Below are 229,854 nucleotides of genomic sequence, written 5' to 3'. Positions count from 1 at the left end.
AACTTACTCTTAAATTGTACGCGGCCTGACGCGCGCAGTGTTACTTTAAGTCCCGAATGTCCGTAAAGATTTTTATACCTTTATGTACGATTTCAATAGCTTCATCTTTGACCTTTCTCTAATTTAAAGGTTAACTTTTCATAACATTTCATTAACAGTAATTATTCTAATATCCTAAATATATATAAGAAGAAAATTTTCTTTTACCTGTCCATATGAATTAATTAATTATTTTTTCCCCACATTTAAATTTTCAAATTCAATACGCCAATAGGCTTCAATCCGATAATTAGTACCTACCGTAAAAATATCTGAAAATAAACTATTTTACAATATTTAGCATGTTTAAGTACCGTGAAAGATTACGTTTCATGTTTTATAATAAAGGTCCCTTTGACCATAAAACCCGGAATAATATTAAAATGGTAATATTTGTATCTGGTCTTGTTAACGTTTGTTACGAGATATGAAGGGTTATTTTGTTTTAATTTATAATATCAAAGCCTTCTAACTGTTCGCTCATTTTTTATTATATACATATATGTTTATTATCTTTATGATATACATTTAATTAATTCCCTGTACATATATCTTTTAGTACTTTTTTTGTTATGGAATAATAAATTGGAAATTATAATTTTAACACTAAATTATAGTTAAGTTTCTTAATATATCAAAAAGGTCGTGTATAATGTTAATTAACTATTCATCTCAGTTGCGAAGTTATGAAATATATTAAAAGAGAAGCCCTGGAAGACGTAGGGGTGACTGCAGTGCGTTGGCTACAGGTGGGGGGGTTGGGAAATGCGATCTCTACGGAGTACAGCTTCAGTAGCCCGCCGACCGCCGCACACAGAACACGTGCCTACGGTCTCAAGCTGCATAAACACGTAAGCCAGTGGAATGTGAGGTGATATTAAAGTGTGTGATGTTGTAAGGTGAGCAGTAATGGATGGCGAAAATCGTATAATTTTGAACGTTGGCGGAATTAGGTATGTTAACTGTAATTATATTTTATTATTTGTTTTGTTTTGTTTTGTTTACACCTACGCAGCATTTAAACGGAAGTGTAATTTTTCTTAAATGTTCATTCGTCATTTTAATTAGAAACCTTTTAAATAATATAAAATATTACGTCTAATTATAGTGTTATATTTATTATAAATTAAATAAAGGTTACAATTGTACCTTTATTTTTATTTCTTCTAAATTAACAACAAAACTTCTATAGTAGTGACAGTTTAGATAATTCGAACAGTAATTATGAAGTTTGAAGACGTGGTTTTCCTTTTTATAATTTGAAAGTTTTTGGTCTATTTAAGTTTGCTTCTTATTGTTCGTTGAGAGATATCTCATTCTCTCTTTGGGATCTTCAATTTAAGATATTATCAATAGTTTTAGACATCTTTGTAAATTAATAATAGCTCATTAATAATTAAAGTACTTAAATAAATATTTCATATTCAATATATTTTGTCGCTCTTTCAAGAACAATCACTGAGAGTAAATATTATTTATTGTAAAAAGCATGTTTTTTATAGAATATATATATTTTTTTAATTTTCGTAGAATATGAAAATAATCATTGTGTGTATTATACGACCCTTCGATGATTTCGGAAGTTGTAATCCAAGCCAGAGCCTCCTTATACGCCGGAAGGGTTTTGCTGTGATATCATAACCCCTGTACTAATAAATGAAACTGAAGGGTAACATATTTTTTTAAAATGGAAGCTGATTTATCTTATACCAAAAAAGATACGTGTGCTGTAATTTTTATGTTATTTTTAATTGCTTTATAATTTTTTGTCAAAAGGTTGTCTGTTTGAGTTAATACCAAGCGATATATATTTTTTGGTATATTAATTTAGTATCAGCTACTTAATTTGTTTATAAAATTATTGATGATTACTGAACCACTCTAGTAACCAGTGGGATACTAGAGTGTTTTCATTACTCCATAAAGCAAGGTAACAAAGCTAGTTTCATCAAGTCTGAGGAGCCTGATCTTCAGCGGACTCAGTATATCAGTGAGAAGTTCCTTCGTTTATACATAATATTGTATATATTAATAGGTATGAACGGTGCGATGGATATATTGTTAAAGGATTACGAGTTTAAAAAATTACGAGTACCCACTATTAATATATCAACAAACTAATAAGGAGATAATGAATTTGCTTCAGGTTTAAAATTATGTACATTTGTTTATAAGATCCTGGTAAGAAATGGAAACGTCACAATTTTTTTAACTAGAAACTCTTTGAGTCTTATAATGAAAGGGCTGAATGTAAAGGAACCTTTTTTTGTTGTATATACATACTTGTATTTAAATGTTACATAAGTTTTTTTATGGTCGTTTAATGACAGCATTATTATTTATCCTAGCCTATATATATTATTATTATTTATTCAACTATAATCTCCATTAGCTTCAGCAATGTTGACTCAGCAAGATCATTTTTCTTTACAATTTGTTTATTCTCGGTTCAATATCGCTGTCACAGACGTTTTTCCGAATGTCAGAAGGTGAAGTGATCCATCATGTACACGTTCAATCGTGAGATTGTCGGGGAAAGTTTGTTAGCTGAAGTTCGAGCTATTTATTGTTCCGTCAGATATTCGTAACTTTCTTTGATATCATTTTCAGTTACAATTAATAGCATACTTCTATTGAACTGACACGGATTGAAATTGAGTTGAAAATAGGAACTATATATTTTTTTCTTTTATTATCTACACTAACTTTCATAATGGAAGAGTTATTCAATTAAAAATGAAGCCACGCTTGTGAATATAGCACGTGTATATAGTTTTGATTTTTAGGTCGGCCATTTTTTGCAGCGTAAGGCGTTTCCGAGGAGACCACACGTGGTCTCGTTATTTGTAAGATTTTAACAAGTAGTGCACATTTAAAAAGGAACTGTATTTTTGTGGAATAAAATATAAAACATCTTTTCTCTGTGTTAAAATCTTACCGAATCGTAAATTTTAATTTTGTAGTGAAAAAACAGAGGAAAAATGTTCTGAATTATATTACGATTAAAATAGAAATGCACCCTGCAGCAGACAATCTTAAAATTATAAAAAATTACAAATCCGAATACTGAATCACCGAAGTAAAACTTTAGAAATTACTGTTATATAAAAAATAAAATAAAATAGAAACAAGAAAAATATAATAATTAGTAATTGCATTCCATCAACTTGTGTGCTTGATACAGTTATCATTTCTATGATCCAAATCCTACGCCAAAGAGTGGCTTGAAACGCTTAAGTTTTGAGTAAGGTTCTAATTATTTACTATAATAACAATAACTAGCTTGGTATGGAGTCACGTGAATAAAAGGGTATTAGGAAGCCCACAGCCACATGTAAAAATACCGCAAATAAAATTAAATCTATAATTATGTAACGTAAAGGAAGGAACGTGTCTTAGAACGGACTACTGTTTTGTATTCGACATCTCTTGGTTTTAGAAGGCCACATAAATTTTAATTCATTACTCTCAACTACTTCAGCTTCGATAAACGCACGACGAGTGGGGTATACGAGATGTTTAAATTCAAAAATCTCGATGAGGACCGAACTCCGATGTTCCAACGTCGGCCGAAGCAAGTAATTACCGTTGGCCTGTTTAATTTGTTTCACTTGTGCTTCAAGTAAATGCAAATGTAGGTTAGTTCCGCAAAGACTGAATTTTATATGTAACTTAAGAAAGCGACAATAGAAGCGTAAGAAATTAAGATAATTTAGGCGTTATTTGTGGAAAATGGTTTTGCGCAGTGAATTAGTTGACAACGCTTTTGGCTTACAAGACTAGAATTAAAGATTGGTCATAAGATTTGTGCAAAGTGATTTCTTCAAAACACCTTGACATTTCCTTTGCGCTCATGTATGTTTTGTATTACGATGGGGATATTTGGATCGTTTCAGTTAGGCTACGGTTGAACAGAGATTCTGTAACATCTGGAAGCTACTTCAATTTATTGTGCAGCAGAATCTGATACTCTGTAATAGTTTCAAAGGCGTTTTAAAAACATAACCTATCTTAGCATACGTATACGTAAGTCGAGATTAATGTGTTCCGCATATACCATATAGCATTATAACATATTAAAAGCCACAATCTTGAAATAAAGAATTGGTCCAGGCGAGCTACCTGCTATATTTCTGAGGTTCTGAATTTTTGCGTCTTAAAATTGCCTCACTTTTTCCCTTCTTGGATAAAATTGGAACAAAGGCTCTAATATTCAATATTTTTTCCAAATTATTCCTTACGGTCTTTCTAATTGGATTAAAATTAATGAGCTCAATTAATGTTTAGAGCTTGATGGGACTTAATTTCCTTTGAAAATACAAAACAAATAAAATACCGTGACTCTGAATATCATTATTGTCAAATAAACATTTCAATAATTATTTAAACGAGTGATCTGTATAATGAATATACAATGTTACTTTAAACGTTAGCAAACTTATTCCTGTTGTATGTTTATCATCAGTTTCTGCTTCATTTTAACATGAGTTGAATTGAACATCCTGTGAGATGATCAGTGACATACGAACTAAACTAAATGTGATTCTCACGCGCTAACAATAAACATAAAATTTTGTATATTGGTTATTAAATATAGATTGCACTGCACATCCGACTTGTTCGTATGCCAATTCCTGTATTTATTCTTATATCTATTTTAATCCAGGTCAGTTTGATCATATATTACCTAATTACAATATTAACTAATGAATTCAATTTATTACAAACTTCAATTGTATAGCAAATGTGTATTTTCATGTAATTTATTCGCTTTACTTTTATTGAATAATACATTTAATTTTGCCTAAACAAATATGAACATTATTTTTGCATACATAACAACGGTTTATTTCATTTGAAGATGGATTCACTTAAGTTTATTTATGTAAATACATTGAATGCTAATAAAATAATCTTTGCAGTGCGAATTTTCTGTTTTTCAATAATAAACTACGAAGGAAAGTTAATTTAAATGAGGAAATGAAAAATGTGCTGTATGCCCTTGAGCATATCTCTTAGTTTTTAATTCACATTAAGCCTCAGGCTTTTCAAGACGGAGCCCGGAATATGAGGAAATTCCACGGTTCACGGAACGTACAATTAACGTCGTATGATCAATTTGAAATTATTTGTAATATAAAAAAAAATATTAAATAAAGGTGGGTGGTACGCTGAGGAAACATCATTAATCCATACTAATATTATAAATGCGAAAGTAACTCTGTCTGTCTGTCTGTCTGTTACGCTTTCACGCCTAAACCAGTGAACCGATTTTAAAGAAATTGGTACAGAGATAGAATAGACCCTGAAGAACAACATAGGCCACTTTTTATCGCAAAAAAATGGGGGAGAATACGTAAAAACAGGAGAACTGTTCGAATGGAAAATCGTCATTTTTGAAGATATAACAGTGAAACTTTGTATTTAGACACTTAATGAGGAACGAAAGAACGTAGGCTACTTTTTATAGCGAATAAAAAGGGTAGAGGGCGTAGAATGGTTGATAGAGGAGATTAATGTTTGCTTGAAAATTCGTCATTTTTGTTAATACTGTTGCCTGTGGCTTCACTCGCGTTCGATTCGTACCTACCTACTTATTTTAATCGCCAATATCGCTTTTACGCCTAAACTACTGAACAGATTTAAATGAAGTTTGGTAAGGAGATAGTTTGAGACTTAAGAAAGGACATTAGTTACTTTTTACCGCGAGAAAACAACGCATACCCATGGGAAAAAATACTTTTCTGGCCAAGGAAGGAAAAACAAAAAACATCGTATATAAAATGTATTGCAGTAACCTATCTTCTTCTTAAAATGTGTTAACCTAACCTAACCTATGACAATCACACTTAGTATGGCCTCACCCCATCTCGGCACAATTTAAACATACGTACAAAAAAGTACAGCTCAGGTTTTTTCATACTACTATACAAAAAAACTATCCAATGCGGACGAAGTCACGGTTAAAAGCTATATATTACTAATTCTGAAATTTAAGCGGACGAAGTCGCAGGCAAAAACTAGTAGAGTAATACCATGACTCACCATGAAATACTTTTAAATAGTTAATTTTGCTTCATACAAAGATAGAATGCGTTACCAACTATTGTACTCTAATATTCGTAGCAAGAAATAGTTGTAAATTCTAGCGGCAACTAAATATTTGAATTTAAATGTGTGCATGTATTTACCTTAATTTCGTTTATTGTTCTAAATATAATACTTTGTGTTACCTTTATATTCTCCTCCATATAGATTATAGTTGCTCGTTTTTAAGACGTCATAGTTTATGTGCTTGGCGTTACCAGAGCATATGATGGACAAAATTGAAATTTAATACATTTGAAACTGTACTTTCTAAATGGTATTAAAATATTATTTTGTGATACACATTTAAGTCAAAGGAATATTACAAGATGCCATTCATTCACCTGTTTATTAGGCGGCGTACTCTTCATTTCATAAAATTTCATCCAAATTTATTTTATACTACTTCAAATAAAGTTTGTATTTATTAGATTGTATATACATATGTATATATATACTCGTATATACAATATTTTTCTATTGTAAATCCTGTCAATTGATGAAGTATTATTAGCACTTAGAGATTAATTTCAATAGTATTAACTTATAAACATGTGAACTACTGTGGGCGTTTTTCACTATCGATTGTAAAATTTTCTACTACTATATTTTACTTAAAGTTTACAGTGTACTACCGTTATTTAAATTTAGTTTCACAAGAAATTTCCTCTTTTTTAAGGATTTATGGCCACATCAACTAATTATACAAAGCATTGTGTTGAGTGCTAAAAACTTCTACTTATTTAATTAAGTTTTCAAAGATTAAATGTTGAAATTCAAAAATATGTTACAAGTCTTTAAATATTGGTAATCTTATATAAAAGAGGTTTACGGAACACTAAGTTTATAATACCTTAGACCGTTCCTTCCTTCACCTTAATGCGATTACAGAATGACTATCTTAGTCAAATAAAAATGTTCCTTTAATGCGATCTAATAACATATTTATTTAATTTCATATATACCGTAAATCAATCCATTACATATCAAAATGTTTTAATTTTGTCTGTTTTATTTTGTTTCTGTTTATTTAAATTAGGTCTCTTATAATTTTGAATGAAGAAGTAATAAGTGTAATATATCATCATATAGGAAAATGACAAAACAAGACAAGATCAAAGAGATCTCATTAGGTTAATCATGTATGCTTGTATCGGACTCATTCCAAATTAAGGTGAGTGTATTTCTCATATTCATGATTTTTAAATACGTATAAAAGTCGATTTTAATATCTATTCTGCAGCTGTTTTTTTAATAACACGTTAGAAAATATATTGAAATTATATTTTGATATAAATACATAAGTTTTAAAATATGATTTGTTTAATTTTAACAGAGGTTATGTGTTCAAAATGTGTTATAGATACATGGGTTATGTATAAAAGATTATGGAATCGTAAGTTACGTTTCCACAGAGATAATTAATATAAATTAAACTAATATTTTTCAGATTATACTACGCGTATTTTATTATTTTAAAAACTACATACTCCCGACGTTTCGGCTACTTTGCAGCAGCCGTGATCACGGGCAGACGAGATGCGAATGGTGAATACACATCTCGTCTGCCCGGGAGTATGTAGTTTTTTAAAATGATAAAATCAGTGTAGTGTAATCCGAAAAATATTAGTTTTATTTAAATGAATACTCGCGAAAGTCTTAGATCTCATTATATTTACTATAAGTGCCTGTAATAATCAGTCAAGAAACGATTTCTGTTCATTGGGAACTTCGTTAGTTCCAAAGTCCCAATAATATCATCTTTATTTTAGGGAAAATAAATACCGTGTTACGTAGCACGAATTCTGTTCACATATCAGAAATTTTTTTTTAGAAACCATTCATAATTGATTATTTTTTATAATAAAGAAACAGTGTCTCTTAAAAATATATATTTTTTGTTATATAAATATAATTTTCCGTCGTTACTACTTATTATTTTCTATGATGTATATAATGGAACTGAATACAGTCGACTTTAGAAACAATGTACTAAAATGCTCTTGGGTATTTTTTCGTTTTGTTTCAAGTTAAGCCTTAGGCTTCCGAGACAAGAGCGCAAAATGAGCAAATTCCATGAATTACAATACACGCAATTAACGTCACACAATTCAGTTAAAGTTATTTTCTACTTAAAAGTAAATTCCTGAATTTAACATATCTAGAATTGGCTGTTAAGACAAAATCTATGGAAAATAAAATTCAACGTGGCTGAGCCATTATTCTCAGTTTAATCGCGCTTAGATTTGTGCCGAGATTTTCTTTGCGACACTTTTTCATATCGATTTCTTATTTTTATCAATTTCTGGTTATTTCGTGTTATCCTGATGAGATATTCGAGTCTGTATAAATTTGTTACAGGCACACATTTTTCACGCTTTATATAAAATACCATTAAACAAATTTTTGTAAAATACAGATTTCGGTTTTTTTTTTAAACTGGGCTGCCGTGACATCGGTTAAATAATTTTTTGGACATATCATTTAAAAGCTTAATATATTAGATTTTTTTAATATAATGTAATATATATTCACCGTAACAAGACAGTTCTGTATATATTTCGTTACACAGGATTGTGATACTACTTTTTTTTTGAATTGCAAAAAAATAATTGTTCTCATCCATATCTAAACTACCAGGAACAAAATAATATTCTACAGCCTCTATTTAATAAAATGCAATATGTTTATATATAAAGAGATAAATAAAAACGTTAAGTAAATTGCAAAATAATAAACGAATGTATTTGATGGGTTCACGGTAATTAATCTGTCAACAACAATAACCTGTTAATTAAGACTTAAATCTGATGAACAACATTTAAACCTTTATTGTATAAAAGTGATTATCAAAATATTTACGGCGGCTTATATTGGTGTACTATAAGAAGATGCTTGTTAGTAGTCTTAACTGATTTTTTTTGCGAAATTCAAGGGTTAGTCATTCGCCAGCCCGGTCTTCTTTATAGTTATTCCGACTTATTCTCCTGTATATTATGCTCAGGTACCAACAACGGTTTACCATTAATATACAATATACACATGTTTTATTAACTCTAAGATAATAATAGGAAATTTAAAATAAATCTCCTCCGGCGATGACAAGGGAACAGAAAGAAGTAAATACGTCACGAGCTTAGATTTTTCCTCGGGATAGTCTTTTTTTTCTTTTTTATATAACACATGAAAATTATTTATGTGTTGGTGCAATTTAAACTTAAAAGTTAATAAAATTATTTGTAACTGGCAAGACAAAAGATATTTTTTATTTCTTCTTAATTTTGTGGTGAGCTTAACTACGGAAAGGCAATCTAGCTTGCCTATAACATAATCCCTTTCATAGAAAAACGCTTGGTTTTATGAAATAAATTATAAAACATTATACAAAATAAGTGTGTTTTATACTTTGTAATTCCTTTCTTGGATGAAATTGGAACAAAGGCTCTAATATTCAATATTTTTTCCATATTATTCCTTACGGTCTTTCTAATTGGATTAAAATTAATGAGCTCAATTAATGTTTAGAGCTTGATGGGACTTAATTTCCTTTGAAAATACAAAACAAATAAAATACCGTGACTCTGAATATTATTGTCAAATAAACATTTCAATAATTATTTAAACGAGTGATATGTATAATGAATATACAATGTTACTTTAAACGTTAGCAAACTTATTCCTGTTGTATGTTTATCATCAGTTTCTGCTTCAGCGCACAGCTACTAAACTTTTCAAAGGCTTTTAGGCTGAGTATACACGATGTTGTTTAGATCAACTTCATATATTCTATACACTGAAATATTTTTCTTGCTTGACTTCTCATAAAAGATTTACAACCTTGAACTATTTGACGTTACGGCTTTTAGTTGCGACTTCTGAGAACTATTAAACACACGACTATTATACCAGAATGTTTTAGAGTATAAATTGAAATAATTTTATCGATAGGTAAGGGCTTTCAAAAGCGGTACTAGAATCAAAAATCCTATGACATCTATGCTTCTATCTGTTTATAGTATACATAATTAGTTTTCTTTCAGAATTAGACAGTATGCTACCAAGAATTAAAACAGAGGGCTGGGTATAATACAGTTTATTTGAGAAGAATAGTAATAAAGTTATGGAAGGTAGTTCCAAAAACGAAGCAAAAACTAATGTTTTCAATATTTCGACTTCATGTGCTTTTATTTATGGACTACCGAAAATTTTTACCGTTTTAAAGTTAACGAATATTAAAAAAATCGGATTACTTGATGTCGCTTACATTTTTTTGTTAACGAGATATTTCCCGGTACACTTTAACGCTGCAGAAAGTTCTTGTTTATTATTTATAAAGAGGTTTGACTTCATGGTTTATGTAAAAAAGATTGTTTAATCAATATATTACGTACAGAAGCCTCAGTATGTGTGTTCAAGGTCAATCAAAATTAAGAACAGACGAATACGTTAGTTCATATTTTAAATTATACCGCGCGGGACTATACATTATTATTTATAATGTATCGAATCATTCAAAGCACACTTCCATTCCTGATTATAATTGTCTAAATCTATGATGGCGTAAAACGTGGGAATATGTGTTAATATATATCTTAGACTAAAAAGAGAAATAGCTTATAAATGAGGGAACTACTTTAATAGAAAGAATATAATTGTAGTTTAATAAAATCATCTAACAATGGCAGGTTGATATTTTCATTTCAGTGTTAAAGCTATCATGAGGAGGTTTGAGCTCATTAAAAAGGTCTCATCTCGTCTGCCCGTGATCACGGTCACTGTAAAGGAAACGAAACATCGGGATCGCGGAGATAAAAAATAATAAAAAACACGTAGCATTCGAAAACTCAGTTTCATTTAAATTTCACGTACATTTCCTAAAAAAGGATGTATCGTATGGACATTGGTAAGAAAGGGAGTACCGAGCAACGGCCAGACGGTTACGGCTAGGTAACTACGGATGAAAGTTGTGCTAAATAGTACCGCGTTGAACTAATCAAGAGTTAAAAGAACCGTAGCAAGAGAGCTAAAAAAAAGGTTTAGCCCTTATTTTTTTATTTGAAGTATTTATTTGTGTCTGCATTCTTTTGTTTTATTTTATCTCTTAGAGCTTCCGTTAAACGATCGCTATTTCGTGAAATTCATATGAATTTTAATTTCGTGAAATTGAAATTTTATTTAAAATAAGACTTCTGTATTTGTTTTGTTGTTGTTTTATGTGAAATTCAATAAAAATTTAATTCATTGCCGTAATTTTTTTTTTCTTGACTTAAAAGAAGCAGTTAAAGCTACGGGTTTGATAATATTGTAAAATGTTGTCAAAACTGTATTTAGAATAATATTTTTCAAAATACTTCTAACCAATTCTGTAGACTTATTCTTGTTTTGTTCAAAGGGAGAAGTATAGTAACATCATCGTCTTATTCGTTTATTTTTAAATTCATCAACAATTTAATTAGAAAACTGAATTATATCAACAACAGGATAACATATAAATTGCGTTTCTTATTACAAACAATTATATTGTGATATTGAAAGAACACGTTAAAGGACTACATAATAGTTTTAAAATAAATCTCTCATACAGTGGTTATTTCATTATAATTTATAACATGGGTGTACTGAGTTTGGAAATCAATGAAGTAAATAACTTAATATGATATAACTATTAAAATATGTATATATTTTATAACTGTACATGTGAAGTGTAACAGTTGCATCACGTTTTTTACGCAAATAGTCCGCGAATTATTGTTCAAAAATCACGTAAATATGACCGTCAGTACCGTATCGTGTCTCAGCCAGAATATTCAGGTTTTTCGCCGCATAAACCTTCACACTCTCTGACTCTTTTAGAGTGTTCGGTCTAAAAACATAAGCAACTACTGTAACTTAAAATCGTTTTCCCGTTATATATTAAGAGAGCTGTTCAACAATAATGTTGTATTTCCAGATCTACTAGTTTTTAAAATTTCTTTGGACAGAGTTCACTTTTTTGTACAAATTACATTTTCGATAAGATGTTATCAGTTATAATTTATTGTTAAAGATAAAAACATTAATTGATTGATTAAAATCGTGTTAAATTAATAATTGCTTAATTTTATTTTAAATTTCCAATCAGAGACATTTGGACAACATGTATGTATAAATTATAATATGTAATAAATATATGTTAAGTGTTTACAAGAGTACTATGATTTTTATTTAAACTAAAGTGGTTTTCATTTTATATGAATTTAATGAATAGAATTTAGAGCAATTCGGGTCTAAAGGGTCCAATAGATATTTGCTTATTTGCTTCACATAAATATATTTGCTCTTTATTGACTATTTCTTCATTAATACTATAACGTAATATTTTATATTTTATTAGAAATTTCAACAGTTCCACTTTAATAACAGAACAGTTATAATAAAAATAAGCATTTAAATGTGAAAGTTAAATGTACAAGTTAATCGCAACATCTTACGTCTTACGTTCTTTCACATCCTCTTAAAAATTAACGAAGTCTCTCTAACTTCAAAGTGGCTCGGTCTCAGCCGTTTGCTATTTCTTAACTGACATTTTATAAGAGGTCGTCTTTATGATAATCATCCACTATTAAATGGCAGACGAGAAAATGTAAAATAAAACGTCTCAACGGTCATTTGATGAAATTATCTATTCCGCACAAAAAGTCCGTCTACGTTATAACTTAATGTGACGTGTTTCTTTATTAAGTGATTTATATTTTAGGATCTAACAAGGTACACTTTTTAAGAGCCTCAAGAGAATGGATTTCCGAAAATGTACAACTGGCCTATAATACTTCAGCGTGGCTAGAATGGGTTACAGGATGGCATACATTTTATATCTAAGGATATTTTTTAATGTTTTTTTTTAAGTGTTTTGTCTATTTCATAATAAAATAATATAGGTATCTTTTGTGCTAGTCATAGCTTGACAACAAGAGCGTTCTACATATTACATCTTATTCATATATTAAAGAACGTTAATGAATAACTTGTTATTAATAAAGTTGCATTTAAAAATAATCACAGGCCCAATAAAAACCTTGTATGTATCCCGCGTATCTGTTTAGAGTAAAGCTGTTTCCATATATGAGGGAATTAACTTCCGAGCCGGTGAACGTGTTAAAACGTGGTCACTGAAACCTTCAAAATATCACCAAAGTGTTTAGAAATTAAATGTTGTTTTGTTATTAATATCCATTAAGTTATATGTGGCTGGGGAAGTGTACTTAAAATAAAAGCCAATGATATTTTCAGTTAACTTAAATTTATTTATTGGACGTACGAGGTGATTTCAGAGAAATGTTTTTAAACGAACTAGTGACTTACATCATAATGATATTCGAAACTCCTTAGTTATTCCCTTTTACGTTATTTTTTATTTTATTTCAGTGCTCTGTGAGACACTTCATTCTTTGAGATATTTCTTTTAGTTTCGAGTTTAATTATTCAATGAAGACGTTTACGACAAACGACTAAGACAAATAATGCAGTGTTTAAATCATTAACAGTGTATTTAGACCTTATATAAGAATAAATATTTTAAGAGTTACTTATTTTTTATAAGATAAACCAACAATAGAATATGGTAGATGGGAAAAAATTACAAGATATTTCTATTTTTTACTGTTCTATTAGAATATACGCTACACTCTAAATGTTTGAGGCTTACAATTCAAGTAAAATCAGTATCTAGAACATTCTAGTTGACTTTGATTTGAGTCAACGCTTAACAATAAACTACCTTCATCTTTAGTTTCTAATATTATTTGAATAATATAACAAAATGTTTAGGTTCTTTACTAACAAAAAACGCTGATTTAAAACTCGTCTAGACTCAAAATATACTAAGACTAAGACGCGAGCCAACAATAAGAGAGATTGTTTTACCACAAAGTAAGTAAGTAAGTCTCTGAAAAAACAAGCACCGTAGGGATTTGAATTAGTTAGCATATTTGAATTTAAAAATGTATTAAGTTTTAACAGATGCTAGAAAGATGTCTATGAACAGGTTCATTGTTTACTGAGTCGACTATGAAGTAGGAAATAAAATAAATATGGAAATTTATTTGTAACACAAACTAAAGTGTCTGTAATGTTTTTTTTATCTGTGACTTACTCGTTAGTTTTCAAAAGACAGTTTCTAACATGTTGGCTCTGGTTTATTTCGAACTCGCATTAATAAAATAAAACATAAACTGTATGATAATTTTTTATTCTTAAATTCGAGATAAAAGACTCAAAGTTATCTGTTAATAATAAAATACAAATATTTTTAGTATATGATAGTGTTGCTCTGAAGTTATTTTTTCTGGCATTCTTAAAGTATGTTAATTCTTACATTAACGTATGGTCATGTGAATACACATTGTGAAAAATATTATTTACATTTGATCGTAAAAGTCAACCCGTCCTGAGTGTCCGACACTGATAGAACTCCAGTTAGCTAACCTCAAGTTGGCATCGTTAAACTAAGTATCGAGAATTGCTAGTTTTTTATACCTTAACCGATGGATTCTCGTAAGGTCATTGAAGTCTATCGCAAACGTTTTATCTCTAATATTAAACTTACTTTCATCCCCTTAATTGATTTCTCATAAAAAATACCTTCTTGGAGGTGGACAAAAAAGTAAGGGTTTATTTAATAACTTATTAAATGATTTCAGTATTACATTTCTTTAATATCACGCTACAAATAATAATAATAGCCAGCGACTCGACTTACCATTTCGTCCTAATAGTTTCGTCTGAAGACAAAAATATTTATGATCCACTGATAGCGGATCACGTAACTACTTTGTTTCGATATCATAATATCATTTCTGTAGAAAAAAATATACACTTATTTATAATTTTGGTTAAAAATGTGATATATTTAATTAAACTGTAAAAATTTTAATATCTTTTTGTTTTTGTTTAGGAACGTATTGTAATACAAAGATACACATATAGTGAAAGTTTTAGCTTTAGTACTATATTATTTTAGTGGAAATGTTTTAACTGTCGTACTAATTGTTTTGTTTATATAGGCTATAACTTTGTGTTGACCTTCTAAATGTTTAAAGTCTTTGCGAAGTTTGGCCTAATAAACAATTGTTTGTAAACATTTTTTTTATTTAAATCGATTATTTAATCAAAGACCAAGGTCTTAGCATTCTAATCCCAAGGGTTGAGAGTACTATTTGCAGCATTGTTTAATAATCACCATTATAGGGTCTGAAAAGCTAATTTTCTTTAACGATAATTATAACCTATTTACTTTTTAACGGTTGTTTGAAAAATTATATTATAAGTGACCGGGCGTTGATGTAACGGTTTTGAACTTGATGTTTTTTACGACCAAAAAATCTTGTTCATTTTGATTTATGTTCTTTGTCTAGATATATCTATTAATTAAGCTAATTCATCGAGATCTAGATTTCATTTTAATAGTAATTATTCAAATATTTTATATATATATGAATACTGGAAACCAAGAAATATTGTGTTCTTTATTCTATACAAAGAAAACACTAAGACACCCTTGAACTTCTTCGCTCTTTTTAATATTACACTTTTCTTCTCAGGCTTTTCAAGACAAGAACAAAAAAAAAAATACGATTAGCCATAGTAGCAGAGCAAATAATTAGTTAGCTTTTCAGAAATAACATATTTAGATGTTAAAAATGCGAACATATAAAACACGCAATAAAGTTATTGTTCAAAAATTATTTTTCAACAATACTATACCTACAGCAAGAGCACTTTTTAATAGAATTTAATCTCGGCTTAAAATTATTGTATCAGTTCGAGATGGGTTCACATTCTCTGAGTTCCGTTGTAACAATATCTTAGAGGATCCAAATACAATCTAGGAACGTTTGATATTCATGGTAATTATTTTAGGATTGGAACCGATTTGTAAAGCAAAATGTACGACAAAGCCGTAAGTTTATAAGTTAATGTAATGCTTGTTATATCATTTACACAATCCGTACACATTGTTTCCTAGAAATTTATAACGGTTTGCTCTTAAGATGATATTATATAAATGTTTTGTTAACATAGATAATAATTTTCAGGAGAATAAAAGGAAGTATAAATATGCTTAAAACTTCAATAATTTTTATGATTAATATTACTTTCAAAGAATGTTTTTGTTACAAGAATGTAGTTATTTTATAACTCTACACCAGTCTCTTAACATTGTGTTAACCAAGCAACACTCAGTTATTATGAACTTCATAAAAACGACTTCAAGTTTGCGAATATTTTTAATAAACAATAACTCCACGGCAGTAAATCTATAGTGTTTCAAAATTTTGACATTAATTTTGAACTGATTTTATGCAGAAAAGTCAGAATATTTTTTGTTATTTTCGGCACCGTTAGGCTGAAAGTCTATGTAGCGACGGATGCAGCCATTACTAAATATCGCGTATAAATAAAAGGCAACATTTTAAATAAACAAAACTGAACATTTGCGTAAATTAAACAAACTTTTTAGGCTATTAATTTTTGGGCAGGGTGACGATAATTTAGTGTTATTGTTGGGGCCCATAGGCTAGGAGCTACCTTGTTGTGTTTCATGCAATAAACAGGTATCACTGCTTCCATATTTTATAATCATATAATTAGATACAGTTTGAGTTGGACAATAAAGAAACTGCAACGAAGTTGTGAATTTTATTCTATTAATAAATATATTTTTAGTGTTAAGCAATTGCTCTTTATTATTAAGATCCGAGTTTTATTTCTCGTAATATGTATCCGTGACGTCTGATAGTATTTCTTCATTAATTTTATTGCAGTTTTCTGTTTAACAGATCGTAGTGTATAGAGAAATAGCGTTTGTTACATATTTTTTGAAAAATTTAAAATAAATGACACCGATTTTACAACATTGAGTTTTCCATATAGTGTAGATATAAACTGTCCACTGTAATGTGTTGCATAAAGCTAAAAGCCTCTCAGCTCACAGTAGTTGTATATTACGTATTGTTACGCAAAAGCTAAAGAAAAAAATATCATTTATTTTTCGGTATCTTTTCCTTACTTTATTTCTTTTCTTTATTTTTCGATTGTTATTAAGTATTTTTATTTAAAAATAAGAAATATCGTGTTATGTTGTATAATTAAACAATAAAAACTATATTCGAATAAAGTATAAGTTTATATGTATGGCATTTTATTGATGTAAAAATGGGTCTACTCATGCGACGATGCGAGGATGGACCCTATAGCTACAGTTATATCGTTTAAGCACAAAACCTCAAGATTTTTCAAAATAAGACCAACTTTTTTGCTTAAAATAGTCAGAACTTATCCCAATATTATCATAACATATTTCTCTATTTTTCTACATAGTTCATCTTATATAAGGAGCAGTTCTAAATTTTTAACAAAATATGTATTTCTGAGACCAATTTGCTAAAGTATCTTGTACATCTGTTTATGTCTCTATGGGAGCGTTATGTTAGCGGTTAGGGGCACTTCAATTTACCGTGTTTCCTTACTTAATACAGATTGTCCAATCGAATGAAATCTTCTCGTTGTAACTGTCATCACACTTTGTTACTTCAAGGGATCGTTTATTGGTTCCCTTGTACCTTCAAATTATAACAGAATCAAAAAGTTTTAAACACTAACAAAAACTCTTTTCTAGCGATTCACACATGGTTTTAAGTCCCGATAAATTTATATCTTTATTAAAATTGTTTTTATATTACTGTGTCTGTATTTTGTATTTATTACGTTAAATTCATAAGCTTCTAGTGGAAATTACATTGTAATATATATACATTAACACGTCCAGTATTGTCAGCTGTAAAGTAGCTAATAGTCGTTAGCCTGGTCGTGTAAAATTTAAAATACAGATTTAGTTTGAATTATTCTGTTATTATCATTATACTTCTTATTCAAGTGAAAGTTAGTTAAATGTGATACTTAAAACAAACAGTCGTTTGTATTAAGCAATAAGAACAATATATATTTTTTTATTTACCATTTTTGTTTTTATTGGCCCATATCATAATGAAAGATTTTTTTATTCATATTTGTTTTTGAGCCAGGCAACGAGGCAAAATTTAACATTATCCGATTATAAAAGTAGACAGATTTTTATGGAGTAAAGAGTTAAACTGTTAATGGAAGGGATTTTAATTAGTAAAGTTGTTAGTTGTCTCATCTACTTAAACAGTAAGAAAGGCTACAGTTTTGAGGTTTGCAAATAATTTTACTACAATTTACCTTAAACTGTAATAAGATTGATTTTTTTTTAACATTCTTCTTTTAGCGTCTGTCATTAGCAGTATATACGCGTATAGCACGGTCAAAGCACTTTTTTAAATACAATAATAAATTGTAAAAAAAAATATGAACTGAACTAGTGATTTTATTACGTAAGGCTTCTTTATGGAGACCGTTTTTATCTTATGTTTTAATAAAACCTCTTCCTATAAGCTAAGAGACAAAAGTGTTACTTAAAAGATCGCAGAAAACATTTGTAAAACATATTGCTATAATGCGCGGAATCTAAATATTAGTACCATGCGCTAACTGTGTCTTTAGGTCTAGTAGTGTGGCCAATGACGTGAGATTTTATATTTTTGACGAGAGCATATCTCATGCTAATGCATATATTCCGACATAAATCTGCGAGGTCATAGAATTTAAAAAAACGTCAAACTGTCGATAGAAAAGTTGGCTGGCAATTAGCTAACATTTTGTTTTATCAGATCATTGCATTTAGAGAAGTGCCAGACAAAGTTAAGAAATCGTTGGCAGTAGTTGACAGTGGAGACTAACTGGAAGACACTTAATTATCTATCGTCTACCCTTTTACACGTTTACTGGAAAGTAATCTAAAGTTCTTTGAAAATGAAAATCCAACTACACTCTATTGTCATATATAAAAGTGTGCTCAAGGATGGATACGATTTCCAACGGGTGGAATCACAGTCGAGCATTATCCAGTTGAAATTAAATGTATAATTTATACACATACAAAGTGATAGAAAGGTTTTGTTATTTGTTGCCACTAGATTAATTTCGCCGCCGGTCACGTAACAAATTTTTATAGGTCACTTAGATTCTTTTTGTTTGTTTACGTAATTTTAAAAATATTTAATTGAATTTGAAAAATTTCTGTAATGCTCCAGATGAGGAAACGTATTTGATTACATGTGTTGCAAATATTATAGGATATTCATATTAAAATTCGCAATATGGCGGTCTCGAGTATTATGGTTATTTATCAAATATAATAATCATACCCATGAATATTACTTTTTATAAATAAATCAATATTAAATTTTCTTAAACGAATATTATGAAAAAAACTATATTACGCATCCTTATTACATTTCCAGATTTTGGAACTAACACATTACCAACCTAATTAACTCATTTAAATATCAATTAAATGGCAACGCTTCAGAAACTTATGAAAGATTTCTTGTAATATATAACAGTTGTAAAGCTTTATATAATTTTCTTCAATATTCCCTAGTTTTTCCATATGACGTTGTCCTTCTTTAATTTGCGTTAGGGATTCAAACACACACACGTGTATAAGCATTACATTTATGCATGTTTTATTAATAATAATTTGATTTAATAAGGAGTAAATTCTAAACAAACGAACTTTCTTTTGCACTTCACATAAAATTTTAGATCCAATTTGTGTTCACAATAAGTTTCATAGCAGTTAAAGTGTTGTTTCATGAGTGGTGCTCACAAAAATCATACGTCCTCTTTGCTCTCTTCTATTCTTTGTATCAAGACTTTCACAGACTAAATTCCAGGAACTGCCCTAGTAAATGATCGTGTGTGACCTGGTGGGCCGTAACTCATCTTTTATATCTTTATGGAGGCGGTAGTTTCGTAAAAATAATGTTTGATAAAAATATGTGTGTATTTCAGAAAGTATAGTCAGCGTTATCTGTACAAAATCGCTGGTTTTCAGATTCATATTAGTGTTATATAAATATTTTGTGATATATGATAAAATTGTAAATGTAAATTTTTTTCGATTAATTAATATCTAAAGTAAGCTAAAACTAAAACATCCTTACTGTGGTGGGAAAATTTTGATATAATTTCAATGGAATATATTAATTGATCATATCTAGTACTTAAAAAAAAAAACACAATAATAAGTAATAAAATATAAATCGTGAAAACTAAACTTTGTTTTCCAAAAGTTACTTCAATTATACAAACAAAATCAACGGCCAATTCGCAAATATTGTACGTTAACTTATATATACTAAGCGTGTTGTCTAGTATTTATACAGTATGATTAATAATTACGAAAAACTATAGAAATAATATAACAGGAAGAAAAACGCTTGCTATGAGGTTGAACATAAAAAAAAATATCCAGTAGTAATAAGTTTAAACAATAATAAAAAGAGTATTTTTATCAAGTTCAAACGCAGATACTTATTCAGTCGTAGTGACCAATCTATAATTGTAAGAAAAAGTATCAAAGGATAAGTTATTTTAAAAATAATTAATTCATTTTACTATATAAAGTCGTTTTTCTATAGTTTTATTGGAATAAAATTTGACGATAATTAAACCTATGTTATACAGAGGTCAGCAATACAAGATGAGTAATGTGCGGATAATAATCTGAAACACGGTTCAAAATAAGATTAATCATTTGTTAATTTCTACTAGGAAACCGTACAGTTGTCGCGCTATGAACACGCGTAGTAAATCCTTTGCAAGTCTCACACAAAAATCTAGTATTTCTTTTTACAACAATATTTATGCCATTTATCACTGTTGCACTAAAACGAATCACTTGTACGATGTCTCTTCTTTTATCCATGCTTTTATTTTGTGGTTTAAATATAATTGTATTTTTAATTAAAACATTTATATTTAAATTCATAAATTATTGTTGTAAATATTATAGACTAACGAATTGAGAAAAAAAAATATTTTTATTTTTTTATTTTTGTAATAGACTAAAAAGTCTAAAGCACAAGGATGGCTTTACGTAAGTGTTTAAGGTGTAGTGCACATAATAAGTGTGTCAAAGGCATCACCTAACTAACTGAACTAAGTTTGCAAGATCCTCACATTATACAAAGCTGACTGTTTATGAGAAATAAGTTTACTTCCAAGTGAATTACGTAACCACTTAGTAACAATAACAAATTTAATGTATATAGTGGAAAGAGGTGATTAAAGTGCATGTTTTATTCATACAGTTATCTAGAACTCATGTTGCTGAATACCATTCAGTTCAAACGCCGTTTCAGTGTTTGGGCATTTTTTTCTTTTATGTGCACATCGCTCTTCATTCTATTAAAAAAGTTTTACATCGTTTTAATACAAAATAAACCCAATTATACAGTTATTCTGAATATTATTCTGTCTATGAGAATAAAACTATACTACCGGTATTAAAAGTTTGTATATTATTATACGTAAAACGAAAATATTATTTAAATTTATTTAACCATTAAAAGTTAATTTTTGAAGTGGATGATATCATCACAAATGTTTTGTACTACGGAAATTTTTGATACAATCAGACAATAGTCTTACGATATAGTTTGTTCTAAAAGCGATAATTTTTTAACCGGGTCAAGTTATTTTCGCTTTTTAAATGGAGAAAATATTTTGTGCTAGGTAACAAAGTCTGGAATGGTCTCGGATCGTAAATTCGTATGTCCAGTGGAATAACTGAGAACGACTCTAATAACGTTGTCGGTGCTGATTCGAAGCTTGGAAATTTTTAACAAATACGCTCTGTTGCTGTTACAATGTAATCATAGGGCGTAAGGTTACTATCCACGATGTTTGGAGGACAAGTTTTTTAAAAAATTATAAGGTTTCATCCTCTGGCATGTTACAACGCAGGAACTTAACTAAATATATGTAAAACTCCGCTTATACGTGGGCTTCGTATGGTTAAAGGGTTATGCAGACTGCTATTTTTATAAATTTTTGTTTGTGTACATCATAATATCTAAATTAATAGGTTTGCTTTGAATTTGTATGAACACAATGACCTGACCATTTTCATTAAAACCATGGGATAAACATCATTTCTATAAAACTGTACCCTTGTTTGAAATTATTGAGGCCTAACTATAATAGTTACGAGTTCAATGTTGCAGACATTTATTAAGAATTATGAGCACTATGTAGTGCACGATATTTACAAATAATACTTTTCTTTGATAGTATAACTTATTTATTTTATTGTAATTAAAAAACCTTTATTTTTTTAATCACATATAATTTATTTTACTTTGTAAATATACACTTTTTATTGGCGCGGTTAGTCCCTTATTTTCAGGCGTTTAGTTAATGTTAACAAATCAAGGAAAATATGTTTTTTTAATACGATGTCATGTAAAAACATTTAGTTCATCTGTTTCAATATTTTAAACTAAATTCTGAAAATATTCTACAAATTAAGTTCTTCTACTCCGTTTTACAAAGACTAAAATAAGTACATAAATAATATATCTGTAGGTATACATTTTACGCAGATTTTTATTGAAACAGATTTATTTATATTTCTGATTTTAATATTAATATTGTGTTCGTTTCGTTTCGCAACTGTGGATAGTTTAATTAATTTGGGCGGTCGTTCTGCGGTCTCATGAATAGAATGTATAAAATAATATTTTCATTTTGTAAATAGCTTAATGAAGATAACTATGAATTTTTCAAAGCAAATATTCGTTGAAAATTCCATTATAAATACTGTTCCGTGGTATCCGTTAGAATAACCGTTAGATTTAAGCCAGTAATACTTTAAAGCCGGTTTAAATAAAGCAAACTTTAATCAATACAACCAATTGCCTTAAACACGTCCCAGTGTTATTCGGTTTTGCGATTCATTGGATTGAATATTTTTATGGTTGCATGCAGTGCGAGTTGATTGATTTTTTCTGATTTATTTATTCAAAGCAAATGTTGTGTGTGTATGAAAATATATGCATGAGGATTAACGTAAAATAATACTTCGATAAAACAATCGTCGTGTTTCGTAATAAATAAATGTAGATTTAAATTGGTAGCTGGATTATTACGTACACTTTTATTTCAGCAGTCGTTCTGCACAGAAAAAGTTCAACAGCGTCCAAGTGTCGGTTAACAAGTCATATAAAAAGATAAACTCGGCTGTCCCGGGGGACTCAGCGGGTACATTAAGGAGTTATCGCTGTATAAACCTTCACACTTTCAACGCCTATTATCATGTACCATTCTAAGGGAAAAGCGTTAGCGACGACATTATATTCGCATATATTACGATATCGTTCCAAGATTATTTAATAACAGAACATAATGATTATGTTTTCAATTAAGTTTTGACTATTTAAACAGTATAAAAGTGTGGCTTGACTAGTTAATGAGGCTGAAGGCTCAAGCCTAAGCAACAACAGTTTTGAAATAAAATATATCTCACATACGGTTATTTTAAATCGTAATTAAAACTGTGAACGTGAATATCTATACATATAGTGCTTACGTCAACAACAGATACATTCCGGAAACGAAAATATAATTGGCAAAGTGACTCTATCTCCCGGAAATCTTTGGTACTAACGCTGTTAATGTCGATGACAGTTTTATTAAATTATTGTTGATGACATTTTTATTAATTATTTAATTAAATATTATTTCAAATATCAAGCTTTATATTTCTTGGAGGTGGAAAAACACATTTATATAAATTACAGTACATATTTCAAGTGAAAATTTTGCAAATAATTATAGTTTCATAAATTTTTTCGAGTTTGGCTCAATTGTCAAATTTCTGCAATTTGTTCAGTCGCTGTTTCATATAATTTGTACCGCGTCTCCGAGACCCTATTAAAAATTAACGATGGCGTCAAAACTTCAAAGTGGCTACGGTCTTTTACTATTTTCTTAATTCACGTTTCAAAAGAACTCGCCCCGTTTACACTCCCAAGTTTTCAGCCTTATTTAATGAAAATTAACGCTCAATATAATTTAATTTCTTATTTATATAGTAAAAGTGGCACTCGGGGATGGAATCACATTGACTTAAATTCCTATAGAATTTAAATAGTGTGTTGTTAGTAGGATAAGGTTTTCCTGCAAAGTATTTCATCAAAGTCTGAATCAATTTTTTCACTTTTTTTCCAAGTTTAAAAGAAAAAAAATCACTGTCCACAATTACGAAATAATATTTGAGATATTCAAATCTCCAAAATATGTATATTATATTTATTTACGAATTTCCACATTTAATTTTCACGAGTCATTTTAAAGTCAATTTTCTCAAACGAAACTTAATTATATTTTATCATAATTCAACACGAAGTTTGTTTGGACTTTCTTTGAAAATGTATCTTCACTAATTACGCTCGACCGATCAAAGAGGCTTAACATGTTAACAAATATGACAGCAAGTAACGTTTATCGAAAGATGTTTTAAAGATTTATATTAATTTCGATCAAAAATGTTATTGTTTTCCAAACATTATACTGAGCCTCTTTCAACTGGTGTATTTGCAGACTTCGTATTATTTTAGAATAATTCATATTAAACTTACGAAAATTTTATACGATATTAAACATTCTTAATATCATAAAATTCACAGCACTACTTCCCTAGCAAAAAGACCGGTAGGGCTAAAGTTAAATATATTTAAAACTTATATATGTACTCATATCTTAGCTTCATAAAATTGTCACTATAATTTGTAATAAGAAGATTTTTTAAAGACATATTTTATAGGCGTACAGAACTAAACAACGTTTAAATTTTTTTGTAAAGTGACATGATATCTTTTTGAATGCTCTAGGATTACTGTGGCTTGGCACGTAAGTTAATTTAGACCCTCCCATGTATTTTATCAGCAAAAAGTACATCGTAGTGCTAATGCTTGAGTCATATTTAGTATATAGAATTCTTCCTATGTAATTTAGAGGAGAGAAGCCGCAGAAAAGTAAAGAAGAAAAAAAGACTGCTCATAAAATAGTAGTTGGAAATTACATTTTGCTAGAGTAAATCTATTTATCTTAATCTCGACATTCGACCCTAGATACCAGGATTCAGTGTTCTATCCGAGAGAGAACGAACGATCGATAAATAGCAATTTTATTTAAGTTAATACAATTTTGGGACAATTTAGACAAAATTGTACGTCCTTGAGTTTAGACAGTCTGCTGTAATCGTCTGATCAAAATCCGCAGTGAGATCTTTTAATACGATCTTTTTGTAAAGCCTTTTTTAACTTTTTAATACAACCTAATCCATGTACAGTAAATAACAATTTAATTAAATTTAATCCTTTACTTTTATATGATTTTCTCTTATAATAGAGATAATATATTTTATAAATGGGTATAAAAACATTATGAGTAAAGTAGAATCGCGTACGCGGATAACTTCGCTGCAAAGCTATTGGGTCTTCTCCATCTTATCGGGAAAGAAACCTTGTAATATGTGCGACCTAATTGACATTTTCCATTTTACACGTGATTACTTTGTTTAAAAAAAAATATGAACGGTTATTTTAATAATGTTTAACTTTCAATATACGCATGAATGAGTATTCTATCAATATATATATATAATAAGACAGTAAAAATCGAATGTCTGTACATTAAATATTTTTCCAAAAAACTGATAGGAGGCAATTAAAGAAGAGTCATAGAAACCAAAAAAACAAATTTTGGAATTTTTGTCTGTCTGTCTGTCTGTCTGGTACGTTATAACTTCAAAACTACTGAACGGATTTGAACGCGGTTTTCGCAGTTGGATTACATATAATTAGAAGCATAATCAAAACTTTGTTTTGTCAAAATCGGTTAAGGAAAAAGAAGTTATGTTCAATTGTAAGTTTGATATATATATATGGTTACGCGAAAAGCGATCAACACGCGGGCGGAGCCGCGAGCAACAGCTAGTATAGAACCAAATAGTAAATTTTGTTTTATGTTTGTTTACACACCTAACTGTGTAATGTGTAAATACTTTGTTTAAACATTCCGCGTGTTGAGAATGGAGCAAGGAAGGAATTGATCTATGATATCGCAGTAGAAAGGACGGATGGGAAACTTGAGCTTCCGGTACCCGCAAACATACAAGAGACAATCCCTCTTTAGGGTTGCCACTATCAACCAATCCAAAAATAATCAATAAAGTTTGTCTACACTTCACGGCGTATTAGCGGTCAAAATAAGATATATATATATATATATATATATATATAGTCGATAATAGTTATTTATAAGAATTTGAATCATGATGCATTTTATAATTCTAAGCCTTACGTTATATTCTGATATTAAATGGGAGTTCCTATAATAGTTAACTAGCGCCATCTCTGTATTAGTCATAATAGTGTAAACTAATATTAATAATATTTATAGATAGCAAATTAAACGTTCAAATACTTAATAATTGATATTATAATTTACAATTAGAGCCATAGCATGTTTTATGTAATATTGAATTTTTTATTATTTACTGGAAACTCTTACGAGGGAAACTAGCCCAACTGTATGATATCGTAACTAACCCTCACCTAAATGTGTTACCTTCGATATTATAAATAGGATGTAAGTGCTGGACGGGTGATTCTGTTACGACTTGTGGAGCATTAAATGTCGAGGTGATATATATACACACATATATATATATATATATATATATATATATATATAATACAATTATATAAATTACAATTATCAAATGTTAATTAGGTAAAATATGATCAATAATTAAGATATTCGATAGTCTGATAGAAAAGAATTTATTGGAGCAATTTCCTCTACATATAGTTTTATAATCAATCAGACTCAGATTGAAAGAAGAAGGAACGAAGAATTAATTTGAAGAATTGGATTTTTTATAATTCTTTTTGTTTATCCCAAAGTAGTATATAAAAAAATCTGTTAAATAAAAGGCGCAATTAGGTGGAAGAAGAGGCTTTTAAAATATGCAGTGAGGACTTTCAGATCCAAATGAAACACTTGGGCACCCGAATTATAATTACCGTATCACAATTATCTCTCAAGACTTGTGTTTGCTCAGTCTTATAAGAATTTATTCTCCTTTATTGGATGTAGCTAGATAGATAGACTTTAACTACAACTATAACATCTGGTTTAAAGTTACCTTCTATTTAAAACGAAATGTAACGTTATTAAAGGATTGTTAATTGTAAGAACGCCCGCATGTTACATACAAGGATTAAGGGCCTGATATTTTGCTAATCTTAAGAAGTTATTTTTTATATGAAATGGAGATAAATATCCCAATACGAACATTCTGAGTGATGGAAGGTTAAACTGTAGGCCTTCAGACAAACGAGACGAGGATATATAAAATAAAACCAAAAATAATAAAAAAAAACTTTCACATTAGTAGAATTTTACTTAGTTGAGTAAATTCACAGACCAACGATTTGTCACTTTAAGTCTATTATATATACATATATGGGAGTAGTTTATAACTTTTAATGAGTTGAAAATACGCGAATAAAACATAGCTTCTTTATGTTAATCAGAGCCGGCAGTGTTGCCATACGATTGTAAATAATAAAGCGGTTCATTCCAAGTAAAACACATCGAGTTCATTTTGTTTTCATTTAGATTAAGAACGTAATTGCTATTTGTATAAATAAATATAAACTAGATAGGATTCTTATCTCATCTTGTAATCACAGTTGTACTACATGTTGCTATCAGATAATTGGTTTGAGGGAACGTTCGAGAAAAAAAATGACATCTCATGTCTATTACAACAAAACGAGACGTAATTTTTTGATAGCCTTTCACTTACTTTTGCGGCATATGTATTTTTATTGTATTGTATAGTTTAATGGATTCCAAAATTGGCGAAAATCCATGTGCTTCAAGGTTATTGCATAACAGGCTACATCAGTTTATTTTAAATTACTGCGACGGATATCGCAAAGTATTTTCATTATTGGTGGCTTTGATTTCAGACTAGGTATAGTGGCTTAAATTATGTATAGACAGTTTACGATTATTTGGCAACTATATACAGAAACTCATAGTGGTTACAGAAGAGCTATAGTAATTATATTCCAGGAACTATTTTGTTTTGTTGAACATTTATATACCTAATGAGTATCTCACGTGTGCCGTGCCGAACTAACGATTTTAAATCTCGACCACTTATTTTAAAAATTATGAGTCCGCTTGAACATATCAATATAAAGATTTAATGAGGTTCTTATGTAAGTTAAGTGTTGGAAAAGTGGCAATTTTTTTAATTTAATCGTTATAATTCTGACATTGAACATTGTTTAAAAATATTGCGATATTTCCAAATGTCATTATTTCTATATGCTTGACTAAGAATAAGTTTATTTTAAATATGATCTACGACAAATACTATGGTTGTATTATTTGTATTTACATAATTTACGAATCGAATGCAGTTTTACCGAGCTAAAGTTGGCTGCGGCCGGCAGCCGCTAGGGAAATCACGTAGTTTAAGAACACGAGAGTCTAATCAATAGAAAATCATGAGGGAGAATAAACAAACTTTTCGTTAGACTCAATTGATTCTAGTCGAATGTATCGCTATCAGCCAATGACGTTTGCTTTGTATCCCTGGGGATCTACCTTTTACTTAGATTTAACCGACATTGGTAAACAAGGGCAAAATACCTTGTACAGTTTCAAAAATTTGTGTGTTAAATAGAAATTTGTTCTTGTAGCACAAACATAAAAAAAACTTAACCATTTTATTTTATAGGACACAAATGATACAGTTTGGAATATAAACAGCATATTTTATTTTAGGTTCTTTACACTGTTTTTCTTTTATACATTCAAACTGTAGTTCTTCATAGATATTTTTATTTTAGATACGAAACTTACAAGGCCACCTTGAAGAAGATTCCCGCGACGCGCCTCTCCCGGCTCACGGAGGCTCTAGCTAATTACGACCCCGTTCTCAATGAATACTTCTTCGACAGACACCCTGGCGTGTTCGCACAAGTCCTCAACTACTATAGGTAAGTTATAGAAATAAGCCGTCTATCATCCTAAACATACCATTAACATTTTCTCCAGCCATATCAAATTCAAATACCATAGTGAAAAGTACTCACATACGTCAAAAAGTATTACTTTTGTAAATAACGAGAAATTTATTTCTGCTATCAATAATATTGAATCCCAGGGGAATGTAGAATTTATAATTCTCGGCGACGATCTTTGGGCTATATTGATGGAGATAAACCGACCAAGTTTTGTTCCACCTGATAACATTTATTGTCTTTGTCTGGTCGCTGGAAATTCACGAATAAAATAACCAAAATATAATGCTCTGTGAGTAATGTTACCACTTATCGGATTCCCACGAGCGTTGCAGTTGTAAACGCGTTATTTACTTGATAAATGAAAAATATTCGCCAAAAAACAGAATTTTACAAATAATTATAAAATGTTATAATTTTTCATTCTTCTCTAATTATTTAAGGCTTTAATTTCGAGCAGTTTTCGTGTTTTTTTTTTAATTTTAAACGAAAAATAAGGTATCTTTTGCGTCAAATGCCATTTCATCCTAAACGTTTCATAAATTTTTCTAAGTATACACAATACATAAATAAACTCGTATTTGACGTAAATGCTAATGGAATAGTGCTAACTGCTCAATCAACAACAGATGTTAGCGTATCGTTTATCGCTTTTATTTCCATACCAATAAATCTTTCATGTCCACTGATAATTGCTTCTGTTGAGTTCACTCTGTTTTATAGTAGCGTTGTCACTTCGCTAACAATATCATTACTTTATATAACATTTCTTTTACAAATAAGAAAAATATGTTAAAATTATATTCAACCTTTCTGAAAAGTATTCTCATATAGCTCTAGAATTCTCTGGTACTTTCACGAAGCTTCATCACAAGGAGCGGAACAGCCGTGATTGCATTTAAAATCAGCGTATATATGTATACATACAAAGCAGATTTTAAAATAAAACTAAACTAGCTACGAAAAAACTAATGAAGCTCGGGGCAGAGACTTTATAAAATTTTCAAGTATTTATTGACATGATTTATTTCATAAGTGCCTGAAAATTAATTTATTATTTCATTATGACTTTTTACGAATTTTTATTGAGAGCATTATTTTAATTACAAGAATACAATTTCGGATGAGAAACAGAAGGGTGAGAAGATCGCAAGTTTTTTTTTAGTAATTTTTTTTGTGTATATCATTTAAATATACGAAACAAATACTGATTTATATAAAACTTCAGTGTACTCAGTATTGTAGAAATGGTGCATTTAAAGCTGAAACATTCTGAACTAGTAAACCAACATAACAATTATAAAATAATAGTAGAGGCTATTATGACAAAATAAATTACAGAACAAAATACACGCTTGTTTTAAAAATAATTACAATGAAAATATTTCTTCATTATAAGTAGTTAAAGAAATTCTTTTTTATTAGTTCTTATTACGTGTATGTATTTTTTACCGACTGTTTCATCATATATACACATATATTTAATTATTTCATGAGATATTTAAATAAACACTTTTTGATATGGACATGATGATGTTAATTACGATAATAAAATAAGAAAGAGGGAACCTGCCCTTAAAACAAGACAAAGGGACTTAACAAATTATATCACAACGGCTTATGAAGCGGAACTGGTTTGTGTGCGGCGGGTTATATTCATTTAATAGAATTACGGTGACGGAGTTAGCTACCGAGACTTGAATTATATTATAATGTACATTAATTTCGAAGAGAGTGCTGTACACTGAAGATAATTCCGCAGGTTTTGTAAGATGACCGATCGCAGTATTAAAATAAACTAACAAAATAAATTGAATTAATCAATATGATATGAAAACGAAGCTTTGAACTGAAATTTAGTTAGACAGGTCTTCATCTGAGGTAAGGACAATTGTATATTTTTGTTTCCTTTTCGGATAAAATTTCCTCAAAGCCTCCCATATTTATCAAATACATATTTTTAAACTCGGCTTTATCAAAACATTTCAAATCCTTTTGAATTCACTCAGACGCATTGCAGCGTTACCATTGTTAAGGCTGAATGGAATAAGGTAATACAATACTTGTGCAAGGCTCTCCAAGACAAGCTGTAATTCGCTTAGTGCTCGAGTGTCAGTACTTCTATTTCCTTCATCTTCCAAGTCTGTGTTCGACTTTGCTCTTTTATTCTCTGCGGTTTTTTTTACTCAATAAAAAATATATGAAAATGAGATACACGAACGCTGGATAAATAACATTAACCAAATGCAACTGTAGGTATATGTATATATGTAAAATGTTTTATATATATTATCTTTAACACATAGTTTCATTTTTGGTATATAAAAATTTAAAAACAAATAATGTCGTTTAACTACAAACATAGCCATTATTAACATAAAAAATTCACCTCTCCTAAAATATTTTTTTTGTGAATTTATTTTAAAGTCACAAAATAGTCCTAGACTGTTTGACCCAAAGTGCATTTTTTTAAATGTTGTAAATAGTTGTTAAACCTTTAAAATATTGATGTTGCGGCTTTATGTTTATTTAGTTTTATTGAAATAATTATGAAAGGCGAATATTCTGCGCCTCAAAACAGAACCTACTCACTAGGGAGGAAACCCGTGACAAAACCGAGCACGCTCACTGGCTCTAAGGTGGCAGCCCCACCAGTGAGCTAGGGTATAGTGGGCTAATCACTCGCTTACCTAAATCCAAAAAGATTAGCGAAACCAACACAGTACAAAACCGGACCGATCAAACTACGAAGACATTTGGCATGAAAATACGGACACGAATTGCTTGCTGGAACGTACGAACGCTGAGCGAGGATAGCCGACTAGCTCAAGCAGGAGCAGAAATGCTAAGATACAAGCTGCAGATACTCGGTCTCAGCGAAGTGCGCAGAAACGGATTTGGAGAATTACGACTGTCTGGAGGCCTTACATTTCTTTACTCAGGAAAGGAAGACGAAGAAGGAGTACGTGAGAACGGAGTTGGATTCCTCCTTTCTGACACCGCGAAGAAGAGCCTCCTGGACTGGAAACCTATCTCAGAGCGAATCATCACAGCTCGGTTTAACAGTAGGGCCCGCAAGATAACCGTCGTTCAGTGTTACGCGCCTACAAACTTGGCGTCAGAGGAGGACAAGGACGATTTCTATAGTGCACTCAATCTGACTATAAAGAACATTCGCAAACAAGACATAGTGATCGTCATGGGGGACCTGAATGCCAAGGTTGGCACGGAAAACCTCGGCTGTCAAAGACACATGGGCACACACGGGCTGGGAGGCCGCAACGATAATGGAGAGAGATTCCTGGAGTTCTGCCAGGACAACGACCTTACCATCGGGGGACATTATTTATACATGGTGATCACCACAAGTACACTTGGAATTCACCCGATGGAGTCACCAAGAATCAAATCGACCACCTTGCTATCAGCGCCAAATGGCGCTCATCACTGCTTGATGTCCGCAACCGTCGTGGCGCGGATATCGATAGCGATCACCACCTTCTAGTTGCCAAGGTACGACTCAAAGTAGCTGTAGCTCGGCCCACAAACACCACTACCAAGGTTGGGAAACGATTTGAGATCAACAAACTACAGGACCCAGTCGTAGGTGAGGCCTTTAGGGTATCACTACGAAATCGCTTCTCCGCCCTTGAAGCGGACCATTCATCTGTCAACGCGGAGTGGAACTACATCAAAATGGCCTACACAGAGACCAGCTCCGTCGTTCTTGGTTACAAACGCCATAGACGCGAGGACTGGATGTCACAGAGAACTTGGAATCTCATTGAGGAGAGGCGCAAGTCTCACCTTCAAATTCTGGCAACTATCGATGAGGCAGTGCGCGAAGACCTGAGGATGCAATATAGGCACATACGCAAATCCATATACCGCAGTGCTCGCCACGATCGGCGAGTGTGGGCGGAAAATGTGGCGGATTGCGCCCAACGAGCTGCCAACTCCGGTAATCTCAGGGAGATGTACAAGGCGACGAGGATCTTGACCGGAAAACGAGCCTTGAAGAAGAAGCCCCTGAAGGACAAAAGGGGTGAACTGATTGCTACATCGGAGGGACAGCTCCAACGGTGGCGTGAACATTTTGAGGAAATTTTCCAAGTCTCAAATAGCCCCATAACACCAACCACAGCTGCCAACCTGCCCGCTGTAAGCCTCGATATCGACGAGTCTCCTCCCACTGAAGAGGAAGTAGTGAAAGCCATCCAGTCGCTTAAGAACGGTAAAGCTCCTGGATACGACCTCATCACGGCGGAAATGCTAAAAGCAGGAATACCTACCGCTGCGAACGCGCTAACACCTCTTCTGCGGAACATTTGGTCAGCCGAGGAGTTACCGGATGACTGGACTAAAGGGCTTCTCATCACTGTGCCAAAGAAGGGAGATCTCAGTGAATGCGCCAACTGGAGAGGGATTACCTTGCTTTCTACTCCGTCTAAAGTGCTGTGCAAGATTATCCTAGACAGACTATCGAGGGCCATTGAACCTCTTCTTCGCAGAGAACAGGCTGGATTCCGACCCAACAGATCGTGCACCGACCAGATTATTACCTTACGCATAATCCTCGAACAAGCATCAGAATGGCAGAGGGAAATGTATTTGACCTTTGTGGATTTCGAAAAAGCTTTCGACACGCTGAGATGGACAGGTATCTGGGAACGTTTACGTGAAGTTGGAGTCCCCGACAAAATAATCAACCTGATAAAAGCCCTCTACAGGAAATATTCCTGTAAAGTAATTCACAACGGTCTTTTGTCGGAGGACATACCAGTCAATGCAGGTGTTCGCCAGGGGTGTCTCCTTTCTCCTATTCTCTTCCTTGTCGTTCTGGATGGTATCATGCAGAAAGTGACGAAAAGCAAGCGCCGCGGCATAGAATGGGGACTGTCCAGCACTTTGGAAGATTTGGACTATGACGATGACCTATGCCTGCTGAGCCATACACACGCCAACATGCAAACCAAACTGGACGACCTACGACGAGAAGCATTAGAGATGGGGCTAAAAATAAACACGCGAAAGACCCAGGAGATGAGGTGCGGAGCAACAACCTCTCTGCCGTTGCTCATTGGCACAGAGGCTATAGAAAAAATCCACAAATACACCTACCTAGGAAGCATAGTATCGGAGAGTGGAGGTGCCGAAGAGGACATCGCTTCGAGAATCGCCAAATCAAGAGCAGCCTTCGCGCAACTCCGTCCTGTATGGCAGTCGCGGAAACTAACCAGGAGAGTTAAACTCAAAATATTCCGGTCCAACGTCAAATCCGTGCTGTTATACGGATGTGAGACGTGGAAGGTTACTAAGGACATCTCGCATCGGCTTCAGGTCTTCGTCAATTGGTGTCTTCGCCGTATTCTCGGTATTTACTGGCCCGAGAAAATTTCCAACGCTAATCTCTGGGAACGCTGCGGTGAGACACCGATTGACCTGCAAATCAAACGTCGCAAGTGGAAGTGGATCGGCCACGCGCTCCGAAGGGATCCGGAACACATACCGAGACAAGCCCTAGACTGGACCCCTGAAGGAAAGCGGAAACGTGGTCGCCCTAAGCAGACCTGGCGGCGGACGATCATTGCAGAGGTCAAAAACATCGGCAAGACTTGGAGCGACATAAAAGGCGAAGCTCAAGATCGAACGAGATGGCGACGTACTGTGGATGCCCTCTGCCCCATCTAGGGGACATAGGACCAAGAAAGAAGAAGAAATAATTATTGTGAATGTGTATAAAGAATGTATTTTTATCAAATCATTCTTTTGAAGTCGTTAAGAGTTTTAGGAACCCATCAAAATTACTTCAGCGAACCTTGCTGACTTATCGTCTTAGTAATTCATTATGAAATTTTAATGGCCACTTATCGTTATTATCTGATGAATGAGTGAAAGTTAAATTAATTTCAAATCCATTTTATCCAAACAATAAAATATGCATGCTGTTAAGAAATGATTATTTATTCACATTAATGACCTCAATATTCTGCTATACATAAAATTTATATATGTACATACATATGTCATTTTACATTGAATCTGAATTACAGAATATTTCTTATATTGTATTAGGTAAAGAGCATGTTTAGCAACTTATAGTTTCCATTATATAATATATTACTATTATTTTACAGGGGCATAACTTTAGGATTCATTGACTACGACAAATATAATAAAGAGTGGAATAAAATATTTCTCTTGAACGTTGATGTCGACCCTTCTAGCCAGTTATGTGCTTTGAAATATGTTTTTTTGTATTCTCTATACCAGTTGGCTCTTCACCAAGTTTGCGAATACTGAAACTTTTGTCAGATTGTAGCACTATTTACTGATAAATTAATAAACGTCATTATGCCATTCATTAGTTTCATAATATCAGGAGTTATCTAAATAGAAAAGTTCCTCTAATTGGTTTAATCTCTTGTGAGAATTATGGAAAATTATATCATCTCCATCAGATTAAAGCTGTGCAAGTTTAAGCTGAAAATATATGACCTTTAAAAACATTCGCGACAATATTACACAGAGGGAAATGAAAGGACATTATAATACACATTTTATTATTACGGTAATGCTTAAAAAGTTTTCAAGAGATACTTTAGCACGACTTAATGCCTGCGAAGAATCTTCTCGTTCTATTATATTATGTTTACAATTTCTGCAGACTAAAAATTTATTGCTTACTTAATGACATACAATAATATAGCACGGAGATAATGTTTTCGACTGAATTTAATCATTAGCATTTAACATTTTATCCAAATTAATTTACTAAAAACCAACTATATGCATTTTGAATGTGATAGGTTGAATTGTTATTATATTTAATAATATAATGATTAATAAGATTAAGTTATTCGCAAGCCTAACCCATATAAGGGTGTATATATATATTCATACATGATATTATATAAATATATTATATATTAAGGGTTTCCCTGTAAGTGACGACGTTTCATTTTGTTATTTGATTTAGATTTCATACAGTGCCCTTCGTAATAACTCGGGTGAATTGATTGTTAAACGCATAATGATAAGAATAAATTATCCATAAAACTTTCTAAGAGTATTTAGACACCACTGACGGACGGTGAAGGAAAACATCGTGAGGAAACCTGGTCTTATAATTTCAAATTATAAGATTGAAATCGCCAACCCGTCTTAAGCAAGCGTGGTGATTAATGCTCTAACCCTCTCCGTGTGAGAAGATGCCTTTGCTCAGCAGTGGGCTCCTATAGGCTGCTGATGTTGATGATGATGATGATGATCCATAAAATTAGATTTATATTATCTTAGGATCTTAAATTTTCGACTAATTATGTAGTCCAATCTTGAACCACGGATACGTAAGATATACTGGTTTCCATTTGAAAAAATATAGCTTATATATCATAATATATAATTACTCTATATTACTCTATGATCGCAGTTACTCTACATATCAAAACAAGGATCAAAATCAAACATCGGAACGCTGTAATTTCTAACAATTATATAAAATAAAAATGTAACAGTTTTTGTTCAAGATCTGCAAAGTAAGTGCAATATTATTATTAGATTTATATTATTAGATGGAGCTATTGGCGCGGAAATATTGGCCTTGGTTCGTCTTCTGAGCGTTTTTCATTCCACGCTTACTTCCCGGTGGGTTGTAAATCAAAATGTGATAAGTAGGAAAACAGTTTAAGGTGCTGTAATAAGCGTTTTACTTTAAAATCGGCGATTATAATATCGCTACTTTTACTTTTAATTTTACTCTCCTATAGAGTAATATATAAAATTTAATAAACTTTGATTTAAATCTTTTTTATTATCTTTGAAATCAAAATCACTTCTCGGGGTAAGTTACAAAAAACTTTGGTTGGTTCGGTTGTTAGCTTTCTGAATACTTTTAAATTAAGCGTTCCGGATCTTGACATTTACATTATATATATACATATGTATATTCATTCATTTTTGTAATCATTATTAGTCAATTGATGGAATAGCTTTTCATATTATATAAAAATTTTACCAACAGTTATTTAAAAGTGGTGCAGAGATATAAAATACTTAAAATAAAAATCGTTTCAGACCAAATTTAGACCTCTTTTCAGATAAATGTAGATATAATGGTTGGCCGTCTAAAGGCAACTATTTGCTTACACTGATTACACCTTAGCAATTTAATTTCCCTTTAAAACTCCTTACCACAGGACGTATATTCAGATTTCGTATCAAGGACTCATTTCGTGTAGATTTCGCATTGTTTTGTAGTATTTAGACGGATATAGTATTTTGTTTTTTATTTTCTTTGTAAAATTTACAAAAGACATAATGATATTATAGTGCTGCAACAAAATATACTATATGTTTTTCATGATGTATGTACGTAATGAAAATTAATGTTTAACAAAACGTCAAGTGAATTTGTTTCCTGGTAACGTGCTTTGATTTAATTTAAAACATTATTATTATTGCCAGCAAGCAGTTTTATCGATAACAATCCATTTTAATATGTTGATACAGGCCGCGTGTGGAAATGCGATATTAAATGGTCTTTTTATGTTTTGTTTAATAGCGCTTTTTATGTACTATTTGCGGTAACAGCTCAGTAATACACGGTTTTTATCGTTTGGCTGGATTGTTTATAGTTTAAGATGTCTTTTCTGCTGTTAGACCAAAATGATGTCTGGTTTCTCCTAAAATATTTTGTTTAATATAATCTTTGTAGAATGAATAGTTTTTTTTTGGCACTTTTTATAAAAATACATCCATTAGGTTCATAAGACTTCGACTGACAGGTAAGGAGTCAGTCCGATATTAAATAATGTCTTCCACTGTCTTAGTTTTCTTGTTTTTAATACCTACAAAATAGAACTATCAAAGAGGCAAAGATAAAGGAGGGAAAAAAAATTCAAATGATAAAAAATAAGCAATCAAAAAAGGAATAGGAATGAAAAATGCACAGTGAAAGGAATGTGTCACACCGACACTTGTAAGCTGAACCGAGATATTCCTTGTCAAATAAGTCGTCACTGACGAGTGCATCGAGGTGCTACTGAGAATTTTAAGATATTATAAAATCTTTTACTACAAAGAAAAAACAATGAACACGTTTTTAAAACAGCTCTTCATTTATGTATCATTATTAGTTTTATATTCTTAGTGTAATTTAAAAATACATTTGTATATTTACTATTTTTGGTATGTAAAAGATGAACTAATAGGATAAAGAATTCATTTATTTATAATATATATATATATATATATATATATATATATATAATGTTATTATAAATATGTGCTTTATGTACGTTTAAAAGTTTTCTCTCAAAAACAATTTACATTACAATAATAAACTCTCTTTATAAAGAAAAATAAAAATAAAAGGCATTTCATTTTGCTTTATTAAATTCCTTTCAGTTTGCACAATTTTTATTATAGATCATTAAAATGAATAAAAAAATATTTAAAAAGTTGAAAGTCGAGAGTTTTTAATTACTTTATTTTGCGCAAATTCGATCGTACGATATTTGAGACAATGCTAATAAGAATGAGAGCAGGAAATTGCTTTTGTTTCAGATATAATTAGTAGAGCCTTTCATACTATTCCGATAACAGAAAAGATGATAAATTTAAAAAGTCTTTATACACGAGATGCGACCGAATATTAATAATTTAAAACAAATCATACAAAATAAAATACTTTACTGTATTTAATTTTAATACGAATTTTCTTCAAATAAATGAATAATGCCCCTTAATTGTGAGTAAACCGTAGTCTATTTTAATATTCGGGTAGACTATAAAATACTCGTCAGGCTCTGAACATTATTGTATTAAAAACTTTCACAGCTTATTACACTACCAAAATTAATTGTGATTAAGTTTTTTAAGCAAACAGACTCTTTAAGAACATTTATTGAAACATTATAACTATATAGAAAGAGTCTATCAAACGAGAGACTTCAGAGTATTTCAAACACCTGAGACTCCCTTCTTAAAAATATAAAAACCCATGTACGTGACCACACCGCAAGACTTCAAGACACAGTAATCGCATTCTGCCAGCATCCAGAGCGGTACGCCAGAAAATTAAGAAAACGATGGCGGTAGATGAAGTCAGAACCAACTGACAGACATTCACATCTCGTCTGCCCGTGATCACGATTGCTGAAAAGTAACCAAAACATCGGGAGTATGTAGTTTTTTACAAAAATAATAAGAACACGTAGTATATCCGAAAAACATTAGTTTCAATTAAATTCAATATGTCTTTTGATTGAAATATATTAAAGATCATTTTTGTTGTTATACTGTTCTATACATTGTTATATCTATACCTTGTAGAAATTTAGAGTAAGTGTCCTTTATTATGCGACATAAAATGACAAAGATAACATTTCGACCGCCTACTTTTTCATCTTTGTTCTAGGATTTTCATATTTACAGATTTTATTTTTATCCTCATAATAATTATTTTTATAAACACTGTTATTTACTTACAGACCGTCTAATTATAAGAGAATTGTGAATTTATAAGTCAATATTATGTTAGTATTTTAGGAAGAAGGCCTTTGTACGATGACACTACTTTTTACAAATAACTACTAGATATTTAACCTGTAAAGCATCATTAGTCTTATTACGGGCTTAGCTTACAGTAAAAATAACGATTTATATTACATAATTCGTATTTAGTTTCCACTGAAGGAACTCTTTATATTTCACACGTCGTTTTAAAGCACAGTTTGAAGGTTATATCGGCAACGCTGCTCTCGAGACCACATCTGCAAGGCGTACTTCTTTACAATTTTATATAAAATCTTTCAACTTTTTATTTATTCCTATATAAAATACATATAATATAAGTTACTTAAACCTAAGAACTTTCTGCATTACACTAATTTAGTGTCTCTTTATATTTGGAATTGGGTTTTAGCTTTTCGTGGGCGGGAGGTCGTATAAGATGTCATATAGATAAGGAATGCTGAAATAAAACCACTCTAATTGTGCTAATAACTTAGTAACACAATGAATTTATTAAAAGTAAAATTAATATTAAAAATAAACAACTTGATCTCCGTGATACCTGCAACTCGTGATTTATGACACGGTATTTAATTGTAATCGATTAAGTAATTTTCGTATTATTCCTATAATGAGGAATTGCATACTTTTAGTGTACTTATAAATATTTTTTTACTTTATGAATGTTGTTGTTGTGAACGTTTTCTAGCTAAAGCTTGTATTTATTCGGGTGGTCTTTATCAACTCGTACTCGTCCGATATTGTCAACAAAAACCACTTTTCAAAAAGGTAACAGTTTACTAAGGATATCAAGAACATATAATTTTTAATTCATAATTTTTGGTTAATGTTTAAATAATTTGATATTCGTCACTTTAGCTTAATAATACACCAAACATATTGGTTACGTGTAGCTTTGAGTTAAAAATACATAATGCCAACCATCTTGTCACAATATCATCGAGTTTTCAAACCAACATTGACTAAAATTGAAATAGGAACTTTCTTTTTTTAATATCTGTAGACCCGGCACCCGCACGGTGAATCCATTGAATGCTAAGAGGTTTCATCTCATTACTCTGATACATTTTCGGTATACATTAACTCAAAATCCATACAGTTCTGAATATAGAAGATTGTGCTCGATTTTTTACAAGTAGTACTTCTATTAACGTATGGTAATCACCTCATTTATATTAAATTAGACACACCTGGGATATTTAATGTTCATGGATATGTGTATAGATTCGTCTAATATCTTGTTAGATAAATAGATTTTCACGAAGAAGTAAGTCCGTACTGGTTCACATAATGAGATCTAAGAATTTCGCGAGTATTCGTTTAAATAAAATTTATATTTTTCGGAATATATCGTCTGCCTGTGATCACGGTTGCTGAAAAGTAATCAAAACGTCGGGTGTATGTAGTTTTTTCAAACGATCCGAAAAATATTAGTTTAATTTAAAGGAAGTAAATCTTCGACAACTAGACACGAAATGTGGATAGCTAAATATTACCGTATCATATAAAAATATATTTATTTACCCTAAAACTCTTTACTTCGTTCCAGATTCTACAAACGCTACTCTAAAGAATACCAAAAATAATGCTCAAAATTTGAATTTGCAGTCGATGAATATTGAGATGGTATTGCATCGAAACTTCGGTAATGCAAAACAAACTTGTTTATTATGGCTACAGAACGATGGTCCTAAAGATAGTTCAGAAGATTGATGGAGTTCACGAATATTTTTAAATATATATACATTGCAATACGTAATAGTTTTGTGGAAGTAAAATTAGAAATTTCTCAAAAATTCTGACTCCTTAAACACAATATATTTAACAAAATGTCAGAAATACATCAAATTACAGTTACATATATCTGTCATTAGGATTTTTTTTTCACCTTCCTTTCATTTATATCTTATTGTCTTTAATATTTATTAGTTTAAAGTTTATCCAAGCTGTTCGTTCATATCACTCGCTATAACGCACACTAACATTGTTTTCGTATAAGAAAATAAGAAAGAATATAAAATAGTTGTAAGAATCAGAATTAAGATCTACTGATACAGCTACAGCTACAGCCCAGGGTAAGAACAATGAACTTGAATATCAACACCGGGGGCAAGCGACCAAAGTTAATCTACCAGATAATTGCTGCCAACTTTATATTGAGTTTTATAATCTCATTTATTTAATGTACCAAGACGTTCTTCTGTTTGCAATACATAAGTGATAAAATGTTGAAATGAATACTTTGTATTGTATCAGCTCAAAATAAAACAGACAGGTTCAAGCGCAGTCTTAAAAAATACTATATTTTAGGAAGCGGAAAAGATGTCAAGCCGACGTAGATATGTTTATAATAAATACATAATATGTATTGGCATGTTAAATTGGGGTATATATATATGTATCTCAATAGTTGAAAGTTACCATATGAAGTAGAAATTTATGTGATATAACAACTAAAAGTTTAAATTCGACGGGTAACGGCTTTATTTATACACAAATCTGTTTTGAGATAAGTTTTATGTTCCAGGGACATTTGCCAATCATTAGCAGCTATTTCAATGGAGTAATGTCAATCGCAATTGATATTAGTTTGGGTGACCGCAGCGGGGGCTACTTAAAGCTATTATTGTAATTATTTAGTTCTGTAATCATTATTAAATCTTCGCTCTGTCAACCAATTGATCTTTATCATAATATTTATATACCTTTGGCCCTTATATCCTACCTTAATTTATATTTGGTCGAAGAAGCGAAGGTGTTTGTTACTTCCTTGGGGAAATGAACTTATCTTCGAGCATAATAAATTATATTATAAATGATATTTTACGCTTGGAATGTAGTCAGAATGTTTTCTTGGTTTAAGGAGAATTTGTTTTCGTCTGGGGATCCCGCGTTGCTTTATACAATTTGTGAAGAAATATTTCGGTTTCGTTATGAGCGTTGTTTATAGTGCTTAAACAACTTTAGAAAATGGCATTTAAAAATGTTATATTTTATTTTTTTTAAACTTTTCTTTCTAGAAATTGTTATTTAATTTATACTAACTTTTAACTACTCTAATACTATTTATCTTAAAATATATATTATTTTGCTTATTTGTATAGACGATTTTATGAAATATAAAAAAGGTACACGGACAGTCTATAAAAAACAGATTTTACGTTATCAAGGCTGTAGGAATAACTTTTGAAACATTTTTTTTTACCCGTTTTGAGAACTTTTCGGAGTACGTATAATAATAACAATAACAGTATTTTATGTCCGTAAGTATAAAGTTCAAAATTATATATTAAGATATAAAGATGTACATTAATACATTTTACTGAGGGTTCATAATATCTCTTACAAAAATTTGAATAATCTTACTTAAAATTTTAATCTTACCTCTTATAATCGTCATGATTTTTGTTATGTCTTTGTAATTTAATAAATTATTTATTATCTGATAGAACTCTTCCATTGGTTCTCTATCCGCAAATCGTTCGTCGACGGAAGTTTCATTTTCAAAAATGTTGGTCAAGTGCCAAGTGCAATATCAGTAAAAGCAAACCATGTATTTCAAAGGAACATAAGGTTTAGCACTGAAAGAGGCAAAATTGTGCCCGTATCGATCCGACTATAGGTTTATAAAATTAATCTTTTATCTCAGTTATCGGAGAGTCATGACTTGTAATCTTTTTGGACGTAAAAGTTTGTTAGATTTTATTATACCAATGACATATGGAAAGTATTTAATTAGATTTAAACGGGTGTACTTGTAGGAGATGGTGAGGCCCAATTACTTCTGGAAAAGTGAAATCTGAATACAAACATCATTAAGGTGGTGTGAACTAATACGTGAAGTAATCACAAGCTATATACCAGCGACCTCCTATTAGTATTCAGGAAAATCGAAGCTATTTCGATGTAATGATCATCCTCTGCCAATTTTACTCCACCGTGAGACTGTATAACGGATCTAGCAATCCCTGTACAGTGATGATGAAATATATTTGAATTATCAGTTTAGTTTTGACGATCTTTTATATGTATTTGACATTGATTTGACTGTTCATATGGTAACATTACTGATGTTATACCTATTAGCGACCAATCTTAGACAGCATACAGTCATTATTAAAATAAATTATTGCACATTAAAAAGCATTGTTAACATAGAATTTGTATAAATTACAATAAATTTAACTATTATGTTACAAATCCTCTTATTACCCTTGATCGCTGGAAATTTTGTGATCTGTAGGAATATTTCTCATGCAAATTAATCTCCAAAGGCTAATCAGATTGACATCTAGCTTAAGGTATTTTATACTTTCTCAAAGAAAATATGATAATTTTTAAAAAAGAAATCGGGCTTCCCCAACATTATTTATTCGCATTCTAAGAAAATGAACAGCTTTTACTTAAGAATCCCACAACTTTTAAGACTAGCGGCACTTATAAAAGTATTTGGATGTCCCGAAAACTTTTCCCTACAAATAATATATATTATAATATGTTAGAATATCTTTGTCGCAAAAGCCCTTTTGCATAATAAATGTAAAAGTTATATGTCTCAATTGTTATAGTGGCCGTTTGATAGTAGTTTGGTCGTGTGTATGTCTTTCACCAATGAAATCACGAATGATTTGTCTGGGAAGTTTTACCAGTTTGTGCTTTTATTAGGTCGTAAACGAAATTGAAATCTCTATTTAAAATAACATTATATATCACAATCTTCAAATAAAAGTTTTGATGTTATTTAAATTTTTTTAACAAACTCCAACTCTTCTCACGAATTCCAACTATGACCAAAATAAATATATTATTTAATTATAACCTAAGCCGTTTACCAAAAAAGGTGAAATAAATTCGTTACTTCTAAGTTTAATAATACAAATAGCTGAATCTGACAGAAAGTCTGTGTTGTATTCAATCTAACTAATTGCCTTCAGAGGACATCTACTCGAAGGGCCCTTTGTTTTTCTCTATATCCCTCTCTAGGAATGTCTTCATTGCTTATTATTTGCATATTATGGAAGACGAAATTAATTTTCATAAAAAGGAATTTATATTCATTATTTTTTTGGATAGAATAATATTTATTGTGCTTTAAAAAGGGATCTATTTGACACTTGATAGTAACTTCTTAAGTATTCAATTATAAAAGAGGTTCTATTGCAATTATTAGATAGAGTAATAAGCAGACAGTCAAACAAACACATATATAAGGGAAAATATATTTTGTTTGTTTCGGATTTCTTGACTGTAAATTATTTCAATAACATATTAATTATAGTTAAATTAATTGTTTAATAAAAGTTTTATACATGATTAAGGGACGCTTGATATGGATATAAATAAATTTGGATTCATAATTAAAGTCTGGGAGTAATTTAAATTAAACAGATTATTCACTCACGTGTCAACCATCAATCGTTCAAGAAGTATTCGTGCTCCACGGGACGAAAGCTCAAAGCCTCATGTTTATTTTAAGACATATTGTATTTTTTTTTACTGCTGTATTTGTATTCTATACTATGATTTAATATTTATTTTATTAATAATATTTCTCTTTAACATATAATAAATTTACTTAAAACAATATATTATGTACGTAGTGAAATTATCCTCACATGTTCTTTGAAATTTTTTCATAAGTTTCTTAAAATTTTTATAAATAAGGTTAACATTTTTGGTAATCATACTCTCTTTGTCATTTTTTTATTAGATACAAATGCTTGTCCTATAAAAAATAAGTTTCGGTCATGTCATTCATACTGCCTTTAATGTTTTCACTATAAGGTTATATATTACTGGAGAGCATACTGATAAGTTACGCCAAGATTTACAAACTCTCTTTGTTGGTTCAGCCTGTTGTTAATTCTCTTAATAAGAAACATAATTTGTTCCGAAGATATATTTTTTTTCAACAATGTAATATAAGCAACACTTTAATAAAAGGTATAAGCTTAGAATATATGACATATTGCTACATACAGTAAAAGTGGCGAAATAAAACAATATGTACGTATTTTTATAAACAGGCCTTATGAAGCAATAGGATTTGGGATAAAAAAATTAATTTGGTACAATTTTGTATTATATTCTTTTTTTATAAAAAAAAATCTAATTTACAACAAAATTTTAAAGATTTTTTTAAATATTAATGACTTTCAAAATAAAGTCGAATCGGACAAAACATGAATAAAAAGTTATAAGTTCTTTCAAAATATATTACAACGAAGGAAAGTTCTAATCAGTGTATAAATAAAATTTGGGGTGACATTAAATTGAAATTAAATGAAATGAAATTGATCATCATATGCTTTAATAACAATAAATTTAATGAAACTTCACAACAAAAACCATAATTCAACTGATAAAATAAACCTGTCACTTGATTTTGTTTAATTATAATGTTGCACTCTTTTTAAATATATGAAACTATGATTTTCCAATATACTACGTCTTATGTCATTTTTCATTTTACCCGCGATCACGGGCGAACGAGTAGCTACAGACGATAATGTAACTGTCTGTCAGTTAATCTTGTTATTTGTCACCTAACGCTCAAGATTTCTTCATTTTCTGGATGCACTCTGCATATACTAACTCTATCTTGAGGTCTTGCGGCATTGATACGGATATGGAATGTATTTTAGATGAGGGGAACGTAGTTTCTAGATTATGTCTTTATTGCAATTAAGATGTTTTTGATATTTTTAATACTAGAAGCCTCGCAGATGAATCCGTATACACCTGTCTAGGACCAATAGTTTGTTTAACCGGCTCAGGTTATATATAATATATACAATTACACATATAATAAATATAGTGCAGAATATGATTTACATATAAAATTACCTGAGATCCATAAACAAGATGTTGCTTTGCGGTCTTTTCTAAGCCCAATTACTTTATCTATAAGGTACCAGGATTTAGTTCATGAAGTAATCAAACAATCATAGTTTCATTTAAATGTGTATTCGTAAAAATCTTAGTTATGAGAACAAGATAGAGTTGTACATTATAAGTTAGAAAAAAAATAGATTAGGTAGTTTATACCTGTTCCGTTTGAAATCCTCGTTTTCTTGTTTTCATATTAGTTAAGAATGTATCATTTAATTTGTGCTCTAATAATAATTTTATTAACACTCTTTTAAAAATCTTTATATGGTTTACGATTTTAGAAAACCTTGCGTTGTTTAATAAAAAGTCGGTAAAGAGACGGTTTTCTAGCCCAAGGGCATTGTGAACAGATTTACGGGTTTTTCAATTGAGAGTGATGGTGCTAATAGCAGAATAAAAGTGCCATAAAATGAAGGTCGTAAAGTGAATGATATAATTTTTAATGTTTTTTTTCTTTCTTGCTTAAAATGGTATAGATTTCTTTTATTTTTTCCAACGACCATTACTCTTGGATCAAAATTTATAAATAGTCGTATTATCTTCATAGATAAGTTATAGAAAATATTAAGTATCAATAAATATTAGTAATGTGGTCAGCAAAATATAGTAACTCGTCTTACTCCAAGTGACGTAATGGAGTAGAAAGTTTCCATTACGATAGTTATTCGATCACATGGTCTGTGTGGTTATAAATCTACTAAGAGCTATAATTATAACGGATGGAAGACATGTTTGTTGTATATTTTGATGAGTTCATATAAAAAGTAGAGAAAATAATAGTATTCCAGAATAAGGACTAAAAGGATTTGACTCGGTTCTTAGGGCACCTCGCTATACGTGTGTACGTACATCATTTTTAACAATAACTCATAATTATATCGAGACCCGGTGATATTAATTTTTTAGTTATAATTCATACAGATTATGATTAATTACCTTTTTTATTATTAATTTTTATTTAATAACAATTTTTCGATTAACAAAACTGTTACATGCCCTTCATCTATAAGGAATATGCGAGAATTTAAGAGCTAAAAATCAGATTTTGCTTTAGAAGGTTTATTTAAAAACCGTTAGATTTATTTTTATTTATACAACATACATTGTATTTATACAACATATCTTAATATTGTATTCAACTAAACATAAAATTTTAAACTATTTCTTCAAAACTATGGCAGTAATTCTGGAATTTGCAAATTTATTTTAAGATTCTATATATTTGAGTGTTGGCATCCACAACAGATATATTTCTGTATTCGCGAATTTTACAACGCGTTTTGCTAATAGAGCTGAACTTTTTTCTTGGGAACCAACACCCCCCAAGACAATGCCATCAAGGTTAAAATACTTTGAGCTCAGTAACAAACTCACTAAGAATAGGTTCGTCGTAAATTTATACGTAATAGTATTCGGAGCGAAAGGTATAACAGCTAAATCTCTCTACAACCTACTAAAAGACTTGGGCCTATCCAGGACTAGCATTAATTCATTCTTGGTTCGTGCTTTGATGGCAGTCGTAGTAGGTTCGTTTCAAATTTGGTAAGGTAGAGAAAGGAGCTTTGATGGTGGATGTGGGCGTATAGGGCGCTTCTCATAGGGGTCCCTTAAAGCCGAAATTTTTTTCATCTACATAAGGATATGGATACAGAAAGTAGAAACGAATTATTTTTATTTTATAAAATAGCGTTAATTTGCTAAGGTTATACGTGGGAGGATGGTGTCAGCGAAACTTAAGGCCCTCATGTTTTAAAGCATTATTAGACTTTCCCTGATGTAACACAGTGAAACTTTCTCAATTAGAAATATTCTTTTGATTAGTTGAAAATACATTGCTGCATGAAGTTCTACAGAATGTCCGTCCTATTTTTGATGGTACATGGAAGAATTGGAACTCAAAAATTATGTTGGCTACATTGCAAGGAATCTAACCATTCCAGTACTGAGAAAAATTGTGTGAATAAAAATTAGGAGAAGGGATTTTATTATTTTACGTTTATTCCTACGATAAAGAAGATAAGAAAAACCCTAGATGACTTCAGTCTCCCTGTGAATAGTTGTTATAAAGATATTAACCGTCACTGGAAAAGATTCTTAAAATTGCTTTGTTGTTTAGTTTTAAGAATAAATACTTTATGATGAAAATTTTAAAGATACGAATAGAAGTTGCTGTTGCAAATATCGAGGTATCGCGTCCCAGATGTTTCACGAGTTACGCTGCATTCCCCTTGAGTTGCTGAATTAAGATCCCCATATTTTTGAATTATCATAACGGGACTGTATCATAGCATCTGACATCTATTACGTTTAATTATGTGCTACCCAAGAAATATTTATTATTCACTTAGAAGTTCAGATTATTACATCAAAAATGTTTGTAAGATATTCTTTTTCTTTTACCAATGTAGACGAAAAAATCTTATACATTTATTTCTTTTGTCATGATAGTGGAGTGAAAACAAATGAGCGTTTAATAAAAAATAAATAAGCATATCTAATTACAACGTTCTCTCATTGTTAACTTCTTAATTAAATTAATTTATACTTTTTGTTTTGTATAGAAAATATTCTTTAGTAGATCAGTGATGGAATTTTTCAATGTTTTGTCTATAATACTAGCGTAAATTCCAGGCATATAATATTGACAATATATGCTTAGGAATTTATAGAAAGGAAAAAAACAAAAGAACACAATTAAATAATATATAACTAAACCCAAATACACTAATCAACTAAGAACAATATACAGATTGATATTTTCAATAATATTGTGTATCTACAGGTTAATAGTATTTATTTGAATAAATAAAACACAACTATGTATATATAATATTTTATACATTACATATTATATAAGAGTATGTTATTTTTTTGCACATTTCTATCATAAAACCTTCATTGTACTCTAAGGTATCTAAATATTTTTTTGAAAAAACGTTAAATCTGCCAACAATTCTTATATCGTACATGCTAGTATGGCTGGCTGATTGGCAAGGAGAAGAAATGTTTTAAATAATTCTGGAATAGATATGTTGTAGATTGCTAATTCTTTTTTTGGTCGGAATTAATGGGATAGGTTTAGGATGAGCACAAGGTTTTTTAGATGTTACAGGTGATAAGTGATTTTGAATCGTCTATATCTATCATATTGGGACATTTTAGTTGTATTTTTTGGTGGAAGTATTTTTACTTTAGAAGATAAATTAAATTCTTTTGAAAAGTCTTTTTTGAACCAATTTGCGAAGTTAATGTAAGCTGGTTTTAGTGTAACGACCGTTACAATGTGTCGTTAAAATGCATCAGTAAACACATAAATTTTGCCAGTTTTATTTTCAGTTTAATTGCTTTTTTCATGAACTGTTTGCTGTTATTTTTCACGGTTTGATAGATTTTACCGTAGCAGTGGTCTATTGATGAATTAAATACAAGTTTTGACTTATTTTCATCGCATGGAGAATAATTTTAATGTATTAAAATATACAAGTAGGTAAAAACATTTGAAAGTCACTTGAAGGTAGAATAAGTCTCATATAAAAGGTCTTTCAGTTATAATAGATGTTAAATTTTTTCCACATTATCAATGTCTATCTTTCATATTTAAAATTCTGATTGTTTTTTTTGAGTATATAATATTTTGCTATGTTATTATATAGCAAAGTTCAAAACATTTATATGAATATTTTTGTTTGCTGGTTCAAAAACAAAAAATAGTCGTGTATAAGTAGTATCTGGCTAGATCAGGCTAGATTCTCCTAGAGAAGCACTCTCCAGAATTGGAAAATTGCAAGTTCAAATATTTTTGATTTACGTATTAAGTAATATTTAAGCTTTATAAGGAATATGTCAAAATAACTTTTAAATTAAGAATTTTACAAGTAGAACTACGATAATAGAGAAGCCGTTCAGTTCACTTTTTTTCTTATCCACATACGACGTTCTTGCACCTTTGACCTTTTGACAGTTTGACCTTTTCTTAGAAAAGAAGATTGTTAGGAAAAATATTTCCTATGCTTTGTCCATTTTGATTAAATAAAGGACTGCTCAGATATTATTATGAAAATAATATGTTTCCCTCAATGGCACTTCGTAATATATTTTTAATTTTAAACAAAATATTTACCTTTTCGTATTAGAAAATTCACAGAATTTTCCGCATTATAAGAGACTGTTATTCATCAACTACTAAACCTTATTGTTTATAAGTTATTTACTTCACATGCAACATAATTAAAAAATAAACAAATATAATATTTTTTTATCTATAATATTAATTAAGATAAATAATTAAGGGGTACAAATATTACCGGTGTAGTATGTCTTTTTAGTGTACAACGATAAGAACGATTACAAAAATAACTTAATGAAAATAGCCACTGATAAAATATATCAAATAATGAAACTGCCTTGTAAATTATTTTTAAAATTGGTGTCGTTAACAATTATCTGATCTCACTCTAAGATTTAACTCAGCTGCAATATTTTCATAATCGTTTTAAAACATATAAAAGCAATAAAAGTATATAAAAGTCAGGTATTGTCGTGAACGTAGGGTTTTTCCAGACATAAACTCTCTCTTCACATAATTCTTATTCAGTTAAGAATAAAATACTGACATAAAATATCAAAAAATTCTAAGAACCAAGTTTTCTATATTTTCCATTGTCAAAAATTATTACTAGATAACTATAAACCAAAATGAGCTTGAAGTTTTTGAAACCACATTTGCGATCACGTTAGGTACGTTGTCAAATAGTTGTCATATTATCTTAGAATTCTTTCAATTGAGAAATCAGTAATACAAAAACCACCTTTATATTATTAATTTACTTATGTATGTGTCTGTTTGTAAGAGATTTTTCAGATCAGATTTAAACAAAGTATTAGCCCATAAATTCTACTCTAAAAACATATCATTTCTTTAAATATTATATTTTAATGTCAGGTTTGTTGTTTGATAATGAGAAAATAAAAATGGTTTCAACTGAATAAAATGAAATTTATTACTATTGAATTTTGTTTATAGCAATGGACTTACAAATAAAAATATTTTATGGTCCTAAGTAACTCAATTATTTCTATAAGGCTTTTTCTTTAATAATAAATAATATATGTTTGTATACCCATATATACCTTTTCTCAATGCCTGCAGTTGGGTGGCTCGTCTTAAATTAAAGTATTATGTTACCTACACCTGAAATCTTTTTAGAAATCAAATATATATTTTATAATCAGAATGTACTATAGAATACTTATTCATATAAATACCTTTTCTTTAAACATCCATTCAAAGATTTCTAATAAGGTGAACAATTCTAAATTATCAAAAGATACCTTTGTGATCCCATTGGAATTACATTAATAGAATATTTTGAAAGGGGTAAATTATAGGCACATTTTATTCTAAATAAAGGAAATAATTAAATGAATACTTTGTTTTATATTTTATAAATATTAATGCTTGAATAATACTTTTAAAAACATATTGATCGTTTTAGGTGTCCTCGTATAATGAACCAATGGAAACGATGTTGATATTAAATTTGTTAATTGAGCTAGATATATATAGTATTTGATAAAAATCAAATAAAATCCATAAATTTATATTTCTGTTTAGGCTTTATTTCAATCGTGTCCGTGGTTCCTCCACAAACAAGCTCGGCAAGATGCAGACGTCCATGGGTGACGGTAACTACTTAGGTACTATCAGGTAGACCATCTGCTCGTTCGCCGCTTTAGGACAAAAAGAACGCTCGGATTTAAATACGATATATGCAGTTTAAATAATTATTTAATTTCACACTCTCATAAATATATATGATTTTTCAAAGGCTAAACGAATCCGGGTGATACTGAACGTGGTGATAATAAACTAGAAGCAGGTGCGAAATTTGATATAACTTAACTCATAAGAGGAAACCCTTTTCAACTTTATATTCAGCACATTGTTCCCTATAAATAAAAATAAATTTGTTCCCATCATAGAGGCGTTTGAATGCAATCAATAGCTTCAAGTCTGTATCTCAGAATGTTTGTTTTTTTGTCAGAAACGCACACAATTATATGGATAATTAGTGAAATTAATTTCTATCTGTATAGAGTGACTAGAAATCGTTTAACAGATTCTGGTTCTCGTATCATATTTTATAAGGTGTGTGCTTGCTTTTTGTAATAAAATGACATTATTTACTAACAGTATTGCTTGATTGTGAGTTATTTTGAAATGTAGTTTAATCGGGAGAGTGTTTCAAAATATTTCTCTGAATAGAAATAAAGTTCTTATGGCTTCCAAATTAATCTATAGTTTTGTTTCAGATTTCTCATTGAATTATTGTGATGAGAAAAGAAATATATATTTTTTAATACATTAATAATATCGATAGTTATGTTTCCTACAGTTGGTGTTTTTTGCACTGAGTAGTTTTAATGAAATTTTAAATGTACAAAGCCTTATTATTTTCTGATTGATTCGATAACAACAACAAAGTCCAATATTACATATGGTGAAATAGTGGTGAGTTGAGCTCAAAGTTTTTAATTTAAAATTAATAACTTTCGCTCCAAACTTTCGTCTAATATGATATTATTAATTTTTAATCACCAATATTTAAAAGCCTTAAAATAATTAGTCCGAAGTAAATATTAATCATCACTTCACTCGGGTTTTAAACGAATTGTGCTAGTTAAATAATCTCTAAGGCCACCCCGTGAATAAGTATCACGATAAAATCCGATTTATTTCTGTTTGCTCTTCTTTTGTTTTGCTCGTATTTGCATTAAGCTGAACAAGCCTCACGATTAATTTATATCTACAGAAGTACAAAGTAACGTATATGGCTTTGATGAATTTTAAAAGCATTTATATCTTAACAGCGATTCATTGTGAGTTTAGTTTTACTCGCATAAATATTGTAATGGATGCGGAAATTATTTGAATTAAAAATATTAAACACATTAAACAGATTTTCCCACTACGCTTATATACACACACGATATATATATATTTTTTTTTTTGTGAACTATTTGGAGCCGAGTCCTAGATATCACTGACGTTTTGTACATGATACTTATACTATAAATTTTTTAACGTCATTCGTTCTATATAACGATTGTCTACATGGACAATACTATAAAATTCGCTCAAATAAAGTCAGTATGGTTGAAAAAGCGCTGTGAACGTTGTCGCAACGCGAATTAACACAGCAATGAAACAAGAAACGAAAATGAAAAGAAAATGAGAGAAGAAACAAATTTGACTCTTAATAAAATAGCATAGTAATAGTAGTATAGTATATAAAAAACTTATTGCTTATTGACACCTTTGACTTATTTGAATGATTTTTTTATTTAACTATTAAAACTTTAAAAAGGTCTACTTTTTATCTCAATCTAGTGGAATAGAGTCGAAATTCATTGTTAAACCTAATAAAATATTGTTATTACAATTCAATATGTATCAATATATATGTATCAATATATATATGAGATCTGAGATTTTCGCGAGTATTCATGTAAATAAAAGTAATATTTTGATTAGTAATTCGTAAGTATTAGTTTTATTTACATTTTATTACAGCCCAGATATTTATTGTGAGTTTGTCGCCAGAATTGATTTGTATAAAGAAGCAAGAAAACAGAAATCATATCATTCGATCTTGTTATAATTGATAAACACAGTTTTTATGAGAACCCGTTTCTAGATCCAGTCAGAAAATAAAAATTGCTTCGCTAGTTTATGACAAAATATAAAATATAGGTACAGTAAATAAAACTAGTTAATTATGAAGTACGTTAAAAGATTAGTTCGGACCAATTGTAGACAGTATTGATCGGGCCCGAAATTTTGATAAGTGTTTATAACCAATCATAAAAAGCATATGGGTCTCTCCTAGATTGGAAGAAAAGGCGAGATTTCACAAGGGCGTCATGTATGATTCGCCAGTTCTTCTTATGAGATCTACTAGCCGTCTACAGGACACCTTTTTCATTTTCATGATATTGTAGTTTCCCTTATAGCGGGTATCGGAAATAATAAAGATTGTGTTGAACGTACATGTACCGTATAACTCGATAATGTTTAGGAAGGCTGCTCTCACAAATTACATTTATTTAGAACAAACGGCGCAACTACTTACATTTAAACTTCAAAAGATATTACTCGTGATCAGGGGCGGCCAATATATCAATAGTTTGAAGCTTATCTTCTGTAACAATATTCCTTAGCGCGTGAAAGTGCTCATTGACCCGTGAGTGTTGCCAATGTCAAGGTGTGGATGCAAAACGTACGTCAAAAAGGACTCGGAACACGATTCAGAATGCCTCAAGGATAGAGAGCGCTATGTTTTATCCGAAATTAGAAATAATATTTCCATCAAAAACAAAATAACGTTAAATAATATTTTAAGAATTTAAAGCAAAACTCCTTATAATTAGCAAAAGCTCGACGACTTTAAATAATAAGATATAAATAAACATAATGAAATCGTTTACACGGTCGTTTCCAGTTGGTGAGGCAAAGCCAAAGTTGTTAAAAGATTCATCTCTCATCCCATTACAATTTTTATTAAATGTTATTGGTATATCAAATAAACCAAGTTATCTAGAACCATTCATTTATTTGGCAACTTTGATTTTTTTTTTAGTATATTTTATTTGCTCATTTGAATAATTATAACCAATAAAAATCTGACAGTATTTAATTTTTTTTGTATGCAAACTAAAAGACACAGAGACATAATTTATAAATATAAGTGTATGAAGATGTTATACACAGTTGAAATGAATATTTTTAACTGTTATCTCACTTATCCTCTAACCTCACCTAATGCTATGTCCTTTACTGCGGGGGCGTGCACACAGATTTGGGGTAGAGTAAGCAGAATATGTTTGAAAAAAAAAACAATTTTTATCATAATTTCCTCCTCTAAAACTAGATAATATTCACGCATAAAGTTACAGCAGTCCGATCAGAACTAACATCTATATATTTTATAAATCTATCAACTACCTCTGTACCACGAAAATAGCATGAAATGATTATGAGCTGTTTGCTCATCACCGCTTTATGAAAATTATTTAAATCGGAACATTCAGTTTAGATCCAAACATTCTAATTATTAATATTTGAAAACAACAAACAAGGAAAACAAAATAATGTATTCGTTTATACACAGCCTGCTAGCTTATTGTAACTTTCATAATATTTTTTATTAAAACGGGTTACGTTACCTTTTTTTAGTTAAATCTAAACTGGTCACATACCTTCCCTATGTAATTATTTAAATTTTATCATCAAACAACAACATTGAAAATGTACTCGTAATAAATTTCGTTAAAGACACATCACTATTACAAAGCTCACAGCTATAATTTTCCATAATTCGTCAATAAATTCACTAATTAGCTAATTAAAACTAATTCACTTGCGCTTGGAAAAACAATTGTAACAAAATGGCGAAATATATTGAACGGTATGCCGACAAACTAAATAGTCCCTTTTCATTTGACAATTAACTCAGTTTCTATGACGTTTTAAACGAGTAGGGTTAAGGAAGTAGTGCATCTCGACCGCTAACACATGTGTAGTTTTTCCACACACACACGCGCCTTTGTGTATATATGCATAAATGTTCCCTGCATACATCACGAGATTTATAGATCGTCCGTGAGATTTTTTGTATGGAATATATGCACTCAGCAGTGCATACGGTCGGTTTGACTGGGAAGCGGTGCTAGCCGCTAGCAGCGACTGGTTGAAAATGTTAGTTTTTACATTGATGGTTGGCATTTTTAACAAATTTGTAAACATTAAATTCACATAAAATTTTCGTAAACATTCATATAACGTAATGTATGATTAAAAGTATGAAAGTGAGAATTAAACAATGTAGTTTTAGTTATTGTATTTTTAGGGTAAGCAGTGCATAGTAGCATCTGTGGTGTGCTTTACAGTATCACAACCAGGATCCTTCGTAGTATTAAAGTATTAAACATTTGGTCACAGCTTAGCAACACTTTGACAGATTCTCATTCTGCTGGTTTTATTGAAACACTACTTTAGAGTGTAACAGTTCTCCGTGGCTTCAAATATAATTAATATGAAGACTTACTTATTATTAGTAATATTTCGTAGGAAGGAAACATTAAAGAAATATCTGTGTTCCAGACAATAACTTATTGGATATGGAAGATTGGTATATATACCGTTGTAATAAGTGACAGTGAATAATAGAGAATTATTTTTATTTTCTTTGGCAAAACTGTAGAAAGATTTTTATGGATAACGATTTTTTCGGTGGAACTTTCACGATAAAGAACGTAAGCTGTTTTTGTCACCGTCTGAAAGTTTTTATCGGACTCTTCAAATATGAGAAAAGCAGTATAAGAAAACATTATAGATTTATTATTATTACACATACATGAATGATAATAGTTTAGTGATAAAATTAAAACATGATAAGCAAAAGCAGAAAATAATACGGCACTAAAACATTTTTGACAGCATTTCGTAAAAATTACGTTTAAATGAAGAAATGTTTTTCAGGATTCATTGAATTAAAGATAATTCACGTTTCAGCATTACTGCCAAGTACGTACATACTGATTTTCATTCAAATGCTTTCGTAAGTTTTTAAGTAAGCGAATGTTAAGCATACCAACATTCATAGCGTCGTACCAGGAACATATAAGTACTTAGAAGTTTTTAAAGATATTTTGGGAGCACAGTGTAAAGTATAAATACATTTCACATAAAGTTATTTTGTAAAGTTCTCATATAATTAAATTAAAACAATTAATAAGAAAAGAAGACATTTGAGCTAAATTTAATATTAAAATATGTTATTATAATGAAGTTGTGATTGTGGCACGAATCGTAATGTACAAGGTAATGTTATGAATGATACGTCTGTATATCAACAAGGCACTACAAGCTTTTGTTCTAGTTCATACTTGTATATACACGCTGTAATTATATTAGAATATTTTTGTACTCCATTGTTTCAGTCGATCTATTCAGGTTTCACATTAAATTACTTGTCTTATACAAACATATATAATAATATTTCAATGATGTTAAAGTAAAGAATATTGTCTGGTTTAAAATTATTTTGTACATTTATTTATTAATTGGAAATGGTTTACTAAAAGGATTTGCATACCATGTAGTGTGTAGTATATTAAGTAAACCTTGAAGATAGCACCTACAGCTTTTAAATTGTTGAACTGATTTTGATTCAACGTTCAATAAAACGAAAGTAAATTATTATAAAAAATATATATTTGTACGAGCGACGGAAACCTCGTGGAACCGAGAACGAGATCATATTAACTGAGAAGGCCTTTGGGTCTTGACGTTTAGAACTGGTGACGTAAGACTGCTTTCCATATAGAAGAAAAGATTGTCTTTATTCAAAACGATACTCGTTCATTGCTAACAAATTGTTAAAATGATTGTCAAGAATTCTATAGCAAAGACTCTACCGCTTTGATTCTCAACAGCAACCAATGTAGAATGTATTAAGTACGATTATGCTGGGACTTTTATATGGTAAATTCGGCTTTATAATTGTGGGTACATTCACAAAACTAATCACCTGACGAATGAATTACTAAAATTAATTACATTCATGAAGTGGGTAATTTGAAAAAAATATATAATGAATTCTCTTATGACAGAGACGAAACTTCTCAGCAGTCCATGATTTCACCGTGCAGTGCCGGGTCCACAGCATGGGATACATGAGGATGAGCTCTAGCCGAAGATTCTCATCTCTCTATTAATAACAGATAAGAAACGAATACACAAAAATGAATATTTTTGATACACGAGTCTCTCGCTGCGACATGTATGTTAATTTCCTGACGAATAAATTGTTATCATAGAGATTTGATAAAAATGGTATTTTATTGGTAAAAGTGTAAGTATTTGGTTGAATGAAACACAATTTTGAATGATTCCAAACTAAATGATTTAAGTAAGCCATATTATTAAGATTACACACTGTTTCCCAAAATTTTAACAAGTTTTTTATTATTTTATTTAGTATTTTAATTTGCTTTGTAAATTAACATGTATAAATTATTTGTATAAAAGTATAGTCAAGATACTACCTTAATACTCGTAATATAATTTTGAGAAATGAAGAACTGTTAAATTCTAATTTCAACAAAAGAAGCAGAATGAGACTCTATCAAAGCGTCGCTGAGCTGTAACCAAATGTTAATACTTTAATACTACGAAGGATTCTGGTTGTGATACTGTAAGGGACTTAGCATTAGTTTAGGAAAGAGGATAAGCGAGATAATAGTTAAAAATTACTCATTCCGATTGTATATAACATCTGCGCACACTTATAAAAATAACTACACCTTATCTATACTTAAATATAAAATGCACACATTATCTATTAAATTATTTATATTTAAATTATCTTCAAAATTGAAACCAAAAATGGTTTTACTTTAATGAAAGAGAGTATTACCATATCTATTTAAATATCTAACTTTGTAAAAGAAAAACCGATACGAAAAAATCCTCATACAATTAGCCTCGGGCTCTCGTTGATTGGCCCTGAATTAATTTCTAAAATTCTTTTTTGATAATGATATATATTTTATTATTCTTTATACTATCGATTTTTTTTATAAAAGAATTTCAAAGCTTTCTGCGCTTTCCTGTATATTAGTTAAGTAAATTGAATTTTGAATGTTAATCAGATTGATTGATTAGTTTTTCGAATATTTGCTTTGCTTTCCGTCACTTAACCCTATTTATTGTAAATATATATGCATGTTAGATAATGAAGGCAGTAGAGGACTCACGTCGATTATAAAACTAAAATTAGGTCAACTAGAAGTAATAGAGAATTCTTGCGTCATTGAACTAAACTAGGATAGTCTGTATTTTATCATTCATAAGTCCTTGTATATGATTTTTGGGGTTAGAAAATTATTTATGAAAAACTTTGAAACCTTTGGTTTTTAGTCGAATATAAATTTAAATAAGAGTACAAGTATAATAAGTAATATCATCTTTACATAACTAAGTAAAGACGCTGATATTTTTTTTTTGACAAAGCAATCTAAGCGACCACTAATTAATTGTGCAATGTACAAAACTACTATTTTCTTTTATATTATGAAAACAATATTATTATAAGTGTATTAATTATAAATCACTTATTGTGTTAATTGTATATTAAAGTTCCGATAGAAACAATAAACAAGTCTTAAATGTATAACGAGAGAAGACTCAAATTCCAAACCGTTGTTATAGAAGCTAAGCTTATAATTTTCTAGTTAGAATAGTAGAATCGTAGTCCCATTGGACCCGCCATTAAACAGCATAGAATGGCCCAATACACGTAATTGCTACATACGAGGAACCCAGCAAATTAAGGCCTAATATATTTCCACCATTCTTGAGAGCACGTACAGGGTACCTACTTATAAAAGAGAGCAACTTATTATCACCTGTAACTCATTGCGCTTACGTTGAAATTTCCCCGAACGTTTTTATATTCGTCAACACTGTATCCTGAAGTGGAGATAAATCGTTGAATATTAGAGACAGGTTTTCAAATGGAACTCGTTTGTTATTAACTTATATTAAATTGACAATTATTTACTTATATATAATTGTGTATAATATTTAATAAATTCAAAATTTCATAAACTTCTATAAGGTTTTATATGATATACAATATATATATGTACATTCGGATGTCTTACTCAATAACGACGTATGAAGTCATTTAATTTCATATTTTTTGTAGAACTGGAAAACTCCACTATCCCACAAATGTCTGCGGTCCTTTGTTCGAGGAGGAATTGGAGTTTTGGGGACTGGACTCCAACCAGGTGGAACCCTGCTGCTGGTCTACATACAGCATCCACAGAGACACACAAGTATGTAATTTTTTTTTCAATCCGTCTCTACTTCATGTTCCATAAATTAATGTATTTTCTTTTCAAATTGGGTTAAAAAATATTAATCAATCAAATCAATGAAATAGTTACGTAAATTAAAAAACATTTGTTTTTATATATCAATAAGTAAACTGTTACCATTTTGAAAGTGGTTATACCAAATTTCTTTTAAGATCACTTTTTATTTACGATTTTACTATTCGTTAACCCTCTGTCATGGCAAGAAAGTACTTGTACCGTTTGATATTAACAAAGGAAAATCACTTTCACGTTTTTCTAATAAAACTTATATAAGGCTAGAAAAAATCATGAAAACTAATATTGTGGATCAAATTTATTAAAGTCAAGATTTATGATCACGACGTCCCTACTTTGTCAAATCGATGTGACGCCCTGAACATTCTACTGTACCAGATGCCATTTCGCTTACAGCTTTAGAAAAAAAGTTAAATGGACAGGCTTTCGAGATCTTATCTGTGGAGTACTTTCTCGGAACAAGGAAAAATAGACTCTACCTAAATGAAATACCGTTCAGAAAGATGTTCCGTCTAAATGCTATTACCGTAGCAATTTACATGGAAAGAGCCCTGATTTTCGATTTTCATCGTAATGAATTGGTAATAGAATTCAATTTTGTTATTCGTTCAGTGCTCTAACTAGTTTCCGATGTTCTAACCTACAATAATTAACTTAATTTTGGCGTGTTTGAACTTTGATAGCATAATGTAAATTGTAAAATAGAAAATGTTCCGAGATTGCATCTTAACTTGATCGGTTTAGCCCAACATCAGGTAATATTAATATAAACGAAATTAATTGCATCCATTGTTTTACGATCTAGAGTTAATTTTGGTTAAAAATATATAATTGCTTAAGACTCAAAAATCCCTCATTACAATTAATTACAAGTTTTAATTAAATCCATTTATTGAAAAAAATCACTGTTCCCTGAACGGGAAAACGGCATTGCTGAAACAATTGTTTCTTTGACTTGTAACGACATTAGAATGGAAATCAGACAAATTCGTCCACAGGGACGCATTATGAAGTCCCGCCTTACTCAATACACAAGGACTATTATTTGAACGAATTTCTGTCTCGTATATTTTAACGTGGGTAAAATAAACGGCGGTTACTTAAAATAAACAAATTTTTTTCTTTTTCAAATCAAAACTTATATGGTTTACTTTAAATGGATTCGTTTTTTCAAAGATGACTGTTATTAAATAATAAATATGACTGATTAAACAAAAATGGTTGATGGTTTTCGTGATATTTACGATAAGGGTAAAGTCTTAAACCATGAAATAGAACAGGAACAAACTCATTCAAAAGATACGAAAGGACTTAATCTTATGGATTGAATTAATTTATATACAAAAAACCTTTGAAAGTAAACAAACAAGCACTTAGTATTAATTGATAATTCCCTGAAAGCCCATTCCAAAAATTACTCAAACAGAAAAACATATAATATTATGAGACAAAAATTTATGACACGTACAAAAAAATTAAAAAAAATAACTTTTCATTCATAACTAGTGGTTTATAATCAATGGAATAGTCAAGTAACTTGTTAGAGAGATGGAATCGAAACCAATACTCACCCCAATCACTTATGTTAACTCAATTTAAATGGCCAAAAACTATACCACGGTCTGTTCGATGGTAAGTTGACTTTACTGTCGTTCAAAAACAAGTGCAACTACAAATTATCTGGTTAATGAGATCGTTTACTAACTGAAATTTTAATAATAATTTCGTCTCTCGTTGGCTATCTGGATTTTTTTAGAAACGGCAACCTTAATTAGATTAAAAAACGGTTACATCAGTCAATTCATAATTAATATAAAGAAATAATTGTTATTAACTTTATATGGAATTCTTGAGATAAATTGATGACAAGCGATGTATAGTACAGATTGTTTTAAAAATCTAGTCAATATTTACAAACGATACATTTTAAAATATTGCAAACATAACCTTTATGTTAGTGGCACACATTTCTCTAGTATTACGTCGACTCATGCTCTCATAGCGCGGTAATATTATTTCACGCCAGATTACTCGCTGCCCACTCCAGTTCTGTCCGTACATATCAAAGATCATTGAAAAAATGAAAGCTGTTCTCATTACCTTGTGGTCAACCAGGAACCAGATTTCATCTATGTTGTTATCGAATTTCCTAATCAGTAAACATATGAGATATTAATGTATGATTAGATTATTTTAAAAATCTCTATAAGGTTTAATTTTAATACAAACATTGAAAATTTCTACATACTTTATTGATTTATTAAAACAAATTCTAAATTATATTAAATAATTTATATGCTGTCAGTTTTTATAATGTAACTCTTCAGAATCGAAAGTGGAAATCATATGAAAACTATCTCGTGCTGTGCTTACGTCTAGCTTCTGTTTAACTACACTCGTAGAATATACCGATTTATGTTTGAATTAAAACTTTTACAACATACAATTCACATCTATTCTTGATCTATTAAGAAAATGTACTGACTAAATGTTCGAATAATAATTAGAGATGTTATTAAAACACCTTTAACCTACATTTTAGCAATTTTTAAATAAAGTTTACGTAATTTGTTCGTGTTAATATTTCTTGTTTGTTATACTTTTTAGAGTCCAAGCTTATGCCTTAAAATATTTTTCGTAATCGCAGTTACATACTAATTGAAAACTCTTTAGATTTAATATTTTTTTAAAAGCTAAATGTCACAAAGCTAGTATTTATTTTAAGAAATGTGGTAAGGTAAACCCAGGGTTAAAAATATAATGAGATCTAAGACTTTCGTGAGTTTTATTCATTTTAATGAAACTAATATATTTCGGATATACTATGCGGATTTTATTATTTTAAAACTACATAATCCCGACGTTTCGGTTACTTTTCAGCAACCGTGATCACGGGCAGACGAGATGTGAATGTCTGTCAGTCGGTCCTTGTTATTTATGATCTACCGCCATCGATTTCTACTTTTCTGGCGTACCGCTTTGACATGATATCGAGTGGATCGCTTAGTATTTGTACTTAAAAAAAAAAACATTCTTATCAAAATATTTTAAGCAAAAGAAATTTTTGTATTTGACACGTTATCCAATGGCTATGAACAATAAATACGATTTCCAAACAATCTTAATGACTGCGGTTGACATTCTTATAATACTTTATACTTTATAGTTTGTTGTTCAGACATAATTCTAACTTTTATGACGTACGATTCGTCTTATTTTCTGATGATAAATGAATAAACAAGTCCCATTTACCGTTTCACTTATCAAAGTTTTCCTTTGTGACTCGGACCAATGAAATATTCAGACGGTGCAAAAAAACTTAAAGGATAACCTTAAGACCATTTGTCACAACTGAATCGGAAAAATATTATATAATCCATCATAATAATATTGCTCTTACTGTGTTATGTTAATAGCAAAATTAATATGATTTATCATACAAGAAATATGGAGCACACAATGAAGCTCTTACACGTACAAATTATATCTTTTTTTATTCGATATGAAGATATGTCAATATACGGTAAAGATATATATATATATATATTATAATTTTTATTTATAAACTAAGTATAACTATTATTATTAGATATAGTATTAAAACGATAAATCTATGAAGTAATGGTAATTATTTATTCGTATTTAGATCACCTCCAATAGTTATTTTTAAATGTTTAAATTTTAAATCAAACTCAATTATCTGCTACAGCTGTTATAAAATATAAATAAAGGCTAGCAAGTTCCCAAAATTAAAGTCAATGTATACAAAGTTGAAGTGTCCGATTTATTTATAATAATTTACACTCAGTCGTTTGATGTTTCTAAATTCGATTCATGGCGCAAGTATTCTTGGATTTCTGATGATTTTAATTTGAAATACATATGAGATATTAGTATTTACATAACATTATATTTAGTGTAGGCAGTCATTACATTTGTTAAGGTTGTTTTTCAATTCACTAAGCAATGTTCTAATTCCAGTATTCCACCCAGTTCGCGTAAGACTTAGTATTTGAATACTAATACCCCTCAATTATATTTTTAGTACAAAAAGAATCCTAAATTATTCACATTTGTAGGGATTGTATTCCAACATTGTTTCTGACCCCACGGGATTTCTGTCTGAATCCTTAAGATTTTGCGGGATCTTAAACCGAACATAAATTGTTTTTATAAGGTAGAATCCCTAACCGAAGAAAATATATTTCTGAATTATTAATTTATGAAATGTGAACAATAAATTCGTGTATCAATATTATGTCATCATTTATTTTATTTATATAAATCTTCTAAAATCAACAACTTGCTTGTCTGGCTGGAGGTTGTAGCGATTGTTCTTTATTCCTTCAAAATAATTTAACCATCAAAAAGTTTTTAGTACCTGTCTGTAACAATAAATTTTCCAAATTCCAAAGTCTTTCAACGATATTATTAAAAATAACCTTAAAAATAACATGCAAAATAACGCAATAAATGACTCATATAACCGAAAGCTATATGTAGAATAACCAAATGAAATATTTGTGCTTGAAAATTATAGAAAAATATACGAGAATCATTACAACATTTCAATGAAAAACTACAGTATAGCTTACGTTCATATCAGTAATGATAATGGAACCGTTCTTATATAGTATTTTATGAATTATACTAAGTGCATTTGTAATACAAACACATATTTTAACTTTGATTGTTTTAAGAAATTAACGTTGAATACTAGAGCGATATAATTTTTGTTTCACTTCCACATAAACATTCTATGTATATCCATTCTTTAGTGAGAAAATGTTTGTTAAACTAGTTCTACCTGTTGGAATACAATTCTTTTAAAATGAAAACGAAGTTATTTGAATACTCGCAGTTGATGGTTGTTTATGTTTTCCTTGTTAGTAATTTAGTTAACATCACAACTCTCCATAACTCCTAAACTAATATACCTTAAGGCCATAAGGCCCGACTTTTTTATTTCGGAATTCAAGTTTCTTGACGGGACATTCTTTTTTTTTAATTAATTAAAGATAAACATATTTCTTTTATTTTACTCGTAAGTCTCGAGAGACGAGAATCTCTGAGAGGATTGAGCACTCAGTATAGTCTTTCCATTCACAGAGCTTTGTTTAGAGCAGTCGCAATTGATTTTAATGAAACAAACAATGTAACAACGAATAATTCATATTACTTACTCTTGTTATCGAAAGCTTTTTTCGACAAAAACGACAGTGTCGTTGAATAATGTTAACATTATTTCTAACATAGCAAAAAAGTTGTATAAGTTTAGTTTAGCGTTTCTCTAAACATTTTCAATTTAAAATAATGAGACTAATTTTTATTTTAATGTATCTTGTTCAATATATCCATCTAGCGGCCACACCCAAAATTGAACATGTTTCCTATATCATCCCTAATAATTTTTAAGGTAATATTCATATGTCCTTATAATTTTTTTTATAATGTTTCAGGGAATATTGAAGGTTAAAGATAAAAACCATGTAATTTTTTCATAAAATTTAATGTACATAAAACATGGCAACTTTGCCTTTAAATCGTTATTAAAGCGGATGAAACAAGGCGTTATTCTGTTTTATTTTTATAAGAAAACAAATTATGTTTGAGTATCGAGTTATTACTTTCTAAACCTTTGACATTTTCTTTGACGTTACCATGAGCGAGCTCTTTGAAGAAAGGATATGATCATATGACGAGATTAGTCAATATTTTTCTATAAATATATACAACAGTTACAAACAGTGATGTTATGTTCATAATACAGTTGTAACAGATGTATGTAATCATGTTTAGGAAAGTTAAAATATAAAACATGACAGCTAGTAATACAAAAAGAACTTTTGAAAAGCTAGATTTGGAACTCAAAGAGGGACGAAATCCGTCAAACCTGTAGAGGTAAACAAAACAGTGCCGTATGAATTGGCTCACGTTCTTTTAAATGTCAAAAATATTAAGTTTATTCATAAATAATTTAACTTGTTCAGCTTTTAACACTGATATGATTCATTAAATGACGGATTTTTTAACGCAAGCGGTGCCTTAGATTATGTTGCTCCACTTATCGTCTTTGACATTTCTTTAAATATTTATCTCTTAATTATTTGAACCATCATATTTAATTAATTTGTTGAACGATACGAAAATACAGGATCTTAATTAAGAATAAGACTTTAAAATAATTTTATATTTTATCTTTACAAATAAATTAATGATCTTTGATTGTGCAAGTATAAACATAAAACACGAAACATAATTTATAATTAAATAGCAAAGTCTTCCTATTTATGAATTGAATTAATTGTATTATGTTACTTAAAAAGGAAAAACCGTTTTTTTACTATCCACGTGGGTCATATCCTGAGCAATAGTTGGTATACCTAATGTGTTTTAGCATCAAATTTACTATAAATATATTCTTTAATGTATAAGTATATATGATAATATATAACTTTATATAAGTAGAATATTCTTGGTTCTCCAATTTCAGAGTAAAATAAAACAGACATTATAATAAGATGACAAAAAATCGGAATAACAACGCCTTTGTCTTATTCTTATATCTAAGTTACATTACTGTTAACTTACATCATCACCCTGTAAGTAATTATTTCTTGAAAGAGCAAAAAACCTTCAAACATCATGAAAAACTATATATATAATAATAATCACTTACATTTGTATATACACACGCTTCTAGTACATGAACTATCTTCATGTTGATTTATTTCTATGTAACTTAGAAATTCGATCGTGTATAAGGTTAACTGATCCCACAGATGTTATTGTTTATAGTCAAATTAAGAAAGTTTATCCCAAGGGAGCTTGTGAGTAAATATATTGTTAAATTACTTGCAAATCTTAGCTTTACTACCGCAGTGATTAATAGTCAATCTACAACAAGTGTAATATTGTTGGGTCTTAATCACATTTGTTTTTAATAGTCACTTTATCGTTGTCGGATTTTTTTTTCATTTTTAACCTTTTAAAGATCACATTGTGTCCTGTAATATTTTTAATAACTATTTTATATTATTTTGTTCAGTAATTTAATTAGTATTTTATCTACGAGTCAACCTTTGTGAATGTTTAGCTATTGAGGTATGTAATATTAATATATATATTTGAAATATATAAAATTAACTATTTTAAAAATACATACCTATATATTAAACGTTATTAAAAGACCACAGAAATATATCAGAGATTGATTGAAGGAATTAAAGCACTTAAAATAATTTAGGAATGCAGCTGAACTTACATATCTTTTAGTTTTTGACAATGAAATAAAATGTGTATTTATATTTACTATTTACGGAATTATTATTATATTTTCCACGTCTTCTTGCTAATATCAGTCATGAATTTGTGGAATGTTTGATTCATTTTAGCAGAAAATATACCCATTATTAAATCAAGTCACACGTGTGCCCAGGGGTGAAGTAATTCCATTAGTCTGAAGTAACCAGCTTGTAGTTTACACAAATTGATTCTGTGATGTAGCTCTGTAACGAGATAACTTTATGAGGGACATGACTTCATGAAGCAACTGGATGTTACAGAGAGCATGTCGGTAAAAGTCTTAATTTTAGTATCATAGGTATTAATTATTATATGTAATAAATTAATAACGACAACATGATACAATATTAGAACCATAAGCTTATATAATATGATAAACAATTTCCGTCCCAATCATTTTTTAGCTCACAAAATAACATAACATATATGTAATTTTTGTTTTATCTTATTTAAGGAATACACGAGTTTTTTTTTTGCTATTACACATTATATATTTTTTGCTTGCTTGCTTTTATTTTTCTATCAAAATAAACAAACTCAATTTTTTTTGTCTACACAAGTCTGTGTAAAAGTTGAAGAAGAAGGTAGCCAAGAGATATAAATTTAAATTCAAAAAGTTGCTACTTTTGAAACGTTCATATATTTTTTTTTGCTTACCGTAAGACGAACTAAATTCATTCTGAAAATATTTTTAAACACTGAATCTAAATATGGCCGGTAGCTTAAATTATATTTTACAAAAATTTTTGTTTTTTGGACATACAATTTGTTCATTTATGAAATTATTATTTCTCTTTTATTTCAATATTTTACTATCTAACTAAGAAATGAAGTAGAACTCTTAATGGTTTCAATAATATTGGAGATCGTCTTGCATAAACATCAAACTATTGTCTACATATACATAGCTGTATGATCTCATGTTTATGTTCAAATCTAGAATATTACAGGAGTTTGTCCATTAATGTCAAATAAATCAAATAAAACACTTGCAACAAAATTAAAACATTAATCATAAAAAAATTGCAATATAAAACTTTGATACAATGGTTGAAATATTTCTGTATTTCACACAAAACTTGTGAGAACAACTTTCTTACTTTATATGAGCGCGTATTTATGGAAACAAAAGTGTCATTCCTTTGAATTTGAGGGTCTTTGAAACTATGAGTTGTCGAGAGCCAATAAAGCAATACTTGTTTGATTCAATCTTACATAGAGTCGTAACTTGCAGCTGAAGCCAGATTGCTATTCACAAAGTCGGTTTTTTCAATGAAATTATTCAAACGTTCTTTCAACTTTTCGAAATGTTCCTTATTTCGAATTCACTCGGAAAATTAAATGAGGTTTTAAGAGTTACTTGAAAGGCTTTCAATATGTAATTCTTGTCTATATCATAATTTTAACACCCCTTCACAGGTTAAATATTAATGATTGATGATATCATCTTAATACAAGCTTTAAAAATATTTTATTCGTTTAATGTTAGCTAAAGGCATACATATTTATATACTAGAAACGAGGTTTATTAACTTCAATTTCACAAAAGTTCTATTATTTAAAACATTACCAATTAAAATTCTTCTTTTTGGCTGTAATTTAAATGTTGATCGGATTTTTTTCGTCTTAAAGTGTATATTGCCAATAATAAAAATGTCATTGGCAATCCATTTGAAGTGAAGACATTACCCCAGACTCGTCAAATCTTAACGACACAGTTATGTTGTGGACGATATAGCTGCCATGACACCACTGCGCTGCTAAATTATTCTCATGTGTTGTAACCTGTATTTTTTGAGAACTTTCTTTTTATCTTACAATATTAATTGTTTACGTTCATATAAAATTTTCCAAATGTATTTTACAGTAATCATTCTCACATGATTGACTGATTAAAATAGGACATGGTTTACCGTTTTTATAATATTGATATTATGGTTTCTTAATTTTCCAATGTATTTTGGCTTTCTGTTTTTCTAAAATAGTTTCTAATGGAAATCTACACCTAAAAGTACTATCGCACAAAAAGTAGGCATATTATGGGAAATGTAACTAGCCAGCAAATAAACGCTTTGAAGATCAATACATGGTCCTTGATTAAAAAAATATACAGACAGCGACTTTTGCCAGAAGTTGATATTTGAATATGTACGAGTGAATTTTATTAAATATTTGACATTTAAGAGTCCTATCAGAAATTAATTGAAATCTGCCTTTGGCAAAATGTTATCGATTAATTTTAGCACATGACAAGATGGCTTGTTTGGGGTCTCAAAATACTTTTACTGTGCCTTGTTGTTCAAAACCAATAAATTCCAACTTTTCTCTTCTCTCATAACTTTATAATAATTTATAATTATCTTTCATGTTTTTTGAAATGACATTCAGGGCAACATCTGCTTGTAAAGTTTCACAATATGTAAGTAAATATAACGATCTTAACAATACCTTAACATTTTAAGATCTTAACAACGATAATATATGATTTTAACAAGGCAGATAGCCAACAGATCAATAAAGAGAAAAAAGCTTGGATCTATGACAATTACCTAACTTCACGTTTAATTTGGCCCTTCCTCGTCTATGATTTTAATAAAACCGTTTTGTCAAAATTAGATGTAGGCGTCATAAAGATGTTGAAGTTGTGGCTCGGGCTCGTGCTAACTGCTTCATCAGCTTTATTCAGGAATCGCAGTAGTTTTGGAATGAGTCTAAAAAGGCCATCGGAGCTCTATAAACACCTAAGAGTTTCCAAGAGATCCTGGGGAAATCCCATGATGAAGTCGTTATATAGCTCCCAAAAGCCAAAGTTGCCCCAGAGCTAGAGTCACGACTTCAATTCCATAAGCAGTTTGTGATAGGAGCACAAAGTAACAGAGTAGGGTTAGGATCAAGTAAGAAGGCCCAAGGTAAGGATATATTGAAGTCTTTTATTCGGCAAGACAAGAATGATAAATATAAGATCCATGCAATGAGTTTAGGGATGCAGAAAGGCAGTTGGAACTTCTAAGCATTTGATGGTGGGATGTGAGGTACTCCTGGATAGCGGTCAATATTCTGTTCTGGAAATCATACGTGAAGCGTTTAGTCTTTTGGTAGCCAGAGCGCAAAGAGAAATAATCACAAACGAGCGATCTGTAGGTTTTGTGAGGGAAGGCACTAGGGCTACAAAATCAAACGTCAGGCCTTACTTTATCTTTAAAACGACTTCGGATTTGACTGTAATGAGGGATACGTATGAGAAACATTAGAAAATCCCAGAGGATATTTGTGCGTTGTCCTCCAGACCAGACACATTTATGTATTTTCGAATTTTAAACCGCGTTGTGATAATAAAGCTCACGCTTTCTTGGTAAATCAACATCCCCAAAGACCATGCCATCAAGGCCAACCAGTATTACGAGCTCTTTAACGAACTCATTAAAAATGGGTTTCTAGTAATTTTATATATGGTAGAAGTAGGTGCAAGAGGTATAACAGCCAAATCTCTCTACAACCTACTAAAAGACTTGGGACTGTCAAGAACTAACATCAGTTCATTCTTGGATCGTGCGTTGAAGGCAGCCCTAGTAGGTTCGTTTCAAATTTGGTTAGGTAGAGAGAGGAGCTTCGACAGTGGAGGTGAGCGTTTAACGCGCGTTAGATGGGGGCCCCTTAAACCTACACCTGGGTCGCAAGTCCCAGGCACTGTTGAAGCTCCTCTCCCTGCAACGCGATGGACCCGGCAATTCATTGAATGGTTTTCGTCTCTATTATTGTCCATTTTTTATTAACAAGGTTTCAATGTATAACTGTATGACTGTATTAACTATAATTTTTAAAAACTTCTGTATCTGGTTCCTTTAAAGTGCATCTGTTCTTATTACTACGCTGCATCGCAAACGGACTATTCAGACATAGAGATTAGTCCCAAAATACAAATAATTAAATCATTAAGTCAAATTTATGTTAATCCTCGTTAATTGTAACTTGGAAGTTTACTCAAGTGCGACATAAGTTGTTTCTACAAATGTTATTGTTTGTCTTTAGACAGTTTGAAGTAAATTGGATATATGCTAATGATGTTGTGTATGGATTTGAAGTCTCATTGAGAGGAACTGACAATGAAAATAATGAATTAAGTACTATCATTACCTCTTTCGCATTAATTATTCTTTATTAAAAATACGTTCGCTTTATTACGTTCATTTAAAAATAAAACAAATTACCAATGATATATTATTATATATTTGAATTTATATTTCAAAAAAGATTTTAAAGAAATAAAAATCTTATTATGAAAACCTATGAGCTAAATGTTATCAAATTAAAATGTACGTAAGATTTATGATAATAGTTAAAAGAAATTATTAAAATGTATGTCTTCTGTTTTTATTTCTTAAGTTATGTATGTGGTTTTAGTAGATAGGGAAACGTTTATCTAGTTTAACGAAGCACAAAACTCGTGTATTATTATATACTATATACACACATAAATATTGAATACCAAATGGAATACTATAAAAGTTTTCGTTTATTATTTAAACGTACCAACACTTTGACGTAGTCGCATTCAGAGAGAAGTAATTTTATTTATTTGACGTCATACTCGCTGCCCATCTGCGGCCAGTCCGCATCATACATCAAAGGTGATCGATTTACGCTGCCTGTTTGTTCATTACCTTGAAGTATGTTTAACGAATGAAAGCAAATAAAGATCCTTTTATTAACACTAATAATTTGATTAATAAAATCATTTGAGCTGTAAATGTATGCAGTATATTTGTGAATTGAACAGTCAATTATTAAAATGTACAGCTATTTGCCCAAAGGTATATAATGTCACGTGATGTACGATGTTGGTAGGCACAAAGTCTGAGTAAGTCACAATGCTCGGGAGAACATCAGTAAGATAAATGCCTGGCTTTCGTTTCACGACATTTGTAGGTTTAAAGTTATAAGGGGATCTGAGGTGACGTATCTATGGTGAGGACTGGTGAGGATTATTTTGGACATACTGTCACCCGCGACTTTACTCGTCTAGAATGAACTTTATTGAGTGATATTATAGTATTATCAATATATTTTTATCTCAATTCAAGTAAGGAGGTATAGGTTGTCCTTGCTACATAATACAAATCACTGTTCGTTTGTCACAATTTCTACAATTTGATGAGTATTTTCCGGAACATTATTTTTGCTGAACACTTTAGAAAATGTAATATTTGTGATTAAAACAGATTTATTTAGTTAATAGGAATTAATTCAACGTTATTTCGTTATTGAAATTAATTCAACGTTACATATTCCACAATTTATTCTATGAAGCTTTTTCTATGACAAGGATTTAATTTCTTAGTTAAATAATGTAGACCTAAAAAAAAATATGATAGTAGTGTGGCCGCATTATCTGTCATGTATTCATCTGTTATGCCGTGTTCCCACAGGAAATCCAAGGAATATCAAAACAAATTAAAGCCTGTATGTTGTTCTTATGTATGAACTAAAGTGAAGTTTGATAAAAATCCCTCAAATAATCTATACGCCAAACAAACGTTGCTATTTATTAAATTAGTGAAATCTAATGAATTTGCAAATACAACACTTCTCTCTGACTTATTATATATACATTTAAGTACACCTTTAACGCAGTACACGAAGTAGTAAGATTCTTTGATGTACACATTGAGTATACACATGTATGTGACACATAAGTCTACTTTGCTCCTAGTTTCTCGAACAGATATTTTTCTGGAAAGGTTCTAACATAACATAATATTACATAAAATCTCGGATAAAGACAATAACACTCGCGTGAAAATGATGACAACTTTCTCTTTGTTGATACATATTTATTTATCTCAAAAGGATTTACTGGTGTAGTGATTTTATTTTGAAATAGAATACTATATTTTGTGGATATGATACATACATTTATTCATCCACAAAACGAAACTTCTTTCTGTATTGAATGTTGAAATATTCACGTGTGATGAAAAAATCTGAGTTCCACATTATTTACCTTACAATCGTTTGTCACGACAAAGTCGAAGAGAAACATTGGGATAAGGTGATAGATACTTCTTTTATTTATATTGTAAGATCTTATGTTTGTACAATGTTTTTAAGACCTTGTTACATTTGATTAATAAATGTTTACTTTTATTGTTAAATCTTTAATAAAAAGTCATATATATTGTATACTATTTTTAATTTCAGTTCTTTAAAGTAAAGAATTATTTATGTTGTAACAATTTATAGCATCACTTTGAGCTTTTTAATGTGAAATAGTAAGAATTGGGAAGTTATATAAAAAGATTAACAAATATAAACTTGTCTTTACGTACAATATTAGTTATTTAACATAAATAATATTATTGAAAGACATTGAAATCGCTAAGCTATCAGCTTGGTTAAATAAAATAATACCAATAAACATATAATTTTTTTTGTGTCAAAATAATTATGGGATAGAAATTTGTATATTATTATTGAATTTTACTTTAAAGAGAAACATTTGAATTAATGTTGATATCTGTTAAATAAACGTATTATAATTTTATTGCTAACTTAAATATTATTACAATCAAATCGGAACGTTTGTATTATCACATTGCTATAACATAATGGCAGTTTCGTGTTCAGTTGCATAAAAATTCAACGTGAGTTAATAATCTAAACATTACCAGTATTCCGGTAATAAAACAGCTAACGCACATAAACGAATAAGTGCATGGATCAGTGTGATAATGTATTTAAATCTTTAAGGGTTGTCTATTGTTATGGGCTTTTCATTAGAAGATTTTGAAGTGTAGTATAGAGCACGGAATAGTTTGTGTGAGATTTTCTAGAGCAACAATAAATTAGTAAATATCTTCAGCGAAACCAACGTTCAAATATCTGGATCAATATAAGAATGATTCAACTGTTCTGAAACGTAATAAAATTTATCGTTAAACGTTATTTTCGTAACAACAAATCTCTAGTTTCCGCTTTTCTTTTGTGTTATTTAACATTGATTTATTGCTAATGTATTTTATGTTCCTGGAAATGTTTTAAGCAATATATTTAGATGTATGTAAATACATGTCGCAGTATGACGCTATTTGTGCTTATATTTACTGCAATTTATCTTTTCTTTTTATTTCATTATCTATAAAGACATTACAACAAATGTCTTATTACTTTAAATATTAATAATTATAAATGATATTACTTTATGAATTGCTAAAAAGTCGTTAATTTTATATAAAATAAAGTAAAGGATTTAATATAAAAAAATACACGACTGTGATTTTCAAGATGACAATGTTGTTTAATAGCCAGTTTAACAAGAGAAATCATATAAAAGATATTACTATTACGTTGGTTGCAATCTAGTTGGATGATATATATGTTTTTTTAATTATTTATGTTTTGATTACGATTCCTATTTAGCTCTATTTAATTACAGTTAATTTCATACTTGTGATATTATATTTATTCATTTACGTCAGAGTGAGATTTATTTATTAATTCATTTGATGATACGTTTTCAATAATCAAATTACTTGTTTCTCTAAACACCTTTTTGATATCTATAATTTGAAGTTGTAACCCTTATTAACTTTAAATCTTTATTTTCTGAAGGTCACGCCAGTGTCTAAAAGACTAAATTTAAATAACGTAATTTTTATATAATGTTTATATCTCAGTTTCCGTTATTTTGATGTTATAAAATCCTCTCCCACCCATATTATAAATAGGGAAGTCTGGGGCAGTTTTGTCACTCTACCACGCAAGAATTGACAAATAAATTTTAACATACATAAGCACAGAAATAAATTAGACAAATTGTTAATACTTATTCTAAGAGCCGCTATAATTACAATAAAAATATTTTGCCTATCTAATAATGTTCTATTAGGAAATTATCGATCGTCTCGACTTATTCTTTTCTTATGATTTAGTATAACACTATAATAACAATCCGAGTGTATAGCATTGTAAGTATCAAATTAGAATTTAATAACTTATATTTCATATTTTTTTTTTAATTGGGTAATAATACAAATGTGTGCATAATGCTTTATAATTACTTACATTTTCCGTTTACATTTTTGCTGGACCCATATTATGCTTTATTGCACAAGAACAAATGGAGAACTTAACGTAATGCATCCTGGAATGTAGAAAAGCCCGGCGTAAATGTTAATCACAGACATACAACTATATCTATATATAGTACATTTGAAAGCATTAAAACGAATTATTTTGAAAGCATTAAAAGATTATGTAATTTTTTGAATATACTTGAAATAAAAAATATATTACCACTAAACGATACGTTTAGTAACTAATACGGGCTAGATGAACAGAATTAGATATTAGTAATTAGATTACAGACCGCATTCCTGCCACGAAATGGCTTAATTATAAACGAGATACTTATACAGAGGTGATTGTTCTATAATTAGCACGTATGTTAGAAATTTCTGTATATTATTTGCACTTTAATACAACCTATATTGTTAATTTAGACAAGATGTGAATGGATATTGGTCATAGAAATGTTTTCTCAGAATATATTTAATTTATTTATTCAATTTCACAATCAGCGTTTCAAGTTTTACGCACTGTATATTTAACAAGATAAAATATTTTAGGTTTTGATAATCAAAACTAATCAGTAAATGAACTGATAAATAAAATTCCTCTGTCTATTTGTATATTGAAAATGCGGATAAGCACAATATCTATTCCCTTTGAATACCGTTTGAGTATAAAGCTATTTTTATGCCCTCATTTACTAAGACTCAGTAGTTATTTACATGATATATGTGTGAGTTAACTTGAAAATCAAAAACTGAAATTGTGTCAAAGCTTTAAACGTGAACTCAAAGTCGTTGTCCGTGGAAACAGGTTTTATGGATTCATTTTAACAACCGAACAATACAATAACGCAGCACAATAAAGTCTTTGTTGAAGAGTCTTATTATCGTTTGTCCGAATTAGATCGAAGGCGTTTAACTAACAAAGTTGTAAATGTATTGTTTCTGAGCCCACCATGTTTTTAAACGAGAAATTTGTCATGAATTACTGAAGTATTTCCTTCTAAAGACCAGAAGCTGGGCGGTCTTATACCAATAGCATTCCACTTTGCAAGAAGCCTATTTAAGTCTTTTCAAAATAATAAAAACCGCATTTTTCCATACATGTTTCATTATAAATACTAAAATGTTGAAGCTACAAAATGTTAAAGGTATAAAATAATTAAAAAAAATAACAATCGCTCTTTCGACGACTATATTTAAGATAGAGTAATGTTTCTATGACACTATAAATAAATTTAATTCCATTTTTACATGTATTATTTGTACCTCTTGATACAAAGAAGAAACATTCGTGAGTTAACATGACAGTAAAACGAATTATTTGTATAAAAAATATATAGATGTTTGTGAAGTGACGTCGCAGTTTACGAGAATATTTTTTTATTTACACTGAAGTGTAAGCTACAAAATTGCTCTTAACTTAAGAGATGAGAGTCAGAAGAGTGTCAAAACAGTGAAGTCAGAGTGTTAATTGTCGTATTAATTTAGTGGTAATATTTATCACGTTTAATAAGGATCTATTTTAAATTATTGTAAAAAGATATTCAGTGATTAAAATAAATTGAATTTTACGTTTCAACGCCAGAATCTTCTTTAAAAGCTGTCACAAATGCTTTCACAGGCCAAGTTTCGTTGGTCCTCTCATTTCTATCGCTGCGAATGGTAGATTGTAATGAAACCATTTGTGTAAGTCAAAGGACTTAAGGCATTCTATTCAAGACTTGCTGAGTTTGAAAATTATTTCAACATTTCTCGCTTCTCCTGCTCGTTAGCCAAGCTGTTAAATAAGCTAATCTTTTCATAACTTTCCTATTTAACTTTTATTTATCACAATTAACAATTTAATGTTATCATCAAAGTATAATTTTTAATATAGACAAAAATAAATTGACCAGAAACAGTATGTATATACAATGGAAATTAATTGAAAGTAAGTTTCTTGGATACTGCTCGTTTTTTATTATACCTACATATCGGTTCCTTTACAGCAACAGTAATCACGGGCAGACGAGATGGAAGTGACACTTTCTTCAGTAGTTATAAAATAATAAAAAACTATTAGTCTCCAAAAATCTTAGTTTCATTTAAATCAGTATAGCGGAAAATCTTAGATATCATTATATGAATGAACTTATATTGATAAAAACAAAAATTTTTCATATTAAATAAAATATTTCGATTACTTCTTTTGACGTGAAATCTACGTCCATGAAAAAGTATATTTCCATGTTGTTCACGATTAAAAGACTTCTATATAAATTTATACCTTCGAATATTAATCTCTTATGTTTTAAAGTAACCACAAGCGTCCGTTTTTAATATTAAAATGTAAGCTTCCAAGCGGGATTTAAATAAAAAAAAATCAGTTTATTAAAAAGGATAACTTTTGTATCGCGCGTAATATAAGTGTCACTCAATATCACCATTTTAAATTAAAATTTGTGTATTAAACCTTTACCTTGTGCTGATTTTGAGTGTGTATGGCATGGCACATACCTATAGAGAAATCCCAGTACAAAGTCTCCCTCACTACAAAGAACGTTAACTTAAAATTTTAAGTATTTTTCTGGGTGAGTATCATTTATTTTGCATGTTTAGCAAATTGTTCCGTTTATAAATATTGTACTTATAATGAGTGTTTCATAAATTACAACGTAGGTTAATTTCAAAGATTAAAAAGCATTCGATCGCTATGTATACATACGTGTTTATGTTTTCAAAATACTAGAATAAAGGTATATTGTGTTTCAATTTCGGACCTCAAAACGTATAAAAAAATACTAGAATGGTTTTTAAAGTTGCGAAGGTAAATTTTATCTGACTATTCCAGAGAAAACAAGCTTGTAGTTTATAGTGACTCCTGACATTCGTTATTCTTTTAAACTTTTGAAAGAGTTTTCATTGTATTAATATTTTAGTTCTTTTAAATACGTTTTTAACTGTGATTTCCTTTTGAATACAAATCTTTGCTTCGTATCTTAAAAAAAAATACTAATTTTCAATACGTCGCGCAATTTACTGACTCATATTTAATCCTTCTTCCTACAAACCGTAGGAATATGTTTTTTCACACCTTACATGCGGTGGTTCATATATTAAATCGACGGATATATTTCTATTTTTTGTACTCTGAAACGCCTCTATATTAACTTTATATTGCTATAATGTCTTCTAGAAACATTAAACTATTTTTTACGCTGATTACTTACATTAATATGTGTTCTGGTGATCAGGTCTCAGCAGCGATGCACAGATAGAGAATGAGCGGATTCCATGGTGAAATATTGTGTATTGAGTCGTTTTTTACCTCAAGTAATGCCTCATAACCTGCAAAACGACGCTTCGTTGATACCACGATAATTATAAGTTAAACCATGTATTCATAGGAATAAGTTCGTCAAGATACAAATGTACCACACATGGTTTATGTATTTCCTATTAATTTTGTCAGACTTTACCCCTTATGCCCATTGTTATTTGTAACTTTTTTGTTCCGTAATACTTAAATTAAATAGAAAAGCAATATTAACGGCCAGCTTAAGACTGTCAAATATAGATTGAAAATTATTAACAAGGACTACAAACGTTTAATTGTTGTTTATGCTTGTTCATTAAGACACTTAATTTAAATTTATGGTTCAGTTTATTCATGATGAATATTTTAGCTCAAATTATTTCAATGTTGAGATCTCTCTTGTTCATGTGGGACGAAATCATTTCTATATACATTCTGTTAGGTTTGTGTAAATCACACATGAAATATTGGTCTTAATAAATATTAAAAGTAAATTACAATTTTACAAGTTTTTTTTTTTTTTTTTTTTTTTTGGTTTCGGGTTGGAAAATCCTCATGGAGCCCCGTCGCCCTCGGGGAAGGGCGAAGGGGACTGTCAGACTCTTACTGACTAAAAACCAACCCGTGTTCCTCATGTACCCGTATGTCAAAGGGGCGGGTATCGCCAAAGCATTCGTCGCCACCCCCCCGACAAGTATTGACCCACCAGATGGTCAGGCGGGCCCCGTCAGCCGCTCTGCGGCCGTCACCCGGCCACAGGACTCAACTATGAGGCGCGCGCGGGACACACGCCGCCGCCTCGAAGCCTGCAACTGTTCGGACGACACGATGCCCCGAATCTGTCGTCCACAGGCCGCGCTCTACGGTGGCCGGAATTCGGCCACCCTTCGGCGCCCAATGCGTCTGATGCGGGAGGGGAGAGAGAAGGCAGCCTCTCTCTCTCTCTCCGCCGCCTCCTTTGCGAGCATCACAGCCTCGCAAAAGGTGGCGACGGCACACCACCCTGACTCGCTCCCTACCATAGCAGACACTACAGTCGGAAGCGAGAGATTTCCCGCATCACCTATAGCCGCGACCAAGTCACGGCGCTGCTCGGCCCAAGCTGGGCACTCCGCCAACGTATGCAGCGCCGTATCATTGCGGCCGTCACCACGATTTTACAAGTATAAAGATACGAATTAACTCTATATAACTCAATAATTTGAAGTGATTTTGACTATTATTTTTATTTGAACTCTTTTTATTTTCTAGAAATATATTTACATAAAATTTTGCTATTCCGTATACTTTGATCTGTTAAACCGCATTTTATATAAAGTATTCAGGATCGCTACTATTTGGAGCAGTTCAAATCCATCCTTTTAAGTCAACACAGTTTCAAGAAAAAGCCTTTTATGCGAATCGGATTTAGTTTAATTCTACATCATATAATATTTAAAATTAAAATGTGATTTATTTTTAAAATCGTGAAATTTCTCTAGAAATATGAAAAGTATTAATAAGCTAATAAACAAAGGAAAAGAAATTCAATAGAATAAAGGCTTGCTTTAGTTACTCGATCTGGTTAATAATAACATTGCATGTTTCATTTTCTCTTTTAAGGCAATTCATTTTAATTCTACTCGCCACGTGTTACTTATAGGAATATTGTACTATTAATAACTGGTGATTTTTTTAAACTATCGAAAAAAACTATACATTCTATTACTTGATGATGGAATATTCTTTATAATATCACACGAGTTGAGTTAAACCACGTAATTGGAATAAACAAACAAACTTCCATATTTTTGGGTCCGAGCCATTATCCCTTTAAAGCTTAAAATAAATCTCTAAATCTTTTTTCCATGTTCGGACTGGGCTGTTTGCGCTCGATATTAGAACGTTATTGGCGCTCGCTTCACATTACCCTGAATAGTGTTCAACCAGAATTTCCATATCCTGAATTTTATTTGAATTATCTCAACATATTAACACAGCGTCTTGGTTACTTTACGGTAACTAAGTTAACAAAAAGACATATTATAATTGTTTCGAGATTTTGTAGTGTGTTCATGAACATAACAAACATGAAGGAATAATACTAAGTTATTCGGATGTACTTCGCGTTTCGGTTACTTTGCAGCCACAGTGATCACGGGCAGACGAGATAAAAATGAGTGTCAGTTAGTGTTGTTATTTATTATCTACCGCCAACGATTCCTTAATTGTCTATCGTACCGCTCTGGATGCCTGCAGGATTCGCTCACTGTGTCTTGAGATCTTGCGGAGTGGACACGGACATGAGATTTTATATTTTCTATGAGGTAAATCAGTTTCTGGGGTCCCAGGTCTTAGATAAATTACAGCCATCTTATCTGTTGAAATTGGGATGTTTTTCATATTTTGTTTGATCTTAGGTTTTTATAATCATTGAAATTGGAATGTTGTAAATTTCAATAGCCTCACCGATTCCAATGTCATCTGATATACCTGCTATACAATACGAGTCTTTACTCGTGTTTTATGAAAATGGATTTAATGGTCTGGCTTATATTCTGTGTGTTCAGATAATAGAATGTGTCGGTAAGTTGGCACTGTATAATGTAAATTAAATGCATCCAAAACCTCAAAACATAGTATGTACATGTATAATGTATAGTGTGTTGTATAAGTACAGCTAAAACTCTAAGGAATAATTTTATACAAACTAATATTATAAAGTTGAGAAGCTTTATTTAATATATTCGTCTTTAATTATGTAGTTTTACACCCTAGTCATATTATTTCCATTCAAGCACTTATCCCCAAGTGCTCAGGCCCATGAAACTGATCCTCGCTGAGCGAAACCATTTACGACTTCATAAAGTGATTTTATGCGTCAACTGTCAAAGGTTGAAGTTAACTCACAAATAAACGAAGTGTCTTTAATTTAAACATCATTTAATCGGATACGATTATTGGATTATTGTTGTTCGAGGATATTCAATTTCTTTTCATATTAAGTTTATAAATTTTATATAGTCTCTGAACTATTTTTGTATTCTCTTATAATACTTACAGTGATGTATAAACTGTCATACCTACAAATAATTATTATTATAGAAGCAGAAGAAGAAAAAGAGGTAGCTAATATGTGACAAGGTCGTTCCTATTTAATAGACGAGTTGCAACGTTACTGGTACATTGTGACATTGAACAGTAATTCCATCAGAGATGCAGAAAACAGATGCGCGCAAAGTATAATTTGATCTTACATCCACCGTGTAGTACACGCCAAGTCAGCGTCAGTGTTGGCGTCATTTTATTCAAAAAATAAATAGTTTTAAAATATTAGTATTAGTTTTGATTTTTCACTTTATATCAAAACTAATAAAACTTAAAAGGCTCGTAAAATTTGTTCACCAAAAATATATAGAACTTTCCTTATATCAAAATATAAATAAAAAATCGTTGTCGTTTGGTTGTTTGTCTCATGTTGTCATTGATTCAATCTATTTATAATAAGCATGTCAATGAACACCTCGTGTTGTATTGTCATTGGTTATAGTCAAATTGCTAGAAAAACTTATAGACAACATCAACATTTTTAACACATTTCGGACACACAATAGGAAATCATTCGGAAAAGAGACGAAAATAGTATAAAAGCCTTTTCCTGTCGTCCATTATGAGTTATTGTTGGGGAGGAACCACAAAATAGGGATGTGACGTGTACTGTCCAATCTCTCAATTTTATGAATTTTATTGAAAAGTGATTTTGTCGATAAAACATGATGTTTGGTATTAATATATGACTTGGTACAAACACTCTTATTCTAATTTTTGTTTATATTCAAACATATATTTTCTAATATGGTTAAGGTGATGCTAAACTATTCGACTATTATTGAGATTTATGTTATTAGTTAAAATATATTTTAAGATTATGTTCGTCTGTAGTTCAGTTATTTTTTGCCCTACGTTTTGATTACTTTAGTAAGCGTATTACTGGAAATAAGTTGTTATAACATTTCTTGTTATTGAAACTTTCAATTACTATTTAGATGTTTACAATTTTCTTTAAAATATTTTTTTTTACTAAACTTAAAAGAGTCTTTTATTGAAAACATTTGTATAAGTTTACCCTAAAAAGAATTAGAGCAAATCAAACAAAATATGACTAAATATCAAAAATGAGGCTAACATTTGTAGGGATATTATTATAATTTGTAGAATGCAGGTTATGTCTCGGATAAACTAACGTAATGTTTATTTTGATAGCGTTAAGGTAAGAAATCATTTCTTCAGTGACCTATTAAACATAAATATGGAATTCTTTAGGAAAATATTCCGTATAATAAGTATATATAGGATTTAATACAAATTCTTTGTATTTTAAGAGAGAGACGTCAGCATTGGTGACGTCACTAATGTCACTTCTTTCAGTACGTTCCATGATATTTCAAACTGAAACTTCAATTCTTCTAAATGTTCTTGTATTTCTCGAAGGTCCGCACTCCTTGAACTCTGCCGTCGTTCGTCCAGACGTCATATTTATACCAAAATTCAAACATAGTTCTATTCTCCTTTTAACGAGTCTGTTATTTCATTTTATTTTTAACAAAAATCATGAATACCAATAAGTTTTTATAATAATTGATGACAGCCGCAAGTTATTGTTGTATTGCATCTATCATTAATGCTGATATCGCCGATATATATTTAATGTAAACAAGGAAAAGATAAGATGGCTGCATATACAATGTATCTTTTTTGTATAAAACGTGAAGCCATATTAAAACCAAATATTAAATTTAACATAAAAAATATTTTTATTACAAATGTCTAGATAGGACAGTCGCAATTAGTTATTTGTCGCGGTAGTGTGACTTATAGAACTCTTTCATAAAACATAAAATAAATGTAAATGAATTATTTACTTAAAACATTTTTTTATTCTAAGATAACTTTTACTTGTTTTAGATCGTTAGTTATTATATCTTGGCGAACTATGGCAAAATGTATCAAACGTTACTGAAGACTTACTTTGTGTTAAACAGGTTATAAACTAATTTACTTTACACATGTATGAACAGAAGGATACGCAAATGATTGAATTAAACTTACTGGAACATTTCGCTGTTCGTCTCTTATATTAATTGTTTAATATTAACATTGTTCTGGTTAAGAGACAAAATATATCATGTAAATATGACAGCGGCTTTTAAAGTGTCAAATTCAAAGTTAACAGAATTAAATATTATTAATTCTTTATAAGTGAGACCCGAAAAGTAAATAGCATTAAACTAAATGAATTTCAAATATAAAGTAGATTGAATGTCGCACATTATGCGTAAAGAAGTTTTGTTTTAAACTATTTCTATTTCGTAATGTTAGCAAAACACTAAATAAATTATATAACTGTTTTGAAGCAAAACTTATGTAAAACATAATACAGGGTTTTGTCCACAACTTTTTCCCCTTTAATTTCAGGAGTAGTTCCAAGATAAATGAATAAAACGTGATGAAAAAATAAATATGGTGGTCAACCGCTAGCGACTTATAATCCTATGTCAGCTGATATTATATTCAATACAACATTTTTCCAGCATTTCCTCGGAAAATATTAAATATTTCAGGATAACTATTAGCCTATATTTTCCAATGTTTTATGTACATAGCTATTAATTTTAGTTAAAATAATTTCAAAGAGCAATAAACATCCCGACGTGCTCACTGGTAGGATTTGTGTTAATGTAATAAGTCAAAATTTGACTTGCTTCGTAATCTTCAGTGGATTGTTAATTTACTTTAAATTATTAATGTTTACTAAATTGTTTCATTAAGAGCAGACGAAACGGAGCTTGTTCAGTAAAATGACTCTCTCGTAAACATCATTATTGAACAAGTTATTTATTTACATTACCTAAAAACAATACACATTATTTGGAATATTATAAGATGATAACTTTTTGACGCTAAAAACTTGTTATAACTCAAATAAATCAAGAAAGTTTGAGGAAGATTTTTTCAGCGCTCATACCAAAAGTGTTTATAGCTTTAAAGCCGCCATTCTTTTAGATGTATAATATAAGTGTTTGTCATTAGAATACCTTGGCTATTCTGGACAAATTGGACATCGACAGTGAGAAACCTTCGGAGGAGGAAATCGCCAGGCTTTTCGGATACGGGGAAGCTTACTTGGCTGGTGACGTGGGGACTTGGCAAAGAGTCAAGCCAAGGGTGTGGGCCCTTTTCGATGAGCCGTCAAGCTCCCCATCAGCAAAGGTAAGGATATAAAATTGTTTATTATAGTCTACATATAATTAAAAGTAAATATGTTTGATAAATAAAATCTTTTACTTATTTATTTTTAAGATATATAAAAAAAGGACAGAAATTTTATGACAACTGAAAAAAATTAAAAAGGTTATGTTTAATTAAATAATTACATCTGCAAAACATTCTAAAATTACTGAACCTATTTTCCTGACCTGATTTTTTTGTATCATAATATAATCACTGAATCAATGCATAATAATATACAAAGCCGTACTGTTTGATTTGTATCACTATTAAGTATATATGAACTTGAGAAATTTGTAAATCCCCATATATTCGAGTTCCAGAGGGACATAAATTATTCCTTAACTGAATATCTCTAACTGATGTATTGTCTGGGAGTTGCAGAGGCTTTCATAAATAACATAACACGTACGTTATAAAGCACATTGTCTTGAATATATTGCTAACAAATTGGTTATCCAAGCCAATTAATAATCTGTAAATCAATAATTCAATAAGCTTACGAACCAATTACTCCTAGAATTAAATAATCCTTTAATACCGGCACGAGCAACGCTAATTGTTCCGCGTCATTTCGAAATCTTAATCTGTGAAAGCTAATTTCCTTTGAATATCTTATTCATGCTGACATACTCGTAGAATACAAATTGTTCAAAGAAATATCTGCTAATAAAAATCCTATGCATGCATCGAAATATGATATGATATTGATAGACTATTGACATTTTGTAAAATATAATACTACTTATATCATTATAAAAGTATTCGCGAACAAAAATAATGAAAACATGATAAAATTATTACACGTCTTCATTGAGAAAATATAAAAGATTGTGGAAATAGTGAAACGAAATATTTAAAGTAAAATAAAGGATGGAAAAGTAAGATCGTGAAAATGCGTGATATTAAAAAAAGAAAAAAAAACTTTCTTTTAAGTAGTCAGAATAAAAGTTACAATGTTTAATTAACGAAACAGACAATGGGAATGATATCAATGGAATTTTAATGATCGCCGGTTGAACATCACACACTAGAAGCAGCACTCATTTAAGTGACTTTTATCTTCGTTGTACTTAAAAGTCGACACAATCTGGAAAGAGATGAAAACTTTTATATCGGTGAAAAATTTTGATGAAACAAAAACAATAAATACTAAACTAGATTTCTTATTAATCACGCATGTTATTAAGAATTTTTCACATAATTTTTCATCAAATTAAATATTGTATACAGGTCTACTTTTTAAATATTTACTCTGCAGCGTTATTAGCGAAGCTATAATCTTTAACAATGTATATGGTATTTAGTATGTCATACAATAAAATTATAAAACGAAAATTACAGCACAAAACCAAACTGGAATGGCTAAATTGTTTGTGCAATATGATGTTGAATACTTCAACGGGCTCTAGTAACAGACCGTTCAAGAGGAACCAAATATTAGTATATCTTCCTTATGACTTCCTGTTTCTACTTTACTACATACTTGTTTATACTCGTTTTCGGAATGACTTTGCCAAGTGATATATGAATATATGTGATGAGGTATTTAATTCAATTCCTTATTTATGACGTGAGTTTTAAATGTGCTCAGAACGATACCCCAACTATACTTAAATCAACTAAATCAAATTAGTGAGATTAAAAAACAAGTAATGATTAGAAACACATTTCAGAACGGATAACATACGATCATGTATTAGACAATAATAAGGTCACCTAGTTGCCACGTGAAAAAAAAATAGTTTATGAAAATGAGAAACAGTATGTTCTTTTTTTTTAATTTAATGGTGTAAACGTCATTGTTATCAAGCCATTCAATAGATCTTTCGTTAGTCTGGAACAATAACGAAATTCGCAAGCAAATATTTTCTTAAAATTTCACTATTAAATATTATATCTTTTCAGGTCACGATGAAAAATGACTTTTAATGGTACATTTAAGATTGAAATACAAAAGCTAGAATTTTCTATACAGTCATTGAAGAAGCCTTTAAATTATTCCAAACAATTGCCGAGTATTTTTATATAAATTAGTAACAAAATCAAACATGTGTTTGTCGCAATGTGTTATAAGATATATTATCGTTTTTTTAAGTCATAGTCTGATTTTAAATTCTAATTCTATTAAGTGAATAGTTATAGAAAATGCTCGCAAATAATATAAGGATTTTTTGGAGTTTGCAAGGTTACACTGTGCTTTCAGTGGGCTGGAAATGATTAATGGCGAAGGTTCTAAAGCATAATCTATTCTTTACACAACAGAAATCGCTAAAAGTTATTGAAAGCTAAATTATTCCATTTAACAGTTTTAATTTTAATGAATATGAATTTATATATAAATTTCAAACTAAAGCAAAACTTATAAAGCCAATGATATTTTATTGATGGAATTTTAAATAACACTGAGTGGCCTTTTAACCTTTGAACTAGATCCGGATTTAACTGAGTCTTTTGTTAGTCATTTGCGAACGAGTTCAGAAATAAATTTCTATATGGGTACTAGTTGAAAAGCGTAAGAAATGATTACGTATTTTGCAATTAGTTGTGAGAGGTCCACTTCCCCGTTAAGATATGAGTCCAGATAAGGATAATAATAAAAAAATATCCTGAGACTAATTCAATACAGCACCAATTTACATTAACAGAATGTTTTTTTTTTGGAAAAATTTTGATTTCCTTATAATTTGCAAAAATAATAAAGATCACAAAAATATCATTTCAATCCTGATGACCCTAGGCTACCTTTTGCTTTTGCTAATCAAACAGACAGCTTTTTATTTGTACGGAAATCGATCAGCCATCCGAACAGAAGTACGTTTCATATTACATTAATGTATTGTTCTGATAGGAACATAATTATCTAATAACAGACAGGTATATAAATGTATGTATTTTGTTTGTTTGGTACTTTCTATAAGTATCCAATTTTGGTAATATCACTACCCTCTAGGGCTTTGTATTATATTCAATATTTACTACCATGCTGTTGTAATTAGGACACAGAGCAGACACATAGCAGACACATAGCAGACACAGGGCAGACACACGGCAGACCCAGATCAGGTTAAAAGAATATTTAACATTATTTTAATGTAATTAGTTATTTGTATTTTAACATACAAGAATGTTTAAAATGTTTTGGATAAAATGAAACATGTCTATAAATGCAGATTATATTCTTTAGTAGTCTTTATTTAATTTTAATAAAGACATATTTTTGTTTCTTACCTATTCTCTTTGTCCGATTTCGGGTTGGGTAAGTAAAACTCGTTCACATCACGCTCAAGCGAATCGAGAAACACAATATGTTTAAACAATTTGCCGCCCAAAGCAATTTATAAAGCAACTCTGACCATTATGAAACATGGCGTATGAGTTTCGGAACGATCGAGCGACTCATTCGTTGGAGTACATTAGTTTAGCTGACCTCAAACTGTACCAGATGTTAACTTGACTGATTTACAACACAAACTTAACTGTAGGTACTATTAATTGAATTTACTAGCACGACGAAATATATTTGGTTATGTCTTGTAATGTAATAAATGTATTTACTGATGTTTCTTTTTATTGATTTTATATTCTGGAATAATAGATTGAAGAAGTTTTATAAGGCTGTGATTCTAAATGAATAACATTTTTTTTTCAAGCTGTCTAAGTTCCAGATTGAATATTTTTTCTCAATACATTTTAAGCTAGAATCTAAGAGTTAAATCTGCCTCGATGTCCTAAAAACTGTAAAAAGGATTACATTAAAACGAATATTATTAAAAATATTTTAATATTCTACATAGTAGACTACATTATTGATATTGTTATCTTCTTTACACACAAAACTAATGTTCCACAAGGGAAACTAGATTAAGGGATAAAGAAAAAAAGACATGTGGCTGAACAAAAACAAAAAATAAATAAAGATACGAAACTAATAAATCTATGTTTATTTGCATTTTTACTTTGTAAATAAAAGTATACATATGTTTTTTTTTTAATTGAACATTTTTTTTTTCTATTTTCTATTAAGAAATTACATTAAGCGGGAAAGCTTTTCTTATTATGAACAGCATTTGCTGAGATCATTAACGTAATTAAACAACGGTTTTATTTATTCTGCCTCAAAGCGAGAACTGTCGCTGCCTAGTGTAAATATTTATGTAATAATTTCTCAAATTGTGGCTGAATCGTGACTTTGGTATGGTCTATATGAAGTTAAACAAATAACATTTTTAGGATATATATTTTTTTGGTTTATTAAAAAAAAATGCATATTTTTTGGGATTTTTTTTTTATTTTTTCAAAAATAATGAATATAAATATTAGAACCAAAAACATTACTAGCTTAAATTGACTGGGTTGTCTTAATTATAGATAATTTTTTATTTTAATAATCAATAATAAATTATTAGTTCAATAACATCAATGAGTTTGATTTCCTAATCAGTTTCCATTAACTTGGACCATCAGCAGAAGAACATAGCATAAATTTACGTATTTCTTGCTTTTGTTTCCGCGAAAGTTTCATTTTGACAAATATTTTGGCTAAAGAAACACAATTCGCTTTCGTCTCAAGTGAATTTGAAAAATAAATATTTTTCTGGTTTTCAATGTTTCGGAAACTACATTTCGACTTGTCCAATTTCTCCGGAAATTTAAACATTTAATACACTTATTAAGGCAATGCCTTATGAGAATATCACTCTTAAATATGTTATTATTATTGGTCTGATTGCCAATACTGATCGTATGACGTTATAAAATTACCCTATTTAAAATTGTACTTTTAAAATTTTTTGATAATTCACAAAAGTAATGTAGTTTTTTTAAAGTAGCAAACATGTTTTAGCTAATCACAACCACATATCACCTCAGCTTTTTATTCATGTTATTATTTATTTATATAAATTTAGAAAAAGCAAACGCGAACATCAATTCCAACTTTTACAGTTATTATGACAGTATTTAAATATCTTACACTTTAAAACTATTATATAATTAAAAAATATATTTACAAAAAAAAAGTATACCATGGGGCTTCATATAATAATCACAAGATTAAATTACAAGAAATTGTTACGTCTTATAACACGTTTTTATGAATAATGTCAAATCAAGACGCTTTGCTTTTGTATATTTGGTTATTTGTTATATCGTCATTTAATAAGATAAATATTATTTATAATTTACTCTTAGAGTAAGCTCCTATATAAGTTTTAGTTGTGTCTGTAAAAGAATTTCAATACCATATTTATTTTTTATACAAAATTAATGAAAATATTTGGAGGTTAATAATATTTTATACAAAGTCTATTTTTTAAATTTTGATTCTACATTTTGTTACTTAATTAAATAATTAATCAAAACAATTGTGTTGAAATAATACATCCCAGTCGGGTCATTTATTTTTTAAAGTTTTAGGAGGAAGACGACAACATTCCTGCTCATTCTAATTTACAATAAGTCATTTTTTGAGTTATCAAAAAGGTTTTATATATGTATATGTTTAATTTGATACGATTGAATTCAGTGTTTCTTCTGCGCCAACTGCTGAGGGATCCATTACACTACATTTCGAAACGCCTACTACACTCGGAGCCAGATGTTGGCTTGAGTGATTTACTATAAGATGTAACGGCGACGTTTAATTAAATATGCTAACAAGAACTGGTACATACATTCATATAGTTATGAATGAGAAGGCTCGAATGAAATTGGTTAATAGATTACGACGTAGTATGGAGTTTTTTGGCAGCTATTCAAATATTTTTTATAAGTATAATGAATTATTTGTTAACAAGAAAAAAACAAAAAATAAATCATTTCATGTATGAGGAAGTCATTAAAAATATATACATTTTAGATAAACAAAACAGTTTTCATAATTCTCAGTTATTATTTATAGCTAACACTATTAGTCGAAATATTCGGTATGTGTTTTTTAAATAAATGAATTCAGTCTACATCGCTGAACTGAAATGGTCGAGTTAGCTAAGCGGTTTTATTCATAAAGCCTTTATTAAAAATTCAATTTAAAGTTTACAATTATGATTTTCTTGAATAGTCGATGTTTTTATTGAAAGAATTTTATAAACTTGGTAAGCCTAAACTGTCCCCTCCAGTGAGATGGAAATGATTAATTGCGAGAGCGGCCTCCCCTAAAACATAATCTGTTAATACACCAAGAACATAAAACTAGTCGAAATTATTGAGTCTGCTTTAAAATACATGAAAAGAGTCCAATTACATTTTATATAAACTAAACGCAAAATTTTAACTCAAAATTTTAAATGAACCGGCCTTTATTTGAACTCGTTAAAACGAAATACAATCTTTTTATTCAAATACTTTTTTATCTACTTACGAGTATAACGTCATTCCAGGATTTATTGAAACAAAAGCTTTTTTAATAATTCGTATTAAGTTGTGGTAATTCATGTCAAGTTCATTATTTTACTCGTTTCTGAACACAAGTAAAACTCGCGACAAACTTTTTGCTTTCAAAAAGTTATCCCCGTCACACAACATCTAGTTTCACTGTATTTATAAGTTTAACATGTTAAGCAGTTATAAATGCATTTGAAAAATGTATATTTCAATGACAACAAAAGTTAATTTAAATTATAGGAAAGTCTCAATTACACCTATTTTAATGATATCAAAACGTGTTACAGTTTTTCATAACGAAAAAGCAATTGATCTAAACTAACCGAAAATTAATTTAATAATAAAAATCTGTTATATTTTTTGGTTTGTTGTAAAAATAAGAGATACAAAATTAATTGTTACGATAGTTAGTTTTGAACGGAAGTGGATCAATAATCAAGTTGGTATATTTGCAAAATGTACACATGTATGTGTCAGCCGTCGCCTAACTGAAACGTACTGAAAGTAAAGCTATGAGAAAAATTATATATTTGTGATAAACTGTATTTTAATCTGATATAACCAAAAAAATACTTAAATCTTTTAAATTAAAAGGAATAAACAAAGGTCACTGACTCTTGTATTTTGTAACAAGTCCTTAATAATGTGACAACCTCTTCACTCATTTTGTTGAGTTAATATAAATGTAAAAACCTAATAAAGTCAGAATCAAATGCCATAATATTTTAGAGACTCCTGCTGATTTTAATTTGACTCTACAAGCTCGAAAGCGTCCTTTTTAGGCTAGACGTACATCTAAAATAAAACTGTCATAGAAGACAATTTTCTCTAAAGCTGACTTTATTATAATAACATTAGAGAAATTTGGATAGTGGTTATATTTAATGGTCATTTCTATAACTGATGACGGCATTGTGTAAACAAGTAGTTATGTGAAGCTGTCGTGTTTAGGAAATTTATTGTTAGAGCGATTGATTTATATTTTAATGTAAAATGTTTCAAGTTGCTACTTCCACTAGCAATATATCATGGAATATGAATTTCAACATCATAAAGCGATACATTTGTAACAGCATATCAGCATCAGACCCAAACTAAACCAGATGTTAGTCTGAGAGATTTATAAACTTAGGTTTATTAGAAATTAAATTCATGGCCATTATAAAAATATCAAAGTATATATGTGCGTAAAATTAATATTCTTCCGTTAATATATGTTATCACTTCTGCAAAAAGAAATTTTAAAAGCCAAACAAAAAATATGTTCATAAAAAGATGAAAAAAATTTAATCATATTTATCTAAAAGCTTTATTTCTTTAATAAATCGAAACGGTTCGTGTTTGTGAAACCCTGGACTGGTTCGAATTCATATTAAAATATATTCCCACGTTAAACAATTCCTTCAGAATTGAAAAAATGCCGACATTGAGAAAAATTTATAAGAATAATATATATAAAATAACTCTAGTAATTCTTAAATTTTTATTTTCTGATAATTTTTTACAGTTTTATTTTTTCTAGGTGATATCGGCAATATCCGTTTTCTTCATCTGTGTGTCAGTTCTGAGTTTTTGTCTGAAGACACATCCTGATCTTCGTGTGCTGGAACCATTATCTTTAGAAGATATTGAGAACACTACGGTCGTGGTTGCTAGACCGTGGCAGGATAATGGTCAGCCCCACGTGGCTTTCTTTTACATCGAGTTGGTCTGCAACGTATGGTTCACCATAGAACTGTTGGTTCGATCCGTGGTAAGTGGTACCTTTAAGTTTTTTTTTGTAGCCCATACTGTGCCGTACAAAAGATACTGTACAAAGCAATATTGTCTCATGTTTGAAATGTTATCGCTCGCTAAAGTTAGTGGTCACAAAGGATAAACGTGACTGAACAAAAGATTTTAAAACCAATTAGTGAAGATCAAAAATACGAGTAGAGTGATAACTCTCTGTACCTTGTTATTAATTCCGACATGGTCTCACTTTCAGGAGCTTAACAATATGATACGACATTTACCTTGATTTTTGTCAGGGGATTTTTTCGTAATCTTCAAACAGATGTTCTCAGATATTATTTTTTTGTATTTTTATATTTTCCAAATTTTGTATGATAATATTTCAAAGACGTTACAAAAGTGACATGCCTTTTCAAATATGAGACTATTAAATCAATACTGCATTCATTATATTCAAAACATAAAAGTATGATAAAAAATCATCTGTCGTGAATGAATATCGTATGATCATTTTTTATGGTTTTCCGTCGATCCTAAGTAATTTTTCCGCAGGGAACGCAGGAAGTTATAACTCCCAACACTTTCTTTTTACTTGCAAAAACTTATAAGAATCTCTTCAATATGACGGAATTGCTTCCTTATCTTTAATAGCGATAACAATTCTAGGGACCAGATTTTATGTTCTGTATATTAAATCCGAACAATCTGTATTTCCGGGTAGTTTATTTTATTTATAAATTTTCATTTGTCAGTCACAAAACAATTTATATTAAATAATTGATCGAATGTTTAGTTTTGCATGAACTTTATAAAACAGAATTAAAAGAGGCAACCTTATGGAATTTTAATTCTGTAACTGAATTAATGATAATAATATTCTCATTTGATTATTATAAATATAAAACATTATTTTTGTTTCGTGGAAATAAACAAATATTTTATTTCATATATAATCAGATGGAAGTTTAGTTACGGTTTATTAGATGTTTCAACATGAAGTGCCATTGTTGAACATATTATACCGACATGGCCGGAGGATGGAATGGAAATGATGCTCCCGAGGGTTCATGCGAAACAAAGGAGAATACTAAAATAATATAAGTTGGCAGAGCTTAGCCAGTTCTATTCTGCGTAACAAACTAGTAACCTGAACGATTTGCGAGCTTACAATACATGTTACTTTCTGTTTGCTGTATATAAAATGTAAATGAGATTATTTCAATAAATAATAATATCTTAATTTATTTTTATATCTTCTCCAACTAAAAAGTTTGATAAATGTCTATTGTTGAGACACTTAAAGAAAAGTTTCCATTTTTCGATCGAAACGACTTCGGCGTTGATTAAAGAGGATTTAACAATAAGAATTCTAATAAAACTTGCTAGAATTATTTCTTTGTACTATCTGAATACGAGGTATATTTTTAATTGCGATCACGTACATACATAATGCTCGGCATAGAATACGTTTAAAGCATATTAAGTTTCAGCGAACGTTTGAGCCAACGATTTGGCTTATATCCAACAACTATTACCTTGAACAGGTGCTTTGTTTAAAATCAGTTGGATACTATTTTATCATAACTTATAGCAGTTGATTAAATTTCATTTTAGATATTTGAAATAATCAATTTTAATAGTTCTGGCTCTTTGTCACAAATTGCTTTTAGTAGTGTCTACACTTTTTAAATTGGAAGCTTTGCTTAAATGTATAGGACAGTGACTGAGGATCTGCAGTAACGGAAACCTTGTTATTTTTTACATATACAGGTATTTTTTACATATACAATACGTAGTACCATTGCGGAGTATCTTTGTTGAACCCATTTTTCAGTTTGAAGACTTATAATTAGGTATCCAAAATTTTATCAAAACGAAGGTATCTAAGAAGGAAGCTGATGGAAATTTGATTTGATATCTCGTGTATTCAACAAAAATATAATAAATAATTGAGATGTATTTAAAAATTAGTCTTCATTACATTTTACTTTTGCAACCATCCTCTATAAAAATAAAACAGTAACTATTCTGGTTATTTTTGTATATCAATTCTGGTAAATTTTTAAATATATACAGAGCAACTTATTTTTAATATCTAGGACAATAGATTCCCTAAACCTATGTACAATAATATTCTTTGTATAAAAATATGCCACACCACTATTACCAAGACAATTTTTTTTCAATGAAAACCAAGGGAACGATAAAAAAATAGCAAGAAAAGCGCACGATAGAGCTCTTCAGAAAGTGTACTCAACACGAGTGTTGACCTCTTTACATCCCGCTTTAATTGAGTTAGCACAACAAACAAACAGTGTATCTGTAAAGAATAGTAGTAAATTATGAATTTTTCTTTCCTTTTCACAGTTTTATTTTTAATTAGACAATTAGAAAATTCAATGGTTGAAAAGCAATATCATGAAAGGCATTTTTTCGAAAAGAAATCTTTTCCTGTCTTGTCTAATCAACAAATGAGTAACTTTCAAAGAATTTTGATTGAAGTATTTATTACAGCTTCAATTGATCAAAAAATTTCCAAAACTATTAGACTTTAATTCTATAGCTGGGCTTTTTTTTACTGAATCTGCTAGTTGGAACCATAGTACCCTGTATGACAACAACCTCTTTAATAATCTTAAATATGCCTTAAAGTCCTAAAATTGGAATCATTCAAAACACATCTATATTTCTTACTTTCCTTTCTTATTTTAATCTAATTAATCTTAATGGATACTAAAAAGATTAAGTGAAAGACAAGATTACCAAAAAACATTATTGAATGGAGCCAGAGATAATTTGATAATCTTTAAAATTGTCAAGAATTTTATACTTATGTTTAATGTTTTCAATAATAGTATATTATTTACAACTTCCACTAGCCTTTACTCATATTTTAATAGTTAACATAATTTAAGCTAAAAAAATTATAATAAACATTGTCTATGTAACAGTATTATTATTACGACTCAATAGAACTGTGTCTATATAATGTATATGTTACCGGAAATGTATGAAATCAAGGAATTGTATGCAAATCCTAGGAAATGTGTACAATTCCGATGCTATTTAGGAAATTTATAAAATATTGTTTGAAAAACTATTTAATGCATAGATATCCTAGGAAATGTATAAAGTAAATACTTTCTCTAATAAAACACGTTGTTAATAATATTTTTTTATTACAACACTTATTGAGACAATCGGGTGACAGTCATACCGTTAAATAATAATAATATAACCTAACCTAACCTAACCAATAATCACGAGAAGTCTTTCTAGCAGCTGTTTTTGCCGTAGAAACTTCTTCAATTAACTCTTTATAACGTTCATCTTCAATAAAAGTAGTGTTTTTAAGTTTTCTTAATTTTCTTAATGACACCAAAGTCCTATAAAATCGCTCTTTCATAAACGCGATACGTGACTCGGCAGCCATTTTTGCAAGGCACTGCGCGATCGCCGGATCAGGCGAAGCAATACCCTCCCCTCGTCCCGCTGTCCCCGCGTATCCACCAATATCTTAAATATTTTACATTTCCGATTGCTATTTAGGAAATGTGTAATGTGTAATAATATAATTTATTTCACATATTTCCGTGCGATTTTAGGAATTACACACATTTCCTAGGAATTGTATACAATGACGGATTACATACATTTACGTCAACATATATATTCTTCAAATAGATATTTCAATTCAAACTTAAAAAATGAGTTTTATGAAACTAACTAACTCCCTTTATCTATTTTCATATATTTCTTAGACTGTCATGGATAAGAGTGAATGATCTTGTGTAGCAACGTTTTATAACGATTTAATAAATGTCTGCGACAAGTCCTCCATTATTTCTTACCTAAACAATATCATTTCCTCGTTAAGGTTTTAAAGCACAATTTGATGCGAAACGTTTTATGGGCTTTAGTTTGTTGTGCCCATTTGATATTGAAGGCGGTTTTTATTACGTCTTTCTCAGATATATTTTTTATACTTTAAGAGTCGGTAATTCAATTTAAAGGCTAAAGTTTTTAATTGAAACATTTGTATTCCTTATTGAAGAAAATGATAAATTTTGTTGTCAGGAAATAATAAGTATTTTTTTTATTTGTACCATAACTGTGTAACTACATTTTTTATGTAAATTGTAATCATAACTGTTATTAAATAAAGATTTATTCTATATGCTCGGAAATAGTGCTTTTATCAAAACGAAATTAATTTTTAGCCCACAACGGTCGGATGCAGATACTTATAAAGGGTATTGCTAGAAAAAGATAAATAAAATCTTTTTACGCTTAAAAAAAATATTAAAACTATAATTATTAGTTATTTTATGATCACGAAATACTTATAGAGCATGTTTATAAAAGTCAGAAGCAGCCAAACATATAAAATAGTAACTTCATTAATACATAAAACTATTTAGGAATGAAATTTCTTTATACAACATTTACACTCTCACCTCGTACCTCGTCTTGTGCTTCGTCTCGTACACAGCTCACGGCTCGCAGCGCTCACACCTCCGGACGCCAGCGCTGCGAGGCGAGAGACAAGACGCGAGGCGAGCCGCGAGCGACTATTTACAGTCTCACATTGTGCTTCGGCTCGTGCCTCGTCTCGCTACTCGTACGCGAGTGTAAATCTACTATAAAGAACACGATGTAATCATAATTTATAAAAAATATATATATTAAACAAAATTTAGTATAGTCCCAAGCAACAGGTATATAAAATATACAAATGTAACTAACCAGAACTAAATGACAAATATCATTAAAAATTCATTTACATACAATTTACGTAGTTTCGTTGTTTACAAGACCTACAGGGTATGTGAGTCCTGTGACGTAATGGTTTGTGTATCTGAGCTGTTGATGAAAGTCAATATACTCGTAATAATATGTGCTAAAACAAAGTCCCTTTTTGTTTCAAATATATAATACAAAAAGCTAAGATAAATATTTCAAAACTCAATACATTATTCAGTAGAAGAAATAAATAAGCTTTAGTTATTTTATTCGTTCCTTTTTAATTTTATATTTATAATCGATTTATTTTAAAATCGATAGAAACGTCACAAAATTTTCAAGGACAATAATGATTACGAGTATATCGTTAATGAGATCTAAGACTTTCGCGAGTATTCCTTTAAATAAAACTAATGTTTTCGAATTATGGTAAGCGAAATAACGTGTAGTAATTCGAAAATGTTAGTTTTATTTATTATTGTTTTAACGACTGGATTGAGATCAGGCAGAATAATTTTAGTCAAGATAAAGTGATTGAAATAAGTCGTAAGCATAGCTTAGAGCACTTTTATAGCGTTTTAATAGAGCTCTTTAATAGCATTCAAATAAATTTTAAGTAACTCTTTAGGACATCATCTCCAAAATTGGTTCTATATATTTTTATATACAGAACAACAAATTATTTGCAGTTCAAACTGTATTATTTAAATGTCTTTGTAAATTAGCACTCGTTGCAGAAGTTACATAAGATTTATAATTAAAAACTGTGAACGCTCCGTGTGTAGCGTGACTATGCACAATCGGGTTACGCGTACAATAAAGCATACGCCCGAGACTATGTAACATAACGTGCTTTTACTAACAAACATTTATTGCAGTTACAGCTGAGAGTGGTCGGGAGGGTGAAGGGTACTTAAGTATTGATGGCTTTACATATTTCTCGAGAAGAAACGTATTCAGCTTGCGTCAGAACATTAAAATTCATTCATGTTGTTTATAAAAATAAACATGAAACGTTACTGTGCCTTCACTTAAGGGAACGATCAAGTCGATTTGAGAAATTTATCTGTTTTATTAAAAAAACGAGTATAGAAATTTTTATTACAGTTTATAACCTTTTTAAAATTAGCTATATAAACGTATATATATATATATACGACTGGCAAGGGGATATAGAGATGCTATAGTAGCTTCTTGTTGGACATCTGATAGGCTAATATGTTTGTTAAGCCAGGCCTGGACGGTTAAGATGTAAACCTGCATATTTTAGATGAAATCTTAAAATTATTTTTATGTATTGCAAATTGTTTTCTATATGTATAGGTTTTTCTCAAAATGTTCCTTTTTTTTTCAAATTACCCTGTATAGAAGAAAATATATCTATACCTCGAAACTCACATTTAATTTGAAAAATATTTTTTTGGAATTAATGTGGTATAATCCTTAAATATCTGTCCATCGACATCGACGTTCAGCTAAGGGTGCAAATTTGTATTTTGGAAACACTAGGGGTCAGTCGCTGTTATGGGTAATATTCTAGCAAATACAGGTAACTAGGAAAATAATTTCCAACAAAGAAATTTTATTTTCTCAATGATTCCACCAGATTCTAATATTATCTTGAATAAAATATTCTACGGCGATGGTTATTTACGCTTGTGAGTAAAAGATAAAATATTATACAAGATCAATTGGATGATATTTTTTAACAATATTTTTTAACTTTTTCTTTATCTCAAATATATTTATTATAAAATTTGTATTTCTTATAAAAGTCTGCATAATCCAAAACAATATTTGTTTGATTTTATTTGAGAAATTGAAACCCGGAATTATTAAGAAAAAATATTTTTAAAAATAATGAGATATTCATTTTGCTACGATTCATTTTCTATAAATCAAATAAGTTTTCCTTTGCACAAGAACTCAATGTGATTAATATAATTATAGCATATTCAAGGAAACAGAATATTAAAAAAGTGTGATTTTCAAGGTTGATTTAAGATAAATAAGTGTTAAGCGAAGCTCAAGTCATTTTCAAATAGTAGGCATATCAATAAAAAATTTGGGAATATTACCTGATTAGGGCGAATAATATAGTTGGAAAATCATAGTGATATTAGAAAATCAATAGTAGACAAAATAAATTGAAACTAAACATTTTCAGTTCAATATGAGTATGTTAGTACAAAATTCATAAAAATAATGATTTGCAGGATAGATACGTGATGAAAATCGTCAAAATAATAAGATTAGGTATAGGTACAGACAAATCACAAATAAAATCACACGAACACGTCGGTGCACACTGTAGGTAGGAAATAAATACTTCACGATCAGGAATTGCGGGCCAAGCTAAGCTCAGCCGACTGCCTTTTATTTTTTTTATATTTCACCCGGCTGTAATACGACATACGATAGACACCAATAAAATTCAGGCGATATAATATGTTTTATTTTAACAATGTTAAAATAATTGTCATTGCTACATTTTTTAAAACGACAAAATCGAGAAACCACAGGAGAATTTGAGGTCAAGTTTCGCTGTCAAATACTTAACAAATATTAAGTTGAGCGTATAATTAAGTAGTTTAGTTATTCCTCGCTTACCAAAACGTCTTTGTTCCTCAGTCGCGAGCCATTTGTGGAAGCTTATGACAAACATTTCCGGTCGAAAATCCGTTGCCGGAAAACTGTATCTACTGCAGTGGAATAATATTTGAAAACACACAGCAGTAAATTGTTAACTAAATCACAACTATAAAATGCTAAGGTTTTATTATTTTACTTCAATATTACGTTATTATGTACATTTAAATAAACTATTTTCGTTAATTATATTTTATTAAATTAATAATAATTTCCAAAGAGTTTCATATTACAAGCCCGTATGTTTTAACAACAGTGCTAGCAATAAAGTACCTGCGCTTAAGGCGTAACAAGTTACGGATAATATTTTGGCCAGCGATTTGGCTGCTATTCAACAACTTGTATTGCCTTAATGGAAATTATAGTACATTTAAATATTGACTTGATCAACAATTGCAGTAAAAAATAAGCTCAACAAATAACAGTTTTTTTTAAGGGAGTCTTAATTTATTAACAACAGCACCACTTGTGTGAATTATGACTCTTCTTTTGTATTTAAAGGCTTAACGGGTCTGGCATGTTTTATATGTTTCTTTGTGATTGAACTTTAGATTTATGTCCATTGATTCAAAAATGTGTTTTCAAAAAAATTGTGTAACATAAATTATTTATACTTGTATTGCACTTAATTTTTTATTATTATTTATAAGTTCCAAAATCATGGTATCTAAAATTTTCGCGTGTACACGTTTAAAACAAAGTAAGTGTTTCGGATACTTTGGTTTTTTATTATTTTATATCTGTATCTGTCTGTGATCACGGTCGCTGTAAAGGAAGCGAAACGGCGGGATGATCTAGATATGAAATAAAAAATGCGTAGTATCCGAAAAACTTACTTTCATTCTAAAATTAATGTTAGTAAATAACTCTTATCTAATTAAGTCAATGGGCACTATGATTTTATTTAACTAGATTTTATGATCTTGGGGACAAAGCCTTAAATCCCTTTTATAATTAATTATTTTCTAAACATTACCTTGTTTTATAACGAGATTAATAGCTGAAGATATTTAAATAATTATCTCTTATTAAGATTTAATGAATGTTAGGCTTATGTTGTACGAAAGGGATTCTTTGTGTTTTATGTGTATAAAATCATTTTCTCGTTAAGATTTTAAAGCTCAATTTAATAGGGAAGGCTTTATGGCCTCTTGTTTGCTGTGCCCGTCTGCCATTCAGGAAAGATTTTATTAAAACTTTCTCGAGAATATCATTTTGTATTTTCAACTTGAATTTGTAGCTCTTAAATATACATTTTATTTTTTGTTACAACTTACTATTAGGTAACGTAATATTAATAATATCTTGTTAAGCCGTTCTTATTAATAATATATATCACAGTAATAAATATTACAGAGTTCTGATACTTCTAAGTACAACAAGCCTTATTAGTTAGAATCTCTATAAGTTGGCAATTGTTTGTGACGTTTTTCGAATACTATGAGTACGACTCCTTCATTAAAATGTTCACTGAAATGCAATACTTTCTTTGTATTGAATGTTCTGTACTTTCAAAGAACAACTTAAGTTTTCAATACCTTAGTTTATATTTTTCTTACCTCCTTAACTTCGTTTATATTACCGGTATTATGGCCATGTTCGTTTTTTTTTTTTTAATAAAAACTAAATAAGTGTTTTAAGAAGTCATACTTTTTTAATTAATAAAAAAACTATGATATCATATTATAAGTATGATAAGCGTGAGTTACCACTTGAAGATAATAGAAAGTTAAGCTTCTTCGCTATTGATATAGAGCAAATATTTTCCGATGAACTTACTTACGTAAAATATATAGAGCAGATAGGAATATCTTGAAATATATATGCATTCATTTTTTTATATATCACACCTGATTTCATCTATCAAAAGAACAAAGAACATTACCTTCAATATACTTCAAGTGAGATGTTTAAAGATATCCTAGAAAAAAGACTTTTACTTTTACTCTGTGGTGGTGCCTTTTTTTATAAGAGACAAACTCCTTACCAATATATGAACAATAATTAATCACTGTATCAATCAGCGGAGGTCGTGACACGTTTTTTGCTTACATTTTATCTCCGATTGTCTGAAATCTACTTTCATTATTCCATTTTTCTCAGGATATTCTGTTTCTAGATAATTAGAAATATTCTTGTCATTAAAATATGTTCAGTTCTTTTCATGTTGTAGAAGAATGTCTTCGGGTATTTTTTGAAATAAATACTTTTTTTCCCTTGCCTTCCTATTTTATGGCTCATTGATATATGTTACTAATATCACTAATACACAATTATTCTATAATTATTTTGCATACGATGAAAAGTGTTCCATTATTATTTCTTAAACAAAAAAATATATGCGCTCTTGTATTCTTCATAAGCTAATTAAATAGTCATTCTGTATGTTACGTTAAAAAGCATATTTAATTAGTTTACGGATATATGACGAGGCAACAAAGATGAAAAAATATATTTATTGTGTAATACGATCATTTCTAACAAAGTGCTGAACAAAATATATTTAAAGTTGACATTTAAATAAATGTTTATAAATGGTTGAGTGAAAAATGCATTTAACAAAATCGGAGTCAATCCTTCGCCTATTCATATATCGCGTACCAATCGCTTCGCTATTCATTACAAAATACAGTTTTGCATGTGTAAAAACTGCCTTAACTTATCACAAAAATAAACTATTGAAGGAAACCAGCTTCAGGTGTAGGTCCTAAGTACTTTATCAGTTGTTATTTATTTTATCTTAATCTCAGCTTTATCTCAGCTGAGAAAATGTGGGGCAAGTAAGATTAAGACTGACATAATATTTGATTTTATAAAAGATTTTTAAAAATAACTTTGAATGGATAAAGAGATAAATTTATGTTCCATAATTAATAATATTTTTACGAATAGGTTACTTACATAGAAGAAAATAATGATTCGGAAATATTATACATCTTCTAAGATGAGTCGACTTCAAATTATAATACCGTGGTTTGTAAAACTTATCGTTACTTTTCTTTGTTCTGTTTGTTACAAAATATAGCTGTCAAAAAAGTTTCATTAATCAATTTTTATATAACTACAACATGCAAGCCTTATGGTTGGTAGTGTTTTATATAAATAATACCTCCTTATAATTTTTTATAATACAAAGAATACTCTATTTTCATAAGCCATGTTATAATTAGTCAGTTATATTAGAATACAGCAATGTGTAAATATAATAGGAGGAATTAATTCCCAATAACGTCATCGTTAAAGCTAAACGGTAAATAGTGCTTCATTTCACAGATAACACTAGATTGTAGTATCTGAAGTGTCAAATGTGACATTGTGACATTTATTATGACACTTTCGACGGTTGAGAATTTGAATTATCGGTTATGATAACATTATAAATGCTAAAATTATTCGTTTATACGTACGATCGGCGGTGTCGTCAAACGATAGTGATTTTGCAATTTTATTAATATGTAGATTAAAATTAAATTGTAAATAACATATTTGGTTTAATACGTGTAGTACAAAATTAATATTAATATCTCGAGTCTATTTGGTTAACGATTCCCGAGCTTAGAGGTTGCGATGTTAGCCACTTTACGTTTTTTCTCGTATTCGATCATTACTTCAGTAAATTCCTGTATAATTAACGCAATTTGTATTTTAATACAAGAGCTATCACTTATTTACTAAGTATCGATGGAAAAATATTTCTTCTGCTACTTATATTGAAGGTTTCCTCAGCCCTTCTCATATTTCCCGTTACTACTGAATCTTAATCACCAGTTTTATCTAGAAAATGATTTGAAGATATATTATTTTTTTATTTAGCTGCCAATTTTTTATGTAGCATTATAATAATTTTATAAAAAATTCGTCAAACTGATAACAAAAGTAAGAAAATCCAAATCATCATTCCGAGTGACCGAGTTGTGTCGTCTATATCCAAACGGTATATTTTACTAGATGGCTTGAATAAGACTATAGAACTATTAATGTTCTTTTTAAAAGTACCGTTTATATTCTAAATGTAACTCGCAATTCTCTGTACTATTTTAACCCCACATCCACGTGAATCAAAGTCAATTTATTTCCCGCATTTCAAACGCTGCAGCACAAACTGCATTGTCTTTCAAAGTGAATAACAAAAGCATAAATACATTTAAATAAACAAAGAAATAAGTCCAAGGACACAAAATGAACTCACAAGACGTGATGATGAAATGGGATAACTTATAATCAATTTATTTTATGCCAGTTCTATCTTTAATTGTAAATACAGACTTGTGGTTATCTTTATTTTGTTATAATTCATTACTATTTCTCATAAGACGTATTCAAGACGGGTACAAAAAAAAAATTAATAAGCTGATACGTATACTGAATATACTTACACACACACACACACACACATACATATACACATATATACCCACATGCATACACACAGATAATTACAACATGACAATTCGACTTATTTTTGTTATAGCTAATATATATAATGTACTATACCGTCAAAGATTACTGATGATTATTATTAAATAATAACAAGATATAATATGTGTAATGGCTTATTATTTGGCTATAAATAGGTTTCCATAAATAACGAAAAGTATTTAACCTCCCTGATCAATTAATTGGAGAACACTTAATCACCGGATCAATCGGATGAAGTCTCGACATCTTTTTCTTTTTCCTTTGTTTTTCCTTCCATTTCTCGGCCACTTTTACTTTAACATTTCTTGTTATAAATAATGTAGGTAAAATATGACTTATTTCTGTATAGTTATAATTTAATATATTTTGCTCCTTTCCTTCTTATTATTTATTATATTTATTATTTAATATTATATTCACTGAATATTTCATCACAAAATACTTATAATTTCGTCGTTTCAAGTAGCGTATATATTATTATGTATTTAATATAGCAAAAAATATTTTGTAGCAAACATTTTAATTTTTCCAAAACATAAATGAGTAGAGCAGGAAAATTCTTCGTATATAAAACAGAAAATCAATCAAAATTTATATAAAAGATTGACAATAGACTCGTACAATATTTGAATAATCAGTACCAGACCCATTTTCAGACAAACTAATTTAATAAATAAAACTATAGTTAATTAAAAGTCTTATCAAAAATGTTATATTTCTCTTTTCTACGACATAATCTTTCTTTTCATTTCACCATAAGTCTCTGCAGTATTGCATCTAGTCTAAATCAACGACCGCTTGGCGCGGAGCAAATGTTTCGAATTATAGCTTAGAGAATTTATAAAACATGTCCAGACATTTATACCTTAGTGTAAAGTTGAAAATATGTTGGTGAAAACTTAAGCTACTATAATATTATATATTTCATCAAGATATTTTATAATATTTAATTTTTAAATTATTTTTATAACCTTCTGTACGCTCGTACAATATATGTTTTTTGACTTATTATGTTTTTATATGAAAATATTTTTTAAGGTCATATACGTTGATTTCTTAAATTATCCTGCCTACAAACTTTTAATTGGAATAACTTAATGGAATATTTTATTGATATTTGAAGTTTTCCATTCAATGTTCGTATAATGATTGAAATTAAAAATAAAATTCATTACATGTAACATATTTCGTATGAATATGTACAAAAGAATTATTTTTTAGGCCAATTATAAGCGTAAGTATTTGTTCAGCATTAATTTGTATATTCCTTGAAAATGTTAAGTGAGCGGAACGATAATGCGTAAACGATAAAATCATCTGTTGCTATCAATAGTCGGAAGACGTTGATGGCTCTACTTCCCTTTGCTGTAACGTTCCACTCGAATGAAGGAAGATTATCTGACCAATACATTAAAACGTAGATTTAGAATTAATTAAACTGAAATTAATGAGAGTCTTCTTAAGTTTCTCGGGGAATTGGAACAATTAAATTAATGAGTTACTCGGATGTTGCTTCCAACATACAGGGATCGCCTTGTAAATAATTAAATGCTATCAATAAATAAAAGCATAATAATTTTCATTATTTTTTTTTTGTCATTATGAAAAATCGAAAAATTGCTATCAATATATTAGAGATAACAAATATTTTTTATTGTCATTTATTACATGAATTCGATATAATATAATATTTTAACTAAAATAATGTTTACATAATTGTTAACTTAAATTATTTTGTTACAGGTCGCACCAAATATTATTGAATTTGTCAAATCCCCGGTGAACATAATCGACTGCATTGCCACATTGAGTTTTTATATGGACGTTGTGGTTGAGCTGACTGTGGTCAAAAGAAATTTAGATAAAGCTGACATCCTCGAGTTCATATCCATCATAAAGATCCTGAGGCTATTTAAGCTGACTAGACACAGCCCCGGCTTGAAAATCCTCGTCCACACATTCAAAGCCTCTGCAAAGGAGCTTACCTTGTTGGTTTTCTTTCTTGTGCTTGGCATTGTGATATTTGCCAGTCTAGTGTACTACGCTGAGAAATCTCAGGTAAGCTGGATTTATTTCATATTGCCCCATTGTGCGTCTGTTAATATTGTGTGATAATATTGTATATTATTTTCATGCATTACGTATAATTTTTCATCGGCTGAGTAAAGTACGAGAATAAATACAAAGCAATGCTTCCCCGTAACATAATTTCATGTTCATGGGTTACATTACATTAAGCTTCCTTCATATAATTTAAGTTTCTTTGTCTTTTACTTTAAGAACTATGTATATTTACTGAACTAGTAATTAGTACAAAGTCAGATGTTGGTAGAGCAATGATCGCATTTCTTAAATATATATTTCGGACATTGATACTTGCATTACAATGAAAATCAGTTCTACATTACTGTCTTAAAGTTAGCATTTTACGTCAATATATTTCTGTACAAATTATTTATTTCAATCAGCTGCATACATGTACAAATATGGCTAAACTGTAGATCTAAAGTGGTATATATAAGTATAGAAAAGATTACAAATGAATTAATTAATTTTCTATATTATATAATTCATCGTGGTAATGAATAACAGGAAAGATATTTACAAAAGTAACATTTACAGTGTAGTAACACTTACAGTGTAGTGACACTTACAGTGTAGTAACACTTACAGTGTAGTTACATTTGAGTTATAAAGACGTTTTCATTGAATAAATATAATTTTACGCTTAATTGGTTAGTTAATTCACCGACGACAAAAAGTTAAATCCGTTTTGTTGGCAAAATTGCAATGTTAATGTACAACACGACATTTTAAAAGAGAAATATGACCAATAAGTTTTTTTTTTATTATGAGCACCAAATGAGAAAAGCGAATCGATTAAAAGTTATCATTTTATCACAACAAAGGTACATATCTCCTTATTATTTTTACCTTAACAAATAACATATCAATTTTTTTATTTAATAAAAAACACTATTCAATTATAATATAAAAACTGATACAATTTTCTTAAATTCGGTAAATGTTTTAATTTATACAGAAATGCCGATGTCTGAGATTATAATTTGTGTACATATATACTTACACTTTATATTTATTGTAGTGTTAAAGTAATTGTTTACTATCAATATTATATGAATTTATTCATCAAAAGTATTGCTTCTAAAATCCTATCTATTAATCGAATTTTCATATTGTTTCGGTAATAATTAATTAAAGTTAATTTATATTACCAAAACAGGTAGCAATGTTTCTAACAACGAAAATAATCAAAATTTATTAAGCACATAGTAAGGGACAAATACCTGAGTTTTAATTATCTTTCATACTGGAGCAATTACGCATTATGAATGACTATTTCAGTAGCTAATTTTGTTTTATCACTTATGTAATAAAACCGTTAGTGCCAACATGATTGTTATAGCATTATTGGTAGATTTTTTAATTTTTTCGAACCAGCATATCGTTGTAAATTTTACCATCAAGAACAAGAAGTAACTCATACATTTCAATATGAAAAAATAAAGTGAACTTGCAAGTAAAACATGTAACTGTGAAATTTTATTAAGCTTTTTTTTTAATCTTTTGAAACTCAACCTCAAGTCAAATGCTTAAAACCTTCTTCATTATTCACTCATAACTAATAAATCGGTCAAGAATAACATAATATAATATCTAAAATTTCATTCTCGAAAACCAATTTAGAAAAATTAAATAAACGTGAAAGTTCAACTTTTTAAGAAAGAATTTACGTTATTTTTTTTCTTGACTTTATGTTGAGTTCAAAATATAAAAGTCCGAAAACCTTAAATTTTGTAGGCTGCTTGAATAAACAAAACTTTGGTAGAACGAGTTCATTAAATAAAAAGCTCTGAGAAACTTTATTTAGAATTTCGCTAAATTCAATTTTGTTTAGACAGATAAATATCTCAGGTAAGTCTTTAGACTTTAACTATTATCCATAAAACAAAACAAGTTATTTATGAATTATAAATTAAATAAGAATATATAGAAAAGGGGTTTTATTATATGGCAATCTTAAAGGTAAAAACCTGGAAAAGTGATAATTGCTATAAATTTTGACTGAAAACTACATACGAGACATATATTGAAAATAATTTGAAATGACTTGTTCGACGGACGACCGAAGGCAACTTCCGTTGAAGTGAAATTCTTAATTATGATTCAAAATGACATGGTAATTATAAATGTTTTAGTGGCCTTTCACGATTTCGCATTTTAGTGAATATAAATTTGAATATGAAAAGTTCACACTCTCTGGTTAGGTGATCTTCACACATTTAAATTATATAAAAGAAGCCCATATTACATCCCAGTTTCACGAGTTTAAGAGAAAGCAATTATTGGCTTTCTTGATTGCGTAAATAACACATAGACAACTTTTATCTCTTGTTTAAAGTAAGACCACGTTTGAGCGATCTATTTTTTATTTTTTTTTTATTTCTAAGCGATCAATTTATTTTTATTTTTAAGCGAAATTTATTAAAACCAATTTCGAGTATAGCAACTAAAATAACTTTGTCGAGTACCATTTACGAACGCTTAAATCATATTCATGCAAACATAATTACATTTAATCGTAACGTTATACGAAAAACGTAAAACAAAAAAGTCTATTACAATGAAACTATAATCTCTTTGAGTGTTCACGTTGTAATTGTTTAAATCAAAACACAGATTCATTTTGTTTAAGGATAATCCAGACAATCAGTTCAAGTCGATTCCCCTCGGGCTCTGGTGGGCGATCGTTACCATGACGACGGTGGGCTATGGAGACATGGCGCCCAAGACTTATTTGGGGATGTTCGTGGGCGCCCTCTGTGCGCTGGCTGGCGTGCTCACTATAGCGTTGCCAGTTCCTGTCATTGTATCAAATTTCTCTATGTTTTATTCACACACGCAGGTAAGTTTGTATTTTATAAATATATATTTAGGTTAAACATAATGTTGATTAAGAATCAAAAAATGTATCTGTTTCTTTGCATCATATGTATGATATGAACATTATATTATTTGAAACTCGTTTCATAACTAGAAAAGCCGAAAATCATTTGGTTTGATTTTAATATCTTCCTAATTTGAAATCTGACTGATCTCAGTAAATAGATTTTGGTTTAAAAATAAAGGATACAAGATAAAGTTGAGAGTAATGAAGTGGAAGGACCAATGAGCCATATCCTTCCACATGGATGCTACAATTTAAAATGAACTAAAACTTGTTGTGCTAAGGCACATAATTGTAAATGACTATTATGATAACTAAGAGAGAATTTTACGCCACTCTTCATTCTCCATGACATTGATTTAAACATGCTTTATTCGATTAAGTTATACAACAACAGGTTCAAGAGTTGTTTTGTATTCTGAAAACTTTGTGTAGTTACAAATATAATATATAATATACAGTTTTAAGTAAATATGTACTAACTTTGCTCAATTTACGACTTAGATTTGATGTTGTCGTAAAAATATTATCTGGCGATCCGTCATTTTCATCTCATTAAACAAAATTTGGATGACAAAGCTATTGATAGTAAAAACAAATAAGTATATTAAATATATCTAATGTAGAGTTTGGGTTAATGGGAAATCCGTTTGACCTCGATACTCTTATAGACCAGACGCTGAAAAGGTCAGGTCACTTGTTAAAAATGGTACCGCTTTATATCTATTATCATTAGCGGGCTTTAGAATAGAATAATTATGAAACCATTTATATTAACAACGATGTACTAGATTTTAAATACTAGTTTTAATGCTACCACGATTGTGGTGTGAGTGTAGTCTTTTTAAGAACTGGTTATAAAAAATATTTTTTAATATATATTTATAGTAATGTGTAGTAAACCAAAGTCTGTTTTCATCCTTGTGGAGTTTAAATGTAAAATGTTAATAAATTATGTATGGACATCTTTTACTGCTGATCTGAACTGACATGACGTGTTTATGACAGCAAAATAATGGATAGTAAAATTATTAATCGACGCTACTACTACACTTTGTCTTTGAGTAGGACTATTTAGTTTCGGTTTCGGAAATATTCCTCAGTATATTTCTCTACAAGTGTTTTTTTTTTGATAAAATGACCCCAAAATCCACAAATTTATATCGCGTAACTAAATATTTTATAACATTCTGATCGCATTTAAAATTTAAAAGAATGTTTCTGATACTAACAAATCATCAAATCTTTTTTATAAATAAATAATTAAAATATTCACAATTATATGATATTTAGATTTAGATAAAACCTACTTCATTACTGAAGAAGCTTTTAGGTTTTTATTATAAAAAAATTATGATAACATCGATTGAAGATTTATATTTATTTTATAATAATCATTTAGCAAAAGCAATGATATTTTTCATTTTAATAATAATAAATAAAAAATAACATTTTACATAATAAATAATAAAAAACATTTTCGTTTATTTAAACATTATTTTTATTAATCTCTCTTCCTTCTACATTCCATTTCATTATTACGGAGCTGCTTGAATTTTCATAACAATTTTAATTTGGGTTTGAACTTTCAAAGAATCGTGAGATGGAACGGTATTGTCGTTAGAACGTGTAATGATTTCACATTATATATATATTTTTTCTTTTGAATTATAAACGAATTCCTAAACAAAAGTATGGAGCACGAAATATCGTTTTAATACTAACGGCTGCTCGCTAGATTACTTCACGTTATAACAACAGTTGTATTTTAATAAACGAATCCTGACATAACGATTATTCCATCACCATTGTATTTTATTAGAGGTGTTTAAAGCAAACAACAAATATTTGTAGAAATATCAAACAAGAGAGTAACGACAATAGAAGCCTGATTGCACTCTTGCTTTGTTAGTATGTATATTAGCGAGGAAGGGTCACATAGTGCAAATAAATTTTAAAACTGGATTAGTTCGAGTTTGTTGTTATTTAAAATGCTGGTGATGTTTATAGTGTCACTGTAATATCAATTCAACAAGCACGTTGATTTGACGGTTCGTTTATATGATACCCTCTAGAGATTCACGAATAATTTAGGGTATCAATTTTTTTGGTCATGGTCGCGTCTATTGAACTTATCAGTAAAACTTATCAACTTTAACTTATCAGTAAAACCCGAATATAGAAAGTTGACTGTAGCATAAACAAAGAAATAATTAATATATGTCATAAAAATTAACGGTATTGAGGATCAAACAAGTCAGTACCTTCCATTACTACTGTCTCGTTAGTGGCTAGACACAGACTGCCCAGAACTGAGACAGTTGGCTGTGTTTATAAAAACAAAACTGTTGTAAATATAGTGTCTGACTGTCAACTTGAATAAGTTGTGGAAAGGCTTTTACATAACAGAAATTCTGCCACCAATATGCGATCAAATGGTAAAGTAGTTTTATCTTACTTTAAAATCGTCATAAAATTGTTTATTTTCGTAAAAATATTCAACTAATTTAGTATTTTCATTGAAAATTTTCATTGAAAATACTAAATTAGTTGAATATTTTTAGAACTTCGTTTAGTTTTCGTTTATTGCTATAATAATTTAAAATGTAACATTAACATTTTTTCTGACTAGTAACATTAAAATCTTATCAAACTAAAGTCATGTAGGTGATGGAGGGAACCTTTTTTTTATTATTTTTCTCTTTAACACTTGTTTGTAAGTTAATGTATATTATTCAAAAATGAAATTTTTGTTAGTTCATTTAAATAGTTCAGCTCAATTTGAGATAGCTTCAGATATTGTTGTGTACGTCAATATTTTCTCAAAGTGATTCTTGTTTGTCATAACTCTAGGAGAATTTTGTACATACGACGAGAGAAACCAGAATCAACATGTTTACAATAGTGATGTAATTTTTTTTTGTAGAAGAGAGAATATCGATAAAAATAAAGAAAAACTTTTATATCTTTATAATATTTGGAATAAAGTTGTATTCTGGTCTTCTAGTCATAAAATTTAACGACATTTTAAATCATCATATAATTGTTCTGAAGTTTTATTCTATTCTTATAGATAGTTGTCTTAACAAGAATAGGACCAAAAGAAAAATACGTGTTATTTGACAAAAAGCTTCGATAGTTTGATAGAACATTTCACGCAACGCGCTCTTGAATGAAGGCTTTGAGAAGTGAAGGAAAGGTTTAGTTCCACTTTTTTCAAATATTTGATTAAATTGTTTGATCTGTTGAGAAACAGGTGGTGTGTGAAATATACTTAGTACATTGATATTGTATTATTTTTTACTTCATTCTGAACTCATCAATCACTTTTTGTCTTGTGAAAAAGCTATTATTTTATTCTAAATCTTAAGTTTTCGTCAGTACTTCTGAAAAAATGAAAGTTTTTATTTTGATGGTTTACTGTGTACGACACGTATTCAGGTGAAAGTATTATTTTGGAGCAATTTAATTAGTATAAAAGTACAAACTTTTTGTTGTGGGATTGTGTTTATATACATAAATGTTTTGTCTTAAGGCCTATTCCATCTTACTAAGACAGGAGACAGAGTCAGTTCAAAATATAATTACGTTTCCTTTATATGATTTCCGCATATTTGCCTTCATGAACACTAACTAGGAAATGATTTTAACATTTATAGAAGCACAGCCAACTGAAAAAGCATAAACACGCGAATTTTTAAAGAGCTATGCGTAGGAAATTCTGAAAGGATTTTTTTATATTACTTCTAATAATCATTTCCAAGATAACAAAGGAAATGTTGCTAACAAATTTTAAAAACAAGTTCAAATGAAGAAAATTATCTCTTCTATTAAAATGTACTTAACGAGAAATACATTAGTGTATATGTGGGTAACTTTTACGACCATAATATATTTACTTTGCCTGTCCTTGGATACCTTTTTAAATTAAAAGCCGCATGTTGAGTCAGCAGAGAAAAATCTGTTATGTTTACGCTTCACCAACTTCCATTGCTAATGGACTGCGTACTTTCAAATGACTGTACAATTTTGGTTACACATATAAAATTACATTATATAATTATATTTTATTGATTCCAATATTAATGTCATTTAATTTTATCCCAATTTTATTATTTCAATTATGAAAACGTCTTAAGTTACTTTCCACGTTTCGTTTGTATATCAATAACGAAAATTTTTAATCGACGTAATGATTTTTTCATAAATAATATTATTTTTTCTTGTGGGAATCCTCTAAATACGGAGTTTAGAGGAGGAGGAGGAGGAGTTAAATGAAATGTGAAATTCTTTTTGATCTACAAAATTCTCCATCCCAATAAAAATCATACTAAAATTCGTTAAGTCATTTCTGAGGTTTTCTGGAACACTTCTCAGTATCCCTTCCTGAACATAATAAAACTAAAACTATCGTATATTTTATTTTAGTAAGGCAACTTGAAAACTTTCCTGGAACATTTAAAACAGTGTCTTGTAAAGCTTACTTGCAATAAGTATATTATTTCGTTATTGTATTTAAAACTCTTAATTTAAAGTTATGAAAAAAAATATATCAATTTATTTGCAAACTTAGGCCGCACATTGACGTTATCAACAACAATTCATAAACACAACAATCAAACAAAAAGCTTGATTAATGTTTGACGACTTATCTATTTTCAAAACTTAATTAATTTCTTAAAACTGAAAAATTATTTTATTTATGCACGAAGCTTTTACAGAATTACATTTTTTAGTTCTCGCCGTAATATTTTAGGCGGTTTTAACGCTACAAAAGCTTCTGCCGCTAATGGCTGCAGTATTTTAGAATGACAACGCATATATATTTTATGAATACATCACTTAAAAAATATGTTATAGTAATCTCTGTGTATGAATTTAAAAATGAGTGCTTAGTCTTTGGGTGACATCAGTTTTTTGGATTTTAAGTAGATAAAATCCACTTAAAAAAAAATTGTATCAAGATAAACTCGGCATATTTACAATTTAAGATATATGAATATAATTTGGTACAATTCATTTTTTTTTTGTTAAAATCTGTGCAATCTTTTATGTTCAGAAATTCTCGTGTTTAATGCATTAGAAGTTTGTAACATTTTAACGTGTTTAGCATTAGTGATTCTCTTTTGTAGATGTGTATGGATGTGGCGTTCACCACCAAAGACTTCATTTCCGCCTTCCCACGCCTTGACATTCAAGCACTATGTAGTCGAAATTAAAGAAAAATATCTCAAGGTTCTCAGATCCCTCGCAATGTTTAAATTTTATGATTTTGTTCCGTTTTGCATGTTATTATTTTTATAAAATTACATATATTTTTTAATTATATATGTCCAAGTTCTTAAACCATAGTTAGTTAGATATATCTTTAGTTTCTTTATTTGTATTTTAACAAAAAAATATTAGTGTTACTGTACTAAGGGTCATCTAAAATGTTATTGTTGGTGTAATTTTTGTATAGGACATAGTCAGTATTATAAAAGCTTTGGGCTAATTGGCTTATGCTTCCCAAACTCTTCTATAAAATTTAAATGGAAATTGGAAAACTGGGCCATTTGTACAAAAAATTGTTCCTAATTTTTTTCGCATTGATACTACGGTTATATGAAATGATTGTAATAAAAAACCAACAAAATTTACAGCCATTGAAAGTTAAATAAGGATTCACTTTTATAAAATTAAAATTACAAAAATTTCATGAACAATTCACCTGCATTCGATTTGTATGTATTTGAATCAATTTTGTAGCTCGACATGGCTACAACAACAAAAAAATTATAAGCTATAATGTCTTTAAAAAAATATCCATCCTGTAATCACTTTTTTTTTTGAATAAAAAAGTTTAACGATGATTTTAAAGAGCAACGCACTCACACACAAAAAAGTGTGTTGTTAACCCGCGAGTAATTGAATAGATCACTCACAGTGTTTACTTATGTCAAGTAAAGTATTTCATACTAAAGTTACTTTATATATATATAACTTACAGCAACGGCGAAATTATTGAAACAGATTATATTTCTTAAAGGTGTATGTTGATTGCATCGGTTTGTCGTGGATAATGTATATATTTTTTAATTCAATTACAGTTAAATATAATAGTCACCCAAAATGATGCAAACAATATATTTCTAGATAATAAATTCGATAAGTTGCACCCAAAATTAAAAATAATTTGAATCGATACTTAATAAAAATGTAGTTTCACAAGTAGGTAATGTGGGGTGAATGAGTTAGTCAGTTATAAATGAATTCACAAAAAACAAAAAAAATGCACATTCATTTAAGAAGTTGTAGCGTGTTTTTCCTTTGAGACCCTTTGTTAATACAATTTGCAACTCCGTCAAATAATATGGACTACAATAGCATATAGTATTATTTTTGTTTTGATACCATACAAATTTTAACGTCTTCACTAATAAATACTTCAATTCAATGCCTTCTATGAAATATGATTTAATATTTTGCACATATTAATTTACTTTTAAACAAGATAACATTAACGTCACTTGTTATAAAGCCTATAATAATCAGACTTAGACTATAATAGTATATGATCGAAATTAAAAGTAAAAATAATTTTTATTGAAGGTAGATTATTCATATAATACGAGTATACTAAATAATTTAAAGTTTCATCTTATATTTTTTATGCTTATAAAGATGTAGTGATCATAGCTCTTGGGATTGTCTTCATAATGTAACAGTAACACACTTAAAATAAGACTTGTTATTGTGACGTCACATATTACAATTTTCAAAACCAAATAAATGTAAATTTCACATCGAATTAAGTGCAAAAGTTTTTAAGCGAGATTATAAGTCGGGAAAACAATTCTTGTCGGAGCTTATGAAGTGTGGTGTTCCGTAAGAAGTTATTATGGTTAAAGTTTTAAATATGGTACAAGTTACTGAAGTAACGGGGACAAAAAAAAAATAAGGTATTGTTTTTGGGATTTAATTGTTAATATATAAACCTTAACTGCATACACTTAAAGATGAAAAACTATGTAGGCCTTTCAAAATTAAGATGTGTTATATAATAAAATGTTTGGGGACACACATGAAAATATTTTTTTAATGCATTGAGAAAAAATAAGAAAATACATCGTAGATTTGTACATCTCAATAGATCATAGCGACCCGCAGCTCACACAATCGCTAATACTTTCAAACGTACCGCAAGAAATAACAGCTTCTTATGGAACCGATGTCATAAGTAAACCGCAAGAGGGTGGTTCATAAGATATGTAACTTGTTTGTATCTGGTTCGGGGTCAAGAGATCACTGAAATAACAATTTTAACTACATTTTTCTTGTTATATCGTGAACTTTTTAAGCTTTTATCAAAACAACAAAATATTCAAGTAATCTCGATGAATGTATATTACGAATAGATTGTTAAGACAATAAAGTTAATACAGACAACTGAAAGGTTTTGTCCTCGTGATGATTATAAATATATACACATATATCCGACCACACAGGAAAATACCAAAACAACGCAGTAAACCACCTTTATTACATAACTAAAGGCCATATATTAATTTCACTTTAAATGTATTTGTAATTTGACTTTTAACGTTTCATTGTGAACATTTTATTAATTTATATAAAAAACTTTAATAAAACTATAGTTGCTTGTAACAGAGAATTTGCATTTAAAAATAAAAACATCTAAAACCTTACAACTAAATTAAAAAATTGGAAGAAAATAGTTGAAAAATACAAAAGAACGTATGCTACGGACTGGAAAAAATAAGAAGAGATAAATTCATACGATACTAGATCAGTAAAAAGAGAATCGTTAGCTCTCAGCTTATGTTAAACTCCTAAAAGAAAATAAAACATTCAGGATTTAAAAATTATTTACTGTGATTGACGTCGACAGGTGAATTAGAATTTCGAAAAATGGGTATTGTACATAAGTGAGTAGGCAGGAGAGTTCTGATAGGTCTTTGTGCTTCAAGCTATCATCAAAGTGTTATTCATACTGGTCTCTCTTACTAAACGAGTTAGTTAAATGTCGCAGCTGCTGCATTATTTGTGTTATAATATGGACTTACAAAATGTGTTCTGCTTTTGTTATTTATGCTGAAATATTTTTATATAAAATTCAAACATTATATAGTAAATGCCTTAATAATAATCGATAACGTATTCTTACGAATGAATCTAAGTGAATGTCTGGTCTTGATGTAGCTTGGACTGACGGAATAGTCAAAATCAATATACGTTTTTGCATTAAACAGCCATGCAGTTTGATGTATTCAAACCTCTCTATTCTATATACGTAGAAAGCGTCGCATTATGTACAAACAGATACATATCTGTCAAACCGAGATTTATAGCAGTTATTACCTGACAATGGAAGATATATTCCTTTTTAGAATGAAGTATGATAGATATAAAAAATATATATATTACACTAAAAAGTGTGTTTCATATTATAACAGGTTCAAAATAAGAAACAAATCACTTACAGCGTCTATTAACAAATGACTCGGACGTCATCATTCATTTGCTCCTAAAGCGTAATAAGAATTTCAAATACAAATTTAGTTTTAGAAAAATTAAATAATAAATTTAAAAATTGCAAACAAGCTAGATTTCAATGAAAATATTTACCTCAAAATTTTTGTAATATATATATATGCATCCTACAATTTGTTAATTAAACATACTTTTTATTTCAAATGTCATTAATGCTTAAAAATCTCTAACCGATATTATACATTTTGGTTATTTTTATTTTGTATGGTAAAATATCTTACACTTTCTTTCGCTCTTGTTGAAATTCTTTCAAGTGAATACACATTACTTTCTAGTACTTTATTTTGAACTGGTTAATGCTTGTTAAAATGTGGCATTAGATGATAAATGAACTGTCTCAGTGGAAAAATATTCACTCTTATTTGAACAATGAAATTGCAAATAGGTGGAAAGTAAGACTCAGGCAAACTATTCGAATCCTTTGTTGCGGCCATCAAAAAGTTGAAAGTTTAACGCTTTTCCTGTAATTGAGGAAGATCTACAACGACAGGATGAAGACCCGCTGTGTTTCTAGTTGCCCGCTGGTTGTAGGGGATGGAGGAATCATATCATGTGATTTCAGCGCACACTCCAAAATTTGTCCTATGAAATACCGAGAGGCTGGTTTTTCGCGGCTACACTCAATAACCCCTTCATATTTGCATGTGAATTAAAATTTAAACTAATCCTTGAATAACGTGATATTGAACATGAATTTTAAATTTGACTGTCTTTAATAGTTATTCTAAGATTTAAGAAAGATATGCCCTCAAAGAAAACTCAACACTACAGTGAAGGCGATGAATTGATTAACATATAATATTATGATTTTGATATGTCTATTTCTATCATTCAAATGTCTTTTTTCTTTTCTGATAGACTTCTCAATAGATTGTGAAGACAGCATAGAAATGTTAACCATAATTCATGGTTCTCATTTCGTAATTACCACGTAGATTATAATATAAAAAGTGTACTTAACCCAGGGAAGGGAACACCTATAGTATTAACTATATTATAAATTTTTAAACACACCTTTAAATAATTTAAAATACGAAGAATTAGTGTTATTTTTATCACGTTCAGAAAACTTTGTATTTATATAATTTTTACCTGTAATTGACTGTGACTAACTGCTATCAACCCGTTACTATCAAATTGTTTTATTGTGTTATAGAATGTAAGACTCAAAAAACCTTGTTTCTTTCTTCTTCTCTTTGTTTATTTTAAAAACTATTAATATAATTATTTTAATGAAATATATCTATTAAATAAATACCATATTAGTAAGTCTACGATAAACAAGCGCCGAAGCGTTTTGTTTTCGTTGTAAAGTACTTTAATTTTTTTTATTGCTTTTTGTGTTCATGTTTCTGATTTAGGAATTCGTATTATTTAAAGTTTCAATAGCTTTGTATCAACATTGATGAGTAATTTTATATATTATACGTACGCTGTCGCTGACTTGAAATTTTATATTTTCAACGTAATTTTTATTTTGTTTCAGTAGTTAACATTTGCTTAATAAAAAAAAATCAATTCTAACGGTCGTTTTAACTCGCGGGGTTTTTTATAAGGGTTTAAATCTTGGTAATTATAACCGAAATCACGTTTAAAATCCATTAAGGCAAATTCATTTGATCCAAATACTACTGTATTTTGGGATGAAATCATTTATTATATAAAAACATCAAAATGTTACTATTTTTATTTAACTCTTCCTGTGACAAAAAGCTAAAAAAAATACTCATGTTATTCTCATTATCTGTAGGTATAATAAAAAAAATATATATTTTATTTTATCAAAAATAATGAAGCACTTTTAAATATCTGCGTGTAACGAATATGTAGTTTACAAAATTTTATATTACAATAGATCTATCTGCATTGATCATTAAATTGAATTAATATTTAAGAGTTATTCAAACATTTTGAATCTTATTATTTTAAAGAAATATAGCCCTTAAAATTATTATTTAAATTCACTATAAGTATATCTTGGAAAAATACTAAATCCACGCGAACCCATTAAAGTCGCGTCCCACAATATCCTACACTGATCAAATTTACGTTCACCTTAAACTCAGTTGAAACAGTCCAAATCTATTTTGCGTGTTTGAAAACTCAATAACCAAATATCACACCCAAATCACTTAAAGTAAACAAAGACGTCCAAATACACTCTATGTGATACTTCGCGTTTTAATAAGATTAGTCGCATGTGTTCGCTTAGTAAGTAATTTTATTAACATTTTCAGAGACTCCTGGTAACATCAATTTATAAACTTTTGTGTTTCGTAGCTTGTAATAACCTTTCTGATGAACAAATTTTCCCGATATTATTACAAGCAATACAGCCTGTATGTTTACATTATAAATTTAAATTGATATTATAATATAACGCAGATGTTATATCTCCTTGTCGTTTACTGTAGTAAATTTAGCAAAAAAAAAGTGAAACTACCTAACAGATTTATTGCAACTTTAATTATGGTCACTTCAATAAATATAATAGTCATATGTAAATAGGTTTTTGTAGCTGTTATTACGAACAAGTTACAAAATTATCAGAATGTTTTTTAATTGTTTGAAATTTTACGAGTCTGTTCATTATAAAACTATTATTTAAGTGAAGAAAATTGTGAGCTTAAATAAGCTTCATTGTTATGCAAATTCCATTTCTAAAAAACGTTAAACTATCCGAATACAATATCAATCATATTCGGTTTAAATTTCTAATACTCATTCTAAAGATCTTTCTATTTTTCTGATTGTTATTTGTCTATTTATTTGTCAAAGTGACGTCTGAATATCATTACTTTTGTCTATTTTACAGAAATATCGATTCGAGATGAATTTGAAACGAATATTAATAGTCAGACAATACAATTTCCTTATTAAAATCGTTTTAAAAAGAATAAAGATGCTCCATACTGTCCGTGCTATTGAAATATTTATTATTTGTCTCCGACGCAGTCGCGGTTAAAATCCATTATTACCACCACCTACGTAGGTTGTGTGAAGTTTAATGTGCTACAATAATAAGTACCTAATAATAATGACGCGATTTTTTTGCAGATTTATTCTATTTTTTTTTTAATTTTAAAACTATATCCATATCAAGATTCATAACAACCTCTTCAACCGTTCGGCCATAACAACATAAGAGACATAAAACACAGAAACACTTTTGCGTTTACTAAATTTGCAGCATTACAATTATTAGCAACCGTTAATTCTTTTTGTGACAAAAGAATCGGGAATGGAGAGAAATTTTTTAAAAATATATATAATATAAAAAAAATATTCAAACCAGTGCCTTTTTTTAATAAAATATAGTAAAAATTTTATTGACCATCGAAATATGAAAAATAAAATATATTGAAAGAAGCTCTGTTTGATTTGAACTTGAATAAACTCATTAAAATTGCAAAATTGGTGCAAATATTGCAAGAAGCGTTCGTATGAGGTCGAGACTTTTCGCATACAATGTCTTTATAATGCCAGTATTATATGAGAGCTGCAGCTTTTTCGGTCGTGAATGTGGAATTTTGAATGAATGTACTTATATTTGTGCTCGTCTCATAAACATCATTTTCAGTTTTCATAAGGAAAAGTTACAACTTGGACTATTTATCAATTTTAGTACATAAAAATATCCTCTTATTACAGTCTCTTATCACAACTTAAATAATTTTGTGTTTACGATTTGTTAGTATATTTCTACAGAGGCTATATTTATATTTGTTGCTCACAGTAATGTAAAAGAAAAAAGGCAACTTATTAAAAAAAGGATTAAAAGTATAAGAACAGTAATAAAAAATATAACGCAGTTCAAAGAAACTTCTAGGGTAGCTTTGTAACATTTTATTGTTACTTTAATGCTAACAGACATTCAGTATCTTTCAATCACCTTTAAGTGACGACCTTCCTCAAGGGTCCTTACTTCAACGAGCCGATAATAAGAATCGAGTACCCGCCTCATGTAATATAACAGAGCAGTATATATGAACACTTAAGTCTTACTGAACTGTATGCAGTATCTTATAATTCTTAACTACATAATTATTAAAATGTAAAAAATCAGTTTATGAAAAAAAATATCATTAATACTTAATAGTATTTCGATTTCTTGTTTAAACGAGACAAACAGAGTTTTCATTAGCAAGAATAAATGTAGATTTTTAAGTGTATTATATACTAAATATAAGTCACTTGTAGGAAACTATAAAACTACTATATATTCATTTCTAAATTGAAATATACAACTCAAAAAAGACATCTAAATGAGCTTTAGCTGCATCTTGATCAGCGTATATTTGTCTTTGTATATCTACAAATATAATAATAAAACATAATTTTACTTGTCCATTAGAACATGAAGCAAAATTTTGGGTAAAACAGGTTCTTTGAAGAGCCTTCAGATTAAATTTTATTCAGTTCTGCTTTAATAAGTTTTGATATAGACAAGAAAATTGAATTAAATATTTATTTATTAACTGTTCCCAAGGCTTGTTTTATGAAAGAAACTTGTTGAAATTTATTCATAACAATTTAATAATTGGAATGAAAATTCCCAAAGGTAGTTTTCAAATGAAAGGAATTTATTTTCAAAAGATCAACTAACTTACTTAATTTTTTATCGGGATCTATAGCCTGGAGCTTTTTAAAGCGATAGGAAAATTTATGTGAACCACCTATTAAGGATAAATGTTGGTTTCTCTTACCTTAAAAACAGTAACGGGTTTAATTTATAAAATATGAAAAATTCATCATATTATTGAAAACATATCATTTGACTTTTTATTCATTTTAAATAACATCATTTTTAATGACAAGTATCTAATAAAATATATTTATCAGTCTATAACAGAGATAAATGTAATAAAACTGTATTATATTTGAGATATTTAAAACGTTAACATAATACAACAATAACTATGGATACAAATTACAAGTACTTTATGAAATATGTTAGATAAAATACATATACATATATGTGTCGGATAAGGTGGTCTGTTGGTTATTGAAGCGAAATATTACAACACATCCAGACCACAAAACAGATTGAACTTCGACCACAGAGTTCTGATTTATACTAACAAGATTTGATCCTAATCTGACTTACATTCATAAGCATTCAAACCTGACTAGCACCAAAGTCTAATCGAACCAGTTAGCGAAAATGCGAACTAGAAATGATATTAAAGACTGTCGTAACGAACGTGAATCGGATCAAGTGATAGGTGAACCCCAAACTTACAGAAGTTGCTCTTAAACCGACACATTGAAATATTTGCTTTGCAATTTTCTTGGAACAGAGAATATAACGTTATTATCTCACTTTATTTTTTGACTTGTCGTTTGTGGGAAAATGTCTTGTTAATCAAAACAATTGAATAATAGAAGGACTATATTTATCGAATGTGAAGAAATTAATAAGAAGATTCGAAAATTTTAAATATTTACACATTATTTTTAGCTTTCTTTCTTATACGAGCACGTTATTCTATTCACAATTCACCACCTGTTATTCTATTAATCATTACCAAGTTCCTCAACAGATAAGTTTTGTTTTTTTTAGCATACATCTGAACAGGTTCCACAGTATGAAATATGGTTTTAAGAACTATTTGGAGAATTAGCTAATTATATATCTACAAAAGCTTAACGCTTATGTATAACATTTGCTTGTTTGTGCGTATTTTTTAAATACAAATAAAACAAACCTCTGGATACATTATTGATTCCACAATAAACATTTTAACAGTAAATTATTTTACTGTGAAACTTGACATATGATAAATTTTTCAGACGCCTTTGCCTCGATTATTATAAAAGGATGTCAAACATGTGGTTAAATAATATAATTATTTTTTATCCGATGTTGATGGCAGTACAATATCATATAAAACACGTGTTTCATAACATTCTAAATACGCTGTCGCTCAAGCCTGTATTCCACGCCATTCATCTTAATTTATTCGGTTGCAAGTGAGTTTCTCCGGAGTTCCCAGTCACGGCTATTAATATAATGCATTAACGAAAGCGTAGATCGTGGGTGTGAAAAGGGTATTAGAGGGAGATGTGTTATAAGCCTAGTCTCACTTATATAATTATGTAACATAAAACAGATTTTATTTTCGCACGTGATTGTCTTTATGAGTATGACATGTGAATGTTTGTTTCTGGATGTATCTATTTGACACATTGTATGGCTCAAAACTCAATAGTCTTAAAACCTATGAGTATATTATTTTTTTATAATTTATATTACTTTATATTACTGTGTATAAGTAAGAAGTTTATACGAGAAGCGTGTAGAAAATTTCGCGGTAGAGTCTAGATGTGGTTCAGTTACTACAGCTCGATCTTAGGCTGGCTGGACTAGGAAAGTATCACCCTCTCACAGAAGATCGGCGTGAAGTAGTCTTTAGAGTCTGTTTTTTGTTCGATGGCCGGTTGCCCTGTTTTTATGTATGCAATAAACTTCTGTTCTATATGAGAAATCTGTTTTGAATTGTTGAACGTGTTTGATTGACATGGGGTCCAAGGAGACCCTGCAAATACGGGTCGGATCGGTACCTCGTGCTTGCGACACACAAAACTCTACATTCAGTCAGACAAAGGATAAAGTTCTTTGACAGGATCGTTATTGGACCTTCAGCATCCTTCCATTTTGTCCTTCACCTCAAGGGCGGTAACGCATCCACAAACCCATGTTGCAGATGTCTATCTGGGAAACTACCTCCGATCAGGTAGGCCGTATACTCGATTGCCTCCAGCACCGTAAAAAAGAAACATGCCTGGAAAAAACCGTTTAACATAATTAGTCTTCGGTACACAGAAAAATAATGGAGAAAATAAGATAGTATGACTGAATTGTTAAAAATCGAAAAATATTTTTTTGGTATCATTGTTTACCGGATCCTATTGACGTAATTCTATTAAGTGTTTCGATCAAAGAACTTATGTATTAATCATAATAATTGTAAAAGCCTATTGTCATAGCCTTATATTTATTCCATTAAATATAGACGCTAATAATAAAAACCACCCTCCGTTTACTTAGGTGACGTCATAAAAATTCATCCGACCTATTAGGTCGGAATATTTGAAACGATAAATACGTCACACACCGATTTTTATATTGTAGATATGGATACAAAAAGTATGATTAGTGAGAGAATACTTATTAGAAATCTGAATTAGCTTCGGGACTAATTATACACATAATATACGGAATTTCCTATTTTCGCCTTTTCCTTTATGTTTTGAAAATTGTTATGTATTAGTATGAAGAAAATAATCTTTGCTAATCAATCATATTATCACGTTCCAAGTATATGTCTATTACAAAGAATATAACTATTTTATATTATTTATGATATGTTTATATCTCAAAATTTGTTTGAAAATAAATGTTTATTAGAAAAACCAGTGAACATATTCAGTCGAATATATAGAATCATTATTTTAAAATAAAGGACAGCCATGCTATTATCGTATAATCCTAAGAACATTTAAGCATTACAAGTTTGATCTAGCCTTGTGTAAATCACGTTAAGACCTTTCTGACTGCTTACTACAGGTTTTCTCACTGGATGTATCTTTTAATTTATTTAAATAATCTTTTACATTCAGTCTCATTTTAGATTCAATTCTAACAATGAATCGATGTCGTTTACACTGGTTTGTAATTTTAAGTTACTAATAATTTTTCCTCAAAAATCCCACGAGGGTTTTCTCGTCAATTGGGAGTTCAAATGTACCAGTTATGTGTGATGATTTTTTAAAATAACAATATTATACACGTTTAAATAAACATACGTATTGTAATAATTGATTATTATTTTACCATGTTATCTGTTAGCTCGAGTTTAATAATTACCGAAATAAAAAATATTTTCTCGTGCTAAGTTTTCTTATAGGAATGCAATTTTTTTTGCATACACATATTATTTTTCCGTTACCATCAAAATTTACCTACTCTTTTGAAATATTTATTATATTTTGATTTTGCATTTTTTTTTTGTTGTTATAACTCCAAATTGTGACATAAGCTTTAAGCAATAGAATTTTTTTTTTTGTTTTTGATATTCAAACAAGAAAAATTTAACCGTAACATTTTCTTACAAACCCAATAAAACTTCGTTGAAGTACTCATACCGTTGTGTCAGTGTATTTGAAACGGAGATTTAGTGACTTCGGTGGACTTCCGTAACATTTTGAACTCTCAAAAAAAGCTAAATTAAGAAAAATGTTTTAGTTGTTGGAATATTCAGCCTGTTACTGTGAAGTAGGCGAAATGAAACCACCATTCTACTTCGTCATTATGAGAGTAGGTTCATTTACGTGGATCCCTGTTTACGAATTAGGAGTCACAATTTTTTGACACGCCGACGTAAACTTTCGTTGGGTATCACAATAACCCCAGGATCCACTTGGACTACTTTGTAAAACAGAGCTATATAATATTCCGATTCACCAAGTGACTCTGATGTAATTAAAATAAAGTTATGAATTACTTTCATAACTGGATTGTTTGCAACCTTCCATCTTAAAAATTTACTAACCATATTCATTTACCTGTCAAGCCCTATCTTTACCCGTGCCGAAAAATATATTAAAAGTAGGTAATTTTCATAATACCCTATGCCTGTCTTTTAACTCAACCTTCATATCCTTTTTTAAATAATAAAATAAATATTCTTTTATTTCATACCAAAAACAATTGTTAAAAAACATTCACCTTTTTCTGTAATTATTTCTAAAAGATAAGTCACATTCGAAAAGTGAGACAAATAGTAAGAGCTTCCCAAAGCATAAGACGATCGTAAATTAGTCGGTGGCGGGCAATTTGCGCCACCTTTGATTAAATTCGCAACCCTAGTTGATTTGTGGCTCAGTAAAGTCTGAACGTTGACGTCATTACAATTGAATCATGTAAGTTTAAATTAATTACCCAATTCTATTAAACTTAAATAAGATGATACGACTACGTTCTCACAACGTTTGAGAGGTTCAACATGACCACAAGCAATGTCATTACACTTTTGTTTCTTGTTAAAAACCTTAAAATTAACAAGGCTGTTATTATTCTGCTTCATGAAAATTTTCCTGTTAATTTTTCAGCATAAATAAAGTACACAATAAACAATATATATAAATATTACATAATATATGCTTCATTCATAACACATACATTAAACTTTTGTTAGGAACACAAATTATTTAAATCTCGGGAATAAAACGAAACTCATAATTTAATTAAAAATAATAATATTAAAGCGCTCTACCTCTTGTTCAAACATCGTATACAATTTCATACGACGCGATGGTTACCGATGATACCCTTTATTTTAACTTATCACCTGTTCTCGTCTAACGCCAGCAAAAACAGGTATTCAAATTACATCGAGCATGTAAAATTATGAGAGACAATCTTTTCCAAACAAATAAGAATACTCATTTTTGTTTTCATAATGAAAATCGTGTTTACATACAAAAAGTAGCACTTTTATTTTCTTCGCGTATTAAAATGTATGGTGCGACAGATATTTAATTCGTATGTTTACGAAAGTGGGCAATAACATAAGCAGTATATTTCAGAGTTTTATTTCATTACGTCTACCTGTGAGATGTTCTGTTGATAACTTTGAGGAAATTAGATGCTTCCATTTTACAATCCCTTTTTTACACGAGTTCAAATTGTATTCGGCTGCTCTTTGTATTTTTAATGTCAGCATTACTTATTACATAGATAAAAATTTCTGTAGAAATTAATCGAAAATTAATCTTTCTTAAGAAGATCTGTTGGAGTTCGAGAAGTTGATTTTTCTCTTTTGAACTCATTAAAAGTGTCAATTCGTAGATTACAAATACGAAAGTATTTTTTTTATTATTATCTTTTTTAAGCTCTCTTTTGAGCTTTTATCTAAACAGTGGATCATTTATTAGAAATTTGGTAAAAGTAATGAAACCTTTTCCTATATTGTTGTTAACCTAGGGTACTAGAATTACACAGATGTTATAATTTTAAAAATCTTTTTAAGAGCGGGAGAGATGAGAGCTATCTCTTTTACCGTAAATAAACAGATTTCATCCTTCCTTTTGATCCTTATTCCTACCGCTAATTGAAGAGGTAAATTGATCTTAAATAATATTAATATTTTTATTCTTCATTAAATACAAATACAATTGAAACCTTTTTAACAATTCTTCATTAAATACAAATACAATTGAAACCTTTTTAACAACTCTTCAGTAGGTTCTTTCCCGAGAAAAAATTAAAGTAAGTTTATTGCTGTGCTTGAAGCAAAATATTTTTATTTTTTCGATTTGTTTGGATGAATTACAGTTCAGAAATAACTTTAGTTACCTAAAAAGATAAGCTACTCAAATAATCAGAGAATAATGAAACTACATATAACGTATACTTTAATAAAATTTTGGTATATCACTGTAGTAGGTACTAAAATACTCCGACACTCCAATCATTGGTAAAAACCTTTCTTTAGTAAACATACTACTACTACTTACTACTTTAGTAAATCTAACTTATGTCTTTTTAATCAATATTTTTGTATATAAATTTTAAATCAGATTTATTTATTTATCAGCGAGCTCATTTCCGCTAGTTCAAAATATGGCTAGTTGGCGTGATTGCCACTCCTAGTTATCGGTTGCCAAAGGAAGCCTGTAACCAAATTACAATTCACAAAAATGAAAAAGTCAATACACGTTAAACAGACGTTACATAAAGATAAAATTTAGTTAATAAAATAAGAATATAAATTTTATCAATGATTAAAAGAACAAAATTAAAAAGTTATTACTAATGAGGCAATAATTGTTAATTTTTATTTCGACAGTAAGATGAAAAAGAAGAAAAGTTACTAAATATATTTTAAGTATAATTAAAATATTTTTTTATATCCTGTGTTGTGAAAATATTTATTAACGAAAATTTATAACAGTGCCATCTGTTTGCAGGCGCGGTCAAAGCTACCTAAGAAGCGTCGCCGAGTTTTACCTGTAGAGCAACCTCGAAGAAAACGTGACATCAGCGCCTCCAACCGCCGTGTGAACGCCGTGAAACATCCCGTTGTACTGAAAGATATCCCCGTCAACAATAAATTTGGTACGTTCCTTAATTGGTTGTACTATTTACCGCTAGGTGGCGTCCTGGATATCGTATTACATCCCAGTATCCAGTATCCTAGTACATAACATATACTAACACTTGTTTGAATCCATACTAACTGTATTAAACTTTCACAGGTGTTAACGGCATGAACATGATCAGTTTGGCCCTTCAGGGTCCTCCAAACCTTCTACGTCCACCACCAACCACCCTGCCCCTTCAGGCTAGAGCACCCATAGGTAAATCCCAGAAACAACCTGTCATTGTCATCGTAGCTTCTCCACGCCACCGACCCCATAACTGATAATAGACTGATAAAACAAAAATCATCATTATCACCATAAAAACATCAACTATTTTAAATTAATATTAAATAGAGGTGAATAAAGTTGAATGAGACTTAATTTCTCATGTCTTTTGCAGTTGAGAGTCCGATTATCAACACGCAGTGCGGTGCCATATCTTTGGCTTCGTTGCAACCACCTTTGATGACCGCCCCGCCCCTGCAACCACGCCCCGCAACCACCGGCTCCTTAGATCTAATGTTACCTTTACAACCAAAATTACTACCCGGTTACAATTTACAATCATCGTTTCTAACCAGTACCCTATCAACTGTTCGTCCACCAGACTTACCCAAGAACGGTAAGACAGAATATTACAGACCAAGTGTTGAAGTTATCGTTGAACAAGAAACTGCAGTAGATACAGTGACAGCAGGTGATAGTGAAAAAATAGATAGTGTAAATAATATAGAAGATAATGAAAACAATATATTACAAGATGCAAATGAAGCTGATGACAAAGATGAAATAAACTCAAATGTTATAGATATAAATACAATCGACACTAGTCTTAAATGTAGTTCAAACGATAACAGCTCGAATAACAATTCTCATTAAAATATTAAGTGTTTACTTAAATCCAAAATGTTAAAAAAAATAAAAATATAAATATTGTAAGATGTTGAAATAAATTTGTCATTAAAATAAATTTGTTATATATAATAAACTGTAAATGTTTAAGTTAGTACGCTGGCTATTGAAATATTAAAACGACGATCAAGTTCGATATATTTGAGTAGAATCTTATAAACCTTGAATAATTTTGACCAAACTAATGTAGCAAATAGTTATTAGAATGTTTTTGTATATTTTGTATAATGAAAGACGTAACAGTGATCAAATTGTACATTTATGTAAATGATAGCTCATTTGTATTTTCTATTAATACAATATAACATGTACAGGAGTTCTGTCTATTGTCAGTTATAAATTTTATATGGAATTAAAAATAATGATAGAAGTAATTCTTTGAACATTTTAGGTCTTAGATTTCGCCAAAAAAACATTGCATCTATGTATCTATCTTTAAAGTTGCCAAAAGATATTGTATTTGTGTTAATTTAATGATTAAGACGACGGATTAATTGAATAGCCTCTTATAAAAAGCGAATTACTATAGTAGAAACTTACCTTGTTGTATATTGAAGTTATTTCAATTTCTGTATTAAAGTAATAATTAAGATGGTGAAATGTTTAAGAACGTATGTTACGAACAACCATTTCAATAAAATCATGATTTACCGTTCATACAAAAAACTATGTAATTTTGTTTTGCTATTATCTTTATTAACATGCTCTTTAATGTGTGTTTCATTTATTGGGTATAATTTATCTTACTCATGCATATTTATTTAATAAATAAAACATTCTTCCTTTCATCCTCATACGTTTACTCGAGTTCTTAGCTCGAAATTATGCGCCCTCTGGGTATTCACAAAAATTGGATTTACTTGGAAAACGGAAGCTTAAATAAGCTAATAAATGTGCCAAAACTAAACTAGGTAAGTTATCATGACAGTTAAATATTTAAAAAGTGTTTAAATGTTGGGTTAGTTTTATTTTCATTACAATATTTCATAATTTATTAGACTATAGTACTTCAAGTTACTAATGATAGCTCACCTTCCTAACCTAATGTAATATAAATTTACTGTCGATATTAACTTTGTAGTCATTGAATAAGTGTGTCGAATCTAGAATTACATATTTTTGTAAGAAAGCAATTTTTTTATTTAAATAAAAAGAAAAAGTTCCAGATCGCAGGAATACAAATTATTAACATTATTTAAATGTAACTACATATAATGTAATAAATATTTTATCGTTAGAATAAATAAATAAATAAAAATAACTAAAATGTTTAATTTCTTGAAATACAAATGTATTACAGGAACCGAGAATACGTAAACATTACGTTTAGTATAATTATATTGATTTATTTATAATCTCTTAGTGGTTTTATTAACTTGTTAAGGTCTCTTTTAGCCACTGGCACAACAGTGCCAAAGGATCGTAATTAAATTTCGCTGGACAACCTTTAATCAATCGCACGCTCACAGCGCAGACACGGAATAGGAAATATCAGTTTATAAAAAAAAACGGTTCATAAAAATGTTATATTATTGAATTTGTAATCTGTGATTCCTTTACTTCACATTTTAAGTAAAAAAACGCACTCTTTCAAAACTTAATATTTAAAATTTAAATAAATAATAAGCTCATGGACCAGCCAATAGCTACTAATTTTTTTTTACTGACTCTAATACAAATTCACTTTTTGCAATTTCGGCTCATCGTACGTCTGGTTGTCGAATAATAGAGAGGGAATGCTGGCATTAAGGCATTTAATTCCTTCGCACAATCTATGACGTGTATCCTGTTGAATACCGAGTGGCTGGCAACTTTTTGGTCTGTCTTTTGGCTGATTAAATTGGATTAACCAAAGTTTTGATTACAATAAGCCTTTTTACACGTCGATCTACGGAGTCCAAGGCAGTGAGGTAACATTTGTCAGCGCCACACATCTGGACCTGTGCTTTGTATAAATAAAGAAGCTATCCCTGCGTCAAGTACTACACCTCTTTTGCGAGGATGCCAGGTTTTTTTGCAAAACAAGGGTTTAAAAAAATCTCAATGACTAATAACTGAAGACGGTCAGAGTATTCCAACGACACATTCCTAAAAGTTGGAGACCTCTTGATGGTGAAACGACACGCTTGCGTTTTGGTAGCCCTAAATTTCATAAGATTATTATCATTGGTCTATTCGGCGACAGCTTGAAGTGTGAAATTACCATGATGTGCGATAAGTAGGTATTAGCATAAATAATTTCTTCAACACTTTGTCTACCAGAATCGAGAGAGTAGGATATTTGGGAAATCAAGGTGACACAGACGCTGACAGCAAATGTCATTGCAGGTATACACACACTTCCTCTGAAGATAGTCAAACTGAAGAGTATAATCTGAATATGCAAGGCACGCCGCGTCTGTAGGATATAAAATGTACGTATCTCAGAAATCCCCATCCAATACTCACATTCGGTCGTTAACCGGCACGAAGGTGGCACGCTGTGATTATACACAGACGTATTGGCAGCCTTTCATGAGTAGCTAGCACACTAATTAGTCCCCTTAACGAATGCGGGAGGCCAGTGGAGCGCCTTTTTGTACTCGGCTCGAATTACAAAGCAGCTGTTCAGTCCCATTCTCCATACGACCTCATCAGACGACATTCCGGAACGAGAAAAGTCGGATGACAGCATGATTTTGTCTGATGAGTGGTAATTCTAACGGCGGCCAAATGTTATTTCATCCCACCAAGAAAAGTATAGTTGTTATTGCATTACCTTTTACGCTTTTCAAGAAAAATGAGCTGGAGACGAGATTGTCGAATGTCTGAACTGCCCTAATCAATTGCGCAGTAAATATTGAGTTTAACAGGAAAGTGACCCAATAAAGCGGGCTGAGAAATTATTGTGTACCAATACCCCGGGTCAATATTGACTCTGAGATTGATCGAAAATCGTTCGACATTATGGCTCTTTTGTAGCTTAATTCTTGACTTATCTATTAAAACTGTGTAACCATATTAAAAACCGTTTTGGTTTATTACAATACTTTTATTAATATAGCTATCCCATAGCATATTTGTCTTATAGATAAAATTTCTTATATAAATATTATATTCAAATCATATACATATTTATTACTCCAGATCGGTGTTTTTGAAGCAACAAAAACCTTTTCTTTCATATATATTTTTTTATATTTTAAAACTAACTAAACTATTTTAAAAACATTTAACAGTTATATTAGCGCTGTACATCCTGAAGCAAATCTGGTTCAGTTTGTAACTACTAAACTATAAACCAACCTCTCATATTCTTTTATATGAAGGCTGCATCATAAACCTCTGAGTACATTTTCACGTACCTCGTAGAAGCTGCATTTCCCGTGTACGTGATTTTACACTTAGGGTAATTTTGATAAAATATAAGTTTATTTTTTAATTATCTATATTCCTTATTTAATTCTCCTCCTGTTTAAAATCTATTGAACGTTTAAAAATATAATTCTGATTCAGTATTTTTATATAAAATAACAAACAAACCTTAGTAGTATGTATAATTTAATTTACTTTTTGACTTCATTATAAATATTTTGAACATTTTAATTAATCTGTCTCCTATCACACAATAAATATAATGGATAAGGATAAACCACATTATAATAAGTAAACATAACAACTCTATAAACTATGTTTAGTAATTTACTGAGAAGCACAAACAAACAACAACTCCTGCAACAATAAAGCGTAAGGAGGGAACACCAATAATTAGGTTTCGTTCGGTTCGTTTATTAGCAGTAACTGCGATGTTGACTTTAGGGTAAGTTTACACTGAACATAAAACTTTCTTAATTACTTTGTATTAATGTGTTTCGGCTTAGAAACATTTGGCAGTAATAGAGTTTAGTAATCAATAGACAAAAAAACAAACAAGTTATTGTATTTCTTAAATTTAGAGATTATTTAAATAAGTACAATTAAAAAAAAATCCGTGAAGCTAGATTGATTTCAGAATAACTTATTACAACTGCTACTTTTGGAAACAATAAGTATGTCATTAATTGCATATATTGAGGTTATTTTATTTATTGTTAATTGAATTACGATTATAAATATCCATCATGTACACATCCTTACCTGTTTTGTGATGCAAAGTCCCATGAGTCTGCTGGATTAACGATTCAGATGCTATTTTATCATACTGCGTTTTTATTCCTAATAACGAGTTATAAACACGAAAATGGTGACTTCAGAGATGTTCATATCAAATTTTATATAAGTCAAACTGAAAGTAGTAATTAATATTGATTTTGAATTGTCCATTGTTAAAAAACATTACTATTTCTTGTAAAAAAAAACCTTTCTCTGTGAATCGTAAAAGAATAAAACAAGCTAGATATACGTTAAGGAGATATTTTCAATAAGAATATGAGCTGATTATTGTTATAAACAATATGAACCAGACACTTTATGGCCACTGCTTTAGATCTGATAAATATATTATGATATATTTATCTAGCAAATGCTTTTAAGTAATTCTAAAACTTCTGACACTCATCTCTCAGTGAGTTTTTTCTTAGATATGTTTTGTTTACCGCTAACTATACATTACGATGGCTATAAAATCAAGGTTCTTTAAAATAAAAATTATGACTCATGAAATATTAAATTTATTCTTAAAAGCTTTTAAAGACATGTGTTTACTAATGTACGTAAAATAAACATGTAATGAATTAAAAATCCCTTAAATATGACATCACTGTGGTAGAGCTAAACATTGTTAATAATCTGCTACTTCATAGTTTTAAAATCATTGTCATCAGTAATAATAACATTGTCACCTTTGTTATTAAACACCAAGAGTGTAGTGGAAACCCACTAAGATTTTGATATGTATATAAAAAGCTTGATATGAAAAATAGTATCAACCAAATAGTAGTTCTTCTTCCACGTGTCTGACTCTAAAAAGATATATCTTACCAATAAAAGAATAAATCCAATCGTATACAAAATAATATATATAATATATGTAATTAATTTGTAAAACAGTTACAATAAATCTTCTTAATGTGCCGTAAAAACATATGTAAATGAATTGGTTAGGTAAGACGCCAATTATAACTACAAAATCTTACAAACTATTATAATTTCATCAAAATTTTATATCATAATAGTCCACTATTAGTACAGTCGATGTTCTATAAACGATTATTTCCCCATAAAACCTGACACGAACATCTCTTCGTATCTTTATGGCATAAAATTTTTTGCCTTATGCCCGAATACTTAGTTGGTATGGAAATATCGACCTTGTACATTTAGGATAAAGGTTCACATGCTGCAATGTGTTAAAGAGGAAATATGAATAAAGTATGGCGCTAATGTTTTGCCGATATGAAAGAAATTTCGGCTCTTATTTCAACCGTTTATATTAAAATATATCTCACTAAAACGCGCCTTTGGTCACATAATGTTTTTGAATATTGCAAGAATCTAGACAGTACTGTTTAAATAAAATTTTAATTATTTCAAGATTTTTCTTTTGCGTCCCTTAATACATGCCTTTAAATATTTTAATTAATAACTTATTTTTATAAAAGTTTGTAAATTCAACTTAAATGATTTCCACTAAGTGGATGTGAGTAACTCTATACAACAGCTACATCAAAGATACCATTTGAAAATGTTTTGTCCAGTTGTCTGTTCATTCAATCCATTATTTCGAACGGCTGGACCGATTTAGACGAAAATTTCAGTCGCAGGTAGGTAATAAGGAGTTTCTTAGAACACTTTTAAAAGATAGTTCTCAATTCGTCTAAATTTTTTTACACCATCAGCCCTTCAATTTAAGATCGATTTTCAAAATATATACTTTAATGGAAAGGTCTTGAAAAAGTTCAATTGTACCTTAGTCAGATCTTAAACAAATCTAATATAAAACCTCATACTGCCGATAATGTGAATATTAAAGGACGGTTAAAAAATGCCGAAATGTCAATATTTCCAAATATTATATATGGTTAAATTTAAGGTCGACACTCTGCATTAAGTAAACATCGTGTTTGATAAGAGGTGACATGAAGAATTAAATTGCCACAAACATATCTATGCCAAAGTAAAAATAATCTTGATTTTCTATTTAAATATCATTTTGAATTTTATAGGAATATGCCTACTACATCCTAAAATTTGACATTGACTAAGCTGTCATAAGATACTTGATTATTTTTTTATCTGCGGTTGTATGCTATTGTGAATGACGGTAGTATATATTGACCTATATATTACTTTAGATTTATTCACATGTAGAGAGACCTATCTACTGAAATCGATTTAAAACTGACACACTGTAAATCTATTTTATAAAGCAGTATTGTATAAAAAGTTCAAGCATAAGTACTGCTCGTGCTGTTTTACGTTGCTGAACTAAAAATACATTTGTGTAGATATTTCGAGCAACTGACGAACTGTCTGCAAAATCTTTTGTATGTTAATATAAGTACCATATGTGGAAATCATTATTCTTAACAATATAAAGAATTTTGTTAATATATATTTTTTTAATTACCCCTTTAACTTTTTATTTGAGTTTTATTATTAAATACTACTATTATGAAAGCATTTTTTTCTGACTCATCGAAGTATTGAACATTTATAAACCCAGTGCTCTGTGGTAATCCAACGTTTTAAACTAATGTGATGTATCGGATATTTAAAATATTTCATCACTTTAATAAAAATCGTCTCCATTAGTGGGTTTTAATTTACTATATGTTATTTCTTATTTTTCTTGAGAACCAAATGTTGATGTCAAGACAAAATATATAATTCCAAGACAGTTCCAAAGAAATGTATAAAATAAATAAAATATTATTTATGTTTTCCCACGCTAATAGCAAACAACATCCTGCGTGATATTGAACGGTCATCCATCCTAAAGACACCTTCAATTCTTTTTTCTAAAATGAACAGAGTCGTATCCAATGATAAGATTGCTTAAAATATTCATAAATTAATAAAATTAAGATGTTAAAGAAGACAAAGTAGATTGGACGGGCAGCGATGAGCCCGGCGAGAAATGCTATTGTATACTATTTTCAAAAGGCTTGAACTAAAAATGATGTGAGACAAAATTAATAACGAGACCCTTTAAAAAATTGTTTACTCCTCTCTTGAAGGGTAATATGTTGTTATCCCTTGGGATAACCTCAGCACGAAATTTATTCCATGTCGCGAGCGCTCACAGATGAAAATTCCTCTAAAACCATACTATGCGTATCCATTTACTGGCCAAGGTATGGAGATGGTCTCCCTGCCGATAACGTATTTGCTTTATAGTGATATCTCCTAGACAACCATGAACTGATAGGATCATTGACGTGCATAAATAGAGTGAGGCAAAAAAACTAAATAAAACAATTTACTTATAACAAGTTCGCATTATTACCACAGTCCCTCAATTACATACCTATATTCACATAAAATGACTTTTAACATATGACAATATATCATCAATCATCAATACATTTTATAAAATAAAGTCCCTCGCCGCGTCTGTCTCCCTGTATGTTCGCGATAAACGGAAAAACTACTGCACCGATAATCCAACCAGTTATCACCACTCAATAGCGTAATTTTCGAGGAAGGTTTTAGTATATAATTTATAAAGTTTTTGTATTTACTTGTGTGTACATTAAGGATATTTGTGGAAGATGTCGGGAAAATATGAGCCGTCTGAGAGCTTTTAACGAAAACGCTGCCTAAAGTCTTTGAGATATAACAAAATAATATATGGTGGAATTGTGTATTTTATATAGGTCTACAGAAAAGTCCGCGTTGGCATATTTCTATCCCTTTAGGATACATACTATATCCATTGTACAACTTTTAAAATTGGCATTCCTAAAGCATTTACTGGAAAGCTATTTATATGGGGTTTTCCAATAGGGACGCTTGAACTTTGACAGCTGATTGCGGCCATGTTGTTTGAGTGACAGCTGTCAAATGCAGTGTGTTATATTCATTCCGTCCTCCCAAACCACCATGGCAGGTTACAGTGTCGAGCAGCACGTGCAAATCATAAAATTGTTTTATGAAAATGGGTCTTCAGTTCGAGCAACGTTCCGCGCACTTCGCCCGTTTTACGGTCGCGATGATCGTCTTGCCGAGTCGACTATCCGTCGATTGGTGGACAAATTCGAGTCAACCGGGTCAGTTAACAATCAGCCGGTTCCCGTGCGTCAACGTAACGCGAGATCTGCCGAGAATATCGCCGCTGTGCGCGACAGTGTCCTCGAAAACCCGCGGCAGTCAATTCCGCGTCGCGCACAGGAACTCAGCCTTTCGCAGACGACAACTTGGCGAATTTTGCGTTGTGACTTGAGCCTGCACCCGTACAAGATCCAGCTGACCCAAGAGCTCAAGGTTAATGACCATAGACAGTGCCGTGTGTTCGCTGACTGGGCATTAGAGCAGTTGGAAGTTGACGCCGATTTTGGCAAAAAAATCATCTTCAGCGACGAGGCGCATTTTTGGATGAATGGCTATGTCAACAAGCAAAATTGCCGTATTTGGGACGAGACCAATCCACACGAGGTTCACCAAGTGGCAATGCACCCGCAGAAAGTGACTGTTTGGTGCGGATTTTGGGCCGGAGGCGTGATTGGTCCGTATTTTTTCGAAAACGATAATGGTGTGGCCGTCACCGTCAATTGTGAGCGATACCGGTCGATGATAACCAACTTCTTTTGGCCTGAAATCGAGAATATGGATCTGGACAACATGTGGTTTCAACAGGACGGCGCTACGTGTCACACAGCACACGCTACGATGGAAGTTCTGCACGAGCAATTTCTGGACATGGTCATCTCGCGCGGAGGCGACGTGAACTGGCCACCGAGATCGTGCGATTTGACCCCGCTGGACTTTTTCTTGTTGGGTTTTCTTAAGTCGCAGGTCTATGCCAACAAGCCGCAAACCACCGATGCCCTCAAAGTCAACATACGCCACGCCATCGATCAAATACAGCCCGATTTGTGCGCCAGAGTCATCGAAAATTGGACCTTTCGTGTGCGCGCCACCAACCGAAGCCGTGGCGGTCATTTGAATGATGTCATATTCCATACATAATGGGGTCGATAGACCTTCCAAATAAAAAAAAATTCGCAAATATCTTTCCTACATGTATTTTTTTTTGCATTTCAAAGATCAAGCGCCCTTAATGGAAAACCCTATATAAGTTGTGTTGTTCGAAATGTGAACTAACTTAATAAAGTTGATGAGTCGTCTACATTAGCTTCGGAATAAGCTCAGAGAGAAATATATATGAAATGTACTAAAACAAAAGATATGGTAATTGTCCGGCAGCGACGTCTTTAGCCTGTGTCACGTGACTTCATACAAAATACACTATCATGCCTTGATCCTACGATAATTACACTTCATTTCGGAGTATACTAGAGCCGATATTTTATTGTGATGTCTAAATTATATTACTGTATCGTTTCATCAAACCCCTCGAAGTAGTTTACGCGTGAAACATCACCAACCATATACATACATACAAACATTCACTCTTATAATATTAGTAGGAACTAGTGAAATAGCGTTATACACATGTCGCATGCTATAAAATCATTTGTATATATCTTTCAGCTGACACGAATTTTACTGTAAAATCAACTGACGGCGTTCTAAAAATATAGTTTTAAATTATGAGCGACGAAATCTGTATTTATATTAGCAATCATCTAAAATCTAAATCGAAAAGTAACAATCGAGCACTCGTCATTGACATCGATAATAAACCGCGAGCGATGGATATTATACGGAAGGTTTGGATAAATAATAAACAGCGAGCGATGGACGGAGGAATACGAGCTGTGTGTCAGCGGTCAGCGAGCAGGTGGATGTTGAAATATGTTTATGGCACAATTTTTCATCGCCGCGATGACGTCACGAGTCAACCGCGTCCCAAATACACGACCAACAAAACAAGAGCCTTTGGGAACGTATTGAGATATAAAGATGTTACTGTTAAAGTTATTTCATTTAAAACAAAACAATTTAATTAGTTTCATGTCAAAAAATTATATTTTCAACTTCGACACTAAGTCATATAAATTTTTATGTGTGTATGTTCCTCACTGAAAGTGTACGTAAAAAAACTAAAGAACCATTATTCAAGAGGTTTTGATGTTTTTTAAATACTAAGTTAATGAATGGGTTTTTTATGAAGAACTTTAAATTCCAATGGCATATAAGAATACTACTTTTATTTATTTCAAATTAGTTTTGAAGAGGTTTACTTCAGTGTCATAAAAAATAAATAAAATATTGTGGATCAGTGAACTGAGAGGAAGGAAACAAAATAAAAATGTATTATTTGCGGTCTCTATGCCCAACGTTATTATTGATAATAAAAATATAATTGTATCCCTGTTCATTGCATACATATATGAATTTCTTTCGCATTATTCCTACTCGAGATCATTAAATGTCATTTGGGTAGACCTCGTCTTGTTTTAAGTGTATCTTAATAACATATAGGGTTTTCCATTAAGGGCGCTTGATCTTTGAAATGCAAAAAAAAATACATGTAGGAAAGATATTTGCGAAATTTTTTTTTTATTTGGAAGGTCTATCGACCCCATTATGTATGGAATATGACATCATTCAAATGACCGCCACGGCTTCGGTTGGTGGCGCGCACACGAAAGGTCCAATTTTCGATGACTCTGGCGCACAAATCGGGCTGTATTTGATCGATGGCGTGGCGTATGTTGACTTTGAGGGCATCGGTGGTTTGCGGCTTGTTGGCATAGACCTGCGACTTAAGAAAACCCCACAAGAAAAAGTCCAGCGGGGTCAAATCGCACGATCTCGGTGGCCAGTTCACGTCGCCTCCGCGCGAGATGACCATGTCCAGAAATTGCTCGTGCAGAACTTCCATCGTAGCGTGTGCTGTGTGGCACGTAGCGCCGTCCTGTTGAAACCACATGTTGTCCAGATCCATATTCTCGATTTCAGGCCAAAAGAAGTTGGTTATCATCGACCGGTATCGCTCACCATTGACGGTGACGGCCACACCATTATCGTTTTCGAAAAAATACGGACCAATCACGCCTCCGGCCCAAAATCCGCACCAAACAGTCACTTTCTGCGGGTGCATTGCCACTTGGTGAACCTCGTGTGGATTGGTCTCGTCCCAAATACGGCAATTTTGCTTGTTGACATAGCCATTCATCCAAAAATGCGCCTCGTCGCTGAAGATGATTTTTTTGCCAAAATCGGCGTCAACTTCCAACTGCTCTAATGCCCAGTCAGCGAACACACGGCACTGTCTATGGTCATTAACCTTGAGCTCTTGGGTCAGCTGGATCTTGTACGGGTGCAGGCTCAAGTCACAACGCAAAATTCGCCAAGTTGTCGTCTGCGAAAGGCTGAGTTCCTGTGCGCGACGCGGAATTGACTGCCGCGGGTTTTCGAGGACACTGTCGCGCACAGCGGCGATATTCTCGGCAGATCTCGCGTTACGTTGACGCACGGGAACCGGCTGATTGTTAACTGACCCGGTTGACTCGAATTTGTCCACCAATCGACGGATAGTCGACTCGGCAAGACGATCATCGCGACCGTAAAACGGGCGAAGTGCGCGGAACGTTGCTCGAACTGAAGACCCATTTTCATAAAACAATTTTATGATTTGCACGTGCTGCTCGACACTGTAACCTGCCATGGTGGTTTGGGAGGACGGAATGAATATAACACACTGCATTTGACAGCTGTCACTCAAACAACATGGCCGCAATCAGCTGTCAAAGTTCAAGCGTCCCTATTGGAAAACCCCATATCTGCATAGTCAAGAATGGAAAGAGAATAAAATTACCATTATAATTTTGGTTATGATGAGGATCACGATTCCGAGGCATAGCAATGAACACAGAGCTGTGAATATTTTTCTACCGACCTTCTTCGGTGAGCTACACCATGAAGATATTTTGTTGATATATTTATGAGGATATTTGGTTTTTCAAGGCAGTATGAATACTGATAATTTATTAGATTGGAACTGTCAGATAATTTATCGGATTAATTTTGAAAAAATGCATTTTACTCCATGTTAAAATTTTAGTAGTTTCATTGAAGTTTTTTTTTAATCAGAGCAAAGGCAAGAGGCAAGTTTGCCTAGCTCGAAGCATAAGTATTCTCCATAATATTATGAAGTATACTTAAACATATTTTAAGTTTTTTTTATCAATGTTTATTGTTGTAGATATCAAGTCTTAATAAGTTTAGTAGTTGTCTCGCAAGCAATCGGGTATTAAGAGCCCTCGTTATAATAATTTGACTATAAAATGGAGTTAGGTCTTAGAGTAAATATTCAAAAAAGGAGAAATAATTTATATGGATTGGAGAACTTTTAATTGAAATATGATTAAACTGAAAATAATGTAACGAATAAAAAGAAATGTTATAATCTTTGTAAAGAATTATTCGAGCAATAACATATTAAAACTTAGTATAAAAATTTATTTTAACAAAGACCAAATATGTTGCAGACAAATATTTCAACAGATCAGTCAAAAACCTAAAGAAAAACAAAAAAAAAATGGAATTGAGTTTGTCAATTTTAAGACTCTCAACGACCGCTCATCAAATACGTTTAAACAATTTGTCGTCCTGTTTCGTAATAACTATTTGTATAATTATCATACTATTAGTTTATGATATTTTATGGCTTGTACAAAGTAAGACGCGAATTGGAAGCTATGCGCCATATAATTATCTAAAATGAATGCAATTACCCGGCGTTCCTCTGGGAAATCATAGTTTCTGTGCTTTCGACCACGTCATACATTATTTAATATTTTTAGATACAGTTTGACGATGCATCATACGTTCATATTTAATATTACACTATTATAAATAAAACATTTAAATAGAACCTTAAAAATAAATTAGTAAACAATTTATTGACTATAAACAGAGGTCTGGAAAAAATAAATTATCAGTATTGGATTATTACAAAAAAATAGAAGAAATACTACTCTATTCTTGTATCAATTGCAGACAACGGTCAAATAATTCCCTATTATCAAAAAGATGATTTTTTAAATAAAACCTCGTTAACAGGTACCAAATATCTGCAGACCTCACGGGCCAATTGAGTTTGGCATTTGCCAGTTTCATATAGCTTTCAACCTTCGTCATATTTTTTCTAGAAATATAATAAACCCGAACATTGTCTATTTTCGTACGCTTCATACTTTCAGGCAAAAATAAAAATTCAAATGAACAATATTGTTTTAGTCGTAATCTATGGAAAAATTATATAAATATGTAGGTACTTCAATATGTTTCAAATTGTCTTTTAAAAAGAGGCAACAATATTGTTTGATTTAAAATTTTATAACATTAAGTATTATAGTTTCTTACTTTGTAGTAATGAAATTAAAATAAAAATTTGAAAAAAAAATATTTTATTTAATATTTGATATTTAATTCTTCGAGAAACAAAACATATCTAAAAATTTTTATCTTTATTACGGTCAACCGAAATTTTGACCATAGTAAAATTATTTTTTAGGGTCGGTTTAAATGTTGATCTATGGTAATGAATAAAAAGTTACTATAAATTTAATTATAAAATATTATATATTATAATAGATTTTTCAGCCTCCGTTGGTGGTTGTTCAGACAAAAGTTTGAATAAAGTCACAGCCCCCTAGAGAGTATCACAGACTAAGTGACCTTATCTACAACAGTTTTTCATATCAACAAAGTAAGTTTTAACGACTTTGGTTTCTAACTACTGCCAAAAATAAGTGACTTTTATCATGAGACGATTAAAATGAGGTTTTATAATATGGTTGTATAAACTCTATGAAAGTTAGGAATCGCTACAATAGTATGAAGGTGCCTTCTATCCAGAGTATTTTGTGAGAATTCTATGTAATGTTAGAATCGTTACCGTGGACAATGTAGACCGTAGTTCCGCTCTATATACGAGAGACAATATGCGTGTTGTGGCGATTTGATGGCCGAAACTATTTTGGAGGTTGGAGCTCATTATGAGTCAAAGCCATTCGCTACAAGATTTATCACCTTCTTAATTGCTACGTATCTTTACATATATATATATTAATAAAATCAATATTTAATTATAAAAAATCAAGGAAATAAAAGCCAAAAACTTTATTTATTTTCATATCGATTTACTGTTACTTGTCATGTCTTTCATACAATAATAATTCTATATAAACATATGTATATATAATCCTAGATTGATGGGGTTACCAAACTTGGACCTCATTTCATATAACGCAGGAATTAGCCCCCATTTTTACTGTAGACTTTCGTAGGTGGACAGCAGGGTGGTTCATTACAAAATGAAATGTTCCTAGGTATCGCGACGCTTGTAAAATACGCATGCGTGATACGTTCCCTGTACGTCAGTGAGGCGTCGGATGCCCTCAGAGGCGCGCGCGGTCGTATTAACATAACTATCGGGTCATAAAATGGAATTTCAGAATGTGAACGATGTTATTTGGATGATAAACTGATCTTCACTCTCAGTTCGTGTAGTGCCGCGGGATGTACATGTGAGTGGAGTATTATTATTTTTGTATTTTTTTTAATGTATTGCAGTCGCTGTAGCGTGTTTCTGTATGTGAAAACTGCGGCCCTTTTCTGATATAGTTTACTAAATTAAATTACTTAGTTGCGTGTGTTTCAAACTAACCAGCAACGAACTTAAAATTCGGTCAGATAGTTATCGTACATTTACGAATTGTGTGAGTAATTATCATTGCTTTTGTTATTAATGTTATTTACTAAGTCTTTTATAAAATAAATAATAACGTAAAAACCGTATTGTTGTTTGTTCGAAGCGAACAATTGGAATACAGAAACCCATTTCCTCATATGAAAGTAGAGCAGGAAAATTAAAATTTCAAGGCGATGTCACTGGTGTGTTGTTAAATTATGTAAAATATTTGCTATCTCCCCGTTCGATTGCGAGGTAGTTTAGATTTATTAATTGCATTGTGAAATAATATTTTTTTGTTATTCCAAACTAAAGTCATGTAATGTTTTAAAAGAATATTTTCCATTATAGATCGACGATAGTTTTTATTCTCAGAAATAAATAGCATTACATTCTAATATTCCCTTAAATGAAATAATATTAGCTTGTAGGATATTTTTTAACATAGTAAATCATTATTGGAATCGTGAACAAACTTATTAATATATTTCAGATATTTGTTTTTTTTTTTTGTAAATTTATTTCTTAAATAAGAATTTATGAATTTAATAAATTATAATTAAGAGTGAAGTAATTGTCAAAACTAGGTAAAGTCATTGAGAGATTTAAAAGTTATAATTAAATTAATATCAGGAACTTGACATGGTTCTAGCGATCAGTCAAATCTGAACGCGGGCTCGTTAAAAACAATTTACTAAATAATGACTTATCAGAACAGAAAGATTAATTATCTTGACAACTCAATCTGGAAAAATGTGTTAAGTATATTTTTGTTATATTAAATAGCAGTTAAAATCTTTCTTAAGACAATTTAATAGTTTTTTGGTACTATTCGTTATATATTTTTAATTTTTAATAAATTAAAACATAAATATTAATTAATATTCACTTTATGATCTTACGAAGAGATAGTGTAACGATATCATTTATCTATAAAAAATGTCAAAATCAGTATTGGATTTCATATTTAAAAAATATTCAAATGTATTTCACAGTGTTTCATTTTGGAGACTGCGGATATTAATTTCCTTTTATGAAAGAGAGAGCCATTTATATAATTAAAATTTGGACTCATGGATATCTTTTTGCTTAGAACGAAGTTTTACAAAATTATTTCTGTGTCCAAGGCTTATCTATATCCACCTTTATATTCTTAAAATGTAATTATTGTTATTTATTTATATCATAAAATATATTAAAACAAAAAAATCTTTTTAACCGGTGGCATCAAATCGTGTAGATATTTAACCAAAAAACCGTAAAAAAATATTCATTTTTTAATTTCTAAAAAGGGATATTTGTTTTTAAATATCAACATTATATCTGAGCATCTTGTTAATTTCATTAATAAATTCCATGCTTGTGAAGAAATTTGATTTTAAATAAAATTGTTTACTTAATTTACATAGCTCATCATGTTTCTTCTAAATATTTAACGCGTCAGATTATTAGATACTTGAGAAAATAAATTGGGTAATAACAAGAGGAAAACAAAAACATTGTTTAAGCCTTTTAAGTCGACAAAGAAATTAGTCGTTATGGTTACAAGAAAACATGAGGAAACAAAGCGGCGTGTCGACTCTATCATATTATTTCTTCATCAAATCGCTTCATACGAAAACAAATTTTTGGTAATTTTTACATAACAACCATTAGTTATACTATTAAAAAATAATAGAATGTAACACTCTAACGCCTCTTCAAAGATGTTTATACGTTAGATATTTTAGGGATAGTGGCTAGATTTCTTCACTGTCTCTGGGCTGACGAGACATTGACTTATCAATATTCTAGAGATGCAATGTCTCTATTAATGACTGTCGTGAAGTCACAACATGAGGAGATAGTTCTTCTCTATATTTATTTCTATATATATATATATATATATATATATATATATATATATTTAAGAGGAGTGCGCAACGGTTATTATTAAAACATCGGTTCAACCAAAATTAAATTAAAATATATATGATTTATTAATAGAATATAAGTCTTTATATAATCGACGTCTATCTGTAACACATTTATGTTATGCTTGTGCTTGAAAATACTTCGCTTAAACGGTAGAAGGCTCATTTATTATACATTTTCGAGGACGCATAAGTGAAATGCATACTCATATACATAGGTTACAGTGCTGGGACAACGCCAAGCTCACCTGAAAGTTAAGTAATGAAACGGTTTTTGTAAATTATATTTAAAATCGGGTCGATGTTTGGACGGGTTGTTGAAGAGTTTAAAATCCTGTGTGGTTTTTTATGGCCTTTAGATTAAATCAGAATAAAATTGATAAATAAAATATTATTCACGACAAAACCTCCTTTTAAAACGGGTTGGTAGTAAAAGTAATTGAGTTATATTAAATACAAAATGTATACACTATAAATGTAATTTTGTAATATGTAATTTTGGCTTTAAGCAATTATTGTGAACTAACCACCAGTAGTGGTTGAACTAATTACATAATAATATTTAAATTTAATTCTACAATCTATTTTCTCCATTATATCTGACAGTTACCAGATTAAGCCTGTGTTAGTGGCTATAATTTTTCAAATAGTAAGTGACAGTCACGCATTTAAATCACGCGATCAAATTATAATTTAAGAATAAAAAGTATTAGATTTGATGTTTTAGAAAAATAGATACTTTTTGTTGGAAAAATAAACGCTCTCTCGTATTTAAGAGTAAAATATAATGTTTTTTTTTTTGTATAATTTCTCATCAACAATAATCTTCTCACATATAACGTGGATTAAACATATATTGTTTTCTAAATGCAGGATTATCTAATGCATTGTATAAATTTACAGTTATCTGAAGAATATATAATTTAATATTTTGTGATTTTTAATTTATTTGAAACAATACATTGTTACGTTGAGTGAACTTATAATTTTACTAGGCGTACTCAGACAACAGAATTTCCAGTTTTAATATAAAATTCTTTTCATTTGCCTTTTAAATAAGTTAGTTTCAAAATTAATAAGACAAAAAATATTAGAATTCGAGATAATCGTTGGGGTTCTGCTTGATTCATATTACGTATGTTTGAAGTGTATTCATATTTCTTATCTTTTGCACGTACATTTGTGGGCAATATTTATCGTAGATCCTGTATACCTTTTATCCCACACACACACACGTTAGTGGAAGGGCACTCATATCAAAAAAATATAAGCCAATAATATTTAATACATTCCAAACCCGTGTAAAAAATAACCATATTTTAATGTCAGTACTCATGTTGTAATATATAATAATTTTAACGTTCGTTTTTTTTTTTAAATTCTAATCTAAAACTTTTGTACACTTTACTAAGGATTCTGGGGCAAAATATAAAATTAAAATCTTAGAACAAGTATCTTGATTGGTAATTATAGTCACTGAAATTATAACACCTTACCTCTATCATATAATACTTAGTTATTTTTATCCAACTTATTTCATACTACTATCGTTTTTCGCGATTTAATATTTTCAAGAGTTAATGACTTCTGAAGATTTGTAACAATAAAATCCCCTATAAAGCAGTGCCTTTGTTATTGCATCAAGACAAGTGGTGTATTTTCTAGGCGTTCTAGAAAAATGTCTTTGATTTTCTTTCTAACTAAAACAAAACTTTAAAAGAGAATATCATCTCTACTTTCTTGAACTATAATTGATTGAACATATGTTTTGCATTTAAGTGAAAACATTTTAGTAAACATATGTATAGGGTATATTTTTAAGGTGAAGATTTCGAATAGAACGAAGCGAAAATGTGTGAGAGTTCAGAAGGGGAAGTTTGGCTGGATTGAAAACGATCATGTAAAGGAGACAGAGAGTTTAAGTATTCCTGTAAAAGCGAATAGACAGCTACCTTAGTCTTTCACGAGAAAGGTTATATTTGCGTAAATCAAATATAAACCTAAGGCAGAGATTTTTGCAAATGCTGAAGGTAATTCAGCTGCTCTCAGTAACGTCTGGAAAGCATCAGGGAATATAAATAAAGATAGAAATGAGAATATAAAGAGAGAATAGGCAAGCATGATATAAGTGGTTGTTTATAAAAAAGCAGAATTTTTGCAGACCATGCTGTGACAAAAATGTTCTTACATATGTTATCAATATGCAGACCACAGGTTGGGTGCGGATCAAAAGTAATGGACAGGTTTTCTCTATATATTCAACTTTCTCCATAAATTAAACTTGAAGACATTCAATTTCCAAAGGTGGTATTTTGGAGCGATCTTCCATACCTAGCAATCTAGAACTACCAGTGGTAATACAGTCGGAATTAGAAGTGTAGAAAGAAGGTTTAATTCCAAAAGTTTTTAGATCTTTATTAAGTTGATTATCAATTTTTATGCTTTAGTACTCTAGACAAGCAGTATATTTGTATATTGTCTACAGAAATTTGGGAAGGAAAGGACATTTAATTGGTAAAAGTATTGATGAAAATTGATAACAAAGGAAGGGAGGCAATATAACATTTTACTGAAGTCCGACATAAATCAAAGACCAATCAGAGTAAAAAGCATCAACCCTAAATGTTTGCCTTTGGCCACGCAAGTAACAATGAAATCAATCAATCACCTCACTTTAGGAGATACTATATTAAGAAGATCAAGAATAACTAATAAGATATTAAAGATTGTATTGGATTGAAAGCGTTACTAAAATCTAATAACTTTAATACTGATGCCTGAAGTTTCTCCATGGTACTCTACTGTCATCAGTAATTTTAATCAATGAAGTAGTTGTACTATCACCTTGATGGAAATGGGTTCGGAAAAAAATTGAGGCTATGTTTTTTTAGGAATTTTTTTTGTTGTTGGTTGACATGACGCTTAAAAAGTTTAGATAGATAAAATTAATTTTTAACTAGTTAAAAAGAACTTTAAAAAACCAACATAGGAACACAGGGAATTAAAAATCAAAAATATATTTACACTTCAATCCTATTTTCTAACCTAAACTGGCTAATTATATTTTTTTCAGTATCTGGACAAATGGTTAAGCACCTAATTTAGATAAACGGACACTATTTTTATTTACTTTCCAATAATCTAATTTATTACCCGCCTCAATATATATATATTTTTAATATCTACTCACCTTTTGAAGTCGATGCGTCAGGTTTACAGCTATATGGGTAATATTTCTTAGTTAATAGAATAAATGCAGGTTAATATTACTATTGGTGACTAACCTACCTGTATTATGTAACGCGGTAACGTAATTATTTATTTGGAACTTGGGTGCAGTTCGTGTCTACACTGCTCCATACGAGGTTTTTCTATTTCGATGTCATTATTTCGCTAAGGAATAGTTGATCATATCTGTTTTTTTTGTGTTTGGAATAAACGATATTTAGTTTTAGTTTCATACTGATTACTTATTATTTATTTTATTTATGGAGTTAGTTGAAAATAAGTGTAGGTTTATTTAGATTAAGGTTACTTACAGGTAATTTTTTTTACGAGATAATCGTGTTTAGTTACCTAGCCTGTAGAAGGCACCGAGCTCAATTAGTGAGTAGATATTCATCATCGGCCTATAGGCGCCCACTGCTGAGCGAAGGCCTCTTCTCACATGGAGAAGGTTAGAGCATTAATCACCACGCTTGCTCAAGACGGGTTGGCGATTTCAATCTTATAATTTGAAATTATAAGATGAGGTTTCCTCACGATGTTTTCCTTCGCCGTCCGTCAGCGGTGTCTAAATACTCTTAGAAAGTACATATGACTCGGAACAGATTGGTACTTGCCAGGTTTCGAACCCGCGCCCTCACGTATAAGAGGCGGACCTTTTAATCTCCAGGCCACCACGACTTTTAGAGTAGATATTAAGAAGTTGTAAATATTTATTTAGGTATCAAATTAGATCGGCTTGAAAAGTAAATAAAAAAGTGTTTCTTTTACCTACATTAGGCGTTTAGTAGATTTTTGTGCAGATTTAGAATCTCTTATTAGATAGGTTAAGTTAGGAAATAGTATTTAAGTGTAAAATTATTTTGTGCTTTTTAGTTCCTGTGTTCCTATATTGTGTTTTTGATGTTTTTTTTATACATGAAAAGTATTTTATTTTAGTGTAATTATAAAAACTCAGAATTACACTCAGTGTAATTATAAAAACTAGTACTTAGGATAAAGTAGCTATTTCAAGATGGGGACACCTTTTTCACGTGCATATCGTATGAGAAAAAGTCGAGCTCAGGAGTTTGAAGTTGACAAAGATGAGCGTCTTAACCGTAGTAGAGAACGAAATACAGCACGTGGTCTTCGAGAGTCATCTGGAAAAAAAAGAAAGAATTTCTCAAATACGCATTTATACACGTGTCCCATAAGTTCCTTCAAATTTAAATTTTAAATATGATTCAAATTGCGCGCTGAAATGGCGTTCGGGATGTGGGGGAAGCACCAAAGGTATTTTGAAATTTAGTCACTATGGAGCTTGTCGCCAGAACAGATCGTGCTTTTTTAGGGCGTACGTTATATTGCAACAGTGATTCGTAAACCATTGCATGGCGTAAATTAAGAGAGTATCGCAATTTACATACGTTTAATAAATGTCCTAATGTTCGGACGATTAAGAATTGGGTTACAAAGTTCGATGAGACTTATATTTAATAAACAACGATCTGGCTGACCCATGACATCACGGACTGAAGACATCATCGACGTAGTGCAAGAGTCAGTTCCTGAAAAACCTATTTAATCAGATCGATGTTACAGCGCACTTTCAATACCCGGACCTGGTTTCAAAAATATATATTGGGCAACTGCCCATACTCCTAACACCGCTATGTCCGTCGTCCGTCACCTTTTTCCTAGCAAAGGGATAACTCGAAGAGGCGTCCTCAAAAGCAGAAGAGAGAATCTTTCATCTCAATAATATGCGTGCCCACGATAGGAGAAGTTTGGAAAATGCGTAACAATTTGAATCAGCAACGATTTTTATTGATTTCCCTCACTTTTTAGGATATCCCATTATAGAAACCTGACGTGGTGACAATGGGACCACTTGGGGGTTGTAGTCATTCAGATAAAAAATCATTTCTTAAATTGGTCAAAGAGTATTTGAGAACCACCTCCTTTTTTGAAGTCAATTAAAAAGGAGAAATGGAAATGGGAGAATAATCATTACAGAAATAGGGATTTATTTTTTTGCGTAAAAGGATAATTTGGACGCCGCTCCTATTTGATGGGAAGTTTTTATTGCAGAGAGAATATTGAAAATTTTGAAAACAAATTAATAAAAGATGAATAATTTACGAATTATAACAAGAGAACCAATTTAATCAGAAGTTATATCTAGAATATGTGTATTAACATGTCTTTTGATAAAATGATGAAAAAAGAAGTTTGAGAAGGGGCTTTTGATGCTCTTAAAATTTTACTTATTAACACAATTTATTTCGTCAAATGATGTTGATTAAGAAGATTTAAATTTGGGTAAAATAGATTAGTATCTCTGTAATTTATGCCAACACCCATAGACATTAGGAAGTTTATCGGAATTCAGTAACTGATTTATAGATTTGACATCGTCGTGCATCGCTACACATGTGAGTGCAACGATTACGGATCTACGTATAAAATTACATTCAGTGAGTGATGTCTAGTGTCTGAATGAAAAATAAACAAAACTTACTCAGTGCAACAGCATATAATTATACTTAAATTTAATACTTCTACTAATTAATGCAATAAATAATATATTGAAATAAACAAGTATGTTTAATGTTTTAAATACTTAGAAGATTATACATTCACAGCGACAGTACTAGGGCAAAAGAAAAAATCATCCTAAAGATTTCTCTTTACGGGGAACTGCAGTCTACGTTCACAGACTTTATACTTGATGTTGAAAAATTTGGTACACTAAGTGGGTGGCGGTAACGTCGGTCAACTGGACAAGATGGTTTTCATTCTCATTCTGCAAATTTACGAGGCAATTTATTTGAACTATTAATTTGAAAGTTATCCTTCTGGTTACTAAGAAAAATCAATAATAAAATCAGTAAAAGTTTAACAATTGTTTGAATGAAGTTTCACCTATAGAGCTCCTACCCGCGAAAGAAATACGGAAAATTTTAACGTAGAACTCTCGAAGTTACGGTTGCTTGTTGTAATAAAATAAAAAAACAGATATGTATATTGTTTACATTTACAGAAAAATCATTATTATTTTGGATATATGTGTGACACAATTTGTAAAACAAACAAACCTTCCAAAAATTTGAATATGTTAAAAACTTAAGCACCTTATAAAATAAAGATACTCTTAACATTGGGGTCCATACCCATCGATGAGCAAAATTTAAGCCGTGTTGATATTTTCCATAGATGCTATAATTTCAGTCTTTGGAGGACGTTAGAGCCGAGCGTTATACGTATGGAAAGAATTAATATTTGATATTCTATTCACGAAACTTCACACAAACGCAAATTTTATTACAGTTTATTTAAATATTGTTGTCATATTATTTAGCATAAAGCTTTTTTTACTCATTTTAAATGTATCTGGTTTTTACGTGTTGTTTTACATAAAGGTATGTTTTTTTATTCTAGAATAGTATCGGATGTTTATTTTGAACGAATATATATTTGTAAATTACATTACACTGAAAACGTTTATCGATGATAAATATCCTGTACAATATTAAAATAATTGTTATAAATAATTTTGTTTACACAGTTTACGTGATTGTATAAGTTGACTAAAGAATTTAACTACTGTAGTTGTGTGAACAACACAAATTTGAATTTCATAATGATATACTGCCATTTTAAAGCGAATTGTGGCCATTTTGTGTTCTAGATTACGTCATGTAAACAAATTCTAAAACAAAAAACCAAATTTTACGAGCTTGTTTAATCTGCGCACTGAAAGACTTTTTTTATATGTTTATGGTGTCATAAACCCCGGTCAGAGCGCGGATGCATTATTACCTAGTGTCGGTTTACCTCAGAATAAGTTTATTTATAAAATATTTCGTTCTGTGTCTTTATGAGCATTCCTTCTCACTTTTACATTTTCTTTACAGCTTTGATATAAAATTCATAGCTAAACCACTGAATTATCTACGAGTTTTGTCTAGACACGTTACCAAAATTAATTGGGTATTCACTAGACTGCTGGCATTAAATGAAGGGATCGTTTTTTTTCATTACTCCATAACTATCATTCTATTTCTTATGTTGTTATATTAATTATTTATTTATTACAATATCAAATTTTCATAAACCAATCAGTGTTTGTCGAGTTTATACTCTGTAGTTGTCAAATTTAAATTCCCATGGGATTCCAGTGGTCTATTAAGTGATGATAAGCTCTCCTGAATTAGATTATGAGCTCTGGTGCTCAACTTCATTCAAATTAGTTTAGTTACGACATTGCTTTAATCCTTTATTAATAGTCTCCTACAAATTTGCACTTTTGGCATCAATTCTCATATTTATAAATATAAATTAATACGAAAGCTCATTTGATAAATTGAAGATGATCTTGAAACTATTAATCCACAGAATACTTTTTATAAGAGAAACAAACACCGCTTCTTATTATGTCATCCGATTCATCTGATGACAGAAGGGTTGGATTATTTTTGTACAAAGCATTCTCGACTCTATTACCTTTGAATATACGGTTGTCTACAACAATTTTGTGAATGTATCTGGACAACATTTACCAAACAAAATTAAATCGCTTATGTTTGGAAGGAAGGAAATAGTTCTTTAGTCTTATAATTCGTTTCGAGTGTCAAATGTTGATCGGTTTTCTAACAGTATTAAAATAGTAACATTATAAAGAATAACATAAGACAAATGATAAACTGTTATAAAAGAAATCACTCTTCGTGCAAAATAATTGATAAAATATTAACATTCAAACTTTAACATGCATATAAAACGAAAAAAAACGAAAGTATTACAACTAAGGACTTCTCGATTCGATATTTAAGCTCCTTAAAAGTTCAAAGTTTAAGGATTATACGGAACAATATAATGTCAACACCTCCACGATTCCTTTATTTCTAAACATAATCTCAGTATTCTAAACAGTTAGCACTTTTTCACTAATTTATGTATCCATCATTTCTATGAAATATTGCGGAATAATTTATAAAAGCGTCTTTGGTATATTTTCATTTCGGTTTGTGATGAAATTCAAAAACACATTAAACTATTAATTCGGATGAATTATGGATGTTTCGAGAATCATTCTGTCAACGTGATTAATGTATTTGCATATTTTTGTATGTTTCAGTCAATTGTAATGTAAATATTATTTTAAGGTATATGTTTTAGAATCATTTAACAAGATTCACACGCATGGCTTTTAAGTTATTATTTTATTTTATCAATCTGGTTAGTTATGAAAGTCAATTAATTAATTTCGAAAACTCTATTTTAGCACACGTTTCATTGAAACGTAATTTTGACGGAAGGCATATTAGAATTATTTTTGTTAATGGTAGTGAGAACTTTAACATTTTGCTTGTTTTACGATAGTCTATGATCATTTCTGTGATTCCATATAAAACATAAAATTATATTATATTTCATTGACAGCTATAACCGACGCCACATATTATTCCTTATCTGATCTCATATATTAAGATGGATCTATTTACCGCTCGTTTATCCAAAGCCATTAATCCATCGAATCCTTAAGCTAAACACTTAAGATTAATTGGGAATCCCATTCAATATTTACTTAGGCATTTTATTCTCATGTTTATATAATTGTTTCGCTTAAAATTATATTAAATTTGTATTTTTGTTAAAAGAAATGTGAATTGACATCTCGTCTGCCCGTGATCACGGTTGCTGAAAAGTAACCGAAACGTCGGGAGTATGTAGTTTTAAAATAATAAAACTCGCGTACTATATCCGAAATATATTAGTTTCATTTAAATGAATAAAACTATACTATAATATTACAATTGTTTTTAATCTAAAAATACTTTAATCTTGTTTATGTCTAACTGGTCTAGACTCAAAATTATATGATATATTTAAATTAATACGTATAATAGTTACACAAATATCAAAGAAAGTAACTTTATAATGGATGGATCGTACACTGGATTATAGTCTCTATAATATACATACATTTGGAAGAGTAACGCACAATCAGTCTATCAAATATTTATGTACATCGATAAGGATTCCCTGAACTTATATTTTATCAACCCAAGCGCTGAACTGTTCTAATCACTATTATAAAACGGGGCCAAAGCGCGCGTGTGCCGTTCACATTCAAGTTGCGATCCTTTTTATGGTAATTATGTTACTTTTCCTGGATACCGGATCGTGTTAATGGAATACCTTATATAAGTTTAACGCCGCGTGAATATATAGGTCGCTTGTATAATATATAAATGCTTTCCATTTTATTTATGTATCATTTTAAACAAATGTATTTGAAATGTAAAAAAATATAAGAATGTAAATATAAGCTTGTATACAATATATGGACGGTCAGAATTTTTATTAAAATACCAAAACCGTGCACTTGATTTAAGGCTCCAATAAATTGAAACACAAATCATATTCCTGTACACACGATAATTATTCATCGTTTATTTCAACAGGTATCGGTTGATGGTTGAAATTATTGATACATTTTTTCAACTCCAATAAAAAACGAAGTAATTCTTTTAAATATTTCTGTTTCATTCACAACACGAATAGAAAATTTTCTCGAACATTCGGAATGCTATCCATCTATACGAAGTTGTAAATTTCAATATTGCAAATATAAAACTCTGAACAGATTTCTAGGTTACGACATTCTAGGAATAAAAACAGAGATAAAGTTTGTATTGAAACCGAGTGACATTCCGATGACCCACATTTTTTAGTTTATGGTAAATTGAGATAGTACTGAATACAATCAGATAAAAAAATATATCAGTTTCATATATGTACATATATTGCATACTATGTAGGCTTCATTATAGTAAAGGACATTGAACAAAAAAATCTATTCCGACTCAATCTGGAAAATGTTCGTAATAAATTTGAGAAAGTGTATTAGATAATTGAGAATTGGTCTCAATATCGTGCATTTCATCTAAAAAGTTCGACAGTTGGTATCAGTTTTATCAGTTGGGCGGGGTTGCGATTACTTACAATATCTGTTTTATAGCTCTGCCTATCTTGATGTCTAGATTTAAAAGCTTTCGGAATACAGATAGAAGGTTCACTATTATATATATTTTAAGAGACCTCGTGTGTTTTAATAGAATAAAAAGTCTGCTACCAATGTTACAAATAATGATAAAATTAGCAAATAAAAAAATGTAAGCATATTTTTTTTCATTGCAACGTTTGTTTCATTATGAGATCTAAGACTTCCGCGAGTTTTATTCATTTAAATGAAACTAATATTTTTCGGATATACTACGCGTGCTTTATTTTTTGTTATCGCGTCTGCCCGGGATCACGGTTGCTGAAAAGTAAACGTAACGTTGGGAGTATGTACTTTAAACAAAAAATAAAGCACGCGTAGTATATCCGAAAAATATTAGTTTCATTTAAACGTTATTTTCATTTTGTTAAGAAAAAGGAAAGTTCAGTTGTGTCAGTGATTCAATAATAAATTACTCAAACGCGGCCATGCACTTAATATAATATAAATCAAGCCAATTAAATTAAATAGTATTCTGTAGGAAACTTATTATTATTCTTAATCGATACCTAATTTTCTAAATCATCCGTTGCTATGATATGACATTACAAACAAAAAAGAATTACGAGTATCATAGCATTCATTATAAACACGACTTCAATGATAACTGGGTTAGAACACTCCTGTAAAATATTCATATTTATATCTTACAACACTAACATTTAACATAACAACGTGGATAAGTAGATAGAGTACATCTCAAGGTTCTATTGAACCTAAAATAAAATAAAAAAACAAATATAACAGATATAGTCTATATATTAATAAATTTTATACTTCATAGATTATAAATAATGTTGTTTATTTTGGTAATGACAACATTTTATCTTAAAATAACATACTCGTCAGCTTCTATCCGCTGGTTTGTTTTTATTTCCAAAAAGATATACTGACTAAATCTATTAAAAGTGTTCAAGGTTTTCCGTTGATTCATACTTTATTGAATATGTAAATACTCCTTTATTTTGGAATGATATAAATACTTATGGGTTTTTTTTATAAATAGTTCTAATATAAATTACTAAAGACAATGTGAAGCGCTCTACCTAGAGACTTATACCTAGACTAGTTTACATTCTAGGCGTGTTGACGGACAAACAAACCGCGTCACAATCAAAGCGGCTGACCAAATAGATACTGGAGGTATGGACACACAGCATATACCTGAGACGGTTCTTATATACACGCAATATATTCTTCGAGGTAATGTATTTTAAGAGCAGCTTTTAAATCAATAATTTTCAATAAACTCTTGCCATTCGATATTAACAATTACATTATTTTGAGACCTTTCGTTAAAGACGGGAAGATAAATGTTTCTAGAGTACCCGTTCGTGTATTTGTTACTATGTAATAAATCAAGTAGTAATGAAAACTTTGTATGTAATAATATTATTTTAAGTGCAATTGTTTTGTTCAGATCAGTTTGTAACAAAGGGCTTATGAAATAAAGATGACTATAGTCAAACAGGCCTAGCACAAGCTTGCGTCATCACACTACAAATAAAACGTTGCCCTTTTCTCATTTAATAACCTACGGTTACACTACATTGGCCGAGGTTTACAGTTTTAAGATGAAATCTTGAAAGAAATTAAGAAATCATACGTTTTAAATCATCCTTATATCACCTTTTTATGAAGGTCAGACGATGAAATAAGAAAAATATTTTTCTTATTCAAGACTCATGTTTTATTTAACGTGGATGCGACTTTTTATAACGATTTTTTATTTATATCGCATACTCGTATCGACTAATGAAGTGATACTTGAAATATGACGGAGTAATTTAAACCATTTTTGTTTTAAAAAATATATAATTTTCAATCCAGTTTTCCATATATATGCAAATATAGGTTAAACATTGTACGATATTATGATACGAAATCTATTCACATTTGCATAGCCAACAAATGTAATTATTGTATCTGTATTGATGAAATGCTAAAATTATGCTAACATTAATTTAACAAGTGAAACTCTTGTCATCATTAACAGCGAAGTAATGTAATGTATTCCTTATTTAATGTCACTATTTTTTATTCTTCAATTAAAACCTTCAGGAAATACGATTACCAAACAGACATGTTTTCTGTTCTTCAAAGGCCTATTCATTACACCAATAAGATTTAATTCCAAGGATTGATGATGGTTAATTGTAAATTTTGGCTATTCTTAATTTTTTATTGAGCCGTTTATAGCCTGAATTGTTAACATTCATTTAATAACCAAATTGTTTCTTGAACATCGCAAAGACTATTCATTATTATCAAAGTATTTTTGTACAATTATGAAATACCAAAAATCCAGAAAGAAAATATTTTCCCTCTCTCTCATTACAAATATCAAAAACTTTACCATTTTAATGAGGAAATTATAAAAGTACTACCCTGGATACGCGACATAGGTCTGTAGTAAGGTATTATGTAAGATGTGGGGATCTACGTAGTATATATTTAAATATTTTAACTCATCTAGATGTTTCACAAAGCAGTGTATTCAGTTATATTTACGGATGATATTCTTTAATTCAAATTATGAATTATTTAATAAGCTCGTTAAAATATGTATAATAACATCAATAAAATTTATTAGTTACTATGTAAATAATCAAATATTTAAAAATATTTTAATTCGAAAATATAATATATAAAGTTAGCAAAAATAATGAGATTTGTAATATACATTATTAACAATCTCTTACACTTACTTATAAAGCGTATAGTTGTGTTTATTTATTCAACACAAATGCCAAAATGTATATCAGAACTACGTTTAACATTCAGATTTGGATCACATCACTTCACGGGTTCGTGTAAAGTAAATAAAATTACAACATAAAGCAGGTATGTACCTAATGGAATTGTGAACATCCACAAGATTTATACAGATTAAGATTTATAGATTTATATATTATAGAGTATGTAGTCTTCAACCAAAAATAAAGTACGCGTAGTATATCCGAAAAATATTAGTTTCATTTAGATGAATAAAACTCGCGAAAGTCTAAGATCTCACTATTTATAGATTTTAGCTATACCAATGGCCACATTTTTGAAATATTCTCTTATCTTTCATTACGCCATGTCAAATGTGAAGTAGGAATTTATATATATATATATATATATAAAAGAACGAAGAAACATTCCGAACCAGAAAATAATACATACGAGTTTGATACTAATTAATGAACGCTTGTAAAATTAGAGCAAAATTTTAAATAAAATATTGTATTCGAATAACGAACAAAAAGGCTTCGATGGACGGTAAGGTAGAGGACCCTCCAGTCAAGAGCGATCGACTCCAGATCAATTGTTAATTGCGTGGTTATTCTCGATTGTGATACAAATATTGACAAAAATATTACCTACTATTAGTTTGATTGAAATTACAAGAAATGATTGTAGGAGAATATATATTAATAAAAATTTGTAATATTTTAAAAAATTTTGCCCTACTACATCTAAAAATGTCTATGTTGAAAACTTTATTATTTTCGGTATGTAATGGCATATGGCTGTTAGCTCTGTCGCTTTGACAGCGTCACCAAATGAATAGGCGGGTCCTGAGACCGAAGATACTTCATTATTATAATCACTCGGATAGCGAGTAAATAATCAGTGTTGCCCCAAATATAGTACAATATGACATAAGAATCAAATACTTTATTTCATATCATATAATATAAGGATGTAAAATGTATTATTGAAGTACCACTAGATAAGGCGCATCCTTTCAATGAAGTCTCTAATAAGGCTTAGATATCTTGGCTTATTTATCTACGTGTAGTCAATACGGTCTTTCAGAAGGAAACTGGGAGGAAAATCCGATCCACCAGATTTTCATCATTAATCCCATTCGTTACCTGAACTTGAACCTTAATCTCAAAGCTCTAAATCAGAAATTCGTATGTTCAATTCGACCCTCTTTACTGAACGAGTAAGCTTGAACCGCAGTGGCCTTTCGTAATACAAACCTGACATATTTCAATAATGATTGATTTTATAAATAAGATAAAAATAACAAAGACACAATACTTTTGAACAACAGAATCATCACAATTTCCTTAGAGATATTCATGTATAAAAATTATAATGTCAGAATATTGCTTAAAATGCTCATAAACTAACCATTTTCCACAAGAAGCATTCAACTACGGATGTTCGTGTTTATTAGACCATTTCACTTATCTCAGTCTTCCTTTGATCTTCTATCTTTGAACACACTAAATTATATTATGTAATCTCTAGAAGTGGTTTATTTCAACTAAAAATAAATAACGTTCTGTAATGTGGAACTGTTTGTTGTCGATATTATCATGTGGGTTGTACATATGTAAAATAGTCAAACATTTCTCCGTACCCTTAATATTACAAGTAAACTTAAATGATTATTTATTCTGATTTCAAATAGGTATAATAAAAGCAGTTTCTAATTTCATTTAAATATTTTTTTTAATATAACCTGCTATTCGAAGTCGTTCCGGGCGGATCTTTGATCGTACTTCCAATATTATAAATTAAGATATAAAGAATCATTTGAATGAAATATCTTTAAGGTATCGTTTCAAAGATTTTGTGTTTGAAAGGAATTGTAAATGTAAAAGAAGGCTTTATTGATATTGAATTAATGGTCGTACATTATTTTCCTTTTATTTTAAGATATAAATGAACAGTTAACTTAATAGAACTAGTGGCGGATAAAAGTAGACTATAGAAACTCCGTTATTATGGCCATTGTTATAAAATATCGTGTAATAAATTTTGTCAAACACGATCTGACAGATATGTTTATAAGACTTTATATCTATATTGGCATCAAGAGCTTTCAATGAAACTGATAGTTGTAATCGTCTCGACACAAGGATCCGTCCGTGTATTTGCACAGAATTTCACACTTCATCAAATATACGATGAATTTCTCATATAAATGGAAATAGCCGGGATCGGAAACATCGCTCGGACAGTTCATAAAAATTATCTTTGGCCTTCAGCCAACCTTATTTGACGCTCGTTGAACAAGATGAAAATTATTCTTTTATGGGATATGTATCGATAATAACACTTTTATTAGAGTTGACTTAAAATAGTTTTAAAGTACTATATTAATAATATTAACAATATATGCTCCTTATCTTATTGCGACTCCATGATTTTTCAATATACGTATATATAAAACATTGTACAAATGTAATTAAATAGACAGCGTATATAAAATGTTTTGCTGGAATTGATAATGAGGAAATTCTGTTACTTGTATTACGCGGAAGATTATAAATAACTCACATGATAATGTTTTCTGGTAAATGGGACGCGGTATGAAAATGGGTGTAGAATTTCTTCGCTAGAATGGCTTTCACGAGACCTCCCTCGACGTGTCGCCCGTGACGGTAAATCTAAAGATGAAGATGAAAGCTAACAAATATATTTCCTTGTAACTTTTCACCATCGAAACATCAACTGTTTAATGTTTTTTTGAAACAACAACATATATTTATTTATCCATATCTCGAGCACCATGTACATACACCTATAATTATAATTCACTACATAGTATTCCTAGGAATTAACAATTATAGTCATAGTCGTAAGTTTGTTTTAAAATTTACCTACAAGATAAATCTTAAGTTCTAAGTAATAAAAAGATAGCGGTTACGTTGATGTAGTTATCAAAAATACTGTTATCAAAAAAAAAAATAGAAATAAGAGAATTTCATAAAAATGTGTCCCAGATTTCTATTAATATATTTTTTTAAGAATACTTTTTCATCTGATGTTTAATCTTCAGTGCACTAAAATAGCTGTATAAAAATGCGCAGCTTAATTATAAATGATAATTTTATTAAAACATAGGAGAGACAGATTTCATGCAAAAATAAAATATTTAAAAAGTCGCTTTAAATAATAAGACGAATAAAACTTTTAATAATGAAGTGCTCTTCGAATCGCGTTCCAGTCTACCGTCGAAGCAAAGCAACAGACCTACAAAAACAGTCCAATCGCCTCTGAGCATGTCAAAACCCAATCCTTCTCGAATTGTCATGATTTAAATTCAATTACACTAACTCTTTTTATTTATGATATTTGTAATAAAAAGTAACTTGAGGAATTTCCGAGCCAGTTCTGAAGCTATGCCACATTTATCATATATATATAACACAAACATTTGGTGAAAGAATGTTCTTGTGTCGTTTTCCTAAGGACTTGGATCTTTAATGGAAACGTATGAGCATTAAGAAGTGTCCAAAGATATTTTACCGCCATCCTTAGTTTTATAATTGTATAACTTAATCGTATGCTAATCCAAGTAATTACAATTTTCTTTAGTTTGATAATCACAATCTCCAATATATGCATAGCCTTTAATCAATGTTGCAAAGATATTAGGTTTCGCCCACGACTTCCTGTTGATATTGTTAATCTATGCTGTGGTTACTTTGTATAAACTTTGTAGATGTAGCCTGTGCATTATTCTGTTGCCTGGTATTTATATATATTTCAATTAAAGATATTTTTGTGTGAAAATAAAATTTCATGCATCCGTCAATCTGTTTGTCCATGAATCTAGTTTTATTTTACTGTATTAATAATTCCATTCTATTTTCTTTATATATATATATATATATATAATTAATTTGCATTTATCCACAACCCTATAGTGTACTTTTCAACTATGGAAGTATTTAAAAGTTATTTGATTGTACTGTGAAAGTATTGAGAAGTTTTTAATATATTACAAGTCCTAGTAAGAATGAATACCAAATGATATGTCACTTTATATTTTTTTGTTTATTTTGTTTTAATACTTATATAATAAACATTTGATTTTTCATGTTTTATTTGTTGTAAATTAATATGTTTTATTCGTTAAAACCTTATCAAGCATTTTTAATTTTATCATAAATCGTTCATTAAAGTATGTCATACATCACAAAGTGAAAAGATTTTATGTATAAGGCGATGATTTTGTCTGTTACAACTTAAAAAAATCTTTTTTATCAAAATGATATCTAAGATTTTCGAGTGTAAACATTTAAATGGAACTAAGCTTTTCGGATACAACGCGTTTTTTATTATTTTATAATCCCGGCGTTTCAATCCCGTTACGGCAACCATGATCACGGGCAGACGAGATGAAAGTGACACTTTCATCGAGTAAGATATAAAAATATAAAAAAACGCTTATTAACCAACAAACTTAGTTTCATTTAAATTTCATAGCAGTTTTCAGATGATTATTTAAGAATATTAATGATGAATAATTAAGTTTTTCATTTATAGAAAATATAAATTTTGTGGAACCACATTCACAAAAGTTTGTAGTTACATATATATATTAATGATGAATAATTAAGTTTTTCATTTATAGTAAATATAAATTTTGTGGAACCACATTCACAAAAGTTTGTAGTTACATATCGGTACTAGCGGAAGAGGGTAACTTCAGGAGCATATTTACGAGCATTATTTAACCTTCACCTCATATAAACTGTCATTAAAACTAGATAAAGTCTGACTTAATAAGGCTGGCATAAATCTATTAATTACATATTAAAATATATACGAGCCCTTAACAACCAAATCAAAATCTATACGTTTCGTACTTCACAACGTTACATTACCTATACATTATATACCTATATACGTAATGTCTCAATCAATCATCTCCAATTACCCATATTTATCAGCTATCATGAAAGCATGTCAGAGCGTATTAGACTTGGACCCTTGTTTTGGTATTCTATTAGAAAAGATCAGTCTTGGAACAAGCTGCAACTTAAGTCCAAAATCTCTTTTGCATGTTTTGTTTCCTTTCCTTCTTAAATACTTATAGATTTCAGGACGTAAACGTAACAGCTGATCGATTCACATAAGATTAAAAAGTACCCTTTCTCCTTACTTAATTTCGATTAATTATTAAATTTGAATAAATTCTGTATGATAATATATTTATAATATAAAATTGCATCAAATCTCAATAACAGCTGTATACACATCAGAAATGAAAAATATATACATCTAGGAAACAGCTGAAGTCTCATACATAGCATTCTAAATTCAAAATGCATTGAAAATTCCAGATGTAGGTTGTAAGGAAATGGAATAAATCTCAACGTATTCTAACTTATCTCAACAACTGGGGCGAAGATTGTTCAACCATGACTTTATTTCCGAGACGTGACAATCTGTCAAGTAAAATGAAAGATGGCGTTAAAGACTATCAAACGATTATTTCATAGCACAGAGTTAATAGAAATCGTAGTTATTAGAGTATAGTGGTCACAGTATTAAATGAGTGAACTTAGAAACTGTACGTTGACATAAATGAAAAAAATAAATAAATAAACATTTCTGTTTCAATCTGACTCTCACCTAATACAATATAATTTAAGATTAATAATTATGATTTTTCTACATAGTTTATACAAGTACATAGGCAACTTTTCTTGCCAGAACCGTCTGCTCTGTGCCTTATGTATCTTCAAGTAGTAACTATCATTAATCACATCATTAAGAACTTTATGTTAGTAACTTGACATGAGTCTTTCGTTTTCGTCTGTGATGCGACAACTCTCAGTTGGTTGGGGTGCGACAAAGCTGGTTGCTGTTCATTTGGATTTTCTGAACCAATTTTTAAAGATCCCCGACAATTGCACCTGCTCCTCCTGACAAATGTTCCACTGCGTTCCACTCTTAGGTTTCAAAAGGTCACTACCGCACACTCGCATGTTTATCTCGTAGTCGGTTTTTATGAAATCAATGGGAAAAGGAACTGACCCATTCAAACGCCGAAGACAGCACGGTTACTTATAAACCATATAAAGAAAAAACATAAAATAAAACATATCTTTAAAATTCAAAATATTTGTTAAACACTAGTAAAACTTTTTACACCTGAATTTATAATTAAAAAAAGTATAATACTCTATTATTAATTCCGTAAATGTAAAATTATCGAACAAAATAGGAGTCTAACAACGTACGCCTGCAATCTTGTTAGTTCCTATTTAATTACAACGCTTTGAGAAACATTTTGAAGCAAATCGCATTAAGGTATCAGAGTCGCTTTGATTTAAATTTGCAAAACTGGAGAAAATTATTATATTAATGAACCAAAAAAATTACATTCACAGAAAAATTAGGCAGTTTCCTCTACAAATATATTAAATAAAAAATGAAACTTTATTTTCACTTCCAAAAATTATTACTTAATGTCTGTACATCCATATAATCGTCTTTCATTAATAAATTTAAGTTGTGTGTTATATTTAAATAATTACTAAGACTATATATAAGGAAACTTCTAAGGAAATATCGAAGTCGTTACTTACCGTTGTATATTAAAGTGACAGGTAATATGTATAATATCTCATATCATTTTAATTATATTACAATATTATCAATAAGTGGTTTTTCTTGGAACGTTGATAAAAAGGTGAATAGATTTATTAGTTTTCTGTTATTGGCCAATCATTTCTAAATATAATCTTTGGATATTGATATTCAAAGTTCCTTTTAGACTTAATAAATATGAATTCATTAAGATTATTTTTGCTTATGTTAATTGCTAGAGATGGTTTTTCATATACACATAAATGTATTTGAATAAGTATTAATTGAAAGGAAATAACAAGCAAAGATGAATAACTTCTTGGTATGAATCTTTATGTCTGGATTAACGCTTTGATAAGACGGAGATAAAAAATAATTTATTCAAGCGATCTATAGATTGTAGACCATTATAAGTCAACGATCCATTCAGTTTCTGTGAAATCTTATAAAATATAAAACCCTACGCATATTTGACATTTACCAATTATACTGGTACACTTCTCCCACTTGTTTGAGTAATTATGGGCCAAAAGTGACTTACTTAATATTGGAAGAGCTGATACTCTTACATTGCTAGACTAATACTGACCAAACTCAGCTTAGGTACGCTGCAAGGTAACTGGCTTTCAAATGAAAACAACCACATCAAAATCATTCGTTCTAATTGAAAGTTGGAATGCCACAGACAAACAGACGCGAACACCCGGACATCAATGTCAACATTATAACACCCCTGTTTTTGCATCGGGACTTAAAATACGTACAAATTACTTTAAAATGTTCTCATTTCCCTATTACCATGAGTGTATTCGTTGTTCTGCAAAATACTCTCATAGCTTTATAACGACTAAAAGAACGCTCCAAAATTAACATTTATGCGTCCCATTCACTTTAGGTTCATAAAAAGTAATGACCAATTTCATTATCGTCGGTCGTATAAAAAGTATGTTACCTGAAATTGAATATTTGTTACAAATCTGAATGTTTGCACATAAAAGTTTGTTGGTAATCGTGATTTCTGTGTTATTAGAAAACTACTTTCTCCTAAACCACTCAAATATGATCTATCAAAGTGGTAATAGCTTCCAAGTTTCTTCAGGCATAAAACCTAAAATCACAATTCATTTTCTAGCATTAAAGTTAAAATTTCTTATATATTTCATCACAATATTGTTGTTCTAATTACACAACTCCTTGAGTCGATTTTGCCTTGCAGAATTTTAGTGTTATTTCTATAAAATAGTTCTGCTGCTTTCTTAATAGTAGTGTTTTTATTTACACAGTAAATTTATCTGTATATAATGACGATATTGTATTATATACGAAAGTAGTTTATAATTCGACTCATTGCAAATAATATTTTTGTTATTTTTATATGACATTGATGCATGATGCGTTGATTCATTTGTTATCAATACTGCCAGTGATATGTCATGGTTACTTCTATGCAATTGTGAATACAAATCGAGTAACTCATAACGAATCAAATCGATGCTATATTTTGTTATAAAATTGGCAGAATCATTATTTTAATAATAAATCTTACAAATTATTAGTTGTCATTGTACAAATTGTCTAAAATATAAACGGGAAATGTAATTTTGGTTTAAAAAACAAATAATTTATTTTTTCCTTTGTTCCTAATCACAGGGATGATGGAAAATATTGAGTATATTCATTACTAGTTTTAAAATATAAGGATTATTAATGTATGTTTTATCAAACTTGGAAATAAATCTTACTAATTTTATATTGATGACACTAACAAAACTATACAAACCCCTATTTTATAAGAATATTTATATTTAAATTTCAAACACAAAGTCAAATATTAATGAATTTTTTTTTTACTCGTATGTCATTGAATTCCTCTCGAACGACTGGACCGATTTGAATGAATTTTTTATATACATTTGGTGACGAACCAGAAGGTTTTGATTTACTAATCAGCCAGGCAGATGGCGCTGCAGTCGATATTGAGGTCATTGAAAATAAAATGGCTGCAACGTAGGTTACTATATGTATTGTTTCAACACACTTTATACATGTCTCCCTTCACTCAACGCGCACGGAGACGCCGGCAAGAACTCGTTTAAAATAAATTAAAATTATTTGTTTCGCACTTTAAAAATATTGTTCATTCTTCCAATTCAATTACACGTAGCAAAGTTTTAGCATATGAGTTATGTGTTCTGCCGTTTTATAAATCATAATTTATGTTCGAAACATCTGAAACTTTGTAATTGATTACCTTGTGTTCTTGTTAGAACATGAACGCTTACACACAAAGGATATGTCGACTATGTTCATTCCTGCGAAAGCTATTGGAAAGAACCAATGTTAATTTAAAATATGACCACAATCAGAAAATAAGTCAAAGAGAAATGAAAAAAAAACACTAAAAAATCAGAACATGGTTTGACATGCATTTTCATTTAATTTTCTTCACTTTTAACAAACTATTCAGTGAATGCAAAAAAACTGACAACCTTTTATTTAGCTAACAATTAAAGTTTGAGGCGTAACATATGTGACGTCATTCAAAATCCAAAATGGCGGAACATTTAAGATGGTGAACATTAAATTTCTAATACACTTCTTCAATAAAAAAACGGGGCTCACGGGAAAGGGACCAAGCAGTAGAATATGGTTTATGCTTTGTAATGTATTTATATTCAGATGCTCTTTTTAAGTTATAGTTAAATTTATGAACAGGATACTTTCTACCTTTTAGTCTAGGAGGTTAATGCAAAGGGTTAAATACTACTTATACGATTTTAAATAATAATAATTTTAAACACCCTTAGTTTACAAATTAAAAGTAGAAATTTTAGTTATCAAATTTTTCAAAGTATACATACAAAACAAAAGAATAGTATTGTAAAATATCAGTAATCATGTTTTACGTCTTATTCATTTCTATGGTGGACCTGAACACCAATGTTAAAAGTTTTAAAGATAATACTTTCGTTACCTCTTTTGTTTGTCGATATCTATAGCCTCTAAATTCCCTCGGGGTGTACATTGTTTTCAAAGTTTTTATTATAGAAAATCGTTGTTATATTTATTTTGATGTTTTTGTTTACTTTACCTCATGAATATGGAATAAAAGTAAAAAAAAAGTTTTTCATATTGTTAATAAAAAAAAAATTAATGTCGCTTTCACTAACAGGTTTGATTATTTTAAATTTTATAAGATAAAAATAAACATGGGAATTAAAATGTTTGTTTTGTAAACATTTTAAAGTCGAAGTTGAATAACGCCGGGATTGGCATTCCGATCAAACTTCAACATTCGACTTTTAGATTTAAAAATATAAAATGTCAAATACTGTTACAGGTTTTTTGATTGGAATATACAATTAAATTAATAAGAAAGATGACAAAATTATTCTATAACGTAGAGTATGTCTAATGAATATAACATTATGACGTCATTATATATTTCAAAGAAAGACTTCTGATGTTAACTTATGTTATCAAAACATTTTCCTCTTCCAAAACAAGGCTGAGACACCATCTGGACGGAGTTCAGACGAGAATACACAATCATGAACATTTATGAAAACGAATGGCAAATAGGCACGTTTATTGGAAAGAAGCCTATTCAACCGCTACTCATACGAATGATTAACAACTTTCATGTTATATATATAGAGTTGATTTTGTTTTACGAAAATTATTGAATGCTATCCGGGTATAAGAAAAAACTATTGTATTTTCAACCGATTAGATGATAATGTTTTTGTTGTATAGTCTCGTTTCTTAAACTGATATCTCGTAAATAAATGAATTAATTCAAAAGATCGGTGCTTTCTTAGAATAACATGATGATAAGTCGAATTCCGTTTTTCAAAGAAAACTTCAAAGGATCGGTTTATTATTATTTTGCAAATTTTTTGCTTATCATTTTCTCGTAACAGATACTTTGTTACAATATTTAATAACTTCTTTCAAATTATATATTTTTTAAGTAAATGCGTCATTTATCTCATTAGACCGTCAATGTAACCTTATACCGCTAAGTACAAAGTTTATAAGGGGAATTTTCTATTAATTTCAAGACATCACAATTTAAACGATTAATACTGTAAGTATGTCTAATCTAAAGTTTAAAAACGAACAGGATCTATGGTGGAATTTAATTTTTATCAAACTCATTCAGGAGATTTAAGTCCTTTTTTGTTTTAAAGGAATCTTCCTATCTCATATCTTGTTGTTTCATATCTTTTTAATTTAAAAAATCGAAGAATCGGCTATAAAAATCTCAAAGTATTGTAAAAAAAGAAACATTAAACTGTCTACGGTTTTATATTTTTTCGAATAAAACCTGTTACTCCATCAGGAAACGTGTTTAAAAATTATTCTAACGTTGAATTAAAATTTTTACAAGACTCCAATTATCTGGAGTCCCTCAGGTATACACGTTACTCTTATAAAATTATACCATTATACAATTCATAGCGGATATTTTTTGCGACAGAATACGACCTTAATTAAAAATATATATTTCCATGTATTTCTATACGAATGTGGATTTTTAATTCGTTTCTCGACACCTGCGCATATTTTACGTTATGGAAATTGGAGTTCTCGGTTTACGTTTTACGTTTATTGGTTTAATTTTTACTTTTGTTATTAGCATTTATAACAACGCTTTGTTAAATCAAATTCAAATTTTTAAATAAATTGATTTATTTTATGAGCGAGATACTTTTCTATTATTGAAGTCTTCGCTATCTTGTTTTAATTATACGTAAATAGTAAATGTACATAATAAACTTCAAACAGATTACCTTTCTCTAATAAAATCAGCGCTTTAATTAACGACTCCATTAAAGTAAGCTTAATTAAAAAGTTACAGTAACTACATTTCAGTCACTCCGAACTCCAGAGATTCATCTTGAGACTTTTTACAAGATTTATCTCAATTATTACTCGCAAACAGCTTGAGACTTTAACTATTTTTAACTATTTTAGTGCTCGCATACCTTTAAATAACTTTAAAAACCATTTCTCTTTTATTTAATGATATAAAGTATTAATTAAATAAAGATTAGAACAAAATAGTACACTTTATACATATGGTACAATTATAATTATAAATGTGACGAAATTCTATAACTGAACTTCTAAACTTCTATGATATCCTGTGATTGCTATAAAAATAGTTGCAAAATTAGATTTTATTTTACTATGCTCTCACGTGTCTATTGTATCTAAATGTATTTTCCGAAAATCCTAACTATTAAAACTGTATTTGGACATTAGCACGTTCTATTACCGCTCATTATAACCAAGCGTTCATTCTGTGCTTACAGGATAAGCGAAACATTATGCCTCGGAAGGCTTATTCTATTAAGTCATGTTCCTGTTTGCTCTATTTCGCTTACTTTTTCGTACAGTTCTTAATTTTTTCCATACAGTTTCATTTTAATAGTAACGTATAACTAAAAGTAACTTTTAATATGAATATATTAAGTCTTACCAAATACATTGATATTAGCGAATTTTGTCTACATTATATAAAAAGTTTATAATCCTCTATTCGTTTAGATATAAACTTATATTTAACAAAACCTTTGTTAATTAAAATAGTTTTATGATTTAATTGTTGTCCTATCCGTGTTATATTTCATATATTATATGTTAGGCTTAAATATTTACAAAGGTACAGTTAAAATATTTAATAATTAAACCTAAGGAATTTTAAAAGTTTTCTTAAAATTATTATTTATAGAATAAATTTGTTAAAAATGCAAATTATCTTAACTAACCTTTCAAAGACTATAGATGCTATTTAGAATGAACGGTCTTGAGATAAATCTATGAAGTTTGTCGAGTGAATGTGAACTATTAGTTGAAGTTCCTACATCCGGTTTACTTGGATTGACTCATTAATTGAAGTTCTAAATGAAGTTGGTTACTTTATTATCTGTTTAATGGAATTTAGACTCCGTTTTCACAATTACGCTATGTAAATGAAACTAGAATTTTTCGGATGAACTACGCGTTATTTATTTTTGTAAAAAACTACAAGATGACATCTCGTCTGCCCGTGATCACAGTTACTGAAAAGTAACCGAAACGTCGGGAGTATGTAGTTTTTTACAAAAATAAATAACGCATAGTTCATCCGAAAAATACTAGTTTCATTTAAATGAATACTCGCGAAAATCTTAGATCTCATTACGTGTATGTATTTCATTAATAATCGCTAAATGATTTAAGATATCAACACACATAACAATATCTTCGTCTGTTCTATTTCACGATGTCACCAAACTCATTGCATAAACTGCACTATCTGACTGCATAAAGACGAACAAGAATATACAACCAAAAAATATATTTAAAATTATTTGTAGAGAGACTAAAAATGACGGACTCTTGGTTTCTTGTAATAATTTAAAATTTCATCTTACAATGTACAACTATCAATTTTGAGTTAAACTTTCAAATTATATTTCCAAAATAAATGTACCTAAGATATAAAATAAATGTAACTTAGCTCAGCTTAAAAAAACTAGCAATGGGTAAATTTGAATGAATTTTTGCATCTGACGTAACACTTCAAATTTTCTACAATATTTTATTAATTCGCTGTATATAAGTTATGCATTACATAAGTTTTATATCTATGACAAAATTACTCAGGTGTAGCTTCAAATAAAATATCAGCCATATGGTTTTTATTAGACTGAATGATGTAATGTCAGAAGTTATTGTAGTCGAGGCTCTTCTATTATCGTAATAAAAAAAATTATAGTTGGCTTAATTTCTGTATAATTAAATGCTATAAGTAAAAAACGTATACGTACGTAACATCAGAAGTAAGAGTCCAAAGTGACTACTTCGCTATAGTCTCGTTATTTTGAATTGATGATAATGCCGGCTCTCCGTGGATTCTGGTCTATTGTGTCATTTCAGTCAAGTGGCCCTCCATTCCATGATAATCTGGAAACATGCCTATTTCGTACTATTCCATAGATATTTAGTATTTTTTTACAATTCGATCTCACGATTGGTATTCGAGTTTATTTTTTATCTAGAATGGTACCTCATATCTTTTTCTTTTCAAAGTTTTTGTGCCATTTAAAGTCGTAATAAAAAACTATATTGGACTGTTATATCAATAAAAAGAAATTAAATAAAAATACTATAAAGTGGCCATTAGAAGCCCTAATAAAACAATAACCTGCTTCTTTTAAGCGGAAAAGGTGAATTAGCTGTGGGGGAAACATTTTTCTACATGCAATAGCTGTTTTCCTTTTAGCAAAATACTAATTTCCTCTTTTAACTTTACTCAGTCAAAACCATATTTTCTCAAAGGATAAAACAATGGCCTATTACGTTTCCATTGCACATAATCATATTGGTACAGAACCACAAAATCTGTTATTTGACGTAAACTTTATTTATAACAAAATCATCCTGAAACCGGAGACTTGATCTGGTGTGTCACGCACGTCAGTGTCAGGCACTAGTGTCACGGTTGCCATGGCAACAGGGTAAAAACAATACAGCTCAAGGTGAGGCAAATTACTCGCTCGATAGACTAACAGTCCCAACTGTGTTGGCTGGTTATTTAGACGAGGGTGACAAAGTAAAGTTTGTATTATATATCACAACGTTGAAAACCAGTTGTTCCTAATTGACATTTTGATAAAGGTACGACTGTGATATGTTATTTATATATCAGGAGGTTTCAACATGATTTTTATATTTGGTCTCATCACTCGTCTCACTTCATGTTAAAAGCCTGTACCAGACCACCGTTAATAAACATGGCTAACCTTTAACTGTGGTGAATATCATTAATTAATTACGTTATAAATGACATGCGTTACGATTTTCTGGCTTAAGCTAATTTAATCATACTAAAACGGTAAAGGTCAATAAAACCATAAATTAATCGATATATTAATATGTTAGGCATTTCGGTTATACATTTTAAAGGAAGATACATCTATAAATTATAGGATATTGTAATAATAGAAATATTATTTATAATATTTATCTTTGGATCAAAGGGATCCGTACATAATATGGGCACTTAAGCGATTTAAACGTTCACAATAAACGTGCAAAATTTCCGTCATGAACTCGTTTTAATTGTGGGATCTACGTTTTATAAGCATTTAGACATTGAATCTGCTTTAATGGTATACAAATGGATCGTTACACAGTTATCGAGTAAACAAAGTAATTAAATAGTTTTATTTGTTTAGTTTTATTATTAGTTTTGCTCTCGTATGACCTATTTAAATGAAATTATGAATCTGGGTTTTACTACGTGATTTGCTAAGACGTTTCCGTTATTTTACAACAACCATGATGACGGGTAGACTAAATGGAAGTGTCTGTAAGACGAACAGTGCTTCGCTCAGGCCGATTAAACTTGTAAGCTATTGAAATTAAAAAACATCCTTACTTCGATTGAGAAAATTGCTGGCAACTATCAAACAGCTCAGGGTCCTCTTACACTTCCAAACCTCAAGATACCCTTAACGTTTTCTGCGTGCATCCAGAACAAGAATATTCTGAAATCGTTGGCGGTAGATGAAAAATAAAAAGACTAACTGACAGACACTTTCATCTCATCTGCCCGTGACTACGGTTTCCGTAAAGTAATCGAAACGTCGGGTAAAATATAAAAATAAAATATTAAATAGCGTGTGTAATATTTCTAAATGTAATATTTTCATTCGAATTTGTAGGTACTTGTGAATATCTTAGATATTATAATGAAATGACTTTATATTACGTGTCATTTAGTATAATATAAGACAAAAAAAAGTAAATAGAATTTTCTTTCCGACATAGGGTTGTCTGTTAACATTATCACAGTATTCCGATGAAATACAGAGAGTTTCATACTGTCAGCCACCCAAACGCTACACACTTAAACAGCTAAGTTGCTAGAACAATACCTTGGTATTATTATTACTAAAAATATTTATAAATGCTAAAAGTCATGAAAGGTTCTTATCACGAACAAAACCTATACACAAACAACTATATTTGTATATCCTATTGACTTACACAAAGCCATTGTGTTAACTAGAATCCCTTTTGTTTTGTCACACGGACCGTAGATCGAATTAATTCGACATTGTTCACTAAATGTATCATCCTTATCGTAGATATCTGAAGTTGGTTTTGTTTAGAGGTTTATCTATAGACATCTTTGAGAAGACCTATTAATACTAATCATATTTCCCACATAAAATAGGACTCGTAATATATGTCTATAAAACAGATGTAAATTTTTCAATCAATTCCCCGACTACAAACAATCATTATCTGCCGAGGTTTTAATCTCTTTGTGTGGTAAATATGAAGCAGATTAATTCAACTGTGTCCGCGGCGTTTAGAAATGATAACTGCAATGCGACCTTTCTCTGTTAAATATATTTTAATACAACAACATGTGAATTTATAAATTCTATATATTTTGATGAATATATTGGAACTGTGTTAAGGATGATTATCTGTTAAATATATAGCGGACCTCGTCTCTCCCTCAGCTTGACCTCTTTTTTGGAGCCGTAAATGAAAACCTTTATACATAACACTCAACAACCACATCTTGTATACAGGTTGAGTCTAAACGGCAGACAATTTGAGTCTTTGTAGCGTAGCCCATTTGCTACTTCAAAAGCCTGTGGAAAAAGAAACTGTAGCACTTTCAGTCTAAAACCTTACAATGTCTCACCAGCTATTGACACCAACTTGCTTTTATATCGATTTCTTTAGTTTTAGTATTTCGTTTAGTTTAGTATTATATTTGGAACAGAACGTCACTTTTTCCGTAATCATACTGATCTATTTAACCCCTTTTTTCGATTGTTTATCTTCAATGAGATTCCGTGTGCACATGATCAATAAAGTAACTGTATCATTTTATCAATTATTTATTGATATAGATAAAATTATTTTTATTTATCACAAAATGATCCGTCTAGCTTTATTGCAAGCACATACATTGTCTGCCCAAAATGATCTGTTTCTCGAAATTGTTAAAATAATTTATAAAAAAAAAATATTTTCCATACAAAATGTATAACACAATAAAATTTCGTCGGTAATCGTTCTCATTAAAATTGTCAAATTAAATGATTTTAATTATTACATAACATAAATTGAAGTACAATAATGAATTGCTTTCGATCATTTTTTGATATTTTTTGGTAAAAAAGTGTTTACACACAATGATCTCTTATACATTAAGATTTTACTTTAAATAATACTATTGATAAATGACTGTGAACATAAAAGAAAGAAATGATGAATAGTAAAAACTAAGCAACTATAATTTTCTTTAGAGAAGTCTAAACGAAGTAACGGGTTAACTGAAGATAAAAATTCATTTAGTTTAACTGCATTGACGCGTTAAATCTCCAAAATAAAAAAAGCCAAATGTAAATAGGTATTAACGAAGCAAACATAAAAGTAGTTTTTACTCAAACGATATCTTTAGCGAGGCTTCAGACAAAACCTCGTTTTAAATAAATGCAATTGAAAAATGGCTTAGCGTCGAATTGAAAAGGGAAAAACGAAATTTATACAAGATAAATCTAGCAGTTGGATATTTGTTGCCAAAAATTAACTGATTACTTACTTTGCGTAACATCATTTTCAGAATAGTCAACTATAAATACAAAGTTCGAATATTCATATTTTTTATTTCTTTCTACCGCTTCTATCAGTGTTTTAAAGATTTTCAATTAAATTTTTTATACTGTTTTATCTCACGATGTTTGTAAAGCCGAGGAGCCCCTTTAATGAGTACTTTTAAGTAAACTCAGACCTCTCATGACTTATTCAGAAAAAAGTTATTTAGATTGCAGCTCTCATTTGAGCGCTATTTTTTTTAACCTTATATGTTTATAAAACGAATAAGTTAATTAAATTTTTATGCGCTAATTTTACTAATTTCAAAGAATTATGAATAGAGACTGATATAATTTGATTTGTCCGCTCATATTGATTCTAGCATTAAAATATTTTTGGGAAAGCCTTTTCGTTTTGAATATAACTGAAGTAAATTAATATAATCTCCTGAACTGTCCTATACCATTGGTATTGGTATTGAAAAATACAGTAGTAAGAGTAATAAATACAGAGAAAATTACTTTTCATTGTAATTTTGTAGGGCGAACATTCAGTGCGTTCGTCCCAACCGTTTCTAAAGTCGAGCACGTATAATCGCACGTACAATAAAACAAAAAAAACTGTATTTTTCAATTCGCCCACCTTCATCCTTTGTGTTTCCTTAAAAAATGACGAAACATCTTTTTTATCTATTTTTTATCAGACAATTTTCACTCTGAAGCACATCCTTTGTTCTACTGTCGAGAGAGAACCGCAATATATACGAATTAAGACTTTAAAGCTGGACGCTAAAGATTATTTTGAAACGGCAGCGTCATTTCAGATGTAATGCCCATATAATAGTGGAATGTTACAGAATAAATATATTCTTTAATAAGGACAGACTCTGCGAAGCTTTCTTTGTATAACGTTATAACAGTAAACTAATTTAGCATTGTGTTTATATTTATAACAAACGGATTCTGAATTATTCTAATGACATTTCTAAATTTTTTTGCTTCTCGTCTCCCATTTAATATTTCCTTTGTGATGTTAATATATTTTTGGGGGATTCATTATTATCTGGACATAATAATTTTTTTATAAAAGCTGGCTTAGCTGGTTAGACTTTTACTTTGCCTTATGTTTAAATAATATTAGATTTAAAACATTGCAGCAAGTTTTTTATTTTTGTTAATTTTATAGAACAATTATTACTTGTTAATGCTGAAGGGTCGATACTCTGCTATAATTATTTTTTTATTTTTAGTTTAATAGTAAAATAGAAATGTTCACGGATTGATGTAATAAGCATGTGTGACAAAATCATGCTTGTGTATTATACTTAGTTTAAATTATTTAACGTAGGTATTTCTTACACAATATATATATATATATATATATATATATATATACATATACATGTATATATATATATATATATATTGTGTAATATATATGAATCTCTTTATGCACACTTTCTTCATATAAACATTGTGTCTGTTAAAATCTACTTTTACTTTAATTCTTTTACAAATGTGTAGTATCAATAAAATGTATGTATTTATTGCAGATTTCTTCTCTACCCTAGCAATGACAAGTCACAAGAGTATCAACGGACAAGAGGATGAATATATAGAAGTAATGGGGCGACGCGGGCAAAGTCGGTCACCGTAGCGTTGTTTAGTGTAGGCATTGAGAAGATTTAAGTAAGTACTTACGTATTAAAAGCTTCAATTGAAATATTCGTATAATAATAACAAAGACGAAGAGGTTCTGTTGAAATGCTCGCTATAGCTAATTTATATCCGAGGCTTGCCAATTTCGATTGTCATTCCACTCGAACCGTAAGTTGGCAATCTTTGTAAAAGTTTCGTTCGAACAGAAATGAATCTTCTCAACACGGATGCGGAAAACCGCGTGGTGTTGAACGTCGGAGGAATCCGACACGAAACTTACAAGGCCACCTTGAAGAAGATTCCCGCGACGCGCCTCTCCCGGCTCACGGAGGCTCTAGCTAACTACGACCCCGTTCTCAATGAATACTTCTTCGACAGACACCCTGGCGTGTTCGCACAAGTCCTGAATTATTACAGGTAACAACATTTGATAACGTTTTTCAATCACGTCACACTGACAATGTAGTGCTCTGAAAAGGATAGAATTAATTTCTTACATGAAACGAATTAGTTTTAATAAATAAAATTGCAAATTAATTAAATTTTTGAATAATTATATCAATTATAAGCACATAAATTTGTAGATGCAAAGTGATTTTACTTGAAGAGATAACCGCTATCACGAATAAAACTGTAAAAAGGACAGAATTTGTCTTTAAACATTTTCTCACTGTAAGAATTTAATACCTTAATTAGTCACTTAACACGGTGCATTCGAAGTTCTCGAAACACTTTAGTATATTGTCGTCAGCACCTCACATTATTCATTAGTTGTTATCAATATAAATAAAACTAATATTTACGAATCACTATTTTTTATTTTATTATTTTAAAACTGCTTACTCTCGAAGTTCCAGTTTCTGTAAAACAACCGTGATCACGGGCGGACGAGATCAGAAATTTTAAAATGTAAAGAAGCTTTAATACAATAAAATAACGCGTTATAATCAGAAAATATTAGTTTTGTTTAAATGAATACTCGCGAAAGTGTTTGATCTTATTATTTGTTACCAATACGTTATCAAAACCTACACTAACCTCCTTTCTCCAAATAAGATATTATGTAAAAATTCTAAAAAAAAATCCGAATTACCTAATTTTCTAATTGAAATAAAGATAAAGGCACTTCAAATATACATTTAATAAAAAGCTAGAACAAAACAGTCTGACACATCATAATTTAAACAGAGCAACAATTCAGTTGTTTTCAAAGTATTCTCGGCTTGAATGCATTAAGGAATTAATTGATTGTTTTCTAGAACAAAATATTTCAAATATACTTCAATTACTTAACATACAATAATAGGATGGTTAAAATAATGTTTTTATTCATTGAGATTAGACGTCACTTTAAGGAATATATTATTTAAAAAAAGCAGCACGTGATAGACTTCTGTTGTACAAACATGATATACTTTTATAAACACTGATGCCTTCCAAACAATTTCTCTCTTAAATAATGAGCCAAACTCCTTGTCAAAACTAAAAAATATGTACCTAAACTTTACACAATATAATTTATTTCGATAAAACAACACCTTTTATTCTCTAAGGGTTCCTACTGTTGAGGTCCAAATTAATTTTATTGATAAGGGCTAGACAGTTCGTTTGTTTAGAACCTTGATATTGAGGTCAACTGTTATAGGATACTGCGTGTATTTATACGTGTTCAAGACTGTGTGTGATTTCTATTTACGATGAATCGACTTACTTAAAATAAGGAATAGTGTAAAGCGATTATCTTAATCTTATTCCTAAATACGTTATGATAATATACGAATTTATAAATTAAGTAACATATGAAAAGGTGATCTGATATCACCTCACAATTATGCTAAGGATTGACTCATACAAATTGTGTCTGTTGAGCCGTATGTACGTACAATTTTATACATGTCCGCTATGAATGTCAAATTATATCCGTACCGTCTTGAGTTGTATCGTCTGACAATAAATAAACAATGCATCTCTATTGATTTATTATCACAGCCGAGTTTAAAGTTTGCTGAAGGATTTCATTTTGACGGATTTATAACTGTGTCCGTCATCTTAAATAGCCGTGGAGATCATAGAGCTTTATATTCTACGGACGATAAATTTAATGATCCAGATAAATTTTTAGTTTTATCTGACTTTATAGACTGAAAAACATAAATTTTATATCTTCTCTTGTATTAAATATACATAAGCATTTAATGCCAAATATAAAATTTTATTGTATTATAGCGAAAACTATATTCAGTTCCAGTTGAAACTAGATTTTATTCTGAGCATAATTTGCGTTCGTTAACTCAGAGTGGTATGTTGGTAAGTAACAGAAAAATAAAATAAAATGTTCTTCAGACAAAAACTAGTACAAAATTACACTTTTTTATATTCTGCTAATGAAATAATTTAAATGGATTAGCATCAAGAATAGAAACGAATAAAGAAAGTAACGAATAATATTTTGAATTTTAAATTAACCTATATATATTTGGCCACGTCGGATTAGAGTAAACCGTTAATTAATGCGGAAATAACGCAGAAAAGAGGTCCATTAAGCTCCATCAACAGAACTGAGGACAAATTGACACGATTAATGACTGTCAAATTTCACATTATTATATCGATAAAATGTTTTAGGTTTTCACAAGGCAACATTTTGCATAGATATCAATCGATATTTTGTTTCTAAAGACTTCTTATAGCAGCCCTGCCCCTATTTATACGATATTTTTTTCATAATAAATTGTACTTCAATGGACGACCGGACTGAAACTGAAACAACAAAAATTACAAAATTTATGAAAAAGTATCCAGCTAAGACAAAGAGAGAAGTTTATTTATAAATTTTAAATAACACCTACAAGTTTTCTTCAACTTTATATCTAACTTTTTAATTCTGAATGAAAGTTTTGAAAAATATTTTATATTTCTCTGAGAATATTTCTTGTTATTATGAAAACTAAAATTCTCGAGGAAAAGTATAACTTTTCTTAATAATGGAGCTCTAGGGTTCAACTGAAGGATTTATCTTACATATATACTAGTACTAAACAAGGTTGGATATGATCGTTTCCTCATCATTATTATCTTGGTTAAGGAATAATGGGTGTCCCATTATATCTCGAGAACGAATGTTTTAATACTTGTGTTCTGAATAGAAAGCTTTTAAGTACTTCTGAAGTTTAAATCTCAATACGTAAACATGTACTAATTGAAATCATATTTGCCGACTCCCAGAACCTTAAGTCCCTTTTTGATTGACAGGTTTAAAACTTTCTCCACACAGCTGTACAAATTATTATTTTATTAAAACACAGTCACAATGACTATTTAATTATGATATTTTATCCCCAGGGGAGACTACTCGGTCGAGCGTCCATTTTGGATTTGTTAACGTTATGTTAAAATAATGACACTTGGTTTTTGAATTCACGAAAGGCTGGGCTTGACATAACTAAACACGTTGGCAGCAACGTTACTTTACTTTAAAATTACTATCATGTGTTTTGATATTTAGTATAAAGGAAATAGTTCAGTATCTATTCATTTATTATATATTTATTTAGTTCTGATTAAAATCAATCAATCCAAGAATAAGCTCAGTAAAAATCAGTTATTAGAGAAAAGCTTTTGATAATTTTTTAAAATTTCATTTACTAACTTTATACTTCGATTAATATCATGTCACAATATAATATACTTTTTTCTATTCATATATTTTATGCACTTATAAAAAAACATTATACAATGTGGAACTGTTTTATTATAGATACTACGTAAATATAATTGCCTTACTCATAAAAGAAGGTTGGGATCGATAAACAGCTATGAAACAACAACTATGTAGGTCAGTCAGTCAGAAACTGTGAAATCAATTTAAATTTCACAGTCAGTGAACTGAAATACAAACTCATCAGTCTAAATCGATACATACACTCATATACGTATATATATCTATATGTATTATGTGTGAGTGTTACAATACAAAGTCAAGCGTTGTGATTAATTGCCAAACTACAGTTGAGGCAACTGGCTCAAAATACAAAAAAACGTGGATCTAGATCATAATGCTTCTCTTTTTGAACTCGGAACTTATTGAATATAGTCGGTTACTTTACTATTTTTTTATTTACGTACTAAAAAGGTAAAACTAACTCCATCAAGTTCTAGCATGAATCTCATATATAAAAAAAAATATTATCACTAAATTGAAATAGTTATTTTGTAGAGAATATTTAATATTAGCCATAAATTTGTTTCTGCAGGACAGGTAAGCTGCATTATCCAACGGATGTGTGTGGACCCTTATTTGAAGAAGAGCTGGAATTTTGGGGGTTAGACGCCAACCAAGTAGAACCTTGTTGCTGGATGACCTACACACAGGTATACATTAACTAAACTGACAAATATTTATCTACAACATATGATTTAGTTACCAAGACGTCTGACATTTTAAATCTATCTCATCTAGACGAGACAGAACAAAATATTGAAACATATTAACAAACTCAAATAAAAACATTATATCTGTTTAATTGTAAAGTTACTTTCAACAACAATTATTTTACACACATAGTATAAATACACTGAAATCTTGATAACAGTAGTAAGTACTAGACCACACTGTCACTATTTAATTAGTTTATCAGAGTCGTCAGAGACGCGTTGATATCTTAGTATATTCTGGCCGTACGGCCTTGTATACACGAATAGAATCGTATTAAATACAATTAAATTAAAATATGACATCAAGTATTTCAACAATATTAAAATATAAAATTATTTCACACTGAAACGACCGAATTTCCCATTACCAGATATTAAATAATTTTTAATCATAGCAAATATTTCTCGTCACGTTTAAATGAAAAATATATTTCTATACCTCAATAAACTCGTTCAATATTCATTCATAATAAAATATAAATTGTAAGTACTGAAAAGAACTCATCAACACCTATTTCTATGGCCATTGAAAACATCCCAGGAGACGTTTCAGCCGTTACAATACATCCACAGAATGAACCCTGAATAACTTGGGTTTTAATAATGAAAGGAAAAACTCGTGTTATCCTCTAGAATACATCTCCCAGCATAAATTACAAAATAATTACATTGTAAAATTAATACTATATTTAAAAAACATTTACTTAAACACAATGAATAGTTGTTCGCATTATTTTATATTAAGTTTTAACATCAATGCTTAAAATAAGTCTCGAACTCTCATTTGCAAAGATTGTTAAAGATAATTAGCCACTTCATTATAATAATTTGAATCAGTATAGAGGACTTCAGTTTAATATCCACTTTATATCAAATTGTACCAGAATAGGGCTGGATAAAATAGAAATTGGTAGTGTATAGCAGAGAAACCGAAAAGTAGTAACCAAGACCAATCTGTCGAAAACTGTTCAAGCATTAAGAACGAAAGTTTTACACATCCCAAACTTACACAACTCCCTGTAACGATTTATCACACGACTGGCTTATTGGATTTGACCGCTATCATCACAAAATGGCCATAAAACTAGAAGTTTTACAATTCTATTTTTGAAACTAAATATTTTATTATACATACATTAAAATAATCGTATTGAATGCGAGATTTAACCACAACTCCGTCATTCCAAAGTAAACAAATCCAGGTTTTCATTATAATTTAATATTTTTTTTATAAATCATAACAGCATAAAACCGTAGCATTTCTCATATAAGGTATATGAAAGCACTGTATAACAAGCTACTGCTAGCATGAACGCAGAAATAAAGAATTCAATGTGAAGGAAAGTATGAAAAACGTTAGAATAGGAAATATTAACTTTTAAATTTATTTTTATATTCATAAATATAATATTAATTAAAATACATTTTTTTTTAAATTAATATTTAATATTAATGTAAATTTATATTTATTTTATTAATTGCTTTCATTTGTTTTTTTTTTATGCCAAAGGAATTGTTTATTTATTTACACATTTAATATACCGAATACTCAAAAAATTCGATACAGAATGGAAAGCTCAATTTCAAAAAGTATTATTAAATTAGTTTTTCTATGAATAGTTTACACAATCAAACATTAAATCTTTGGTTATACGAGAAATATGGTTCAATTATAAGACTACGTCATTAACTTTTTGGACATAACATAAAAAATATTACATTAGGAACGTTCTCAATTTTTTACCAAAGAAATACTATAAATTATTAAATATCTAACTCCTAAAAATCTTAATAATCTAAAAATATAATCTAACTCCTAAAAATCTTAATCCCAAGACATGTAAGATTTTTGACAAATCAATTTTGTGGTTACATTTAACTCTATTGAAACTGTGACATAAATTTAATTAAAGATTGCCAATACAGATAGAAAATGTTGCAATAAAGTCACGCCGAAGGTCAAGGGCAGGTTTATATTTAGTCTATATTATTGTGAAAGTGTATCTGAATGTCTATTTAAATATCAAAGTTGAACGTCAATTTACATTTTATCGTTATATAAACGACTTAAAATTTTGTCGGATTCAGAAATTTTGGCTTTGTACATATTTATAAACCAGCCCTTTAGATTACTTCACTTATCTTAAAATTTATTTGAGTAAATATATTTGTTTATCCTCTTTATTTAGCATCGAGATACACAAGAAACTCTGGCAGTGCTAGATCGTTTGGATCTCGATACGGAGAAGCCTTCTGACGAGGAGGTGGCGAGGAAATTCGGATTTGAAGATGATTACTATAACGGCACAGTGTCCTGGTGGCAACAACTGAAGCCTCAAATGTGGTCTCTATTTGACGAACCTTACAGCTCGAACGCGGCTAAGGTAATTCCTATAAGTTGATATTATAATTTCTTTTCGTATATTACCGAGATATATGTATATAGAAACAACAATTAATAACATCAGGATTAGGAGCTATATGTATTTTTATTTAATTATTTTTAAAAATAGTTAATAAGAATCAAATACCTTTTTAAAAATACCCTTAGTCAATTAAAATATACTGAAAGTAAAAAGGGTGAATTACTTAAGTCCAACTTACTGAGTCACTAAGTTACTTATTATATTACGTTTAATTTTTATTACATTATGATTATAAATAATAAAAAATAGCCACCCAACAATAAATGTCGGAACGAGAGATCCATTAACGACATTACAAGTGTTTTAAATATTTATACCATTACTTCCTCTTATAAATTCATTAACGTCCGAGTACACTCTAAAAGAAAATTGTAATCCTTTGACTTTATGAAGTTATTAACAGGGCAAGAGTTTTATAGGGTCACTTTTCAATTCAAATTTATGTAGATAGTATTAATTAACACGGTAGCCTTCCTTTGTTTTTGATATTGCAGAAATAGAGGGTAGGTGGAATTCCTAATTGAATCATTCCGGAGTTATATTGTACGGTATTTGTAAGAGTGTGTTATTTATTTAAAACTTAAATGGTTCTCATGTCAATTTCTGCACCAATATGGAGAAAAGCCTTTGATATTGGTACAAAGTAAAAAATAATTATAAGAATATTACAAAATGAACAAAAAAGTAGTTTGCGGGCAAGTTGCGGTCGGAAAACGGGAGGAGGTGAATTTTTTATGAGCGAAAATCGGTTTATCTTGATTTCTGACAAAAATTTGTAGGAAATTCGTAGAACTACAACTTTGGAATTTACGATTTTTCTTATAACCTCAAAGTTTATTTGAAAATTTAAATAATTAAATTCTTTGTTTTCCATTTTTATCTCATGTTTTGTTTTTACTTTCCATGTTATTCCCCCTACATATGAAAGTTAAGATACTAATTAATGAACTTATTTAATTTCGAATACCCACTTAAATTTCAATCGGAAATTGTCTCATCCATATATCTTGTTTTCAAAAAAGTCTAGTTTTCATTAACAAAAGTTTTTCTTTTCAGATTATCGGTGTGATATCTGTGTTTTTTATTTGTGTATCAATAATATCATTCTGTCTAAAAACGCACCCGGATATGAGAGTGCCAGTGATCAGAAACTACACAGTGACAACCGCTAATCAAACCCAAAGTTGGGCATTGGACAAAGTGCAAACAAATGCCCACATAGCGTTCTTTTACATCGAGTGTGTGTGCAACGCGTGGTTTACTCTTGAAATCCTCGTCAGATTCATATCGTCGCCTAATAAGTGCGAATTCGTAAAATCATCCGTCAACATCATAGATTACATAGCAACAATGAGCTTCTACATAGATTTGATTCTTCAGAAGTACGCCTCCCACGTAGAGAATGCTGACATTCTGGAGTTCTTTTCCATCATCCGAATCATGAGGCTTTTTAAATTGACCCGACATTCGTCCGGCCTTAAGATACTTATTCAGACATTTAGAGCGTCAGCGAAGGAGTTGACATTGTTAGTGTTTTTCCTGGTGCTCGGAATTGTAATTTTTGCCAGTCTCGTGTATTATGCTGAGAGAATACAAACGAATCCACATAACGACTTTAACAGCATACCATTGGGATTGTGGTGGGCGCTAGTTACCATGACAACTGTAGGCTATGGTGACATGGCTCCGAAAACATATGTCGGTATGTTTGTCGGCGCCCTGTGCGCGTTGGCTGGTGTAAGTTGTTTGAATTTAATGAAAATTAAATAATGATGGTGATTATCAATTATAATTTCTGAATTCTTTACAAAGGTGTTGACGATAGCTCTGCCGGTGCCGGTCATCGTCTCTAACTTCGCCATGTACTATTCACATACTCAAGCTAGGGCAAAACTGCCAAAGAAGAGGCGAAGAGTTATTAACGTAGAACCGACGAGACCACCATTACGTAAGTTCCTTTCAGAATTATTAATCCGGAATGCACTGACTGATATTCCGAAGATAAATCAGTATGCCTAGATGAATCGTTTTACAGAAACTTTTAGCCAATAATATTTGGATATGAAGTTAATGGCTCATTTTATTTAATAATCAAAATTAGGAGCGCCGGGAATTCCAGGTGGCCCAGCAGGTCCAATTGCACCTGGTATGGGTCCGCAAGCTGTGAACAGAAGAATGAATGCAATTAAAACAAATCATCCGAAAGATATGATGGGACCTAATATGGGTAAGTATAAAGAAAAAGAGAAAAATAAATAAAACTTAAATAAAAGCTTACTGTAAATAGTATCAGTAAACATAATAAAAATTTTCTTTCTAATAATAGAAAAATAAATAAATAAATAAGTGTTACTAAATCAAAATTAATCTTAAAAATTTTAGAACTTTTCAGCACAACAAAATTGGCACAAAGAAAGCATACCAAAATTCATTTCAAATACGACTGAACATGACAACTAACTCTCAATAAAAAAGTGGACCTACAAAATTTCTCATAACATTTTCAGTTTAGGCCAAAATATACGTCAAAATTTATCCATATTTCTTATGCGTATGGTTTAACTGAAGGTGTTTTATAGATAGTTATATAGAACATCACAACTAACAATTTAAGGGATATTTTTAGCTTCGTTATATCTAATTTTATATTTTCTCGTTACTTCTAATTAAATCACATTAAACTAAACAGTTTACAGAAACCAAACTACATGTAATTGTTTTTTATATTCCAAGGCTAAGGATAAATAATAATTTATATAGAATAAAAAAAGATTATTTATACTCCTTAGTCATCAATCAATCATAGTCTATGATTAATAGAATCTTTGTGAACATTTACTTATTATGAGTGAATCTTAGATAAATTTGGATGCTAAAATTATCCCTGGAATGTATAATAACTTTAGGAGCTCACAAAACTAACAGCTTATGCAGTGTAATCCTCCACAGATGGTGATCGTAGCGAGCTTGAAGCTATGATCCAAACAACACCAAACAACTGCAAAAGAAAAAATTTAAATATGCTTTAAAAAGCGACACTGGCTGGCTCCGGGAACGGGCTTAATATGTCGCCTGCACAAACGGAATTAGCTTATGGGAATGTTATATAAACACTAACAATCATTAACTCACTTTGCACATAACAAGGCATCTTCAAGCAGCACACGGATCCATAGGTCCCATTGCCTCATCCATAAGGAGGAAGGTTCGGATTTCAATGTTGTGTGGGGCCTATAATGTAGTTTAGCTGCTTGGCTGCTTGTGTTTATACTGTTCTAGTTCTTAGACCATTACTCACTACACCCAGTTCTAGCCTTTTGAAAGACTACGTTACATTACTCTCTAACCACCAAGTTTTATACTTCTCACATACAGTAAAAATATCTTTTACAACACTAGCATTTTTCTACTCTTGTATTACTTTATAATTTTTAATGTTTCATAGTCCAGTGTTATTTCAGGGAATCTCTTCAATACTTCGACTATTTGTAAGTCCACACCTCAACCAGATCAGGCACCTCTCAATACGGCGGTACAAGTGTAAAATCAACATTTACAATGGTACTTACTATAAGAACTGTTATATGAAAAAAATATTAATATATCGAATAAAATAAATCAATAATTGTACATATAATATATGAATGTATGTATTTATAATCTAACAGTTCATAAAGTGGGTACTACCAGAACTCGTAACACCTAACTACATTATTAAATGACGGCTATAGCGATTATTATTCATATGAATATTACATTGGAAGTAGAGTACAAAGTCTGTTTTAAGTGTCGCCACATTGATAAGTTGTTATTTGAATGAAGTCTAAACATAAAATATTTTGTATCCCACTCAAAATTTTATTAACAGGATCTGATGATAAGCTCTCAAAAATAAATGTAAATAGACCCTCATTCATCTTACATTTAAATAGTCATTAATGTTTGAAATATAGCAGTGGGCCAAAGTTATCCTTTATGATGGATTCATCTCTAATGAGACTAAATTTCTGGGGATCCTGAATAATTAACGCGATAGTTGTCATGAAACTATACACACTCGCCATTTTGTATGAAAGCTACATTGTACATGTGTTTTTCTTCGTTGTTGAGTTGAAATGTCAGCGTCCGTTTTCTTTGTGACGTCACTGTGAATGGGCGTAGAGTAGAAATATTCATTAAGCCTCACGTTCGTGTTATACAGAACGTTTTCATAAAATAATTTAACTTTGGTGTTTACGCAATATGTTTTCGCATTGTCAGCATGGAGACTTCAGTAACAGTTTTTGTGTACCAGTGTTTGTCTTTTATATTTTTAATCACAATTAAATTACTGCACCAATTTTATTATTTTATTAATGCTTGTGTTTTCAACAGTCGCCAGCCTAATGCCAGGAATGGATTTAACGGTTGCCACTCGTCTTACCCCAAGTCCCCGGGATATAAGTCCAGCTCTGGCTTTAGCGATACCAATGATGAAGTCTGTAAACATAGTCCCAGCGCAATGCTTCGACAATATGGCGTATAATAGCGAAAAAATAGAAGATAAATCTAAAAATGAGAGCAACAGCACAAGTAGACAAGATAGTATTGAGAGCAGTAACACTGTGAAAGCAAATAATTATAGCAATGAATATGAAAAATGCGAAGAAAAAACGGATGCACGTACCCCTTTGTTAAGAGACCACAAAATCGAATCTCTAGATGAGACAAAACTAAGAGACAACAAAGTAGAAAAAAGAAAATCATCGGCTTCTACGTAAATAAAAAAATAATAATATACGATTGTGATTATTAAGGTAAAAGCTACTTGACTAAGATTACCACAATGGTTGAAATTAACATATTGGGAAACTATCGCATTCGGATATTAATATTATTTTGTTGGTCTGTAGTAAACTGAATATTTACCAGATTATCCAGGGCACATTTTTAAAACATTACTAAGGGATTTTTTTTTGTACTTTTTGTCGTTATTTTTAAATTTTGAATTGACTTCGAACCACGATTTTAAAGGCTTTATGCATATTTAAGTACATTTTAACTTTTAAAGTTCCTATATTATTTCATAAATTGATTTTGGCTATACTTCTAAAACTAAACTTTTTTAAACATTTTCATAATTTTTTTTTGATCATCTGTCATTTTATTATTAAAAGTTATTAGATTCAGAACAATAAAATTGTTATGCGATCAACTATAGCGGTTGGTTCAAATCATTTTCGTCACCTCTGAGTTTCTTCTCGAACAGAAAAAATATTCTACACAAATAATATGAACAATTTAAATACGAAATTTAATCGAATGAAAATTAATAATTATAAATAAATTAAATTAACATACGTTCTGTGAATAAATTTTACAGCGTCTTTAATATAAAACTTTTGTCATATCATTATTCTTTCGCCAAATACATAATAAAGTCTCCATCGAGTTGTTCGCTACCATATACACCTTAGCATCGAGTGAGTGTCTAGTATTAACGTTATAGTCATTGAATATTTTATATAGAAGCAATATTCAAAACATATTTTAAATGATTCGATGTTATTCAGCTGTATTCTACACAGATATTATGTCATTCGACCATTAGTAGATTATATTACTATATATTAATATTAGGTACTAATAAACAGTCCATATTGATAATTGCTTGTTACGTGTACAAAATCGAAAAGTCTTAACGTAGTTTTGAGATAACGTTCAAAATGATCATTTGAAATGATGAAAGTGAAGCAAAATGAATACGGAACAAGCAATTTCTTAGTGAAAAATAAAAATATAGATCATTGTATATAAAACTATTAGCATTAATAATTTTATATCTCAACAGTTATTCTAATCACTAGAAACATATCATCGGCACTTCGTTCTTGGTGTAATTATTTTTGTATTAAAATATCATAATCATAGCATAAGATTAGCTAGTTACAAATTAAACGCATAACGAAAGCTTCTCTATCGTGTCTACGATCTACCGACGGACAAAAATTGCCCGGCGATGGATTTTATATGAATGTACTGTCCATTAAGATTATAGTTATTCTAGATAATTGGGTTGTAACTATGTTGTAGCTTCCTCTATCTTAGAATATCCGTTTGAATAATATATATAGATTAGAATTTAAAATGTTAATAAATATTACCTACGAAATGTAATTTAACCCACGCTTAATTAAAATCATTACGTTTGGCATCATTGGCGATTAGTATTTTATTTATTATTGAAATCTTTCTTAGTAACAAGAAAGCATTAGCATGAAATGCAATAATGTTTCAACCGTCATTTATATCACTGTTTCATTATATGTATGTATGTATGTGTAGACATATTATATTAATGATATTGTAATCATTATACCGATTAGTGAGATTTTTGATGATAACTTATCATTTAATGTCATCGTGTCTTAAGTGTATCTGAATATTTATTTTGCTATATCCTATTAAGAGCTGTTTGTGAGTATAGTGGACCATTGTTATGATATCTTATAAGACAAATACGATGTATTATAAAAATATTTAATTATTAATTTCAATATTGTTGTTTTAAACAGTGGTATGCCCGATTATTTCTCATATAATTGTTACCTTTACTAACTTAAATTCAATTGTTTACAGACAAATTGATATTTCAAACAACACTGTGTGTCGAGTCCATAGTTAGGTTAATTTAGATATTTCTGTTTTATCGAAATTCAGTACAAAAACGAGAACAAACGAAATATTAGTATTAAATTACCAATACTCGAACGTGTGTGTACCATAATACTTTTTTGTGGCTATTTCTTACTTTGTTACGGCACAAAAATATATTAAGTGAGGCTTACAGTAAGCGAACAGGGCTTGTATCTTATTGTATAGCATTCTATATACATACATTATATACAATTATGAACAATACGACTACATATATAAAATATTGTTCATTAAATATTCAAAAGTAATTTGTGGTTTTAATTATCATCCCTATAGAATATAGAATAAGAAAGAATATATAGAAAACTAAAGTATAAAATTGATAAAAAAATATATTTTTTTAAATTTAATATGAAATTATTTGTCCTGAATTCTTGTGGTCAATTTTATTTATTCATAATTTTTCTGGACGTGAGCAAGATTTTAAAATTAATTAAGAATAAACGTATTTCAGCCATTAAACATTCTAATAAAGAACATACTTATAACATTGATCTAAACTTATTATGAGAATGTATTAACTTTATTGAATCCTAAGATTATTTTTTTTTTCAAACAAAAGGCTAGAAATAGTTCTTTAATATCATACTAATCAAGTATGTTACTGTAAGTCTGTTAACCCACGTACTGTAAGTATGTTAACCCACGTTGGGAGAGTGGAGGTCAGCTTTAATCGTATCTGGTGGCTTAAAAATATCTATAAATGCATTACCGCCTAAATTTCATAGAAACAAAATTATACTTTTAATATTTTTAAATAAATTAGTGACTATACAGCTATACAACATGTGATCAAAATTACATATACGTACTCTTTTATATTCTTTGATTCTTGCCGTTTTCTTAGAGTTGTCACCAATGTTCTGTGAATGACGTACATATATGTAGAGGAAAGTTTTACCTTAAATTTCAAACTGTGTCATGAGTATTGAAATATTATTATAATTTAAGATCCCGAATCTATCCCACGAAATAAACATCCCGTCTGTTAAAGTTGCGTATGTAAATAACGTTACTCGTGTAAACATGTGTTAATTACATAGAGGTATGTTAATATTATGTTAAGTTATGTAATACAGTATCAGTAGAATATATATGAAGTGGTAACATTTCATTACATTTAAAACGATATCTTCACTAACGGATCGTAATCAATGTACAGATCTTTTTTTTTCATTAATTTCGAAGTGGTTTAAGAAATGTTTCAGCGCTTAACAATCCTGAAGCGAGCTTTTAACTGAATGCAGTTTCATTCGTGATCTTCGCCGTATACTTGGAGGCGGTGTCTTTTATCCACTCGCTATGTACTTTTTCTTTCAGTTCACTTTGGAATTAAAACATAGTCATGCAATTGTTTCTTAGAAATATAATTGAAGAAAAACTTTGTTTTATATATTAAAATATAAATTAGTTGGGAAGTTAGTCATCCAGTTAGGCAGTCTGGTCTTAAACAATAATAATCAATAATCATTATTTTAAAAGAATTAAAGACAAGCGTTTTAAAAGATACGTACTGTAAGGCCAAGTTTCTTTATTGTTTTCTATTGGATTTTAAGGTTCCGCTTATATTTAGAAACTCAGAAATTATTCTGATAATGTTGCCATTCAACATAAAAAGAGAGTTTTAAGAAACTTTTAAATGGTTTGAAGTTATATAAGTCAAATTTCATGAAAATCATATTTTTTCTCCTAAGCAAATTAATTATGATCAATGTTTATAGAGTGTACGTACGTATAATGAAAAATATATGTAAGAAACTTCAAAGATTTTTTCTGAGTAAAACTGTCAGAAACTAGAGAAATACAACTGTTATGATAAAGATGTTACCCGGAAAAGTTGAATACATTAAAAACTGGTCTGTGAGGAATTTTCGTGCTGATATTATAGTAACATTATCAAAAAAATCTAAATAATCTGATCCAATTAAATAAAAACTATGATATTCAGATATTACTATGCGTTTTTTATTGAAAGATCACTTCCATGTCGTCTGCCCGCGATCACGTTTGAAGCAAAAGAACCGAAAAGTCTGGAGGAGTAAGTAATATCCGAATATCTTGGATTTGTTTAAATAAATACACTTAAAATATCTTGTTCTGATCTAAATTTCATTCCATTAAACCATCTTTATTCTTTATATTAGCTCGATATAAAGGAAAAATAATAGAAATTAAACCGTCCCCGTTGCGGTGCAAACAAATCTCTGGAGAACGCCACGTTTGCACTCCGCGGCGATTGTTGCCCAAAATTCGATTGTATCAGCCATCTGTGTTTCAAAAATATCAGCAATACCCCTCACTATACTGCATCGTATACATTTTTTCCAAACCTTTCGTCACTGTGGTGTAAACTTTTCAAATACTTTCCATTAAATTTAAATCATTACCCTTTTTCGGTCTTCTTCACTTGTTTTATTAAATCTAAGTTAAATCCCGAAGATATAATATTTTGCAACTCTCCTCTGAAAAACTTAATTTCCGTCACCACGTCAACAAATCAGTCAGAATAAACAAACAAGAAATGTTTGTACATATAACTAAACATGTTGTTCGGAGCTAATATTGTGAACAAAATATTGTGAACCAGCAGGTCAACCGGCCGGGCAGCTGTTCGTTAGTGTCCCTTCGGCTATAAAATACACAGCGGGGTACCACAATTCCATCCTTTTTGTATGTATTCAGCGATAACCATTATTCCGTAGTAGAGATTTTTCCTCGTTTATATATATTTTTTTCTCGTTCATTTTATTAATTACAACGCGATTTATTTGTATTATTTATTTTCAATATGTTATCTATCATATATAACCATCGGGAGGGGATTTCATTCGCCAAGAAAACAACATAAAAAACAAATTTCTTCTAACATTGGTTGATCATTCATTTAGTGTTCTTATAAGCGTTATTATTATAACCTTACAATGTTATATTCTTTCATCGTTTGTTTGCAGCAGTGCTGAAGATTTATCAGTATACAAATGAGACATTATTAGTAGACGTCGCATTTGTAGGGGGTTGAAATAGGATAATGCTGAAGGGCATATGTTTTCAATTTAATAATTTGTTAAGTAATAATTTCGATTGTAATGTTATAGGTACTTACGAGGAAACTTCAATATCAAAATTTATTAATTAATTTATTTCTTACTTTGTGTTTGTTTCTTGTTTGTTGTATTTATATCACATTTGATGTTTTTTTAAAGTACGTAAATTAATTTATTTGAATGTTAATTTGAATGTAAACTTGAAATTGTATGGTTTTATTGATTCTTTAGTAAACAATTATTTAGTAAAAATAAAAATCTTTAAGTCAAAAAATGTTTCACATACGTTTAAGATGATAGTTACTGTTATTAACCCAAATTAATTCTTAGTAATTCACTCCAAAAATGTCTTTGATACAATAAAAATTTTACTTTGAAACAGTTCTTAACCTTCGACAATTTTCTTATAACCTTCCAAGACTTAATCTAATTCTAAATGAAAACTTCGTATTCAACCATCTCCACATAAGTTAGTATTCTCAGGCTGTAACAGAAAACCCATTACATGAACAGTATGACCTCAATTAAAATTGCTCTTAGTATTAATTTACTTCTCTTTTAAATTCTCGACTCTTGATGGAATATAATATAGAATGTAATATGCAGAATTTGTATTGTACTATTTTTAGTATGGGAATACAACAACAGCTGATTCAGCTGAATATTTGTGGGCTAGTTTAGTTTTCATAAAATATATATGGTTTGCCAAGATTAAAACCTTGTCATGTTTTGACTGCAATGCAAAATTAAATATATAAAATGTATATAAGTAGGTATGTATGCATATTAAAAATTATGACTTTGTTTAGACACAACAAAAAAAATCATATTTTAGAACTGTTTGGTTTGAATTTGTCTATGGTTTTGTGTTTATTACTGTTATTACTAGCAGCTGTTAGAAGAAAACGATTCTGTTGAAATTTGTTCCACACAACGGAACATTCAAAGTACATGTGCTTAAAGTAGGTCGCTGGCAAATTATTCCAACGAAACGTATTTGAAAACAATAACATAAAAAACACATTTTTGCTTTTATTACACGAATAAATATGAAAACCAATATGCACTAGTGAATTTTTAATTTAATTTAATTTAAACTTTGGAAAGAAAAACTTGTGGATTTATTTTGAACCACGTAAATCATTTATTGTATTACTTTTAACGGGCATATAAAATTTATTTTCTATTTTCGTTGCAAAATAATGTATCTAACATTACTTCCCAGCTAAAGTAAATTTAGATCATTAATGATAAATTCAATCTTTACAAACATCACACAAAGTCAGAAAACGTTTAAGAATGTCAGGCAAAAATAAATGTCTTTTATAGCTATCTTCTGCAAACATGTCCGGTCAAGCCGAGGACCCGAAGCGATTTATAAATGTCGTCGTCTTTGAAGTGACATATGGAGAGATAAAGGCAGTTCTTATCACAATGTTGAGTTAGCTATGAATATATCATATATGTATGTAGTTGGGCAAAACAATTTGCTTCATATATGATAATATGATAAACATGTTAATTAAAGAAGTTAAGTCTTTTGAGGTCCTTCTTAAGAAATCAAATGTATAACAAAAAATCACACTGTTCCAGTCTTCCATTTGAAATAAAAAATTATAAGTATTTAAATAAAATATATAAATGAAACTAAGGTCATGGTGATCACTGTTGCTGTGAATGAATCGAAATGTCGGGATTATGTAGTTGTAAAATCATAAAAAAATACCGTTGTACTACCCGAAAACTTAGTTTTATTTTTTATTATTATTTAAATCTTACATATCATTATATAAAAAATTTAAACTTTTTAATTTAATATTAGAAACATTCTGTTATCCTAATTATCAAAGTTTGGGAAATGTAATTAGGATCAGCCGCTGTAGTTATGACTTTAATATATTCGTTTGAAACATATCATTTTGTGTCAAAATATCCTAAATTTTATGTAATTAAAATGAAAAATGACATTAATGTTATTAGTATAAAACTCAATGTGACATAATTTGAATCCTTATGTGATACAAATATATCAAACCTAGTATAAATTACTTTAACTATAGATCCTATTACAGTAAATGAACTAAAAAATATATCAGTTGTTCGACTGACTTAACCATAATGCACTTGGTTTGTGATTCTTATAGTTCATATTCTACTAACGAATTGAAAAGCAGTAATATGATTTATTTTTCTCTACTTTACAGGAAGATGAATTTACTTTTATCTAAATCTACAATCTATAATCTAAAAAGACTATCGGAGCTCGTTTCAAAAGAGAAGGTTTCGTCCCATAAAGCATGAATAATTGTGTAAAATTGAAACTCCTCACTAATATGTCCCAAAACAAAACATACAACGGTTATTAACACTAAATTAAACTGTCCATTGCACAGACCTCCTATAACAAAAAGACAGAAAATCTGAAGACAGAACATAAATTAACGCATGTTGTTGTATTCACAAAAACATGAGACAGCGTTGGGGTCCTTGAGTGATTTATTCTTGTCCGACTCAATATTAGGGTAATAATGTGTGCCGGCAAGATTAATGACCCTTATATAGGTACACATATATACATATATTTTAAACAATGGATGTTAATAGATTTATTTGGTTCTGAAGTAGATATAGACTTATAGATTTTTAGACAATATTATAGTTTGCGTGTTTGTTTCTATCTGTTTTCATCTATTTCTTTAACACTTTCGAGTTGCTTTTTATAATCACCAATAGTAAATGTTTCATTAATATAAAATAACGTTACAAAAAATAGCAAAGAATAACAAATATCTTAAGTGATCATTTACAACGCTTTCACCTCAAATACTGTTGTCCCAGTCGTCTCTCAATAGCGTAAATTAAAGTGATCTTTACTTTATTATTGTCGTTAATAATTGTTAAAAATATTTTTTTTATTTTTGATTATTTGCAAACTAATTGTATTGTTAAATTTTCTTTTCTTTCTTTCTGGTTGTTCTTGTGTTACATATCAAAGTATTTGATTTTATTTTTCCTTCATTGAATACAATTACTCTTAAATATAGATACACGTATGCTTGTATGTATAAATTAAAAACCAAGATTGTTCCAGGGAAGATACTCATATGACATATCAAATTAAAAATCTTTTTGAACATACCCACACTACTTATTTTTTATTCCCTACATTAATAAACCAGACCAAATTTGGTCAGTAAAAATTTTATGTTACATTTACCTCTTACCCAAAGCAATTAGTAGTTTATAAAAGAGATATTGGACTACCTTACTTGGTTAAGGCAATAATATTTGCTACGCAAATTTAATAAAGGTTCTTAGACCTTAATCAATCAAGCATTCTAGACGTAAAGCGACTCTTATTCTACATGGAAATAGAAATAGCATTTCTCCCAAATCTTTCTTTGTCCAATTCTTAACAATCCATTAAGATATTAGGATATAATTTCATGTTAAAATATGTTTTACTCAACTTATTTAGAATTATAATCTAAATAAATTATTTAATTCTCACTTTTTAAATTCACTCGACCTAATTTTATATAAAACTAGTCATTAATAATGAAAAGGAAACTAGTAAATTTTAATTCCAGTAACTTTAATGTGAGAGAGGTGATTTGCTTAAGCTTCTATGGTTCATATAAAATACATTAAAATTTTCTGAAAACGCATGATGACAAAATGTATTTTATATATTATCGATCATAATGATTGAATGGTTTAAATCTTTTCCGTTTTTATTTGTACGAGGTGGGTAGTTCGATCGAAAAAGTAAGGCTTTCAGGATTCCGTCGGATTTTGGAATATTTAATATAAAAATATATTTTACATCAAACGAATGAGACGAATAAATATCAATAAATAATGAAGCTTGACATAAATCACAATTAACGATTATATCACAAATTATCACTCAGACAAAATTAACTTTCATATGTATTTATGAACAAGCCTAGTTTATAAGTAACAACATATGTTAATTAATTACTTGTATAAGTCTTTTACTATACTATCGTTATTTGATCAGATTCGTTATGCATTGATGAAAATTATCATTATATCTGAACATTTTAAATTACTGAGCTATGAAATTTTAGAGAACACGTATAATTTTTTTGGTGACACAATATGATTATGTCTCTTATTTTTATTGTCACATGTTATTTGCTTTTAAAATAATGGAGATCATTTTTTAAGCATATTTAAATATATGTGCACATTGTATTACGTTAGCATTCTTTTGTTTATCTTTTGAATATTTCACTGTCAATTTTAATATCTCAAATGTTAACAATAACAGAATATTTTTTTTTCAATTTGTCGAATGTGTAAAATTTAATTCTGTATACTCTGTTCCGTGACAAATTTTTTCCGTAGTCTAGTTCCGGTTAGTCCGGTGTTGAATTAATATTTATTTCCTTTAAACAATTAAATTCTAACATTTAATAATAAAGTTCCATTAACTTTTCTTCTACGTTCCTCAGTTTATGTTGTTCCGCTCAACGGACGAGTGCTGCCAGGGGGGATTTAACGTTAAAGCTTTTAATTTATGTTTGAACCGAATTTAACATAATATTTTTGTAAATGTCACAATGACATGTACATATTAAACATATATATGTACTTCCACAAACAATGTGGTTCCTTCTGTAATTATGTTAATGTTTACGACCAAAGAGTAGGCACTGATATATTTCAACCGAACCATGAATTATCCGAACGTTTATTATTCTGCCACATAATCACACATCAGAAAATAAAAGAAAATTTAATTCTATTTTTCATTATATAAAAAACATCTACGTTTAACGGAGAAAATAATGTATTTACGTACTCACAATTCTATGTACGTCTTTTTAGAAATTCCCACCTCAACCGATCACATTCCACACTCTTATTAATCTAGGGACAAAATTAAGGAATGTATTTTATGTATTTTATTACGTGTTTCATTTATTATATAGGAATATTTGAATAAATTATTGTCATATATTGTCTAATAACTATACATGTATATTTATTTCTGATTATGTGACCAATAATGTTAATTTGATTGATCTTAGCCAGATATACATAATGGGAATATAATATAAGATATATTTTTTCTTATTAGCTTATACTAATTTATATCAATAATTTACAATAAGTCACTCGTTTTCTCGTAAGAGGATAATCCGCCATTACGGATTTAAGACAAATTTATTCAATAATAAGTTAAAGCCGATCACAACCCCATTTGTATTTTCATTGAGTTCAACGAATTCGATTAATCTTTGGTTTTTATTTTAGTTCTAATTATAATTGTTTCTAAAACAGATTATTATCTATGTCACCTTGTACATATAACCATTCATAGCTAATACTCCAATGCCATATAAAAATAATGTTTTTTTTAACTCAGTCTATATTAGTCGCGCCAGTAATAATTCTCTGTAGATATAACCATTTTGAAACAGATATAGAGAACGTATTTTCCCTAGCAATACACACCTCATTCACAATATGTGTGTATATAGTCACGAAAATAATAACATGGCTTAAACTACTACAGTTTGTTGCGGAACCCTTTTATCTGTTACGTTATATTCTGTGAACTTTGCAGAACCTTAATTTTACAGAATGATTGTTATTTTATAGATGCATATGCTTAGAGGATGGATGGATGGATGTGGATGAAATATGAAAGGATATATGACGTATAGATTTTTGTTTCTCCGTGACTGTCTAGTACGCAGGTCAGAGATCAGAATTAAATATAAGTCTAAAGTTCACGCGGACACATCCTAGGGAGGAATTTAGTTATTGCTACAATTTTTTTCAATAAATTCTTAACATTTCTTAGGCCTGTGGTGTTTCATTCTCTTTTATGTGAATTAAATATTATTCACATCAAATATATTTATATAATATTTATATAAATTATATAATATCTTAAAGCGCGTTGTGATGATAGAGCTTACCGTTCCTTGGGAAACCAACATCCCCAAAGACCATACCATCAAGGTCAACAAATATTACGAGCTCACAAACGAACTCACTCGAAATAGATTCGTCGTGGATTTATATGCGGTAGAAGTGGGAGCGAGAGGTATAACGGCTAAATCTCTCTACAACCTACTAAAAGACTTGGGCCTGTCCAGAACTCACATCAATTCGTTCTTGGAACGTACTTCGAAGGCAGCCCTAGTAGGTTCTTTTCAAATATGGTTAGGTAGGGAGAGGAGCTTGGAATAGTGGAGGTGAGCGTTTAACGCGCGTTAGTTAGGGGCCCCTTAACTGTTGAAGCTCCACTCCCTGCAACGCAATGGACCCGGCATCCGCACGGTGAATCCATTGAATGCTAAGAGGTTTCGTCTCATTATAAAAGTACGTGTATTTTTAAAATAATACATAATATTAAATGTATGTACCAAAAAATAATAGCAATTTAATATACTGATTGTTGACTGAATCGTAAGACGGCCTCGTCTGATACGATGAAAGTAAAAATATCCACAACTATGTTTATATCGTTTCAGATTATTGATGGAAAACAGATTTCTTAATACAAAACAATTTTAGAATCTTAAAAAAGTTTTGACGATAAAAAATATTATTATTAGAGTATTGGAATCAGGTGAGGTGAACATATTCATTGTAAGGTAAATATAAATCATACCATGAGTACAGTCAACGACGTGGTAAGAAGCTCTTCCTTATGACGTCAGTCTAGACTCTGACTAAGTTTCAACTTCACAATCCTCGCACTTCGTTTCTCAAATATATTAGTATTGTTATAAATATTAATAACATCTCCAACACAAGCCTGATATGCACACGTCACTGTTGCTACACTGAAACAATTTTGTTTACACACTATCAATACTATAAGTATTTTTAAGGCATTACTTTTTTACCTAAATCTATTTAAAGAGTACGCAAAAAGTATATTTTAAATTACGAATGAAAAAAATAGCATCACAATCGTTTCATCTGTTTGAGAGGTTTGATGCCACAGGAACACACACGTAAACCCAAATGCACACTTACTCTCAAACACACACATACACACAGAATAATGGTATTGAACTAATATAAAATTGTAAAATATTATCACACTCACACATATAATATAATAAGTAATTAAAAAAATTATTAATCAGAAATCGCAAATCATTTATATGAACAAGTCCATCGACGAAAGTTTCAACATAATAAAGTCCACGAATCGATTTGACACAATTTATTCCATACAAGTTAGATCCTGTTACGACCCAAATTACGTTTAAAGTAATTTTACTAGTTAACCAATTATTTGGGTATCGGTAACGGGCTGAATAAGACCCTAGCTGTATAAATATCCAATGTACATGTATATCTATAACTCACCCTATTACCGTATTTATTGACGAAGTTTCGTCGTTAAATTTTGATTAAAACGTTATAAATGTATCAACATAGCCCTAATAATTCCTGCTACGTTATGTTTTAAGAATATTTCGATCTATTTGTTTCAGACACATTATAATGAAAGATAAATAAGAATTCACTGGAAAGTCTTCTTGAACATATTTTCACAACGCTATCAGTGTGAAAAGTCTGTTACTATTCAGACATTTTTTCCGAAAATCTTAGCAAAAATTTCATGTTAATAAGGAAGTCCTCGAACCAATATTTATGACAGTCAGGGCATTTAAATCTTGAAAAATAAGGTTAGGCTCGTTTAAATTAACTAAATACGACTGTGTGGATATTCAGCGTTTCATAGGAATTATGGTTTTATTTTGTTTCAAACATATTTTTTATTATTCTTAATTAGATTTGGTGTCAGTAACAGCTGACGGGTGAAATTATTCAAGAAAATTTATTTTCACCTTTCTCTAAGAAATGAATATGGAAAGATTCTTCAAAATATTATTTTATTATGCTTTGTTAGATGCATGTTTCTAAGCATTGTAGTAGTACTCTTGGAAAATCTGACAACCCTTTATTGTTATGACGTAAGAATTTAACATCACAAAATGTACTCGTATCTTCAGATAGTTCGTACATTGAGCTACAAAACTGCTTGCGAAACTGGAGGTTTCTTGTGTTTTCTATGTAATAATAGCATGTTATTCATGGAAAGTTCTGGTAAAATCATTGTAATTGCGATCAGCTAAATAATTTATTATATTGTTTATTACATTTAGAAGTAAAGTACAACAGGTGCCTTTATAGACACAAATCTATTATGGTAATTACCAAATTTCCATGTAAATTTCAATCAGAATAACTAAATAATTAGTTTAACTTCAGTTAAATTCAGATAACCTTCTGTTTGTAATTGATTTAGAATTAAATCGATTTGGTTATTGGAGTTCTATTAACAATAAATGCTCGTGACTTAGTCGGGTTAATTTATTTATTAAGTAAAAATCAATACCGCTATTACTTCGGACCAGAACTAAATAGTTTTGTCTATTCATCTATCACTTTGAAACTAGTCTACCAACTATACAGATATTAAAGATATACTTTGTAACCTGCCAGGCATTCGGGGACATAGTGAACCATATTAGAGTGTAATAAAAAAAAAGGTTAAAATTCAAAAATAAACTTCAACAAGACTGTGCAGAATTAAGAAAAATATAAGTGCTTCATCACTAATTACCCTATTAAGGAAAAAATATTTAACATTTTACAGAAAACGATTAAAATATATCCGATATATCTAATAAAAATTAGTTAGTCCAAACTAAGTTTTAACGCTTTTTAATTATTGAGATTAGTAAACAAGCCTTTTTTTATACTCTTTGTGAACATTAAATTCTTTTTAAGGCCTCTGCTGAATTGTACTGAAACCCTCAGCTTGTGTCATTCAATTATAATTTTAACCTTAATAACTTTCCGTTCCGTAACGCTTAACACTTTTGTTCATAACGATATACTTAGTCTGAAGGCTTGTTGATTGCGTCTTAATAATGCAACTCCTCTCAGAACATCCAAGACGAGATTATTGACTCGGATAATATGAAATATTTAGAATAAGTTTAAACTCGGATAAAACCTCACATTATTATTAGTGTCATATTTAAAACCATCTTTAATCTTAGGGTTTTCTGGAAGTTTTTTTTTTTTGCGATACCACCTACTCCAAACCATATTTATAATCTTACGTTTCGGAATAAGTTAGCGACTTATTATTGTTTTATTGGTAATCGTTAAATTTGCTGTCTAAATAAATAAACTGCATACAAATTATTTAATGAAAAGAGTACAATTTACATGCCAAAGTTCAATGACAAACCTACTTTTAATTTTTATTTAATAAAGTAAAGTTTTATATTATTTTGATCGTTTGTTTTGTACCGTCACAATTATAATAAATATGATATTTCTGTAGTGGTCCGTATAAACATCAATTTATTTTCGGTAATGGATATTCATTATAAGATTTAAGCCAACAACTTGAGTTATGTTCTCTCGGTTTCCTCGTAGCACGTCCACATCATTTTAACTTCAAACAATGTGATTTCGAATATGCAAATCCAACCTGGGGATTCAGATTGAAAGTCTCTGAATATATCAATATTCTTATTTCTTTGGCCTCCATATTCTTATGTTTCTTTCATAAGTTATCGTTTAACGCTTTAAATAAAAACGGAACCACAGAAATATACATCTTTAAAATATTCCGTCATTCAGCACAGCATAAGATTTCTGGGAGCTGAGGTCACTACATCAAACCTACGTTTAAACACCTACAGCGCTAAATTATACCTAATAATAGACGGAGGGTATTTCAAATTATCAACTTTCCCGACTCTTTTTTTTATTTATAATACGTATAAACAAATATAAAACTTTATGAAAGTAATAATTGCAGAAACCAATTCTTTTTAATTTTGACATAATTGTCTAAATATCTCAACGGCTATTGGTTAGGTAGAGAGTCCGCTTGGACAGTGGAGGTGAGCATTTAACGCGCGTTAGATAGGGTTCCCTTAAAGCTATACCTGGGTCGCAAGTCCCAGACACTGTTGAAGCTCCTCTCCCTGCAACGCGATGGACCCGGCACCCGCACGGTGAATCCATGGAATGCTGATAAGTTTCGTCTCTTAACAGACACTTTTAACTATTTTTTTTTTAAATATCGGAATGTTTAATTTATAAAACACAAAGACGGACAAACTGACCTCCATGCAAATAAATGATTATGATTATATGAATACAAAATACATACGCTCATGGTAAGTAATAAGTAATATCTGAGGATTGATAAATGCAGCAGTTTGCAAAGCCTTATTAGGTATTAGATAGCTTTTAGTCGCCATCAACGTTAAGTGTAGGATTAGACCGTTGATAAAGGTGGTAAGTACTGCTCACTTCATCAAGTGATGAGCTGACACAACTTAGATACGATTTTCGGTAAAATGTCAAAGTATAAGGTAAATGGTAAAAGTATGTTTTTATATTTGCTTAATGGTTGGGTTACCGAATGCTAATATCTCTTTGAAGTAGACTGTTAGAGACTGCATAATAATAAATCCGCCTTCCATTCACCGGATAGTCAAATTTACATAAAAAGCACTCGGCTTCAGATGACGTACATAACGATGCATTGATGTAAAATCGATTTTAAAGTCTTGCCGACCATTCAGTTATAATAAAGTTTTCATCGTACAAAACATATATTTAATATTTTTTTCTAATACGTCACAAACATACATACAACATACATCATACTTAATTATATACGCCAACAATAAATATGGCCAATTAAACAATATAATTTAAATATTGATGTGATAGATCATCAAAGTAATCTTTAATATTTTAGGAGCGTTTACAAATTCAAATGAAGTAGAGTTATCTAAAAATTAATATAATATTTACATTAAAGTCTAAGTATTGTTGTAACAAAGAAAATTGTTCCCAGTTAACCCTCAGCACATAACGCTAAGGCAAGCTCCAACAAGAAACTTTAAAAAGAGAAAAGTCGATTTAGCCTCTTGCATTATTAAGTGACTAAGCCACACGCGCTTACAAATAAGGTGACCTTGTTAAAGATTTATAAAATACACGATAACGTTTATTTCAATATTAATTATTGTTTGAACAAACAGTATAACCGCAAAAGTTCGTGTCCTCTGCACTGTGTAAATAATAAATACGTCAATGAATGTCGTTCAGGCATAATGTTTTTGTGCGCTCCATGAATACACAAATGGGAGCTGATTGAGCCGTGGGATTTGCGGAAAAAACCGCGCATTGAAACCAATAATTTTAAATGTTATTAACATATGTAGTTTTAATTTTATTTGTATTATCTACTGGTTTTTACATAGATATTATGGGTTGGGAAATCGAAGGTTAGTTACGACTTTCCATTTCCAGAGAAATGGGCTTTCAACACCGATCAATGTTATTAATTAAATATTCATAATATTTTATAAACAGTTTTTTAAATTATGCTTCAAAAGTTCTGTATAAGATGAATGCGGAAAAATTATGAATAGATAAATATAGCATATATGCATATGCGTGTATATATATATACATATATATATATATACACGTTTCTATTTTATTTGATTAAGTAGGAAGCAATAACGTCAACGTTAACATTTTTCTTATATTTTCAATTATATTTAAAGATATAGTATTCGTAATTTTAAATTTCTTAGAAAGAGAAACGAACAAGATTATTTTCTAAATTAATATTCAAATGTATTAACTAAGTCCCTAATAATGTTTCGTTTATTTGAATTTTTTTTGCATTAACTGCTTAAAATATGTTATATTCTATAGAAAATCATCGCTAATTCTTCGGACCATTATATAAAACGTTGCCAGTGAACCAATTAGGTACTAGTTGGGAGGATCAAACACAATGGTTCGTAGGGAGGATTAAAGCGGCTTACTGGGGGCTATTTATGGCATACAGATACAACATTTAAAGTGGACAAAATCTAGATAAAATAACACGTTTTAAACATTTTTTTCCGATACTAAAATAAAAGTTTATTTTGTTAGCAAAATAACAGTTTATTTTGTTAAAATGATTACAGCATATAATTTATAACAAATAAATAGCCATGTGAAAATATGTAAATATATGCGGTGAAGTTGTCGTATTTGGAAATATCCGTGTATAAAGTGATAATTACAGAGTATAGAAAAGCGTTCAGGAATTCAAATGTCGAGCGAACACTCCTCTTTAATTTGTAGATAACCTATTTATGAAGTCCCTTTCCACTTAACAAATCCCTATACAATTTTTAAGGAACCTCTTGGATAATCTCCGTATACATTCCTTTTTACTCATCAATAAATTTTACTAAGAATTCCATTACAAAACAACCAAAACAAAACTTTAGCTTATCATAATAAGAGTATTTGAAAGTAAATACATATTTTTTATATTCAATACGAATTCTCAAAATTTGAAGCAAATGGAATATTTACTTAAATATAAAAAACAATCTCAAAGGTGATAATATTTTCCACTATTAAAGTGTGACTGAACGTCAATAATTAAGAAAAAAAGCAAAAAAATTACATTAATTGAATACGTTTTAAAATTAACATTGGATAACGGTTAGCGATATGGATTACTTTTGATTAACTGATTGATGAAATTGAATCGGACGTTAATTTTTAATGAATATAGACCTCATTATTTACAATTACGAACATAAATGTGAGTATGATTTCATTGCTTTTTTTGTATTATAGCTTATCAAATCTCGTGACAGTCTGTGTGATCTGTTCACAAATACTATACTCATTGATAAACATGATATTGAGCTCCCCAATTCACTTCTAGAACCCTATTAGTATTTAATAACCCTATTAGTGTATTTTGTTAAGTTATGAAAAAAATCTCATAACATCTTTAAAAGTTTTTTTAAATTTATTATAAAAAAAATCAAATACCCGTTTAAAGCTAAGATGCACAAGTCCATTCAGCGGGTGTCTTATTGCAAATTCCTTTTATCTTGACCCGATAGCGTCTGACATTCTTATTAAGGTCGAAGCCAGGAAAGACTTATCAGATAGAATTTACACTGGCTTGAATTTATTCGCCATGCGATAGTGGGATCGCAAATAAAATATGACTGCAGAAATATATATAGTATATACATACATTTATAATTTACTGGAGTAATATATATGTATATATTATATATATAAATATACTTACGAGTTCATAGTGTTTAAAAAAGTGAACCTTGTGTTAGAAATACACTTTTTATAATAAAAATCCTTCAGCTAACTTAATCTATCTTCAATGTCATGTCTTTAAGAGTATGGGCGTTTCCCAGACATGGCCGAAGACAAGAAAATAGTAAAAGAAACTTTTATTTGATCGTTTTTCTTCAGAGTGACTAAAGAATTTGAGTTTTAGTTTAGATATAGATAAATAATTGCTATACGTAAAAATATCTTCTTAATATTCGTCCCCCAAAAAAGTTTAAGACCATAAAGTCTTCAAGGACTCGTTCCATTAATTACCTGAACTAATTAATTTATTTTACTCTTATATTTTCAACTCTAGCCAGTATACAAACGTAGTGTATTATATCCAGTAGATTAAGAAATACGACGTAACCTTATCTTCATTCTCAAATAACTATTTCGTGAGAGTATTTGTTTTGTGTCACTCTCATGATAGAGTCGGGGTTATTATAACAATCGGATATGTCATATATGTGACAGAACTTAGAATGAAATAACAAATAAAATTACATGTATGTTATGTTATTACTATTTAATATTGTTCAAAGATATATATTTTAGTACCGAACATTCTTTAATCAACTTTCTACAGGATGAGACCTAAGACTATTTTTATTTAAAATTTTAAACTACTTGATTGACTCGGAATATTTACTGAACGAAATTCGACTCGATTGCTCTCGTCCAACATCACGTCTAAAACAGACTTTTTGTGTACCATTTTGTAGAACCAATTATAGCAAAAATCATTTTCTCCTCAGATCCTGAAATAATTATAATCATTCGTATAATAATTCGTATAACCTTGAAATTTTTAATTCGAAAATCTAAAATTTTATTTGTAGTTTAAAGAACAATCCCTAATAATAACATATTGTAAAGTAAGATTCAGATGTCCTTCTTTTCATCATTATTACTGTATATATAAATTTATTGTTTTATTTTTGTGTTCTTACCTTTATAAATAATTATTGTAGTAAATTGTACGTTTGATACTCCTTGCTGTTAATGTTCTTGATATATTTGTTGTTGTTTTTTTACTAGTATTATTTCTAATGTAAGATATAATACAGTGATAAAGATATATATATGTAACATATAAAATGATAAGAATAATAGAATAAGATATGTAACATATAAAATAACTGGGGAAACTGTTCTGGCAAATTGTTTTTACCCTACGGAAATAATTTATTGTAATATAAGCTGTCTGTTTTCCCATAAATAAATAAGACTTTCGCGGGTTTTATTCATTTGAATGAAACTAATATTTTCCGGATATACTGCGCGTGCTTTACTTTTCAGCAACCGTAATCACGGGAAGGCGAGATGTCACACCGAAACGTCGGGAGTATGTAGTTTTTTACAAAAATAAAGGACGCGTAGTATATCCGAAAAATATTAGTTTCTACAGGACTATAGTATTGTAATGTTCAGTTAGTGTTATATAAAATGATCTGAATGTATTGAAATAAGTTAGGACAGTGTTATTGATATGTTAATAAGAAAATGAAAATAACATTCTTTATGGAATATCAATTTAATAAACGTAATATTTAGAGTTATGAAAATTATATTAGCTGCTTGTTCATACAAAATTCATTGGGAACCATTTCATACGAAAAAAAACAAGTTTCAGTCATAACTGTGGTGGTTATCAATTATTATTTTTTATAGACATAAGTTAACTTATAAACTAAAGTTAGAAGTTTTAAACAAGCAATGTATAAATAGAACAATGAAAATACTTCAGCCACTAACCCGCCGCTTGCTTTTTTAGTCTAGAAAAACTTTTTAAACTGTCTCTTGTGATAGGAATATTTGGAAAGGCAAGTGCATATCAAGAACTTTTAGCGGACGTTGGAAGTTTCAACACGTACTGTGTGCACTTTACTTAGTCATTTTCACGCTAGCAGAGCTCTGGCAACGTGAATGTTGAAGTAACTAGTTCTATCTAATGCGTCTGGATTTAAAGATTTTAGAGTATCATTTGTATGAATTTAAATCACACATTTCCTTATACATTATCATAATAACGGTGATGAATTTACTTATTTTCAAGTTAATGGAATATATAACAGATAAATTAGAGTAACTGTTATCAATTTTTATTATTTATTATTTAGCATAATAACATTAATAATTAAAGAGAAACGTGTACGTATTTTTTTAAGAGAATCGTAAGAAACATTAACAGAAACATACATAGTACAATAAAGATCATTGGTAAGGTTTCATAAAATCTTTAGGATTCTTAAAATACTAGCTACGTGTTAACAGCGATGTGTTATACATATATTGGTATTAAAGTAATTGCAATCGTAACTATAAGTCGCTATACAATATCGTGATTTAATATAGGATAACATCTAAAAGCGCATAAAAAGTTATCTTCGCACGTTTTAAACTAAAACTGTGTAAATTCTCGTCATTAAAGTTTACTCTTTATACTTAATGATTGTTCTTGTCATTGAAGTATTAAATGAGATTAATGTGTTTACTGTGGTATTGATATAATTTTAAGTCTCGTAATAGTGTAATAAATCAAAGTGATTTCTCACAGTATGTGAAACTGTAAGCAGTTGTCTACTTCATTGCATCATGGCTCAGCGAGCACAGAATGTCTTCAGAAGTCAGTCCTTTCCACACCGACTAAGTGTCACGAACATTAAAGTTTTGGTTTTTTTATATATACAAGACTTTTAAAGTATAAAACAAGTTTTAAAGTCATGAGTATAAAATTTATCTTTTTATATATTAAGTACATCTTTTCTCCTTTTATTTGTTATTATTAAAAATATCTAATTTTATACAAATGAAAACACAAATATGAACTATTTCTAATTATATAGAGGAAATACTGGTCATTTGTCATATTTAGTATGAAAACCTTCTTTAGTATATTTTAGACGTCAAATAAACGGCTACGGTCTTGACCTATACGACCTATTACAGTACTTAAGTCATAAAAGTAAAAATTTGAAGAAGAGACTACTGAAAATATTACTTAAACATGTGCTTGAATTTTTTGTAACTATTTTATATTTAGAAATAAAATAGCTAGCGAAACCTGATTCAGTGTCATGTGGCAATCTTATAAAAAATCTTATTCAGTCTCTTACGAATAATTTTTTTTGGTAACGATTGTCTTCTTACCTTTCATGTGTAAAAAGTAAAGATACTGTATTGGCATGTCATGTGATTTTTGGTTTTATTGAAAGTACCTTATGCTGTCAATACAAGTTCTTTGTTCCTTAACAAACTACACATGTACTACATGAAAATAAAGAAATTTGTCACACACATGACATACAGAAGGCGAAAGATCTATTGTGCCTCTTCAGACATTTAATTTCTTCTTTTTATCTTATTTAATTATCTATTATTATCTAATTTTCAATCTAATTTCAATATAATATGTTTTGGTCTGAATGCGAAAGGAAATCAATACGCTTTCAGTTTATTCATAAGTCACAGAGTGTTCTATAACTACGCTATTAATATGTCCTTCATGATATATCCGTAGTTTTGTCATCAAATTGCAACCTAGAATCCTGTCGATTCTGCAGCACTACGATCATTGTTTTCAACACATTGTTTGATTCGATCCGCGCCATGAACTATAGGCAATTACATCGGTTGCAGACAACAAGAAAATAAAAATCATATTTCCATCACTGTTTAGTGTTGTCAGGTTTAAAATAAAATAATTAAATAAAGATGGAAGATAATTTTCGTTTCATATGATTCAATACAAAAACTAATACACATATTAAAAAAATGTCACCATCACAAAGCTGTATCTCTTCCTTACTTTCAGCTAAAAGTCTGCAACAAAAAACTTGCAAATAAATTTGTTTATCTAAAAAAATAAGGATTATATCTTAATATTATTCAGGTTGATCACAAACACATTCTAAAACAGTTTCACATACTAAAGGCGTTCCACTCCTAATGTTTTAAATAAAAATTTTTTCTCAGTTCCGCGGGGTTTGTTTACAAATTGCATATTTTGTATGTATTTTATTATTATTCTAATTAACACTGTTTATTTCAGCTCCCAGCCAAGGAAGCCATAAGTGTGAATGTGCAAATATTGCTATATGTTTCTCCTCCCTCTACACAAACGTGACTGTGTTTGTGTTTGTGCTGCTCACGTTGTGCTTTATTTATCCTCAATATAACTTGATACACAAATATTATATTTAACAAAACCAATTATGATTGTTATATATGAGTATCTGAATATATGTATTAAATTACAACCCATATTTTTTATTGTCAGATAAAATTTGTTGGCAATTATTACAAATTAAGATTAATTAATGACAACAATTAATTTTATCTAAAAAGAATAAAAAATAAATATACGTTGAGTGTGTTTTAATCCAGGCTATAGCGTGTATTGAGTAGACATTCAAACGTAAGGATTTTTAATTCAAAATATAACATCATACAAATTAAGACCTTTAATAGTGGTATGTATTTTATCATAGCACTTTATGTCAAAAGTTATATATTAAATTTTAATGAGATTATTTGATTAAAATATACAATAGTATGACACAATAATTACATGCTTATCTCAAATGAAAATGTTATGACTAAATACTACTTACGTTACTTACCATACTTAACATGTTATTAATGCTCAACCATCAGACGTTCTTTTTTTAATTTCAATATTATTATATTTATTCAGAAATCCCATTAACAAAAGATAAAAGATAAAACAAGCATTTTATGGATATGACAACAATTAATTTCACCAAAGTAAGTTTTTTATTTTCAAAAAAAAAAATTTAATAGACATTTTCCGTTGCCAAACCTTTGACGTTATTTAATTCCAATACTATGTGAATTCATTACTTATATTTTTAATATATTACTCATATTTTTTTTTTCTTCTATAATTTTAATAAATTTCCCAAGTCATCCTAGTAGTTTAACTTAAACACATAAGAACTGTTACACAGTATCATATGTATTTTTTAGTTTTGTTAACCGTATCGATCCTGTGCAGTATATGACTCTATCACAAAGAAGCCTTATTCAACTGGCCATGATAATATACTATAATAATAGCCTATTAAAAAGTAGTGAACGAACAAAATTGTATGCAGAACATAAACCAAGATAATGAGATCTAAGACTTTCACGTGTAGTCATATAAACGAAACTAATATTTTCGGGCAGACGAGACGCGGCAGACGAGATGTGCTCGTGATGACGGTTGCTACAAAGTAATCGATACGTCGGGAGTATGTAGTTTTTAAAAATAATAAAGTACGCGTAGTTATCCGAAAATATTAGTTTCATCTAACCAAGATGTTTATTGAACTAGACGTCTTCTCTCCTCTCAGAATGGGATATGATCCATTGAACAAATCTCCACCCTATATTTTGTCTTACACTTTGAATCAAGAGTTCTATAATCCTTACACAGCTTCCGTACATTTTGTTTGTTTAATTATTCAGAACTACTCAAAAGCATCTCACTGTTGTAAATGAATATTTATAACTTTAATTAAATTTTAATATAAATTTTGAAAGAGGAAGAAAAAATTGAATGAAATGTATATAAAATACCTAAATAGATGAACCACTGTTCTAGTTGATCAAAAACTCAAATCTCTCCTCACGCACTGAACAAGAACTTGTATATGCTAACTCTTCTTATTTATTTATTATTTCTTTTATATCCCAGATGAATAGATTTTGATGAACTTAAAAACACTTGAAGGTTATATGTATACACATTTGGACTTACGTTTTTCGTTATTAGCAATTTGAGATAATTTTTCATATGTTTTAGTACACACGAATAATTCATGTTTCCCGCTCGCTTGATAAATAAAACGTGTACCGGAAATTTTACCATTAATTAATGATAACTGTAGGCTATGTTCGTTTAAACTCCGGGGTCATTTCTAACGGCGATGTGCTTGCAACATTCCAGTTTATTGCTGTATTTTCACCGTTTGTATAATTCATACTTTAATTCAGTGGCTACAGACTTTTTGGCTCGACTAAAATTAAATTAAGAATTAACCTTCATATTCTCTCTTGCACAGCATACATAATTATCGTAAAGCGTAAAATCAGCTATAAGTTTTGTAAACGAAACTAATATTTTAGTATTACTAAGCGTTATTATAATATTTTCGACAACGTTTAGGTTACTTTGCAGCAACCTGATCACGTAGTAATCCGAAAATATTAGTTTCATTTATATGAATACTCGCGAAAGTCTTAAATCTCAGTTTTGTAAACGCTTTTAGGTCACATAAGGTTTTAATAATATTGAATATAATGATTATGTCAGACTATTTTAAACGATAAATTTTTATTACCGTTCCTAAAGATGATATTCCACCTGAACCTTTTTGTAAGATTGTCCATTAACGTAATTTTTTGGTAACTAACATATATTCTTTAAAAGTTTGATTTAGTTAAAATAGTCTTAAAATGTAAAAGTTAAATTATTTTCACCAGAAACAAAAATAATCGAGATAACTCATTTAAATATCAACTTATTAGTTTTGTAAATATACGAATCCCAAAAAATGTATTGTTTTTCATTCCAAGAGAACTCACTCATTGATAATGTATGTATAACATTATTTCAAAAGACCTTAGAGCTTAAATTGGATTTATCAGCGAAGCTGGGAGCGAACCATGCGTGAAGAAAGTGGCAAAAAAAAAATTATGTTATTTCAATTTGTATAAAGCTTTGCTAAAAACGCAACGCTTCAATCCATTATTTAATTTAAAAAATACACTCTCATATTTTTCAACTCGTTTTATTTATCCAGAATTTTATTTTATTAATACAATACACAATTCAAACGTATTCATAGCAACATACAATACAGAACTTAATGTGCGGCCCAATTTATTTATTTTTATTTACTTTTTTATCAATTTAAATGAAACTTACGCATTTTCTATTTAATTCCCCGTAATGTTCACCAAACACCCAACAATTTTATATTGACTCAAAGCTGGATGAGATCGTTAGGTGACGATTATTATTTAATCGTCATGTACGTATAATCCAGTTCAATTAGATATGTTATTGCTAAGGAGCTACCTTTATATTTTTTAGTTACTTCTAAAACCTGACGGTTAAATTTTTAATATTAATACAATACGCATTCTTTGTTGCAGGGGTCAATCTTTTAGGTTTTTTCCCCTAAGTGACCTTAGTTAAACCGTATTCAGACGGAATTAAAAAATCTTAAAGAAATGAACTATGTACACTTTTGTATAAGTTACATTATTACTAGACAATATCAGACTTCCGTCGTAAGATCAAAAGATTTTTCTATGAATCAAGCTTACCAGTTTACGAAAATATTTCTTGTAATTTTAATACTTACCTGTCAAAGTTGGTTCGTACTTAGTCTTTTTAGTAATTGAATAACAATTTGCATTCCATACTTTTACAAAAGGTACTCGTCATTGCAATTAGGATAAAATGTATTTATTCTATAGTATAAATACATTTAGTATGTCACAGAAAACTAAAAAGGTGAAGAAATACACAAATGTATAACTATTTACAAGTTTAGTGAATCAAAAACCTTGATGTTTGAATGAAGTTGCCTTTATCACAATCTTATTTTTATTTAATCGTTACGTGAATTCGACACAACCAATACAAATTGAAAGAGAGGATTTAAATTACAATTACTGATCTGAATAGATTTATTTTATAATAATTTAAGGATATTTCCTTAGAAAAGACGCTTCACCCTTTAAACGAAGTTACTTTTCGAACGACCATCGACCAAGTCACTCGTATGCGCTAGAAAAGTTTCTTTTAATATTATTTTAACGTTATAACGTGACCTTTTTCTGACATATCCTGCAGTATACTAATGTAGATATATTTGGGTGATAAAAATTGCATACAAAAACCTTGGTTCTGTTATTAAAGAAGTAATAAAAGAAGTAATATTTAGACATGGTTACATTTATATCTAATTACTCGCTGGTTGGTGTAAGTAAGTAATGAAAAGCATTTAATGAAGTCGAATCCATTACTTATTTCCATTACTTATTACAATATGAATACCTGACATCATTCTGCATTCATTCATCACTGTACTTCGCTTGATTCTTGGAATGAGATCGATTCGTTGTTTTTATCAGATTACGCATCGCAACAGCTATGACTTTTAAGAAATTTAATAAAACGGTGATTTTGTGTCCGTCTAATGAGGAAATATAACGAAGCAGTTAACTATCAGTAGGATGTTAAAAATAAAACATTATTACAACGGAATAGTTATAATACCGGAGAAAATATAATTTTAGTTTCGATAACAAATTATAATCAACTATCAATCATTGAACAATGTGCTTTGATTTTTTGATCCATGCGGTCAATCAAAAGTAGGAAAAAAAATATTTTTATCGCGAAGTTTCAAAACAAAGAAGTTTATTGATCTATAACTAAATTCTATTTGTCTATTAACGTTACTTCTGTAATATTTGATTTTCGTATAAAATACTATTTTATTCAGGTGCATAAATATTTTATTTCTATAACATAATGAGAAAATTAAACAACTTATACATTCAAAAGGTTTTCTTTTGTGCTTATCCTGGGAACAAATATGTGTACATATTAAAATAAGCTGTTGAAGGTGAGCTTAGAAGGCTATATTTATTTTGAGTCCATTGTACAAAAGAACAATCATTAAATTTATGTGTGTGGTCTAAATGTGTGCAAAATTCTATATACCTACCAATCTAAACTACTAAATTATTAAAAAAATTCTTCTTACAAACCCTAAAAATATCTGTAGCTCTGTACAATACCCTAGATTCGTTTGCCAAAGAAGCTTTAAAATCCTTTAAAAGGAAATAAAACTGTATTTTTGAAAATGAAAATGACAAAATAAAAAACATATCTTTTATGCCTTTTAGTTACATATAAATCGGTCCACTGATCATCGAGAAACCATTCTTTAACACAAATATGTAAACAATTTTCCCCTCACTCAAAGGTTGAAACGGTGAAAATTTTACAAACAGAAAGTTAGATTCCTTAAAAAAAGCGTAAGGACACATTTTTAAAAATTCGAATGAATTGGAGAAAAGAAGTCTTAAAAAGCGCTCAATTCTTTAAAATTTCAACTTTATGAACAAGAATCTATGGAGATTTTATGTTTAATAGACATTCTTAATTATTTTTTATTCTTTTTATAAAATGTAGGGAGATAATTTTAACCAATACACATTCTGTGATAAATTTGAAGGGACAATATAGAATTAGTGTGACCGTTATGATCTTCTGTCACTTACAAATATGAATCAATTAATATAATTTTTAACTTCCATTGTTTGTTTTATAATAGTACTATTAATTTTAAATTTCATTTTTTAATTAATCCGGATTAGATTTTTATAAGTAAGTAAGAAAATAAACAAGGCTACTTAAATAAAAAATATATATAAAATTAACTTCAATAAAAAGTTATTTACAATTTCATATATCCTAACCTGGCACTTATACTTTGAACTGAATTTATTGTTTTATTAATATAAAACCGTTTATTTTATGCTCTTTATCATTAATAAATAAGTTTAACTGAGTTTGTAATCAACTAATTTATAATTTGTTACGTAAAAGCAATAAGAAAAGTACTCATACAAAGAATAGGGTTCCTCCCAAGGGATATGTTTACTACAGCAGCCAGCTATGGACGTTTACAACAGCTACACGAATAAAGCGCTTCAACCTCATTTAATTTGCTCAATTTCCAAAAAAACGTTTGATCTTTGCTGTAGTAATTTTCTCCATATATTCATTTTTCACAAACAGCGGTTCATTTTATTCTGAATAAAGAAAAACAAGTCTAAAGATTATCTAAACCATTAAAACTATTTTACTTTCACATTAAAATGAAAATACCCAAAAGATCAATGCCACAATATTTATGATGATTTATTATCGCAAAATTTTCTTTTAGCGCCGTGAAAATACCATTACTCAAACGTCTTTTCACACGAAACACATAAAATTTATCAGAGTAACGAGCTATGTACCACCAAATTATCTTCTTAACTTAGACTAAAATGTTATGTTGAAAATATATTTTTTCTTTGTTTGGAAAATAAACGAAAGCCAAATTGAAAAAAAATCCCTTCTTATTCTTCAAAACAACAGACACGACGGAATAACACGGTGTAATATACAAGTAGTACTTAAATTTATGAATGTTAAAATTTTTGTAAAGTCGATGCTTTAAAAATATTATGGCTGTTAGAAATAACAGTAGTGAAATTTATATTAAATAACAAAAATATTAATTTTAAGTTGAAGACAATTCTAATTATTTTTACTAGTGTATTATTAAGTGTCAGATTGTGACCATATGTAAATAGGTTTTATCTTTTTACTCTCACACAATCAGAGAGCTAACGGCAGCTAATACTGAAACGTGACGTTACTAGCTGAGTGATATCGGAGCACGAACTGAATCTCTAATGTAATAACGATGCAGGATATATAGAGCCTTAAGGTTTTGTTTACACATGTACAGCCCGTGTATATACGAAGACGCAGCTTTTCTCCAGGGAAGAAAAATTATTATAGCCCTGTTTCTATTCCCCTGACAATACCAGCAATACGCATGAAATTAAATTGAGAAATAACACTTTTCGTATGGCAAAATATTTCCTTCTAGCCTATGTGACTTCTTTACTGATCATACTGAGTAAATATTTGTAGAATTTTAGGCAGTAATATATAAAAATAAATCTTTATCTACGGATTAAATTCGCAAAGATTTTAGGGCAAAGTTTGAAAAAGTGTATCAGTGGGAAGCATTAACTTATCATGACGTGATCACGGTCTTTGCCAAAGTAACTGAAACGTAGGATTAAAGTTAAACCTTCAAAGGATAGTAACATTAAAAAAGGATTTGATAACGTTATGAGATCTAAAACTTTCACGACTATTCATTTAAATGAAACTAATATTTTCCGGATTACTATATTCCGACGAGTATTATATTATTTCAAAAACTACATACTCCCGACGTTTCGTTTACTTTGCAGCAACGGTGAGCATGATGTGAATGTCACAGACATCTCGTCTGCCCGTGATCACGATTGCTGCAAAGTAACCAAACGTCGGGAGTTTTTAGTTTTTAAAATAATAGAATACGCATAGTAATCCGAAAAATATTAGTTTCATTTAAATGTAACCGCAGTCTTTCTAGGTTTTTTCTTTAGTTTTGACCATCAAACTATGAACGCTTGTTGGGCTACATTAAATACATTAAAATATTTGTATACTATTTTCGCAACAAAATTTTTAACTAATATTTTACATTTTATATTTAAAATAAATACACCCATTTGCTAAGATTTATTAAATCATTACGAAAATAGGTTTCGTAGAGGAAAATGCTTTGAATATGTATATCGGCGGAAGCGTTTCACTTCCTGAAAGTATGAAAAATGTCCTCAAACCCCGGTTAAGATAGCTTTAGAAGTCAAATGTTCGCGATGAAATATGTTCGAAAGTATGGCTTGAAATGTGTGATAATTTAGAAGAACATGCATTAACATGATGGGTGTAGTAAAATATGTAGAATTTGTCATTTAATTTAAAATAAATGAAATACGCATATTATATAAAAAACTGCTCATCAATGACACAGTAAAATAACTAATTTAAAACAATATTGAAGATATAAAAGCGTGTCTCTTAATTGACACTATATGTATTTAATTAAAAGTTAAGACTAAATAAGAAATCGATAAGTTTTACGTACTTTAATTTTACTTAAAAAACTTTATTTATTTGAGTTGTGGTAAAAAGGAAAGCCCTCAAGAAACGTTCCTTTACTTTTAGGACGCTAAGACTAAAAGTTTCACAAGAGATTGTCGCTACTTGGTACAGTAACGTACAAAACGTATTTCAAATAAAATAAACGAGCGTGTTCAAATAGAAATAACTTTACTTTTTTTACCGGTAATTATTACAGTTGAGAATAATAATTCAACTATTAATTTTTACTTAAATACTTATGAAGTTCAAGCAAAAAATATAAATATAAACGCTTCTGTTTCTTAAAAAAGATAGGGTTTTTAATGCTTTTATTGAATCTTATTAATTAATATCTGAGAAACTAACATAAATCTATGGACACACACAGGAAAAAAATCTCGGTACTATCTGTATCATATTTTGTTCTGAATAGTACATGTACTACACAGCTGCGATTGATTAATAGATACCGTATAACAACCGAAACTATGTAACCACTTATTTTTCACTGAAGAAAAATAAGAGTCGGAGTAGGTGGGGTTACGTGTTCTTGAAATAGTAAGTATTGATTATTGTTATTATTAAAATAATATTGTAATAACCTTTTTTTATATTTCACCTTTCCGTATTTCAATAGAGCGAAGTGAAACCAAATTTAAAAGGTCTGACGATCCCTTGTTTGCACTTTAAGTACAGGAACCCATTGAGACGTTTCATTATAGTTAAAATATTACAAAATGTATAATATAATATACATCGTAAAAGTTAGCAGACTACAGATGATTAATTTAATTAATTGGCCTTCTCCTTAAATCTCCCTCATCCAGGTCCATAATCTAGTCCAAATCTTTTCGTACAAAGGCTCTAAGGTCTATATATTGTATTGTTCAGGTTCTCATAGGGAACCGTTTAAAATTGTAATTATTACGTAAAAAAAATTATATTTAATAAAATATCATAATGTGTCCAGTGTAAATTTTCTTCAAGTATATCTAAGATAATGTTGTAATGGAATACGAGGTTTTAGGATCCCTGAAGCTTTAAAAATACTTAAGTATAAGACAACACTTCTCTCAGTTTAATTTACCTTAGAGAATTAATGCTAAAAATTCTTACTTAATAAGTTTCCAATTACAACACCTGTATGATCAAAGACTGCAATTCGTTTTTTTTTGTTCAGCCAGTAATTAAAATTAGAATACTTTAATTCTCATTGCATAATGTTAGTAACAAAAAATTTTACGATTGTAATGTTTTTATATGCAAATATTATAATATTATTGGATGTCTACTATAAATGATTAATAAGCAGGCAGGGATCTCAAACTTTTCACAGATATCTCAATAATTTGTGGAACCATTGAGCTAGTTACTCTTAAAACCCATATGTACAATAGGACTCGCATGTAAATATTGTACTTAGATTATTTACAACATAGCTGTTAAATGTGAACCAGAATTGTTTCTTATACAGGATGTTTAATATATATATTCCATAATATTAAAACTACAACGAAAATTTCACTTGGAAAGTAAACTAACTTGTTCCTTTTTAAACCGCTGGCAAACATTTCTTCTTTAACTGTCTGAATCGTCGAAATTGTTCCGTACTTTAAACTTGAAAAGTTTGTAGTTAAGTAAATACATAATTTAAATTTGAATTGAAGATTACCTTAACTTGAAATGATATCTTGAAACACTTTTTGTACTTATAAAAGCTACAGACTATTTATACAGGCTCGTTGGCTCACTTTGCGCCACAGACGTACATTGGACTTATCCGTCTCAAAATTTTTTGTATATTAAATATTTTAGACTAAAATAATATTAAATGAAAGAGGTTTTTCAATCAAACATAATCGTTGTGAAATGGAATACGAAACATAATCTCTATGATTGGTATTGCATTTCTAGTTAGAAATGGTGAGATTATCGTACATAATATAAGATGTACGTACCACAGCTAGGCTCTACCACTTTATAAGTCAAATTATTGCAGGTCGAATATGGGCTGGCTCGACCGGGAAAGTAGCACCCTCTCATAAAAGTTCGGCGTGAAATAGCCTTATACGGCTGCGCTTCGTCCGATGAGTGAGAGTGTCGGTTCCCCTTTCCCTTTTCCCACCCTTTCGTGTCTTTTCCCTTTTCCCATCTTTTTCTCTCCCTCTTTCCAAAATAAAGATAGCAACGCGTCCGCAAAACTATTTTGCGGATGTCCATGGGCGACGTTACTACATCCATCACGAAGGTCGTCTGCTCGTTTGCCTCCTTTCTGATAAAAAAAAATATGCATATAATTTTTATCTGCATAATATTTAACTAGTCGAAGCTAAGCTAATATTATAATGACATACTTAGTATGGCTATAAATTCTGTAACGATTAAAAATAAACAAAAAATATGAATATTGAATTTTTTGCTATCTCATTAGTAAAAGATAATATTTTCTTATTTTCTCTTTAATGTAGAGAAGAATATTTTGTGATTTAAACTGAAGTGAGGTGAACCAAACCGCCGTGACTAATAAACTAGGTATAGTCAAGGACAATTTCTAAAATGCTACGTTTCAATTTCTAATACGATTGGTATTAGGCAGATATTTGTAAATAGGTCTTATGGAAGGTATAACCAAACCTCTGTTTGTGATAGAAAGCAATTAAACACTCCATGAAATATTCGTATGAAAAGGCAATCAAAGAAGTGAAGGAAATAATTTGAAACTTATTTAATCTTGGTAGATAGAGAAGAAACAAGAACCATATCGCGTAATTTTAAAGATGACTTTGGATATCGAAACGCATATTTGTTAGATCCACACAATCTTGATTAGAATCGAAGGTTCCGGGTTCCATCAGTGTTAACTGGCAGTCTATTAGTCCTGCTAATAATTCACGGTATTAGAGAGTAAGGCTTGCTCTTAACGCTATGCTTATTTTGAGCCACTAGGCCAATCCGTACAATTTTCACTGAACAATTTTCCCATGGAAATAGTGCTCAATACGTTTGATAACTGGCTTCAATGTTTAAAGGACAATATTGTTCCCAATAGAAACCATTTCGAATAAGCTTTTTATTGTATGATGGTTTTATATAAATGTATAAAACTAAGATAGAAGACTAGGAATAAATATTTCGTACAAAAAACTTAATACTTTTTAACAATAATAAGGGCAAATTTAAGGACAAAAAAGCAATAAGAGAAGCCTCTTACCTAAATAAATATTAAAAAAAACTTTTAATCAACAATCACTTATAATGCTAGGGTATTATATGTTTTTATGTATGTTTTTACATAATCACAATGCTCGAGTTACTGGCTTTTTTTTAAAAATAAACCTTAAAGGAGAGATATCAGATCGCTTCTTTGTATATTGTAAAAATAGCATATTGCTTAAAGCCCAGTATCAGAATGTCCCCTTTATCACTTTGTAAAATACGTTATATTAACAAAAAAGATGCTCTAGGAAATTCGCTCTTTTTCCAATCTTCCGACCAAGTTTGTAAAGTATAATGAAAATAATTCATGCTATGCTTTTCATAATAAAAAACAAATGATAGTTACTAAGAGCGTAGAAGACATTTTTCTGAGAGATCGTTATTTCTTTCATATAAACGTTTTTAAATTACTTGACACAAGTTTTTCAATTAACCTAATCATGTCCATGTAAAACTGTCAAATACAAAAATAATTAATTTTCATTAATGATCGTGCATTTTGACGTTAGTGTAACGTTGTCCTATTCACAAAAAATCATTAATATTCTATAAGAGAAAATGGTTTTGGTTCTGATCGTTTATTTCCTGAAAATTCGCTTATCTGGGGAATAATTCAAAGAAAGGTTTTTCGAGTGAGAACTAGTTTCATTCCATTCGTTTGAAATAAAACCTATACTTAACAAAGTAATATACTCGTAAAAAAAGTTATAAAAAGATCTTTCGATAGAAAATACTTCACATAAATTGCCAAATTCGTAGAAATTTGAAACTTAAAAACAACTTTTCATTATTGTGACAATCTAGGCTTATAATATAACAGACCCTAGAATAGCGCTAATTTAAATAAAGATTCATGACCTAGATTCAGCCTTACTTTGCTTGTTAAATGATGCCAGTATACGTATGGCATACTAAATAAAGTGAGAATAAACTTGAAAATTACTACAATAATTAGGTATGATAGGAGAGCGAGCTTGTAGCGAACTCAAAGGAAATTTAATGACATTTATTTATAGAGCAACAACGTTCACAATATTGGGAAAAACCTAAAAACAATGTCGTTTGTATGGATCGTTATAATGAATCGTCTACCTGGTTTCATGAAATCAGCGTCGTTTAATAGAAGTAACTATATTAACAAAAAAAAATGATGAGTAAGGAGATAGTAGCCATGGACTGACTTGTAACATCAGAATCTATTAAAATGATATTCAAATAAATATTACAACTTTTAACATTATTTATAACATTTTTAAGAAAAATTGAACATTTTTGACAATTAGCGAGAATACTAATCAAGGAACTTATAGAAATTTCTTTTTAAAAATTCACTAGTACTACTAAATTCGACGTTTGGTGAGTTCTTGATGAGGTGAGATAAACAAGTATTATCATTATTATGGTCATGATAAGAAGTAATAATTTTTATGAATGAAATAAAATTAAGCTCCAGAACTATTTTTTTTATTTCGGTTTCCCCAGCACCAGCAAAGGAATCTGTTATTACAAATAACATAAGTGAGCGGACCATAGCGTCTAAATAAACTTTAAAATACTGTGTAGGTACCTCTAATGTTGAATAAGGGTGTATTGACAATTATAATCCAGCTCAAACTTGAAACACACAGTTGCAGAAGAAAAAATATAACATCTATTTTAAATATCTTTAATAGAGAGAAGTTATATATGACTCCAGTCTCCACGACGGAGCTTCAAGAGGATTCATGAACAGTTTTTTGGCGATCTACTCAGACAGCCTCTAGTGGGTGATATCACCATTCAAAAGTCACAATGCCTTGTGTCTTGTCTTGGTATTGACAGCACTTATGTTTAGAACCAGGTTTAAAATCTCAGCAACACATCATATTAAACTCGACTTAACAAAAAAGCAAGGCACCAGAACGTTCTATAGAAGAATATAACTTTTTTTTTTATACGAATTAAATTTACAATTTCGTATTTTCTAAAACTAGAATATATTTTTACACAAAACCGGGCACGTCTGTACATTTTAATTTGTTGATCAAGTTGATAAATACGGAATAAATATATTAAAATAATGAAACTTAGTTCACCATCTGAATACATGTTTAATGAGATGTTTTTTCTTAACTTATTTAAATTGTTAATACAATTGAAATGAGAAAATTTAAGTTTTATATTTAATTTAAATGAATATAAATTAAGTAAAATGTTTGTTATTACTTGTCAAAACTTGAACAATTCTCTACTAATGTCTTTATGCATAATAAGGAGTGTGTTCAGCTCCGCAATAATTTATATCCTAATTTTATAGAAGTATATTAGGTAGTTTAATGAAATGAAAAATATTTTTTATGCCAAAACAATATTTTTGTTTTAAAATAAAATATGAAAGGCTCGACAAAAGCAATTACGTTTTTGCATGCTTGTAAACCAGACATTTTAAGTTTCGGCCTTAATTGGAGGATGTGTTGTTGAGCCCTATGTATGACTGTGTTTTATTTTTACTTCATTATTGTAACTTATTATAATTGTTTCCAATATTATATTTGATCAAATATCAAAACGCCTATTTGGCTCAAAATCTTTTTTTTTATATTTGGAAGGTTATATTTTAATAGTTACATACATTCGGGAACAAAACTTTACAAATGCTACCAACAAAAGCCAGGATTATGATTTTGTCATGAATTTTCATGTTTATCAAATCAAAATTACACATTTTATCGCGTCAGCTATAATCAGAACACGTATTTCATGTAAATAACCAAATTAATGATACGTCTATAGAATAGAAACATAATTTTACCCTGATATTTTATTCCATGAATAGATCAAGAGAAGGTCCAATTGATCACTAGACCACCGCAAATCCCATTGGTTCAAAGTCACGTAGGTCTTGTACTGGCCAATCGGCTTTGCGGTCGGTTATCGGATTACCGAGGAACATCTTGTAAGCTCGTAATTGCATTAGCAATTATACTTCTATAGCCATTCGATTGTAACAAGAATAAAAGACTGCTTTAAGATAATAAATCTATCAAGACTAAAACTCCTAACTTCGTTACTTACTCAAGACTTAAAGAATTACTAATTGTAAAATATCCTTGAAATGTCTGCCATTCTTCGTAACTCTTAGAATTGTTGAACGTTTCTGTATCTACTGTAATTAATATTTACCAGAACAAAAGAGAATTTACTTTGTTATTGATGTAAATTATTTAACTCAGTACTTTATTTATTTATTGATGTTATTTATACAGCAATAACTGTTGCTTGAGATGCTTGTATGCTAATTTCCGAACTGGAGCTCCTGACCCATCTCAAAGTCTAATTAAAGCGTGTCTGCAAGCTTGCTGACGGGTAATCGTTTTAAACTGTGTTCAAACATTGCCAAAGTTTCTTTGATGTGCAGTCTGCTTGCCTTTCCACACTAATTGCAGATTTAATACATTCATCAGATGGTAAACGGCAATAGGTTAAGCAGTTTATATGAGATAGTAATTCTAAAGGTAGTCTTTGTACAAACGAATAATCTTAGAAGTTGTCTGGAATTACCAAACGTTGTATACATAATATTGAATCTGTATAAGGGTTTTTAAATTTATTATATTTAAAAAAAAAAAGAGGTGTTTTTAATCAGGATGAATGGTTTGTGTTTAAAATATTCGGTCTATTTCAAAAGGTAGTCTACTGAGACTCCGAAAGGAGTCAACAAGTTAATTGTTTCCTTTTGAAGGAAAATTAAATGTTTCAGACAGTTTTTATTTTAATAAAATAATGCCCAAAGGGACGAAGGAAGACGTTTACATCAGTTGTTTTTTTATTATATTTCAAATAATTCTCCAACGAAAGATCTGTTATAAATTTATTCATCTCACTTAACAAACGATGTCTCAAAAGCCTTAGGAAGAAAAAATATACTGGAAAATACTTGTTGCTAGATACTACTGTAGATAGTAAACAATGTTTATATTCAAATATGAGACACCTGTGATGTTTAGAAAAATAAATTAATGTAAATACAATTAGTGCCTGTGTAAACTTTACTCAATAATTAATAGAATATTTTTCCAACTGTTACTTAGGTTATTTCTACACGCTTTATAAATCATGATGTAGTAATGGAAAACATTTTTTTTATAATTTAATTATAATATTTTTGTAGTGAGAAAACTATCTTTCTGCTAAACGACGCTAGGATATTTTCATGTGAATTATTTTGCTTCTATCATTCTCTATTCTAAACCGTCTAGGCGTTGTAGAGTCCACGAGGTTACTGATATAGACGGCAGAAAGACGGAAGGAAGTCATTCTAGTTGATGCACACCTGACAGCACAAATACGTATGTACATATATTACTAATTGATTGAAGACAAATGGAATAAAGTTGGAGAAATCCGGATTCAACGAACATGTTAGATTCAGAATGTTCAGAAATATTAGTGCAATCATCAAAATCTTCAATCAAACAAACCTGGTGAGAAAATTCCATTCCACAGTCCTTTATCTTGACTTGATCCCTTTTCAAGCTCGACGATCAATACACACCACAAACTTTGGCTTCTTGTAGTTTACTACTCTCTAGAAAGGGATTCCGATATTCCAATGGTCTATGTTTCTGTTTCTGTTTAATAATTTCATCAAAAAGAAAAATGAAAATGTTCCCTCACTCATGAGAGGAGAAAAACTAAGGTGAACCAGATTAATCACTCGAGACAAGTCAAAGCAGGAGTTCCATATGGTAAATTCTAAGGTCTGGTGCTGTTCTACTACAAACATGTAGGAAGTATGAGGTATCGACAATTAAATTTATACTAAAAAATATATTTTGAAGATAATATATTATTATATTACATTTTATAAAAAAAAAATTGTCATCGATAGATATATATAAGACATGCGAAAACATTATTAAACATTCTACTCGTACAACAGGAAAGAAATCATAAAAAAATACGATTGTACGATCATGAAGCTGTTGGCAAAGGCTTTTATCTAAAATTGAAAGAGCTTAAACGATAAACCCATCACAATATTGAAGCGCTTTTCTTTAAAAATACGTTTTGCAAAATTATATAAAGTTACATTTTTACCAGGAATAATGTACGTAGTTACCGTTATTTTATGTTAAGGTTGAGGTATATAATATAAATATGTGACATTGTCAAAAAAATATTGAAATATTTTGTAAACTGATTATATATTATAAATTAATCATAATAAGATATATAAATAAACAACTTTCAGAATATTATTAAAGGAAGAATAATGTGCTCATTCTTTTTAGAAGATTTTTCCTTGGGTCATGGTTTTATTAACTGGCGTTATTAAAAGAGTAATTAATTTATTATCTCTACATAAAGCATCGATTTTCTTGAATATATATATACACCCATATATAATATATATATATATAATATATATATATAATATATATATATTTTAAGTCAATTTAATTTTTATTATATCAAACAGAAAAAAAACATTTTGCCAGAGGAGAAATGAAGGAAAATTTTTTTTTGATCAACTGAAATTAATAGT

The 229,854-nt window shown here is 29.8% G+C and overlaps 2 protein-coding genes and 1 long non-coding RNA gene across 11 annotated transcripts; 2 read left to right on the top strand and 1 right to left on the bottom strand.

Annotated features, from left to right (window-relative positions):
• The first annotated feature begins 847 nt into the window (after positions 1-847).
• On the top strand, positions 848-132,109 carry LOC116771295 (potassium voltage-gated channel protein Shaw-like). 3 transcript variants are annotated; one of them, XM_032663117.2, is made up of 10 exons: positions 848-992; positions 28,968-29,117; positions 60,341-60,473; positions 85,272-85,451; positions 93,376-93,606; positions 107,142-107,456; positions 110,116-110,325; positions 129,895-130,042; positions 130,183-130,284; positions 130,469-132,109. In XM_032663117.2, exons 1-10 carry the CDS (start codon positions 949-951, stop codon positions 130,945-130,947), a joined length of 1,992 nt encoding a protein of 663 aa, XP_032519008.2. In that variant the 5' UTR covers positions 848-948; the 3' UTR covers positions 130,948-132,109. The 3 variants fall into 3 exon arrangements, with proteins under 3 accessions (XP_032519008.2, XP_061379341.1, XP_061379342.1); XM_061523357.1 differs by lacking the exon at positions 130,183-130,284; XM_061523358.1 differs by lacking the exons at positions 848-992; positions 28,968-29,117; positions 60,341-60,473 and adding an exon at positions 81,465-81,508.
• A 13,312-nt stretch (positions 132,110-145,421) lies between these two features.
• Positions 145,422-193,322, top strand: LOC116771177 (potassium voltage-gated channel protein Shaw-like). 6 transcript variants are annotated; one of them, XR_004353581.2, is made up of 10 exons: positions 145,422-145,562; positions 179,415-179,550; positions 179,727-179,937; positions 183,774-183,891; positions 186,144-186,338; positions 187,437-188,117; positions 188,193-188,328; positions 188,482-188,607; positions 189,330-189,585; positions 190,755-190,893. XR_004353581.2 is itself a non-coding variant. In XM_032662947.2 (10 exons), the coding sequence occupies exons 3-9, from the start codon at positions 179,729-179,731 to the stop codon at positions 189,922-189,924; spliced, it is 1,548 nt and encodes a 515-aa protein (XP_032518838.1). In that variant the 5' UTR covers positions 145,422-145,562; positions 179,415-179,550; positions 179,727-179,728; the 3' UTR covers positions 189,925-189,941; positions 190,755-190,894. The 6 variants fall into 6 exon arrangements, 4 of the variants coding, with proteins under 4 accessions (XP_032518838.1, XP_032518840.1, XP_032518837.1 ...); XR_009752977.1 differs by lacking the exon at positions 190,755-190,893 and adding an exon at positions 189,842-189,926; XM_032662947.2 differs by lacking the exon at positions 189,330-189,585 and adding an exon at positions 189,842-189,941 and having other exon boundaries at positions 190,755-190,894.
• LOC116771178 (uncharacterized) lies at positions 151,742-174,683 on the bottom strand. 2 transcript variants are annotated; one of them, XR_009752987.1, is made up of 4 exons: positions 174,444-174,683; positions 174,067-174,202; positions 163,199-163,308; positions 151,742-152,006 (listed from the first exon to the last, which is right to left on the bottom strand). It is a non-coding gene; the product is annotated as an uncharacterized LOC116771178 (long non-coding RNA). The 2 variants fall into 2 exon arrangements; XR_009752986.1 differs by lacking the exon at positions 151,742-152,006 and having other exon boundaries at positions 162,972-163,308.
• Positions 193,323-229,854: the final 36,532 nt, after the last annotated feature.

Source organism: Danaus plexippus, chromosome 17 (assembly GCF_018135715.1).
Source record: "Danaus plexippus chromosome 17, MEX_DaPlex, whole genome shotgun sequence".
In the NCBI taxonomy this organism is placed as follows: Eukaryota; Metazoa; Arthropoda; class Insecta; order Lepidoptera; family Nymphalidae; genus Danaus; species Danaus plexippus.
The sequence above is the reverse complement of the archived record's forward strand: the minus strand, read 5'-3'. Positions and strand labels throughout refer to the sequence as shown.

What these genes read in the sequence shown, in the direction of transcription:
- LOC116771295 (XM_032663117.2), top strand. Translation starts at nt 949, where the DNA reads ATGGATGGCGAAAATCGTATAATTTTGAACGTTGGCGGAATTAG. An exon ending in CAAGTCCTCAACTACTATAG is followed by an intron (nt 29,118 to 60,340) that starts GTAAGTTATAGA and finishes TATTTTTTGTAG; the next exon opens with AACTGGAAAACTCCACTATC. An exon ending in TCAGGCTAGAGCACCCATAG is followed by an intron (nt 130,285 to 130,468) that starts GTAAATCCCAGA and finishes TGTCTTTTGCAG; the next exon opens with TTGAGAGTCCGATTATCAAC.
- LOC116771177 (XM_032662946.2), top strand. Translation starts at nt 179,729, where the DNA reads ATGAATCTTCTCAACACGGATGCGGAAAACCGCGTGGTGTTGAACGTC. An exon ending in CAAGTCCTGAATTATTACAG is followed by an intron (nt 179,938 to 183,773) that starts GTAACAACATTT and finishes TTGTTTCTGCAG; the next exon opens with GACAGGTAAGCTGCATTATC. An exon ending in ACAGCTCGAACGCGGCTAAG is followed by an intron (nt 186,339 to 187,436) that starts GTAATTCCTATA and finishes TTTTCTTTTCAG; the next exon opens with ATTATCGGTGTGATATCTGT.